Source organism: Pararge aegeria, chromosome 19, assembly GCF_905163445.1.
Source record: "Pararge aegeria chromosome 19, ilParAegt1.1, whole genome shotgun sequence".
Classification (NCBI taxonomy): Eukaryota; Metazoa; Arthropoda; class Insecta; order Lepidoptera; family Nymphalidae; genus Pararge; species Pararge aegeria.
In genome coordinates this window covers 14,074,818-14,318,610 of record NC_053198.1, presented here as the reverse complement: position 1 = coordinate 14,318,610, position 243,793 = coordinate 14,074,818, and the positions used below count along the sequence as shown (strand labels likewise).

Sequence of the window (243,793 nt, the reverse complement as noted above, 5' to 3'; positions counted from 1 at the left end):
TATTAACATTTTGGGTTAAAATAAAAAAAATAGACTAAGTACATGGGATTTCTGCTAATTTTGGTTAGTTAACTTCTTTATGGGCAACTAAAGAGATAGAAATGCAAAATAAAAATGGAAATGATAAAATGCACGGAACGGTTAGCTGTAAAAGTAATATTTACGTTTGCAACGTTCTGTGAACAAATCCGTTCACTCTTATAAGGATAGGTTTCAAAGTTCGAACTCAATCAAAGCAATCATCAAAAACTTCAATAACTCGGTAGGGCGCTAATAAGTTCTTTCCGCGCCGCCCAACTTTATGACCCACGACGCCAATAAAACTTCATCAGAGGTACGTGCAAGGACTGATCCGCAGCGGCTTTAAAGCCTTTGCGAGGGGGGAAAAGTCGTCGCGACGCTCAGTCGGGCGCCGGCCTTTGGCAGCGCCGGTCGCACTTATGGCCCGCGCCAGGTAAAGGGCATGCGGCCCGCGCTCGCCGCGCTCGCGGCATGCTGCGTGGGGGCGCGCGCCGAGCTGCCCTCCGCGCGTCTCGCCACGCGCAACACCACCATCTCCCACGTGCTCCAGTGTTCGGACGGGCTCGTGCTCCCCGCCTGGTTGCCCCTCGAAGATGTCCCCACACTTCAAATAGCCTTCCGCGGTCTCGTCTACTTCCTCATACTCATGTACCTGTTCATCGGAGTCTCCATCGTCTCCGACAGATTCATGGCCGCGATAGAAGTAATAACATCCAGGGAAAAGGAGGTGCGCGTGCGACGAAACGGCAGCGACCAAATCATAGTCGTCCGAGTGTGGAATGAAACCGTGGCTAACTTGACGCTGATGGCCCTCGGATCCAGTGCACCCGAAATATTGCTATCAGTTATCGAAATCGCTGGGAAAAACTTCGAGGCTGGAGAGTTAGGACCAGGCACCATTGTCGGATCGGCTGCTTACAATTTGTTTGTGATTATTGCAATTTGTGTTGCAGTGATACCCGACGGAGAAGTGCGAAAGATTAAGCATTTAAGAGTGTTTCTAGTCACCGCCACTTGGTCAGTATTCGCGTATGTATGGCTCTACCTAATTCTAGCAGTGATATCGCCCAGTGAAGTGGAGGTTTGGGAGGGTGCTGTCACTTTCCTGTTTTTCCCTGCCACCGTGATGACGGCGTATATTGCGGATCGGAGGCTTTTAGTTTACAAATATCTGAAAAAAGGCTATCGAGTTAACGAGCGTGGTGTGATCGTAGAAGGCGAAGGGGATGGCTCCGTTGAAATGGCATTGAAACCTAACGCTGATGAGTTTGCCTCTGATGACGAAGAAGGTCGAGAGTTGGAAAGATCTCGCAAAGAGTACATAACAGTTTTGCGTGAATTAAAAAGGCAACATCCTGATGAAGATTTGGAAACAGTAGAGCGGATGGCTCTTGAGACATTGATGGCTCGGGGTCCGAAGTCGCGCGCTTTTTACAGAGTATCAGCAACGCGGAAAATGATTGGTGGAGGCGATTTTTCTCGGAAAATACACGAGCGAGCTCAGAGTGATCTCAGTGAAGTAAAGGCGGAGTTACAGCGCCGAGATTCAGCGTCCGTAGTCGCTGAACCCAAGGGTCCCAATGTACGCTTCGATCCTGACCACTATACCGTTATGGAGAATTGTGGATCGTTTGAAGTGAGAGTAGTTCGCCGTGGGAATCTAAATGGAGAAGTAACGGTGCAATATACTACCGAAGACGGGACTGCGGAGGCTGGCTCTGATTACGTAGCAGCTCAAGGTTCTCTTACATTCGGGAATGGTGAGACGGAGAAGAAATTTACCGTCCAAGTGATTGATGATGAGGTGTTTGAGGAGGATGAGCATTTTTACGTGCGTTTGAGTTCCCCTAAAGGCGCTTGTTTGGCGTCTCCATCTACCGCTACGATTGTGATTTTGGACGATGATCATTCCGGAGTATTCTCGTTCCCTCAGAGGGACTTTGAGTTGACTGAGTCGGTTGGGACTTACGATCTCCGTGTGGTGAGGACAGCTGGTGCTCGGGGGAAGGTGCGGATTCCTTACTGGACGGAAGACGGCACCGCGAAGGGTGGGGCTCAGTATGAGACCGTGCAAGATCACGTCGTTTTTGAAAACAACGAAACAGAGTGAGTACTTTTGATTTTTATTGAATTAGTAAAGTAAGAGTGTTTATTTTAATAATAGTATTAGTGCGACGAATGTACTGTTACGAAATAACTACGTCGCTTGACAAAATTAGCTGAGATCGTATGTCAAATTTAGATGAGTCTTGTCTTGGCTGATTAATATTAATACTTTGAAATTTGAATCGTATCTCTTTAACTCTATCATAACCTTATATTTTGATTATATTATAGTTAAAATACAGAAATTTAATACCAAAGAAGATCTTACGACTAATTGATTTTTTGAATAGAGCCGTATCTCCTTAATAACTTTCTTTCTACTTTACCGTCCGTCGGAATATGTGGCAAGTCCTTTAATGTAGCGCCTAAAAAATAAATATTTATTACCAAAGTTCTCGCTGTATTTATATAAGAAATCAAGTCAACCCGTCACGCCCATGGCGGTAATAATAACTTTACCTAGTAAATTTATGTTTCCAAAGTTTTTCAATTGTAAATATTTCTTACATAAGTTATTACATAACATTTAATGTGAAACATTAACATCGTCAACATAATAATAATTTCATGTGGTTCTACTTAGGTTTTGTTGGATAGAATACCTTGATAAAACTGACTTAGTTTCCAATCATCCAAAACTTTGCAATTGTCTGAGGTTTTTCGCATACAATTGATGTTTATAACTTCATTGTGTAATATAGATATCTGCAAAATTTTACTATTAAACCCCAACAAGGTATGGTAAACGACAAATAATATTATAATTTAGGAGGTACATCAAAACCGAGGTTTGACCGCTTTGAAATACCTACAGTCAGTGTACAGTAATTTTTCGGTCTAAAACACATAATAAATATAAATTGGTTCTTTTGATATTTCGTCCCTTTTCCTGTCTGAAAAACCTAACCACTAACGCTGAAATTAATAAAATGAAAAATTTGAAGATGGCAGATTGAATTTATTAGTAATATTCTTATCTACTGGGCATAGCATAAAAGGATAGCACATCTTAAGTCAATCTGCCATCTGAAAACTTTGGTTTAGACTGATGATTAATTTCGGCCGTAATCCAAATGGGTTGTTGTTTTTAACCACGGATCGTCTTTTAGCAGCGAATATAATCGTTCAATATAATTGACGTTTGGAAATTGTTCTCGTACGTTATTTGCTGTCGACTCGGTAGGCAGAAACAAACAAAGTAAGTTAAAGTAATCGCAGACTACCTTACGAGCCGAAAAATGCTTGAGAGTCCATGCCACGTTTTTGCGTTAGCAGAAAACGTCAATGATGTCTACGTATGGCATTTCGGATGCAACCACTGCTATGCGTTACAATACGATGCATGCCGCATCGTAACTAACTAGGGATATGGTGTTACTAAACTAAATCTATAATACACTAGTAGGTATAATACACTAGGTAGGTAGTATTAATGTCCCACTCCTGGTCACAGGACTTTGGAATTTAGAGCATAGATCCACCGCACTGCTCCAAAGCTGGTTAACAGCCGATAATTGAAAAGTATAGACTTTAGAATTCTTATACTTCCTTGAGCTGAAAAAAAACCTAACTTCTTTGCTAAATATGATTCACCGCGATGTATAGGTACGTAATCTTTTGTAGAAATACACGGTTTAAAAGTTTGCTTCTTTTTCTTTTTACTTTATATCACGTTACCAATTTGAATCTCGCAGTCAGTGGTTTTTAACCATTAAGATTTGTATTCAGTTTAGGTTTTAACAAGTAAGAATGTACACTGAATAATTCTTAAAAGCTTGAGGTAAGGTCTCTAGCTGGTACTGAATATAAAAGTCTTAACACACGGATGCACTACAAAGTAAAGTAAAGGGTCTTCGGTTTTTTTATTAAGAGATTCGAAAATTTTTAATTCAGCTCAACTGATGGCATTGCATGCGCCAAAGGATAACAGAATTGCGGCTTTTTAAGATCATGAATATCTGGGGGTTGCTTCACGAGTCACGAGACCTTATCTTCCCGAGGGTTTATTACGAGGCGACCGAGGGAATATATGGAGTACGGGTAGCAGCGTCCTCTGTGCTACTACTACCGTCTACTACGATCATGGACAAACCCTCACGCTGCGAGAGGCTTTTAGTCTAGCGGTGGTCGGGTGATGAATCTGTTGAGGTAGTCTGCTATGACTTTATATCATCGTCGGTATTCATTATATTTACAATCCAATGTATCAGTACCATTACTTGATGTATTCGATGAATACGTCATACCTAAGGGCCCCCATCCTTTTGGAGGTTGGTAGCTCTTAATCTTATCTTGAGATTATATTGGAGGAATACCGAGGTTCCTATTTATAAAATTTGAAAAAACTCGGATTCTGAATATTCGAAAGTTTAATGGTGTACATTTTTGAAAGAGGAGTATTTTAATATAACGTTCGTCAAATTTGACCCTTTTCTATTTTTTTTTACGGTAACTAAACACTCCTGTTTATATCAATACCATCATCATGTCAACCAATAGACGTCCAATGCTGGACAAAGGTCTTTTTTAGGGAGTTTCAAATACAACGGTTTTGCGCTTCTTGGGTCCAGCGGCTTAGATTTATATGTTGATATTATTATATGTGAGGAATAAGACAACGACCATGCATATGCAGCGCACTATTTAAGGACGCTTGTATACACAATGTTGTGTGTCTTTCCATTAACTGCTAAGACCAGTAAAATTTGTAGACACGCGAACTACCCATGTGAGACCTCTAAACCACCTTCGGGAACTTTATGTTTATTCAGGACCAAAAGTAACCTAAGTTACTCCCTGTCCATTCAACTGATTCTATGCCAAAAATCAAGTCGAAAGGTTGCTTCGTTCGGGCGTAAAGGATGACAAACAAAAAAAACACAATTTCGCGTTCATAATATTACTGGCTGTTGCTTGCATTCTTCTATTTTAATTTAAGAAATTTAAATTATCACTTGCCTTAACGTTGAAGGAAAACGTCGTGAGGAAACCTCCATGCCTGAGAGTTTTCCATAACGTTCTCAAAGGTGTGTGATGTCTACCAATCCGCACTTGGCCAGCGTGGTGGACCATTGCCTAAACCTCCTAATTCTGAGAGGTAACTACCTGTAGTGGGCCAGCAATGGGTTGATCTTGATGACTCCCAGCGACGATAGGATCCGTAAAGCTACAAATACTGCCTCACGGTTAAATATAGGGTGTAGAGTTGCGGCAACGATTCCAATCTCCTCATTATGGCGCCATTAGCCGAGCCTCGTTACATAACATCCTCATATAAGCGATATATCTAATTTCATTCTCTAAGCGGGTGAAAGTACATTATATCATTATATAAAGTAGGTTTATTTAATATTACCGCTTCCAGTACGTTCGATAATCGCCATGATATTGTGTGGTTTCCTTCAGAATGACAACTCGTCAGGTTTCATATTACTGTGGCAGCCGTAACTTCACAGTGGAGTTATTTATTTAACAATGCAGCTTCTATTTGATAACTTGGATATGTCATAGTTCACGGATGTTTTGTTGGACGGACTTTAGGAAATCACGTTTCTTGTTACTTACGTCATTACTGACTATCCACACTAAAGTTATAATTGTGAAATTGTGTCTGTCTGTTTGTTTTTTGTATGGTTTGGATACTAATAACAAATTATATCTACTGAGGTTTCGGTCGAAGGAAGCGGCCCAGGACTTTTCGGTTGCGCGTTTCGTTCACACGCTGGTAGAAGTGGAGTTTTTTATGACAGAGCTCGTCCGAGGAAGTGGTACCGTCGCTCCTATTTCTGCCGCCAAGGATCATTGCTGTGACGAGGTTTGAACAGCGTGGTTGCCGGTGTGATGTATGAACAGTCACATAAAGCTTAACACCTTTGCCTCAGCTCATGAAAGGCTAATTGAAATGAAATAAAAAAAGAAATGCGTCTCGCGTGTAGTCTGATCTGGACGTCAGTTGTTATCCTACCGACACGTACTAAATGTTAAATACTATTTCTTTGTTTATTTTTAATTCAAGTTTCCTCATAATCTTAGAATTATGTTACTCATAAGTTCTGAAATATTATGTGAAACAGTGGAACGCGCTGAGTTTACGATTTCCCGTAGAACCAGATATTCTCTCAAGCTTTTAAGTAGAAGTAGCTTACGTCCTTATAATATTACTTCAGTAAGTTACCAAATTTCTGTGATAAGTTTTACCGTAATATTCGGTTTAAAGTATAGTTTTGTTTCTAATAGACACGGCCAAGATGATGACTTTCCGGGTTCCGTATCCCCTAAACCTTTTATGAACCGTGAACAGTGAGTATGACAAATGGTAATAAGAAAGAAACCTGGTTTAGTTTGTATAGGACTTCTAGTTAGACCAAGCCACGTTTGGAATCGTAGCTTTACTTCTTCACATCATCATCATCATATCAACACAACAATCAACATTACCGGCCCACTGCAGGACACAGGACTCCCACAGTAAGACAGGTAAAGACCATACACAACCTCGCTGGCCCAGTGCGGATTAGTGGACTCCACACGCCTTTAAAAACATTATAGACAACTCTAAGTTACGCAAGTTTCCTCACGATATTTTCCTTCACCATTGAAGCAAGTAATATTTTAATTGTAAAAAAATAAAATAAAGAAAGTTTGTATTTTCACTATGTTTATTTTGTTGCTAAGCAAAGATACTTAGTTACTTTATCAGTTACGTCTGGTGAGGTTAGCAGATTTAATTTTACTTCCAAGACCGCTGAAAACCTTTCCGTATGGTTTCATAGAAGCCTCAGAAACGTACCGTACCTATAACGATTATCCACGGCCGAGTGGGTCGACCTTCTTTATAATATTACAACTTAATCTCTGAATTTCGGCCATCTTTGCCACCTAAAGCTACTTACTATGATCGTTGATCAAAGGAAACCATAAATTCGGGTGTCAGAGTTTACGCTGGGTATTCTACTAACACCACGAAAAGTCTTAAGCGATATAGATTTTGTTTAAAGGAAGGTTATTAAATTGTAACTAAAAAATTTGATACTTAAATCGCACACTAGTCACGAGTTAATATTGTTTTGTTTTAGGTTAGGTTAGGTCTCGACGACCTCTCTGTGGAATTTAAATAGGAGGTCCCGGGTTTGATTCCCAGTTGGGGCAATTTGAGAATTTAAAGTTTCTGAATTATGTCAGGTAAAAAAAAAGTTTTTTTTTAAATAGGATACTTTTGATTCCGGAAAACTTTCGAGAACCGTTTCCCAGGGAGTAATAATTTTTTTTATAACATATGCAAGGTTTACACACTTAACCGATCTTGACGAAATTTACTACAGCATTTCCAAGCAACCTGGAAATCGATAGTGGAAATGTTTTTTTTTCTTTCTAATGTAACACTTACTTTGTGCAAAGTTTTTTTTTATTGGTATCTATTTTATGTCTCATCCAATTTTTTTTATTGTCTTTCGATTGTGTTTGTATCCGCTTTGTTAAATCTAATTTCCGGAGTAACTTATCTGCTTCCAAGATATTGCATCCGTAGTTTAGGGTTGCCAACCGCCGATTATGCAAATGATTCTGCAGATGATGTAACGTCAATAAAGTATTTTTACCTACCTATTTTTAAATAGAGATATTTAGATAAAAGCAGATTTTTTTGGACTTTATAATCTAATCGTAAAAGCAATACAAATTTTACGTTTCTGAACGAAGCCAATGTTCAGAGAGTCACATATCAAACTCATATTTGAATTCAAAGATCTCACTGACCCCTATCATTACACTGGAATGGAAGTGTCTTACACAAATGAAAGCTGAAATTTTGCCCCAATTGAAGCGCCACATTAGACACACGGCTGTTTCTGGAACTAATATTATATTGTTTTTAGCAATAAAATTTTAGGTTCGTTGGCCACTTGTATTGCAAATTTGACAGATTTGCAGTGCTCAAAAGTTATCTTTTATACTTGGTTAGTTAAAGTACTTTGATTATTCTTAAGTTTGTATACTTAAATTTCGAGTAACGTGTCCTTTGATAAATCTAAAAATCCTTCAAATTGTACTTCTTTCTTCTCAATCCTTTTCAGTTGAAGCAGTTTGGTTGGAAACTCTCTTCTTGTTCAAAAAACGATATTCAAGAGACTCCTTAAAAAGTATTTTATGCGACCCTCATATGGTTTGTTGTTTATTTTCATTGTTTATATTTTCCTTTGTGTTATTGTCTTATTGTATTATGTAAATTTCAATTAATGGTATATCTTTATGTATAGATATTTAGTAAGTATATTTTGTATATTTGACGGCCCTGCTTTCTGAGTCCAAGGCGGTGGGTTTGATTCCCACAACTAGAAAATGTTTGTTATGTACATGACTGTTTTTCAATGTTTGGGTGTTAATATGTATATTATAAGTATTTATGTATATTATTCATTTTAAAAATATTCATCAGTCAACTTAGTACCCATAACACAAGCTACGCTTACTTTGGGGCTAGATGGCGATGAGTGTATTGTCGTAGTATATATATGTTGCTAATTTATTGCTATTCATATAACTTTTTATGTGTACAACCTAACCCTATAATCCAAGTGTTTTTTTCACTGCTGGATTATTGTTTAAACATAGTCTGATTATTATTTAAACAAAGAGGTTGATAACCCTATTGTCAAGGTACTTACTAGTCCACATTATATTGTCATCTCTTTTATATTATCGGGCGAAGTTTGCAGGCTTATTGGTATTCCTGCCTCCATATAGAGACGATGCTATAATGAAATTCAATTTAGACTTAACAAACTTTGAGCGGAAAGTTTATGTAACTTACGGACGTTATTGAGGAAATGAGATTGTCTTCTTTCAAAATGAAAGAGTATTTATTGACTAAAAAGTAGTTGACCCACTTGATTATAACAGTAAAATCATAGCACATAAACAGAGCAAGACTTCGCAGGCTATGCAAGGAACATGCCGTACGAATTTTTACGTACGTCATGAGCCTGTAATTACATTAGCAACCAGGCCTTTCGAACTGGAACACAGAAATGCTGCTTCGCGGAGTATATAAGTATGGTGATAGACCTTACTTTCCCGGACGAGCTCTGTCACAAAAAGCTCTACTACTTGTTCCAAATGGCTTCATATTTTTTCGATATCAGTTTTGATCAGCTAGTAGTTTTTTTGAGCTTTTAAAATTACGCTATGCTATTTGATAAAGCATAATATTAAGTCACTTATTAATGTGGTTATCAGCACTTGTAGGTTGATGAGGTCAACCACACTATACACAGACAAACACACTTTTGTATTTATAATATTAGTATAATAACCTTTTAACAAATCTTTTTCAAGTGAAAAAAGTCTTCTAACATAAATTATAATAGCCAAAAACTGAGACAAATATCTTGTATGAGGTTTTTCTTTGGGATGTGAGCATTGTACTTTATGTAGCATATATTGTAGCCTAAACTGCCCTTTGTCTACCCGATGGCCCGGAAGATATCACTCATGCGATAAGGGCAGCGTTTGTAGCTTTATGATAAATTTACCTCGAAAATAAATGAAAGCAAAGAAGTTTAACTATATATGAAGCTTTGCGCGCATCAAGATAAAAAGATTGGACTAATGCAATTGGGCAATGGGAGATAAAATAATATTGAAAAAATACATAACTTATTAGCAACTTTTATTGCGACATAGAAGGGATTTTAAGAACTAGCTATAAAACTAAGATTACATTTGTAACGGTCTCCACATTACTAAACTAAATGGCGCCACAAAGATCCTGCATCGCGCTAACGAAGTGTTCATTTCGAAGTGTCATTTTGAGAACATTATGTAAAACTGTGAGGCATGCAGGTTTCTCACCATGTTTTCGTTCACCGTTAAAGCAAGTGATATTTTAATTCCTTAAAACGCACATAACTTAGAAGAGTTAGAGGTGCGTGCTGGGATTCGAACTCGGCCCCCCGCAAAGGAAGTCGAGCTCCTGCCCGATGCGCTATCACCGCTTCTAATATTATATTATTTAATTAATAAATTGTACATATAAAATAGGAAATCATGAAGACAAGAGTGCTTACCACTAAATCCTTTTAAGAGATACTCCTTGACCAGTCTCTTAAACGACGGTATACACGGGGATCTTTTTAACGACTCCATCAACTCTTTACTGTTAATATATAAAAAAATGTGTTTTTATGTACACGCGTTAGAAGTTATACTTCTTTGGCGTAACAAGATAAAAAACTTTTCAGAAGTTTTATCGTTAATGTTGTTTTTTTTAATGTTACTGTAGTTTTAAAACTACATAACTACAATAAAAAAAAGTATTGGATAAAAGCAGGCGTTACTTTGCGGAAATCCACATATTGTGAAAATTAAGCTTAATTTGCTATATGTAAAACAGAAGACACCAGAATCTATATGGTGTAATTTATAATTTCTTCAATCCTTATACTCCACACCAAACAGATCTTCGGCAATGAACCCTCTACGCACGTTTCGCTCCGAAATCCTCAGGAGATGTTGACTTTACAATGAATAATTGTTAACAATTATTCAATTATTCCCGGAGTATAGCAAATGAAGCTTAATTTTCATAATAGAAAATAGGTATTGGATACATTGAAAGTTTTATTATAACGCATTATCTAGTTATCTCATTTTCGGACTACCAAGTTTAACTGAACATTAAAATGTGAGATTTTTGTACACTTGAATCAATTAAATCACCAGAATTAGCCCGCAGACTTTCCCAATAGAATGTCGTATATATCGACTATAAAATGCCGACTAATCGAAACTTCAGGAAAAAAGGGAGCTGGCGGACGATGTATTCCCTTCTCACTCGGTTTCAAATTCAAATTCAAAATTCAAAATTCATTTATTTCAAGTAGGCCTAATACAAGCACTTTTGAAACGTCAAGTCTGTCCGTGTGTAGTGACTCTACCACCGGTTCGGAAGGCAGATTCTACCGAGAAGAAGCCGGCAAGAAACTCAGCAGTTGCTCTTTTCCAACATCAAAAATTTACATTTTATATTTTAACATAAAGCGGAGCCGGATGCTTCCAAGCAACCTTGTCATTAAGAAACTCATCAATTGTATAATAACCTCGCTGTAATAAATGTGTTTTAACACATTCTTTAAACTTATGGATTGGTAGGTCCAAAATTACCTTAGGAATCATATTATAAAAGCGTATACTCAATCCCACAAATGACTTCTGCACCTTTCGCAGACGATATGCAGATGTCACTAATTTATGACCATTTCTTGTAAGTCGACTGTTTATATCCACTTTTTGTTTATAAAGACTAATATGTTGTCTTACAAATACTATATTGTTATAAATGTATTGTGAGGCTACCGTAAGTATACCAATTTCTTTAAATTTTTCACGGAGGGATTCATGTGATTTAAGTTTATATATTGACCGTACAGCTCTTTTCTGCAATATGAATATAGTTTCAATATCAGCAGCTTTGCCCCATAATAAGATCCCGTAAGACATCACACTATGAAAGTACGCGAAGTAAACAAGTCTTGCTGTTTCTACGTCAGTAATCTGTCTAATTTTCCTGACGGCGTAGGCAGCCGAGCTTAGTTTACCTGCTAGTGTATCTATATGGGTACCCCACTGAAGCTTACAATCCAAGGTCATGCCCAGAAAAACTGTGGAATCTTCCATTTTTAGTGATTCTCCATTTATTATTATATTTTTATTAACTTTCTTTACATTTGGTAAAATAAATTCCACACACTTAGTTTTTTTTGCATTTAAAAGTAAATTATTGACAGTAAACCAGTGCGACACATGCGACATAGCACGGCTTACATCGTCAGAGTTGTCTCTACCTCTATCAGTTTTAAAAATTAGAGATGTATCATCAGCAAACAGTACAATGTCACAGGTTTCACTGACATGGTGTGGTAGATCATTTATATACACCAAAAATAGAAAGGGACCCAAGATTGAACCCTGTGGGACACCCATTGACGTAGCCGACCCCTGCGACTTAATGTCTTTTATGCAAACCCTTTGGGTTCTGTCACTGAGATAAGAGGCAACCAAATTTAGTGCAACGTTTTTGATACCATAATGGGCTAGTTTAAGAAGCAAGGTTTTATGATCGACACAATCGAATGCTTTGGATAGATCACAAAAAACACCAATGGCATTCTGCGAACGTTCCCAGGCATCGTACACATGTTTTAAAAGTTTAGCGCCTGCATCCGTGGTGCTACGACCTTTAGTAAAACCGTACTGCTCCGGATGTAGTAAGTTATTTACATTGAAGTGATTCAAAAGTTGATTTAAAATAATTTTTTCAAAGACCTTACTAAGAGCTGGTAAGATTGAAATGGGTCTGTAATTGTTAATGTCGTTTTTATTGCCAGATTTAAATAGAGGTATAAGTTTACTATGTTTCATTAAATTTGGAAAAGTACCTCTATCAACACATTCATTAAAAAGTATGGCTAAGTAAGGGGCAATAACGTCTATAATGTTAGATATTACCATTACAGACATACCCCATAAATCACCGGTTTTTTTCTGTTTCAACAACTTAAAATTTTTTATTATATCATATGCAGATATATGTTTAAAATTAAATAAAACGTTGCACTCATTAACGTTGTTCCTCAATAAACTCTGAGCTGCAGTAGGTGAAGAATTAAGTGAATCAGTCAACAAAATAGGAACACTCTGAAAAAAGTTTTCAAAGGTACTTGCAACCTCACTGTCAGCGGTAACTTTATTATCATTAATAATTAATTCAAAGTTTACGTTGCGAGATTTAGCTTTCCCAGTTTCATTATTAACAATTTTCCAGGTTGTTTGTACTTTGTTATCCGATTTTATGATTTGATCCTTAAAGTATAGCGACTTAGCATGAAAGCAAACGTTCTTAAACGTTTTAGAGTACATTTTTACGTGTTGTAGGAAAGCTGGAGTATGGTTATATTGTTTTTCACTATAGAGCTCATACAAATTATCTCTACTTTTGTATATGACAATAGTTGCCCAATCGCTAAACTTTATTTTTTTATTGAAATCTATATGTTTGAAATTGAATATTTTGTTAAATCCATTTTCTATGATATTAAAGAGCGTACCATAAATGCTGTCAGGATGACCGTTCTTAAAGACAAGGGCAGGAATTTTGGATGATATTTCACCTTTGAATCGCGTCAATTTGCTCTTAGTTATCGGCCTACACTTGACGATATGTTTATCTTTGTTTATATTATTCAAAACAGTAATTTGTTGGCCACAATTATCTGATCTTAAGTTGGTTATTATCGATTTACCTAAGATATCACAGTTGAGAAAAATATTATCTAAACACGATGCTGAGCTTGCTGTGATTCTAGTAGGTTCACTAAAAGCATAATTTAAATTAAAACATTTAAATAAGTTTAGCAACCTAGTCGTAGTTGCATTACTAAGTAAAATATCAACATTAAAATCCCCGCATACTATTGCTTTTTTTGTGGATACAGACAATCGCTTAAGCACATCTTCCATTACATCCTCAAAAAGGCTAAAATCACCTGAGGGGTGACGATATACACACACTATTATAAATCGCTCCAGCTCCACACAAGATAGTTCTACAGTGCGTTCAACAGAAAGACTAACTATGTCTTTTCGCTCCTTACAAGTTATATTATTGTGTACAAAAATTAAGGACCCACCATGAATTGCAGTCCTTCTGAAGAACACACTGGACATTTTGAAATTCCTTAAGATAACTGCTGGATGTGCACCAGTGAGCCAATGCTCAGTAATACACAGAATGTGTATATTGAGTTTTTCCACAAACAGTTCTATTTCAATTTCTTTGCCGGTTAAGCTCTGTATATTTTGATGTACAATGTTCATATTGGAGAGCTTCTCCGTTGTCTGGCTATCTAGTTTAAATAATTATAAGAAATTTTCTTAGTACTTGAACAAGTACTTGGGTCATTATCAGAAATATTGGTACCTAAAGTACAATTTGTAAAGTTGTCAATAGACTTAGTTACAACACTTGTAACTGTATCATTTAAATTGTAAGCTAATAATGAGGCTATATGTTGCTTACATTTTTTTGACAGATAAAAAGTATCCCTAGTCAATAACAGTGGTGAAATAAATTTATTCACATCAAAATAAAAAACTGCCTCACTATGACGGCATGTCAAGTTATAAATTAATAAATTTAAATTATAAATTTGCTTATTTCGCTTAGAACTAAGTGTGCCACAGTACGGAAAGGCACACATAACAAATCTACATTTAGATTTTTCATGCAAAGCCAGCAATTTTTCTACACATCTTATAATTTGTGTCTTTTTTACATTTAAGCTGTCTCCTAACAAAAATATAACATTTTTATTTACATCTAAACTGTCTATGTTCAAACTATCAATAAGATAGTCTAAATTAGCCCCCGGTGAACATCTATTAGTCACTGAGTGATCTAGGTAACAGTTCATAATAGGACCAAAACCTTTACCTAGCTTGTCTGAAATTACTAAAGTGTGTTTTTTATGCTTACTTGATAAATTATAATCTAAGGATGTAGTGACAGGAATAATACTTTCACACTGCTCTTGGCAGGTCTCTAGCTTATTAGAGGACAAAATACTACTACTTAAGTCTAGGTTAGCCGTAGGTATATCTTGAGAACATTGACATTTATTTGCCAATGACTCAAAACGAGCCATATTGTAGGTACCTAGAGCTAACAACTCATCAGCTGCCAGAATTTGTTCATCAATCTGCTTTTTTGACAGCTCATATTTAATAGTCATAGTTTTAAGTGAGTCTTCCAGCTGTTGAATAACATCATTTAAGGTTTGGATTTCACTCTCATATTTTTCCCTGCTACTTTGAAAAGAAAGAGAAAAGGTATTTAACTTATTTAACAAAACTGAACGTTCTTTTCTTAGTATCAGGTTTTCACTGCTTTTCTTCTGGTTTTTTACTAATTTTTGAGTTTTTTTTATTATTTTACTAATTCTAATGTATTTTTTTATTTTATTGTGGCTATTTAAAAAGGGGAGATCTATTTGAGGCTTGGTTTTTTTAACACAAGGGCTATCACAAGTCAGATCGATGCACACTGGCATTGTTGAGGATGAAGTAAGTAGTTCATCATACAAGTTACTTGTTGATTGCATTTCAACATTTTGTAATTGTGACTGACATTTTGGTTTCGCGACTACCTTCATCCTGTTCAAATCGTCTAACCATATGCGCGCGCATTTTGTTACGTCGTATAATTCCACTCCCGTGTTTTTTTCCTAACGCCACTTTAGAAGTATAACTTCAAAAATAAACGAACGAAATAAAACCAAAAATTCACATATCTTTTCCTTCAATCCTGTTATCAGTTAATTTTTTGTTATCTAAATCCAATAGCTACTTCACATGTTTCGTACGGAAACCTTACTTTCTATTTGAGTTAAGTTTAACTTAAAACCACTGAAAAAACAAGGTAGATACCCTGATTCAAATGCTAATAAACATTACGTTGCGTAACGCACGGTTAAATATAGTTACCATACCAACAAATAACAATAGACTCGTGCCAAACGGCTATTGTGTTACGAAAAATAGTAGCGTGCATTCAAATTAGATACATTGTTCACTATTATATTGTGCTCTTCATAATAAATAGTATCGTCGTTTGTTTCCTTTTTGTAACGGGACATACAAAACTATCCTTACTATTGTTATAAACGAAATCAAGCAGCGACGGAGCAATGAAAGAGAATGAGGAGTGTTGATAAGGTTAACGGGTTTAGATTAGACCGCATAGGCGATGTGTTGTATTGTCAAAGTATATATATTATACAGTATACTAGCTGTTGCCCGCGACTTTGTCTGCGTTTGGTTTTGTTTTTTGATGTGGCATTAAATTTAGTTGTAGATCTAAAAAAAATTCAAGTTTTCAGTATCACTAAGTCTTAAATGAGGGGTTTGCTGCTGTCCGCTGAGGAGTTGTGTCCTCTATCTCCAACCACAGTTTGGGTAAAATTAAACACATATTATAACCTCTATAGTACAAAATAATTATTTAAATCGGTTATAATTTGTCGGAGTTACGGTGTAAAATCGTCAAACACTTATCCCCTCTCCCAAAAGAACCAAGCCTAATGTCGGGATAAAAAGTATCCTATATTACTTCTAACACTTCCAAGAATATGTGTACAAAGTTTCATGAGGATCTGTTAAGTATTTTTTGCGTGAAAGCGTTTCAAACAAACTTCCATTGACATTTATAATATTAGTAGGGATAGGGATAGGAATATATATACGTGAGTTATTTGGATATATATATCTATATATCCAAATAACGCACGGAGGCATGTCTATGTACATTATAGGCACAGTATACATATTGATCACGGAATGCGTTCGGTTCCATGATTTTCGATCAACCAAAAAGTGCCTAAAGATGTTTTCACTTCAATAACAATATTATCAATGCGAAAATGTCTGTTACTTGGTTTGTTGCATTTGTTCGGAATTGGGAACAGAGATAGCTTGTACTTTTGACTCAGCACGTACACCGAAATTGTAGAACGTGAAACTGGAAACGATTACGTTTAACAATAACCATTTAACGCTCGTGTTGATAAACAAGATGGCACAGTGTTTCCAAGGCGACTTCGAACGTAAATATTGATAGTTTATGGATGGACTGAGCTGCAGCAATAGTTATAGTCCACTAGTTGTTGCCCGCGGTTTTGCACTCTAATATTTTTTAACGGAAACGTTTGTTTTCCTATACAAAAATAGTTTATTCTCTGCCCTTTCAATTATCTCTATGCCAAACACCAAGTTGATTGCAAACTTAATTAGGGGTTGAGAAAGTACAAACAAACAAATACACTTTCGCATTTAAATATTAGTAGGGATAGCGAATATAAAATACACTGCATAAAATATATTTCGGCATTTTTAGCAATGCTAACAACTCTCGTCATTTGCTGCGTGAATATTGCTAATGCTAAATCAGATTATATTAAACCGATTTTGACAAAACTTAACACTGAGATAGCTGGCTGGTATCCTGGAGACAAATAAAGATTACTTTAAGTTTACTATAGTATCTATGTATATAGAGGTATATATGCAAATATATATGTATATTTATATGCACCACCTACCTCTCTTTAAATTGTATACTTAATGTTAAATTTTATTTACACTCATTCATTCGTTCAATTTATTCCGAATACTTTGTTGGTAGGATCAATGACGGTAACTAGCCCAGAGGCTAGTCAGTATTTTCTCTGATCTGCGCTGGGTTGAGGTTTCAATCTGTTGAAAAAGAGAATATTCATAAATTTTAAATTCCCAAATATAAACCACCAAAATCGAATATGGACCTCCCACTCGCTTACCACTGCACCAGAAAGGAACAGAGAGGAACAAGAATTTCTAAAACAGAGCTTCTACCCAAAAGCTGCCACGTCGCACGTTAGCAAGATAAAAGCTCGCCATTTTCGTCAATGCTACCAACTCTCGTTATTTTCTGCGTAAATGTTGCCATCTGCGGAAAAATCTGAATATATTTAAACCGATGTCGATAACGCGTTTGTATCATAAAATAAAAAGTAATAACGTCACGTGATATAAATAAAGACCGCCTAATGTCACATGTCGTTACCACCCTGCGAATGTTCTCAAATTGCCATAAATTTTTATCGCGTTCGCTAAATATATTCTCTTGAACATAAAAGTGCCTTACAAGATTGTATTTTCTTTTAATTTCACTACAAGTTAGCTTGGACTGTTACCGAACCTGCTGGTAGTAAGTCTGAGATGGTAACGGGCTAACCAGTTAGCGGTATGGTAGTTATATTGAACTCAAACTCAACTGAAATTAATAAATTGCAGCCGATGTTAAGTTTTCTCATTCACTCCGCACATTGAGCGAAAGAGATAGGACCACCTCGGCGGCATTTTATAAAACGCGATTTTGTATGCGTGGACTTCAGAACTGGGTCTAAAGCTTCGCTCGTTAACAATTTTTAATCTTACCTCGGGAACTATTTGAGAGATCAGTATAGAAATTACCTACATGTCCTTTTCCATAGCATAGTCATGCATGTCACGCATACCAAATTTCAAAGCTGTCTGCCCGCGGCTTAACTTGTAAACAATTTTCAACTTTCCCTCGGGAACTTCTTAAGGAATCGGAATAAAAGGTAGCCTTTGTTCTTTTCCATGTCAAAGGCTACATGAATGCCAAATTTCATCGAAATCCGTTCAGCCTTTTTTTGCGTGATTTAGTAAGAAACTTCCACACTTCTACATTTATAATATTAGTAGGATTCTTTAATTGCGTAGGTGAGTTAAAGTCAACGACTGCTGATGATGACCCAGTATCTGAGCGAAATCTACGTAAGGTTGCAATTTGGAAGATATGTAGGGTTGCTATATTTAGATTGAGGTAGGTATTTATTGCACCATGCAGATGACCTGGTTTTTGCGGACAACAGCAAATTAAGCTTTATGTTCACTGTAGCCAAGAAACAACAAACCAACCATAATTGAACACGTAACGAGTAGGTTTGTGGCAATTACCAAGACCTAATAATTCGTCTTTGACTTCAGCGGCGACTGGCGACCAATTCTGGCTGCATTGCTACTAATGTATAATCGATGCTAGCGGTTCGCTTGGCTCCAATTTGTTTACCGATAACATCTTACAGCTTGGGTCACGTCAAGAATGTGTTTCAACTTTACTTTTGTAAATTAAGAGTGTTGTTCTATCTATTTATTAACCCCCGATGCACGACGTGGTGTTATACTTGACAACGCCAAGTTGACAGTCTGTTGTGTGTGTGACTTTTTGTGTTATATATCCACTTGTTGTATTTTATAGTGTACATATATACCATACCATAGTAATTAAGAGGTGCTCTGTCAGTGCCTTTGGACGGTCCAAACGTCACGTCTGGCTTCATCGAAGTTCAGAACTGGGTCTTAACAGACGCAGCAAACATAATAAGTGAAGACCTTTCTGGGATCACACCGTACCTACGAGTTTAATTGTTGTGTGTTGTATAAGGTTTTTTTTTAAATATTGATTTTATTTAGTTTGGTTTTCTATAACTGTTTCTTTCTTTTCTTTATACTATACTAGCGTACTCAGCCCGCTTCGCCGGGCTAGATTTTGCTTTATTTTATTTAAACAATAAACTTACATCATAAAATTTTTGATTTAATATATTATGAGATTTAAATTAAAAATTTAATTTATGTCTCTCCGTATTCATTCTGTTCTATTCTCTTCTCGAGCGGGTGAAGATCATTATCTACACCTATGTACACCCAACAATAGAATATCATCATAGTAAATAAAAGCCGTATTTGACAGTTTGACAGTTCAAAAATAGGATGCTCCGATCGTCACCAAACTTTACAGGATTACTGGCCAGGTCAATCCGGAGATTCCCTGAAAGTTTCATTGAAATCGGTCCAGCCGTTTCGGAGCCTATACGGAACATATCCACACACTTTCTCTTATATATATATATATATATATATATAAAAGATACAGCAGCTTTATAGTATGTATGTATATGTTTTTATAATTGCAAAGTTTTTCTATGTAGCAAAGGAATTAATTTGTGTATTTTTAAATGTATAATTTTATGAGTGTTAGTTACATTTTTCCTTTGTTTAAATGTATTATAATTGTTGCTTGGTTAGACGAATTGGGAAACTTTAATTGCCCTCTGAGTATGTAAATAACTACCTAAATAAATGAAATTGGTCACTAGGACAGAAAGGTTTTAGCGTAATCGAATAAACTAATGCCATTAGATAAAGTAGATGTGATTTCAAAGCGTTTTAATACGCATTGTCCAAATGAGTAATGAATGGTCTTCAAATACTTGGCGTCTCTCGCATTGATTATGCATTGGAGACAGAGAGAGTTGGCACCGTGCTAGTTCGCGCCAATTGTGGGAGTCAGGGTGCCACGAGTTCTTACTATTATTTTAAATGCGAAAGTGTGTTTGTTTGTCCTCACTATACGCCGTAATTAAGCAACCGATCGACTTAATTTTCGGCATAGAGTTAGTTGAAAGGACGGAAAGTAACTTAAGTTACTTTTTATACCTGGATAACAAAAAACCTTAATAAACGCGGACAAAGTACGCGAACAACCTGCAAGCAGGTTTGATTTGCGAAAGTATGTTTTAAAGATTTTTGTGATAGAGCCTCGTCCATATCTGATGGAACTATCTCTAAAACGCCTAGCTGCAGGGCTAGCACAGACAGACAGACACAAATTGTATCCCCAATTATATCCCCTGATGGGATATAATTTATATATTCCCTGATGGGATATAATTAACATGACCACCTGCTCGGAAAAGCTCGGGAAAATAGATAAAGAGAAGATTACCCCGTTTATTTATTATATTATTTCGAGTTTGTGAAGCTGTGGGTGAAGATAAATTTTTATCCTTTCCCCGGGGAGATAATTGTCTCCTGCCAACGCTAGCCATGCTGTACCCATATATTCCAAATTACATTAAAATCGATACAGCGCTTGATATGAAGCAGTGGCGTTCCTAGGGTCTTGAATTTAAGCAACCACAGTTACAGACTAATTTGATTCGTCGTGACCTTTAAAAGTTTATCTTATGTTCGCCAATTAATGTTTGTACTTATTAATATATTTTGTGAATAGCATTACGGAATAGCCGAGCAAAATTTAAAAGAGATATTTATGGCAACGCAAGCCCGGCTTTTTGGCTTCTATGGTAGTACCGCAACTCATATAAACGTAGTATGCAAACAGACAAACTCACTTTCGCGTTGATACAATAAGTATGGTGAGTTTTTCGTCTAGTGGCATGCTTCAGCCGTGGCTAGTTACCATCAAAGACTTGCTGCCATGCTATTGGCGCGGTGGGCAGCGACCCTGCTTTTTGAGTCTTAGGCCGTGGGTTCGATTCTGACGACTGGAAAATGTTTGTGTGATGAACATATTATTAGTATTTATGTCTATTATCTTCATCTTCTCATTGTGGGAGGAGACCTGTGCCCTGTAGTGGACCGGTAATGGGTTGACATGATGAGGATGAGGATAGATAGAGCAACAAAATTTCGGAGTGAGCAGAGGAATTTAATAAAGATGACAGATATGGTCACCGCAGTATTTTTTGTTTTTTTATTTTATTTTTAAAATGAAACTTATTTAGACTCGTTGTGATTTCAAACTCGATGAAACAAAAATATAAGTCCATAGCAACACAAACAAATAAATGTATAGGACAGAGTGAGATTATACATTTTTTTACCTATTCTAGTTACCATGGAAACTAAATAATAAACCTTACATTTATCCGAATAGTTCTGATACTCTACATCCACCTCAATCTCTCGTAGACTACTTTTCGGAAGTTACACTTCTGCCGTATGTGAATAAATTGCACAGAATTTTTATTTTTCTTGATTATTGTTAGGCGGTGCTCTGGCAGTTTCTACCGTGCAAAAGTCACGTCTGGTTGCCGTCATGGAAGATCAGCGTTGGGTGGCAAACCCTACGCTGATCTGCATGCATGCCGCATGCTGAGTAAAAAAACATTTTGAGATCACATCGTACTTTTAAGTGTTGTGTAGACCTTAAGCTTTATTTATTTTTTAATTTTTTGATGTACCCAGTGTCACTCTCACGACTAAGACGAATCTATTGACACAACTTACATCAAACTGCGACAAGCCGTTTAGGCGCGGCGTGCCAAAGAAACATACACTCTAAAACATAACAATCCTTGTTTCGCATTTGGGTAAAATAAATGAAATATGTTATAAATTAATAATAAAATAAAATAAAATAGTAATTTACAAACCTAAACCTAAACACCAAAACTTAATAAAGCGTTGCTGTCGTTCAGTTTTAGTCGAAATGAAGTCTAAAATCGATCTCGCTGCAGGTTATTTCGTCGTAATTTATATTGGAAAAGTTTTCTTCGTCCAAACTGGGCAGCCATTTCCTTGAAGTATTCTGGGCCAGCAAATACCACTTATCGATTATGCATCGACAGTTGCTAGACTTTCCAAACGTAATAGCGGCTTCTATATATTGTATGGTATATGAAGTAGCCTTCCACTTTTGAAGCGTACCTTCTTATTTATTGGTAGAAATTTTCAAACCAAGAAAGCTCTCGTACAGCTTCTCAATTTAAAAGTGACGTTGTCAGTGTAGTATGCTGAACAATCCGTGAAATACCAATAAAAATAACACGAAAGCAGGTAGTCAGATTCTGCCCGTGACATCCAACTTGACGATCACGCAGCTGGGTCGAAATATCCAAAATATTATCGTGGTGTGTACCAGTTGAACTATATTAAAGAAACTAGCGGACCCCCGCGATTTCGTCCGCGTATGAGTCAAAACTAATACAGTTACAGTTACAGTATACAGTTTTTTAAACTATTTCGGTTCCTTAGAAATCGGTAATTAATTAACCGGTAACACAAATAACAATATTTTGACCGGTCACTAACCAAAATTTACTAATATATTAATACTGGTTTTCACCTGCTCCCAACGTAGCACGCTCCATATTAGTCTAAGCGACTGTAAACTTGTTGACAAGGTCCACTGTCAATAAACTGTCTAAACTACGTATAATCCATTATAACTCACCATTATATCAACTAGTACTACAGTATTATATTATCAAATCCCTACTAATATTATAAATGTCAATGTAAGTTATAATAGCTTAATTCATTTTTATATTATTACCAGCTGTTGCCCGCGACTTCGTCTGCGTTTGATTATGTTTTTTGATGTGGCATTAAATTTAGTTGTAGATTAAAAAAAATATAAAGTATGTAGTATCGCTAAGCCTTAAATGAGGGGTTTGCTGCTGTCCGCTGAGGAGTTCTGTCCTCTTTCTCCAACCACAGTTTGGGTAAAATTAAACACATTATAACCTCTATAGTACAAAAATAATTATTAAAATCGGTGAATATGTGTACAAAGTTTCATGAGAATCGGTTAAGTAGTTTTTTCGTGAAAGCGTAACAAACAAACTTACATTCACATTTATAATATTAGTTGGGATTTTCAATAATCTTTAGTTAAATACAAATTTAAGTTTTTAATTATTTTTTTTTTACCTGTGGCCGGAAATAACAACGATAATGCTGTATACACCTATGATTGATTATTTTTATGGCACTAGACAGAATTTGTAATTCTAACACATATTTTTTTTTTAATGAATTTAGTTACAATTAATTGCTGGTGTGTCTTATGAATAAATGAATGAACATTATGAAGAACTGTCAGGCATGCAGGTTTCCTCACGATGCTTTTCTTTCACCGTTGTAGCTAGTGATATTTTAATTACTTAAACCGCACATAACTTAGAAAAGTTAGATGTGCGTGCTGGGATTCGAACTCTAGTCGAGCTTCTAAAGCTGGGCTGTCATCACATCTGTGTACGGAGGTTGCCGGTGTAATTAAGGGCATCATGTTCCCGAAACTAAACTGCCAACCACGCTCTTTAAAATACAGCCAGTGGCGTGCACTTCATACATGCACAAAAGCACTGCATACCCAAATTATTAATTATTTTATATAGCATATTGGAGGGGAATACCCTGTCCTGGCCGAAGACCCTGTGCACGCCACTGAATATAGCAATGCTATTTGGCGGCAGAAATAAACCTGGCGGTAGTACTTTCCCGGACGAGCTCAGTCTAAGCTATACTACTACTAAAAGTGTAGTAGAGCAGAGTCTTTAACAAACAGTAGGTATAAGTCGAAAGGCGACGTGGTATTTCATTAAGTCCAGACTTAGATATGTAGCCCGGATGCAGACAGATTAAAGATACGACTGCGGGTAGAAATGTGTAAATTACTTCCCGTGGAAATAAGATACGTGGAGCTGGTTTATGATTCCGAAGTCAAGTGGCGAAAGCGTAATACTTTCTAAAAAATGTATTATTTTGACTGTTGTATGGACAACAGTAGTAAATTAAATAACAAAAATATTAATATAAAAATTAAAATATTACACAATTACAAAATAAAATACTAACATTAATTATTGAGCCCATTTAAAATTCCCTTTGAAATTTAAACCTTATCCTAACTAGTCATATTTAAAGTCATGGTTATCTTACCATATACTTTCAATATCATTGAAGTAACACGGCAAATAAATAAAAATAAATAGCAAATTTCAAATTGAAGGACATAAGGAAGTTAGTCAGATCCCCTCTTCAATTAGAAAAGAGCTGATGATCTTCAAACTACTGTACAGATTTTCATGAAACAAGGCTAAGAACACTAATTGGGATAAAATGATCTATGACAAAAACTAAACGTATATCGGTTCATCCGTTTTGGAGCTACGATACCATGGCAGACAGATAACAGACACAGAGTTGAAAAATATAAATTAATTTATTCATAAAAAGGTTTTACAAAACATTGATGAGTTTTTGGGACATCCTGTTAAGTAAGGAATATACCTGTGCCAAAATCTTTATCTTGGATTGTGAGTCAAAATAAAATTAAAATAATTGTACAAAATGATTGTCCCGCCCTCCGTAGAAAGTATTTATCTTTGATTATGAGACAAAATTAAATTTAAATGATTGTACAAAAAGATGTTTGTTTGTGTGTTTTAGTGAGCATGTTCGTGTTTGAGTGTGTGTGTGTGAGTGTATGTGTCTGTGTGTGAGTGCGGGTGTGTGTGGGGTAGAACTACATTGTACTAATATAGGGGTAGATTTCTCATGTCATTTCTTCGAGCAAAGTCTCAATCTCTACATAGTTTAATTTTGTGAGCCACTCAGTTACATATATTTTAAGTTCGTGATAATTAAATGAATATATTTTCACCTATTTACCTTCCTGTATATAAACAGGCAATCAGACAGAACGTTAAACTTATAACTCCCCTCTCTCTTTGCGCCGGGGGTTGAAAATACACTCAAATACATCTATCAGGAATCCATGAATAATGAGTGGTTAATACTTTGGATCGTACGGTGTCTTGGAAGTTCGATCCCCAGACTGTTAATTTAAAAAAAATTGTGCTTATTCTAGCGGTGAAGGGAAACATTGTGAGGAAACCTTTATGGCAGAGAGTTCCCATAATGTCCTCAAAGGTGTGTGAAGTCTACCAACACGCACTTTTCCAGCTTAGTGGACAACGGCCTAAACTCTCCTCATTCTGACTGAAGACTTGTGGCCTGAAGTGAGCAGGCAATGGGCACATAACGATTAGTGTCGCGTATACAAAGTTCAATATATAAATAGCTTAACGTTCAGAACTAATTCCCTAACGACGGACTCTTTATCGCTTCGGTTTGTCGCTTGATTCCCCAGCCGACAAAAGAACCTAAAACTTCGTGATTCAAATTCAAATTCTTTTTTTTCAAGTTACTTGCCTCCTTTATAAGCACTTTTGAAACGTCAAGTATGTATGTTTGTGTGACTCTACCACCGGTTCGGAAAGCAGATTCTACCGAGAAGAGCCGGCAAGATATTCAGTAATTGCTCTTTTCCAACATCAACATTTACAATCATTTTGCTATCTTGCGGGAGATGAGAGCGAGGCTGGCTGCTTCCGTTCTACCTTGTCATTGAGGAATTCATCAAATGTATAGTAACCTCGCTGTACTAGATGCGTTTTTACACATTTTTTAAATGTATGCATTGGTAGGTCAAGAATTTCCTTTTTTTTTGATTCACAATAGAACTATACTATCAACTAATAAACCAAACAGCCAACGTTTACCACTATCATCATGTCTAACAAACGACGTCATTCGTACGGTGTTTCAAATACCACGGTCTTGTGACGGTTCTATAAATTAATAACGATATAAATACACATATCGCCATCTAGCCCCAAAGTAAGAGTAGCTTGTGTTAGCGAACTAAGGTGACTGATGCATTAATATAAATAAATACTTATAATATACATATAAACACCCAGACACGAAGATATTCCAATTGTGGGAATCAAACCCACTGCGCCAATCGGCCGTCTACGCCAGCTATTTCAGTCAAGCGGTTCTTCAACGCTTCCTTTACTGGCGCGAGTTAGTCATTCGAGCACCTTGGGACCCAACGTCCATCGATGTTCAAAACTATGTGCCCAGCCAATAGCCACTTTAGCTTTACAACTCGTCTGAGCTATCTCGGGAACTCTGGTTCTTCTACAGATCACTACGTTCCTGATTTGATCACGTAGAAACACTCCAAGCGTTACCTCTCTCCATCGCATAAGTACAAAAACTGAAGTAAAACACGACCTAAAAGAAAATGACGGTAAGTATATTCACCTAGATAAAGAAATGGACCAATAGGTACGAGAATTTCTCGTTAAAATACAAATCCGATTTATACAAAGAAAAGAAGTCTAAGTAATTTCTTTTATATCACTTGTCAAACAGTAGCAAAGATTCACAATCGAGTGCTCAAAAGACCGTTTGCGAACGTTAAAATGAAGTTGCAAAATAGAGACAAAGTAGAGAAAGGCTTTCGTTTTTGTGATGAAAGCTCTCGTTTTCCTTTTAAAAGAGGTATTATAGCAGCTTACAATGGCTGCCCTTACGGTCAGCTATTTTCTAAGTGAATGACGAATGATATAACAATTATTTATGTAAGCTTTTATCTTACGTAGTGTCCCTGCTAATACTAATGGGAAAGTGTATTTGTTTGTTTGTCGCTTTTCTACGCAGCAACGGTGCAATTCAGTAACGTGATTATGGAATTTTGTTTATGGTCATGGTTGCATCATTTGGGCGGCATATTGGTTAATGAGTGACATCATTCATTAACCAATAAGGCCGCCCAATTATTTTTTATACACCTTTTAAAGGTAATCAAATAAAAAGGTTCGCTAAGAAGAATATAATCTTCTTTAAAAAATATTAACAATAACTTTGTTTACTCTAGGAATTCACCAATAATTTATACAGCCTCAAACACCATTCTTACGAGAGGTTTAAACTTGTAGGATGAATGTTACAATTCCGTGTATTTGAACCGTATACGAAACAAATTGAAATAAAATGGCAGCAATATAAAAAGTGTCCCTATATTGGCACAACTAAAAGCAGTTCGCTTGAAATGTTTGCAGTGATACATTTGCCAGCTGCGTGGCTCATGCGGTGTTTTGCTTAGCATTTCAAACTATATTGGGCCTATATGTTGTGGGCTTCGAAGTTTGTTGTAGGCTTCTTCTCAGACCAGGGCGTGTTGGGAAACCCTCGTAGCTTTAGTTTTAAATTAACGAAGGTAGTTATCGCCATCACTACTCACTGCCATGTTCACATTTAGTATATAATCAACGCATCAAAAGTGCCATCTATGTGCCTATTTAAATAAAGAAATATTTCACTTTGACATCATACCATAATATTCCTAAAGAGTTTCATCATCACCAATATCAACGCGTTAATGACACTTCACACGGGTCTCCGAATGTGAGTTTTAGGCCGTAGTACACTGCTGCTCCTTTGAGAAAATTATGGATATCTCTCAAACATGCAGGTTTCCTCACTATGTTTTCCTTCAACGTGACACGGTCGAGATCGGTAATTACTAAACCGCTTAATAGGTTAGAGGTGCGTGTCTGAGATCGAACTGGGTAGCCCCGAAAGTGAGGCTGAAATCTTAAGTACTAGGGTATCATCACTTCCCAGGGTATCATTTACTTGCCCCCGCTGATCGACACACAATATTTTTTACTAAAAGTAACATTCTAAATTTAAATGTACAAAATGTTCTTTAATCATTGCCGACTATTAACGGAAGATCAGATTACCGTTGTCACCACCCCTCCTATTCCTACGGGAGTCGTACAAGGCGACTGTGGGAACGTAATGGATAACGGGCCGGAGTAGTCTACTAAATCTATGGAAAAACGATTTTCGTCCTTCTATGCGCTTACAATTTCGCACGTAAAAGTAAAAGAAGCCGCATTTAATGTCGAAAGAAATATGGCCGAAGCACTTGACGCGTCATATGTTTTTCGTAACTTCGCTCCAAAGCAATAAGTTGCCCTTCAGTATCTTTTTTTTTTCCCAACAACAAAAAACGGTTAAGTGCGAGTCGGACTCGTATACGAAGGTATCCCGTACAAACGACTAGATATGTAAATAAATACTTTGTCTATCACGGCAATTATTTTTTTATTTTATACTAGCGTACCCAGCCCCCTTCGCCGGGCTAGATTTTGCTTTATTTTATGTAAACAATAAACTTACATCATTTAATTTAAGTCTCATAATATATTAAATCATTTATTTCTCTCCGTATTCATTCTCTTCTATTCTCTTCTCGAGCGGGTGAAGATCATTATCTACACCCAACAATAGAATATCATCATAGTAAGAAAAAGCTGTGATTGACAGTTTGACAGTTCAAAAATAGGAGTGCTCCGATCGTCACCAAACTTTATAGGATTACTCGCCAGGTCAATCCGGAGATTTCCTGAAAGTTTCATTGAAATCGGTCCAGCCGTTTTGGAGCCTATACGGAACATACCCACATACTTTCTCTTTTATATATATATACGAGTAGATAGATTTTATATGTTCAGAAATTTATGGTTTTCGGATAAAATAAAATAAAAGTATTTATTTGATGTTTATCAAAGCACCTTCAAAAAATGCATTGCTTTTTCAATGCATTTTTTTTTTTTATATGCTAAGTGCCTCATTGCACTAACTTTTTGAAAAGACTTTAATTGTGCGTTTGACTGCAATCGCACCTGATCGTAATTGATGATGCAGCCTAAAATGGAGCACGTAACTCTGGATTTAAAGGCACTCATATTGTACGTACTGGGGAAAATGAGGGCTGGAAGGGCATTCCAGATCTTTGCGCTGCTAATTAGTAAAAATCCATGTTATAACAATCACGTAGGGATGCAGATCCTTACGGTGCCTCGCGGTGCGATGGTAAAACTTCCATGTTTGATTTGTTTACAGCCTTAGGTCCACCACGCTGGCCCAGTGTGGATAAGTGGACTCCACACACCTTTGAGAACAATATGGAGAACTCTTCAGGCAGGCATGATTTCCTCACGATGTTTTCCTTCACCGTTGAAGCAAGTTATTTTTTAATTGCATAAATCGCACATAACTTAAAAAAGTTAGAGGTGGGTGGGCTGGGATTCGAACTAGGCCCTCCGAAAGTAAACCCACCCGCTTCTACCCACTGGGCAAATTTTAACGTGATGCACCTGCGCGTTCTCAAGAACTAGGATCTTGTCAGACATATAATATACCCCTGTAGGTATATCATCTATCCGACAAGACAAGGGTGGCGAAGTTATCCTATGAGGGCTCCTTTTCCCTTTGAGTACGGAACGCTAAAAAGTAGCGAATTCACATCGTGATACTATAGGGAGTTGCGAAATGATGGTGCAATTTAGAAATTCATATCTTAATGTTTCGGGAACGCGTTTTTTATTGCAAGGAAAAGGAAATTCAAATATTGAGATATGAATTATGATATTCATATTAGCTGCCTCGTTGAGTGGTTAGCATGTTCGACTACGAATTACGAGGTCTAAGGCTTCAAATTCAAATTCAAATTCATTTATTTCAAGTAGGCCTACTTTATAAGCACTTTTGAAACGTCAAGTATGCATGTTGGTGTGACTCTACCACCGGTTCGGAAAGCAGATTCTACCGAGAAGAGCCGGCAAGAAACTCAGTAGTTGCTCTTTTCTAACATCAACATTTACAATCATTTTGCTATCTTGCGGGAGATGAGAGCGAGGCTGGCTGCTTCCATTCTACCTTGTCATTGAGGAATTCATCAAATGAATAGTAACCTCGCTGTACTAGATGCGTTTAAAATACGAGTCGGTTTTCCGAGGATTATAAGGTGTTTAGTTTTTCTTTCTACGAATACGACGAGTGAGAGACGGTGAGCGCTATGATTTTAAGTAGGAAGTCCCGAGTTCGAATATTTTTTTATTACTTCTGAATTTTCTCTGGTCTAGTCTGGTGGGAGGCTTAAGCCGTGGCTAGTTACCCGCTAAGCGGTTTAGTGTTCCGTTGCGATGTTGCGTAGAAACCGATTAGGAGTATGGCTAGCATACTCCCTAACAGGTTAGCCCTTTACCGTCTTAGACTACCGCTACATCATCATTTACCACCAGGTGATATTGCAGTCGAGGGCTAACTTGTAGTGGAATGAAAAAAAATTATATAAAAGACTTACCGACCAGACGATATTATTATTATTTTATATTCCTCTATCATTTATTGATTTTCTTTTCTTTTTTCCATTTTATTATTACTATTATTATAATTTAAAAAGCTTTAAACTGACAGATCCATAGTTTCGCAGTGCCATAAACTGCGTATAAAAGATTCATCAAAAAGCAATCAGCGGCACATTGGAAAACGTTCAGTGGCGAGTGTTTGTGTGTTTGCGATTGCGGTCGATCCCGAAATTGAATGTTTCTATAAAGTCCTTTTCAAAAGCGCGCGGTGAAACTGTGATGGAATACATTTTGTCATTCAAACAAGAATGGTCAATATAATGCATTGTTAAATGCAATTAAAGTATATACCGTTAGCGAACGAGTAGATTTTAAGTAACAAATATTACGCTGAAGTCGGCGTTCTCGGATCAGTGTTTTATGTATTTACTATAGACAGATTATTAATCCAACAGGCTTGAAAACAAAACTAATGAGTAGAATTTGTAAACGATAAAGAATCCTTTTAAAGATATACTCATAGTTATTATTTAGATATCAGTGTCATTTTTAAATGTTTCAAAAGCGAAAATGAAATTGTGATGAAAATGCATTTTGGCATTTAAACAAGGAGGGTCAATTGACGGTTTCAGGATGCGAAGAATGCAAACTACTAAAAAGTGTATTCTTCGCATCCTGAAACTCACATGAGTTTGTTTGGACGTTGCACATTCCTTTTAATACCTAATTAGTTTAAATTATATGGATACATTAGCAATACAGAAACAGCTGGTATCGCACTAATTAATCCAATGTAGGTGATGCTGAACTGCGAGTCATCGCGTCGCTAAGTAGATACGAGCGACTGGTTTGGCGTTGCTCGAAATGCATACAAAGGTGTTGCGATATTACCTACTACGTGTAAAGATTTTATGTCAGGTTTATTTCATGGTAATATTTTTTTTTGGAATGCGTTTTACATTACTATCTGTCACTGAGTCTCTCTAATGCACCCTACTCCGGGATTCGTAGTAAAATGCAACAAATATTACGCCGAGTTCGGCGTATCTACTTGAATCAGTCTTATATGGATTTATTAAGCTATGCACGGGGTTTGGCTCGCCATTTATCCCTAGCCTATTCACTCGCTTACTTTACAACCAATCATGAAACTTTTAAAAACTGAACTTGGAATTTGTAAAGTTCTAGACTGTCTAGGCATTAACTTGAAATAAGGAGGCCCATAAAGGTTTTATAAATCCCGTAGGAGCTATTTATTTTCCCGATAGACATATCACATAGTCAGTGGCGTGCGTAGAGCGTATGCACAGGGTATGCAGATGATTTAAAATGTACAAGATCTCCAATACGAGCTATAAAAAACTTAAGGATAGGGTTTGGAAGAGTTATAAAAAGCCTACCCTTAAGTATTTAGAACTCGTGAATATTCTTCATTTTGTATCATCTTCATACCCTGTGCATACCTTCTATGCACGCCACTGCACATAGCAATGGTGAAAGATATTTAATAATCATCTTATAAACATATTATCGGCCCTCTACAGGACACGGGTCTCCTCCCACAATGAGAAGAGGTTAAGGCCTTAGCCCCCCCACGCTGGCCCAACGTGGATTGGTGGACAAGACATTTAACACTACAATTGATAGGGAAGTTGCAATGCGGTTAATCGGCAATCTTTAACTTTCTCCAAGTCAACGTAAGCAATTGGCTTTACTACTACAACGCCTTTGGTAGCACCAACAGCATTCCAAATGCTATTGGGGAATTTTGCTGCCTTATAGTTAAATATTGGCTAGCATGGCTTCGTAAGTAGAACAATATGAAGTCATGACCTCATGTTCTATAATCTAAAGAATTTTAATTTTAGATTTACTAACCATGCCCATGGTCTTCGGACATGAAAAATATGTGTAAGATAGATAGAGCAGCCTTGATAACATATCATAGGAAAAGAAAGGCACTAAAATTCTCGGGCGCAATCCCCAATCAAGAAAGACGCCAAAACTTTGCACAAAAGGTAGTTTTCCAGAAGTTTCCCAGCAAACTCGCAATCTACGAAACGCGTCGCGAATAAGTGATTCCTATTTACGTTGCTTTTATTTTAAGTTTTCTTTTAAGAAACTTTAAACGATAGGATGAAAAAGAACTAAGTACGTGTAACGTCGTTGAAGCATATCTGAGAGATAAGCAATTTATACAAAATTAAGAAATAGTGGCTGCAGTTTGAAGACCTCGCTGGCACAACGGTGAGATAATTGAATTTAAGAAGGAGGTCCCGGATTTGTTTCCCGCCAGAGGCAATTTGGGAATTTATAATTTCTGAATTTTCTCTCATCTGGTTAGGTGGGAGGCTTTGCCCGTGGCTAGTTACCACCCTACCGACGAAGACGTGCCGCTAAGCAATTTAGGGTTCCGGTGCGACGTCGCTTAGGAACCAATTATAAATGACTAACATATTCACTAACAGGTTAGCCCGCTACCATCTTAGTCTGCATCATCACTTACTACCAGGCGAGGGCTAACGTGTAGTTGAATAAAAATAAAACAAAAAACACGAACGAAGTCAAGGGCAAAAGCTAGTATTCAATAAAATAAAGGGATACAGGAAATTTTATAGAAGTAAATAATTCGAAAGCAATTTTCTCTATAAAATATTGGCATCAAATATTTGCCAAGCTTGGGCCGAGATTGGCTGCAAACAGGCAATAATGGATATAATACATAGGCGTGGTATAGGCGTCGGATTAAACGGCAAATCCCGGCAAAAACCTTGAGAGCCTTAAAAGGCCGTATATTCTATTAGGGCTGTCACGTTAGTACTGAGAAAGGTTGGGCAGTTTTATCGGCTCTTCGTGAGAACTTGCTAGACCAGTTCGACCTCTTAATTGAAATAAGTGATGCTCAAGCTAGTTCAGACATGCAGGAACCGCGCGTTTACGAAACGAGCGATTTGAACCCGCAAAATTGTGATGCTATACAGACACCAGCGGTTATTATGCGATTTTCGTGCAGTTTGAAAATGGAAGTAGACGTAGAAGTGTGTTTACTGTGTTTGCTCCTTAAAAAAACAAAATAAAAAGGCGGTATTGGGTGCATCCAATATTAAGTGACCTACTAGTTCATGGTCAGATCGTAACGTTATATCCCAATTTAAGAAAAGAATAAAAAAACTCGGTTCTTAATAATTTTATTTGAGTAATCTTCACACTGAAGATCCCATATTGCAGATCTCTTCTCCACTTCATCAATAAATAGTTCAGAGTCGAAACGATCTATGGCGAACTCACAAACTGTGACGTGCTAACCGCGCGGTATCCGCACCGCAACTGAACGCGAAGTAAAGACTTCATAGTAACGCGATTCTATTTCCTGGCGGTTGGGTTGCGGTAACCGCGTGGCTTGATTAACCGCGCGGTTACGTCTGAACGATTACTTATAACTCAAGTAAATAAGACCCGCGCGATTTCTATGCGAATCTATAATCGCGCGGTTCCCACCGTGTCTGAACTAGCGCTAAGACATTGGTATAGCTTATTGCCTACAAGGTATGCACTGATGATTTTTCTCCGAGTCATGAAAAATGAAGGGTAATTTTGGCTGATTTTTATTTTATTTTTAATCATCATATCAACCCATTACCGGCCTACTACAGGGCACGGGTCTCCTCCCACAATAAGAAGGGGTTAAGGCCGTAGTCCACTACGCTGGCCCAGTGCGGATTGGTGGCATTCACACATCTTTGAGAGCATTATGGAGAACTCTCAGGTATGTAGGTTTCCTCACAATTTTTCCTTCACCGTTGAAGCAAGTGATATTTTAATTGCATAAAACGCACATAACTTAGAAAGTTAGAGGTGCGTGCCGGGATTCGATCTCGCTCCCCCGAAAGTAAAGTCGAAGTCCTACTCACTGGGCTATCACCGATTTTCTTGTAGTTGTCACGCGTTTGGCGTATATATAGTTATTTTTAATAATGCATCTCATTTAAAATTAATCTCTACATTAACTAAATTTGCACACTATTAATTTATGGCCTCTTAATTCTTTATTCTTACGATTTACTCTCTGTTCTGCTCAATGCTTTTAAAATTTCTACTACTGTAAAATTATGTACTGTTTAGTTTTTAATAATATAGTTATTATAATATGTACGTAAGTTACTTCTATGTAATGACTGTTTTTGCCTAAATATAAAATAAAATTAACCGACTGTATTGCTTACTAGCATCTTAATATTGTACCAACATTCATGCAAATAAATTATTTAAATGATAATTAATTCCTTTTCTGTGTGTCGGTTTGTGGCAACGTTACTCACGTAAACGGGTTTTTTTAATACTGCGACAATACACACATCGCTATCTAGCCCAAAGTAAGCGTAGCTTGTGTTGTGGCTAGCTACAAATATGAATATTTTTATGAAAAATTTACATACGAGGAAATACTTATAAACATCCATACACTGAACCGATTTGATGGCCGATTGGCGCAGTAGGCAGCGACCATGCTTTCTGAGCCAAGGCCGTGGGTTCGATTCCCACAACTGGACAATATGGGTGTTTATCTATATATTATAAGTATTTATGTATATTATTCATATAATTATACATCAGTCATCTTAGAACCTATAACACAAGCTATGCTTACTTTGGGGCTAGATGGCGATGTGTGTATTGTCGTAGTATATTTATTTATTTACTGAAAAACATTTATGTTCATCACACAGACATTTTCCAGTTGTGCGTGTGCTGTAATTGCACCGCCAACCACGCCTTTCAGACCGGAACACAGCATGGTAACATGGTACTTTCCCAGACAAAAAGCTCTATTACAAGCTATAATAAAGCCATTTAGTTAATAAAAAACAAATAATTAAATATAATGAGAGTTATAAATTATTTTGTTTAAATTTAGAATCATTCGGCAGGCGAAGGGGAGCAGGAATTAGGTGGGGGAGCGGGTGGGTACGCTCCCACCCAAACTGCCTCCATTACAACGCAATTTTTCACTGTTCTACCAATTAGAGTTTTTTCAAATTTTCATCTAATTATTTTTTACAAGCTGTTGCCCGCAGCGTCGTACGTTTTCCCAGGGTATAATCTATCTCTATACGAAAATTCATTCACATTGGGTCAGAAGTTTTTTGCGTTGCGTGTAAGAGTTACAGATCATATTTTGACAGCCAGTTGGCGCAGTGGACAGCGACCCTGCTTTCTGTGTCCAAGGCCTTGGGTTCGATTCCCACAAATGGAGATGCTGGTGTGATGAACATGAATGTTTTTCAGTGTCTGGGTGTTTATCTGTATATTACACGTATTTATGTATATTATATTCATAAAAATATTCATCAGTTATCTTAGTACCCATGACAAGCTACGCTTACTTTGGGGCTAGATGGCGATGTGTGTATTGTTGTGGTATATTTATTTTTTATTTTTTTCGATAGAGACGCTTTTTTGGTGAAACGGAGTTTCAATCAGGATCTTCTTGTATACAATAACCTTTATCTATATAATAATTCGATATAGGTAATCTATCAAAACCCCTAAAGGTTCAATTTAAGTTTTGCTAGGGGTTTTTGGAACGATATATTAAAAAAAATTGATAACCGTTCTGAATTGTTTCGAGTTTTCAACTGTTCCTATTGTCTAATTTCCTTTTGTAACTTAAAGCACAAAAATACCAAGCAGTTGATTTTCGTATACATAGGAGGAGAGGAATATTCAAAGCCAAATTCAAATACATTTATTTGCACAGATTTTTGAGGTACAATGGTATTATAAATAATAGCAGTACAACAACCTGACTCAATTATATAATTGTTATTCTTAATTTAATTTACAACAATAATATTATTTATCAATTAAATAATAAATATACTAAATATAACTATAACTGTATACTTACTAATATTACAAATAAATAAAATAAAATAAAATAAATTTTCCATTTATTCAAATATATTTTTGAATAAATGGAAAATCATCAAGAACGTATATTTTTTAAATTATCATCTCTTCTATCATATATCAACCCAACACGCTGCTACGATGAGGGCTGGTGGGCTATAACGATAATTATCACATCAAAGAAAAAAACCACAAAATTCATTTATTTCAAGTAGGTCTAATATAAGCACTTCTAAAACGTCAAGTCTGTCTGTTTGTAGTGACTCTACCACCGGTTCGGAAGGCAGATTCTACTAAGAAGAAGCCGGCAAAAAACTCAGCAGTTGCTCTTTTCCAACATGAACAATTTACATTTTACATTTTAACATTCATTTTTCTATCTTGTGAGAGATGAAAGCCGAGCCGGATGCTTCCAATCCAAGCAACCTTGTCATTAAGAAATTCATCAATTTTATAGTACCTCGCTGTAATAAATGTGTTTTAACATATTCTTTAAATTTATGCATTGGTAGGTCCAAAATTACCTTAGGAATCATATTATAAAAGCGTATACTCAATCCCACAAATGACCCCTGTACCTTTCGCAGATGCAACTGTCACTAATTTATGACCTTTCTTGTAAGTAGACTGTTTATATCCACTTTTTACTTTTACAAATAGTATATTATTATAAATATATTGTGAAGTTACAGTCAGTGTACCTATTTCTTTAAACTTCTCACGGAGGGATTCGCGTGATTTGAGTTTATATATTGGTCGTACAGCTCTTTTCCGCAATATAAATATAGTTTCGATATCAGAATCTCTTCTAAAAATATTAGTGATAATAAATGTGAAGGATAGTGTAACGTGCTCTTCGAGATATGCTCATCATAGATATTGCAGTCCACTGCTGGACTAAAGGCCTCTCCCGACTGGAGGACTTGCCCATAATCATCACCCTGGGAAGGCCGGTGATCACAGTAGATGGTAGTAGTAGCACAGAGGACGCTGCCCCTTCTCCGTTATATTCCCTTAGGTACATATCTGAGTCCAACTTCCTTCCTTTTGGAAATATGTTGTAAATCTCAACATAATACTCCATATTTCATTCCAACATGAATTTATCATGCAGCGCACGCACCAGGAATTTAATATTATGATATTCTCACAAAATAATTTCCCTGTATACAATATGCTAGCGATTTAATAAGTAGATAGCTCACATATAAACCGCGTCTCAAAGAGATCACCCTATGCGAGGCTATGTAGAGTCCGAATAGTTCTGTATGCAGCACCGCACCCGTTTGAATAGGTAGACGTTTACGCTCACTGGTGAAATAATAATAATAAAAATTACTTATGTACACGCGTTAGAAGTTATGCTTCTTTGGCGTAAATGAATATCGCCTTATTCTACGTTTGTAGAAAAAACGACACTAACAATAGAAAAAAGATATTTAATAAATTGAATGTTTTATTTTAACGCATTATCTAGTGAAATAAAGTATTTTTATTTAAATATAAAAAAAAAAAATTACAGAAATGGACATAACAAACATAATTTGTATTTGAAATACTAATTGACTCATTATCGGACATAAGTTTCACTCGACATTAAAGTTTGAGATTTTGTACAATTGAAAGTGTCCACTGTCAAACCTTATAGCTAACTTTAGGGTGTCGGTTTTTTGGTGATGGTGTGCGCGCGCATCGTAAAAATGTACTCTCATCATTTTTCCGTAACGTACCAAAAGAAGTATAACTTCAATAATAAGTTCCCATAGTATTATCCACTACAGGTGTCATTCCTAAACAACTTCACGAGTCACTAAGCTTACCCAATTTACCGGAACTCACTTACATAGCTCTCCAAAAAGCTGTAATCCTGAACACTTGCACGATAGTCCGTTAATTCCTACAGGTTTGGTTATCCTACACATCGAACTGGTGAACCCACGCACAATCACAATAATGCCCAAACACAACGTTCAACACAGACACGACATTCCACACAAACACAACCGTACACACATACCCACAACCTTAATAATTAACTTTATTTATTATTAAGTAAATAAATAATTAATTTCATTCTCTTGTTTAATGATACTGGGTATGCACTTGGCTTAGGTCCGTGCCCACCTCAATTACCAGCTGTTAGCTGATACACTAAAGTGTCCACAGACAATAATCGTGTTCCGGTATAATAGTTGTTACAGTCAATGGTCTTCTCGCGAAAAGCTTCGACCAATTACGCGTTGGATCAAGGGTTGTATACAGAAGGCAGTAGTCCTTGAAACGGCGCGTATAGTGTGGAGGTTCCTCACTCTGGAGCCCTGACCGCCGGTTGCTTGGGTACTTAAAAGCCCCAAAAGCGGACGAGGGGTTTTTTTATAAATTTTCAATAGTTATTTTTTAAATAATTCATACAAATAAATGATAATAACTTAAACATTAAATAGTCTAATTGACAAATTTTATTTGTTTGAAGATTTTCTTGCGTTTCCACAAAGAGAGCTTCCCCTAGGCCTTACACACTTTCGTATTAGGTCATTGAAATAGTTAGTCAAAAATGTGAAAAAAAGCCAAGTTCGAATCTGTGCTACAAATTAGCTAAATTGCGAGCAAACAAATTCATATGCGACAGTATATTTCTTTGTTAGTTAGGTACCTAGTTTCCCGAGAAAGAAAAACAAATTAAACTTCGCACTCTCGCGGTTATACTGTTAGTAAGGTAGGATAAGAATGACGGTTAGGTTGCCTCGTTGCGATAACAAAGTTAACGCAAATCGGTGTCCGAAAGAGTAACCAATTTTGAACTGTATATCTATTACGAGAAATGTTAGGCTCGTGTCCGGCATCCATCAGCTGTCCAGCAAACCGGAATTTAATATTATAATATTCTCACAAATTGTTCAAATTGCGCTTGCTATTTAATAAGTAGATAGCTCACATATAAACCGCTTCTCAAAGAGATCCTCTCCTCAGCCTGTGTGGCATCCGAATAGTTTTATACGCAGGGGATTTAAACGGTCACCCTTTGCGTTTACTAGTCAAATAATTATGACAGATCCATAAAAGAAAATACTCGGCGATTGTTACGAAAATAAATAAATAAATAAATATATTACGACAACGCACACATGACCATCTAGCCCCAAAGTAAGCGTAGCTTGTGTTATGGGTACTAAGATGACTGATGAATATTTTTATGAATAATATACATAAATACTTAGAATATATATATAAACACCCAGACACTGAAAAACATTCATGCTCATCTCACAAACATTTTCCAGTTGTGGGAATCGAACCCACGGCCTTGTACTCAGAAAGCAGGGTCGCTGTAAACTGCGCCTATCGGCCGTCTTAATAAAAAAAATACTTATGATAAAAATACCTATGGTGAAAAATCTAAAATTCAAGATTTGCACTCATTAAATTTAAACTCATTTAATTGATGAATTTTTTTATGACAAGGTTGCTTGGAAGCATCCGGCTCCGCTTTCAGCTCTCACAAGATAGAAAAATGTAAATTGTTGATGTTGGAAAAGAGCAACTGCTGAGTTTCTTGCCGGCTTCTTCTCGGTAGAATCTGCCTTCCGAACCGGTGGTAGAATCACTACAAACAGACAGACTTGACGTTTCAAAAGTGCTTATATTAGGCCTACTTGAAATAAATGAATTTTGAATTTTGAATTTTGAATTTTTAAAGTCATGTGAAATAGTAACAATTATAGTGTCGTTTTGAACTTGGCTCCAATGCCGCAGGAGCCCTTTATTTACTCTGTATTAAGTTTGTTAAGTCCATCTTCATGCTACTTGATTTTGTCAACTGTCTTTTATAGTGTACTACTTCGTCCGAGTTTATAACGTTTTTTTATAAATCCCGTGGGAACAGTAAAAACTTCTTGGGAGAAAAAGTAGCCTACGTTACTCTCCCTCCTTCCAACTCTATGCCAAAAATGAAGTTGATTGATTGCTTAGTTACGAAGTAAAGGAAGGAAACAAACGAACATACTCTCGCATTTAAAATATTAGCGAGAATGACATACTTTCGGCAAATAATCTTTCAGTAACCGCACCGTGAGTGAGCGTGAACCTTTGCAACGGTATACAATACAGTTTATAGTTTCTACGAACGGCAGTGAATTCGACGCGGCTTCTGTATCTCTCAAGGGGGGTTGCTTAAACTTAAAGAGATTATCTTTTATTTTCTACACTAGAAGATTATTCGGTTTTCTGTTACACCACGGCTAGTTTTTTTTAAATCTTATTTATTTAAAGGGGTTTTTGTCACAACGTGAAATTGTCACCCCTATGGAAGCTAAACATAAAAAAATAAACTATTACTAGTTTTCTCTCCGCTTTAACGCTAGTAGAACAAGTTTATAAAGCATACTTGCCTTCTCGGATGCCGGGAAGGCAAGAAACCATTGACATTCAACATAAGATCTCAGCGCTCAACGCTGTAGCAGGAAGGTCGTCAAACGTCTAATACAGAAGAAACAGAAGATTACTTACAAACTTTACTTTAATTTACCTGATTGTCATATTTACTTGAACCCTACCCCAAAAATTTTATAACACAACACACACACAAACACGCACTCACGCACACACACACGCACTCACGCGCACACACACACACACACACACATACACACACACACACACACACACACACACACACACACAGTGTCTATGTATGTTCCGGGTGCGAGGGCTGGTTATCCTTAACACAGATAAAATATAGCTAGGATAGCCAGTTCGTCAACTCAGTATATGTGCAATTTTGATGAAAGAAATAAACGATATTATTATTATTATTAATAATAATACAAAACGTACTTGACGGGACCACCTCACGGGATTGAGATTTCAAATAATTAAAATTAAATTTCGAACTAAAGTGTACAAACGAACGTAGAACCTCTTCCTTTTTTGAAATCTTTTGAGCACCTTTTTATTCTTAAGGCAAGCCCCGATCTAGGTTCGTCGGTGTTGCTAGTTACCTATTGCCTAAGTAGAAATACATTTTGACGTCGCGTGCCAAATATCAGCGTTCAACGGTACATTAGTGTTGCCAGAAACGCTATCAAATTGCAATCTCTCACGAAAAGCGATAGTGATTTCTTTAAATTCCTTCGTAAATATATCGAATTAACTCTTTGTGGGATTATATAATACTTTATAATTTAGTACTTTATACTTTATTAATAGGTTAGTTTTTATGGCAGTTTTTACCCGACAGAAGTGTAATGTTTAATATGCAATGTATATGTGTAGGTATATAACAAAATGATTTGTTAGTATCTCTTAGTATATTTCTTTTTGTCACCATTATTGTTTAATAATATATAGCGTAAGATATCGTACCGGAACGCTTTACCGCTTAGCGGCAAGTCTTTATCGGTAGCGTGGTAATGACCCACGGCCCAAGCCTTCCACCAGACCACACTAGTAGAAAATATAAATATCCAAATTGCTGTAGAACCTCCAACTTAATACCAAAGCCCTCATCGCAGCGCCAAAAACAAAAAAAATCGTGTGTGTACTTACTTATGTACACGCGTTAGAAGTTATAATTCTTATAAATAATTAATGAAATTTGGAATACTAATAGACTAATTTTCAGACGACCAAGTTTCACTCAACATTAAAATTTGAGATTTTTGTACAATTGAACTAATTAAATCACCGGAATAAGCCCGCAGACTTTGACAATTGAAAGTGTACACTGTACAAACCTTATACCTGACTTCACGGTGTCGGTTTTTTGTGACGGGGTGCATCGTAATAATTTACTCTCATCACTTTTCCCTAAGGCGCCAAAAGAATTATAACTTCAAAAACAAAATTGTTGACTATAGCTAACTTCAGGGTGTCGGTTTTTCGCGTGACGATGTGCGCGTGCATCGTACAAATTTACTCTCATCATTTTTCCCTAACGCGCCAAAAGAAGTATAAATACAAAAAAAACAATGTTTCTTCTCAAATACGTATACAAAGATTTAAAGCATTCGTAAATTCCGTGATTAAGTGGAAGTTTTCGCTTCATTTATTCTTTGTCTGACACTCAATTTCACTCTTTGTTCACTTTATTTGAAACACTTATATTTTATTCTTTACTGTCTCTCTATCTTCCCTATAGAAAGGCTCAAGGGGATATTTCTTTTGAACGTCTTCCGAGATAGGATGGCTGACCCGTTTTAGACTCGCGTAGGTAAATGGCATAGCCTCAATAACTTGACCATTATATAAAAAGAGCTCGGATTTTTCTTTTACTGTGTGCACTATTTAACTGATAAATAAATAAGACATCACCATCACATCGCCATCTAGTCCCAAAGTAATCGTAGCTTGTGGTATGGGTACTAAGATAACTGATGAATAAATATATGAATAATATACAAACATATAAGCTTACCTATAAACCCAACAAACATTTTTTTTACTGTAATAACAATGTTTGTTTGATATAGATCAAAATATAAATATTGATGAATAATATACCTACATAAATACTTATAATATATATATATATATAAACATCATCAAACAAACATTGTTATTACAATTAAAAAAAATCTTTGTTGTGTTTATGGATGAGCCTATCAGAGGTGTTTAATCACACCGATTGGCGCAGTGGGCACTGGGCTTCAGAGTCCAAGGCCGTGGGTTCGATTCCTTCAACTGAAAAATGTTTGTCTGATGAATACGAATGTTTTTCAGTGTCAAGGTGTTTATTAATAATATATATTAATACTTATAATATATAATTATAAGTACCTATTTATACATATTATTCATACGCTACTTTGGGACTACCATGGCAATGTGTGTCTTGTCGTAGTTTATTTATATTTATTTATTGAAGTTATACTTCTTTTGACGCGTTAGGGAAAAATGGTGAGAGTAAATTTTTGATGCGCGCGCACACCGTCATAAAAAACCAACACCATGAAGTTAGCTATAGTCAACTTTTTTTTTTTTTTAAATAGTTTTGACAGTTGAGTTTCAATCATTCAACCAATACCTTTTTTTCTATTTTTAGTGTCGTTTTTTCTACAAACATAGAATAAGGTGAAAAAAAAAATTTTCCAAAAGATTTTTATCTTGTTACGCCAAATAAGTATAACTTCTAACGCGTGTACATAAGTACACACACGTTTTTTTTTTGCTTTTATTGGTTTGTCTTTTAATTCATCGAAATTAATGAATGATAATTTAGGGATTTGGATAGAAATTTAGATTCTAACCAACTCGAGTTAATGATTACATTTCTATGAGAGCTTTCAGTCTCCAAAGATGCCTGAGGCTGATTAAAATTCCCTTTTAGTTTGATGGGTTTCGAGGGCTTTGCATTGATTTTAATCGGCTAAGTAAACGATTGCGTCATTCGAGATATTCTGGGGAGTGGAATTAAACTTAAGATGTTTGTTGTACCACGAGATGGGAAAGTATGCCGTAGTTTTGTGTACGTTGCCATTTAAATTTGCCGGTTATTATCCCTACTAAAATTATAAATGTTTGTTTGTTTGTTACGCTTCCACGAAAAAACTACTTAACCGATCCTCATGAAACTTTGTACACATATTCTTGGATGTGTTAGAAGTAATATAAGATACTTTTTATCCCGACATTAAGTTCGGTTCCTTTGGGAGAGGGGATGAGTGTTTGACAATTTTACACCATAACTCCAACAAATTATAACCGTGTTAAATAATATTTTTGTACTATAGAGGTTATAATATGTGTTTAATTTTACCCAAACTGTGGTCAGAGATAAAGGACAGAACTCCTCAGCGGACAGCAGCAAACCCCTCATTTAAGGCTTAGTGATACTGAATACTTAAATCTTTATATATATATTTCTTGTGTGCGTGTGTATGTCACTGAACTCCTCCTAGATGGCTGGACCGATTTGAATGAATTTTTCGGTATGGGTTTGGGTGGCACCCTGGATGGTTTAGATTCACAAATCAGCCCGACAGATGGCGCTGGGGTCCGCTAGTTTATATATATAATTATAATAATTGGATTAAAATAAAAAAAATACAAAATCCATTTAATTCAAGTAGGACTTGTTCAAAAGAACTTTTATACGTCAAGTCAGTCTGTTTGTAGAAAATCCACCACCGGTTCAGAAGAAGAATCCGGCAAGAAACTCAGCAGATTTCTTTTTTCAGACATTATCAGTTTGTTTAGAGTATTAATTGACGGGCCAAGCACATGGTCCACCTGATGGTAAGTGGGAAAACCATCGCTTACAGCTCCTTGCATGCTCTGAGAAACCTTTCTCAGAGCATGCAAGGAGCACGTCCTGCAACATGCCGCCCTGTGTCCACCAATTTGAGGCGTAGGTGTTAGGCCTCGTGTGTTCTTCTGACCGGAACGCATTGCAACAATGCTGCTTAGCGGCAGAAATAAGCATGCTTCCATGCTTGCATACTTCCTTGGACGAGCTCTGTCAGCTCTACTACTACTACAGTTTAAAAATCTTGAATATTTTTGTATTTTGTGAGAGATACATACATACACACATATACGATGAAAGCGGAGCGGTTGCTTCCAAGCAAACTTGTAAGTAAGAAAATCATTTTTTTGTTCTACGACAATACACACATCGCCATCTAGCCCCAAAGTAAGCATAAGTGGTGTTATGGGTACTAAGATAGCTGATGGATATCTTTATGAATATAATACAAGTAAATACTTATAATATACTGATAAACACCCAAACATTGAAAAACACTCATGTTCATCACACAAACATTTTCCAGTTGTGGGAGTCGAACCCACGGCCTTGGACTTAGAAAGCAGGGTCGCTGCCCACTGCGCCAGTCGGCCGTCATTAATTGTGTAGTTACCACGATTTAGGGATCTCAATAGCCTTTAACAGTAGATATACAGCTGGAATACAGGCCACTGCCAACAGAAGGCTTTGCCTTTACTAACCAAGCAAGCGGGTTGGTTATCGCGATAGATGTGATTTCTCCTTTATATCCCCTTAGTCACCTCGTACAAAAAATTCTTCATTGGTGCTATTTGTTTTAATGACGTGAAAATGTATTATCTAACTTTAGGAAGTTAGGAAAACATCGTTAGGTGACCTGCATGCCTCAGTTTTCTCCATAGTGTTCTCAAAGGTGTGTAGAGTTCACCACCACAAACTGGGCCGGCGTGGTGGACTAAGGCCTTAACCCCTTGGGACACCCGTGCCCTGTAAAGGTCCTTGGTCCGGTAATGGGTCGATATGATGATGATCTGTACTCGAACCGGGTCTTCTGGTTTCTTGAAAAAAAAGTATTTTAATGACATTGTATTCGTTTTGCTAATTGCGTGTAAACACGGAGAAAACGACGTTTACTAAAAATGAACTATTGTTGGGGGCCTTTCTGAGATTCAGATTATATGTATATACGTAATATAAACAGGAATTGCTCGTTTAAATGTTAGATAGATTTATGTTGATTTCTGATATCATCGTAAGGACGAGTCACGCCCACTGTCCACTTACTACTTAATATGACATAACTGTAAACGCTTCCGTCGTCAGCATTGTCGGTTACATTAAACTCCAAAGAAAGGATGCTTCACGATACGCCTCTCCGTGCCCCGGAGGGAAGAAGCGATCTCAGATAATGTGGCTGGAACACGGATTCAGTTCATTGTAGAATGAATTAGATCGTACAAAATTAAAGGCTATTTTCTTTAGCTAGTTAATAGGAAATCGCAGGAGTTCGTGTATAAATGAAACTATCAGAGGAAACTGTTCAGAGATTTATTGAATTGTTCCTGCATTCAGCATCATCATCAAATCAACAAATTACCAGCCCACTACACACTACTGGCACGGGTCTCCTCCCACAATGAGAAGGGGTTAAGGCCGTAGTCCACCACGCTGGCCCAGTGTGGATTGGTGGACTCCACACACCTTTGAGAACATTAAGGAGAACTTTGAGGCGTGCAGGTCACCTCACGATGTTTTCCTTCACCGTCGAAGCAAGTGATATTTTAAATTACTTAAAACGTACATAACTTAAAAAAGTTAGATAATATATTATCACGCTAAAACAAATATCACCAATGAAGAATTTTACAAAGTCGGCGTTTTTTTTTCCTTTTGAGAGCTTTACTTGCGTGCGCTGCGTAATCTGTTAAAGTTTCGATGAAATCATCTAAAAAATAGTCCCCGACAGCATATGTCTCTCTTTTAAGGTGGACTTATACGCGGTGGAAGTCGCGGGGGCCGCTAAATTTCAAATTCAAATTTCTTTATTCATGTAGGCATATCACATATACTTATGAAGCATTCATACAATATATGTTTTCATATTTGTAAGGGGATGGTGATAACTTCGTTCGCCAACTTAAACCTAAAGCTTCGAGGGTTCCAAAAGAAGAGCCCACAACAAACTTAGCCGGGTAATTTTTATGATAAAGACAAAGATGTTATAGTGTGAATCCACCTTTGAACCACAAGATATGTATTAACGCGTGCTAAGACGGTGACACCGCCGCTACTAATAGACTGGGGCAAAGGGCGACGCACAGCTGATACTGCATTACTCCAATATAATTTAGTAAGGCATGCACTTCTAATAGAATAACCAAAATATCTACAACGGCGTGTATTTTAAATTTGCTAGATAGATACTATTGACAATATTTAATTAAGTTATTGTTTCTTTTAGATGGTAAACCATCTGTTTATTAATTGCTTCATGTACATACATAAGAGATTACATGGTGCCACGCCGGGGCATTGACATAAAAATTAGCATTGAAAATAGCATTTTTCTGGTCGGGCCTGGGGGGAGGCTTTGGCCGCGGCTAGCTGACACCCTACTGACACCCTACTGACACAGACGTGTCCCGTGCCGCTAACCGATTAAGCGTTCCGGTATGATGTTACTTAGAAACCGATAAGGGGTATGACCGATACGTAACTGATATACCTACTGAAAGAATTGACGAATTAAGCCATTCAGACCGGAATACACCATTGCAACAATGCTGCTTAGCGGCAAAAATAAAAATGGTGATAATTACTTCTCCGGACGAGCGCTGTCACAAAAAGCTCTTCTACTACTAGAAAACTATAGATCTAGTTAACCTATACCTTAAGAGCAGAAAGTACACTCTTTTCTGTAGGTATAGTTTGAAATCACTCACACGTTTTGCTTACATGAAACGTCAATTTAATTTTAATCGAGGCTAGACCTAAGAGACACAAAGTTAATGCTTTACAGCACTGAGTGGGCCTTGGCTTGTTGAAATTTCTTCATTTGAAGCGGTGATAAGCTATTTCTTTTAAACTGCGAACCCCCAAAGCCACATGCGCCTCTCTACTCCACTCCAGTGACCCCTAGAACGTCCTCGGCTTCCATTAACCGTAGCAGTTATAGGCAGGCCTTACTTCAAATAAGAAAGTGTTTAGTAGTGTGCCCTCCAACGTCGCAAACGAAAAGCAAGTGTTTTTCTTGCATAGATATCATGTATGGGCTGGGCAGTGAGACAGAACTCTTTAACCTAAACTTTACGTCTTCGCGCTTCTAGGATCTTTTCTAATAATAGGGAAATAGGTAATAGGTACATGCGAAAAGTACAAGCGGGCAAAAGTTCGGACAATTCAAGTTTCCAATAATTTAACTCTTTCAAGTTAGCCCCTGACGCAAAAAAAGACACCCCGTCTTTTTTTGCGTAAATGGTAAATTTAACGTGTCTGTGACAGACACACAGTCTGTCTGTAGCATCGTATTTTCCGAATGGATGAACCGATTTTAATTTGTTTTTTTTTTTGTTTAAAAGGTCAATTAGTCAGGAGTGTTTTTAGCTATGATTGATGAAAATCAGTCCAAGATGGCCGCCACCTCAAAATTGCGGATTACATATTTTTCACAACTACCTCCATAGGTAGTTGTGAAAAATATGTAATCCGCAATTTTGAGGTATCAAATGAAGAAAAATGAACGCTTTATTGGATGACGGCGGTTTTTAAAACTTTTGAGATATATGTTACGGCAGAAGTACTAGGTGGTCAGTGGATGGCTACGTATTTCTGGGGTGTCACCTGGTAATCCAACTGAAAATCCGCGTTGAATGCTCCCACTGCTGCATGCAGCTTCTGGCACCTATTTTCTAGGTTGTAGCACAACCTAGAAAAAAGGTGCCAGCCCATCATTGTGCTGCATGCGCCAGTGGAAGCATACTGATCATTAGTGAAAATGATTTTCAGTTGGTTGGTTCAAAAAACTCAATTGTTTTCAGCTGGATATTCATGAATTATTATATGACGCCAATCTTGTCTGTTCTTTTGAGACCAAAGGTAAAATTTGACGTCACAATCGCGTGTCTCAATTTTAACGCCGCAGAATCAGTGGGCCGGAATGACATTAATTTCAACTCCATTGAACTCGACAAAAGGAGAATTATATGCGTTCAATCTAATAATATCTAACAGCTGAGTTAATTTGGCCCAGCCGTGCAACGAGCTGATGCCAAATTGAATTTACACGTACTCATGGGTAATGTATAACATATCTAATTGTTATAATAAACACAGCATTTGGCAGATATCATGCAGTGATAACAAATTAAATGTGCTTACAGAATAAAACATTGTGTCACCGTTCATACTTTGTAATGCTAATGTTTTTAACTGTTTATAAAGGTTATTGAAAAAAGTATCGTTTTACCCTCATCATTAATAGCCCACAAGCTTCTGGCGCTCAACATAAGCCATCCCAAAAGCGCGCCACCACACACTCTCCTCCGCCTTTCTCATCCAGCCACCTTTTTAAAGTCATCTGTCCAGCGGGCTGAAGGTCGTTTCTCACTGCGCTGCGCCGATTCGCGGTCTCTACCCCGGAACGCGTCCGCCCCAACGGCAATCGTACGACAGACATGACGACCCAATCCTACTTTAACTTGCTTATCCATTGAGCTACGTCGGTGACCTTGGTTCTCCTATGGATTTTCTTGTTGCCGAATTTTGCCCCAAGAGAAACTCTTAACATAGCCCGCTCTATAGCGCGTTTGACTTTGAATTTATTTATCACGTCGATTGTCAGTGGACACTGATTCCAAGTCCACTGTCCGTTTTACCTTCAGGTAAGGATTAATACGGAGGTCCGACAAAGCTGGATAATCTTGCTGTTGGTATAAGCACGAAATATCACTACATAGTATAAAACAAAGTTGCTTCCCGCTGTCTGTCTGTACCTAGAAATGAATCTTTAAAACTACGCAACGGATTTTGATGCAGTTTTTTTCTCATAGGCAAAAAAGATAAACCCACTGCACTTGGCCAGCGCGGTGCAATAACCCTTCTAATTCTGTGAGAAGACCCTTGCCTACTGGGTGAATGAATATGACTTTATAGTAGGCAGTATAGGTATCAACCTTTGCCTCTCCTTTTAATTACTTATCTATATAAAACAAAATCGACCCATTTACATCTGTCAAATTCATAATTGGAATATTACGATAGCAAAGTACATTACGTGAATGTTGTTATGTGATTAATTATATGGTTGTACTATGCCGTACAAATAAATCGGAATGTGCATTCGGAATCCGGATAAATTCCGGATTTCCACTAAAATATTGTGGGCAGCTTGAAATTCGGCACGCAGCGTCCAATAACGGCGACATGTTCCGATATGTCGGGATTTGGGAAGAATGGTGACATTGCGATCGAAATTCAAAAAGGCAGAACTCTGTGCTTTTTGTCATGTATTTGCTGAAAAACATTTGTATCCATGTAAAGTCTGGTCTTTCATAGAAAATTCGCACTAAGTTCTGATGGTATCTTGAGACTTAAAGCCTGAGTTATGGGCTTGGAATCACCGAATTAATTTCAAATTGCATACGGTTGAGTCTTTAGCCACTTATCGTAGCTTAATTCCCCTATTGGGTATCTACGCGGTATCGTATCGGAACGCTAAATCGCTTAGCGGCACGTGTTTGTCGATAGGGTGGTAACTAGCCTCGGCCAAATCCTACTAAACTAAACTAACATTTATTGATTTTCACATTTTAGGATTGAATCACACAGTTGAATTGCATTCGGTATGGAAAGCCTGTGTAGTCTGAGCTTTACCTAAAGAATTTTCACACTATTTTAGAGTGTTTTTCAAAAAGGCTTTCGAGGTCTATTCAATGCTATCCAATTAGGGTTGCGCTGCCACTTGACTAGCGTGTATTACGCGTTTTCTCACTTCTGAAATGGGATTTTTTTATTGAAAAACGTCAAATGATGTATACAGCGTGTTCTGGGTTATGCTGAAAGAGAGATGAAAGAGAAAAATACATGTTTATATAAGGTTATTAAGAGATGTTTTTAAATCCAATGCGATATATACCGGTGATATCCACTGAGCTACAACTTTTCAAAGTCATTTGCTTTTATGCGTTAAAGCAAGTGACTATCAAATTGTTTGTAACAATTTAAATGTCACTTACTTCAACGGTTGAAAACATCGTGAGAAAACCTGCATGCCTGAGAGTTCTCCATAATGTTGTCAAAGACGTGTGGTGTTCACCAATTCGCACTGGGTCAGCGTGGTGGATTACGACCTTAACCCCTTCCCACTGTGGGGGGGACCCGTACCCTCTAGTGGTCCGGTAATGGGTTGATATTGAGTAAGATTGATTTATATAATTAGTAGGGACCCGTCCTGGATACATACCTTATCAATATCTTTTTCGTAACTAGTATTTTTATTTATTACCTTGTCTAGTTAGTAATATAAGTCTTGATATTATTCTTCTATACACATATGCAGAATTCCTTCTTATTAACGTGTTTAAACCAAAAGAGTGTTTATCTTTGTAATATAACTGCGGATATAAGTATAAAATGTATACCCAGCTCTTATTGTGAGAACGCGGGGAAGTTTTTCTCCAAATTTCCTAACATAATATTTGCCTTACAATGTTAGCGTGGCTTATTAAATTTCTTTATTGGACAACCTTTTACGAGTTGTTTCTGGTGTTTGGTACGTTTAATGGAATGTTTCTGTTGAGATTAATTACATTAAATGGTAGCTCTTGACCGTGACTTTGTCTACGTTTGTTTTGGTTTATTAGAAGCCCGCATACATACAACACTGTACGTGAGAGATGGTTAAAAAGAAATAGATATACTTTCTAACGTTTGGTACTCAAACTTCTATTCATTATTGAAACACGTTAATTTACAACATTTAATGGCATTCGTGCGCAAGCACATCATTAGAGCGGACGCTTTGTCAATAATTGTTAAAAGTTTTTTGCCTACCCACAAAAAAAAAAAATGTAAACATGAGCGAAATAAGCAAAAGTATCGAGTGTGAGCCTAATATTTTGATTGTAAATGAATTTGACGAAAGTGTAGTGTGTGAGAATATACAGCGGGAGAAGAGATTGCGTGATAGCAGTGGCGCAAGTATTGATGAAGATGGATTTACGACCGTAAAGCGGAACCGTCCGAAACATCTAGCTGTTCGTAAGTCTAGTAGTAGTGATAACATGGATGAAGACGAAATTTATAAAGAAAATCAAGAAAATGAAAAGATAGAGGTTATTATTACGTCAAAGGAAATTTTACCTAAACAAATGGCGTTAGCTAAACTATTACGTGCAGAAAATATAGGAAATATCTTGAGTGTCAAGTTTAGTGATACAGGAAATGCAGAAAAATTGCTTACTAATAAAAAGTTTGCAGATTCAGATTATAGATGTCAGTTAACACAAGAAATTCAATTGTCATTCGGTGTAGTGAGAAATATCGATATGGAAGTTCAAGAAAGTGAAATGATAGGAATTTTTGAAAGCGAGTATGAAATATTGTCTATTAAAAGATTAAGGAGATTTAATGAAAAGCGTGAATGGATTGAGAGTGAATCAGTTAGAGTGTGTTTCAAAAGTTCTACCTTACCCTCGTATATACTTATATACGGGTGCAGATTTAAGGTGGAAACATTCACATTTCCTGTCACGCAGTGTTCTGGGTGCTGGAATTATGGACACTCTAGGAAATTTTGCCCAACTAAAAGAATTATTTGCCCAAAATGCGGAAAGCAACACCCTAATTGTGAAACAAAATTATATACTTGCATTAATTGTAAAGGAAGGCACATGGCCCTTGACAAGACCTGCCCTGTGTTTTATAAAGAGAAAGAAATTCGGAAGATTATGTGCGAGGAGAATTGTAAATATCGAAAGGCTTTGTTTGTGTATCACAATAAAAGAAAAGTAAGTGATAGACTTCAGCGTAAAATGACCGGGGTGACAGTTGAACACCGTGAAAACGAACATATTAAGGGCAATGGCAATCGAACATATAGAGATGTTTTAGTATCTGAGACTGAGATTCACAATGAGCACATGGAAACATCTTCAAATAGAGAAAAAGAAGAAGAAATCATTGAGACTATACCAACTGGGTCACAAAAAGTAAAAAAAAGGAAGAAAAAAGGCAATAAAGTAGAAAGTACTGTTGATATGGAGTATATTACCGAAAATATAGGAAGAGGAGAATAGCAAGGTAGTAACAAGGAAAAGAAGGAAAAACGTAACAAGTTTGACTTTGCAGGACTCTTATTAAAAATCAAAGCAGTGTGCTTTTCGCAAACAGGTATAGAGAATAAAATTATATTAATTTTGAGAGTTATTTTAGAGGAAATTAAAATGTTAGTAGTTGAACTAATTAAGGACGGTGATATTTTCAAAAACCTATTTAATATATTCTATAATGGATAGTCAAAGTAAAAAGCACACGTTAAATATAATTCAATGGAACTGTCAGAGTTTAAAACCAAAGTTAGCTTTATTTAAAGCATTTCTGGACCAAGAAAATATACATATTGCAATTTTAAGTGAAACATGGCTTAGTGAGGAGATAGATTTTAATGTAAGCGGCTATAATATATTTAGGAAAGACAGAATGGATGGTTATGGAGGTGTCGCTATTATTGCCCATAAAAGTGTAAAAGCACGAATCTGTAATATTGCTGTTAGTAATTTAGGCATAGAAATAGTTTATATTAAGGTGCTCAACTGTAATAATTTAGAGAATATTGTTTCTATTTATTGTCCAACATCTGTTCGTACTACTCAGACTGATTGGGATGGTATTTTCTCAAATTTTGGTAAAAATAGTATAGTTGCTGGAGATTTCAATGGTCACCACACAAATTGGACTAATAAGTCTGATGTTAGGGGAAACCAGCTACAAGACGCTTGTCTTGAATTTGGTTTAATTTCAATAAATAATGGTGAATCTACAAGGATCAAATTAAATCAAAATTATTTGCAGGAAACCTCACCAGATGTCACATTTGTCTCGTCGGACATAGGGATTAATTTTAAATGGGAAGTTACGAAAGAAAATTTAGGTAGTGATCATTTATTAATTACACAGAAAAGTTACAGTTAGTTAATAAGCGTAATTTTAAAAAAGCTGATTGGAGTTCTTATCACGAAACACTTAAAGATTTGTTCTCTTCTTCTCTAAGTTTTCAGAATGTACAAGAAAGGTATAATTCATTTACCAACAAAATAAATGATAGTGCTAATAAACATATACCGATGATTAAAATATGTTCCAGTCCAAGTTCTAAATTTAAACCACAATCATATTGGTGTACATCCATATCCGAGTCTGTAGCTAAGCGTAGGTTAGCCTTAGGTAAATTTCGTCGGAATCCAACACAGGATAACTTAAATAAATTAGAAGAAAAGATTCAAGAAAGCAAGAATATAATTTCACGCTATAAATCACTTGACTGGCAAAATATGTGTGACAGTATCTGTGAACAAACGTCAGCATCTGTTATGTGGGACAAAATGCGTTGGGTAAAGGGGTACAAAAGACGTCAATTTTATGCATCTAACTTACAAAAGCAAGATATTTTATGTAAGCTCACACCAGACTATGCATTAACCTCCATGCCTGATCTAAAATCTAGTAATACTTTTCTAGAATCAGCTTTTGTGTTACAAGAATTACTAGTTTGTTTAAAAAAAAAAGACACCGCACCTGGTGATGATGCAATCACATATTCGATGATTTACAATCTACCATTAAATGCTAAAAGAGAGTTACTTAATCTATATAATTCCATTCTGGTCTCGGGTCAAATACCAGAACAATGGCGAGATATTAAAATTGTTCTTATCCCAAAGCTAGGTATAAATGGCTCTGTAGCTGGAAATTTAAGACCTATTTCGCTTATTTCGTGCGTTTGCAAAATATTTCATACCATGTTAACTAAGCGCATTGAGTGGTTTGTTGAGAAAAATCAATTGTTACATCAAAATACTTCCGGTTTTAGAAGAGGTCAGTCTTGTTTAGATTGTCTAACTCGCGTGACTTCGTATATTCAGGAAGGATTTTCGAGAACCGTATCTACTTTGGCATGCTTTCTAGATGTAGATAATGGGCGTATAATAATGTCGTTGTTGACGAGGCTATTAAATCTCTTGACCAGATTGGTATTGGTGCTCTAATATGTAGATATTTGTGGTGCTATTTAAGTGAAAGACATTTAAAGATTGTAGCTGATCGCCAGGGAGATTCAGATATGATAAGATGGACAAATATAGGCTTAGCCCAAGGGGACCCAATTTCACCATTAATATTTAATATTGTAACGCGGAAAATTACTTTAAGTATCCCGGGTGTCATGATGACGCAGTATGCAGACGACTTTGTTATTTACGTTAATGCAACTAATTTGCAGGACTGTATGTTGATGATGCAAAGTGCTATTAATGTAGTAGTTACAAAATTTAGACTAATTGGATTGGAACCATCTCCTAACAAGACTAAAATATGTTTGTTTACTAGAAAGCGAAAAACCGAACAAATTAATATTAGTATTGATGATCGAGCTGTACAAGTTGTGGATACTATTAAATATTTAGGCGTATGGTTAGACAAATCTTTAAGGTGGACGAAACACATTTATGAAATAAGAGAAAGAACAACCAAATATCTCAATATTCTTAAAATGTTGGCTGGATCCGGCTGGGGTATTCATCCTAAACATTTGCGCAGACTATATATTTCGTTGATAAGAAGCAGGATTGATTTTGGTTGTTATTTATATGACAATGCTGCTAAAACCCACCTCGTAAAAATAGATAGAATTCAAAATCAAGCTCTTAGAATTATTGGAGGATTTATTCGTAGCACGCCAATACATGTTATGGAAAGTGAAATGAATATTCTGCCATTGTGTATTAGAAGAAAATATCTCGCATATAAATATTGTATTAAGGCACAGTCATGGAGTTATAATGCCACCGTTAGTAGTATAAATAGTCTAAGTAATACAGGGGGGTCAAGATATTGGATCAATAAAAAAAAACCTTTACTTGCTATTACATATAGTGAGACTAGAGTAGAAACTATTAATTCTTCGGAAGTGTTGGAAATGTTTACTTTAAGTTCGTGGATAAATCACATTAAATATGATGATATCATTATGACTTACTTAAAGTGTATGAATAAATCAAAAAAATTGTACGAGGTAAATAATTTAAAAAATGAAATTATATTGGAAATTCTCAACAACTATTATGATTTTTACAAGATTTATACCGATGGATCAAAGTGTAAATCTGGTGTGGGTGCCGCTATATACGATCCAAATCTTAATAATCATAAAATATTTAAAGTTAGTAATGAGCATATCTCAATATTGACAGCTGAATTAATAGCAATTTTAGAAGCCTTAAAATATATTTTAGGTATTTCCGTCAGAAAAGTAGTTATATTAACAGACAGTAAGAGTGCTCTTCAACATATTATAAGATGCACTACGGGTTGTAATGGGGTATCTGTAGCATATTCTATTTTGAGAATAATCAAAGATTATCAAGAAAAAGGAATTTCTTTAAAGTTTCAGTGGATTCCATCCCATATCGGTCTGAAAGGTAATGAGGAGGCGGATAGACTGGCAAACTTGGCGCACACAAACGGAAAAGATTTCAATACTAAACCTCACTATACCGAAATGTTGCCCAAATACAAGAGTATTTGTTTCGAACATTGGAATGAATATTTTAATGAGAGATCGCTCGATAAAGGTATATGGTACAGGACCATTCAATCTGAGCCTCCTCATATACCCTGGTTTATGAATAGTAATATTAGTAGGAATAATTTAATTCTAGCATTTAGACTTAGATCTGGGCACATGCATTTAGGCAAGTTCAAATACCTAATGAGGAAAGTTGATTCTCCCAATTGTGATTTATGTGGTGAGGTAGATGATGTTTTACACCTACTAATGGCGTGTGTTCGGAATCACAGCTTGAGAGAAACACTAACCTACGAACTGAATATTAATTTTATGAACATTGGCATTTTTAATTCTATTATTAGCGAACCGTTGAGCACTTCGGCAATGAAACTTTATAGATTCGTTGGTGATTCTCTCAAATTGTTGTAGTTTAAGATTTATGTTTATTTAGGATTCATATTGTGTGTAACGATGGGGCTGACATATAGGTAACCTATAAAAGTCCCTTAAAAAAAAAAGATTAAAAAAAAAAAAAAAAAAACATTTAATGGATTTACGAAATACTGTTAAAGGATGCATAAGTATGTTTCATAAGGAATCACCTGTAAAAATATTAAATCAAAAGAACCATATTTATTTTTCCATACAAACTAATTTAAAACATTCTGATTACTTATGGCAACCCTATTGAAGATAAAAGATTGGCACTTGCATAGTACCTACGCTACGCGATGCATACCTAACAAAGTGACCGGAGTCACATGATTTTAATTTTGCATGTGATGTTAGGGCTGTATCTGATTTCTTTCAGTAAAAACTATGGCAGTGGCTTACTCAAGCAAGCTTAGATTGTTATAGGTCAGATCCGCGGCTGTACCTTTATACACGGTAAACCAAGTCGCCTCTGTGAAACGTTAGATATATATGGAGTATAAAGTGCAAACAGCAGCAAATGATCCGGCTATATATGTAGTTATAAAAGTTAGCACTTTTAAATTTTTATCGAGTGAGTGATTAGGCGAGTCCATACATTTTGTGCGAGATTTCCAGAGCGGGGGTTTTGCTCTCCCCTGCCGGGCCCTGGGGTACGCCCATGCTTGATAACGCTTTAAGTAAGTGACTATATTAAGTTATGCGATACCAGCGTTATTGAAAGCCAATCGATGTGCTCCGACTTCCGGCACCCACGTTGCCACGTACAATTCGATTAAGTGTGTGGGTTAATGGCATAATAAACCGCCCTACCTTAGCCCGTTTTCATGTTATTAGATCCTCATCAACTATTATGTGGCATTGGATTGGATTGGTTTTTCATTCCATTCCATTTCTTTTAATTTCATTTCAATTCACTTATCTTCACTTCATTACATCCTCATCATCATCATCAATTCAACCCATTGACGTCCACTGCTGGAAATAGGTATTTTGTAGCGAGTTCCAAAATCCGTTTGTTTCCAGTGGATCCCAGCGACACACTTGATGGCCTTGCCAAGTAAAATTTATAAAGTTACTAGATACTTTCTTTGCCAGTAAAGTCGATGCCAAGTAAAATGCTTTTTATATAGTAATATAAAAGTCATTGTACTTGGCACCAAAATGCTGTAGATAATATTTATTTGTTTCTTTTTAATTGTTTTACAACCTCGGTTCTTTTTTTGGCAAAATATTTCTTTAGAATGTGCAAAGCCCTTTATCCACAATGCCGAAAAACGGAAATATATAGTCTTACGTTATTATGGGATGTCAGTGTTAGGGTTTTAGCCTCGGGATGATTATATGCAAGTACCTATTATTTAGCAAATTCAAGAACCTTACTAAGAAGGCAATTGAATTGTTAGGTACAACATATGATAGGAACATTTTATCTTCGAAAAGCACACGGGGACTGACCCACTGGATTGCAAAACAATCTTTGACGACTTGACGTCAGACCAGATCAGAGTCTGGTCTGGTCGGAAGCATTGGCCGTAATAGTTACAACCTTACTGACAAATACCCACCAAGTGATTTAACGTTCCGTAACGACGCCGCGTAAATACCGATTAGGAATATGAGCTTAATTTGAAACCAGGTTAGCCCGCTACCGTGTAAGACTGCATCATCACTTTAAGTATAATAAAAATAATAATAATAATAATATTGTTATGGCTTAAAAGCAAAATTTATTTTGGAAAAAAATTGCATACCTAGAGATACTGAAGACAGACATTTAAAATAAAGGTGGATGCGGACATTAGCAAAAATTACAGTATATTAATACGTAAGTTAGTATACCTTTTTAACGTAAAATTTCGACATCACGAAGTCTGTCGTATTTTATCCGCCATCTTAATTCACGCGCCGAACGCCGCATTTCCCGGGTAAAGTTTTTCGAGCATTAACGCAAGCGGTTTTAAATCAGAAGCGAAACTTTTAATTTTCCTAGAAATGTACAATCAAATCTTGCAAAATGCTAAATGAAACGCCTCGAGGTTCGCTTTTCGCAGACTGGGGAACTTAGCGCAAGTCGACTGTAAAAATAGTGGCCTCTTTAATGAACTAATAATTATGGGAAAGATACGATAGAAGATCATGATATCCAGTGAACAGAAAAATCATCTGTACATTTTGGCAGATGCGCTGGCATCGTGTCTAGAGAGCTTAAATAGCAAAATCGACTGTAAAATTTGTGGCCTCTTTAATGAACTAATAATTATGGGAATACCATACTTTGTAGAACACAATGAAATTCAGTGAACAGACAAAGCATCTGTACATTTTAGCAGATGCGCTGGCAGCGTGTCTAGAGAGCTTAAATTGCTAAATCTATAGTGTGTTGCGTATATACAATATATCGAGAAGCAGCTACGCGGAAAGGCGGGCGTCGGCTACTTCAAAGACTTGGCACGTTCTGTACTCTGGTAATGTACATTGTATTGTTGTAATCGGAGGGATCAGATCAGCCCAGTACAGAGAACATTATAGAGAACTCTGTTGCTTGCAGGTTTACTTAATATGTTTTCCTTTACCGTTTAAAAGCAATCGATATTTTAATTGCTTAGATTAAAAACTCACGTAACTTGAAGATGTTAAAGGTGGATAATTGAACTCAGACTCCTCGAAGGTAAGGCCGAAGTCCTAACCACTAGGCTATCACGGCTTTACTAGGCAGCTACCGTTACTTAATAATGTCGAAGTGCAAAAGTGTTTCCAAATCCTTCCTTCTCATCTAAGGCGGTAACTAAATCAATACGAAAATGAAACGACAACAGGAGTCAGTAAAAACTTGTTAGTCGCTCGCAACTTTTTGTCTATGGAACTTGTGATCTTTTTTATAGTAAAAGTTGACAGACCTAGCAGATGGCCCACGTGATACCAATGAGAAAACCATGCCTAAAAATAACATTTCGCAGAGCATGCAAGTAACACGTGGTATAAAGTACCGCCCTGTATCCATCAACCTTAGGAGTAGGTTTTAAGACTCATATGCTTGTAATTACACTGGAATTGACGCCCTTTAGACAGTGGCGTGCATAGAGGGTATGCACAGGGTATGCAGATGATATAAAATGAAGAAAATCTCCAGTACGAGTAATAAAAAACTTAAAAAAAGGCATTGTAAGAGTTATAAAAAGCGTATCCTCAAGTATTTAGAACTCATACATGGATATTTTCTTCATTTTATATCATCTGTATACCCTGTGCAATTGCATACCCTCTTTGCACGCCACTGCCTTCAGAACAGACCACAGCAAAACTGTTTGGACGAGCACTGCCACAAAAAGCTCTACACGACCTCTACTACATAATTCTGCTAAAAATCTTGTTTTTAATATCAAATAATTTCTTACTATAAATTCCAGTTAAAACGAAAAAGTCTATCTGTTCTCTTTCTCCAACATTTACAAAGTAACAAAATATAACTTACGACCCAAAATGTATACTAAAGTAAATTTATGAGTTATAAACCTAAGTTTGGGATCACAGCAGTACTTTATGCCGGTGCAATGGGTTTTAAGACTCACAGTTACGAATTTTATTGCCCACTACACAATATCGTGATCACGTAAGAAATACCCAATTAAAGCTTCGTTTTATTTTATACTGGCACGGCAAAGGCGTGACGACAAAACTAAAGTCTGTAAATGCAGGCTTTTTCGTGTTTAGATAATAATGTTGTGACACAATCTTATGATTAAAAATAATCTCTATTATCATATTGTATCACCGAAAATATAATTCGTTCGTTAAGGTAAATTTACTAAATATGTATCATATTTTATTAAATATTAATTTGAATAAATAAAAATATGGTAGAAAAATATGATACATACACCCACACTCGCACACACACACAAACACACACACACACACACATACACATACACAAGCTTGCTCGCACACACACACTTATACACATAATAAATTGTATGTTGATAATGTAAACTTCCAAATATGTATTCTGTTTTTTTTTGTTTTTTCTCTAATCTCGATGCACATATGGGAAGACACTGACCCCCAAGACACATCCTAGTTTGGGGGTCCAGGATAATTTTAGAAAAAACATTGTACTTTTAAGCAAATAAAAACTTTTTATTATTATTATGTACATCATATCAACCAATTACCAGAAACTAAAGAACACTGGTATCCTCTCACGATGAGAAGGGTTTAGGCCGTAGTCCACCACGCTGGCCTACGCAAGTTTATTAATATCTACTGTAGACTACTAAATAGTTTCAGAACTATCGGATTTTATCGCCCACTCCATGTCGTCGTTGCGCAAGCCGCATAACAATAGAGACGGTTATATGTTCTGTGGTGCAACTTATGAGCGCTATGAGGGGAGAGACCGAATGGCCATCTCATAGGGGAACACATAACTTAAAAATTATAATGCTTAATCCCTAAACATCCTCTATAGTCCACTGCTACTAAAGCTCTCTAAACAGGAGAGTGTGCGAATAATCACCACGCTGGCAGACGGGATGGTGATCGCAAAACATAGTAGTAGTAGCACAGAGGATTTCCCCCAGAGGGGAAGGATGGATGCTTTTTGTTTTTAAACGACTATTTCGTTTCTGACGCTGAGTGTTATTAGTATTAACGTTAAAATTAACATGCCTGAAACTCTCCTAAGCTGTTTTTAGTTCAAATGGTTCATTCATTTTAATGGGCCACAACACCCATTTGTTTTAATTCTGGGGGGGGATAAAGTATCCCTGAAATTAAAACTAATAGGTACTTTTACATTTATATTTTAACTAGCTGTTTCCCGCGATTTCACTCAAGTGAACTAAAGGTCGTAACGTAATGATATATTGGCACCATAAAACTGATATTGTCGTTTAACGTTGATAGTTAGATATATTTCCTGGAAGATTTTTTGTAGGTTATAACTTTGTTAAAATTTTTATATACTTTAATAATGTAGTAAGTACATAATATTAATGTATATCAATAGTTTTGTCAGCTCACGCCAAATAATGAAGGCAATTTGCCACTTTGGGTTACGATAGAGTTACGAGTATTTTCTTAAAGATCTTATTTTTTTTTTAATAAATTAAAAATTCATTTATTTTAAGTAGGCCCAATATAATGACTTTTGAAACGTCAAGTATGTGTGTTGGTAGTGACTCTGACACCGGTTCGGAATGCAGATTCTACCGAGAAGAAGCCGGCAAGAAACTCAGTAGTTGCTCTTTTCCAACATCGTTTTACAATTTAACAATCTTTGTTCTGTCTTGTTTGAGATGAAAGCGGAGCGGCTTCTTTCCAGGCAACCTTGTCATTATAATAATTAAGCAAATAAACTAATACATGTCCACTATTAATGAGGACGGACGGACTTAGTTTCAACACTTTTTCTTAGGTAACTGTTAAAAAGTTATCCATAGCCCATAACAGTCAACTATTGGTCTATAGGCCTCTTCCAAGGGGAGGATTTGCCCTTTATAACCATGCTGGACAGACATGTTTGTGGGAGCATAAAGGCTCTTTTTTTTTATTATACTAGCTGTTGCCCGCGACTTCATCCGTGTTAGTTTTTTTTTTGAAATGATATTTTAAGTTGTGTATTCTTGTAAAACATGACCGGGTGTAGTTTTAAGAATAACCTTTTCAATAAGTGTATCTCTAAAAAGAATTGTTTTGTGTAGGTGTAGTCCATACATATTTTAAACTTACGATAACTTCTGCATTACAAGTCCGATTGAAAATAATTAAAAAGTATTTTACTGCTTTATAAATACTCTTGATGATAAAACTATTTATTTGAATGAGAATTAATACTGCGATACTAATGTAACCCACTTTTGTTTCTACAGGCGATCTAATAAAATTTTAGAACACAAAAGCTGCTATTACAATTTAACTATAATATTTAGATATATACCCTTGGGGACTTTTTTGTAGGTTATATAAATACTTTCATGTAGTACATAATTTTTATGTATCATCAACAGTTTTCTCAGCGTACGGCAAGTAATGAATCTTATAGGCAAAATTTTGCTACTTTGGGTTAATTTTTTTTTAAATAAATTATTATAATTATGTTACTTTGATATAGTTTAACTTTCTTTTGGTGAAATAATTAAAATCGGTCTAGTTCTTTCGGACAACAATTGGGTACAAACAAACAAAAAAATCTTCCCTTTTTATAATATTAGTATAGATACTGTAAGTCGCTACCTATCGCTCTCATTGCGGATGCTATATCGAAGTTTCTTACTGAATCTGCATTCGCAATTTAAGCTTACAGTTCAAATATGTGGAATAGTTCTATGTGGAAAGTAAGTACACGTTCCTTAGATTTAATGTTAGTGGATAGTAGCCAAATACATTTCTAAATTACAGAAAACTTTGCGTTTGATTAAGGTACAAAATTACAAAAAAGACTCGTCCACTTATTGGAGAGTCTGCCCAGAATCTAGTCCAACGTATTAAAGAGAAACAAAAAAACAATGGAAAAATCCTTTACTTTATGATATAATTTAAAAACAACAGCAAAGATATTGTGTTTAATTATTTTTACCAAAAATCTTAATATAAAAATTTGGGAAGTGACATTTTAAACCAAAACTGAAAAAAAAAATTGACAGTTGCTAGAATGCCACAGATAAAATCAGTGCCCAGTACACTACATTTCGTTTGGTCAACGCATGCTATTCAATAAGGCACTTTGACTTGTGTTCAGCAATACTTTTTAATAAATATAATTTATGCCTGATCGAAACGTCGCGTAGTAACGTCATTTTAGTGGGACAGAATAAATCTCGCACGCAATCTCTGTCAAGATAGTAATATTAAAATGTATTGTAGGAATGATAATTATTCTGGGGTTAGACGAAATTAATTCCAAAAGCAATTCCTAGGACGATTTTATACTCTTTTGCGATTTACGATTTTAAAAGTAACGATAATAACATTAACATGTATTAATGGAATATTATAAAAATGCGACTTGAAAGCGTAATAATTTAATACTATTCTGTGCTCAAATTACAAACTATTTGGTGACAAGCCTATCGCATAATTTATTTTATTTATTATATTATTTATTTAAAGTTTACTCTGTAATGTGATTTCTACGGAATGCAATTTATTCCGTACGTAATCTCTGTCGCGTCATCGTAGTCTATTACTGATACAGCTTTTTATTAAAAATATCATGCCTGATTGTAACGTCGTTTCACCCAGACGGAATTAATTCTGCGCGCAATCTCTGTCAAGTTATTTTTCACTGTTGCATCTGACATAGTTATGTAGAGTGATATTAAAAGTTATTGTATATAACAGTGTAGTAAATTTCCATTGAAAGCGTGACCCTTTTTGAAATCTGGTCTACTGTTATCTTACATACCATTAAATAATAGAGCTATTTCATAATATAAGCCGGCTTTTGACGTTGTAATGCGACGTTAACGTGACGAAATATTGTGGAAATAGTATTAACACTCACATTTTTAATAAAAAGTTCATGCCTGAAAGTAACGTCGTAACGTCGCACTTCGTTTAGCGGAAGGAATTAATCTTGCATACAGATTGCTCTGTCATATCATACATCTGTTGAACCCTACATTGTATTATACATTGATATTAAAACGTAATTTCAGGGTAACAGTAAAGAAAAAATCCTTTAAAGCGAGATAAATTATTTCTGGTCAGATATTATGCTGTTTAATAAGAGAGCAGTTTATAACATATGCGAGTTTGTAACGTTGTAATGTGATTTCTAAAGAATCGTATTAGTTATTACCGTACGTAATAAAGATCGTTTTGTAAATAATAAAAAAAAAGTAAAAGCAAACATTCATATAGAATACTTCTTATTTAATTAGTTTATTTCAACAAATTAGTTTTTATCTTTTTTTAAAACACACTTTACATTAAAAATTTATTAAAAGATTGTAAACTTAATAAGACAAGTTAGCTTTTTTTCTAATGCTTGTTTTTTTTTTATTTGGGGTACAATAAAGTGTATTTTAATTTCATTTCATCTAGAGAAAATATATTTAACACAACTTTTTATAAACTGTCCATGCCTGAGTGTTGCTTCGTAAAGTGGTGCGTCATTTCAGCGGGACGGAATCAATCCTGCACGCAATCTTTGTCACGTTGTTATACTCTGTTGCACCCTACACAATAACTTTAGTGAATTAAAATGTAATTTAAAGATGACAATAAAGTAAAACGCGCTTTGTATGTTCGATATTAGTATCTCAGGTCAGTTTGCAGACTATCTGGTAACGAAATTATGACAGTTCATGCATAATTTAAGTTATTTACAACAGAACAGAATAAATCATGCACGCAACGTTTTTCACGTAGTCACAGCAAAAGTACAAAGTCATGTCTGTACCTTTAATGTGTCATGGTGATATAATAGTAGGGTCATTATTTTATCACATTACATCAGCTTTACCACAACTGAGTCGACATGTACCTACTGTACGATATGTTACTGTTGTTGTGATTACAGATAACGGAACTGAACTGATTACATTAAAAAGACAGAGTTTATTCGGGGTACCATGCCATGCTTATTTCTGCCGCTAACCAGCATTGTTACAATGCTGTGTTCCGGTCTTAAGGGGATGGATGCTGGTGTATTCACAGGCACATGATGTATACAAGGCGGCATGTTGTAGGAAATGCTCCTTGCTTCCTGAGAAGTGTTCCTCTGATTATATGAGACGGCTTTCCATTTCTTATCAGGAGAGCTGTCTGCTTGGCCCGTAAATTATTGCTATATAAAAGCTCTTAAAAATATTTTATACATTGATTTATCAGTACATATTGCTTTAAGCATTCGTATTGTGATTTCTATCCTACTTGCATAGTATTGGGTGAGAAAGCGATTGCATAATATACGCCGGATTGGAACGTCACTTCAACGCTAAGTACTTAAACCCACACGAATGTACGTCTAAAAACGAATGCATGAAATATAAACGTTTGGATAATTAGAAGTATAATATTTGAGATCTGTATTCATTCATTTTAGGTAAACTACATTGAAAGGGACACCCCTGTGGATGAATTTATCAATGTCTAAAGGCACTTCTTTGCCGTTAGCAAGACTGCTGATATTGAAATCGAGCTAAGATTAAAGATACATTTTTTATTTATTTTTAATGTCTGGAGAGAAATGAGTTTATGATCAAAGGTAGTTGATCTCGACGGACCTTTGATGATAAACTAACCTTAGAATCTACCAGAGTAAAAAGTTGAATCTACTTTATTTGCGAATCAAAAGTAACATTTAAAATTATTTTAATATTTATTATCTTGTTGTTTCTTTACTATTATAGTTATAAGTACATTATATATATATAAAAATATATATAATGTATGTACCTATTTCTATCCTCTCAACCCCTTCACATTTTGGCAGGAGACACGTACTCTGTAGTGGGCGGGTAATACGTTGATATGATGATGATTTGTATCTAAACGTTCTCTTGCTGTAAGTCCTATCTACAACGATTGCCTGTAAGAGATTCCTTGCAGCAATAAGGGCGCCTATGCATGACTACCATTTCAAAGTGCTACTCCTTTAAATCTTAATACTTAGTAATTTAGTACTGGCATGATTTCAATACGTTTTTATTCTTGTTAATATTTCACTTTAGTTGCTCAGCTTTAGACCTAAGTTCAAAGCTATTATAAGCTCTTTTGTTTACACTCTGGATTTCTCTCAATTCAGGTTGATTCGCAAATGCCTTCCTTCGCCATAAAACGCGTAATAAATTTAATTCATACTGCTGTATATATTTTCAGGTAAATTAATATACTATGTCTACTACTTAAATGCTATATCTGAAAAACTTATTTAAATTATTATTGGGGGAATGTCAGTTACCAATATGTCTGAATCCGAAACAAGCATTAGTTGTTCGGATTGGAGATTATTTAGCGACACAACTAAAACATAATTCACGCAGTTCCTGTGCAAGTCAATATGCATATTGCGTAATTGACTTGCACAGGAATCCTGCATGCATTTTGTATCAACATCTTAATAAGTTTCATAGCAATAACAAACTTGTTTCGTTGAACTTAATTTGTTAATCGTACTTTCTTTAAACATTTGTTCCTTGTAACTTTTCGGCCACGGGCTTCAGCCACGATTAGATACCACCCTAACGAGAAAGAAATACGCTAAGGGATTAAGCGTTCCAGTACGATTTCGCGCAGAACTCGATTAAGGGCATGCGTTAATATGACTGTCATGCTCCGTAACAAGTTCGCCAGCTACCATCTTAGGCTGCATCGGTATTTACCACCAGGAAGTTTTAAGCACACACACGTTTTTTCCACCTTGAAATTATTATCAAAGGCGAACAGGTTAAATAATTAAATATAGTATTTGAAGAAGCAGGTACTTGTAATTTCATTTATTTATTTTATTTAACTCTTTATTTGTACACCACTATGAAGTTAGGACAATACAACAACAATAGAAATACAAAGATGGAAATAGAATACAAAAGGTGGCCTTATTGCATAGTAGCGATCTCTGCCAGGCAACCTTTGGATTAGGACAAGATGAGCAAGAGCGGACAGGAGGTGTAAAATTATGTAATGTCCCTTTCTGAGAAGTTCTTTGCAGCTATATTAATCGTAGATCGTAGTTTTATTTAGTTTGTTCTTTTTTTTAGGATGTAGAATGGTTTTTTTTAAAGTCCTTTTTAGCCATATTACTTGCACATATTTCTTAAGTTCAGCAAAAACATGCCATTCATCACAAGCAGCTATGTGTTGTAAGTTTGTATGTTCTTTTTGAAAAGTCCTTTTTAATCGTCCATAAAAGATCAGTTAAATAAATAAATAAATAAATATCATGTTGCGGATTATTCGGCGACATAGGTATTACATAATTCATGCAAGATTGCCACGTTCGAATGAAGAATGATGATTGATTGAATGATGAAGAAAAATTTTAAGAAGTAGTTAATTCTATTTAGATGTCTTTTTCGTCTCGATTTTTCATTTTCACGTCTTTCCTAATACAAAACTATCATGCACCGCGTGTTTTTTAATTTCTCACTTGTTTCTGGAACTAATTATATAAGAGGATTTTAAGATGTAGTTAATTCTATTAAGCGATTCTACTTAGATGTATTTTTCGTCTCCATTTCTTTCCTAATACAAAACTGTATATCTAGTACGGCATGGATTTATTCATTTCACATTTGTTTCTGGAACCAAATATGTAATAGGATTTTAAGATGTAGTTAATTCTATTTAGATATACTTATTATATTCTATTTTTATTGGAGTGGTTTTCCTACTGTTGCGGCGCATTGGCGTTTTATGCCTTTATGAAAAGGCGCGAAATGAGGCTGGTATAAGAACCTTGCTTGATGTTCTAAGCTAGAGATTGAGTTCTAATAAGATGTATAGGTACTTTAAAAGCTTTTTTGAAACTACTTTTTGGCTTTAATAATCGTTCAAGTTAAGTTTTATTTGTTTTAATAAGTATTAGAGTATTGATAATTGTCAAATCATAGATTCATCCATGACAAAGCTAATATAGGATTATCCTTATGGTCATTAACCTATTACCGGCCCTGTCGGTAAATTGTTCATGCCTTTGAGAACATTATGGAGAGTTCTCAGGCACGCAGTTTTTCTCACTATGTTTCTTTTGACCGTCAAAGCAAATGATATAATTGATTAAATTAATATTTGTACCACCAGCAGTCTATTCTCATCTTCTTTTTTTTTTCCTAATTCTATGGTTGCCTGGCAGAGATCGCTACTAAGCGATAAGGCCGCCTTTTGTATTACTACTTCTTTCTATATGTTTCTGTTTTTGTTATATTTTAAATATGTTAAAGTTGTGGTATAGAAATAAAGAGTTTAATAATAATGATATATTAAAAACGATTATTTAAAGCCCTAACTACTAAGCTATCACCGCTTCTAATCTAGGATTTTCGCGTTCAATTAATGTATGCCAAGTTGTCACGGTTTTTGTAATGACGGAATAATTTCGTATTTTTCCCGAACATACCGTCTTTATTTCTTTCCTTATAAAAAATTATGGCATATTGCGACGTTCAATGTTTTCGCGATAATTACTTTTTTGGCTTTATTTATTAGAGAACTTAAGTTTAATACGTTTTTAATTAATCTAATGTGCATTGTTCGAATGACATCGCGAATATGACACAGGTGTTACATAATTCATTCGGGATTGCCAGGTGGAAATGCAACGGTATTAAATCCTACACGCAATCTATGCCAAGTTGTTCTGCACGGCTTACTGAGTTAAAGCTAAAGTTTTTTGTGTATTTATCTAACTTAACATCCTGAAATAAAAATAGTTTTTTTTTTGAAGTTAATTTACTGTTGAACTTTCTTTTGGTAGGTATTTCATTCCTTAAATCTTGAGTCGTTCCTTATTTTCCAGGAATTTCTCATTTTGGCTCTAATAATATTTAACTTTTCTAAGTTTAATCATTAAGTTTGTAGAGAATTATTGAAGGATTTATAGCAAACAATGCTAACCAATATGTGCATTGCTATCGTAGGTAGTCAAATAAAATCCTGCGCCTGATCTATGTCAAGTGGCCATGGCCTCTTGTACCGCACAGAAATACGGAATTAGTTTGGTGCAATATTATATTTCCTCGCATTAGTATTTATTATATCTTAAGATGTTCCATAGTTTCCTGAAATTTTCTTTTATGACTGTTTTGTTTTTGTTAGTTAAATTAAATATTTTTGTTTCGATTTCATAGCAAGCGGTTTTGTTAACCAATGCTATGTGCATTGCCATCGTAATAAGCGTTCCTGGTAGTCAGATTGCGGATTATTCGGCGACACAGCTATTACATAATTCAAGCAGGATCGTCGCGTAATTCGAATGCAACGGAATTAATCCTGCGCCCAATCTATGTCAAGTTGTCACGGTCTCTTGTACCGCACAGGCTGACAAGTTTGAGCAATATGAAATTAGTTGGGTTCAACTTTATCATTCCAGAACTTTCTCAGTAATACCTACTGGTCTACTAGACGTTGGCCACGACTTCTTACGAGATTTTTTATATATTTTTTTAATCCCGTTGGTTTTCCCGGGCTCAAAAGTATTTATTTTACCTCCAAAATGCAAATTATATATAAGCAATATACTGTCAAGATTTGTTACTCTGTACCAAGGCAACAAAGTATCTCTCTGTAACGTCCTCTTGTAAATCCAGCGGGAGGATTCCACGGGTATTTTTTTCATTCCACTACAAGTTAGCCCTGAATTTCAATCTCACCTGCTGGTAAGTGATGATGCAGTTTAGGTGGTAAAGGGCTAATCTCTTTCTACGCGACATCATACCGGAACGCTAGATCACTTAGCGGCACATCTTTATCGGTAGGGTGGTAACTAGCCAAGGATGACGTCGAATTTAACCCGAAATAAAAATTATTTTACGTCCATCTACTCCGAAAAATTCTGTTAAGATTAAATTGGCTCTGACTGCGTTGACAATTTTGCGGTTTTACATTGCGAGATTAAAACCCAAAAATTTGTCCTGAATAAAAACTATCCTTAACGACGCAAACTAGATTTCAATTTACGATAAAATACTACTAAGTACGTAAAGTTTATTATAATTTAAGTATATAGTAGATAAAATATACCTAATATGTAAATTTGAATAACAATTATATTACCTCGATATAGGTTTACTTTTTTTTGCTTGGAATAAACGTGTAGATTTTAAAATCTCTTGGCACGCTTATCGTTTAGTATTCTTTAGGGTTGCGGAATCGTGGAATGCTATCCAATTTATATTGAGGGTAGAGAGTGGGTAATTGCTTTGTCACTCCGTCTGAATAAATAGCTTTTTATTGAAAATGCACGTGCAATATTAAACTTCCTAAACGTCTTTATTCAAATAGGCCTTCTTCTTATTCTTGCCCTTATCCCCGCATAACAGTGTTTCTTCAGGCTTGGAAACAGACTTGTGTTTTTAATACTGGGCATATTCTGGATTCTAGAAAAGTGGTGATAGCCCAGTGGGTAGGATCTCGATTTCACATTCGAGGAGCCTAGCTCGAATCCCAGCATGCACCTCTAACTTATGTGCGTTTTAAGTAATTAAAATATCACTCGCTTCAACGATGAAAAAAAACATCGTGAGGAAACTGAGAGTTCATCATAATTTTCTCAAAGGCTTGTGGAGTCCACAAATCCGCACTAGGGCAGCATGGTGGACTACGGCCTTATCCCTTTTACACTGTGGGAGGTGACCCGTGCCCTGTAGTGGGTCGGAAATGGGTTGATATGATGCTGATGATTGAACTTATGAAACTTACTCATGACATATACCTTTCAGGAGTAATACCGTGGGATAAAATGGATTAATTTTTCCATAAATTGCGTGGACCAGTATGCTGTGTGGTAACGGCAGAACAGAATACAGTTGTCTCCACTTCCCGTGGGAGTCGTACGAGGCGACTAAAGGAATACAACGGACGGTCTCTATGCCACTATCTTCTTCTATAATCACCGACCCGTCTTCCCAGCTTTATGATTACATGATCCCCCTTGGCAGAGGCCTTTAGTTTAATAGTGGACTGTTATAGGATTTGAGTTTTTGATGTGAAACATTTATAGGCGAGGTTAAACCTGATTTGTGGCGACGCATCGCCACGCTGGATGATAGTATAGCTGTAGAATATATGTACTTGATAAAAATACTTGAGTTGTCACCTTTTTAAAGAAATTTTTGAATAAAAACATTTTGTATTCGAAGAAAATAATTGTATAATAAATAAACAGTCATCATTTTCTGGAGAAAATTCGTAATATTGTATTTTTTTATCATGTCGTATTTAGTTCCTGTCATAAGCTGTACTTTTGTGCCTATTACTTGTACAAAATAATTTCCATGTTTCACATCTGCCGGGCGTCCCGTGACGGCTCACACGTTTTTTTTACCGTTTGGTTTAAGTTTTTGGTGTACCGTCATTTTTATTTTCATTTCCCTTACACTCCAACGCACGCGTCACAGTGGTCGCTGCAAATTAACAGGCATTTAATATTGTAAACTGGCGACTACAGAAACACAGCTGAAGCCGCATGGATGCTTAGTAAATCCCATTACGTTGGACGGATGGATTATACGCCCGTGGCGTCAATGCCAATGCGTCAGTAGGAATGGAATAAGGTATAAGCACTTTTAGTTATAACTAGCTATGACTAGGCTTCACTCGCGTGTAAACCTTTATGAATCAACCTTATGTAAATATATATTTGTGTGTGTGTGTGTGTGTGTGTGTGCGTGTGTGTGTATTCGGGTGTTTGTTTGTGTGTGAATGTATATGTGTGTGTGTGCTAGCAATGTACCCTCTACGCACGTTTCACTCCGATACCGGAGCATCGTCAGAAGATGACATTACAATAAATAATTTGTTCTTAACAATTATTACGTGGGTACATTGCCGAAGATCTGTTTGGTGTGGAAAGATTGAAGAAATGATAAATTACACCATATAGATTCTCCTGCTTTTCGCGGAGTATTGCAAATTAAGCTTAATTTTCATCATGGAATTCCTCAAAGTAACACCTGCTTCTATCCAATATTTTGCCACCATGCTTATTTCTGCATCATTTCTGTGGCATGCTTATTTCTGCAGCATTTCTGTGGCATGCTTATTACAGCAGCATTTCTGTGGTTCGGTGTTGTGGTTGCCGGTTACTTAAAGACACATGAGTGCCTGTATTCTTACTACTACACTATCTATTACTACTACTATCTTAACACCTACGCCTCAGTATGATAGACCCAGGACGTGCCCCTGGCATGTCCTGCGTAGTGTTGTTCTGCATCTGGGCGATTGTTTTTGAATAACCATCCGACGGAGTTGCTTGCTTGGCTTGATAATTATTACTATAAAAAAAAACTAAATAATGAACTAAATAATGTGTAATACAAATAGGCCGATAAAAATACAGTGAGACAGTCTTAGTTGAGACGGCATGGCAGGTGATAATTCATTATTTATTTCGATTTCTTCAATAAATTAAAGCTAGCTATAATGTGACGTCACGTGGCCTTGCCCACCACGCCGCGCCCGGTCGCGTGACCGGGTTATAACTCAATCCACTAAACCCTTTGATCGAATAGCGTGATTACCTGGAGATTTTGATTTAAATGGAATTAACCTGGGTGTACTACGCTAGGGTAATCTCAACTCAAAACTTGTTAGTGCGTAAAAGGTGCCTACAATATTTAATAATAGTTTAAAATTCGAGAATATGTCATTTTTGGTTGTTAAAATATTAAATAGTTGCACTGAACGAGAATTCCTACGAGAAGCCGTACTATCACAAACATAAACTTATTTAAATGGTCTTTACACAGATAAGTCTCATAGACAGTAAATAATGTACCTCTAAAGCCAAGTTTCCATTTACAGATGGCTAATAGTTTTTGAGTAAAACATTGCCATATTTTTCACTGAAAGAAAACAGATACAGCCCTAACAGCGCATGCAAACGTGAAATTAAGTGTCACTTCATAAGGTACGCGTCGCACGTGTCGGCCTTTTATCTTCAGTATGGTTGTCGTAAGTAAACACTTAGAATGTTTTGAAGTCGTTTGTATGGTAAAATAAATATGGGTTTTTTCATTTCATATTTTTACAAGGTGATTCCTTATGAAATATACTTATGCACCCTTCAACAGTATTTTGTAATACCGTTACACGTTTTATAGTTCCAAAGTATACATCATTATTATCTGCGAACAATGTATTTTGAAGATTTTATCGCAACCAGATGCCAAATGGTGGTTTTATATAGTTGTAGGTACATACGGTGGTGCCGAGATTTGGTCCAATGATTTACCTCTGTGGACAGTCTTTAATACGCGTGATTGTATATTAGATGCATATTCACGAAAAGTTTTAGCTGTGAAAATATGAAAGCGGTTTCAGGTTTCTTTACATGTTTTTAATTAAATCTCTATATTTAAAAAAAAAACGTCGAATTATTGTGTTGGCAAAGCTACTTAATAAGGTAAAAGAAGTAAAACATGTGATCACTGAATTAAATATATAGACTAGTAATAAAACAGAATATATCTAGGTATTAGTAGGAAATTGGAGCACGTAATATATTGGAAATTAAGCCTTTACAAAATAGACATGTACAGAAATGGAATCGCGATTTCGTGTAAAGCAGTTTGCATAATGTAGTTAGTAAACTCACCATGAAATTTGAATATGCGGGAAATCCGGGCAGCACTCCTTCATCATCATATATCCATAACTTCTTCTCAATTTTTTCTGAGAGTGAGGTGGATACTGGCCGCCGCCACGCTGGCCAATTGCGAATAATTCCCTAGCAGTTGCACGCGTTCATCGTCTGCGTTTATTACGGTTTCCTACAAATCCCGAAGGACCGTTTGGTTACCAGGAATAACAATTGACCTGTGTTACTGTCCGTCCTTTCAACTAACTTTATGCCAGAAATCCATTTGGTTGGTTGCTTTGTTACAGCTAAAAGGATAGGCAAATAAACAAACAAAAACACACTTTTGCATTTTCAATATAGCCCACGTTACTCTCCGTCCTTTCAACTAACTCCAGCCAAAAATCAACTTAATTTTTTGAGGCCGAAGTCCACCACGTAATGTATTAAAATGTAAGTGGTAATAAATTTAAAACAAGATTGAACAGGCCAAATCTGCACTTTCCATTTGGTGAGATTGTGAAAAAAAGCGGGACAGATAGTTTAACGTTCTTGCCAGGAACATCGCGAAATTTCTTGCTCCAGGCTGGAAGGTAATTTTTTTCTTGCATAAAAACTCAATACCTTACATTTTTTAGCTTGATCCAGCATTTGAATTTAAGACTTTGAGATTCCAAGTTAAAAGTCAAAGTCAAAGTCAAAGTCAAATATTTCTTTATTGAAATAGGCACATATATGATATATGGATGCACTTTTGATGCGATAAACGTAAAACTAAAGCCACGAGGGTTCCAAACGTTCATACCCAAGCTTTTTATCCTTTACGTAATCCTTTATAATATAATAGGACATTTATATAAGCTTTCGCTTAATAAAAACTTAGAACTTTTTAACTTGATATCTTGGGGGAGATATCCCACAATGATACAAGATCAAGCGGTAATTTATTGTAAAATTGTATACAATTTCCTTTAAATGAATTGCCTATTTTGTGTAGTCTAGTGTATTGCTCTGCAAGTTAAAATGTTAACCAACAGGCCAACAAGTAAGTCGACATTAATTTTGAACGAAGGTAAGAGGTCGCAATCGGCACGTTAAGCTTAAATAACAAGGACAGTCCTGACAAAAGCGAGATTGATGGTGTACGTACACACAATGCGAGTATCAAACTGGTTTACTAGTAGTATCCTTAAATCCTTTTACACCGTCTGAGTACAAAGTTTGAACTAGGATTGGTAACAAGTGGTTGTAACAATAGTTTAACTATGGATTTAGTCGCTTCAAAACAAGACCGTAAGCCGCAGCTGGGCGGTAAATCTACAGTCTCTTCGTTTAGATAATTAAACAAAACTTAAACTAAACTACAAAATAACGTTGCATATTTCGATGCCGTGCGATCGGCACAGACCCATTTTCCATATTTCACTACAATTATTCCCATGACTTTAATATCACGGTGGTAAGTGATGATGCAGTTCAAGATGGTAGCGGGCTAACCGGTAAGGGTTATAGCAGCTAAGTTCTCTTATCGGTTTCTACAGGACATTTGACGGCTGTTTGGCGCAGTGGGCAGCGACCCTGCTTTCTTAGTCCAAGGCTGTGGATTCGATTCCGTAGTAAGTACTCTCCCGACGAGCTCGTATAGAGCTCTACCGATTTGTACCTATATATAAAACGAGTAGGATTATTATGGATGCAACACAGTAGATAGAGTAAATTCATGGTATAATGTTAGTATTTTATTATGACCGTATATAAGAGCCTCGACAGTTTTTCTAATGAATGAAACACGTCTTATTTCTTAGAAAAACTATGTCACCCAGTGCCACGAAATTGGTTTTACCTCCTTACCCGCGATTGTCAGCTTACCGCTGACCTAAATAGTTAATTGGATTATGGTGGCCGCTCAAGTTTGTCATTTTAACGCCTTTCGCATGCTTCTAAACATTAAGCGGCCAAGGAGGTGCTTTATCGACATTCGAATACAAAAAATACACATTGAATTGATGGTTGAAAGTCATATCGCTTTTGACGATCGGACACTTGTAACAAATTGGTGTTTCACTAAAAGCTAACGAACGTGGCTTTTGCGTTGGCGATAGGGTGACTATGCGTTGTGAAGTGACAACTAGGTACAATGGTTCCTACTATGGGTTTTTGGTGCTATTTTTAATAGTCAAAATAATAATAATAAATTACAGCTAATATACCTGATATAGTACTAGTCGATCGATCAGTGCGCCGTGCAATAATTGTTGACATTACTATTCCACATGACGATAATCTGGTGAAAGCTGAAAAGGAAAAAGTATCTAAATATTTGGACCTTGCTAACGAAATTACCGCCATGTGGAATGTTGAGTCGACCGTTATTGTCCCGATCGTCGTTTCAGTCAATGGTCTTCTCTCGGAAAGCTTCGACCAACATCTTAAGAAGCTTTCGCTTGGTTGTTGGATCAAGGGTCGGATACAGAAGGCAGTAATCCTTGGAACGGCGCGTATTGTGAGGAGGTTCCTTACTCTGGAGCCCTGATCGCCGGTTGCTTGGGCATTCAAAAGCCCCGAAAGCGGATGGTGGATGTTTTTTTATATAAATTTTTAATAGTGATTTTATTTTTTAAGCATTTTTAAGAATAAATGATAGAACTTGTTCAGTTATAATAATAATAATAATTTTATTTTGAACATCTTATAGGCTCAATTTGTTAGTATTACGACTGACTTTCAATGTTATTACTAAAACTAAAAATACAAAATTCATTTACTTCACGCAACGGGATTTAAAACATACAGAAACCGTGTAAGTACATGACCAAAATTGAAGCATCAAAAACCACTCAACTTTAGAATGGTTTTGAACAAACAGTTGGTCACAATATACCATGTAGCAGTTGACAGTAATTATTTTATCTCTAATGTTCTAAACGTTCACCATAAAATGGGTAAATGGGAAAAAAGTTTGTGTGCTAGCAACATTCTGCGGGTGTAATGTGAGACGTGCGCGGGGCGTTTTCACTGTTTTTGAACACAGTGCATACGATAATAGCTGAATGAGGATTCTATATGTTCTTAAGTCTATGCTTCAAGTATACTGTAGTACTTTGAAAACGTCAAGCTCACCAGTTCGGAAGGAAAATGAATTTTCTTCTGTAAAACATAATTTTACAACTCAACAAACATATTATTATCTTATGAGAAATGAAAGCAGATTGGCCTGCTATTATCAATTTGTTCTTTTCCTAAAGTTCATCAGATTTATATAGTTAATTGGATTATGGTAGCTGCTCATCTTTACCATTTTAACGCCTTTCGCATGCTCCTAAACATTAAGCGGCCAAGGAGGTATTTTATTGACATTCGAATACAAAAAATACACATCGAATTGATGGTTGAAAGTCGTATCGCTTTTGACGATCAGACACTTGTAACAAATTAACCCGGCACGCACTCCTTTGCCGACGCACAACTTTTCCGAGTTATGTGCGTTCTTGCTTTAACGGTGAAGGAAAAACTTGCGAAGAAACCTGTATGCCTGAGAGTGCTGCATAACGTTCTTAAAAGCATGTGAAGTCTACAAATCTGCACTTGGACGATAGTATGGACTACGACTAAATATCATGATTCTGACAGGAGACCCGTACACGTGGCCGATTTTAAGGGCTGATAAAGAGTACGATGATATCTGCTTTAAAATATAGTTTGGATAATTTTAAAACTTGTCAAATTTGAATACAATCCTTTATTTATTAGATACCCACAAGCAGTGGAGTAGAAAATACCTGTTGATGAATATTATGCAAAACATGTTTCACGTATGGACTTAATATACTCGTAATTCAAATTCAAATTCAAATTCTGATTTTTTTTTTGACGTGACAACGTTTTATAATTCGATGGAGCCGGCTGCACGCACGAAAAGTGAATGTGGTGTCAATTGTTTATAGCAACGATAATATCTATCAAACAAATAAAATTAAAATTTTCTTTTGCAACCATTCCATCAGTATTTTCTTACGACGTTGTCACGTTCAACTATCGTCAGTAAGCCGACTTTACAGAGAACCAATTTTTTTTATAATAATGTTGATAGGAGAAAATGTTTTCGAAAGCCGGTAATGAGACGTCTAATTAAGGAAGGCTTTCCCATTGTGCTCAGGTGATTCGCAACTTTTTTTAGAAAAATAACCGCTGGGCCCGGAAACCTTTTCGCAGTCAATAAAAACTTTGTAATTAAAGCCGAGAGTCTTTTGGAAATGTTTCAAATAGATGGGGCGTTTTGATTTGTCGACTTTGTTACTTTGTTGGTTTTTTCCAAGGCTTTTTTGTAACTTGTTAACAAGAATATTTACAAAGCTGAACAGTAGGTATAACAAAAAATACTTGAAATTGTTCATTGTATCCAACGCGTAAATGAAAACAGGAATAATACTTCACAGCCTTAAGAGGTACATTATTTACTGGGTGTGTATATGTATATATTAAGTATTTATGTATATTATTCATAAAAATATTTATCAGTCATCCTAGTACCCATAAGACAAGCTACGCTTAATTTGGGACTAGATGGCGATGTTTGTATTGTCGTAGTATATTTATTTATTTTATTTTATTTTATCTTAGTAGCCATAGCACAAGGTAGGTACGCTTACTTTAGGGCTAGATGGCGATATGTGTATTGTCGTAGTATTTTTATTTATTGCATTTGATAGCATAAAGCTCGAGAAAGAACTAACACTCCCCTGCGACCCTTAAGAGTCGAATAACCAAAAAAGTCAAAAATAACGCTTACCAAAATCGAAATAAATTCGTGGTGAGTTTGACGTTGCACGCAGAGGCAGTCGCAGAAAACAGCTTCTCCTCTAATAAAAATCAACAGCAGGTATCTCACAAGAGAATCTCACAAAAGCTAGTTAGTACCTGATGTATATTCATCAGTTGAATTATGAAAGTTAGTATTAACCCAACAAATTGAACGCTTTAAAGTTAAGTTCATCCAGCCAAGTTAAACTTTAATTGCGTGACTGCATTTGACAGCACAATCTAGTTACTATAAACTAAAGGTATGGTTTAAACTTAAGTTAAGTGACCTTTAGAGATGACTAGTTTCTGAACGCAATTTCGTCTGGCGTTGAATTGTTAAATATAAACCTATATAACCTACTGTATAGACTACAAAATTTCGATCCATTACCGGCCCACTACAGGGCACGGGTCTCCTCCCCTATGAGAAGGAATTAAGGCACCACGCGTATTGGTGGACTCCTGGTGGTGATACATTTGAGAACATTGAGTGGATTGAGAAGTAGTCATAATAAATATCAAATAGCTGTAGTATATGACATGTAGCTGTGATAGCGCAGTAGGAAGGAGCTCGAATTCACTTTTGGGGGGCCGAGATCGATTCCTATCTAAGTTATGTGCGTCTACTTGCTTCGACGGTAAAGGAAAACATGGTGAGGAAACCTGCATGCCTGAGAGTTCACATATAGTTCTCAACGGTGTGTGAAGTTGGCCTTTTTTATAGTAATAATTGACGGACCAAGCAGATGGCCCACCTCATAGTAAGAGGAAAACCGTCGCCTATATACAGAGCAACACTTCGCAGGGCATACGAAGAGCAGGGCATACGAAGAGCACGCCTTGAAACATGCCACTCTGCTTCCATCAATTTGAGGCGTAGGTCATAAACATCATCAATTGCTCCCAGCGATTCGCCTAATGTCTGTCCACCTCGAGGGGGGCCGACCTACGCTGCGTTTACCGATGCGGAGTCGCCATTTCAGCACCCCCCAACGTTCATCGGTTCTCCGAGCTAGGTCAGGTTACCCGAGGCGTAAATCTCTTAAAAAAAGTAATGCTTTTTTGAAGTTAGCCGGTTAAAAAAAGTTTGTTTCATTGTAGATAATAGATGCTTTCCGATCGAGGGCCGTTTAAACGTGGTTCAATCAATTACACGGCAAGTTAACAGTTTAATTAATAAACACACGCCATGTGTCATGTCTCCGCCCAGAGCAGACCTATTATAACAATATTAGTTAATAACGTTTCACCATAATACCAATTGTAGTTTGCATAAGGAGTCATAATGAATACAGTTGCACCAAAATTATCGCAAAACAATGCAGTACCTAACTGTTGTCCGAATATAGGAATCCTCTTTTTTTATTTGCATACGGCGTCATAAATACAGTAGCACCACGACAACCGCAAACCAATGCAGTACCTAACTGTTGTCCGAATATAGAAAACCTCTTTTTGTTTGCGTAAGGTGTTATAAATAAAGTAGCACCAAAACTACCGCAAAACAATCCAGTACCTAATTGTTGTCCGAATATAGGAAACCTGTTTTTATTTGCATACTGCGTCATAAAGTACAGTAGCACCAAAACTACCGCAAAACATTGCAGAACCTAACTGTTGTCCGAGTATAGGAAGCCTCTTTTTATTTGCGTAAGGTGTCATTAATACAGTAGCACCAAAACTATCGCAAAACATTGCAGAACCTAACTGTTGTCCGAATATAGGAAACCTCTTTTTTGTTTGCGTACGGCGTCATAAAGTACCTATAGTAGCTAGCACCAAAACTACCACAAAACAAAGCAGTATGTAATTATTGTTCGATGTCCGTATATAGGAAAACTCCTTTTCATTTGCGTAAGGCGTCAGTGCAGTACATAACTGTTGCTCGAATATAAGGAGGCTTTGGCAGTGGCCACTCACCACTATACTGACCAGCGGCGTGCATAGAGGGTATGCACAGGGTATGCAGATGTTATAAAACGAAGAAAATCTCCAATACGAGTCATAAAAAACTTAAGGATAGTCATTGTTTAACTTATAAAAAGCCTACCCTTAAGTATCTATTGCTCGTACTGGATATTTTCATCATATTTTATCATCTGCATACCCTGTGCATACCCTCTATGCACGCCACTGATACTGACAGGGACGGACTAGTACAACATGCGCAACATATTCCTTGTAAATAACAAATTACAAAACCTGCATTGCGCTTATTGTGCAAGTCTCCCAAGATAATATTTAAGGTTTTGGTTTAAGAACAATGGTGCACTCCCAAACAAATTTGTGTCGATTTTTTTTAGCGTAAGAAAGTAGGTAGACTTTCTCGCACACAGTAGCGCTGTGGGGGGGGGGGGGGGGTGGTCTCGGCACGCCGCTACCATCTTATAGCCAAAGAGCAGAAAACAATTTTCAAAAAAATTTAATTTGTTTGACTTGAAACCAGACCACGGAAAATGTGATTATAAATTTTCCAAATTGCCCCAAATAGCAGTGAATCGAACTTGATATTTCGCACGACAAAATGATTCTAAATATAATATATACTTTACAAAACTTGTATTACCTACTTATTACTAAAACGGAGTACTGAGATTTCAGAAATTTAGTATTTCAGATCTTCCACAAAACAATTGCAGATTAAAGTCGAATACAGAAGTGGTATAAAAAGAAAAGGATATAAAATGCAGTTAAATTGAAACGGGCAGCGTTTCCACTATAATTATGTCGGGAGCAGAAACCGCCAATTACGTTTTGGCCTCGGCATTTTACAGTAAATTTTTGATCCAGCCATTATTCTCTAACCATCTGCTATTCTTTTATTCTCCTGAAATGCAAGAACATAAAGAACATGTTTGTTTTGTGTACGTTTGCGTTTGCAATAGATGAACGTTTAAATTATGTTTTTAATTATTTATTCATAAGACACACCACCAATTAATTGTAACTGCATTCATAAAAATAATATATATTTTTGAATTTCTGGATTTATTGCAAGAAAGAGCTATGCTCGAAGTATCTTTGCGGGACCAAATCTGAAATGAGGAGACACAAATTCAGACAACCGATGGACGCCGGAGTCTCTAGATACTGAAGTGTATACTCAAGTTTGCGACCCCGAACTAGTAAACGCATCATGGGCACAAATATTTGATTTTTTCTTACTTCCTTCAAAAGAAAACACTAAAAGTCCATCTATTAATATGATGATGATGGTAAATGCACTAAAACAGTCAAATGGTGTCGCAAATACAACTTTTTCTTCTCCTTACAAAGGAAATCCTAAAAGGGTTTGATCTGTACAGTGCCTAGTTATTTTGTTTTCATCCTAAATCTTCAGATGACATATTGAATTGAATCATCAACTTCTAACAACAGTTCACTGATGGACTAAAAACCTTTTGCAATAGGAGCGTTTGCCCATAATCCCCAAGCTGGGCAGATCGATTGATAAATTGAATGAAGCCATCCAGTTCCTCCTCTTCCCTTTTGATTTTACTGTTTTCTACTAATTATTTTAATCCGCCATCTTTAGATTTAAGATTAAATCGATTATCAACTCAGAAGAGATAGTTTTTCCATCAATCACTAAAATGATGTGCCGAAACAGAGTAAATAAACAAATAACTTCCCACTTGTAGTTATTATAACTACTGTAATTATATACGTTACTCTTTCGTTAAATACGTTAGCAAAACTACCCAATTAACGACCGCACTCGTACTACAGAGTTATATCACGTCGCCAAAAGCAGATACCTGTTACTATACTGTTCGAACAAATAATCAAGAGTTATAGCACTCTTTATTATTTTTGAAAACAGGATACATAATAATACAATAGGTCCCACTTGTGTTAAATAGCTAATGAATTACTAAATAATTAAACTAGGCGTATATTTTACTGTAGGTATACATTGTACTTCATTCACTCTTTTGTTGAACACGTTAAAAAGGTAATTTACGACTGCACTCGTAGTGCAGAACGATATCGCGTCGACACTCATAGCAGATGCTTTTATACATTACGCACAATTTATAAAAGTGATAATTAAGTTAAAATTATGTGCGGAAACAGGATAAAAAAACAAAAAAGTCCCGACATGTTTAAAATAACTCACCTAATTAATAAATAATTTACTTACTGTAGGTATGCAGTAAACGTTAGTCTTTCGTTAAACACGTTAACAAGGTTACTCAATTAACGACCGCACTCGTAGCACAGAATGATCTCGCGTCGAGCACGTGTTAATCAACACAGGCACGCAAGTGGAATTCTGGCAGACAACTAGCGATGTGGCTTCACCTGCTTCCCTTCGATAATTTACCACGGATCCTAAATTTTATTTTCCATGATCATAATTGACGGTCACAGACCAGCCCACTGAGAGACCAACGCTGGTAAACAGGGAAACACTTCGCAGGGCATACAAGGAACTCTTCATAGAAGGGCCACCTTGTTCTCACCAACCTAAGGGGTAGGTTTAGCACCTCTGTTCCTGGGCCTCTCGCCTTACTTGGTTGGCCTGAACGTCCGTTGCATTTCAGGTTTGGCACCTATTTAGTGCCTCATGCGCCTATAATGACACAGGCAAACACGCAATTCAGACCGAAACACAATTCGTCTTGGCGGCAGAAATAAGCATGGATTTCTTTCTTCTAGACGAGTTGTCACGATAAGCTCTATTTCTACCAAAATACTCCAAAATAAACCATAGATTTAAATTATGAAACAGATTTCTTAATTTAACTAGAACTGCTATTCTTCTTCTTCTCTGTCGTTTCGCTCTTGTCAGAGCGGTTGTGGTCGTCACTTAATTGTTGTGGCACGCTTGACTATTCGTCGTCACTCCTCTCTGGCAGCTGCCTTTCTTGCATACTCATGTGAGGGGACAGCCACTAGAATTGAAGATAAGAGAGAATTGCCATACTATATACCATATATACTATACTATATATTCTACATAAACTATGAAATCGTTTTACGCATTTGCCTCGCGTGCTAGCTTGTAATAACACAAAAGTCAAACAAACAGATTTCATGCTACGAGTAAACCCGACGTTGAAAATCACACATTTTGATGAGTTGCGTTGTTAACATTAAAACCCATTAGTGGTTTGTAAACTGGCTGTCGCGAAATGTTGTAATTTGCATCATATCTTGCTGATTACCTTTATATATATAACTTAAAGTTAAAAATGATAGATTTAAAAAAAAACAACTTTTAAAGCTACTGAAATAGTTTGTCGACATCCCAGGCGCAGTATTGGTCTTATAAGTGGGAGTTCCTAGGTGTTACACTGTGGTGATTATAATTTTTCTGATATTTTTCTGGTCTGGTCAGAGATAATTCATAAAGACCTACCGAGAATACGTGCCGCCAAGGAACGCTAAATAGCCCCGGCCGAAGTCACCCACCAGACGAAAAAAATGCTGAGGCCACCAGGCGGAAAATTCTGAAATTATAAATTTCCAAATTGCTCCTTTGGGACTCCTCCGAACCTGGGACTTCCGCATATAAGACCATAACGCACGCCAAGGAGGTAGTCAAAAATTACCGGTAGCGGAAGTCAAAGGAAATCTAAGGCGCGGATAAGGCGAGAACGTGCCTCGCGATAGCTACGTGAGTTAACGAGTTCCGTCAATTGGGAAAATTATTGACTTGCAAATTTTACTCGACGAGACCCAATAAAGCATCTCTTCAAAAAGTTCAAAAGGTAAAAGAAAAATAATTGTTCAATCCCTGCTACACTTTTATACCATAAAGCTGAAGCGTTTGTTTTTTTCTTTTAACGGTCTCGGGTAGGTACTAGCTGCCAGATAGATTTAAAAATTGTTTTATTTGCATCTGTTAGTCCAGTTCTTGTCCACCAATCCGCATTGGGCCAGCGTGGTCGACTACGGCCTTAGCCCCTTCTCATTGTGGGAGGAGATCCGTGCCTTGTAGTGGGCCGGTAATGGGTTGATATGATGATCATGAATTCGAATGATCGTACGAAGTTTTACTTAGTTTATGTATCCTCGACGTTTGTTCATCTTATGTTTTGGTATTAGCATTTCTTAAATATATGTAGTCCAACGGGTACATACCACGATAATATTTTTGGATTTGTCGATATTTCGACCCAGTTGCATGGATCGTGGTCACGAAGGGACGTGATTAACCACGATAACCTTAGTTTAAAATCTTTAATTTTTGTATTAGGTTGATAACTATGATGATTCATTATATTCAAATTAAAATCATACGATAACGTAATTTGACTCTATGCTCTCCGTGCGTTGGCATGTGTTACAGTAATTTTATAAATTGGGTAAATAATTAAACTTTTGATAACGATAAATTCATCTTTACCAGGTATTTCCGTTCGTGTATTATTGCTCTTTGTCAGGGTATAACCATTGATGAAGTTACCTACTAGATCCGAAATCAACGTATTAAATTTGGAATGCTGTTTCTCTTCAGTCTAGAGAAAAGAAGACTGCCGTCTTCTCCCAGTTGATTTGCCAGGTCATTGACATGTTGCCGCTAGTCGCCCTTGGTACTTGTACGGGGGGGTGTTACGGTCGACCGTAACATTAGGAAGATCTTCCTCCGAGCGGGTGATCGTGCTCGGGGACATAGGACATTCATCATTTTAATTTTTCGGATGGACACTTGCCGATAACCACCTGAGGGGTTGCTACGGCGTCACCGGGGGAGTGGGGCGAGCGCGAACGCTCGCCATGAGAAGAGCCCCAGGGCTCGACGACATCGGGGGGAAAAGAACATTCATCTTTGGAAGCTGTATATAAAGTAAATTTTTGTGAACACTTCGCTAGCGCGATGCAGGATTTTTGTGGCGCCATCTAGTTCGGTAATGTGGAGACCGCTACATACTTAATACTGTTTGTTCTTATTTCCTCTCTGACTGTTATTATTTAAATCTTTTTGGATATTCTTGTTAGTCACATATGGTGGGATGTTAAACATGCTTCTCATGGCCTCATTTTGAAATCTTTCCAGGATCTCCACATTGCTTGTACTAGCAGTATCTTAATCGTATTTTACGAATAATAGTAGTCTAACTAGTATTCTTAATAAAATAAAAATAATTTCGTCCCAATAAAATAAACAGTAATAAAGGGAAGAAAGCGGGCAATACTTAGTAAGTGGGCAATAATATAAATGCGAAAGCGTTTTCTGTGTCTGTCCCTCCTTCACGCCCTATCTAAGCAATCAATAAACTTGAGTGTTGGCATAGAGTTAGAGGTCCCGAGAGGTAAAGAGGGTTCGATTTCCGGCAGGGGCAATTTGGGAATTTATAATAACTGAATTTTCTCTGGTCTGGTCTTGTGGTAGGTTTTAGCCGTGTCTATAGCCGTGGCTAGTTACCACCCTACCGACAAAGACGTGCCGCTAAGCCATTTAGTGTTCCAGTGCGATGTGGGGTAGAAACAATCAATTACTTTACCATTTTCATAAGTATAATTTACTTCATATTAAGCAATTTGGTTTCACACGGGGTCGCTCAACAATCGACGCAGGTGTTGAGCTAATACAAAACATATTTGAAGCCTGGGAGGAGTCACGTGATGCACTTGGTGTGTTCTGTGACTTATCTAAGGCGTTTGATTGTGTTCAACACGAAACGTTAGTTAGGAAACTACACCACTATGGAATTCAGGGTGTAGCTCTAGACTTAATGAGTAACTATCTACGCGATAGGATTCAGAAAGTCGACGTGAATGGAAAACGGTCTAATGGATCAGTTATGAAAATAGGTGTCCCACAGGGGTCTATATTAGGACCATTTCTGTTCCTTATTTACATTAATGACCTTCCTTACCTTGCCAAGGATAAACACGGGATAGTTCTGTTTGCCGATGATACATCACTGACTTTTAAAATAAATCGACGTGAACTAGCTTTTGACGACGTAAACAACTCTCTCGCTAAAGTGGTACAGTGGTTTGAAGCTAATAATTTGGTTCTTAACGGAAAAAAAACCAAGTGTATAAAATTCACTTTACCTAATGTTAAACACGTGAAAACCACTGTACTACTTAATAATGAGGAACTGAAACTGGAGGATACGACAGTTTTTCTAGGAATAACGTTAGATTCTAAACTTCAATGGGGCCCTCATGTAAATAATTTATCGAACAGGCTTAGTTCTGCTGCCTATGCGGTAAAGAAGATACGCCATATGACCGACGTAGAAACTGCGAGACTGGTATATTTTAGTTACTTTCACAGCATTATGTCATATGGAATTTTACTTTGGGGTAATGCTGCTGATATTAGCACTATTTTCGTGCTGCAGAAAAGGGCTGTTCGTTCTACCTACAAAATGGGTCCGAGAGAGTCATTGAGAGATAAATTTAAAGATTTTAAAATAATGACAGTGTATAGTCAGTACATATTTGAAAATTTAATGTACGTTCATAAAAACATTTCTAAATTTAAGAAAAAATGTGACTGCAATAATTTAAACATTAGAAGTAAGAATAAACTTACAGTGCAATATACTAGGTTACATAAAATTCATAATTCGTTTAAAGGAAATTGCATACAATTCTACAATAAACTACCAATTGTCATCTTGGAGATGTCTCTTAAAAAGTTCAAAGTTTGTATTAAACGTAATTTTATAGAAAAGTCCTATTATAGTATAAAGGACTACGTAAACGATAAAAAAGCTTGGGTGTAAATTATTGCTCAAACTAGGTTGCTCTTCTAATAATTTAAAATGACATTGTGAGATGGTGATAACAAAAAAAAAAAAACACCCGGCTAAGTTTGTTGTGGGCTTCTTCTTAGACCAGGACGCGTTTGGAACCCTCGTAGCTTTAGTTTTAAGTTTACGAATGTGGTTATCGCCATCATCTCACTACCGTGTGGTTCTTATGTACGCATCAAAAGTGCCACCTGTGGGCCTACTTGAATAAAGATATTTTTGACTTTGACTTTGACTTTGAAACCGATTAGGGGTATGACTACCATACTCCCTAACAGGTTAGCCCGCTACCATTTTAGACTGCATCATCACTTACCACCAGGTGTGATTGCTAATTTGTAGTTCCCACAGGATTAGTACAAAACAGTAATAAACGCGCACAATGAAAATGGGCAGCAGCTCGTAAGTCAAAATATCAGTAATTACAAAAATGACAATCACGAATCAAACCTTATTGTTAATGTACTATTCTGTCGTCGGTTTAAAGCGGTAAAATCCCATGGCCCTTGTAGACTTTGTAGGACTCTTGAACGCAAGTAGAGCTTGGAAAATAGCTTGTAGAGAGAGTAAATACTTCCTAAGAGGTTACCGGGACCTATGTATTTAAGGGGTAGTTAATTTTTACCCATTTTCGGGTTTAAATCCTTTTTCAACCGAATTAAAAAGAGGACGAGTTTCTCAATTCGACGGATTATAAACGGATTCTTTTTTTGTTTTGTACGTTATACCTTGGAAGTGGTCCCTTTTTGATTTGGTAAAGATTTATTGGGCGATCTTCGAGAAATCGAGACTTCAAATATTATAGGCACACCTAAAGCACTACACAGAACTATACAGTAATTAGTATTAGACGGGTTGCGCTTGATATTATGGTATATAGTAGGTAGGCTCTTTATTTTAGGCTCGAGTTAATACTACTACAAAACTATATTAGTAAGCATTAAAAGCTCTTAATGTATCAGAAATCTACTCTATAAAACTCAAATAAATGATACGTTATGAAATACAAACCGTATGTTTCTCACAAATGCCGTAAATATTTTTTTTGGGTGCCTCGCAACCTTCGGCGTGGATCATGGAACTGTTTGATAAAAGCGCAAATACTCGAAATAGGATACTATTACGCTGTTAAGGGGCAGTCACTACCTTACTATGTGGAACCTTTTCAATAATAAAAAAACTTTATCCACATAGATTTTTATATATTTTTAATATTACTACTCTTATCGGTTGCTACGCGGTATCGTACTTCAACTGTAAATTACAATGAGTACTTTCTCTGTGGCAAAAGAATTGATAAATATCAAACATAACAAGTACCTGACACAGAAACACTTTTCTTTATAAAAATCTCAATCAAGTATCCGAGAGCGGGTGAGTTTTATTCGGAAGAAGAAAAACCAGAACTCAATTTATTTTTAATTAATTTTACAGGTTTTGAACCTTGACTGATCCCCGATTTTAATTCACTGGTTTTCGGAATCATTATATTCCATTAACATTTTATAGTCTTCCCTGTAATTTATTTATTAAATCACTGACGGCCGACTGGCGCAGTGGGCAGCGACCCTGCTTTCTGAGTCCAAGGCCGTGGGTTCGATTCCCACAACTGGAAAATGTTTGTGTGATGAGCAATAAGTGTTTTTCAGTGTCTGGGTGTTTATATGTATTTTCTAAGTATTTATGTATATATAATTTATAAAAAAAAAATTCATCAGTCATCTTAGTACCCATAACACAAGCTACGCTTACTTTGGGGCTAGGTGGCGATGTGTATATTGTCGTAGTATATTTATTTATTATTTATTTATTTACTGGCGCGGTACCATTACAACACAGATCAGTATATTATTTAAGAAAAACCATAGAACTGCGCCTTAACTGGGTCGTTTATACCCTTTGTTTTAGCGGCGCGGGTAGAAAATACCCTATCGTGCGTACTCGAGGGGGTCGTTTAAATGCTATATCTCCGACACTGCTCTTTACAGAACAAGCCTCCGACGGGTAAAAGCCTCGGATATGGGTCATGGTTAAATGATAAGTTTAGTATTTGAGGCACAACAAATGAATTATTGCTGAGTAATAAAAAACATTTTATTATTATGATTCATCCAGTCCATAGTTTAGATAAATTCTCTCACGAGTAGCATATCTGGTCAAAGTCCCCGCACAAGCTTGACGACCGATTGACACAGCGGGCAGCGACCCTGCTTTCTGAGTATAAAGCCGTGGGTTCGATTCCCACAGCTGGAAAATGTTTCTGTGATGAACATGAGTGTTTTTCAGTGTCTGGGTGTCTATATGTATATTATAAGTATTATGTGTATTATTGTAAAAAATATTCATCAGTCGTCTAGTACCCTTAACACAAGCTACACTTACTTTGGGGCTAGATGGCGAAGTGTGTACTGTCTTAGTATATTTATTTATTATTATTTATTTAAGTTTACCTCACGACCCTTGACGTTTAGTGCCTGAGAGGATATAAATATTGACGTGCTGTGTGTCGAAGGTAGATCAGAATACAGAGCCGCAACCTCTCCTCTTTCCGCGGGTGTTGTACGAGGCTACTTTGAGAATACAAGGGAGAACGGTCAGCAGTGTCCTCTTTGGTACTACTTATTGGTTATCTCTGGGATCACCAACCTGTCTGCTCAGCATGGTGATTTTGGAGAGGCCTTCCGTTCGGAGAGGCCTTTAGTCCAGTAGTGTCATATTTATAGGCTTTTCATGATGATGATAGAAGTAATATTAATTTTATCATTATGTTAGTTATGTAATTTATATAATCCTAATTATAAATTTTAATTTTAATTTAATATTACTAATCAATCTGTTATAATAGCTTAATTCATATTGATATTATTATTTTTAATACTTTTAATAATCTTCAGTTAAATTCTTATTTAAGTTTGAATTTTTTTTTAAATTGTGACCGGAGATAACAAAGATAATGCTGTATACACCTATAATTGATTATTGTAATGGCACTAGACAGAATTTGTAATTCTAACACATAATTTTTTTTATTGAATGTAGTTACAATTAATTGCTGGTGTGTCTTATGAATAAATAAGTAAATTTAGTTATGGTGGTATTAATTTGAAATTTTTATAAAGGCTAAAATTTATTGCAACTAAAAAAAAAGTTTTTTTTTTTTCGTACCAAAAACGAAACACGGAAGCTCCAAAATATTTAGAAAACGGCTATAATAAGTTGACTGCCATGCCTATAATTATAAAAGGGGTTTATTTGTACCGTATTTTATAGGGGCTGATGGGGGGTTTTCAAGGGTAACAAACAGTACTGTGTTTATGTGATATAAAAATAGGGCATTACACATACAAGTAATGCCCTATTTTTATATCACATAAACCAATGAAGTTTCCACAACTTAGTTATACATAAACGATAACATTATCTTCAATGGCTTAGGAATTATGTACCGAGCGAAAATTATACAACAAGATTGATTAAAACAAAAGTAAAACCAAAACTTTTAAGCTTATAATACTTATTTTGCCATAATTATTTTCCTAAAGGTGCCAATTTTGACGTAAAAATGTTCGTCTTACAATATTTGCTGATGAAAGTATTGCACGCACGAGATAAAAGTTATTTGCCGATTTGAGTTATTTACGTGCATTAATAATATAGTAGAAGATATAAAGCCATGTTTACGAAATACACTACTTTTTCGTACAAATTTGTTTTAAACAAATCTTAATAACACCCTTATTCTCAATTTTAATCGTAAATGCACCGACATCCCAACTGAACATGTTTGTAAATAGCGATGCTGCACTTAAGTGCCCCTCAAGCCTCGTAGTGTTGCCAAGCGTTCGTATTTATCAGGAAGTCCCGATTTTTGCACGCCTCACAAGCGAAGCATTGAGGTGGGTATTACTGTCCGTTTACGCACACCGAGTGATTCTCCAACTTAAAATGTCATTTTTTTTATTCTTTATATAAGTGAATATAAATAGACAAATTTTGAGAAAAACACTATTTTTAACACTCATGATATTTTTAAATCTCTTTTTATTATTTAAACCAATTAAATTATTATTTAATTAAAGGATATATAAACTTAGATCACGCGAATCCATTCGCACCAAATTTAAAGAAATAGGTATACTTACTTAGTAGCCTCGCAATATATTTATAATAATATTATCTTTATTAAAAAAAAACATAAGTAATTATAAACAAAAAGTCGATATAAACAGTCGACTAACTAGAAACGGACATAAATTAGTGATATCTGCTTTTATAACATGATACCGAAGGTAATATTAGATCTACCTTTACCTAAGTTTAAACAATATATTAAACTACATTTAAAAAATCGTGGTTACTACACGATTGATGAATTCCTAAACCACAAGGCTGCTTGGAAGCAGGCCACTCCTCTCTCACCTCTCACAAAACAGAAAAATTCTAAAGATTGTTTAACTATAAAATGATGTTGGAAAAGAGCAATCTGCTGAGTTTCTTGCCGGCTCTTCTCAGTGGAATCTGCCTTCCGAACCGGTGGTAGAGTCACTACAAACAGACTTGACGTTTCATAAGTGCTTATTAATTAGGCCTACTTGAAATAAATGAATTTTGAATTTTAAATTTTTTTTAATTAAAAAATTGTTTAAAAAAGTTCTGTCTTAGACTTCCGTGTGTCTGTATGTGCGGATCCCGTATCTTGTGGTCACGATAACGAGCGAAATACTTCACTTATCGAGTTTTTTTTTTAGGAATGAATGAGATTATGAGGCGTGCTTTTTTGGATTTTCCAACTATTTTATTCTTTTAAAGATGGCTTTAAATTATTTATTCGAGTACAAGTTAGCCCTTAACTGCAACGTCACCACCAGAGAAAATTCTGAAATTTTAAATTCCCAAATTCTAAAAAGTGTTTTCTAGGACAAATAAAACGTTCGTTTTTGTTTTGAGCAAATTTGTGTATACTTGTAAGATACCTTGCAAGGTTGTTAGTCTGTTGGATAATGAGCAGGAACAAATGTGTTTTCAAATAAGTAAATAAAGTGAAAACCACTTAAAATCAAGACATGGATGGATATATTAAACTGTCCATATTCAAGTCGATCCTTCAGAGCATAGGCAGGAGACAAAAATCTTACAATACTACATCCCTCTTTTATATCCCCTGGCAAGGGTAATAATTAAAGTGTTTATTATTAGACTTATATTATTTAGATCGTTGATAAAGCTGTGGGAGAAGATATATTTTATTTTTATCCTTTCCCCGGGGATATAATTCTCTCCTGCCCATGCTAGCCGTGCAGGTGTAACAATGTTAAGTTTTGAATCGTGTTTATTTTTGAAAGAGTGTTGTAACTATTTGTTGTTAGAATAATAGTTGACAATTGAACAATTGAGCAATAAAACCCGGGACCTCCTACTTAAGTTCACAGCGCTCAACGTTAAGCCAGGGAGGTGGTCAAGAATTGTTCCGATGACGCCGTTTCCTAACACGCCGCTCTCCTTTTTGGCACGCTTACTCATTCCTATATTATATTATGCGTTCCCAAGACGCCTCGCCTGTCGGTAGTTTCACCAAGTCTCTCTTACATCTTTTTCAATCGCACCACGATGTTTTCCCACGCAGGGCTTAGCTCTCTGTCCTAGGTGGAAGCCACACGGATATCACTCGATTTTTGGGTGTTGGAATGCCTTTCTTGAGTGTAATTGCGTGCCCAAAGGTAGCTCATTTAATTTGCAGGGAATGTATACTTAAAATACGTAATACAGCAGTCAAGCCATAGTATTCATGTTAAACAAAATATTGGACTGACTTTCAGTCAGGGGTAACAAACACATTAGATACATTTAATCAGGGGTAACAAACACATTAGATACTTTTAATCAGGGGCATCAAACTTTTCTCGAAAATTACTTTTCAAATAAATCGTTCGCCGAAGCAGTCGCTGGCAAGCAAATAGAACCTGACCGTGTTATTACAGGCACATGAGGGTTAACACCTACTTCATAAAGTGTTGCTCTGTTTATTGGCGATGGTTTTCCACTTACCATCAGGTGGGCCACCTAATTTTTTTATAATAATTATTAACAAATTACTATAAAAAAATCTGTCCCGATATTTTCATTCTAAACGTGTACAGCACTAGTAAACAACACCACATCGCGGCGACTCTGGCGGTTTGCCAACTCTATAAAGTACATAAGGGCAAACGGCAATTATAGCCTTTGCTAGGGGAATACGGAAGGAATGCAATTATTATAGTGGCTCTGAAAAGTGGACATTACAATACTAGGATTTTTAAATTCAAAAACCGGCTTTCTTGACTTATATGACGGCCGAGTGGCGCAGTGGGCAGCAACCCTGCTTTCTGAGTCCAAGGTCGTGGGTTCGATTCCCACAACGGGAAAATGTTTGTGTGATGAACATGAATGTTTTTCAGTGTCTGGGTGTTTATCTATATATTATCAGTATTTATGTGTATTATATTCACAAAAAAAAAAATATTCATCAGCTATCTTAGTACCTATAACACAAGCTACGCTTACTTTGGGGCTAGATGGCGATGTGTGTATTGTCGTAGTATATTTATTTATTTATTTATTTATTAAGTAGTACTTTAAAATAAAAAAGTTAAAATGCTTATAAAAATTTCTGAACCGTCTGTTTTTTTTTTGTTGCTGGAATAACCAACATTTGGTTAGAAGTTTAATCACCCCTTAATCATAAGAAAAGCGAAACATAAGTTGAAGCCAAGGTTAAATATTTCTTTCTAAAAAGGCCCATAGATTTTGAAGACCTCCCTGGCGCAACGGTGAGCGCTGTGAATTGAAGCAGGAGGTCCCGGGTCCGATTTCCGGTAGGGGCAATTTGGGAATTTATATATATATATCTGTTTTGAGGCTTTGGCCGTGAAAGCTCTGGCTCACTCGGCAACGCGAAAGTGAAGCCAAATTCCTAACCACTAGGCTATCATCGATTATCATATAAAAATAACATTATATAAATTATATAAATTTACATAACATATATATATATTTATATATATATTATATACTAGCGTACCCAGCCCGCTTTGCCGGGCTAGATTTTGCTTTATATTATTTAAAGAATAAACTTACATCATTAAATTTTAATTTAAGTTTCATAATATATTAAATCATTCATTCTCTTCTATTCTCTTCTCGAGCGGGTGAAGATCATTATCTACACCCATGCATGCACACCCAACAATAGAATATCATCATAGTAAATAAAAGCTGTATTTGACAGTTTGACAGTTAAAAAATAGGAGTGCTCCGATCGTCACCAAACTTTACAGGATTACTCGCCAGGTCAATCCGGAGATTCCCTGAAAGTTTCATTGAAATCGGTCCAGCTGTTTCGGAGCCTATACGGAACATACCCACACACTTTCTCTTTTATATATACGACGAGTATAAGATATTAGATATCATGTTGAAATGTAACTCGTACGGACAAAAGAAAGGGACCGCTGGTACTTCGCTTGACATGTAACAAATGATAGCTGTCTAGATCCGACTCTCCCTAAATTCTTTCTGTTAACGGAAAGTATTACAATGACAATTATTGTTCGGCCGCTGAAAGAAAGCGTACTCGACAGGGCTTTATCAAATGGACGATGTAACTTTGAAGTGTCGTTAAACGTTTTATTTATCCTACTAACGAATGATTTTTATCATATCATCAAGAGGCTATTACAGTTCACTGCTGGACAAAAGGCTGGCTACGCTTACGACCTGTTTTGCGAGTCAAAGGCCGTGGGTTCGAATCCAACAACTGGAAAATATTGGTGTGATGAACATGAATATTTTTCAGTGTCTGGGTGTTTATAAGGATCTGGAAGAGGATGTCTGTATATTATATGGATGTATGTATCTAATATTCATAAAAATATTCTCCAGTCATCTTAATAGTTACCCACAACACAAGCTATGCTTACTTTGGGGCTAGATAGCGATGTGTCTATTGCCGTAGTGTATTTATTTATTTATTTGAAAGATAGGACTTTCATAATCTTTCAACACCCATTTTACCCCAATTCCAAAGGTGGGCTTACGTAAAACTCTTTCTTATCGTGCAACTCTCATTTAATTTCCGCCATTTCACCACGTAAATAATATACCACCACATAAACAAACCTGACACTTACTTCATATTCAATTTATGGCGATTCCTTATTGTACTCAACTTGTATTTCTAAACTTAAAAATGCAAATAATTTTACAATTAACTGCGCAGTAATATTTTTACCACCTAGACATGAAACTTCAAAAGCGTAAGATAGCCATATTACATAGGTTAACAGAATAAAATGTAGGAGACACCCGCCCTCAACGAATGCCATTTGTCAGACGTCAAGTAAAGAATGGGTGAGATCACCCAGCATTCGGTCAGTATGAACTTTATTATACGTGATGTTACGTTTTGAATAATGTTTCACTTCTTTTATCCCTTTTACAATATGTGAGAGTCTTATGGCGTGGCGTATGTTTTAAGCACCGTTTTCATGAAAAATTTTGTTGATGTAGTTAAAATTCTATGGACTTTGCCATATAATTTTTGTATATTTTGATGCAGATGATTTGATTGCAGATTTCTTAGTTACACTTTTATGCACAAGTGCATAAAATGCATAAAATGCGCATCCAGCATAAACAAGAATTTATAGAGTATTCCAGTAGGCAAAAAGTTATTTTTTCAGTTTAATCGATCAAAAGTGTAATGTAGCGTGAGTAATCAAAAATCATGAGTGAAATAAGTAGATAAATATAATATTATCACATAGTAATAATGTAATTAGATAAACGTCGTATTTACGTGTTGAACACGAGTACGTTTTTTATGCAACTTTGTAAGTTTTAAAAGCTTATGTTTTAAGCTTCCTTGAAAAATGTTGCTATAAACTTTCTGTACAAGTTTTATTTTTGTTTTGCTATGAGATTCTAGTTTCATTCGACTACGATATAAGGAGAGTTTTCCAAAGGGATGTATGTATATTTCTTTGAAACGCTCTAGAGCCTAAACGGCTTGTCGTATTTGTATGCGAGTGATGTCAATAGATTGGTCTTAAGTCTTAGCAGTGACACATCAAAATTAGAAAAAAAAACACAAAAAAACAGCATTAAGAACGATATCCTAATTCTGTTTTCAGATTACAGCATCAATCTGCTATCTTTATTAAATTCATTGCAGTACTAAAATGTTAGAAAAAATATTATGGAGGTATGTACATTTCCTTGGGACGCCCTAGAGCCTAAAGGGCTTGTCGTATTTTTATGCCAGTGATGTCAATAGATTCATCTTAGTACTGATAGTGACACTGGGTAGATCAAAATGAGAAAAAAAAATGAAAACCAGAGTTCAATATCTGCCATCGGTATTCAATTTATTGAAGTTCTAAAAAGATGGAGATTTTGATTTGAATATTTTTATATACTAAGACACTTTAATGCCCAAGAGCATAAACACCATTACCAAACAGATCACCAAGAACTTTAAGAGATTGAGAAGTGAAAAAAGAAATGAGTTGTAGTTTTTCTACGATAGTTTAATCCTTCCTTACTAAAACGTGTCGAAGTAATCAATCTTTCGTGAACACAAGAGATAGATACATCACACAAGTGAAAAGAATAAAGTGAAAGACGCACTTGTCCTCGATGAGTCCCATTTGTCAGACGTCAAGTAAAGAATGGGTGAGAATGTTCCAGTCGGTCAGTAAAAACTATATTATTCGGGTAGTACGTTTTGAATAATGTTTAACTTATTTCATCCACTTTTAAAAGACGTGAGAGTGTTAAAGTTATACACAATTCCGGTATATACGCGTAAGGTAAAATTTTGATGAATAAAAGTTGTAATTGCTTCGTTATTTTCAACCTATTAATTACCTATCCACAGCGGTTTGCTTTGGATAGTTCGACGGGTTTTGCAAACCTCTCTTGGTGCAGTGGTAAGGTCGGGCTCTTCGGTTTAAGCACTTTCGAAATTAATCATTTATACGTTTTCCATTGTCAGGTGGGATGCTTTGGTAGTGGCTAGTGCCGCGTAGAACCCGATCAGGGCTATGGGTTATCTTAATATATATAAATCTCCTGTCACGATGTTTGTCCGCGATGGACTCCTAAACTACTAAACCGATTTTTAATTAAATTGGCACAACGTGAGTAGTCTGGTCCAACTTAAGAGATAGGATAGCTTAGGTCTTTAATTATAAAATTCAAAATTCATTTATTTCAAGTAGGCCTAATATAAGCACTTTATAGTCGCAATTTTATTTTATTGCAAAATATTTGTCTATGATTAATTGACAGTCACAACTCACATGTTATATATAAATACTACTATACTCATTTAAGGCTATGCGATACTGAATATTTTAAAAACAAAATCAAACGCAGACGAAGTCGCGGGAAACAGCTAGTATACTTATAAATATACACACCCTTAGCAGGTTAGCCAACTAACATCTTAAAAAAAGAAACTAAATTTATTTATTTCCAGTAGGCCTAGTTTATAAGATCTTTTGAAACGTCAAGTCAGTATGCTCTGTGACTCTACCACCGGTTCAGAAGACAGATTCCACTGAGGAGAGCCGGCAAGAAACATTTTTATAGTTTAACAATCTTTAGAATTTTTTCTGTTTTGTGAGAGATGAGAGCGGAGTGGCCTGCTTCCAAGCAGCCTTCTCGTTAAGGAATTCATCAATCGTGTAGTAACCACGATTTGCTAAATGTGTTTTAATATATTGTTTAAACTTAGGTAAAGGTAGATCTAATATTACCTTCGGTATCATGTTATAAAAGCATATACCCATCCCCACAAAGGATTTCTGTACTTTTCTCAGACGATACGCAGATATCACTAATTTATGTGTTGTTTTGTTTAAAATTACTAATGTTTTGTTTAATAAAATATAATAAGTAATAATTGACATTATACTAAGTAATAATTAACATTACATTTTACCACTTTAAGTTAGCCCTTTACTACAATATCGGTCATGGTAACGATGATGTTGTTAGGGGTGAGGCAATTATATGCATCCAGTTACCCATAATCGGTTTACGCGGCATTGTATCGTAACGTCAAACCGCTTGGCGGCACGGTCAGTCGATAGGTTGGTAACTGTCCACGCCAAAGTCTCCCAGATAAAAACTATTTATCACTAGGAGAGATCTCAGTCAAGGTTTACTTGCAGTAGAAAAAAAAACGTGTGTGTACTCTTGTACACGCGTTAGAAGTTATATTTGTTTGCCGTTACAAGATAAAAGTCTTTTCAAAAATTTTATCTGTCGCTTTATTCTACATTTGCAGTAAAAATTACACTAAAGATAGAAAAAAGGTATTGTTTGAATTATTGATAGTCAAATGTCAAACCTTTTTTAGAAAAACTAAAATGTCGACTACAGCTCATGGTGTCGGATTTTTGTGACGGTGTGCGCGCGCATCGTAAAAATTTACTCTCACCATTTTCCCTAACGCGCCAAAAGAAGTATGACTTCAAAAAAATTGACATATATAAAATCTGGACTGGTAGTTTCAAACCCTTTAGATATCCAAAAACTTGTTTGTGTGACTAAACCTTTGATACTTGTCGGGCATTTCGACGAAAATCCTCACGTACTCAGTCGTTTTCTTATATTTAATATTTCTATTAGGTACTGTTTATTCATGTTGCCGTCACAAAAATGTAGAAATAAAATAATTTCCGTTTCCGAATTGCAACAGAATTCCACATAGAGCGTGTAATTTGATTGTAAGGTTGCCTCACGGAATTTCTCCTCTGGAATAATTCGGTTAACTTTTGTCCGGCTGAAGAAATACGAAGAGCAAACCTAAAAAAATTAAAAAAGATACCGGTCTTGAGACTCATTTGCCTTACTTATTTTGCATTTACACTGGTAACGACGCCCTTAGGACCAAAAAACGGCTACGCTGCTTGGCGGAAGTCTAGTCTAGTAGGTTGACTCTACAATCGGTTCGGAAAGCAGATTCCACCGTGAAGAGCCGTCATGAAACTAGCAAATTGCTCTTTTTCAACATCATTTTACATTTTTTTTAATTTTCTGTTTCGTGAGAGATGATACCTCCTTCCCAGCAGCCTTGTCGTTAAGAAATTCACCAATCGTATAGTAACAACGATTTATTAAATGTCTTTTAACCGAGTTTGTAGAACAAAAAGACTCCATTGCCTTATTTATTTTGCATTGACACTGGTAACGACGCTCTTAGGACCAAAAAACAGCTATGCTATTTGGTGCCAGAAATAAGCATTGTGGCAGTATTTCTCCGGACGAGCTCTGTCGCACAAAGCTCTACTACATATTGTCTCCTCTACTCTATTGCTTGCCTGGAAGAGATCGTTATGTATATAGGTGTGAAGTTATATATGTATATACTAGCCGTTTCCCGCCCGCTTCGCTGGGCGAATCTAAAAAGGAAATAAATTACATTTTATGTTTCATTTTTATTTATTTTTTTCATATTTTTATTATTCTCCTTTTTTTTGTTTTTGTATGAACATAAATAGGCCCCGCGGATAGAACTGTAAGCATCGATATTGTTTAGACTTACTCAAATTCCAAATTCCATCGATTTAGCCTGTATCTTTCATCCAGGTGATTTTTCTCACTAATATTCATTGTAACTTTCAATGTGCAATCATTATAACATTTCCGTGCCTTTCTTCCAAAAATTAATAATAATTTACATGAAGAAAAAAATTTGAAATGAGCATTGAAAGTTTAAGTTAAAGTCATTGCAAGTCTCATATGTGAAGTTGAAATCTGTCTAGGTTCAAGTGCGACGAATTTTCTGTTAACTAAAATTTTCTCCGTGACATCAATTTTTTATAGAAAATTAATTGTGCATGTTTTTTATGAATTCTATTGGAATAAGTAACTAAATTTCTTTTCTTTGTGCTTGGAAAATGCATTCATTTTAATCTGTTACATTTCCGCGATCCCGCAATATAAGAATTCGTCGGTTATGTAGTCTGCAAAAGTAAAATGAATGTAAAATTCCTAGTCCGTTGATTGGATAGCTACATGTAAAGTTAAGTTTTTGAAACCTCTCAATGACTTTTTCTCCGCTGCCAAAAAGATGATTGTTGTAAGGAAATACACGAATATCCCTACATACACGAAGATCCCCACCAAATTTGGAGTCTGTAGAAGTTACAGGTTAGAAATAAAAATTTTAGATTTTAACACCCACCCCCGCAATTCCTGTCGGAAGTAGACTTTATTGAAATCCATTTTGAGATGTTCTTTATGTGAATAATAAAAGATTCCTACCATATTTAGAATTTTTAGAAGCTATATTTCGAAATTGAAATTTTTTATTGTTAACACCCACCCCCGCGAACCTTATTGGAGGTGATTCATTGTAAAATCCGCTCGAAGATCATTTTTATATTACATATAGAACACTCTCACTAATGATGATGAACTCTGACGATGATGATGATGATGATGATCGTAAAATTTGTTCATAAATCATTTTTACATCACTTATAGAAAATTCCTACAAAATTTGGAGCTTGTAGGAGCTGTAGCTGGAAAATTAAAAATATTAATTGTTAATACCCACCCCCGCAACCCCCTGTGGGGTGAGCTATCGTAAAATTCGTTCATAGCCTATTTCTACACCTCTTACAGAAGATTCCTACCAAATTTGAAGTCTATATAGGAGCTATAGTTTAAAAACGGGAATTGTTCATTGTTAACGCCCCCGCAATCCCCTTTGGGGAATGAATTTCTTAAAATCTATTCATAGCTGACCTCTACATAGCAAAAGTAATATTCCTACCAAGTTTCACGTTTCTAAGTCTTATGGTTCCCGAGATTTCGTGGTGAGTGACTATATAGATGGGAATTCTTCGATTATCATCGAAATTTTTACATTTTTTCGGGCTTTTTTAAAATTTTCTTACATACAAAACTTTCTCCTGACAATTCTGAAGATAAAAAAAAAGCCCAATTGGTCCAGCCGTTCTCCACTACCGTGAGTAGATTCTTAGCTGAATGTAAAAAACCATAATCGGTTTAATACACTCTGTTGAAATCCATGAAAACAAAAGAATCAAGAGAAAATGCTTATCTTTTGTTTTTATTAGCGGGATTAATGTTCATAAAAGTAAAACAGCAATAAAAAAATGAAGGAATGTTGGAATTAAAAAAATAGATAGCCATAAACCATCTAGGAAAAATTTCGCATCGAATGGTGGTAGTTTCATGTCGATACGATCAGTGGTTTAGGCGTGATTGAGCCTCAAACGAAGACCATTTTCATTATATATATATAGAAGAAGATAGATAGATAAGGCCACCGAAATGTAGGTACTGGATGTACCTCCATCCATCTTGCTCTGTGTGTATTATATTCTTGGACCCACTCAAGAAAAAATGAGAAAGTTCTCAATTCGACTGTATGTTTTTTTTGTATATTTGTTAAGCGATTACTCCGCCAATTAGAGGGAAACCAATTTAGAGGGAGTTGTGAATAATATGTAAACGTCCATTTTGTTGCGGCGGCCATCTTAGATCGATTTTACTTTATTAAGCACGTTACGAACAGAAAATAATAACTGCTATACCTCCAACAGGTTAGCCCGCTACCATTTTAGCTATCAATCACCATCAAGAGTGTAGAGACTGCAGTTTGGTAGCCCTTGTCAGTGCTTGTTTGTAGTGGTTAAAAAAAAACGGGGCAGGTATTATGGGACATGCACAATGGCAATTTTATCACCACGGGTCAGTACTGAAAACTTAACGGGAATCCTTAATATCGAAAATGTATATATTAAATATGTTATATTAGTATATATATTCATATTTTAGGTAGTATATTTTATATGTTGTATACTTAATTACTTCGGAAGAGATTGTTATAGCAATAAGACCGCCTTTGCATACCAATATTTGTTTAAATTAATTAACTTATCATTAGCGTTGTTTATTTTTTGTGTGCAATAAAATGTTCCGTCTATCTATTATCATCCAATTTTTGGCCTATGCCGAAGGTAGAACCCAGAAACTCGTGATTCGTATTTCAACACGTTTTTAGAGCACATATCTTTTTATTGTCAAAAAAATAATATAGTTTTGTTAATTATATTTTTATTACAAGCCAACTTTTTTTTAGTACAACTTGCTGGAATTGGCAGTAGGTACTTTTATTTTATGCCTCCACACCATGCACGCTATTGCCCTACTTTATTGGTTATACGTAAAACTTTTATTAATCTGCATAAACATTATCGAATGGCGGTGAAATCCGTTTCACCTGAATCAAATTTTTGCCTTCATAAATAAAACATGTTTGATGTAACATGTTATGGGGTACCTGGAAACATTCATTGTAAAATGATATCAATGTGAAAGTCTTACTCAGACTCCGATTTATATGTTTGTTTGTCCTTCACGTCCTAAATAAGCAACCAAATAACAGATTTTTGGTATAGAATTAGCTCGGAGACTGACATAGGCTTCTTTTTATCCCAGTGTTGAGTGTTTACGTTTTCATTCCGCGCGACACTGACATGTAACAAACGAGTACTTTTTATGCTTGCATTGCACTGTCTTTTGCTATATTTTTTTTTGTTTAAAGTGGAAATATCCACAAATATTCCGCAATTTATTAACAATTGATGTAATTGAATATAATTTTAAGATGCTATGAGCTGTTTCTTGGAATTATGCTGTATATTTTAATAGGTGCTTTAGACTTTAAATACCTAAATGGTATCTTAGGTTTTACTTTATGTAAATAATGCTTTCAGAGTGTTTATGGGGTTACCGCGTTTCAGTGGTGTATATCTGATGTTTGCTATAGTGTGAAAATTAAGCTTAATTTTCTATACTCCGCGAACAGCAGGAGAATCTGTATGGTGTAATTTATAATATCTTAATGACGACTTAACAATTATTCATTGCAAAGTCAACATCACCTGAGGATGCTCCGGTTTCGGAGCGAACCGTGCGTAGAGGGTATATTGCCGAGGATCTGTTTGGTGTGGAGTATAAGGATTGAATAAATTATAAATTACATTTTCATTTGTCAATAAATTATAATTACAGATTCTCCTGCTGTTCGCGGAGGAGTATAGCAAATTAAGCTTAACTGTCATAATATATTATGGATTTCCGCAAAGTAACGCCCAAAAATATCCAATGTTTGCTGTAGCTCAAACCATTTGTCAAGGATGATTTATATGGTATCATGGGAGAAAGAGCAGCATCAGTGATGAGCAGAAAGCGCGGAATTTCCAACGGTATTCTGAATACGCTCTTAAAAAAACCCGAAAGTCCATTTATGCAGCACTGGGTGGGCATGCATGTGTTTTCTCAGTGGTCTTCAAATGTACGCAAAATAATGTACTAACATAGGTTAGGTATTACTTTGACGATTTTTTGACTTTTCTGTAAATAAATATTATTATTTTATGTGTCTTAAAATAAATATTATTATTTTATAGAGTCACTAGAAACACTACAAGTCAGACATACTTGAGGTTTCAAAGTGCTTATATTAGGCCTACTTGAAATAAATGAATTTTGAATTTGGAATTTGAATTTGTACATTGTACATATATTGATCAATAAAGAATTTCTTAAGAAAAACTACTTTTTATCCCAGGAAAACAACAAACGGTTCCCACAGGATTTGTGAAAATTTAGACGATGGTAACAGCTAGTAAATAAGAAAATGTTATTTTAGAACGTATTTTTTGTCTGTTTACCTGGCTTTGAAAATACCGCGGTTGAAATCAGAGTTCGATAAATCTAAAGAAAGATTATATTGAGGCGACAGATGTATGGCTTTCGCATACCATAAAGATTTGATTACATTAATGTGAGATTTATTACATGTGAAATAAAGTGAATACACAAATATAAAACAATCATAACTAAAACGCGATTCATAACTAAAATTTAATTTCGATAGATAGTCAAAACTGGGCCGAAAAAGTTCGAAAATTTAGAGTAAATACGAACTTTTTATAGAAAACTGTAAAAATTATAGTCTTAAGATGTACCTTTTGATAACCTGTTCTTAGCTCGATGTCGTTTTATAAACACGCATGTAAATGATAGAAATCTATTTTTGAACTTTTATTTTATCCTGGAAGAATCGACACGCCGTGCGCTGTATTGGAATAAAACATCTAAAACAGGAGTAACCATTAGTGTTCACCGTTACCCCGTTTACCCCCTCATAAATAACAATGTATCGGCGCAGGTGTGCGATCACAATGGGCTACAAATGTCCCTCCGAGGGTTTCTTTGTCGGCCTTCACTTGCACGCATAATGGAGGGTTGGAAAAATTGCGACCGCGGTAACCCTTCTCGGCTCAGGAAGGAATGCTAAATTGTAGCGGGCCTTTATAAGGAAAGTATTCATAAGTACTATTTTCCTCGAAGGGTTTTTTAAAGCTTTTTACCTTGAAGCATAGAACGATTTTATTATTAACACTTGGTTGGGTTGGCATACTTGTATAAAGTAAGATGATGCAAATAAATTACTACAATTATCATATTAACGCCCATTACAGGGACTTATCTCTCAGAATGAGAAGAATTTTGGCTGTAGTTCGCCACGCTTGCCAAATGCGGGTGGACTTTATACGCCTTTGAGAACATTATGGAGAATTCTAAGGCATTCAAGTTGCATCACGACCGTTTCTTCACCGTTAAAGTAAGCGATATCTTAATGGTTTAAATATTGGATAGAAGCAGGTGTTACTTTCTATATCCATGATATATTATCAAAATTAAGCTTAATTTGCTATACTCCGCGAAAAGTCGCGGAAAGTCTTTTCGCGGAGTATAGCAAATTAAGCTTAATTTTGATAATATTATGGTTTAAATTAAAAAAGCACATAACTGCGAAAAGTTAGAGTTGCATGCCGGCGATCGAATTAAGAAGACCTAACCACTAGTGTTGCACCGTTTATTACAATAGATGTCTACAAGACAAACAAACAACATATGTTATTCTAATTTTAATACAAACATTTCTTATTTTAATCCTATGATTAAGAGCTGAACTGTTAGAGGCATGGCAGTTATATGAAACTCCTAATCGGTTTTCATGCGACATCGTACTGGAAAGCTATATCGCTTGGTGGCACGTCTTTGTCGGTACGATGGTTAATATCCGAATCTTCTAGATCTGACTAGAAAAATCTGAAATTCCGAAATTACCCCTGCGTCACGAATATTTGTCGGTGACGTGAAGTTGTTACTCTCAACGCGGCATACAAAACTTCAAAAATAAATACACCAACGTAATTAAATAAAGAACCGTCAAAAACATAATTTATGTAAAAACTTAAAGGAACTTGGCTGTCACACTATCGTTTGTCTTGATAAATAATATATTTACTACGCCAATGCACACATCGCCATCTAGTCCCAAAGAAAACGTAGCTTGTGTTATGACTTATGAATATTTTTTATGCATAATTATTATACATAAATACTTATAATATACAGATAAACACTAAGACATTCATCACACAAACATTTTCCAGTTGTGGGAACCCACAGCATTGGACTCAGAATGCACTGCCCCAATCGGCCGTCGTAATTGTATATGTTTGTAGCTTTAAATTATTAGTTTTATAAATGACTCGACAAACCCCAGCCCCTGTATTCAAATTAGGTGGCTTCCCCTCACTTTATCAAGTAAATTATTCACTGAAATGATGTTAAAGTGACATTTCATCTGCAAACTTGGCTTGCTGCCACGGGGGATAATTTAGTATGAAACTTTGCAGAGAGTACGCTAAAATGGCTACATTAAATATTAGTGAGGTATTAGGGGCTTTCATTTTAAGTTTTTTTTTGATAAAGTCACGAGGTGCTGGGGCTATTTAAGGCAAGATAAAGATTTTTTTATTCCACTATAAGTTAGCCCCTGACTGCTATTGCAGTCATCTGCTATTGCAGTTCTCTACAAACGTAGAATCTAAGGTGTAAGAAAAAATTTTTGATAAGATTTTTATTTTGTTACGCCAAACAAGTATAACTTCTAACGCGTGTACATAAGTAAGTACACACACGTTTTTTGTTTTTAATTCCTCCAAAACGGATCCCGTTAATTTTTGGGGATGAAAAGTATCCAGTATTTTTCCAAAGATGCAAGCTGTATCATCATAACTTACCACCAGGTGATATTATCACCTGGTGGTAAGTTATGATGCAGTCTAAGATGGTAGCGGTGACTGCAATCTCACCTGGTGGTAAGTTATGATGCAGTCTAAGATAGTAGCGGTGACTGCCATCTCACCTGGTCGTAAGTTATGATGCAGTTTAAGATGGTAGCGGTGACTGCAATCTCACCTGGTGGTAAGTTATGATGCAGTCTAAGATAGTAGCGGTGACTGCTATCTCACCTGGTCGTAAGTTATGATGCAGTTTAAGATGGTAGCGGTGACTGCAATCTCACCTGGTGGTAAGTTATGATGCAGTCTAAGATAGTAGCGGTGACTGCCATCTCACCTGGTCGTAAGTTATGATGCAGTTTAAGATGGTAGCGGTGACTGCAATCTCACCTGGTGGTAAGTTATGATGCAGTCTAAGATAGTAGCGGTGACTGCCATCTCACCTGGTCGTAAGTTATGATGCAGTTTAAGATGGTAGCGGTGACTGCAATCTCACCTGGTGGTAAGTTATGATGCAGTCTAAGATAGTAGCGGTGACTGCCATCTCACCTGGTCGTAAGTTATGATGCAGTCTAAGATGGTAGCGGTGACTGCAATCTCACCTGATGGTAACTTATGATGCGGTCTAAGATGGTAGCGGGCTAAGCATTTAGGGAGCATATAGTCATACCCCTAATCGGTTTCTACGCGACATCGCTCCTGAACTAAAACGCTTAGCGGCACGTCTTTATCGGTAGAGTAGTAACTTGCCACGGCCAAAGCCTCTAGGCCTCTCCCAACGGAAGGGTTCATCACCACCTTTTCCAGACGGGTTTTTAAACGCAGTAGATGGTAGTAGTAGCACAAATTAAAAAAATAGGCTTGCTTATTTCTTGCGCAAAGATCATTTCCGTTCTCAACTGCCAGGCTCATGCCTGGCAGTTGAGAACGGAAATGTAGCTAGCATTCTTGCCACCATTATAAATTTAATAAACTATATATTATGTTAGTATTAATTCAAAAATTCTTTTTTCATGTAGGCCTTTCACAGGTACCTACTCGTGAAACGTTAATACATGTATATTCACATTATACAATACATATAAGTTTATAGACTGGGATAAATGCATATAGTTATTTCGGCATCAACAGTTGGAGAGCTGTAGCTTAAAGGTCAAAGCGCTCAGGCCGCGATTACCAGGGATTCGCAGGTTAAAATCCTATCGGTTCCGAAAATTTTTAATATGCATTTTAAATTTATAAAAATTGATATTTCCTCCAAGTGTAGGTAAAAACACTATAAAAATTATAAAATTATGTTAACATTATTGTGAGGTTAGGTTAAGCTAGTGATAACTACGGTCGCTATCTTAAATCGATAGCTACGAGATACAAAGAGATCGCTCCTGCCCGCTCTCCGTTATAATCCCTTAGTCGCCTCGTACGGCAAACGCGGGATATAAAAGGTTGGTGACAACTGTATTATGATCTGCCGTCACCTCATTAATTTACCTACATTGTAATGTTATAACTGCTGCCGAGGGTTGAGGATACATTTTGTGTGAAGGGTTTTATTCAACTTGCCTCTTACTCATAATCTATTGCAAAATATTCACAAACAAATATTTCACAATAATTGCGAAGTTGAATTTTTTAAAAACACGAACGCGTTATCGATTATATTGAATGAATTATTCAATATAATCGATATATATTCAGACGAATGAATGCAATTCATTCGATGAATTTCGATGGTTTATATTCACGCCAGTAAATATATAGCATAAATGGCTGCCAGGCTCATGCCTGGCAGTTGAGAACGGAAATGTAGCTAGCATTCTTGCCACCATTATAAATTTAATAAACTATATATTATGTTAGTATTAATTCAAAAATTCTTTTTTCATGTAGGCCTTTCACAGGTACCTACTCGTGAAACGTTAATACATGTATATTCACATTATACAATACATATAAGTTTATAGACTGGGATAAATGCATATAGTTATTTCGGCATCAACAGTTGGAGAGCTGTAGCTTAAAGGTCAAAGCGCTCAGGCCGCGATTACCAGGGATTCGCAGGTTAAAATCCTATCGGTTCCGAAAATTTTTAATATGCATTTTAAATTTATAAAAATTGATATTTCCTCCAAGTGTAGGTAAAAACACTATAAAAATTATAAAATTATGTTAACATTATTGTGAGGTTAGGTTAAGCTAGTGATAACTACGGTCGCTATCTTAAATCGATAGCTACGAGATACAAAGAGATCGCTCCTGCCCGCTCTCCGTTATAATCCCTTAGTCGCCTCGTACGGCAAACGCGGGATATAAAAGGTTGGTGACAACTGTATTATGATCTGCCGTCACCTCATTAATTTACCTACATTGTAATGTTATAACTGCTGCCGAGGGTTGAGGATACATTTTGTGTGAAGGGTTTTATTCAACTTGCCTCTTACTCATAATCTATTGCAAAATATTCACAAACAAATATTTCACAATAATTGCGAAGTTGAATTTTTTAAAAACACGAACGCGTTATCGATTATATTGAATGAATTATTCAATATAATCGATATATATTCAGACGAATGAATGCAATTCATTCGATGAATTTCGATGGTTTATATTCACGCCAGTAAATATATAGCATAAACAAAAATTTAATCGGATGCGCTTGTAAAGATCGACGCAATTCGCGAGCGCTCGACTGGGTATTGACAATTACAATGAATCGAGCAAACAATGATATATTTTCGTTCGATGTTCTCGTGAATTAATAATGCGCGAAAGAAATTACGAACACCATTTTTTCATAGCCATGCTATGAAATTCCACCATCAATATAAATGATTAGATATGGGCTTGCTAACAAATATTCAACAATAATTACACCTACAAATTTATCATCGTTATCTTATAGAATACAGATAGCTATAAACATTGTTCTAAGAAATTGTAGGTTATATTATGTAGTTTTGTAATAGTTAAAAAAAACAATAATATTCTTTGGAAATTTTTCGGTATTATGAGGCGAATAAAAAAAAAGTCGTGATTTTACTTTAAACGTTTGAGTTAATTTATTTATTTTTAAAGTGTTTCATTTTATTTTAGATAGATTTAATATCTTGATTTGATAAATTATGAAAACAGCTAGTAAATAAAAATAACACAATGAAAAAAAGAGTAAAAAGAAAAAAAAAATAACAATAGCGCAGCAAGCCAGGAATTTCTACAAAAAGAAATCAAAATCCCTGAAAAAACAACTTTATGATTAGACCTCTAGTTTAAGGTTATTTTTTAATAATTTTGTCCTCATATTCAATAAACGCCGGGCAGTCAAATATTGGTATAAGATAATTAAATCGAAATAAGTCGAAATATCGACGAAATTCAAATAGGTTTTCACCAGTCGTTGATATGGAAATGTCAACGAGGTAGTTCTTATTAAATATGTAAATGTAGTCATTACACCGTGTAAGCCCGTTAATAAAGTTCGCTAAAAATAGTAACAGTTTAATGCTCTAAAATATTCAGACCCCATTTCCAAGAAGCCACTACCTACTTGGTAATCATGCAACGAAGGGCGCCTAAACTTAGAACTAACTGTATGAATCGATAACGTTATAACTGATGCATAAACTGAGTACTGACCCTTATATCCGATCGAATACTCGTTATTTTAACATACATGTATAAAAGCGGTGAGACGCAGTGGGTAGGAACTCGACTTTACTTTCGGGGGGCCGAGTTTGAATCCCAGCTCGCACCTCTAACTTTTCTAAGTTATGTTCGTTTTAAGTAATCGTGAGGAAACCTGCATGCCTGATAGTTCTACATAATGTTCTCAAAGGTGTGTGAAGTCCACCAATCCGCACTGGGCCAGCGTGGTGTACTACGGCCTTAACCCCTTCTCATTGTGGAAGGAGACCCGTGCCCTGTAGTGCGCCGGTAATAAGTTGATGGTGAACGTTCTTTATAATGTTCTCAAAGGTGTGTGAAGTCCACCAATCCGCACTGGGCCAGCGTGGCGGACTGCGGCCTTAACCCGTTCCATTTCCAGGGAAGGAGACCCGTTCCCTGAAGGTAATAGGTTGATGATGATATTGTTAGGTTAATAGGAACAATCATCAATTCAAAATTCAAAATACCAATTCGAAATTCATTAATTTCAAGTAGGCCTAAAGACACTTTTGAAAAGACAAGTCTGTCTGTTTGTAGTGACTCTACCACCGGCTCGGAAGGCAGATTCCGGTGGTACCATTTTATAGTCAAGTGTTGGGACATCCTGTATATATATCCTGTATATATATCCTGTATATTATAAGAATTTGTGTATATTATTCATAAAAATATTATATCATTCATATTTTCGTTATATCAGTCATCTTAGTATCCATAACACAAGCTATGCTTACTTTGTGGCTAAGTAGATAGCGATATGTGTGGCGTAGTATATTTACTATCGCTCTACCTACTCACACTACTATCACTATCACTATCATTAACGCCGACAAAGTCGCAAACAACAGCTACTATACAGTGGCGTGCACAGTGTTTTTGTCTAGTTAAGCATAAGCAGGACGATACGAGTTATATGAAATATTTAGGGTAGGCAGTGCTTTTGGGCATTTATGAAAGGCACGCCACTGCTAGTATATAAAGTACGCAGGTTTATCAAACATCAAAAGGCCTCAATGATTATTAGTTTCGATGTTTGATTAGTTTTGACCGAAGTGGTCGAAACTTTTTTAATATCAGATTCATTGGGTCGGTAACTCGTAATCAGAATTCTCTCGCAGATCAACAGATAGCTCCCAAACTTAGATGAGAAATACACGTTTGATGTTTCCACGGAATTAACAAGAACATACAGAAAAAAAGAAAGTATAAACTTATTCACAAATTCCTTAAAACATTACTTGTTGGAGAAAGTTTATTATAAAATAAACGACTTCCTAAATGAGAATATTTAATAATGACAATAATAAGTCCGTCTCTCAATCTGGTTACAGAGCCCTCAAAGGTTCTATTTCAAATGTAAACATTAGATTGACATCCTCCTTTAAATAAATAAATATACTACGACAACACACACATCGCACACATGCCGCCATCTAGCCCCAAACGCTTACTTTGAGGATAGATGGCGATGTGTGTACTGTCGTAATGTATATTTATTTACTATATTTAGAAGATACTTCGTGTGTTTTAGTAAATAGGAGCACGTACTCAAGTAATTGAAGCACGTCGATAGCTTCGATGAGAAAAATTAGAACTAAGTGGTGGTGCTTATAACTTTGATACATTTTTATACCTTTTTTGTTATTTGACATCTTGGAGATGTCTCGAGATAAGTTCGAAGTTTACATTAAACATAAGCTTATAAAAAATTCTAATTCTAAATTCACTATCATATTTTTTTTTTTATTTTGTCATAGTGCTAGAAACGCCGCCGTCCGCTAGTGTTGATAAAATCTTTACGTAGAATTAATTAAAGTAGCTTCCACTGTTTGTACGCTTATATCTTTATAACTACGCAATGGATTTTAATGCAGTTTTCGGCAATAGATTGAGTGATTAAAGAGTAATGTTTTCATATGTATTAAACATGCATATTATAGTATACAAAGGCAAAAATAATACGTGTGTGTACTTATGTACACGCGTTAAAGTTATACTTCTTTGGCATATTAAATTCGTTAAAAGTTTTATTATAACGCATTATCTAGTTATTTCATTATCGGACAACCAAGTTTCACTCAACATTAAAATTTGAGATTTTAGTACAATTGAATCAATTAAATCACCGGAATGAGCCCGCAGACATTGACAATTTAAAGTGTTCACTGTCAAACCTAGCTAACTCAGTCAATCAGGGTGTCGTTTTTTGTGACCGTGTGCGCGCGCATCGTAAAAATTACCTCCCAAAATTTTTCCCTTACGTGCCAAAATAAGTATAACTTCAAAAAAATCTAAGATTTGTAAAGTAATGTCATAACAAACATATTTTTGAGCGCTTAAATTGCAATCCCTGGCCTAACCTCACAAGATAGATAAAAATATTATCAATGTGTCTCGGAGCTATTAATTTAAGAAATTATTTTATTTTATTTAAGAACCCGTAGTAATATTATGAAAGCGAATATGTGTCGGTTGGTTTTTTACCTATTTTCGGCTTAACCAGTGCTCAGAACTTAATGGAATTTTTCACCTAGGTAGCTAAGCTGGAGATGGTCTATTTTTTTATAATTTTATAGTATTATTAGTGTTTTTACCTACACTTAGAGGGATTATCAAGTTTTATAAACTTAAAATGCATTTAAAATGTTATATCTTGTTTCAAACGTGTCTCATTGTAATATGGACCTCTGAAAACGTAGATCGAAACTGAAATGTTTCCTACTAGATGGCGCTACAGTCGCTATAAGATGTAGCTTACTTGGGAAAGCGCTCAGGTGTCGTAGACAGAGAGTCGCAGGTTTAAATCCTGTCGGTTCCGGAATTTTTTATACGCATTTTAAATTTATAAGAATGTTTCATTTTGTGGATGGTGGATTTTATTTCGACATAAAACCAGGGTCACGGTTCTGGTGAATTAAAAAAAAAATTGGTACTATTGTTTAGCTTTACTGCTAAACGGTGTTATTAAATATACTAGGGTAGCTTGTATGGTAAAGATTGTTACTTTTAATGCGGGGAAACATAACAACTGCTTCTGGTTTCTTAAATAATCTAAATAGCCGCGAACGATGCTACGGGCAACAGCTAGTTCGTATATAACAAACAACCCTTGACCGTAAGCTCACCAATAATATCAAACACATACCTACTCCTTATCGGTTTCTACGCGTAATCGTACCGGAACGCTAAGTCGCTTAGGAGCACGTCTGCCGATAGCGTGGCTAACTAGCCACGGCCGAAGTCTCCCACCAGGCCAGACCTGAGAAAATTCAGAAATTATAAATTCCCAAATCGCCCCTGACGGGCATCGAACCCAGGACCTCGCAACTGCGCCACCGCTGCGACAGGGAGGTCGTCGTATGTCTTATGTTGGTATTCACGTTTATAACATTCTTACGTTACTCACAAAAAACCTAATCAAATGATATCAATTTATCACCCATCATTTATTCATTAAAGCCACTATAGGTATACCAGTCTTACCCCGGGGTAAGTCTGTCATCTTTTAGGGTAATTCATCAAAAGTGCTATAAAGCGTAGGATAGAATATTATGCAACGTGTGCAAAGATTAATGCCTCGGATATCTGGGATTTACGCTTCAGAGGCTCGTCGCTGACTAAACGAAAAAAGGGGCAACCCGAATACTGAAATTTCGCGGGTTTCTGCTTTTATAATAGGTTATTTTATTGCCTTTTTATATAAAGTCTTATGTGTCTACTTTATTACATTAGAATATTTATGTCACTTACCTAAAATCTACGCCATTTAAAAAAGTAAAATTGTCATCATCATCATAATTAACCCATTACCAGCCCACTACAGAACACAGGTCTCCTCCCACATTGAAAATGGGTAGAGGCCGTAGACGCTGACCTAGTGCGGATTGGCTTCAAACACCTTTAAGAAAATTATGTAGAACTATTGGATAGAAGCAGACATTACTATGCGGAAATCCATGATATATTATGAAAACTAAGCTTTATTTGCTATACTCCGCGAAAAACAGGGGAATCTGAATGGTGTAATTTATACTTTCTTCAATCCCTACCAAACAGATATTCGGCAATGTACCCTCTACGCAAGTTTCGCTCCGAAACCGGGGCAACCTCAGGAAATGTTGACTTTACAATGAACTCTCAAGCAGACAGGTTTCCTCACGATGTTTTCCTTCACCGTTGAAGCAAGTGATATTTTAATTATTTAAAACGCACATAACTTAGAAAAGTTGGATGTTCGTGCTGGGATTCGACCTCGGCCCCACGAAAGTGAAATAGAGCTCCCCTACCCAATGCGCTATAACCGCTTTATTATAGCCATCATTTATTTATTATGGCAGCTAAGATTAGGTATTCCAGTCTGAAGTCCTCTCGGGTAATTCATCACGAGTCGTAGCGTAAGATGTAATATTATGTAATTTGTGTAGTTAGATATAAGTAGGACTAGACGTGCCCTGCGGCTTCGGCCGCGTAATTTTGGGACGCAGCGTACATGGTCTACACCTATAGTCATATATGAGATTTTTCGATTTTTTCACAAACATTTTTTATCTTACGTATTTTTTTTTTCAATGAAAACTATACTATATTATTTCTAATACTTTGTTGATTTGCTTATCTAAAGCTTAATAAATAAATAAATATACTACGACAACACACACGTCGCCATCTAGTCCCCAAAGTAAGCGTAGCTTGTGTACTAAGATAACTGATGAATAATTTTATGATTAATATTCATAAATACTTATAATATACATATACCCAGACACTGAAAAAAATTCATGTTCATCACACAAACATTTTCCAGTTGTGGGAATCGAACCCACGGCCTTGGACTCAGAAAACAGGGTCGCTGCCCACTGCGCCAATCGGCCGTCAAGTAATATAATTTTAATAATTTATTGCCCATCATTAGTTCATTGCTGATAAGCTGTATCTGTCTTGCCCCGGAAAAGCGAAGATAAATGCATCGGATATCTGAGATTTACGCTTTGGAGGCTTCTCGCTGAAAAAGAAAAGCAAGAGATTCTGTGGGGTTCTGCATTTAGATTATTATTTCACGTTATTGTATGAATAAAATCTTAAGCAGGAACTTATATAACATTCTTTGGTCACTTAACTAAAATTTTAGCCTTATAATGTTGGCAGGTTGGCAACCAGCCACTGGCGGAGTAACCGGAATAGACGAGACAAAAATCAGAAATGATTATAAATTTCCAAATTCCTTTATGCGTCATTGAATCCGGGACCTGGAGGTCTGTTATATATATACTCGTAGCTAGCTAAAATATTTCTGAGATAAAATTGAATGTACTTATGGCATATGTTATTGTTTGCCTAAGTGTACTTATTGGATTCAAGATTATAGTAGGATAATGACAGGGTCGCTTAGAAGCAAGCCGCTCCGCTTTCATCTCGAAGATAATAATAATAATAATAAATAATAAATATACTACGACAATACACACATCGCCATCTAGCCCCAAAGTAAGCGTCTCTTGTGTTATGGGTACTAAGATGACTGATGAATATTTTTATGAATAATATACATAAATACTTGTAATATAAAGATAAACACCCAGACACTGAAAAACATTCAGGTTCATCACACAAACATTTTCCAGTTGTGGGAATCGAACCCACGGCCTTGGGCTCAGAAAGCAGGGTCGCTGCCCACTTCGCCAGTCGGCCGTCAATAAAGGAAGCTATCTTCCTATATTGACGGCCGACTGGACCCAATAATGATTGTTAAATTGTAAAATGATGTTGGAAAAGAGCAACTGCTGAGTTTCTTGCCGGCTTCCTCTCGGTAGAATCTCACTTCAGAACCGGTGGTAGAGTCACTACAAACATACTTGACGTTTCAAACGTTTTATTAGCTCCGCGTACAGTGCCGGATTAACCAAGTAGCAAGAGTAGCAATTGCTACGGGCTGCGAAATGGGGAATTATATTTAATACCGCTCATCTCTGACTGACTGACTGACTGACTGACTGACTGACTCACAGACAGACAGACAGACACGTACACGTACACGTACACGTACACGTACACACACGTACACGTACACGCACACGCACACGCACACAGACATCGCACACCCACAAAATTGTAACCTATAGATAGCAAATATGTATTGTATTTTAGAAAAGTTCATACGTATTTAAGATACGTATTGAGTATTGAATTGTATTTTTACCACTTTATACTTAAGAACCCATAGCAGATCAAGGGCTCTTTTAAAAAGTTTGCTATAGGCCCCGCGCTTGCTTAATAAGGCACTGTCCACGTGCTCCTACCAGTACAAAAACTTAGCTGGGCACGTGAAAGCACTTCAAAAAAAAACACGTTGTTCTAAGTTGGAACGATACTTTAAGTACCGAAGGTTTGTTACGCCGTCAAAATCTTTGTGCGCAAAAGTTTTCTTGAAAATTGTTACTTAATCCGGATGATGTGATTGCAAATGTCGACTTTATTCCCTTTAACTAATGTGTATACTTCCGTAACATACCACCGTTATATAAAACAGAAATGAAATCTTATCGAGGGGATTTATTTGCCAAGTACGATTTTTTGTTTTAGCGCAATTCTTGAAAGGAAGCAGTAATTATTGCTAATATGGTACAACGAACCCCAATGTAGGTTTATAATAATTTTAGACCACCTTTATGTTCTCGCTCTTGTTGTCCTAATCATTTGTTGCCTGGCAGAGAACGCTTTTAAGCGATAAGGCCGCCTTTTGTATTCTACTCCAGTTTTTGTGTTTCTCTCTATTCGTCCTTAATTTTCCTAACTGTGTAGTGGTGTACAAATAAAGAGTTTAAATAAATAAATCAATAATGAATAAATGAATTATTTTAATGCCTAAGTTTTATAAATGACTAGCGAACCACCCAAGCTTCGCACGGGTGCATTGTGGAACCCAAAGTTGGACATTTTGGAGTGATTAATAATACGATTCCGTACCACCCATCAAGAAAATATTTTTTGTAAAAATTTAGAGCCAAGTTCCTCATGAAAAATACGGGTAGTTGTCAACTTCACCGACAAAACAATTGAGATCTAATTGCTAGGAAAATATTTAAATTGAATCGCAAAAATTCACTGATTTCTGTGTCTCATCTTTATATACACAACTACCAAGCTGTACGCCTAATTTCAACTTTCTAGGACATCTAGAAATAGGTTAGATTTTTTTTTGTTAAATTTGCCAGTCAATAGAAAAATTCCGATTTTTATTCTTTAATATCTCAATAATCGTTTGAACTGTATTCATGAAATTTTGGATTATAGTTAATATAAGGGGCTTTCAAGTTAATATAAGGATTTAGTGTATTTTAAAGAGGGAAAATGTGCCAATAAATGGTACGTGACAACACACGTTTGCTACAACTATCCTAAAACTATAGATATAAAAATGGTATTTTTTGTTATATATTGCTTTTTAACCCAATTTTTATAATTTTAACAGAAATAGGAAATTTTGTTTATTTTTTAAATTTTTCTGTGACCTTAATCCAACTGAAACCTAGATAAAATCTTGCGATGCCGACTAAGACACCGTGAGGTATCTTTGCATAGTCTAGATTATCATACAATACTGAAATGTATCGAAAATGCTATTTACATCAAAATAACTAATATTTAGATTTTTGATATAAATACGGCAAGAACTTTGGCTGTGAATCAAACATAATTGTAATTATTTCTTAAAAACTATTTGTTAATTAAAAAAATATATCAGCATAACTGTTGAATTAATCAATTTACTTAATAAAATATGTGGCAAAAATCAAAGTAGGTATAGTAATCCTAAATTTAATTAAATATTTATTTCCAATAACTTTCACATATGTTTTATAAATATAACCTAAAATAAACAAACAAATCGAGATTAATTTTATTTTTTAAGTTGACATATTCTAATACTTTGTTTTTAGTTTTCAGTTGACATATTTTAATATTATCTTATATCTTTAAACGAGCAATTCTTATATATAAGAAATGCTATATATAATATATATAAAAAAAAAAAAAAACATAAACCAATGAAAATAAATAAAAATTGACAGTGGTGAGTGGTGACAGTGACTACTAACACTGTCTAGTGAAGTCTAGTGTCATTTGTTTGACAGCCGAAAACTGAGACTTTCGTTGTTTTGAGTTGCACGTGTTTTGTAATTTTGATTTGATAAACCTTTTCATATATATATATAATTGGAATCTCGCAATCGGCTCCATCGATTTTCATGAAATTTAGTATACAGGGGGTTTCGGGGGCGATAAATTGATCAAGCTAGGATTCATTTATATATATATATATATATATATATATATATATATAATATGAATGACAAGATTACAAATATTTATATATATTATATATATATATATATATAATATATATAAATATTTGTAATCTTGTCATTCATTTTTAGAAAATGTCATTTTATTCATGTTTTCCGGTAATAACCGATTTGGTGCAGACAACTTCATCCGCACGGGTCAGCTAGTAATAATAACGAGTTTACCTAGCAGATGGTCTAATCAAATCAGACCGACTTCGCAGGTTAATCAAGGAACACGTCACACAATTGCGGCCCTGTATCCATCCTCATCATTAACATATTGTTTATTGTTTATAAAACATACATACAGACATAAGAGATGACGCCGTGGCATTGCAATAAAATTTGGCAAAATTATTTTTATTTTTTTACATAATCAATATTATTATGTTCAAATTAAATTATTATTATTATAATTGAGTTATAATACACTAGTTGACCTCTGCAACTTCGTCTGCACTAAATCGGTTATTACCGGAAAACACAAATAAAATGTAATTTTCTAAAAATGAATCCTAGCTAGATCGATTTATCTCCAGTATGTATGGGTTTTTTTTATCTTATAAGATAAAAAACTCATACATACTTGCATGTAATGAACATGAATGTTTGTCTATGTGTTTATCTGTATATTATAAGTATTTGTGTATATTATATTCGTTAAAATATTCGTTAGCTATGTTAGTACCCATATCACAAGCCATGCTAACTTTTGCTGTCGTCAAAAAAACAAATACACCCAGTAAAAATATATTTTTGTCGATTGATACAACCGGAAAAAAAAACCGGATATTGAAACAAAAACGATGTAATTTTATACAGCCATAGAGAACGTCAGAAAATAAGCTGTAATAGAAATTATTAAATTATGGCATTCTTATAGTCAAATTATGATAACATGATGATAATTTTATGGGAGAAGGGTCGGCTCTATGGAGCCTTCTGTGGAGTTATTAAGACCCTCCTTATAATGTTGAGAAAGACTTAGCAATTTACGATATTAAATTACCATGGACAATGAAAATCCTACTAATATTACAAGTGCGAAAGTTTGTATGGATGGTTGGATGGATGGATGTTTGTTATCTCTTTCATTTAAAAACTACAGAAACAATTTGACTGAATTTTGGAATGGAAATAGATTATACCCTGGATTAAAACAAAGGCTGTTTTTTATCCCGGGAAAATGCGGGCCATTTATTTATTTATTTATTTGTACACCACTACACAGTTAGGAATATAAAGGACGAATAGAGATTAACACAAAAGCTGGGGTAGAATACAAAAGGCAGCCTTATCGCTTAAAAGCGATCTCTGCCAGGTAACCTTAGGATTAGGACAACAAGAGCGACAGCAAGAGGCCATAGCTGGTAAACAATAATAGCGCCGCAAGTACTCGATCATTTCGACTAAAATAAGCATGGCGGTACTTCCCCGGAAGCTCTGGCATAACGAGCTCTACTACTACACTTGGCAAGTTTTTTGACAACCTCCCTGGCACAGCGGTTAGCACTGTGATTTAAGTCATAAGTCCCGTGTTCTATCCCCGGCAGGGAAATTTGGGAATTTATAATTTCTGCTTTTATTTGGTCTGGTCCGGTGGGAGGCTTCTAACATGGCTAGTTACCGACAACGACGTAACGCTAAACGGTTTAACGTTCCGGTACGATGTCGTATACAAACCGATTAGGTGCTTGGACTCCCCCTTTTTTTTTTTTTGTTATCGGGGGGGAAATATTCAAAGATACCCGACCTCAAAGAAGATCGGGTTATGTGGGATTTTTACCCACTAAAACCCCCTCGGTGGCCATCCTCGGCACATAATTGGGAGGCTCCGGGATCTCCTAAGAACGCACCGGTGCCTCCCTCGTACAGCGCATGTAGAGCTCGTCCCGGGAGAAAATATTCCCCCGACCTCATTTGCCTTGCTTTGGCTACGGCAAGCTGCTATCCTACCCGGGTCGTGTAAATTGGTATTAAAACTTGGACTCCCCCTAGCCCGTTACGATCTAAGACTGCATCACAACTTACCAGCAGGTGAGGTGAGATTGCAGTCACGTGCTAGCTTGTAATGAAAAAAAAAATTAAAACAATTCATCTTTTTTGTTTCAGAAAATTCATCCCACTTCATATCACAGAAGAGGACAGCTATGAGAAGGATGTTCTTTTCTACGTCAACCTCGGCAACCCAGAACTGCTTGGGGGTATGTTTAATTTATACTGTTAATTATCTACACACTACCACAGTTTAGCAAGCATACAGTTGGGCAACGAATAGAAGCTTGCCTTTTGCAGCAGCTGATTGCGTCATTAAACTTGCCAATTGGGAAAAAAGAGCAACTTACTGCACTACCTGGCTTGGTTTTATCGAACATGCTATAAAAAATAATAATGGTAGTGAAATGTCGATGGAATTATTTGTGATCGAAGGAATTTCGCTGAAAAGGAACGATTTGTGTTCTTTGCACTACACTGTTTCACATACACATGCTTTTACCTACAACAGTCATTATGATTTAGCACACTGTGTCTGCGAAATTCCAATTTGCATAACTGTATGATTGTTAAATGGCAACCACTGTACATACAACTTTCAATGTTATTTTTTTACAATAAATTATAGTTGCTTATGACGATATTGTAGATTGGCTTTATAATCTGTAAAATAAATATTTTTTATTTCTCAAGTTACATATATATACAAATTGATTTGGTATTCTAATAATAATAATAATAGTTTTAAAATACAAAACAAAAATATATAAATAAACGAAAGAGTTGCCTCTGAGTTAAAACTGAAAGAAAATGCCTTTTGACATTGGCGTGGCTTAATTGAACTTAATTGTAACTAGTAGGCAACTAACGCTCTTATATTACTAATACACTTTAAATACACTTTAGTGTGTATATAAATTTTGAAAACAAAACAAACTATAAAAAAATCTGAAAAATCTGAAAATGAATCTCTGGATAAGACCAGAACACAGAATTGAACCTTAGACTGGGCACGACTTTGTCTAGATTTCATCACTTTTTAGAGATAAACAAGCAGCTCCATCGAGACTTGGCTAGTTTTTTTACAGAATGTTTTTGGTGGGATACTGATTTCTTAAATCACAATCAAACGATCTTTACAGTAAAGAAAATTCAAATTGATAAATTGTGTCCCAAAATGTAAAAAGTAATTCTATGTCAGAGTTGATTCGTGTTTTTTTTGATAGGCATCAGAGACTAGCTGTAGGTACCCCGCCACATTTCGCTATGGCTAAAAATGTATTTACAAACAGTCTTATTACACCGTGCTGTTATGAATTGCGTCGTTGGTCTAGCGGTGATCATATTCTGCTTCGGATCACGCGGTCCTGGGGTCTGGTCGGGCCAATCTTAGGTTGTTCTTAGTTGTGCAGATTTGAGATCCACCATCGTTGCTCGCTCCCTGTACCGCGAGCAACGATGTGGACTCCTAAAGGCCGATAGCGTGAATGCACTCCAGCGATGAAGTATGGCAAAAATATGCACGAATGCTAAGGAGCATAAGGACATGCATTAGGGTATAGATACCACACAGTACTCCGTAACAGGTTAGCCCGCTACCATCTTATGCATCATCATTTGCTACCAGGTGAGCAGTGGCGTCCATAGAGGGTATGCATAGGGTATGCAGATGATATGAAATGAAAAAACTTAGGTGGTAGGTTTTTATAACTCTTACAATGCCTGTACTTAAGTTTCTTAGAACTCGTACTGGAGATTTTCGTCATTTTATATAATCTGCATACCCTGTGCATACCCTATATGCACACCACTGAAAGTGAGATACCAGTCGCATGTTGCGTAGAAACCGAAAATAAGTTAGACATATAAATATATGTATTTTAAGTCTATATTACACCGAAGTATTTAAAGAAAGTTGACATAATTATGTAATTTTTTTTAGTGGTTTTGCACGACTCATGATGCGAAGCATCAGAGAGTGCTTTACGATCGAAAATTTTTTTTCGCCTCATTTCGGCGGCTATTTTTATTATTATAGCCTTGTTAGTTCACGGAATCAAGATATTTTGCATACTATTGTCGAGATAATTTAATGGAGATTAATTCCATACTTTTAAAAAATCGATTTACTGCAATAGAATTGGAAAAAAAAACCAAAATAGGTCAACAAAATTCCTGTCCGTCATGTGTGAAACCCGAAAACACTCTAACTTGTGAAAAAATCCATTATTTGAGTTAAATTTAATTTTTTTTCTTTTTATTTTGCACGACTCATGTGTTTTTTTTTCGTTATTTATTGACAAATAATTGGATAGCTATTTTATTAATGAGTTGTTTATTAATGAGAGATTTTTTATAAATTTAAAATGCATAGAACAATTTTCGGAACCGACAGGATTTGAATCTGCGACTTTCTGGCAATCGCGGCCTGAGCGCTTTTACCAATTAAGCTACGGCTCAAAATCCTGTCGGTTCTGAAATTTTTTACATGTATTTTAAATTTACAAAAAAACCTTTACAAACCACAAAGACTAGAAAATGGCATAAAATCTTTTATAGCCAAGACAAATGCTCGGGATTCTACCTTTGCCTCCAGTATTTGACCTTTGGAAGAGCAAACATAAAGGCTGGATTGTATTTGTCCCGATGAATTCCGAACGTGGATATAGAAACCAAAGATACACCAAATTGCTTAGAACATAACCAAATCTAGGATGTGCTGTAATCTAGATTTTGAAAATGATTTGACTATATTATAAGTAAAATATTTATCTTGTAATAGAACCATTAGTAAATAACTTTAAACGTACCGACATATTATAAAACTATATTGATGTTATTACAAAGGATTTTATGTACGTATTTTTGTAAACACTTTATTATACACCACAGAAGGTTGTAAATAACATATTACAAACTTATACGTATATATAGGTAGGTACAGAAAGGCGGTATTATCGCTAGAGAGCGATCTCGTCGAGGCAACCTTCAGTTTAGGGAGATTTTTAAAAGTGGACAATGTGCATATTCATAAACATTAAACATACATGATTCTAACTTTGAGAAATGTCTGACTCTCATACAGTAAGCGTTTTTACTATTTACAAGTTTACCCTTGACTGTAATCGCATCTCGTGGTAAGTGATGACACGGTGATTGCAGTAGGGTAGACTAACTTGTTACGGGTATGGCGGTTAAATCAAAACGGTTTCTACTAGGTATTGGATTACTAAATCGCTTGGCGGCACGTCTTTCACGGTAGGTAGGAAACTAGACACGGCCAAAGCCTTCCACCAGACGAGACCAGAGAAAATAAAAGGAAAATTAAATTTCCCACAAAGCTGCTGCCGAGGATAAACGCGGGGCCTCCACGTATAAGACCACAGCGCTCAATATTCAGGGAGGTCTTCAAGGCCTGTGTACATATAATAGTATGTGTATATATAAGTACATCCAGTATTCATATTATACGATGAACCGGTGAAATTTATACCACATAAATAACGCCATCTATTGAAAGTAATTCTAAGGTGCAATTCCCATTAATACGGGTGTTTCTTTGAGTTTCGTCTTAAAAAAAAAAAAGTGAGCTGTAATTTGTATTTATTTAAGTTTTGTTATTATTTTCGATTGTTTTTTGTTACTTATTTTGCTTAGTTTATTATTAAATTAAAATATTAAAATGGCACAGTAGACGGCTACGCATTTCCGTGGTGTCACCTGGTACAAGGTGCCAACTGAAAATCAGCTCTGTATGCTCCCACTGGCGCATGCAGCACAATGCTGACCTGGCACCTTTTTTTCTAGGTTGTGCCACACATAACATACGTGGTGTCGTTAATATTCTAATGTGTGGCGCAATGTAAAAAAGAGTGTGTATACTTATGTACAAGCGTTAGAAGTTGTACTTCTTTAGCGTATGGAAATAAAATAACTAAAATGCAGTTTATTTTAGTGTTAACGATAAATATTAAAATTAATCAAAAAGATATAATTTAAATAAAAAAGGTTTTATTAACGTAATAATATTTATTTATTCACACTGTTTGTACTGTTAAGTAAAGTATAACTTCAAAAATATAAAAAAATAAAAAATATTTTTTTGTTCTTTCTATTTTGTCATTACTAGCAGACACTTCAATCACATTTATTCGAATTGATATGAATGGATAACATAGGACGCGCTGATATAGATAATATGTTGATTTTTAGTATATCCATGGTTCGGTTGTATTCAATTTGTCAGTTTTGCTCTTCGCATTTCGTTGGTAGCGAATTGCAAAGAAATGTTGAAGACGAGGAAAGATGGTAATATTAAATTTGACAAAACACAATTGGTATTCTATACAGTATATTTCTATACAGATATTGGGGCACGCACGTTTATTCACGGTTCTACCGAATAGTGAAAAATAACGAATGGAAAAAATACGATGTGTTTATTTCTCAATATAGGTGTAGTAGAAGGCTGTGTTCCTAGTAGAGGGGCCTCTAGGACTAGAGAAAATTGGCAGTCAGCTACGTTAATTCCTATATTTTTTGGGAGGCGAAATAATTCTGCTGAGCACTCGGCATTCCAGTCCACTTTCTGATGTTACGTAGCCAAGACTTATTTCTGCATGCCTGAGAGTTCTCCATACCATTTCATTCACCAAAATCTTTTTAAAAGGTGTGTGGACGCCACATCTTCAACCCATTACCGGTCCACTACAGGGCACGGGTCTTCTAAGATAATAAGAAGGGGGTTAAGACCATAGTCCACCACGCTGACTTAATCAGTAGTCAGTAATTATGCAGTCTAAGATGGTAACGGGCTAACCTGTTAGGGAGTATGGTAGCATATCACTAATCGGTTTCTACGCGACATCGCACCGGAACACTAAATCGCTTAGCGGCACGTCTTTGCCGGTAGGGTGGTATCTAGCCACGGCCAAAGCCTCCCACCAGACAAAAAAATGTGTGAGCCGTCACGGGACGCTTGGCAGATGTGAAACATCGACATTTTTTTTTTAATATTGCAGATTTGCATAATGAAAAGATAAAGCATATACATTTAATGCACAAATAAAAAAAAAATTACAACCAAATGGATAACCACTCATTTTTGTAAGTCAGTTAATAATCACTGTTTATTACAGAATTAACATTCATTACACGCTTTATATTAGCTTCACTTGTATGTTTGTTTGTAACCGACTTCTTTGGGCGCGATTTTGACCCACTTTAAACGGTCAGATTTCTTTCAAACTTTGTAGACATATCGAGGACCGATGACAATACACTAATCTGAAAAGATTATTCCAATTTTCACTATAAAAAATAAGTTTTTTTACTAATTACTACAGCGCCATCTAGACCCAAATGTAAAAAACCTATGGCGTTCGCGTACCTAACAAATTCCACAGAAAACATTAAGCTACTAGATGGTAGAGGGCGTTAGCTATTACTTTTTAATGGCCTGTTTTAAATAATAATTAGAACTTGCATTTCGAGAGACGGGCACACTGAATAAAAAAAAAAATATTTTATCTCTTTAATGGTGGATGGGTTACCGATTAATTTTGCTATAATAAAAATAATAGATCAAGAAAAACTAAAAAAAATCGCTATTATGAATAAACTAAAAGAAAGAAATTAGTTTAGTTTTTTAAACCAAGCGTGTTTTTTTTAGTTTGTTTGAACTATTTAATTATTTTAATGTTACATACGAAGTACAAAAGTTCAATCATACAGCGTGGCTATGCGTCGCCACATCCTGTGTCGTCACGCCAAAAATCTGGTTTACCCTCCGCCTATAGATGTTTTACATCAAAACTTATTTATGCCGCCAATCAGCATTGCTGTGTTTCGGTCTGAAAAGCTTAGGTGCCGCCGGAATCAATTAAGTCTCAGGTGTATTGATGGATTGATATAAGGCGCACTCTACAGAACGTGTTCCCTGTATACTCTGCGAAGTGTTACTCTGTTTATAGTCGATGATTTCCACTTAACATCATGTCATTTACTCCACTAGCTTCTACCCGCGACTTCGTTTGCGTGTACTTAAGAATTGGGCCTAAAGCTTCGCTCGTTAACCATTTTTAATCCTACCACGGGAACTATGCGAGAGATCGGTATAGAAAGTATTTACTTATGTCCTTTTCATAGCATAGGTGAAATGCATACCAAATTTCAAAGCTGTCTGCCCGCGGCTTAGCTTGTATACAATTTTCAATTTTCACTTTGTAAGTACTTGATGAATCGAGATAAAAGGTAGGCTATGTTCTTTTCCGTGTCAAAGTCTACATGCATGCCAAATTTCATCCAAACCCGTTCAGCCGTTTCTGCGTGATTCAGTAACAAACATCCACACTTTCACATTTATAATATTAATAGGATAGCAGGATATATATATGTATATGTATATATATTAGAAAGTAGGATTAAGTGCTTCGAAGCGGTGATAGCCCAGTGGGTAGGACTTTGACTTCACTTTCGCGGGACGAGTTCGAATCTCAGCACGCACCTCTTACTTTTCTAATTTATGTGCGTTTTCAGCAATTGAAATATGTTTTGGATACTCGCATGCCTGAGAGTTCTCTGTAATATTCTCAAAGACGTGTGGAGTTCACCAACCGCACTGGGCCAGCGCGGTGGTCTACGGCCTTAACCCTTAATTGTAGGGGGAGACCCGTGCTCTGTATTGGGCCTGTTTTGGGTTGATGTATTGAATGTATTATATAGGGGATGAAAATAAGTGACTTTTCGAGGTAAAAAATTGTTGGTTCGAAAACAGTGTTGAATCTTTTATCAGACTGTTCATTGATATACTGGAGTCTTGCTTAGAAGTAGGAAAATGCCAGCAACATGCCATTTATTTCACGCGATCTACTTTATCTGCTCCGGTACCCACTGGTTATCTGGCGGTCTTAGATTTATAACGAAAAGGAATGCAATTTATTGTTTCTTTTCGACCCAAACAGACATCGGAATCGGCAAGTAGGTAGGTTTGGATACCCCTGGCTTTACTCAGTATGTATTTCTTTCTTTGAGCAGTGATACTAGTGATTAGCTTCAGCTTTCCTTACGAAGGACCGAGTTCAATCAAATGATTTTGACGACCTATCGCAGTTGTGAGGTCTTGTATGGGTCTAAGTCAAAGCCAAAGTAAAAAATGTCCTTATTTAAGTAGACACCTACTATAGGTAGCACTTTGATGCGTACATTACATGAGAAGTAAACGTCTGTAAGATGATGTCTGTAACCATATTCGTAAACTTAAAACTAAAGCTACGAGAGTTCAAAACGCATCCTGGTCTAAGAAGAAGCCCACAACAAACTAAGCCGGTAGATTTTTTTTGTGGAGGTTCCGGGTCCTCGGCTGGGCAGTTTGAAAATATAAAATTTCATAGTTTTCTCTGGTTCGTTCGCGTGGGAGGCGATAAAAAAACAAGTGTTTTTTACAAAAAAGTTATCGTATGTATGTTTTTATTACATTTCAAAATATTTAAAGCAAATTTTACCATAAAAAGTAATTAAAGTATTGTTCACTTAATTTGCTATACTCCGCGAAGATTTGCTATTTTCGCGGAGTATAGCAAATAAAGCTTAATTTTGATAATAAGTATATCATGGATTTCCGCAAATTAACGCCTGCTTCTATCCAATATTGTTCACTGTATAAGACGAGTAAAAAAATTGGACTTTAGGGAGTAACATGGGCTACTTTTAATTCTGGGAAATCAAAGTCACGTGGACGATGTCGCTATCAAAGTTAGTAAAAGAGTATCACCATCGGATGCACAGAGCATCCGAGCACCAGATACAGAGCACGGATCTCCTCCCACAATGAGAAGGGGTTAAGGCCGTAGTCCACCACGCAGGCCCAGTGCGGATTGGTGGACTCCACACGCCTTTGAGAACATCATGTAGAACTCTCAGGCATGAAGGTTTCCTCACGATGTTTTCTTTCACCGTTAAAGCAAGTGATATTCTTAATGCTTAAATCGCACATAAAAGTAAGAGGTGCGTGCTGGGATTCGAATTCGACCCCCGAAAATGAAGGCGAGCTCCTACCCAATACACTATGACCGCTTCGTAAAAGAGTATAAATTACTGCAATAAGAACGCGTTAGGAAAGAAAAGGAAAAAAAAGCTTAAACTTATTAGTATAGGTATATTTAATAAACTTTTAATTGTAGAGGCTTAAAGACCTAATTTCTTAAAGGAAATTAAAACATCAAAAGAAAAACTGGCGACGGCAAAACTTTATATTCGGTCTGGCTCAAAGTATTACCCGCAAGAAAATATAAAGACCGAGTTTTCATAAACTAAAGGTGTCAAGCCGAAGTAGAATTTGTTATTCAAACCTTCGTTGAATAATTTAAGAGGTCATCCTGTTCGGGGAAAAAATTACACCGTGCGAATTTTTTTTTTCTACTTTTACGCGACTCTCCTAAATTACTTTAACGATCCTTCGACCATTTCCCACTGTAATATCACGATGGCTGACTCGTAAAATAAATCTGGTGCAAAGCAAATGAGATATTTCTGCTTCACCAACTTGCAAAAAGAGAAAATCTTATGGATTCGAAGTGATCTTTTTTTTTTTTTCAAATGTGAACTGACTTAGTTTATTTATTTTTTATTTGAAACCTTCTTTCTTATTTTCCTACTCAGCCTTTAATTGCCTCACTGTTGACACAAGTTTATTGTCTCACTAGCTGACCCGCGCAACATCGTCGTTATGTAATCAATATAGATATAGATGAGGAATAGGGTAAAGAGCCTAAAACACGTCACGGTTGGTGGTCCCGAGTGCGATTTGGAAATTCATTATTTCTATATTTTTGTGATGCCTTTGGCCGTCGCTGATCGTCGGTCGGCCGTCGGTGATTTTGTATTCGGATTACCAATACAGATTAATTTATTTTTAATATATAGCGTTCGAATTCTATTTTAGTTGGCACCTCTTTAGGTGAAAGTCCAGTTTGAAATACTTATCGATTTTCATAATTCGACTTAGGTAAATAAAACAGAAATAATGTGATAACTGACTTGACGCCATTTTAATTAATGTTACCAACTCACGCCACGCGTTAGTGCGCACTACGCCAAGGAAAAATTCACATACCACACCATTTAGTAGTATTAGAGGATCTATTGAAGAACTTATTCGCGTAAATGCTACCGCAATGCTCATTTCTGCCGACAAGCAGCATTAGCGCGTTCCGGTCTGTTGAGCGTGGTTACTGATATAATAACAAACACATGAAATACACACTAATAGTAAGACACACACATTATATTTGGTACATACCTACCTAATGTATGTAAAAAATAAGTTTTACTACTGGAGTTTACTAAAATTTTTCATTTTAAATGAAGCTTAATACCTATATCTTAGGTTGATGGACACAGGGCGGCACTTTTAAGGACGTGTTTATTGGCATGACCTGAAAAGTGTTTCTTATATTCTGGTTTTAGGAGCCCATACCCAACTGATGAAAAATAGGTTTCCATTTTGTATCAGTTGGGCTATTAGATGGGTTTTTACGACCTCCCTGGTGCAATGGTGAGCGCTGTGAGTTTAAATGGTCCTGGGTTCGATTCCCACCAGGGGCAATTTAGGAATTTATAATTTCTGAATTTTCTCTGGTCTGGTCTGGAGACTTGGGCCGTGACTAGTTACCACCCTACCGAAAAAGACGTGGCCCTAAGCGATTTAGTGTTCCGGTGCGATTTCGCGTAGAAACCGATTAGGGGTATGACTACCACACTCCCTAACGGGTTCGCCCGCTACCATCTTAGACTGCATTATCAATTACCACCAGTTGAGATTTCAGTCAAGCAGTGGCGTGCATAGAAGGTATGCAAAGGGTATGCAAAGAATATGAAATAAACAAAATCTCCAGTACGAGTTATAAACACTTTTTTTATAACTTTTTTTTTTCCTTGATTTTCTTCATTTTATATTATCTGCATATCCTGTGCATACCCTCTATGCACGCCACTGCAATCAAAGGCTACCTTGTAGTGGAAAAAAAAAGAAGTCCGTTGACTATTGCAAAAAAAACAACATTACCAGCGTTGATATAATAGGTATTATCAGGTAGAACTAGGCCACGACACAGTACTTATTACATTCGCTCATTACACCCATCGAGGTTATGGGTTTTATTACGCCATTCTGTGGTATAAGGGTAATTTGATTGTCGCATTTCGACGAAGCGGCGCCCGTCTCGTTTGTTCTGCTTGCCTGGTCCTTTAATGTTACGAATTACATAAAACATCAACGCTTTTGTCAGAAAAACGTTGGTGCGATTAATATCCAGATTTAAGTTACACCACAGGTACTGAAAAAGTAGTAGCCATTAAAAAAACCGTAGCCATACAACCGTGTTTATTAATGCAGTACTAATAATATTCTAATAAATATACTACGACAAAACACACATTGCCAACTAGCCCCAAAGTAAGCGTAGCTTGTGTTATGGGTACTAAGATGACTGATGAATGAATGAATACACTTTTATTGTACACCAAAGAAAAAAAAAGTAGTTACAAAGATATAAATACATATCAAGAGAGTACAATTTAAGACTGATGAATATTTTTATGATTAATATACATAAATACTTATAATATACATATAAACACCCAAAAACTGAAAAACGTTCATGTTCATTAATGTATCAGTATCATCATCATCATGAACTCATTGAATGAATGAATGAATGAATACACTTTTATTGTACACCACATAAACATAACAAATTATAAGTAAAAATTTAACAAAAAGTATACATATATTCATTAATGGTCTGCTACCGGGCATGGGCTCAGTATATAAAGTTTGTTCAATCTCATAGTGTCGGCACACCGGAAAGAAAATCCGGCATTATATATTTTGCCTTTTTTTTTAATTTTGCTATTCTTGTTTTATTCTCTTTTATTGAAGTTACACTTCTTTTGGCTTGTTACGGAAAAATTATGAGAGTACATTTTTACGCGCGTGTTAGGAAATTAAAACCTGACTACCATCATCCGCCTATTTTAGCACGCGTACACCGTCACAAAAAACCGACACCCTGAAGTTAGCTATAGTCAACAATTGTGTTTGACAATAAAAGGTTTGACAGTGTATCCTTTTAATTGACAAAGTCTGCGGGCTCATTCCGGTGATTTAATTGATTCAATTGTACAAACAAAAATCTCAAATTTTAATGATGAAACTTGGTTTCCCGATAATGAGATAACTAGATAATGTGTTATAATAAATCTTTCCTTTTTCTATTGTTACAGTAGTATTTTTTTCTACAAACGCAGAATAAGGAGAAAGATAAAATTTTAGAGAAGATCTTGTTACGCCAAAGAAGTATAACTTCTAACGCGTCTACATAAGTACAGACACGTTTTTTTTTCTATTTTATTTTATTAACACAATAAGATATAAACACACTAATTTTAATGAAAATTAAATTAAGTAGGTACATAAACTAACTCAAACATATTAAGTTTAGGTCCATTTTCAATATTGATTTTATACTATCTCTACTATTTTTAAAGTTACTGTGCTAAGTTCAAGCAAATTGATTAGAACATTGACTATAATAATTTGTTTTACACTGCCCCTAAGGACGAAATAAAATTGTCTGTCAGAGCAGCAGCATTTCAATATAAAATGCCAAATTCTCCTGCGGATGTACCGCATGTGACCATTGACAGCGCAGTGCCGTCTTTGACAAAATGCGGCACGGGCCAAGACGGCACGGCATAAAGGCGGCCGTTTCTAAACGAATGGATTTTACTGCTTATTGTATGTTTACTAAGGCATGGGCCTATTTTTGGAATGTGAAGATTTTAGTTACACTGTTAGCTCTGAGAATTTCAAATAGTAACGTTTCTCCAAGTCAAGAATCGAACTCAGAACCGCGCGATCTGTACTCCAACATGATTACCGCTAGACCCATAATTTAGTTATAAAGTCAAAGTCAAAGTCAAAGTCAAAAATATCTTTATTCAAGTAGGCCCACAGGTGGCACTTTTTATGCGTACATAAGAATTACACGGTAGTGAGATGATGGCGATAACCACATTCGTAAACTTAAAACTAAAGCTACGAGGGTTCCAAACGCGTCCCGGTCTAAGAAGAAGCCCACAACAAACTTAGCCGGGTGTTTTTTATTTATTTTTTGTTATCACCATCTCACAATGTCATTTTAAATTATTAGAAGAGCAACCTGGTTAGAGCAATAATTTACACCCAAGCTTTTTTATCGTTTACGTAGTCCTTTATACTATAATAGGACTTTTCTATAAGCTTACGTTTATAATACAAACTTTGAACTTTTTAAGAGACATCTTCAAGATGTCAATTGGTAGTTTATTGTAGAATTGTATGCAATTTCCTTTAAACGAATTATGAATTTTATGTAACCTAGTATATTATCATATAGCTATTGCTGAATCTTATATTAATACCCGTTGCCGTGGGAAATTAGGGATAGATAGTACTAAATATTCTTAAAGAAAAACGCTGAACCAGGACTTCGTTATTCATAGTTGAACATACTAACCAATAGACCATCGAGGCAGCTGGATACACTATAATCCCAATCTATAAAACGAGGTTTACTGGCATGTGGAGTAATGACCACTAGCCTCATAAAAGACCTAGTTTCCACTCTCTTTTATCAGGAAGTAAAGAATAATCGCCTCACTATTCCAACGCCACCGAGTAAATTGAGTTTCGTATATAATTCAGGGAATAGGTACTTTACCGCCGGATTTTCTCTACCATTTATTACATTGTTTCACTACCTCTGACATAAAAATAAAGTCCTTACAAAACCCATACCCTATTAAAATACCTCTAATGTCTAGTGGTTTGCCTTTTTGGATACGGATTCTCATTCAAAGTTCTCATCTATGTTAACCGGGCGTCATGGGAGTGGAAAAGTTTTACACTGTCGTAGTGGGTCTCAAAGAGTTAGTATTTTTTTTTTTTATTTTTACTACAAGTTAGCCTTTGACTGCAATCTCACCTAGTGATATTGATTGTCCCAACCAAAACACCTTGGTTGGTTTAATCTCTGAACCTCTCTCTTTTATAAAGAGAGAAAGCCATTGCCGTACGCACTGGGAGTAAGGTCGTGGATGAAACAGATTCAGTAAATCTCATAATTTATATCATCATCATAATTTCAACCCAGTACCGGCCAACTACAGGTCTCCTCCCACAATGAGAAAGGGCGAAGGCCGTAGTCCACTACGCTGGCCCAGTGCGGAGTGGTCGACTAATATGTATACTGTGAAGATTTTATGAAGTTCTCAATCTCCGTTTATAGAGAACTAGCGTACCCAGCCCGCTTCGCCGGGCTAGATTTTGCTTTATTTTATTTTGACAATAAACTTACATCATTAATTTTTTAATTTAAGTCTCATAATATATTAAATCATTTATTTCTCTCCGTATTCATTCTCTTCTTTTTTCTTCTCGAGCGGGTGAAGATCATTATCTACACCCATGTACATCCAACAATAGAATATCATCATAGTAAATAAAAGCTGTATTTGACAGTTTGACAGTTCAATAATAGGAGTGCTCCGATCGTCACCAAACTTTACAGGATTACTCGCCAGGTCAATCCGGAGATTCCCTGAAAGTTTCATAGAAATCGGTCCAGCCGTTTCGGAGCCTATACGGAACATACCCACACACTTTCTCTTTTATATATATAGATAGATTGGACGGAACTCAGAATAATTATGATTATTTTAAAAATATCTTTTCATATTTGGCGATAACTGCACATTGGCGTCAAACCGTACAGCAAATTAGTGTGTACTAAAGTTACATTATGAATTGTTTTTTAATTGATACACCGGAGTAGGAAGTCAGACACCAACATTCTTTGCGAAACCTATTTATTTTACCTATTAAATCATAAGAATATAACATTAATATAGCAAGAATGTTGGCAACATTCTACGATAAAACATGAGCTCGCATGTACCATGAGTCAGCTTATATGCCAAAAGAGGTAATTAACAATGCAATATCACGTGAAGAGAATTAGCATTAAAACTCCATGACTCTATGGTCTCCATGTAAAAGGGGACATAGATCAAACCTAATAAAACAACATAAGTTAAAATCATCACAACTAAAACAAAAAATGAATAAAACATGAGGCAACTAAAAATAATAATAAATAATTATTTTACCAGTAAAACAAAGTAACGAAAAACCAATTTGCTTTGTAAACAAATTTAATGCACATTAACTACACACTGTACATATCTAATTATATTTCTATTCAAGGTTTTTTTATTACTATACATTTATTAGTTTATACACGTGCCTTTATATCTTGAAGTGACGTATTCATAAGAATAAGTTTACGTGTCTCATAATGAAGATGGCTTCAGATCCAAAATCTAAACGACACAATTATTCTTGTGTTTCTTATGTAAGTCTTTCCAGATGTTCTTAAAATATCCGAGACATTTATTATTTATAACGGTTGTGTAATTAATTCTGAAACTTTTGTATAACTTCTGGATACGTCGCTTAACCCTTTATGAATGTTAATCTTCGATCAATAATGCATTAGACATGCAGTCTAGTAGAAAATGTGTCTGATTTATTTATTGTTTCACACCAGGGGGGTGCCGACGGGTTATTACAAATAAACCTTCACTGTCCGTCTGTCCATTTATCTTTTAGCGGGATGTATCTTATGAACCGAAACAGAGTTGAACCACAAAGTGTTATGTACACACTTTGTGGTTCAACTCTGTTTCGGTTTCTGTGTCTGTTTTCGGCGAAGAATACAGATAAAATAAAATTGTTAATTAAAGAAGGTTTCTATACAAGAAAAGTGTTTTTTGATTTTTTTATTTGCTACAACGTAAATATGGTTAAGGTTAAAACCAGGAGGAGATCGTTTCAAGCGATAAGTTCGCCTTGGCGCATATATATTTATTTACCTTTTTTTTTTTTTTGTTGAATTAGTTTTTTTCTTTATGTGCAATAAAGACTCTATCTATCTAATGTTTTTAATCTGGAATTCCGCAAAGTAATGCCTGCTTCTATCCAAAAATAGACTCCAAATTTCTAGATGATGAATAAATTTTTAACGGACACTTCTTGACTGATCTAACGTATTATTGATCGAAGATGTTATTACGCCTTTTGTAAATATGTGAATGCTTCCAACACACGCACAAATTATTTATATATAAGTATTGAATGCATGTATTTATGAATTATCTAATATAATATCTTTTTCTTCACTCTATCGCACGCTTGACGGATGGACTGTCTGTCTGTGTCAAGTAAGGATTGGTTTGATATTTTCTAATAGTTTGTGTATTGCTAGATGATTTGCTAGATTGCGTTTTTCTAGAAAGAGATGTAGTTGAGTTAGTGTGTTCATATTTTTAGGTACGCTATAATAAACTATATATTTTTTTTAAATAAAATGTATGCCACATAAAAAGAGCTCCGCAATTCCACGAACGTGTACGAATTGTACAATTATATGTACGAGTAAGTATATCTATGTCATTACATCTGAAAGCATTACAAACATTTTTAAGCCAACTGTCATATAGAAGTTTGTTAATGAAAGTAATTATAATACAATATTTAATTTACTCCAATAACATGCCGAATCCTAATTTGATACATTATGTAAGTAATTTATTAGAAATTAAATCTTTTTTTTTTAAGAATTAGGTAATTGATCCAAATTATTTATCTTTTGTTTGTTCAGTTTTTGTATAGCATATTCTAACGATAAAAAATCATATTAAAGAATTCACAAGATTGCAATAATTGATTACTATTTTAATCCTGTAGATGTATAAAATTGTTTTTACTTCGTAAGTGAATATTGAAACTTGCCTCTATTAAACTTTGAAAATGAAAGTAGAAATACCAAAATATTGAAATGACTTTCCCAAACTGAAATCTAAGCGTTGTTAGATTCATGTTAAGTCGTTGGAAGCATGGGTTCCTGGGGAAGTTGTCGAATAGACCATGTAACTTTGAATCGGTGTTAAGTTTACGATACAAGATTTTCGTTCAGTTTTTTTGACCTAACGAATGATTTTCATTAAAAACTATATCATGATGTAAACTTATAAAAAGAAATTGTAATTTTGCGCTAAATTTATGTTGAATAAAAAAAACTAAATTTATATTGTTTTCACAACCTTTTTTATTGTTTATAAAACCAACTGACACGCCCAATTCGAGCTGAAAATTGTGTACCTACATGGTAATGAAATGATGGCGGAAAATTTAAAACGAAAGCTATTAGGTGTTCTTTTTTGTTATCATCATCTCACAATGTCATTTAAAATAATTAGAAAATCAGGCCAGGCTAGAGCAACAATTTTAAGGGGAGGGAGCGTGATACAGGTGCAGTTCAAATTATCTGATTTACGGAACCTACTTCTTCCTTACGGCGCACTGTTAAACTTCATTGTCGAATGCCGACGAATGTGCACTACATAAGAGCTGCTATAAATCCGATTCCTAATAATAATTATTTTGCCTGTTTTGTTATCAAAGTAAGTAAGTATATATTTATTTTTACCATGTATAATCCGCTAATATTGCTTTTAGATATACTCTAAACGCATATTATGTTACGAGAATTACAGGTATTTTAGATTAAATAAGTTATTTTTAAGTTATAATTTATAAGTCTTATAACTAGCGAACGAGAAAAACATAGAAGTCGCCCTTTCTAACAAAAAGTCGTTCTAAATGGGTACCAATCAGTCTTCAAGCGCACGCGCCATAAATTGTAACGCTAGATACATGACTGGTTCTGCTGTATGTTATGCAGCACAGGACCAGCCGTGATTGGCCGGAAGTTATTCTGTCTGCGACTAGCGAGCTAAACGCATGCGGGGCACACTTCATAAGCCATTCCCACCGAGGCTATGTTTTCGTTGAGCTATTTTTGGCATGCTTCTATGTTTTTTAACTGTGAACTCACGTGTAATATGAAGTGAAATGTGTATCTTACAGATAACCATAATTACTTGTTATTTTTTACTTTTTTATTCCACTACAAGTTAGCCCTTGACAGCAACCTCATCTGGCGGTAGTGATGATGCTGTTTAAGAAGCGGGCTAACCTGTAACACATATAGATTTGTGAACCGGTAATCTTTACTAGCAGGTTCATATTTGAATTTTATTCGTAATGAGTTCAATGACTATAATTTATATATATATGCATACCAAAAGTATCCGCAGCTACGGTCTAAGTCGGTCTAGTAGTTTAAGAGCCTATTCGTTACAAACAAACAAAAAAAACATTCCTCTTTATTATATTAAGAACAGAAAAAAAACTTCTCTGTTACTCGATCCCATAAGACCTGTTATTTTTTTTAAATTTACACTAGGTAGTTAAAAAGTGAAGTAGAAGACAGAATTAATATTATATAATTAATACCCAATTAACATAGTGGGGAGTTTCGAAATTATCAAAGCATATATCAATCTAAACAATACCCTACTTCAAGACAAAAGCAATTTACCATGTGGCCGTAGTCCATAAATTTGGAATCACGCCGAACCTTGACGCTGCATCCTAATGCCATAATGAAGGCCTGTCCCTTAATCAAAGTGTGTGTGTGATTTACGACCCTACGCAACATGGAAACTATTAGGGTCCATTCTAATTATTATGCCGTTTAATAAATAAATAAAACATTTGTTCATACATCTTTACTATAAAACAAATAGAAGACTGACAAACAAAGTGTAGTTAAAAACAGAAAGAAGGATATCCATTCCTACGGGGGTAAAACAGATGATGAAAGTTTGTACAGAGATTCGCTTATTTTGGGGCTTAGAAGCCACAGAATTTAGAACATACAGAAACCGTGTACACGTTTTATATTGAAGCATCAAAAACCACTGCACTTTAGCAGGGTTTCTCGAACACACGGCTAGTTACTTCGCTCCATTTAGCAGTTGACAGTAATAATTTTACCTGTAATTTTCTAAAAGTTTACCATGAAATTAGGAAAATGGAAGAGTTTGTGAGGTAGCCACATTACATGGGTGAGAAGTGAGGGGGTTTTCACTGTTTTTGGACACAATCATGGCTGATTGAGGGTTCTAAATGTTCTTTATTTTGTGTTAAAAGCGGCTAGTAAAAATAATTCAATTTATAAAGTAGATTCAGATGGTAAAAATCTAAATGTTAGTAAACAGCATACATCCAGAGATTCATTCACTTCATATCCAACCTCCCATTAAAATACCAAATGTTTCATAGACTCTACATTTTCAGTTTCACTCTTGCAAGGTAGGACACCTTCACTATCAAAACTACGCAACTATCAAATTACATTATTTTTTATTTTTATACAATGTGAAGTATTTATAGTTTTTCCTAAATAATCAGTGTACCCTTTGACAGAGGCCTCTTCCAATCCTTTCCAATCTTCTCTATTTATTGCTCGTCTAATCCAAGATCTTTCTGCCTTTTTTAAATTGCCTTCCCTTCCTCCTCTATCTCTCTTTGCTCTATTTTACCTCACCCGTAATAGTGTTGCCAGTACATCGCCACTTAAGGAGTTTAGTTTTCCATGTTACCTCTTGTGTTCTGATGGCATTCCTGATATCCAGAGGGGGGAAACAGACTAATAAATAATTATTAGTTTTTAACCGGACTAAAAGTATGCTTCATCTATCACAATAGACTACTTTTTAGTCCGGGTGAAAATCTTTTCGAACTTTCACGGTAAATTCAGAATTCCACGCGGTTAAAGTCCCTCACACAAGCTAATGGCAATGTAAATTATAATTGCCACAATAAATAATAATGACGTTAAACGAGCAGCGGTTAGCATCTATCATATCAATTTTAATTACCCCCAGCAATAAACGTCATCGGTCAGAGCGTTAAGTTAATGCGCTCCTGTTAACGCGTTATTTAATGTGATGAATACTTAGCCCAACTATGGCGGTTACATTGTTTTGTTGATTCGGCCCGATCTTAATCGCGAACTAGGACGTAATCTACCATTTTGGAAGTATGTTTGTAATAAAATTAAAAATATCTAAACAAATACAATTATGCGGCTTGATCGGAGAGAAATTAATAGATGGCGCTGCACTTCACTTGTTTAGAAAATAGTTAAAGTGTGAAAGAGTATATTACAAGAGCGAAGTGTGTTCAAATTTGTTTTCCTTTAAAATTTAAGGAATTATTTGTCTCACATGCTGGTTTAACCTCATCAATCTCGAGATGTAAACACAAAAGTTTTGAGTGGTTCCTACCAGTTGGCTCTCCATCAGAATTTGGCCCCAAACATGTACCAAAGAAAAACCAGAAAAAGGACTGGTGTTGTTGGTGTCATAAAACTTTTCGCAAGATCTTTTTGATGACCTCCCTGATGCAACGGTGAGCGCTGTGAATTTAAGCAAAAGGTCTCGGATTCGATTCCCGGCTGGGGCTATGTGGGAATTTATAATTTCTGATTTTTCTCTGGTCTGGTCTAGTAGGAGGCTTTTGTACCACCCTAACGACAAGGCGCTGCTAAACGATTAAGTGTTCCAATGTGATGTCGCGGAGAAACCTATTAGGGGTATGACTACCTTACTCCCTAATAGGTTATCCCGCTACTATCTTAGACTGCATCATGACTTACCACCAGGTGAGAATGCAGTCGAGGGCTAAATTGTAGTTGAATAACAAAAAAAGATTCTTTCAATAACGTTTTCTTGCTACATATAGCATCACATTACGAAAGATGTGATTAATAAGTACAACATAAAAGTTAAAATGATTACCTAGAGTTTTTTTTTAGAACAGTTTGAACATTAAGTGCGTGACCAGCCTACCCTAACGTCGATAGACCGTCACAGCAAATTTCCACAATATTGAAATAAACCTTCGTGCCCAATCTAATTAGGTTTCTTATTATTTCATGGCTGAATTAAAACTTTCTACCTACGTTTTCGTGTGGCAAAATTTAAAGAAAATTATTACTAGGTTACTGTTATGGTAGAAAAAGTCGTAATAGAATAATTGCTTTAATAGCCAAAGTGCCGGCCGTAGCGACCTTTACAGCTTTAGGGTGGATTCACACTACACCATGAGGGCTGGCTTTCTTTAAAAAAAATGCTCTAGGATTGGAAAATAACTTTTATTAGATAAAACAATGCTTGTTACATTACAAGTAAGAGCCCGATTGCAATCTGACCAAGTAGTAAGTGATGCATTTGCAGATTTTCAGTGGCGTGCATAGAGGGTATGCACAGGGCAGATGATATAAAATGAAGAAAATCTTCAGTACGAGTTATAAAAAAACTTAAGGATAGGCATTGTAACTGTTATAAAAAGGCTACCCTTAAGTATTTACAGCTCGTACTGAATCTTTTCTTCATTTTATATCATATGCACACCCTCACTGCCGGTTGGGGGTATTATATTAAACCCACAGAATTGAGAACATACCAAACCCTCAATAGATACTGACAGAATACTAGGGTACAATAGTGTCCGGAACATTAAGCTAATTCAGAGCCTTTCGGTATTCATATTTAGGAGAGTGTGCTCAAGAACTATTTGATCTAGTTCCCCCCTTGCATTTTTACCATCGAACCGCCAGCACCGTAAGGATCTGCATCCCTACGTGGTCGATATAACGCGGACGCGTACCGCATCTTCGTTTCTGATCCGCACCGCTAGGATCTGGAATGCCCTTCCAGCTTCCATTTTCCCCAGTGCCTACAATATGAGTTTCTTCAAATCAAGAGTGAAAAGGCTTCTGCTAGGCAAGCGCGCTCCACCTTGGGCTGCAACATCGCTTACCATCAGGTGTGATTGCAGTCAAGGTTCTATTGGCACGACACATCATAGACCAACTGTTAATAATTACGCATACAATATTAAGTAACTCTGCATGTAAGTCTGTTGTTGTTCTGGTAAATAAAGATTGTTGTCATTGTTGTTCTGGAAGTGCATTGTGTCCAAAACCGTAAAAACGCCCGAGCACGTCTCACTTCACACGCGCGGAATATAATTTTTAGCTATATGGTAAACGTTTAGCATATTAGAGGTAAAATAATAACTGTCACATGCTGAATGGTATGAAGTGCTCGAGAAACACTACAAATTAGAGTGGTTTTTGATGCTTTCATATTAGGCGTGTACACGGTTTCGGTATGTTCCTAATTCTGTGATTATAGAGTTTGATGAGTTTTCATGCAGTATGTGGCACGGCTGAAGTCTCCAGAACAGCAAGGCTAGCATAGGCAGTAGTAGGTACATTACAGGTCTACATTACGTATCACTTAGAGTAAGATGAAAGCATTAAATAAAATACCTAGGTATGTAATAAACGACCTGTAAAATTTTCTATACTGAATTACCTACCCAGTGAAGTAGTAAAGATACTGTATAGTTTATGAGCTTCTATTATTGAAATACGACAGATAACTATCTAGAGATAAATTAAAAAGCACTAAAGCGTTATTGTAGTTTTTATTGTTTAGGTGTATTACAGTATAATATACATTTATTATATAGGTTATTATAGACTTTTATTTGCAAACGTTATGCTGTAGTGAACTGTTAAACCTTGACATTTCTATAAAATTCATGCCACCGTTTATTGCTAGTTGAATTTCCTCGCTGAAAAGTCTGGCTTTTTCTTTAGGAAAATAAAGAGTTACTTGTTTAATCATTTTAAACTCTCCCGTTATCCCATTGAGTATATGCTTTTATAATATGATTACTAAGGTAATTTTGGACCTACTAATGCATAAGTTTAAAGAATATTACACTACAAACAGACGGACTTGACGTTTCAAAAGTGCTTATAATAGGCCTACTTGAAATAAATGAATTTTGAATTAAACATGAAATAACGTTTTAGCTATCGAGACGAATATTAAATTGTTAATTCCTCGCTGAACAGTCAGGCTTTTTCTTTTGGGAAAATAAAAAGTGAGCCGTTCAACAGAACAGGAAACTAACCGTAGTGTTATTCGGTTAATCATTTTAGACACTGCCCGTTTTCACTAAATCTAGGATACGCTTAATTCGGATGCCTAATGATTTGGGTGGAGCGTAGAGATACAAAACGTTTCATCAACTCATAGCGCCATCTAAATCTAATATGTCCCCTATTCGGCATTTGTTGCTTTACTTACTTTAGGGAACTCGTACACTGACAATTGAGTGATGAAAATAATATGATTTTTTTTAATAATATGAAAGCCATACGAAAAATAAAAAAAAAACAAACACAAATTACCACTCATATCGTAGGAAGAATCATAGACAAGTTGGGTTATATGAGTTGCCTGTTGAAAATTCATTGGTGAAAGGTAAATGTATGCCTAGGAATCTTCTTTGATTAGGCTTTACTTATATAGGCATTGCCTTGATCGCCGTTAGTGAAAGCGGGCATAAGACTCCCATTAAAAAGTCAAGCAAAGCTTTAGCTATCGAGAAGAAAAAAAAAAGAGGATATTATGTAATACCGAGCTATCTTTTGCAGATGACAATCGTCCCGTGATGCCTGGCTACGAAGTTGAACATGTCCAGAATCTGACCACGTTGCCTGAAGATGAGGCCGTGGTGGCCATGATGGGGTGGCCACGCGCCGGAGAGATCACCCGAGCCCAGCTTAGGATTAAAGAAAGCAAGGAGTTTAAGGTACCTATATCTCTCTTAGATAACATCCATATATTGAAAAGAAAATGGCAAATTTTATGAAACGTATTGTATGTGATCCTGGAATAATTGACGTACCAAGCTTAAACCATCGCGTATAAATATAATAAATAAATATTCTACGACAATACACATATCGCCATCTAGCCCCAAAGTATGCGTAGCTTGTCTTATGGATACTAAGATGACTGATGAATATTTTTATGAATAATATACATAAAATACTTATAATAACACCCAGACACTGGAAAACTGTTATTAGGCCCTGGGTAGCATGGGATTATACTATTGTAAAGCCGGATAATATTACTCGAGTAGTTAGTTTAACTTGCTTATTATTTTTCAGAACACCGTAGATAAATTAGTGCAAAGGGCGAATGCATCTATCATAATCGGGACGTCGTCATGGAAGGAGCAGTTCTCAGAGGCTTTAACTGCAAACCCTGGTGAGTTCATTCTAAATATTCGCTGACAAGTTCGATGGGCACTACTGTACTGACTACACACTGACTGTACTTGAGTCACAACTGTTTTCTGTGCTCGACAATTTTTTAAATAATTGTATGCTCTTTTAATTTAGATAACCCCGATGAACCCCCTTCAGTGGCCGACTACGTGCTTCATATCGTCACACTCTTCTGGAAAATTATATTTGCTTTTGTTCCACCTACAGGTAATAATTTTTGTGACTTGCGTATTAATTTTGTTTAACTACATAGAACAAACTTCAAATGTTGAGCTATATATTCTTAATTTTATTTATAAAAAACCATGGTATTCATAGTGCACATTGTACGTTTCTAGAAAGACTTCCCGAAAGACAAAAATAAAATATGATAAAACAAACAACAAATACTAGACTTTAGAATCTATGGTTAAGGTGTAATGGACGCAGAAGAAGAACGCGGGCAACACAGTAAAAAATAATAAGAAGAACCTCTATCTAAATTTTGGGTATAGATCGATACAAATCAACCCCGACTGTAATAACAAAAAGGTTTTTCACAGACATTGGTGGGGGCTACCTCTGCTTCGTAGTATCCATCATCTGCATCGGTCTAGTCACTGCTGTCATTGGTGACGTGGCCTCACACTTTGGCTGCACCCTCGGCATTAAGGACTCCGTCACTGCCATCATTTTCGTCGCCTTAGGGACGAGTATACCTGGTAAGACCTTCAGTGTAGCATACGTGTGTTCAGTTACGCCTGGTGGAAGTGTCAATCATCTGCATCGCTTTAATTAAAATTAAAATACCTATAATATACATACAAACACCGGAAAATATGAATATTCATTAGTATATCAGTAGTACCCATAACACAAGCTACGCTTACTTTGGGGCTAGATGACGATGTGTGTATCGTCATTAGTATATTTATTTATTCATTTATTTATTTTAATATCTGACTACTGACCTATAAAACCAAGTGATTATATTTGTCTCAAAGGTCTGGCCATAATTTTGCACCCGTAATAACTGCCAAGTAGTATTCACTATACTATCTCAATGTATTATTACTTGCATAACTAATGCAACATATTAGATTGTTCAACAAACTGGTAAAGCAATGTCTTACGTTTAAAAGCGGGTGCTGGGATAAATTCCAAACAAACGAGGGTTTTTAGAGTAACTCCCAGGCGTAGTGAGGGTGTTGCATTTAAAATCCTGAGTGTAGCGAGGGTTTAAAGGGCGCCCAAAACGAAAGCCTGAGTAAAATAAATAAATAAATAATTTATTTTTATAGCACGTTCACAAGATTAAACACTAACCCAGATAATAAAGATAGGTAATGCGACAAGACAGTTTATTAATTGGTTACATCAATCAAGAAACACAACCCGAGGCGCTTATCCAACGTGACTATGATTTATAATGACATTAAAATGGATCGCTCAAATGAACGAAAAATTGCACGCTCAAGGAAAAGAATTATCGCTGTGATATCCGCTTTAGAAAAAACTTATTAATATTTTCTTGGGAGTTTTCAATTTATCATACAACTAATGCTTTTTATTAACGTCCTTAGTAATAGATAAACAATGATGCAATATTATAATATTTTATACATCAAATTACTGATGTCAGACAGAGAAAAATCATCAGCTATATACATTTATTAGAAGCCTATGTAACCTGCATTTTTTCTAACTTATCTTATAATGTAAACAAACTTTCGTTTTTTTTAGCGCATAGTATGTTTTAAAATAAAAACAAACAATAAAAATAAATTTTCCTTGGCTGTTTTTATTATTTTGAAAATAATTAAAAAAAATAAACTTTGTTCAATAAAAAGTAACAAAATATTTTTTTTCGGTCAGGTCGTCTGCGGCTGCTTTGTGAAAACTTTTTTAGAGGCCCTCTCGATACTGGAGTCAACACTATTTTTTTCTTTTTTCATTTTTGTCTGTTTGTCTGTAGTTTGGCCGTCATGCATTTTTATGAGAGTTCATACATTTTCTGCAAGATTTTCAGGGGGGCAGCTGCCCTCCCCTGCTCCCCGGGTACGCCCATGTGTCCATGTTAAAAAAAAAACTGTTATTTTTAGATACCTTTGCAAGCAAAGTAGCGGCCATTCAAGATAAGCACGCAGACGCATCCGTGGGCAACGTGACCGGTTCAAACGCTGTGAACGTGTTTCTGGGCATTGGTGTTGCGTGGACCGTCGCCGCCATAGTCCATTGGAGCAAAAACGAAACGTTCCACGTGGAGCCCGGCAAGTGAGTATTGTTTCATAAGATTCTTATCATCATATCAACCAATTACCAGCCCACTACAGAGCACGGGTCTCCTCCCACAACGAGCAGGGGTGAAAGCTGTAGTCCACCACGCTGGCCCAGTGCGGATTGGTGGACTTCTCACACCTATGAGAATATTATGGAGAACTCACGCGTATGCAGGTTTCCTCACGATGTTTTCTTTCACCGTTGAAGCAAGTGATATTTTTCACATAACTTTTAAGTGTTAGAGATACGTGCTGCGATTCGCACTCGCTCGTGAAAGTCGAAGTCCTACAAACTGGGCTAACTTAGTATATTAGTAGATAGTTAATATTAGTATAACTAACCTAAGAATATATAGTATGAATTTCGTGATTTTTTGTATATATATATTTTTTTGTATATTTTATATTATTTAATAAATGTATCCTGTCATTATTATTATCAACACATTAGCATTAGATTTTACACGCCTTTGAGAACATTACGGAAACTATCAAGAATGCAGGTTTTGTCACGATGTTTCCTTCGCCGTTAAAGCGAGTGATATTTAAATTGCTTAAACTGAAAAAGCACGTAACTTAGAAAAGTTAGAGGCCTCCGTCCTGCTCAAAGGGTCAGAGGTAGCAATAATGTTTAAAAACAAAAAGTGGTGCATGCCGATTTGGAACTCGGCTACACGAAAAGCAGACCGAAGTCTTAGCCACAAGGCTATTACTGCATGATTATTAATAAACATAGTTAATGAGTAAATATTAAAAAACTAAAGTAATAAAACTTAAATTACAACAAATAGTTTGGTACAATTTCATTACAATATAAACATCAACAAACTTTCTAGGGGGGAAAAATAGGTATACTTGTCGGATGTTGTATACTGACGAAGTTTGCTGGTATTAAGAAATAGTGTGAGTCAACTTTAAAAGAAAGACTTATGGTGGCCCGGACTTTTTTTAGACAATTGCGTGGTACATTATTTTGGCATTACATTAGCAGTTTACGCATTGCATGCATCGGAAACTCTCAAAAGGAATATTTTTTCACGTTTTTGAAACTTTTTTCATTGATGCTCGGCTCCTATTGGACATAGCGTAATGTTATATATAACTTTCAGCCTTTCTTGATAAAAGGACTATCCAACCAATAGTTTCTGAGCTAAGCGCATTCAACCAAACAAACTTGTCAGCTTTATAATATAGAATATAAATAACGTAGATAACATTTACTGACGATGGTTGATTAAAGAAGCATCTCAAATTCACGAATATGTAATCCCTATAATTAAAATCACGAGTCTGTCTGTCCTATTTCATTATATACGTACCACATAGATTTATTACACGTGTAGATTATGATGAAGCCAAAATGAAGAGCTCGCTTGCGTCGGAGCTGTCTGTTTATTTTTGCCTTAGCTGTGCCTAATTAGAAATGGCAGGAAGACAGGAGGGTTTCGGGATGATATTCCATATCTCAGAACGTAGGTACTTATTTGGCAAATATTATTTCTTCATTAAGTTTTTATTCTCACCATTATCATCAGCATGTATAATTTCCACTGCTGGGCGCAGGCTTCTTAAAAGGGTGGGATTTAAATTTCGGACTCACTTATCCCGAGCTCTGACCATGACGTGTGGTGACGGCAGATCACAACACAGTTGTCACAGCTGTAAATATTTTATGAATAACATACATAAATACTTTTAATATACAGATAAACATTCAGACACTGAAAAACATTCATGTTCATCACACAAATATTTTCCAGTGGTGAGAATCGAACCCACGTCTTGGACTTAGAAAGCAGGGTATCTGCCCATTGCGCCAATCGGCCTTCAAATACTAATATGTAATTTAAGGTATTAGATCTTGGGGACATTATGTAGAGACACTCGGGGAATGTCTTCAAAGGCGTGTGAAGTCTAGCGTGTTGGCCTATAGCCCTTCTCAGTCTGAGAGGAGACCCGTGTCCTGTAGTGCAGTCATGTGAATGCGCTAACTAACCAATTATTTTTACAGCTTAGCCTTCAGCGTCACCATGTTCTGTTCCGAAGCGCTCCTGGCAGTATTAGTTCTAGTTTTACGGAGGAGAAAATCCGTCGGCGGGGAGTTGGGAGGACCTCGTTGTGTCAAGATCCTGACATCTATATTCTTTTTCTCTCTATGGCTCATCTATCTTACTATGTCCACTCTAGAAGCTTATGATATTATTGAAGGGTTCTAAAACTTTAGAAAGTTATTCGCATACATTGATGTTTGCATGTGTTTATAATCGTAGTAATTTACAATTGTATTCTCTGACACAACTTTGCTTTTATCGCGGCGTAATTAAACATATTTGACAGCTAAGGTTTGTCCTAGACATAGAAATCCCAATAACCACACAATGTCCCTTTTAGCACTTTAAGTATAGAAAACATTTGTCGGTGACCGCCGCGCCGGCTCCCAGCGGATGTGCTACTAAGCGTACACGCACGCGTTCGGACTAATGCATTACTGTTTTTCACTACGGCGGACACGTTGTTTTAACGCGTAAGAGACAATTACAAATGTGTTGTTGGAATTCGAGTGCTCTGAGTCTTGTTCGCGGGGACAAGGTGACGCGTACACAACATTTCTAGTGTCTGGTTATTACGATATCTATGGTACGATTGTTAAATATGTTTTAATAGCGAACTCGACGCCGAACGTAATGTTGTACAGAACATCGACCGCTGATCGAAATATTAAATTATATTTCGATTAAAGATAAAAGAACCATCAAAATGTATCAAGAGGATAAATATTTTAATAGTGTTTTAGAATAAAATGTGTAACGTACTAATCTATTTACATTGGGCGTCCAATTATTGTCAACAATTTTCTCCCGCCCATTTTGATGTCAAGTCGTGTTTCTTGCATATCAACGCCAGCCGGTTTATTCTCGTAGCTCAACACCAATCTAAAAATTCTTGTCACTCAACCGGGCTAATCTAAATGTATTAAAACAGTTTTTTTTTCATAAAAAATCGGAAATTATACGATACGAATATAACGCGTTTATGGGTCATGTCGAGGCTTTAACCTTGAGTATAGCATACCCTACCGATTAAAAGAGTGCCGCTAAGCGATTTAACGTTTCGGTACGATGCCGTGTAGAAATTCATTAGGTATGGTTTTAATATAACTGCCATATCCTCAACTGTTTAATCTGCTGTCATTTTAGACTGCATCGTACTTACAACCAGGTAAGAATGTAGTTAAGGCAAACTTGTCTTGTAAATTGTCTAATAAAAAACGGCTTTTAATGCATTTCTTTACCATAAAACAAATTTTAATTTTAATTTCCCTTTATTCTTACAGCTCAACAATATGCATATAATGTCTTCTAGAACAACATCAGGTAAAAAAAATCGTGTTGGTCAACAGTAGACAAAGGAGTTTTGTAAAACACCAAGCAAGTATTTCTTGTAACTCAACAACAGGCAAATAAGTTTTGTAACTCGATACTATGCATATAATTCTTGTACTGATGGTAGTTGGAAGCTCAAATAAAAATAGGGAAAATATTTCCAACAAGATAATTGAGGCAATGTGCTCAAATGTACAGGTATAGATGTCCAATAATGTGTTTCCTTCTTCCTCTAGGCGTTTCACTCTTTCACATTTCTGATATTATTACGTGTATATAGCCTGAAAGGCTGTGGTATAAAGGTCTAATTAGATAACAAATGGAATATATAAATATAATTATATGTAATATATGCCCGTTTTCACTAACGACAAACAATGCAATGCTAGAATAAGTAACGCCTAATCTAAGAAGATTCCTAGGCAAACATCAACTGTTCACCATTAGTTATCCCCTAAGAGTTGGTGAAACGTTTTCTTTCTATAGACTTCGCCTAAAACATCAGGCACTCGATTTAGGCCTCAATGCATAGGTTTAGTGAAAGCGGGAATAAATATTTTTAGTATATTATTTGAGTCATAGGTAGTCCACTTTTTTAGAGTATTTGTTTAAGATTTATAATTAGATCGAGTGATTTTGTTTTGTACAATGTGCAGCGACGCAAACATTACTGCGGATGGAAACAGACACGAAGAATACGAAGTTCGCTTGGAATTCGTTTTGCGCAAGTGGTTTAATTAAATACTTATTCTTGAAGTAAGACAACATATATTATAACACCTCATAACTTATGGGAAAGCAATTTTAAAAGTCTAGACAAAGAAGAAGAGAGGGTACTAAAATTGCTTCCTAGGATAAATATTTATCTCGTGAAATCTAAAGTCAGGCGTAAAGGATGTATTACAAAAGTTGACCTAGTACCTTTTTTAAGTGAAAGACCGTTGCGAATTCCTAAATTGTTTTTTTTTTCAAAAATCAAATTCAATGAAGTTGCAAAGCAAAAGTTTGAATAAAATGCTAGACTGTAAAAAGACCTATTCCCGTCTGACATTAGCACTGATTAGGCGTGTGGTGTTACATTATTAAATCTTTCATTTAAAAAGATTCATAATATTTTAAAGACAACTCATTGTACACGTTGTATTATGTATTTTAATTTTTAAATCGTAGCAAATTATTTTATTAAATGCTTATACCACAAAACTTTAATCATTAAATAAGCGTTTAAAATATATTTCAAATAATCAAACCCATAATTATCAAATCGCTGATGATATTTATCATTAGTATAAAGTTTAACATGTCTTTTGTTACAATGGATATTCTAAATTAGCACTCCATAGATACGGTTTGCCGAAAAAAAACGTATTAAAACGTCTACCAGACACAGAAGAAACAAATAAAGAAAATCATTTTATTTGAATCACAATAAAAGTCTTAGCATGAGCATCACAACATAAATTTATATAACATGTAATCAAAGTTTATAAATTTATGTTATGGTGAAATAGTAAAACCTAAACTTGGCATTTATTTCATAACCTAATGAAAAATGGGACGATATGATAATTACAAAATAAAATGATTTTTCTTTCTATAACATAAATTACCAAGTAAAAATAGACGTGTACTTTAGTTAGCTTCAAAACATTATGACATAATCTTTAAATAACAAAGCCATTAAGCCAGTAGGTGACAGAGACAACGTTGTCGATAGATTTAATTAAAATTATTTTTAGCAAAAACATGTGACGTTAATATGTGTTTATTAATACCTAGTGTTTTTGTATATAAGTGTAATAGATATATCGTTTAGATATTATAATAAATGTACGCTATAGCTACTGAGTTTTATATACTAAGCGAAATAATATATGGCGGGTGTGTTCAATTTTAGGGTTTTTGAATATATCGTCCCTTTCCCGTAGATGTAGATTATATAGAGCAGCTTATTTATAAAAGTTATTTTAACTAAGTATTTTTATACATTTTTGATGCGATGTCATTAATTATTAAAAATCAATAATTTTAATAATGATTTGATTTCCGCTGTGCTCCGACTTGATATCGCTTTTAGGATTATTACCCATTAATAATCCTACGAGTATGTGAGTTACGAGCATTTATAGTGGGTCAACTTCTTACTACGGTTCTAATTGAGTACCGGCGCGCAAGTACGACCGAGCCGGTCTACCGCAGCCGTTGCGGGCAGGGAGAGAACCCCGCACTTATCCCCCCACACCCATTCGTGATAGTATGCAGTAGCTATTTGAAAAACTATCCTGGAAAATAAAAGTAATCAGAGTAAAATGTTACACAATTAATAGAAAAAATTTAATAGTAAAGTAAATGAATGATATACTACTTTGGATTCAAAAATGAATCCAAAGTAGTATATTATTCAATTAATTCAATGAAACACTAATAAGTCAGCAACGCATTTGTGGCTCTTATATTAATGGGTGATCAATTAAAATCAATTGACCCACATAATTGCTTGCTGGCAACTTATTTATAGAAGAGTAGAGATTTCGGGCTATTATCTACTGCCGAATTTACTAGTATGCCGGTATATAACTAGTTGGAGTGCAATGGAAACCAAACTATATTATTACTGAAATATATTATTTGGTGCTCCCTCATTGCTTTGAACCACGTTGCACCAATCACAAATTGTTTTAGGGTTACAACAAAGTACTCGTATATATTCTCAAAAGCCTGCCTCAAAAGAAAACAAGATGCAACAAAAGAAACATGGTTAACGACAATGGTGCCAATTTTGCTGTACTCAAATTTCTTAACTAAGTCAACTAACAGATCCAAAAAATACTGCTATGTTAAGGTTATATAATTGTGTAAAAATTGATATCAATGTTCACTAGTCTGTGGGAGCACTAATACATTATATATTTGAGATTTAAAATACATTTCTTTAATTTGATAATTTTAGACAAAATTTATCTATTTAAATTATAAATGTTTAGATGTGTCTCCTAGAAATTTTCGATAAAATGCTATTTCCTATTTAAATAAACTGCCTACATAATATAAAATATAGTGATGAATTAGGTACCTGCATAAGAAAATGAAAAGATCATACGCTTTATAAAATATAGAAATATCACTACAACTAAACTAGAGCATAGACTAATCACTGTTACAGTAAAATAAATTACATCACAGCATAATATTCTACTCCATTTTTTTATTTGTATGTGAAACTAAAATAAAATTTTGACACAGACTAAATATTTATCAGGACTTTTCGGTAGCTCAGCTTTTAGATTATTGATAGTGAAAATCGACAATTACTTCTGTGTTGTTATTTTAGTTTCAGATTCACGTGTATTGGCGTTTATAGTAAAATTTTCTATTATGTTTGACTTTGTAATAATGGCTTTAGGTTTACATTTGTAAAAACACATGTACCTACTCTTTCATAACACACACATAGCTCTTTCCTGTTCTTGATATTCCTTATCAAGTTTATCATTTATTAATCCCAATAAACTACTGTCTTAAATGTTTTAAGCTCGTATATACTTCGTTATTTTAGTTTACCACTTATGTGTATTTCATGACATTAAATATTCCGATGAATATTGTATACCTACTTCTACTAGAAATATTATGAATTTTCAATCTACTGCTTCAGAAATTTTTAATATTTGTGACTCCTAAATTTAATATTTGATACTAAAATTTCAGAGTTATTTAAATTCATTGGGAATCGAGGAGCGAAATTAACCGCTTACTTCTGAACGATGCACACTAGTTTCGTATCCTAGTTTCTTTTGACTGGCATACTTAGTGGTTTATTCTACACCTACGAGGATATAGATGAGTTAATTCAAATTGATACATTTATGAAAAACTAGTCTAATATGCTTTTTTTCTAAATGGATGGAATTTCACTGCAAAAATTTCCGCGTTCCACCTCGTTTTGAGAGAAATAAGTACCTACTTTCCGAACTATTGTAGTATAAATCATAGATTTTCGAGTATTTTCCCGGAATTTTACAATCTGTCAAGTTTTTAATTAACTTTTTACACTCCTTCTTCACTCTTTATAGCTTTCCACAAAAGGCCTATCTTCTCCTGTCAGGTCTGGACCAAACTTCTTTTTGGAATTAATTTACCTATATTTATTGGTATATTTTATACTTTCTCTATCACTATTTCTATGATATTTTAAGAGTTTTAACTGTTAAAGTTTATATGTAGCGGTGTCTTTGAAATTTTCTGACTCTTCACAGGATATTTAACTGTTTTTGTATTGTATTCAATCTTCTACTACTATTCTATTTTTAAGATAGAGCCGTTTTGATGAAAAAACAGTGCTTGCTATAGAGGGTTATTTTGCATTGCATGGATTGAAATGTGCTTATTTTTGACGAAATTAGTTTTTGATAATATAAATTCGGTCCTATAAAAAAATATTCTATCGATAAATAAAAATAAAAAAAAAATATATTTAGACTTTACGTCTTTCAATGAATTAGAGGCAAACCAGATAAATGTTTCAGTGTTCGTTATATTATAGCTATTCCTAGAATTTGAATAATGTTTATTAATATGTTTGCTATCGAAAATAGTTCTACAAATACTTTTTTGTTTAATTAATTATAATACCGTCCGCTTTTAGAGAAATAGATTGTAATTGCAATAAAGCATATTATAATAAAGATAGTCAATCACATCGAATTAGGCATATACATAAATAAAAAGTTTTAATACTGTTTTGATTTATTTTGTTTACGTATTTTTAGTTAAATTATCACCAAAAGGATGTAAAATGTGCGTTATTGTTGATTAATAAGTTATAAAGAATCGATCTATTTTAACAATAAAAAGTTACATACCACATCCTAAAATCTTGTGTTTGTAAGATGTGCTATGTATTTTGTTGTGTTAGTTCTGTTTAATTTGTTATATAGAAACACAATAATAGAGAATCTTAATACTTTATTCAATAAAAAACTACAGACCATATCCTACAAACATAATATTGTGTATTTCAATAAATAAAATAATGTATTATTGCCACAATATTGAAATAATTTAATATGTTTATTCTTTTGATATAATATAGTTTTATAAATAGAACTATATTCTTTCATATTCATAACGCTGCTAAAGTAATTGTTACTTTGATACTTTAATAAATAGGGCGCAGAAAGAAAACTTTGGAAAGCTTTTAACTATTCCAAGTACTGTATTTGAACAGCTGTATTCGTTGGACTTACTTGTTAGTTACTCATATACTTGGGAATAGTTTGAAACTATTGCCAAGTATATGAGCATATACTTGGCAAGTTTGTTATGTTTGCCAAGTTTTATAAATATTGTTTCGAGAGGGCGTAAGCAATTTTGAGTGGTGTAGTTTTGAATTTGAAGGGTGCTTAATAAAAGCTAAAAGCTTGTACCTTCGGCAATTTTTCTGCTTTACCCATAAGTATAGGCATGGCTAAGTTTACCCGCTACCTGGTTTACATAAGTAAAATTATAAAAAGATTTATATGCTCGCAATTGTCAATATATTTTTGAGTATCAAACCAATGTACTGATAGTGTAAAGTGGAACTTATTTATTTTTTAAAGCTCGAATTCGTATGCAGTTCTTCAGGCAGCTCTCTGGGATAGACGAGTGGAATAAGATCCAATTTAGTCTAACGTCAAAGACTTCGATACTCAAAACAAATCTGTGAATGCGGGCGTGAAAAACTTAGATCAAGGGTACATTAATGATGGAGAGAAAGAGAGAAAGTATACTTCAAAGTACACCATAAAACACATATATGACAGACAAACAATCACACATATTTACAGTTGTACAACTGGCGGCCATATCGCTAAAAGTGTCATAACTTTTTTCGTAAACAAACTATAAATAGTTGCTAATAAAAAAAGTTAAATCAATAATATATTAGATACTGTAATCTGTATTCTGAGGGTACAATTGCATAGACACATCTATAGGGACATAAATATGTTATACGCGGTGTTTTTTTTTATATCGAACATCGACAGCCCGTTCTACCTATTCGACCTACTGTTTACTATACCGTTCATAAGAAACTAAAACATTAATTTCTGCATTTAGTTAATTTGAAAGCAATTTATAAATTGAAGTTTATTTTGAAAGTAAGTATTTTTTTATAGTAATAATTTCCGGACTAAGCAGATTGTTCACCTGACGGTTAGCTGAAAACTATCGTCTTTAAACAGAGCAACATGCAGGGCATGCAAGAAACATCTCCTACAAAGTGCCGTCCTGTGTCCACCAATCTGAGGTGTAGGTGTTAAGAATACTTCTTTCGGCTGCATAAAACGACTGCAATTGATTGACTTGATACCGTCGCCATACCGCGGCTCTGACACTCAATATAGGATGCTTCTTAAACACCAAACTATGACTTAGTTTAATGTTTCTTACCAATGAATAGTAGACTGGACAGATTTACTGGGTCACTGTTGTACGACGGAAAAAAGCGCCGTGTTTGATAAATAAACCGCCATTTAATTAACCACTAGTTGAAAAAAACAAAACGAACAAACGTGGTTTTAGAAAGCTTGTTCAAGCAAAGATAATGTTTTCTTTTTTGCCCTTTGGCCTAATTTTTTTTTGTTTGATTGAATTTCTTCATATAAAGTACTTTTAATATTTTTTTTTTTGGCAAGGTATTGGGACTGTGTTAACCTTCTTTAACTAGAATAATTCTATGATTGTACCTAAAGAAATAAATAAGAGTACTATTTTTATATTGTTTGGATACTCGAATCGAACTTAGAAATGGATGGAGTAGAACAACTAACAAACTTAAAATATTTTTCAGTGAATTAAATTAGAATATAGATAATAATTTGCTATTTGTTTTAATTTAATAAGTTAAATAAAACGTGAAACGCAAGCACTTGGTGCAAGAATCATAACAAATTATTTATTGTATGTTACTAATGTGTCAAAATTTACGCTATGTTATGTTTCAGTGCCTCTCTACAGATTATTATATGTATAATTATATTACGCACCTACTCAAATATATTATTTCTTTATTACAAAACAAATTTTGCACAGTTTTTAATGTAGCAATGCATATATACAGTTTTAATTAATATATTAAATTATACTTTAAAAGTGCAGCTTTTTTTTAATAATCAATAATTGACATTTATTTATTTTACCGACATAATAGATAGTTCGAACATATTAATATTTTTGGGGCGTGAAATTACCTTATCATCCCTACATTCCCATGTACGGCGTTATAAAAAACCATGTCACGGCATCCCACCCAATTCCCAAGTCAGATGACAGTAACGTAGTACCTAGCGTCTAACATTCAACTCGTAATGTATTCTACGCGAGCTTTGCGTATTCAATACGTTTCGCGTTGAGTTGCTTGATATTCTCTTCGAATGCTCATTTTGTAAAATTTCTTTGAGTTGAAGCCAGTACGTGATGCAATCATTGCGAGCGTACGTCTAAAATTGAGAAGCACCAATTAGGGTAACATTTCAACTTAACCGAGAAGTATTATTTTATACAACAATAGATAACATCATGTTTATTTAATCTAATCCACATTAAAGCCAATCATGTCCATATATTTAAAAAAAAAATATGTTCAATATAAAAATTGAATAAGGATATAAGAGGACACTCTTAGAATGTAATAAATAAATAAAATAAAAATTCTCTATACATTTTCTTGTTCCTCCTAAATACGTAGTTGTACTCTTACCTCGTAGTGATAAAGTTCGGATTCCTATCAAAATTTCCAATTTATGTTTAAAAAAAAGTATTGCTTAATTATGACTTGTGAAATTTATCCTTGATGTTGTATGTGTGTTGTAATAAATAAAGGAACGGCACGCCAATCAAACGTTGTAGTTATTTTGATAATAATTATTGTTATTTATATGAATTAAAGTGTTTGTTAAGTACTTAAAATGGGATTTTTATTTTCTGACGACTCCATTCCTTTTGTTTTCTACATATTGCATTTTTTGCATAAAATAAGAAGCTCGTGTCACTTATAAAAATTAAAATGAGGTATAACACAACTTCTTTGTTATGTTCAAAATAATCCTTACTAATATTATAAATGCGAAAGTGTGTTTGTTTGTTTGCTTATCCTTCCTTAACGCTCTAACTAAGCAACCAATTAACTTGATTTTTGGCATAGAGTTAGTTTAACCGACTTAGAAACTGCCAGGCTGGTCTATTTTAGTTACTTTCACAGCTGATATTAGCACTATTTTCGTGCTGCAGAAGAGGGCTGCTCGTTCGATATACAAAGTGGGTCCGAGAGAGTTGTTGAGAGATAAATTTAAAGATTTTAAAATAATGACAGTGTATAGTCAGTACATATTTGAAAATTTAATGTATGTTCATAAAAACATTTCTAAATTTAAGACAAATGTAACTGCAATAATTTAAATATTAGAAGTAAGAATAATCTTACAGTGCAATCATCTCACTACGGTGTAAATCTCATAAAGTACGCATCCAAAGTGCCACCCTTGGGGCCTACTTCAATGAAGATATTTTTGACTTTGACTTTGATTTAAGGAAAACCAATGGTTGCCTAAAGATTTGGCCACAGCTACATATTCATGTTTATATTTTAATCGGTATAGGAATCAGAATTTAAATCTGTTAATCCATGTTATCCAGGATAAAGTGGCTAAGACACGTTTCTTTGCATCCACCTTAGTGTTGCAGTAAATGTATAAAGTGGGTAAATAATTAATTTTTTCATAACTATAAATTCATATTTGCCAGATATTTATGTTCATGATATTGAGTTGGTGTGAACGATGCAAAGATACCTCCCGGTTTCTTAGGCGTTTATCAGTCACGTACGATACAAAAGTCTAGCCCACGTGGTAAACTTGTTCGATTTGAATGTCAGCTGAAATGACGATTGTTCTTAGTTCCTATATTCCTATACATGACGCACTGAATCCATCAATTTGAGGCGTAGGCGTTAAGCCACATGCGCCTGTAATTACACCGGCAACCACGCCCGTCACACCGGAACACAGCATTGCAACAATGCTTAGCGGCAGAAATAAGTTCTGGCATAAAGGCTTTACTACTAGTAGAACATATTTGACAGCAGATTGGCGCAGTGGGCAGCGACCCTGCTTTCTGAGTCTGAGGCCCTGGTTTCGATTCCCACAACTTGAAAATGTTTGTGTGATGAACAAGGCTGAAGGCTGAAGGTTGAAGGCTCCTAATCAATCAACATCAACTATAACTAATTACAAACGATGTTTGCGATGAAAAACTAGATTGATGACTTAATACGCTTTTTGACGAACTCCTAAGCGTAGCAGTGAGAGCTGTGGTATTTGGGAGGCCCTGGGTCCGATCCGCAGCAAAGGATTTGGGTATTCAATAATTTCTGAATTTTCACTAGTCTGGCGTTTGGAAGCAAACTTTGTGAACAATATTTGGTACAGATATTGTTAATTGTTCACACATTTTCTCTTAAATTTAGATATATTTTTGAGAACATAAATTAAATTATGTACACACCAACATAAGTATGGTACCAACATTGTTATGGTATGGTATATACGAACATAGGTGTGCAGACACTGCTTGTACTATTACTATTTATTTAAATATATTCAACTTAGCAATTTTATCTTACTTAATAAGGCTTTTAAAACCAACCTTTAAGGCGTACATACATAACATTTTATATAACAATTTTGTTGATATGTGTCTTGCACTTTAAATATATTACGGAAATTGAAACTTCCTAAACATTTTGGTACATACTAACTCGGTGTCCTTTAAACTTAAATTACAGATGATTTTGAAATACGTTCTTTATTGAAATAGTGATAAGGTTCAAAAATGAATTCATATCGTCTGATGTAGTTTCAAAACAAAGTACTCGAGTGTTTCTATTTCATTACCAGAAGTAGACTTGCTTTAAAATTGTTGTAGGTATGTAAGATGCAAGAGGTAGTTCGCGAAGTAGATTCTTTTACTTTATTTTACTGAAATCTTTTACTTTGACGTTGTAAAAATTCTCGCTTCTAGTACGTAGGTAAAGCGATTTAAATATCTAATTATATATACCGCTGAAATTCATAGTCGAAGGCAAACATTGCTTTATTTGAATAAATGGAGATTTTTATTTGAAGACCCATCTACACTATTACATAACAGAATAAATAAACACTAAAATAAATCAAAAAAAATTAAATGAAATATTAATATGCAACATACAAAAAGTTACAAATTAGAATTTAATTCCCGGCAGCCCTACGTAGAGTTTAATATACAGCTTGTAAATCGGAGAGTTTATGTGTATTTAGTTTGTTTAACTCTTTATTTGTACACCACTGTGCAGTTAGGGAAACAAAAGAAAAATAGAAATACAAAGGCGGAAGTAGGATACAAAAGACGGCCTTATCGCTTAGTTGCGATCTCTGCCGGGCAACCTTAGGATAACATTTTTACTTAAATAAATAAAATATGTTATTTTCGGAAAACTCTATTTATATTTTACAATGCAAATTTTATGTTCTTTAAAATAATTGTTTTATAAATATAACATAAAATAAACTATTTAAATTATTTATTTTTATTTTCGGAAATAGACATTTTTCATCTCTCTCTCCCTAAATTCAAACTAGCTAAAAAGGATATCTTGTCGAGAACCGTCTAGCTCGGGTTGCTGCCGCTAGTTCGGTTTTTTGTACGTTTTTGTTTAGTAAGATGATAGATCCATTCTAATTTTAGATTTTTTGTCCCGGCAACTGTGTTACCTACCACGTATAACTTGAGTACCTTCAAGGCAAAAGTGAATAGGCATTATAGGCAAGCATACTTACTCGTACGTGTTGATGTCTAAACAAAATCAGAATAATCCGGACGGTAAGCATTTTTTAGCAAAACAAGATTTTTTGTTTTCCTATAAAATGCTTACCGTCAGGATAGGTTCATTGGAAATTAAACTGGCTAACCAGTAGTATGGCAGCTATATTAAACCCATCCCCTAATCGGTTTCCACGCGACATCGTCGTGGTAACATACGTCTTTGTTGGTAGGGTGGTAACTAATCACGGCCGAAGCCTCCGACCGAAAATCCCCAAATCACCCTTGCCGGGAATCGAACTCACGACCTCCAAATTAAAACGACGCTCATCACTGCGCCAAGGAGGTCGTCAAAATTTAATTTCCCGAAATAAACGTAAACAACATATTAAGTATAGAAATAGGAGTTTGGGATACTGTTATTCAAAGATCCGTAGAACTCTCTGGTGTTTAAGGTCAATAGAAATAAATATTGTAAGCTTATATTGTTACTTAGAACACAAAACATATAGGCCGACCTTTGGGCCACCGCAACTGAGTGCAAACATTTGTGGGGGCCATTCACAGTCTCAACCTTTTTGTTCTAGTACCTATCCAAGTAATATAATTTATATTCGTATCGTATATTCGTATATTCGTATATACATATATATTTTATTATAGTACTTGGATAGGTAGATACTAGAACAAAAACATTGAGACTGTGAAAGGATGGCCTATATATATATATATATATATTTACATCCACATCTAGTATATATACACATATATATACTAGATGTGCCCTGCGGCTTCACCCGCGTAATTTTAGGAGACAGTCTACACCTATAGTCATATATGAGATTTTGAGATTTTTTCACATTTTTTTATCTTACGTAATTTTTTTTCAATGACAAGTATACTATATTATTTCTAATACCTACAAGAATATGTATAAAAAGTTTCATGGAGATCGGTTCAGTAGTTTTCGTGCGAAATCGTAACAAACAAACTTACATTCACATTTATAATATTAGTAGGGATAGGGATATATATAGGCCATCTTTTATACTAATAAATCTTTGTAATGAGAAGATCAGTAGAAGAACTAGCGTTACCGACAAGGAGTTATGCAATAAGTAAATAGGTACAAAAATATATTCAATAAATGAAAAGCAAAATAAAAAAACCTGTTAACCACATTATTCAGTTCAAAAACTTGAAAAGAATGAAGTAACTGTATATTATTCCCACTGACCATACACCCAATATCCCAAACACCGAGACTATTTATATGCAAAATATATCTACATTTATTTAGGCAAAATACATAATCAAGTGTATCCACACGAAACCCGCCCTATATTTCAAATTTCCCGTATAACAAGGTTACAATTCCGAGGGAAAGCAATTTCTAGGAATGACGAAACGAGCCCGAGATATCTTTGTCGCTTGTACTTTTCTACGCAATTTTTTTCGCAATGCCTATTGTTTAACAAACGAGATGTTTTAGAATACTTAGCCCTTAATCTTTATATTAATACGTGAAACAAAAACTATGTACCTATCCATTCCAAACTTAAATGGAGGTCTTAGCCTATTGTTTTGTAATGAAATTGAGATAGCAAATAAATTATTTTTTATTTTCATTTTAATTTTTACGACAAATGCGCGGACGGAGTATGAAATTTCCAACGCTTAGGTAAAGTTCAGGACATAGAGAAGAAGTGCATAACGCTCATATGTTTAAATATAACAAAAACATGCCCCCACAACCTTCCATGTATTTGATGCATACATGCATTTATACTCTTTTTTTGACCATTATTTGGATTATTATTTGTTTGGATAAAACAGGGAAATTGACAGTGTCATCTTGTCGAAATCTGTGGCGATGACATTAGAACCTTAATAAAGTTCAAACTTATAATTTAAATTAATTATGTTCGAATATCAACCAGTAGGCGACCACTGGTAATATTAAAAATGCGAAAGTAATTTAGTGTGGTTTGGTTCGTCTTTCAACCAAGCAGCAACGGATAAACGGAAAGCGGGTAAGTCTGGCTAAATACTATAATATTCAAATCGGGCCGCGTATCGGCGCGCGTTTGCTAACTGAAAAGCCTACTAAAGGCATAACATTTGTCTGGTGGGCTTTGGCCATAGCTACAAAGACGTGCCGCTAAGCGATTTACTGTTCAAGTGCGATGTCGCGAAGAAACCGATTACGGGTATAATTAACATGTTAGCCCACTACCATCTTAGACTACATCACCCCAGTTGAGATCGCAGTCAAGGGCGATCGGAGAGGATTAAAAAATCGCCTACCAAAATTCTTGTTTTCTGAGATAACTTTGAGGCAGAATGATCAGGCATTTTGTAGGCAACGGCGGCGCCCCTAAACCCCATTGCTGCTAAATCAGGCGTGATTTTCGTCAAGCACACTTCTACTTTGCAAGAAAAAGCGAAACCACGTTTATTTTGGTTAGGACTTCGTAGTCCAAAACGTAGAACGCAGTGAGGCCATAAAACAAATTCAAATTCAATAAATCTTTATTCATGTAGGCGTATAACATGCACTTATGAAGCGTTCGTACATAATTATAAGGTGAGTGTGATCTTCGTTCGCCAACTTAAAGATCCCACAACAAACTTAGCCAGGTAATGTTTTTTTGTTGTCACTATCTCACAGTAAATTAATACTAAGCTATAAAGTTAGCGCAATTCTCACCCAAGCTTTTTTGTCGTCTAAGTAATCCATATTATAAAATGTATAAATATAGCCGACGCTGAATTATATTACAACTGAACTTAAGTCGTTGCAATGCGATCAGATAAACTTTCAGCGTCTTGAAGCGCAGTTGTTCCCAGTTAAAATGAGAAAAGAATTTCATTTTCCCTATTTAGGTCACTAAGATACACAAGAAATACTTTTCTCATTTCAAATAGGATCAGCATTGCTTGATGCCGATCCTATTTAAAATCCTATCTTGAATTTATCGCGAATATAAATTCTATTTAAAATGTTACAGTAAATTAATAAAGTGAGTAAACTAAACTTTTGATAACTATAAATTAATATTGGCCGGATATTAAATTGATAAGAGGTGGTAGAGTCACTACAAAGTCGGGTGTAAAGAAACAATACATACTAGTATCTTTAAATAAAAAGTACTGTACCAATATTTATTTATTTATTTATTGTTAGGCACACGAAATAGGCAAAACCTATAGTCTAATCGAAATATAAATAATAACCAGTTTTGATCCCACCCAAAGTGTGTACACAACTCGGAATTTTAAATGAATACGACAATATACACATCGCCATCTTGCCCCAAAGTAATTGTAGCTTGTGTTATGGGTACTAAGATGACTGATGAATATATTTATGAATATAAAACATATAAATACTTATAATATAAAGACACTGAAAAAAATACATGTTCATCAAACAAACATTTTCCAGTTGTGAGAATGGAATCCACGGCCTTGGAGACAGCAGCTCAAGCGAATGGCGTTATGTGCCTACCAGGCTGAACATCGCAGACGCTGCCACTAGGGAAGAATGCGACATGGCTATATTAGAAGGCGCATGGCTGTACGGCCCTAGTTTTCTATGTTGCAACGAAGCTGATTGGGCTGAAGACCTGCTAATATCTAATTCGACTGTTCAAAATGTCACTGAATATGTAGCTACGATAGGGAAAATTACACTATGCTTACCGGCCTGTCCTGATCCTGAGAGATTTCTTCGTGGATTCGCCTTTTGAAATCTACATGCATGGTGTTGGCGTTTGTGGATAAGCTATGCAGGAAGCGTACCGGTGAAGTGGACGGTGCAATGACAGACCGCGCGGAGAAGTTATTGATGCGGTACGCACAGGCTAAGTCATTTGTTGAAGACCTGGAACAGCTGAAAAAAGGAAAATCATTATATAGGAAAAGTAATTTACTTACCGTATCACCGTTCCTCGACGAGCAGGGTGTCCTCCGGGTGGGAGGCCGCATCGATGCTGCGCCTGGAATAGCAAGAGATATGAAGCATCCAATAATCTTAGATAGACGTCATCCCACAGCAAGGCTTATCATAATGCATTACCATAAAAAATTCGCCCATGGAAATCACGAAACTGTAATAAATGAAATAAAGCAACGATTTTGGATATTGCGGCTTCGCCCAACGGTCAAAAATATAGTATCAAAATGCGTGCTATGCCGAATCCGCAAGGCGCGGCCGCAACCGCCAAGGATGGGAGACTTACCGGAGGCGAGGCTAGCACACCATCAACGACCCTTTACCTATTGTGGGTTGGACCTCTTTGGTCCTATGAAAATAGCTGTCGGACGACGGCATCAAATAAGATATGGCGTGCTATTTACATGCATGACTGTAAGGGCTATTCATATAGAACTGGTGCAAACACTTACCACGGACTCCCTAATAATGGCCCTTAGAAGAATGGCGTCGCGACGTGGCTGGCCGTCAAATTTGCTATCTGATAATGGATCTAACCTGAGAGGCGCAGCTAATGAATTGAAGAAGGCGATGCATGAGTTGGACCAGGACATACTGAAAAGGGAGGCCGTGAATTACGGCACCACGTGGACTTTTATACCGCCGTTGAGTCCCCACTGGGGTGGGGCCTGGGAACGCCTGATTAGAACCGTGAAAACGTCGCTCAAGGCTATCCTCAAAGAAAGAGTTCCAAGAGAGGAAGTCTTGATCACTCTGATGGCAGAGGTCGAACAGATAGTCAACAGTCGACCTCTCACTCACGTCTCTGTTGAGCCTGCTACCACAGAGGCGATTACCCCTAACCATTTTCTTTTAGGTACTTCCTCGAACCTTCCATTGCTCGGGGCATTTGATGACTCCGACTTGTTCCTGAGGAAGCAGTGGCGCATCTCACAGCTCCTGGCTGACCAGTTCTGGCGTCGCTGGGTGAAAGAAGTCCTACCACAGATGCTACCACGGAAGAAATGGCATCACGAATCCCAACCACTACAGATCGGCGACTTAGTCGTCATCGTCGATCCCAATATGCCGCGAGGCGTCTGGCCCCGAGGCATCATCGAGGCGGTGCTGCCAGGAAGGGACGGGCGCGTGCGAGTGGTGGACGTGCGGACGAAGTCGGGGCTGCTAAGGAAGCCTGCAGAACGCGTCGCAATCCTACCTGTTGGAGAAGAGTGCTGAGCCCAGCACTGGGGGGGAATATGTTAGCGACGCAAAAAGCCCTCTTGTTAATTATTAATAAATAAATTATAAATAATTAATATTATATAATTTTGGCTGAAATAAACGATTGTCTATGGTTTTAATAAATAATGTGCTAAAAACGGAACGTAGGTGGTGGGGGCGGCAAACCGTTATTCTGACATCCGCGGCGGTTCAAATTGTAGACGTTCACCGCAACCGACCGCAGCCGCATCGTTTAAACTTTGCCAACCGCTACACACGTTCTGTCAGCCAAGTCACTTTAAAGAAACCCTGTGTTTTCACTTGCCCTGGCCCCTACAAGTGGTATGTATGTAAATCTGCTAGCCCTGCCTATAACAGGCCGCCATTGCAAAAGCTCAAACCAATGTAGACAAAGATGCGGGTGGCAGTTAGTGTAATAAAATGATTAGTAAACATTCCTATTAGTAAACATTCTCAACTAACTTTTATCCGCGGCTTCGCTCGCGTGGTAATATGAAAAATTTTGCCAGGAGATAGTTTACTAGCTACATGGGCTACTTTTTATCCCGGGGAAATGCAAGCAAGCGAGAAAGCGCTTGCGCGAGCGTAAGCGTGTTTTCCGATTGGAACTTTCCTTTTTCCGGGATAACACATAGGTCATACAACTCTTCGGCTTATAAACTATCTCTATGCCAAAAATCAACTCAATCCGTTGCTCTGTTGCTGCGTGGTTGAATGACAAACGAACACACTTTCGCATTTATAATATTAGTATGGATGTACCTACTTCAACATTTGAGATAGCAAAAGTTGCATTTTGAAAGCGGCTTTTCATTGCTTTATTTTACTAAGCAGAGTATGAAGGCAAAAGGCGCATCCGGTCTACGAGACAATTAGTTACACTGGCTACGAGCCCTACACTCTACGAACTATCTACGATGCTACGGAGTCATAAATTTTATCGCTTCAAAGCTGTTCTGAGGTTTCCAAAAGGTTAACAGTTGTTAGCTAAAAGTTAAATTACACTTAAACCCATGGTGGAGCAAGGGTCTGCATTATTATCAAATGTCATTTTAACATAAATATTATGCTAAAATAAATATTCTGATTTTGAATGGATCTATTTACGTCATTTACTGATGTATCAGAAACGCGGTTGCTGACCGGGGGCTTAATAAAAAGGCTTTGGCAATGATGAGAACTAAGATTGGAGTAACCTACGTGATACATTATTTATTTATTTATTCTTCTTTTTAGTCGTGCACTCTTGACAGAGTGGTCGTGGCAGCTGAGATGAATTTCATGGCGTTAGGCATCATTGGATTGCACGGCTTCCCGCGCGAGTATTCTCCTCTTTTGGCGGTTGGTAGCGTGTCGAAAGCATTCCACCACAGTTGTCTGGGTCAACGATTTCACCGTATCCGTCCAACGAGTAGGTGACCGCCCTCTTGCTTAATTTATTTATTTATTTTATTTAAACTCTTTATTTTTACACCACGACACAGCTATGAAAATAATGGACGAATAGAGAGAAACACTAAGACTGGAGTGGAATACAAAAGGTGGCTTTATCGCTTAGAAGCGATCTCTGCCAAGCAAACTTAGGATGTCCTCTGTCCTACAGAGCGAGAACAAATAGGTGGTGTAAAATTATTATGAACATACATTCAAATAACTACATACGAATACATAAACAAAAATTACACAAATCAATTCAGTGATGAAGATGGAAGAATCAAAGTTACCGGCATAGGTGAAAAGGTTGCAAAGCTAACTAAGCCGTAGTAGCCACTGGACACATTCAACACAAGATCGTGGAGTGTGGAAGTAGCTGTAGTCCACCACGCTGGCCAGATTGGTGGACGTCACGCACATTAGAGAAGATTCTGATGACTTCTCAGGCTTACAGGTTCCCTCACTTGTTATGTTTTCCTTCACCGTTAAAGCAAATGATATTACAGTTGCTTAAATATTATAAGTATTTATGTATATTATTCATAAAAAAAAATCATCCGTCATTTTAGTGCCCATACCCCCACGCTTACTTTGGCGATAGATGGCGATGCGTGTGTTGAAGTAGTATATTTATTTATTTATTATTATTATTATAAATTAAATCATAATGATCGTATATAAAATGTCGACGTACTTTATAATAGATAATATAACAAAAATATGAAGTCAAAAACTTATTAAAGAGAAAGCCTTCAACAAAAATATTCGCTATTTACTTATAACATTATGCTTAACTTGTTATCGTGCCATAAAACTATTTACGGAGTAGAAATATATATGAGATACTAGCTAGTGCACGCGTTCTTCGACCACGTTTATTATAAATTCCGTGGGAACCGTTTGTTTTGCTGGAATAAAAAGTAACATGTTTTACTCTTCGTCCTTTCAACTAACTCTATGCCAAATATCAACTTTCGCATTTATAATATAAATTATGGATTCGCACAAAGTTTTTAAGCTGAACTGCAGCTTTTATTCAATCGTTTATTAATCTTTTTACAAAACAAAGCACACCAAAGTTTTCCAATAATTCATCACTAATATCAATTCCATTGGCTGACCCACTTTGCTCCCGATTTCCCGACCGATGATTTAGTAAGAGCCTTTGATAGGCGCACAAAGAACTTGGTAGATAACTAGAAACACATAGAACTATCTTTTTTATCCGATTGCAGGCGGTAATGTCGGTAATTTGACGGCCGATTGGCAAAGTTTGCAGCGACCCTGCTTTCTGAGTATAAGGCCGTGAGTTCGATTCCCACATCTGAAAAATGTTTGTGTGATGAGATGAATGTTATTCGTAGTGTCTGGGTATATGTATATTCTAAGTATTTATGTATATTATTCATAAAAATATTCATCAGTCATTTTAGTGCCCGTAACACAAGCTACGCTTACTTTAGGTCTAGGTGGCGATGTGTGTATTGTCGTAGTATATTTATTTATTTATTATTTATTTATTTAATGTGGTTAACAGTCTTTGTACCTAGGTTTTAATATTCAAGTTTTGTGAAGTCCGTTTTGGACCGATTTTAAATTCTTTGGGTGCCGCACGAAGCTGGAAACGTTCAACATAAGATCGTGGAGTGCGGAAGTAGCCGTGGTCAACCACGCTGGCCAAATGCGGATTAGTGGGCATCACGCGCACTTGAGAACCTTATGAAGAACTCTCAGGCTTACAGGTTCCCTCACTTGTAATATTATCCTTCACCGTTAAATACTCGTAGTAAAAGTATCTAAGTATACTATTCATAAAAAAATATTATCAGTCATTTTAGTAACCATAACAAAAGTTACGCTTACTTTGGGCCTAGATGGCGATGCGTGTGTTGTCGTAGTATATTTATTAGTAGTAAATTTTAAATTAATAAATATAAACACCACTACACTAACCACTACAGGTACAACTGACCCTGCTTTCTGAGTCCAAGGCCGTGGGTTCGATTCCCACAACTGGAAAATGTTTGTGTGATGAGCATAAGTGTTTTTCAGTGTCTGGGTGTTTATATGTATTTTCTAAGTATTTATGTATATATAATTCATAAAAATATTCATCAGTACGCTTACTTTGGGGCTAGGTGGCGATGTGTGTGTTATTATTTATAAAAAAAAACACTGATAACAGCAAGCTAACCTGTTTACAGAGGATAACAGTTATATTTACCCTATTCTAATCTATCGATAGCATCGAACTGGTTCGCTTAATCTCTCGACGGCGTGTCTTTATCTATAGGTCCACGGATGTAGTCTACAGCTAGACCAGAACCGAATTCAAAATTCAGAAATTAGCAATTCTTAAAGAGTAATTACTTAGTTGGGTTGGAATCCTTGGTCGGGCCAAAAATTACTAAGTGTTTGTATATAGTAAATTACTAAAAATCGTGCCAGGAAGAGCACGTTGAGCCGTCGGTTCCGGTTACTTTCACTTAATAGTGGAAAAAGTTGTTCAAACCTACAAACCCGCATTGAAGAAGCGTGGTGGGTGCTCCAAAACCGTATCTGCTGTGAATGACGAGTTCTGTTCCCAACAGTGGGACGTTAATAGGCTGCCGATAAAGATGATGATGAAAGTGCAGCTGCCGAGGATTTAATCCTGGACTTGGAATAATACAAATACGCTAACCGCGTCAGCACGTCGACAAACCTTCCCGGTGCAGAAATTAGCTAAAATAGCCCGCGGATGTGTATTGTGAACGCTAATGAGAAATGTGTGGATTGTACAACAAAATATCATACGATTTCATTCGAAAGCCATGCAATCAGCAGAATGTCAACATGAAAACACTTTCATCAGAGAATAGCAGTTAATTTAAAGTCATAGTTTACTTAGTGGTTTATTTTTTATTTTGTAATCACAATGGAAAATGCTTACATCCTAAAGAACTGAAAACAACAATTTCACAAAGAAAAATACTCACATCCCATAGGGCTAAAACAACATTTCACAAAGAAGAATGCTCACGTTCCATAGGGCTGAAACAAAAATTTCACTAAGGATAATGTTTCATACCATAGGGCTCAAAACAACAGTTTCACAAAGAAGAATGCACACATCCTATAGGGCTGAAAACAACAATTTCACAAAGGAGAATGTTTACAGGATGTATATGGCTGAAAACAGCAATTTTACAAACGAGAATGTTTACATCCTATAGCTTACATCTCATTTAATTTAAGGACCTAATCTATTCCGATTATAAGAATGGCGGTAATCCCTTAATCCCTTTCGTCTAGGAAAGTAGTGCCTCGGAGAGCAAGTTAATGCATTGGTCTGGGTTATTATAACTAACGTGTGACAATAGTCGTTAAAGCATGGTGGAGAAGCGTGGTGGGTTTATGCTCTAAAACCGTCTCTTCAAAGATAAAGGAAGACCTATGTCAGTGGGACGTTTATAGGCTGCAGATGAAAATAAAGGCTAAATATAAAACTATTATTTTTAATTTGGTATCAGTTTTATTAATATTATTATATACACCAAACTCTCACACCCGTGCACAAGATACAAAGAGCTGAACCTAATATTAATCAACTATTATATAGGCGTAAGGACCTCGTCCTAAGTAAAGTCTAAACAATACTAGCGGATTTTATAGTTTTATTTCTATAAAATGGTTGTTCTCTTTACATTTCCAAAACAAAAAAGAACAGATCCAATTATGTTCACGGTTTGCGAGGCATTTCTAGTTTGTTTACTTGAGTTTTGTTTATTTGTTTTCTGGAATAATCCCGGAATATTTTCAGAAAATACGATAGGGTAATGTGGGCGGACTGATGCTGTTTATAAATGGTAATATGATATTCCTTTATACGGTACAGGCTTTTGAACCAAATTTAGATTTTTGTAGATTTCGTAGGTATGTATTACCGTTCGTTCTCTACAATAGTAGGTATGTGCGGACGTCGGCTACTTCAAAGACTCAGAACGTACTGCACATTCGCAGCGAACGAAAACATCGTGAGAAAACCTGTATGCCGGAGATTTCTGCATGATGTTCTGAAAGGCGTGTGAAGTCCACCAATCCGCACTTTGCCTACGCGGTCAAAATAATAAGTTTAAAATTTAAAAAACCACCTACTTTAAATATTTACAGTCATCATCGTCATCATGTCAACCGATAAACTTCCACTGCTGGACATAGGTATTTTGTAGGGAGTTCCAAATTCCACGGTTTTGCGTCGCTTGGATCCAGCGGCTACCTGCGATGCGCTAAATGTCGTCTGACCTTGTTGGGGTGCAACGCCGCGCTTACAAGTGCGGGGGTGCCATTCCAGCACCAATTTTGTTCAAAATCACTTCATCCGGTCGGGAGCTACGATGCCACTTAACACACACACGTACACACATACACAAACTCACACACATACAAACACACACACGCGCGCATCACAATGTAACTTTAAAAATAATAGCAATAAGTTCAAGTTTGACTAGGACAGGCATAAAACAATAGAAGTTTGTAAAAAAATTACGTACGGAATTTCAGCGCGTATATAATGTGAAATCAGCATAAGATAGGAAGTAGGAGCTTATATTAGAGTACTACGTCTTCCAAATGAGGTAACATTTTAAAGTCAAATTGGATGTAGGAAGCGGAAGACCCATATAATGGTCCCTTTTTATGTAAATGTATGAATTTTAAGGCTTTCATGTGTAATACATAACCAAAATTCACTTCTGGCAAAAAGGTAAGGTTTAATAAAATTAAATTTTGGCTGGGCCCAACTCAGAGAGAAATTAATATGCTGAGAAGTTTGAAAACAAAACAAAGTGTTAATTCAGTATTCGACATCAGAAAATAAACCACAAGTGTATCTTACGGCTCTGCGCTCACAAATTCCCTGCGAAATCTAATTAAGTCCAATTAAGAAACGAATTCCAAGCTTCTACTTGAGCGATACTTGGTTAATTTAGAACTTCTAACAAACTGTGGGGCTATAGAAATAATACCAATTCCAGGATATTTAATTATCTCATTACTACTCGTATATTGTAAATTAATATTTAGTGTTCATTAAATACAGAACAGTGATAGCCCGGTGGGTAGGACTTCCATTTTGCTTTTGAGGGAGCGAGTTCGAATCCCAGAAACCTCTAACTTTTCTAAGTTATGTGCGTTTTAAGCAATTAAAATATCATCAAGGAAAACATCGTGAGGAAATCTGGATAGGTATGCAGGTCACCTGAGAGTTCTCCATATTGTTCTCGAAGGTGTGTGGAGTCCAATCCGCACTGGGCCAGCGTCAACGGCCTTAACCCCTTCTCATTGCGGGAGAAGACCCGTGTCCTGTTGGCCGGTAATGTGTTGATATGAATATGATGACATATCATTAAGTATTTAGTAGTGTAACTCTTCGTTAAGTCTTAGGTGACGGCTGTGATTAACTACCGCTATGAAAATCATATAAAACGGGTTATTCCGTTAAAAATAATATTTTTTGATTTGGTAACTACGATTATGATTTCTATACTATTACAGAAAAGAGTTAATTAAAATAATGTAATAATCAAAAACTAAATCAAAAAATTACATTAGATATCAATCTTATATCTTATACTTATAAAGCTGAAGAGTGAACAAACAAACAGTTTGTTTGAGAATTGAACCGTTGAACGCAATAATCTCAGGAACTTTTGACGATCTCCCTGGCGCAACGGTGAGCGCTGTGAATTAAAGTAGGAGATCCCGGGTTGGATTCCCGTTGGATTCCCAAATGGCCCCAATTTGGGAATTAATAATTTCTGAATTATCTCAGGTGTGGTCTGGTGGGAGGCTTTGGCCGTGTCTTGTTACCACCTTACCGACAAAGACGTGCCGCTATGCGATTTAGTGATTAGTGTCGCGTAGAAACCGATTATGGGTATGACTACCATACTCCCTAACAGGTTAGCCCGTTAGCATCTTAGACTGCACCATAACTAACCACCAGGTGAAGGCCAAACTGGTAGTAAAATAAAAAGAAAAAAAACTACTGCTCACAAATAAAAAAAATTTTTTTACTGTTGGATAGCCGATTCATTTATAGACTATATCATCTCCTTAGATGTCTTACTTCAAAGTTCTAAAATTCTAAATTCAAAAATGTTTTATTTATGAAGACGTTATCACACGCACTTATGAAGCGTTCACACATTTAACATGTTAACACTAATGTTAGTGATGGTGATAACTGCATTCGTTAACTTAAAATTATAGCTAGGAGGGTTCCAAACGCGCCCTGGTCTAAGAAGAGCCCAGAACAAACTTAGCCAGGTTTTTATTTGTTATCACCATCTCACAGTCGAGTTTACGTTTAGGTCAGAGAAATTCATACCCAAGTTTTTTGATCATACATGTAATCCTTAATATAGTGAGACTAACGATCCGAATTCATTTTTATATAAGAAAACCATGGCTTGCTATGTACTCCTAACTATTGTTTACTTCCGAGTCAAAAAGGGCAAAGCCAATTAGAACCGTTATTTGCGAAGTGCGCGAACATTGAGTCGGTTTGTTTACACTATTTGTTTTGTTTTTGTTAGCTCGCTAAATTATTTACAGACATACCTACCTACCATCCGCGAATGTAGAAAAACTTTATTGCAACACAACACAATAGGAAAAACACAAGGAAAACAGTAATAGTACTTAGTGCTAGGGTGCAAAGGCAGCCTTATCACTAAAAGTGATCTTTTAAAGGCAACCTGAGCGTACGAAGCCGATAAAAAAGTGGAAAGTCGGTACAAGGTCGGTTGTTCTTTTTCGTTACATATTATGTTAGAACAAGATCTGTGCTTATAATTTAAGGGGGACCTTCATTAAAATAACGACATAAATTAAAATTTAAATTCATTTATTTGCTTAAAACATGACAAAATATTATATATGTTTAGGCGCAGTCTACGACATGCAAATCTTAATTTACTACATCATCACCACTCAATTGCAAAATTTTGTGTGATGAACATATATGTTTTTCAGTGTCTGGGTGTTTATCTGGATATTATAAGTATTTATGTGTATTTAATTCATAAAAATATTCTTCAGTTGTGATGCTTACTTTGGGGCTTAGTTGTCGTAGTATTTTTTTTTCCTTAGGTAGGCAAGGCATTCAAAGAAGTATGCTAAGCTATATATTTACCGTTATTCGTATAACTGCCAACATTATAGTTTAAAAGAACAACGAAACTTTGAAGTTATTAACTTTGATTATGTTACTCTTATTTAGGTCAAAAGTAAGCCGCTAATTTCCACTAGATTTCCCGCTCTACGCTTTCAGTGCGGTTAGTTAAAAAACTATGAACTCAATAATGGGTAAAAGCACATAAGCGACTTTTTGTCTTGTCGCAAAAAGGTTCATAAAAATATTTTCAAAGACGAATACTTACGCTGTCTGAGTCTCAATACAAGACTTAAATATATTTATTTTTCGGATATGCGTAACTGGCTCACCTTAATGGCTTCAACAGCGTGACGCGGGCTGATTGGCGAGCCTTGGAAGCTGAGCTTGAGGAAGGTGAGGAGAAGAAGAAGATGTTTTGTGACAGACATTGTCCAGGGAAGTACTATCGCCATGCATATTTCTGCTACTAAGCAGCATTGTTGCAATGCTGTGTTCCGGTTTGAAGTTTGTTGGTGCCGGTGGAATGTCTGTAGCACATGAAGCTTAACCCATGCCATAAATAAATGGACACAGAGCGGCATGTTGCAGGACGTGCTCTTTGCATGCCCTATGCAAGTGCTGCTCTGTTCATGGGCGATGGTTTTCAACTTGCCATCAGCTTGGTCCGTCAATAATTACTATAAAAATTTGAGCCGTCACGGGACGCCTGGCAGATGTGGAACATCGAAATTATTTTGTACATGTAATAGGCACAAAAGTACAGATTATAACAGGAACTAAGTAAGACATGATAAAAAAATACAATATTACAAATTTGTATTTTTTTTTATATACAAATGTTTTACTTCAAGAATTTCTTTAAAAAGGTGACAACTCAAGTATTTGTGTTGCGTGGCGATGCGTCGCCACGGCCTGAGTCGCCACGCCAAAAATTAGGTTTTAGGTTTACCCTCCGCCTATAGATGTTTCACATCAAAAACCTTACCACAGGCAATGATAGAGAATAAGTTTAGTTATACTTGACGCACCCAGTAGATGACCCACCTGATGGTAAGCGGAAAACCATCGCCAGAGCAACACTTCGCAGGGCATGTAAGGGACACGTCCTCCTATGTTACGCCTTCAAGCCTTCAGCCTGAGGTATAGGCGTTAAGCCTCATGTGCCTAAAATTAAATCGGCAACCAATTCCTTCAGCCCGAAGCTAAGCTGCTTGCATTGCGGTAGTACTTCCTAGGACGAACTCTGTTACTAATGGCCGTTAATACTAACAGCGGACAAAGCAATGTCTAAATAACTGACGCCTAATCAAAGATGATGGGCATACATTTATCTTTCATCAATCCATTTTCAATAGGCAACTCATGCAACCTAACTTGTGTTACGGTAATTTTATAAAGTGGGTAGATAATTAAACTTATGTTCATGACATTGAGTTGGTGGGTATTTTGATATAAATACGGGTGCATTTTCCGTACAATTCAGTTCTACATGGCCTCTAACGATGCAAAGATACCTCCCGGGTCTTAGTCGTTTATCACTTGTCTGTAGTGGTTGCCACAAGGTGTAGTGTTTTGTGTTTGTATTAACATATTTTGAATTTTTCGTATGGATTTAAGATTATTAAACAAAAAAAAGGGGGTGTAAGTGGGTGTGGCTAGTACCAGTCAGCCTCCCAAATTGCCAACCTCACCTGCACGTGGTGCACCCTGCCGTTTAACCGACGAGGCTCTGGCGACCGACAAGTGGCGGTATAACCACTTCGAATTGGCTAGGCTGAACAAATGGCACAGACCGGTGTCGGGCAGCAGCGACGCCGGGGCGATCAGTCTAGCCCTGCGATGACCAACCCGCCTGCCCAGCGTGGTCATTATCGGGCATATCTTTAATGGGAAGGAGAAAAAAAACCACAGCCCCTAGTTCCCGGCGGCCCCGCTATTCCTGGCTCTGGCAGCGGTTATGGTAACGGCGGGGCAAGGGGTGTTAAGAATCTCCGGCAGAGATTCCGCTGCCAACCCCGACGACTTGACCTGGCAACATACAACGCACGCACGTTGAGGACCGATGGAAAGGTGATTGAGCTGGAAGAAGTGGTGAGCAAGTTGCGCTGGGATATTATAGGATTGTCTGAAGTCCGGCGAGAGGGGGAGGACTCGATAATCTTGGAATCCGGCAACTTGTTTTACTACCGGGAGGGTGACCAACAGTCACAGGGTGGTGTCGGGTTTATCGTCCACAAGTCTCTCGTCAACAATGTTGTAAAAGTCGAAAGTGTGTCGAGCAGGGTAGCATACCTTATACTCAGAATTACCAAACGGTATTCGTTGAAGGTCATACAGGTATACGCGCCGACTTCGGCACACCCAGACGAGGATGTAGAGGTTTTGTATGAGGACATTTCAAAAGCCATACATGCCTCGAACACCTACTACAATATTGTGATGGGGGATTTCAACGCGAAGCTTGGCGAGCGAACTGGTTCAGAGTTGAGGGTGGGGCAATTTGGGTATGGGCAACGGAACCACAGGGGTCAAATGTTGGCTGACTTCATGGAGAAGGAGGGCCTTTATATGATGAACTCCTTCTTCAAGAAGCGGCCACACAGGAAATGGACCTGGATAAGCCCCGATGGTTCCACGAGAAACGAGATCGACTTCATCATGTCGACCAAACGGCATGTATTCAATGATGTCTCTGTGATCAACAGGGTTAAAACCGGAAGTGATCACCGTATGGTAAGAGGCACATTGAGTATAAACGTTCAACTTGAAAGAGTCAGACTGGTGAAGTCTACACTCCGGCCTACTCGTGCCCATATTCAAAACCCCGAGAGCTTTCAACTAGAACTACAGAACCGGTTCGGTTGCCTAGCAGATTGCGACACTGTGGACGATTTGAACAACAGGCTGGTGGAAACTGTCCAAACAGTCGGGTCCAAATTCTACAAGGCCCACCGTAGAAACAAGGCCAATAGGTTCTCAACCAATACACTCAAGCTTATGACGGAGAGGCAAGAGATGAGACTACAGTCTATAGCAGACGCGTCCGCTTACCGGCGGATTAATAGGCAGATCTCTAAATCACAGACTCGTGATATGCGGCACTTCAATACAGAGCGTATTAAAAATGCCATCGAGCAAAACAGAGGCTCTAAAGTGTTCGCTAGAGATCTGTCTATCGGTCAGAGCCAGTTGATGCGACTGAAGACCAATAATGGTAGTCTTGTCTCTTCCAAACCTGAGATCTTGGGTGAGGTTGAGAACTTTTATGGACAGTTGTACACCACAGTACAGACGCCTGTTGAAGATTTGGCTAAGGATCCTAGAGCCAAATTAACTCGACATTATACCGAAGATATCCCAGACGTCAGCCTATACGAGATTAGTGTGGCTCTCAAGCAGCTTAAAAATGGAAAGGCGCCGGGTGATGACGGAATAACGGCAGAACTCCTGAAGGCAGGTGGAAAACCGATACTGAAAGTCCTTCAGCGATTGTTTGATTCCGTTATTCACCAAGGCACAACGCCAGAGGCATGGCACAGGAGTGTGGTGGTTCTGTTCTTCAAAAAAGGTGATAATACCTTGTTGAAGAATTACAGACCCATCTCGCTGCTGAGTCATATCTACAAGCTGTTTTCGAGAGTCATTACGAATCGTCTCGCTCGTAGGTTTGATGACTTCCAGCCTCCCGAACAAGCCGGTTTCCGTAAGGGCTTTAGTACCATAGACCACATTCATACGCTGCGGCAGGTTATACAGAAGACTGAAGAGTATAACCGGCCACTTTGCTTAGCGTTTGTGGACTATGAAAAAGCCTTTGATTCGGTGGAAACTTGGGCTGTGTTTAGGTCACTGCAGAGATGCCGAATTGACTACCGGTATATCCAAGTGTTGCAGTGTTTGTACAAAAACGCCACTATGTCAGTTCGTATACAGGATCAGACTACGAGACCAATCCAATTGCAGCGAGGCGTGCGACAGGGAGATGTTATCTCCCCGAAACTATTTACCGCTGCGTTGGTGGACGTCTTTAAGCTTCTGGAATGGAACGGACTTGGCATCAACATTAACGGCGAGTACATCACTCAACTTCGGTTTGCCGACGATGTAGTCATAATGGCAGAGACTCTGGGAGACCTAAATACGATGCTCGATGGCCTCAGCAGAGCTTCTCAACAGGTTGGCCTACGAATGAACATGAGCAAGACGAAGATTATGTCTAATGCTCATGTTCCGCTTCAACCAGTAATCGTTGAGAACACTGCACTCGAAATTGTTGACGAATACGTATACCTAGGACACACGATCCAGTTAGGTAGGTCCAATTTCGAGAAGGAGGTGAACCGCCGAATCCAACTCGGATGGGCAGCGTTCGGGAAACTCCGTGCCATCTTTTCGTCAGAAATCCCTCAGTGCCTGAAGACGAAAGTCTTCGAACAGTGCGTGTTGCCAGTGATGACCTATGGCTCTGAAACATGGTCGTTAACTATGGGCCTCATAAGAAGGCTTAGAGTCACTCAGCGGGCGATGGAGAGAGCTATGCTCGGAGTATCTCTACGCGATCGAATCAGAAATGTGGAGATTCGTAGAAGAACCAAAGTTACCGACATAGCTCAACGAGTCGCGAAGCTTAAGTGGCAATGGGCCGGGCACATAGTTCGGAGAAAGGATGGACGTTGGGGTCCCAAGGTGCTGGAATGGCAGCCCCGTACTGGTAAGCGCAGCGTTGGTCGACCCCCAACGAGGTGGACAGACGACATTAAGCGCGTCGCAGGTAGCCGTTGGATCCAAGCGGCTCAGAATCGTGGAACTTGGAACTCCCTACAAAAGACCTATGTCCAGCAGTGGACGTCTATCGGTTGATGTGATGATGATGATGATGAAACAAAAAACCCATTTTTTTTTTTTTTGTCTGTCTAGTGTCAGTTTATGAGTCCCCTAAACTTTAAGGACCAAATCGGTAACGGATTTAGACGGCGCCTAACGTCGTTACACATCACATATGAGTTCACCTAAGCACCTACATCCCTATGCATCCAATTAAGGTGATCGGTTTACAATACTAGGCATACTTTTTGTCGTGCAACATGTCGCAGTCGCTAGTGTGCCTTAACATAAAAGATGAAAAACTCGGAACCGTGTTTAATATCGGGTTTTTCGCTCCAGTTAATGGGGTGGGAAATATAAAAGCTCACTCTGAGTGCATTTCTAAAGTAAAAACTACGTTTTCCTATGCATTACTAGTTTTAACTTTTTTAGCTGCGGTTCTGCGCATGTAGGGTTATTTACGTCACTCCTATAAGTTTGGCTTATGGCGATAAAATGACGTAACTGTATAGTTCAATATAGTATATATACCTTTTTTACTTTGCAAACTGACGTAGGATATATTTATTTAGTTAAATTACCTACTTTAATGTATAACAAAATGCCTATCGATATATCTTATCCCGTGAAACTAACGATTGTAGTCATAAATATGTTACGAGTATGTTACGCGAAAAATTTATGGAATTTTATCAGCAAGTGGTGACATAAGCTGTGATAGCCTAGTGGTTAGGTCTAAGGCTTTGCTTCGGAGGGAACCGAGTTCGTTTAAAGGCGCGCAGCTCGAGTATGCAGAGTAATGTGCGTTTAAAACAATTAAGTATCACTTGCTTCAACTGAAAAGAAAAACATCGTGAGGAAGCTTGCATGCCTGAGAGTTCGTCATATATACGCATTTACGCATAGTTTGGTTTCAGAGCACATACAATCTATATTCGCTTTTTTCTTATTTTACCAATATGTAAATGATGGTAAAATAAGAAACACATTTTATTCATTACATTTTAGTGTAATATTACAAATTTTCACACAGTTTATTTATTATATATAGATTTAATTCTAAAATTCCTTTAAAATCGTAATAAGTCAATTATTTTCATTAGTCACTTCGGTAATAGTTACATTGGGTGTTGCCTCTGACGGTACTACTGTGACAACTGGTCGATGGTTGCTGAAATATGTTACAAAAGTATTTGACATAACACTATTAAGATATCAAATCAATACAGCATCTATTGTTGTTCCATATCTGGTCGTACTTTCTCCTTTATTGTTATTAGTTCCTAGTTGAAATTCTTCTTCTAGGAATGTAATTAATGGCATTGATTAATTTATTCCAAATAAACATTAAAATCCCCAGCGAAAAATCAATTTCAACTTAAGTTTATCGGTTATTCGGATTCGGATATCGCCACGCCAACAATCAGGTTTACCCTCCCTTTGCCTATAGATGTTTCACATCAAAAACACGTTTTGCAAATGTCATGTTACTTTATAGCTATGCGATTGTTTATAAATATATGTAAATAATGGATGCATAAATAATTATCTGCGTCTGCAAGAGGTCAAATTCTGTACATTGCAGAAATTTTAAAATTGTTTTTGAAGTTCTTCCTTTTACCGATTGTATTACCGATACCGACCTTAAACAGAAAATTTTAAAAGATTGTTAAACTTTAAAATGATGTTGGAAAGAGCAATCTGCTGAGTTTCTTGCCGGCTCTTCTCAGTGGAATCTGCCTTCCGAACCGGTGGTAGAGTCACTACAAACAGACTGATTTAACGTTTCAAAAGTGCTTATAAATTAGGCCTACTTGAAATAAATAAATGTTGCACATGAATGCTTTTCATTCCGAAATTGAGGTTTACCTACATCTCTCTCTCTCTCTATGGTCATTCCTTCATGACTGAAGATCGTGGTCCTGGTGATATCTCAACTTCGCGTTGGTAAACTGTCTCCATCGACTTCTGTTGGAGGCCATTTTTGCGATTTGATAGAAGCGGTCGGAATTTGATTTTTTCAGCTGGTCTGCCCATCTTGTTGGGGACCGGCCTCTAGGTCTTTTGCCTTCGGTGTTGCCTGTAACTATAATTTTTTCCAGGCTATCATTCCCCCGCCGCATTATGTGCCCGAAATAAGAAAGCAAACGTTGGTAACATATAGACGAAAGTCGAACACTAACTCCTAGCTGCGCCAGGATAGACACATTTGTGCGCTTGGCTGTCCAGGGTATTCTCAACATGCGCCTCCAACACCACATCTCGAACGCGTCTATCCTTTGCCTTTCTCTTGCTTACCTACATACCCCCTTGGAAATTATTTTATGTCTGCATTTCCAGAAGTGATGCACCTCTCGAACCAGCCATTTATTAGGCGACGAACTTTCCTTAAGTTCGACACCGCATACCGGATCTACTCTTATATATAACAATATAAAGCCTTCTTTGTCATCCATTACAATGAGAGACCGGTTGCACGACGTTTAGCTGTTATAGATTAAACTACAAATTAAGCTGTAACACATCCTGTTTTAAACCACCGGTTTTCTTTTAAAATAACAGTGAACTTTATTCTTTGTTGGAATAGAATATATAACAGCTTGCTTATGATTCTTTCGCTCTTAGAATTACTTGTATCTATAATATCATCATCATAATTACATCAACCTTTTACCGGCCCGCTACAAAGCACGGGTACTACAATGAGAGGGGGTAAGGTCATAGTCCACCACGCTAGCCCAGTGCGGATTGGTGGACTTCACACATCTTTGTGGCACTTTCAGGCACACAGGTTTCCTCACGATGTGTTCTTCACCGTTTAAGCAAGAGTTAGAGGTGCGTGCTAGGATTTCAACTCTGCCCACCGAAAGTGAAGTCGAGCTCCTACTCAATGCGTTATCACCGCTTCGGCGCGTCGTCTATACTACACAGTCTTTGCCGTGCCGTTGGACATTGTGAGACCTTCCATTTAATAAAAAAAAAAAAAAGAATATGTAACCCTTCCGAGTAATGGTTAATATTTTATATATATTTATATAAAATACTATTTTATCTATAATTTAATATTATGCAAACATTTTATTTAATGTAGTTTAAATGTTTACATGAATTACTGTTTTGTTACACAAATTTAATTGTACTCGTACCTTTGTTGTTTTTGTCTCTTTTATTTTTTTTTTCTTGTGATTGATTGATTGATTGATTAATGTTACGAAATCGTGAATTGTAACACCGGCCTTAGGCTCAGGTGTCGCTGGTGTAAATTGAGTGTAAAACTCACCAGAGGTTCCGGTGCTGTTAGATGTAAATAAAATTACAGTGTGGTACACGGTCGCTCGACATGAAAAGCTACTTTACAGTTAGAAAGTTCCAGATAACTGTGTTTGTTATTTTGTTGTTATGAGAGTAACTAGGCCACTAGTTACGTACACGATGATAGTCAAGCGACCATGATATAACTTTACTATATAATAAACTCATGTGTTTTCATCTCTCTAGTGCAGTTGTGAGCGCTAAGGTCTAGTAAATAGGAGGTTTCCGGTCGCTCTCAACTTCGAAGTGATGATTAAAACTTCTTTGGAAGACTTTTATAAGTTTTAACGACTTTACCTGTGGAGATCTCATTGATCGACGCAATGACGGGGTGTCTTGAGTTTGGCGTGTCCAAATGTGTGTGTATTTTGTGTGCGTGTGTGTTTGGGTGTGTGTGTGTGTGTGTGTGTTTGTGTTTGTGTGTGTGTGTGTTTGTGTATTTAAAAAAGTCCGTGTACCGAAGGGGCACAAGACCGTGGTATCTGGAACTCACTTTTCTTTTGTTCCACTATAAGTTAGCCCTTTAATGCAATCTTACCTGGTGGTAAGTGATGATGCAGTTTATGATGGTAGCGGGCTAACATGTTAGGGAGTATGGCAGTCGTACCAACCCCTAATCGGTTTCCACGCGAATCGCACCGGGACACTAAATCGCTTAGAGGCACGCATTTGTCGGTAGGGCGGTAACTAGCCACCAGACCAAACCGGAGAAAATTCCGAAATTATAAAATCCCATTTTGCCCCTGCCGGGAATCGAACCCAGGACCTACTTAAATTCCCCGTTGCGCCACGGAGGTTATCGACAAAAGACCCATGCCGTCCATTGGTCGACGTGATGATGATGATGACGATGATCATGATTAAGAAGAAGAAGAAGAAGAAAAAGTCTTTATTGCACATACAAATATAAAACCAGGTTAACAAAGAAAATAACGATAATATACATATGCACAAAGGCGGCCTTATCGCTTGAAGCGATCTCCTCCAGACAACCTTTGGTTGAAGAATGATTAAGTGAGTATTCATACAAAATATTTATTTTTTTGCTAACTATTAAACCTCACAGGTTCACTGCTGTTAAAATAACTAGCATTTTTAATAAGTGCTGTCTTTTTAAGTCAGCATTAAATGACAAATTCGCTATTCAAATTCAAATTCAAAATTTCTTTATTCATGTAGGCCTGCCTATCACAGGCACTTATGAAGCGTTCATACATATTTGTTTACATAATTGTAACGGGATGGTGATAACTTCGTTCGCCAACTTAAATCTAAAGCTACGAGGGTTCCAAATGCGCCCTGGTCTAAGAAGAGCCTACAACGAACTTAGCCAGGTAAATTTTTTTTTCGTTATCACCATCTCCCAGTATATTTATATTCAGCTATGAAGCTAGAACAATTCACACCCAAGCTTTTTATCGTTTAAGTAATCCTTAATATTGCCGACTAGCTGTCGCCCGTGACTTCGTCTACCTATGTTTTTAAAAAGTTCTGTCTCATCAGTCCCAGCTCCTATAACTTACAAATAATAGTAATCGTTAAAGGAAGAATCGAAATAACATTGTTAGCTGAGTAATATGCTAAAGGAAGAACATTTCTAAAATTTTTTATTTAGTCCTAGCACTGAAGTCCTTATAAATGTGGCAGAACTTTATGTATTCAGCATCGCTAAGCCTTAAATGAGGGGTTAGCTGCTGTCCGCTGAGGAGTTCTATTCTCCATCTCCAATCATATTCATCAGATCTACACAAAATTTGGGCAAAAATAAATAGATATTACAAAAATTATTATTTAAATCGGTTATCATTTTTGTTTGTAGTTGGTGTTAAATCGTAAAATACTTTGATCCCCGCTACCGAAAGAACTAAGCTTAATATCGGCATAAAAAGTATCCTATGTTACTTCTTATACCTCCAAGTATATGTGTACAAAGTTTAATGATGATCGGTTAAGTAGTTTCGCGTAAAACCGTAACAAACAAACCTACAATCACATTTATAATATTAGTAGGGATGTAAATTACGAAAGTGAGTACGGTAGCCATTAAATAAAATGCAGGAATGGAAACGAGACGGGCCAATTAAGCTCGGGATAAAATGAAAAATAATTTATAGCGCAGCTAAATTGTGTTTGGCTTCGAGATTACAATCAGAGTTTCGCAATTAGGACACCTATACATTTTTTTCTTTGACAGCTCTGCGCTAAATTAAGCTTGACTACGATCTCTCCTATTTTATATGACACGAAAATCGTTACACTCATACCTAAATTTACAGACAAATGTTACGTTTCTGGTTATCGTTATTTAATGGAGAGATGTCAACAACAATTTTGTTTTAAATATAATTAAATTGTAGCACCTGTTTGTCGAAGCAGCGGTAGTGGGGAAGGCGTCGAATTTCGGGTACACTGGGTTCAATCCCCGGCACGTCAAAATTTTCAGAGCTATCTGCATTTTTAAGTGAGATAGCAATCTCACAAACTTTTTCCCATTTTCGACTTTTTAATGGTAAAGAACATTAGAGGTAAAATAATTACTGTCACCTGCTAAATGGTATGAAGTGACTAACCGTTTGTTCGAGAAACGCTACTAAAGTGGAGTGGTTTTTAACGCTTCAATATTAGTCTTGTACACGGTTTCCGTATATTCTTAATTCTGTGGCCGTTTCTAGCCCAGTGAAAAAGATGCAAATCTCGTGCCAGTTTTTGTTCCTTACTTATTCTTATTAATATATCCCATAACAGCTCATGTGCCTATAGCCAGTTTCTTACCAGGGTATGCATTATTATCCAAAAATCCTCCTGCTATAATCAATTTTAGGGTAGGCAGTGCTTTTGTGCATGTATGAAGTGCACGCCACTGCCTAGAGCTATGTATGAATTTTAAATCATAAATTTGTCTAGATGTCAACCTTTTACGGTTTCGTAAATCGTAGGACTACAAACACTACATTTTTTGTGAGATGAAACATTGCTTGATTAAGCAGAGCAGCCAAGCAATGTTTTATCTCACAAAAAATGTTAGGTACATAATTTGTTGGGCTCAGGGATTTATAGCTCACTCTTAGCGACATGGCTTCGCATTATTACGAAACCGGTTTAGTCTTTTATGTTGATATTACAACCGGCGCGTCGTCGTTTTGTTTCGAAGGATGCTTATACTATGAGACCTTTTTTATGTCTCACTTAAGGAAATACTTACAGTAGCGGAGGCCGAAGTTAGTGATGAATACCTAAGTCTGACTGACTGACTAGGTACTCACAATAATGCGCGTTTCTTAAAGTTTCACATTCGGTTCTTTTCAGTTCTCATTAGCATGTTTTTGTTCTTTTATTCCACAACGAGTTAGCCCTTGCGTGTTATATCAGCTGGTGGTAATTCAAAGAAATGACACAGTGTAAGATGGTAGTGGGTGGTAAACTGGCAACCTGTTAGAGGTAGGTATGGTATCCATACCCGTGATTCGTTTCTACACAGCATCGTACTGGAACGCTAAATCGCAGGGCATCACGTCTTCGACGGTAGAGTGTGTTTTATTTATTATGGTTTATTAATTCGGTTGAATTAATACGCAAGCTTGAAATTTGAATTATTTTATTTAGTAAATAAATAAAGTATAAATATATTACGACAATACACATATCGCCATATAGCTCCGAAGTAAGCGTAGCTTGTTTTATGGTACTAAGATAACTGATGAATATTTTATGAATAACTAGCTGTCCCGGCGAACTTCGTTCCGCGGATCATTTTTTTTTATGAATGTTATAATTAATACTTACGAGTATTATCCTATTCCGGTCTAAGAGGAATCCAAAAATCAAATATCATGAAAATTGGTCCAGCCGTTCTTGAGTTATAAATGGTGTAACTAACACAACTTTCTTTTATAAATATAGAAAGATATACAAATAAACACCCAGACACTGAAAGACATTCCAGTTCATCACACAAATATTTTCCAGTTCTGGGAATCGAACCCACAGCCTCAACAACAGAAAGCAGGGTCGCTGCCAACTGTTCTTGGTGTTTATATATTCTAAGTATTTATGTATAGGTATTATTCATAAAAATATTCATCAGTCATCTTAGTACCCATAACTCAAGCTACGCTTACTTTGGGGCTAGATGGCGATGTATGTATCGTCGTAGTATATTTATTTGTGGAAGGTATGCCATGCCGATCTTCACAATGATGAGTTTTAAGTTAGATTCCCTGGTTATTCTGTTAAGAATGAATTCTTTAAAACTTTCTCCATACTGAGTAAGAGGAAATAAAATCACGTTGCCCACAATCCGTCCTTTGGACATAACTAATATGTGATAATAATCGTTCAAACCCACCATCATAAAATAAAATAAATAAAGAATAAAAATAAGGAAGACAAAATAATTTAATAAATCTTTAATTATACTTCATCCCACATACATACCTACTAAACATATAAACACTTCACTTACATCACGTCTTGGGATGGGATAAAAATATTATGTTCGAGTTACGTATGAGTTTAGAAACAAACCAAGTAGGTATGTAGGTGCATTTTTAAAAATGATTTAAAGTGTTCGATTTATTTTGTAAATATTGTAAACTAGTTTAATAATAATTAATAATAAGAACTTTTCATAATTCGAACATTAGTTAGGTACTCGTATTTACCTAATAGCGGTATCAGAAAATATTTGTGGATCAGGGTTGTCTACTCAGAGAAAAATCTACAAAGTAATATTTATTTGAAAAAGTTATTTTAACCTGTGATTTTTTTAATAAGCAGGATCTTGCTAGATTTACAGAAGAGTTTCCTAATGATTTAACATGTTGAAATAAGTAGGTGTATTATAGGTCATTGAGTTTTATACTGAAATAGGTTCTTATTCAATTCGATTTAATAATCTGTGGGTAGGTTATATATCCTTATAATAAATATACAATCTCAGTTACAATCCCAAGAGCTGGCGCTTGTTAAGCGCAACGGCTAAAAGTCTAACAATGCAAAGGGGCAATAGCGCCAGCATTTTGGGTACCGTGCCCATAAGTGAACCTTTAGAAGGCATATTGTTCTAATATTAATGTTGTAACATTACAATAAAACGCAATACTGACCCGCTAACACTAGATGGCGTTAGTTGTAGTTGCGTGAAATGTAAATCGCGCTAAAGAGATTTTTTCCCACTAGTACAAGACGGTGCCACGGCCAACTATTGTCGATCACTCCACCAGTGTGAATCACTAGCGGTACCTGCCTGCAGTGCTTCAGCAAACGCTTTCCTGTCGAAGACACTTGCCGGACGCTGTAGTTAGGAACCTTGCTAGTGAAACCTACAGGACGTGCTTCCAGCTTTTGCTTCCACTGCGTGGGACTTTAGCCAGGGACACTGTTCTAGACTGTCAAAGTAATTCTAAGTGAATTCTAAATACAACTTTGTTCTTCACACGCGTCTTATAATTCCGCCTCGCTCCTTTTGCCCTGTCACGTAAAATTGGTTACAATGTTAGATTATATTCCAATTTTAAAAACCTACTAATTTAAGCCTGTGTGTCATAAGATTTAACTATATTTTACTTACCCGGTAATGTATAAAAGTTTTAACCCACCTAATAAACCTAGGTACTTACTTCAACACGAACGGGTTTATGTCATCATATCAACTAATGGGTGATTCCAAATTCCAGAGTTTGCCGCTTGCTTCCAGCGGTTCGCTGCAAAGTGCTTGATGACAGCTGTCCGCCTAGTTCTACTAACGCTGCGCTTACCAGTGAAATAACATCCCATAATCGATCGGTTCACAAAACTATGTGCCCCGCCCCTTCAACTTCGCAACTTTTTGAGCTAAGTTTGTCATCACGAGTATGTAATTCTGGTTCTTTCACGGATCTCCTACTTTCTCATTTGATCTGTTAATAATCTCTCCATCGCCCGCGATGTGAGTGAGTCTGAGTTTTCCTGAGTTAAGAGGAATGGTAAATTAGTAAGTACAATAAACGTCGATGAATATAAAGAAATAAAACAAATAACAGCGGCCAAGTGGAATACACTTAAGTTTTTTCTCAAATAATAATCTATATATTTAAGTATACATTAAAGTACCTATGTATGTATTCGTAGATCGCTACTAAGTGATAAGGCCGCCTTCTGTAAGTACTTCACTTACTACTCTTTTTTAGTACTTTTACTATTCTTCTTTTTTTTTGTTTATCTGAATAATGTTATGTATAAATAAGAAGTATAAATAAATAAATATGTTTCTATTGGGTGCCATTTAATGATATTTATTTATAGAAATACCAAAATTTCTAGCAAGCGAAAACCGAAGCTTCACGTCAAAAAAGTGTTCAATTAGCCACTGCAACCCTCAGTCGTTCTGGATACGGTAATGGTACGCACGTTCTTCCCCGCTCTCAGACTCATTTTGTTACTCTATGCCCATATAATCTTACAAGCTTCTAGAAATCCCATTTAACACTTTAATTATACAAAACATTTGTCGCCGAACGATGTACCACTGTCGTAGGTACCACTACGCGTACGCGTGCGCGTTGAGAGGCATACATTTCTGTTTTCACAACGGCATACACTAGTTTTCTTACATTTTAACAGGCAAGGTAGTTTAAAAATTGAATAAATATATATTTTTTTGTTAACATTCGATTGTTCTGAGTCTTGTTCACATGGCGGCGTCTAGATGACGCGGACAAAACCTTTCTGGTGTCCTGTTATTACGATGTCTACGACAAATTCCCGTTCTAGGCATTGTTATAAAATGAAAATAAAACTTAAATAAAAAAATATAAAACGACGACTGGTTTTGCACTATAGTTTACTATTGTTTTGTTGGCATAATATACGTATCTTATAATAAAATAAAAATAGTGCCAACCCTATAAACTTTAATATATAACGCACTAATTGGCGGGTATAAATTATACGGGGCCTTTATTGGAAACGATCCTCCCGGACCTCCGGTACAGGGACACAATGGCAAAAGTCCCTTTAACAAAATATCTACCTATCAAGGTACCTACTCTGTTTCCGAGCCGGAGCTAAAATAAGCTATTCGGCGTTATAAATTAATGATTTAAATAAAAATTTACAGGAAGGTGTTTTTCTAAACGCGTCGGGAATCCCCATAGCAGTACCTACGTACTTAAGTATTTCAGAATATTTTACTTTACGTCTTTAAGTTAGAATTTCAAGCAACTTTTACGTCTCCTAAAAAGGGACGCCGGACGATGAATGTTGTTTTACTTAAAAATAATTCTCGCAACAGGCAACATCGAACCAGAGCGGTCAATGAACTCAGCCAAAGCTCAGAGAAGGAAAACGCTCATTAACGTATTTAATTATTTATCGCTTGCGTTCCCTGATTGCGTTAACGTATATATATATTTATATATATAGAAACAGATTGAAGATACAATTTTACCGCTGTTATTAATCTCGCTTTCAACGTTTCACCGGTTTCTAGTAACAACTTTAATATGCGGCACATTAGAACTCCTCAAAGACAAATAGTTCTATACAACTTTCAAACAGACCGATATTAATTAACTGAACTACTGCGACGAGAAGATTGACCGCGTAATCCTGAAATACTCAAGTTTGTTTGTAACTAAATACCAAGCTTTATGACAGTTGGCGTTTGTTATTAGTTTGTTTTGAGTGGGGTTGATGTCTCTCATTAACAGATACCAGGACAGGCGAAAAATGGGTTTCAACCTATTGATGAAACAAAACGTTTTTATGGTTTTTTCATAAAGTTCAAAATTTGGCTAGGTACTTTCTTTCTATTTTGTTACTTCACTGTTCAGGCAAATGCGTATAAAAAAATAGCCAGACTACCTATCATGGTTCTGTAAGCGGTAATGACTTCCTAAATCATTTATCTTTTTTATAAAGTCTGCCATAAACTATATATAAAAAAAGAATGCGACCTTTATCCATATGAAAAACCTTAAAACCCTACGAAAAAAGCTTAGATTCCCGTAATTCTAATTTGAATTTCGATATCAATTTATATCTTTATTTTTCTTTCAGAATGGGATAGTTATTATATTTCTCTATGAACATTTTTGACAGTTGTTCTAACAAAAGTAAAATCTATTATAAAGAAAATTCAATTCAATTTATACTGGACCGGCCGACTCGGCGATGACGTGTAAGTATACAAATATAGGCGAGCCCATCCATGGGCTGGCCTCATTAACTGGGGTAACCCTTTAATTACAATCTTAAAGTAATAATAATCGTTCATGCCTACCAAGCCGCACTGAAGCAGCGTGGTGGGTATAGGCCCAAATTCGTGCCCAGCTATGGACTGTTATAGTTTGAGGATAATGATGACACTGTTGGAAACTGAACCTGTAATCTAAATTAAAAATAAGAGTTAGATATTTAAGTTCCTCCGTGAACTCAAAGATAAATAGATTACCTGTCTTATGATTTTTTCATTTCACCAAGTACATGTCACCATTGACTGCAATCTCTTCGGGTATGTGATGTTGCAGTTTAGGATGGTACCATCAGCGGCAGTTATATTAAACCAATAGACAGCCAGATTGTTTAGTGACGTCGAGTCACTAGATTTAGACAGCCGGTTGGCGCAGTGGGCAGCGACCCTGCTTTCTGCGTCCAAGGCCGTGGGTTCGATTCCAACTACTGGAAAAAAATGTTTGTGTGATGAACATAAATGTTTTCAGTGTCTGGGTGTTTATCTGTATATTATAAGTATTTATGTGCATTATATTCATAAAAATATTCATCAGCTATCTTAGTCCCCATAACACAAGCTACGCTTACTTTGGGGCTAGATGGCGATGTGTGTATTGTCGTAGTGTATTTATTTATTTATTAAATAAAAAAATACCCCTTATCGGTATATATATATCGGCATTGTCGCTAGGGTGGTAACTAGCCACGGCCGAAGCCTCGCAACAGATCAGAAAATTCAGAAATATTAACTGCCACATTGCACCTAACGGGGCTCCAACCCGGGACCTTTACTTAAAAAGGTCGGAGACCGGGAATTGAACCTGTAATCTCAGTTCATTGTAAGTCAGTTATTTATGTAGGTACCTACGTGAACTCAAAGATAAATACATACCTAACAATGTGTTATGCTTCAAAACAAAACACGTTATCGACTTTTACTAAAAATAATAAGATGAACAATTCCTTCCCAGATGTAATAGGTACGTTTGCAATTTGAATAGCCATATGGTTTTGTTTTGTTCTATTTTTACACAAATGCAGTCCGCGGACGGGTTCTTCAATCCTCTTACTTATCAAATTATTTATCGATAGGTCACTCAGTCTCACTGTATGCGAGTGGAAAATTGTAGCGTTTATCGCGAAATATACTAAACTATATAATAAATAGTGAAACATTAATTAAATTAAAACGACAGTTAAGATGTGACTCTATTAATAAAATAATTTAAACTTGGTCTTCTCGCATTGCAAAGCGTACGTACTAACGTAGTAAAAAGGCAATGTGGATACAAAAAAGTGTTAAGAATTAATGTAATGTATCGAGTGCTATAAAATAATAAACTATTACATTTCTATTTTTATTGCAGTCTAATTTGCAAAAGGCTATTCGTGAATAAAAACTTTTATAATAGGTCATTGAAATAATAAGACAGTGGCTTAGAAATTCAGTGTTTAAAAAAAAAAATCAAAAAATGGATCCAGAAAAGCTGCCCTTATTGGCCCCGACTGTTTCGCAAATTAGGATTCTAAAATCTCGGTAAGTATTAGTATTTTTTTATTCTCTGGTAGAAAGTGATGAGGAAGTATAAAGTGGTAGCAGTCTTACTTGTTAGGTTTACAGGGATAAGTATATAAGTAATATCTACCCCTTAGGTACTTAGTTTCTACACGGCATCTTTGGAGCACGCTAAATAGCTTGGCGGCACTGCTTTGTCGTGAGAGGGGTAACTAGCCACAGCTGAAGCCTCCCCACCAGACCAGACCAGCGAAAATTCAGGAATTATAAAATCCCAAATTATCCCCGCCGCTTAAAACTGCGCCTGGTCGTCAAGCAATAATAATATATCAAAAAGAGCTTTTGTTAGGTTTGGCTTTACTGCTAAGCTGATCTTAGCGAAATGTTGCTAAAGGTAGCTTGAAATAATCTTGGAGACGGACGTAGTATACTTTTTATAAAGGGAAAACCAACTGTTACCGCGCTAGCTAAAAGCTAGTAATTTAGATATATTATAATTGTTTGAGTGTATGCTTTTATAATATGATTCCCAAGGTCATTTTGGACCTGCAAATGCATAAGTTTAAACACTGTTAAAACACATTTAATAAATCGTGGTCCCTATACGAAGGATGAATTTCTCAACGACAAGGCTGCTTGGAAGCAGGTTCAGCTGTCATCTCTCACAAGATAGTGAATTTTAAAGATTGTAAACTGTAAAATGATGTTGAAAAAGAGAAATCTGCCAAGTTTCTTGCACTCTTCTCGGTGGAATCTGCCTTCCGAACCGGTGGTCTACCACGAACAAACAGTTTGATTTGACGTTTCAGAAGTGCTTATAAGTTGACCTACTTACTTGTAATAAATGAATTTTGAATTTATTTATTTTTTTAATTTCGAATTCATGACCTTTATCTGGTGGGGGGCTTTGGCCGGGGCAAGGGGGATCATAAAAAGCGATTGTTAAAGACCTTGTAATGGTCAATGGAGTTGTGAACCTTTTTTTTTAAAAGTATATAGACAAGTGCTTGACTGCAATCCCACCTCATGGTAAGTGATGATGCAGCCTAAGATGAAGCGCGCTTGCCTAGAAGATGCCTATTCACTCTTGATTTGAAGGTACCGAAATTATAGATATCGGGGAAGACGGAAGATGGGAGGGCATTCCAGGCCTTTGCAGTGCGGATCAGAAAGGAAGAAGCAAAACGCTTCGTACGTGTTGATGGTATTTTTACAACGTACCGGAGCAGATTCTTCCGGTACCTCGCAGTTCGATGGTAGAAAGGAGATGGTTTAACCAAATCGAATAGCTCCTGAGCACACTCTCACCTAGTGGGATAAATATTAAAAGAAAAACTTTTTTATAATTTCAGACCGCTGACTCACGAAGAAGTAGCCAACTCGCAAGTAATAGTTTCGTGGCGCCGCGCGCGACTGTCACTGGTGCTAATTTTCTGGGCAACCATGGCCATGTTCCTGTCCATTATTGTGTCGATGCTGATGAAGCACGACTGCGTCAAGGAACTGGGGCCTGCGCCGTCCGTTCCACCCGTGCATATGTCCTTCGCGCCTTTAATGCATTGACACCGTAACATGTTAAATATTAAAACTATTCCAGCTCAAAACAGCACTAATACAGTTAAGAACAAACGTTCTTAAAATATCTTTTTTTTTTCTCTACATGTTCAACGATGCACTAACACCAGGTGGTTAGCTATGATTCAGTCTTAGATGGAAGCGGGTTCAAATGCTTTGCAGTTAACTTAACTCATATACAAATTTTCTTGGCAACCATGGCCATATTCCTGTCCATCATTTTCGATGTTCATGAAGCATGACTGCGTCATAAAAACTGGGACCTGCGCCGTCTGTCTTACCCGTGCATAATATGTCCATCGCGCCTTTAATGCATTAACACCGTAACATATTAAATATTAAAACTATTCCAACTCAAAACAGCACTAGCACAATTAAGAAGAAACGTTCTTAAAATACCTTATTTTGACTCCTCTAAAAGTAAGATGTTGCACTAATACAGTAAAATGTTAAATATTAAAACTGTTCCAATTCAAAACAACACTTGCACAGTTAAGGAAAACTAATTTTTAGATGTTTTTCTTAACTGTGCAAGTTCTCTGAAAACTTTTCTCTAAAAGTTAGCCCTTGACTGCAATAACAGGTGGTAGTTAGCTATGATTCAGTTTTAGATGGAAGCGGGTTAAAATGCTTGGCAGTTAACTTAACTCATACACTAATTTTCTGGGCAACCGTGGCCTTCCTTCTTCGTCAATGCTGATGAACCAAAACAACCCAAAACAGCACTAACTCAGTTATGAAAAAAACGTTCTTAAAATACCTTTTCAATTCTTCTTTAACAATTTAGACGTTGCACTAATACAGTAAAATGGTTAATATTAAAACTGTTCCAACTCAAGACAACACTTTCACAGTTAAGAAAAACTATTTTTTTTAAGATGTTTTTCCTTATTCCTCTAAAAATTTGCCCTTGACTGAAATAACACCTAGTAGTTAGCTATAATTCAGTCTTAGATGGTAGCGGGTTAAAATGTTTGGGGTATGGCAGTTAGATTAAACCGACTCCCCAATATCTTGGCAACCGTGGCAATGTTCCTGTGCATCATACGTTCCGTCGACGCCGATGAAGCACGACTGCGTCAAAGAGCTGGGATCTGCGCCGACTGTTCCTTCTGTGCAAATATCCTTCGCTCCTTTGATGCATTAACGCAGTAAAAAAACAATATCAAAACCGTCCTACTCAAAACACCACTTTCTTAGTATGAAAAGTGTATTTTTAGCTTTTTTTTCCTCTACAAGTTGGCCCTTTACAAATGATTGTAGTTATGATTCAGTCTTAGATAGTAGCGGGCTAACATGTTTGGGGTACGGCAGTTAAATTAAACTAATCCATTTTTAAGCGGCATCATAAAAGGCCAGTTAAACTCTAAAACCAGTCAATTTAGAGTTAGATATTTGTGTACATAGGAATTATAGTTATTTTAAATAAAGTTCAAAAACGAAACTCTACATGAAACATGAAATAATAAAACATATTATATAGTTTTCATAGTGTTTTATTTAAAATATAATTATTTCTTATAAACACATACAAAATACGACTCCGTTCATAACAAAACATTTACAGGTTATAGAATGTAAAAACTTAACATTGTTAGGTACCAGTTATATAAATATATTGACACAGAGTTAAGAACATACAGAAACCGCGTACACGACTAATATTGAAGTATCAAAAACCACTCCACTTTAGTAGTGTTTTTCGAATTTGTGGTTAGTCACTGCATACTATTTGGCAGTTGTCAGTAATTATTTTACATTGGAGATGTTTAAAAAAAGGATGTTTTCCATAAAATGGGGAAAATAGAAACAGTTTGTAAGCTAGCAAAATCACGCGGGTGTGTAATGAGACGTGCGCTAGGCGTAGCCACCGTTTTTGGACACAATGCACTGCATGCAATAATAGCTGAATGAGGGTTCTGTATGCATTGGCGTGCACTTCATACATGCACAAAAGCACTGCATACCCTAAAATTTTCATATAACTGGCAATGGAGGAGGATTTTGCCATTTTATTTCTTTATGCTTACCCTGGTCCAAATACCTATGAACGCCACTGTCTGTATGTTCTTAATTCTATGTCACTTTAGATGTAATGCATATATCATCATCAATTTCATTCGATTAGAATGAGAAGGGCTTAAGGCCATAGTCCACCACGCTGACCCAGTGCGGATTGATGGACTCCACACACCTTTGAGACCATTATGGAGGACTTTCAGGCTTGCAGGTTTCCTCACGATGTTATCCTTCACTGTAGAAGCAAGTGATATTTCAAATGCCTTAAAACGCACGTAACTTAGAAACTTTAGAGGTGCTTACTAGGATTAGAACTCGAAAGTGAAGTCGAAGTCCTACGCACTGGGCTATCACCGCTTCAGCACATTTATTATTATTTGGAGATAATTTCAAATTGTACGCTTATAAATAAATATATTGCGTCATAACACACATCAACATCTAGCCGCAAAGTAAATGTGTTGTGTTGTGTTGTGTTATGGGTACTAGGACAACTGATCACTATCTTTTTTAATTATATATACAATATTCATACATATATATAAATATGTTACCAATGTTTGCTTTCGTATTTCGGCCACTTAATGCGGCGGGGGAATGACAGCCTGGAAGAAATTATAGTTACGGGCAACACCGAAGGCAAAAGACCTAGAGGCCGGTCCCCAACAAAATGGGCAGACCAGTTGAAAAAATCATATTCGTACCGCTTCTATCAAATCGCCAAAATGGCCTCCAACAGAAGCCATTTTGGCGATTTAGGAGAAGTTTGTAAGAAATTATAATTAAGAAAATTTTTTGACGACTGCCAATATATCAGTGATATTTTCTCGCCCTTATCCGAATTAATGTAAATATATTTCCAAAAGAAATTTAATTTTTTACTTTTAGGATAAGTATATATTTTTTCCATATATTAATCTACATAAATATCAAATATCAAGTAATCATACGACATATGGAATCGGGTATTGAAAAGAGAGCGTATAGTTGCGTCTCATCCGGACTCCTGCTTTGGTTCACTTGTTTAGAAATGATCGTCAGCTCTCGAAGAGCGTCTTCTAGAATGTTCGTGCGTTTGAAATATCTGAAAATAAATTTATTACTTATGTCTATTAGATGTCCATTCATTTTTTTAATATTCTACATAAAATATGGCAATACATAGCATAGTTTTCCTTTTTCTATGTATATAAAAGATAAAGTGTGTGTGTGTATGTTCCGTATAGGATCCGAAACGGCTGGACCGATTTCAATGAAACTTTCAGGGAATCTCCGGATTGAACTGGCGAGTACTCCTGTAAAGTTTGGTGACGATCGGAACACTCCTATTTTTGAACTGTCAAACTGTCAAATACAGCTTTTCTTTACTATGATGATATTCTATTGATGGATGTACATGGGTGTAGATAATGATCTTCACCCGCTCGAGAAGAGAATAGAAGACAATGAATACGGAATAAATGATTTAATATATTATGAGACTTAAATTAAAAATTTAATGAGGAAAGTTTATTGTTTAAATAAAATAAAGAAAAATCTAGCCTGGCGAAGCGGGCTGGGTACGCTAGTATATTATATAACAAATTGTTTACAAGGATGATGTATGCAATATTTGATTGATGTTTTACTACTGATAATTCAATGTAAGTTTTAATGCCTCAAAACGCTGTGGTTTTAAGCTATTGCATAGCTTCTATCGCGGGCCTTGAGCGTGGAGACCGAATCCAGAAATTCTGTAACGAAATGACCTAACACCCCCCACTCCGACCGGCACAGCGGTGATACTTTTTAGTTTTGGCATCTATCGATGAATAGCAGAACTTTTAATGACTTTTTTGAAATATCACGCATGTGTCTTTAGTTCAGCAACTCGCCTCTAGGTGGCATTGGTTGTATCGGCGTTACTGCGCATGCGTAATCCCCCTCTTCGCCGCGGGTATGGAGGGTAGAGGTAAGGGGAGTCATCTTATATGGGAGAAAAGTTGAAAAAGTGTCCAGTTGTTGCGCTAAATAACAGTTAAAAAATCCTCCACAATGGCGCTGGTGGATGCACAGGGTATGGTATGAATGTAGCAATCGTAGATGAATTGAAGTATGCCGAGTTAAAAAATTTATTGTCATTATCGACTAAAGTAGTTAATTATTGAGAATTTCAACAACTTACGTTGTACAAAATATTGTGGTAAATATAACCTTACTTCCTTGTATCTCCATACTTCCTTGTTTATTTTTCAAGCCTACTCTAACAATATTTATATTTGGCGCTTCTTTTAAGAGTTACCCTGATGCAAATGTGGCGCCATCCTAATTTAATACATTTTGACACTTTTTCATATACACAGATGACTCTCCTTACCTCTACCCTCCATAGCCGCGGGGTGAAGAGGGGGACTACGCATGGACACAACAAAGGAAAAAAAATACTACATAAATAAAATAAATAAATAATTATAATTGCGTAAGTTGATAAAAAATGCTTTGCAATAGCAGTCCCCGAGTGCCACAAGTTTTTTTTTTTTTTCAATTATACTTGTCAGTAAGCGGTGACAGTGGTAACAACTTCGGCTTCATTTTAGAAGGGAAATATCGTTAGGGAACCTGCATGCCTGAGAGTTAGTTGTCCATAATGTTCTGAAAGGCGTGTGAAGTCCAAACAGCGCGGTGGACTACATGTTTTTTTTTCTATGAAATAATATTGAATTTAGAAAAGTTGTTAGTTTTAATCACACAAACTACAAGCCAGAGAGCGTTCTGATATTCTTTTCGATAACCTACATTCACCTTTACATTTTTGTTTGCAGCGTTCTTAAACTGAATTATGATGTCACGCTAGTAAGAAAACTCACGTATCACAGACGGGTTGGAACGCACGTTGCAGGTACGCTGCCTCAATGGGTACGCTGAGGTTGGCCGCTAAGGCGCGCACGCAATTCGCCTCGCACGCTAACGCCAGTACGTTTACACGCACCCTATTTAATACTGGCTGGAGGCCCAGATTGACTAAGATGGACGTCATTTGATTGTTTATCTGTGGAGAAAAATAAGACATTTTTGAGCTGTGGAATACGCTCCCAATCAACATGCCTTTATCACTTAATATTTTTTTTAAATAGCTTCCAAAAATCACTAAGTTTACATTAAAGACGACTTGTAACGGTATTTACTGTTATTTATGTATTTATGATATGTTATGTTATTTGGCGGCCTTTTGTATACTGCTTCTATCTGTTTTTGTCTTCTTCTGCTGTTTTTTTTAACTCGTAGTAATAAATTTTTAGCATAATTTTAATACTGACTAGTATAGTAATAAAATCATGTTTAATGCTGTCGCCCGCGGTCTTCGTCCTTGTTTATTCCGGTTTTATTGCAAATCCTGTGCGAACCAAATGTCACATTCCATTCAAAATTCATTTATTTCAAGTAGGCCTAATGTAAGCAATTTTGAAACGTCAGGTATGTCAGTTTTTTGTTCGTATTTTTATTATTGTTTCTTTTTTGCTATAAGGTCAAATTACAGTAAAAAAATAATGCTAATTAAATAATACGGTTCTAAGCGGTCGTAGTATTGAGACACCAGGTATATAACATACCTGTACTTCGCACTGTCGCTTGATGCTTTTAGTGATCCTTTCGCTCGCTGTAATGAACGTCACTGCTATCGTCGGACCGTTAGATTTCTCACCTTCAGGCCAACTTGTGGTGCGATTGCCTGTTAGTAAAACATTTATCTATAACACATACAACATATATATATTTCATTACCTATGCCCCATAGAAGGCCCTCGCAAATTGACCTTTAGTTTAAAGATTGAAATCTCTAATATTTTTCAAGTTTACTTGCGATTCAGTCAAATTGGTTTGCTTATCAAATTATCTTACCACAGTCCGGGTTTCGAATGATATCGGGATTCAATTTCTGTTTCACGAACTCCATGACTTCGGTTGCGCAAACTTTGAATTCACGTACGCTAAAACAATGTAATAATTATAAAGTGATAAAGATAAGACGTTTTAATGTCACTTCTTCTTCTTCTTCTTCTGTTCCTGGGCCTTTTCCGCACTTGGTTGGTCTGGGACCGTCCGTTGTACGTATGGCCACTGATGCGGCTCCCCGCTGGATCACTCCAGCCAGCCGAGCTCGCTCCAAAAGCTTAGCAGGCCGCCCAGGTCGCCGAGTGCTTCATGGAGTGTTGCTGAGGAGCCAATGTGTGCTGCGCGTTGTTCTGCTACTCCGTTGCATTGGAGTATTACGTGTATCGGTGTTTCCTCCGCCTCCATGCATGCTCTGCAGAGAGGGCTGTCAGTTATACCTAAAATGGAAAGGTGTTTGTTTAGTGGGCAGTGCCCTGTTATCATACCTACAACTGTCCTTAGTTTAGGTCGATTCAGTTGCAGTAATTTTGTTGTTAGTCGTGGGTTGAGAACTGGTACGGCCTCCTTCGTGTGTTTGCACTCTTTTGTTTTAGACCATAGTACCGAGTGTGATGCTTGCGTCTGGTTGTGGAGCCATGTTTTGTATTCAGTGAAGGGTATGGGTATGATGGGTTCCGGTCCAGCTACCCTTAGTGATGCTGCCTGACGCGCTAATTCGTCGGCTGCGTCGTTTCCTCTGTTTCCGTTGTGACCTCGTATCCATTTTAGGGTTACTCTGTTGGATTTTGATAGGGCTTGTAGGTTCTTGTGACAGTCAAGTATGAGTTTTGATGTTGTTGTGTGTTTGGTTAAGGCTTTTAGTACAGCTTGACTGTCACTGTTTATGTTGATGCTGAAGCCTTTTACCTTTCTGTTTAGCATGGCTATGACTGCTGTTGTTATGCCCACGCACTCCGCTTGGAAGACGGAGTTGTTCTTACCAAGCGGCTGGGCAATGTTTATGTTAAGCTCCGGGCAGTATATCCCCGCTCCAGTGCCTGAGTTTGTCTTTGATCCGTCGGTGTAGACCTCTATTAATGTCACTTATTAATAAGAACTCCGAAAGGGTTCGAAACTAGCGAAGATGCTACAGCCATTATTATTGCCCGCGACGTTTGTAAAAAAAAAATCAGCTATACAGAAATTTCCACTCTTAATCAAGTGTCATTAGGATCATTTTAAATCATCATATCAACCCATTGCCTGCCCACTCGGGCACGGGTCTCCTCCCACAATGAGAAAGGTTTAGGCCGTAGTCCACCACGCTGGCCCAGTGCAGATTGGTGGACTCCACACACCTTTGAGAACATTATGTAGAACTCTCAGGCATGAAGGTTTCCTCACGATGTTTTCCTTCGCCGTTGAAGCAAGTGATATTTTAATTACTTAAAACGCACATAACTTCGAAATGTTGGAGGTGCTGTAGTAGGCCGGTGATGGGTTGATAAATTTAAACAATATAATATAAATATATTACGACAATACACACATCGCCATCTAGCCTCAAAGTAAGCGTAGCTGTGTTATGGTTACTAAGATAACTGATGAATAATATATAAAAAAATATATATACACAATAACACCCAGACATTAAAAAACATTCATGTTCATCACACAATCATTTCCCAGTTGTGGGAATCAAACCCACACACACCCACACACACCCACACACCCCACACAGCCTTGGTCTCAGAAAGGTCACTGCCCACTGCGCCAATCAAATACTAAAAATACCAAAAAAAAGACTACTTACCGAGTACCCTCCCAGCAGGACGCAAGCACGAAAAGACTGTCATGCACCAAAACCATAGAAGACTTGGTCAGATCGTGTGCATCGGCCGGATTGGAGAACCAACATAAAGCTGAGTGCCCACTGGCCCATAGATCGCGAGCAATCTGCGCGCGTTTCAATTCCGAGCCGTCTTGAACTGTTTTGTTGGCGTTGCATATGAAGACGCATATTGTGTTGCACTGTTCGAAATAAAGAAACACTAAATAACATATTTTTAGTTTTCGCTGTATGTGGTCAATAGGCAGTGACGTATTTTACATGACCACACGCGGCGTTAAGATTTCCCGACCCATAAATGAATGTCTCTCAACAAGTTCCTTTGTGGGGTTGAGTAAACGCTTTTTCGACATGATTCCTAAGATAATTCTGGACCTACCAATACATACATTTACAAAAATGTTTAAAAACAAATCTAATACAGCGAGGTTACTATACATTTTATGAATTCCTTAGTGACGAGGTAGATTCGAAGCTGCCAGCTTCGCTCACATCTCCCGCAAGATAGAAAATGATTGCAAATGTTGATTTTGGAAAAGAGAACCTACTGAGTTTCTCTTCTTGGTAGAATCTGCTTTCCGTACAACATGCACTACAAACATACATACTTATTCGTTTCAAAAGTGCTTATAAAGAAGGCCTACTTGAAGTAAATGAATTTTGAATTATGTTCAAAGTTTATGAAAAACGTAAGCTTACAGAAAAATCTTATTATAATGTTGAGGATTACTTAAACGACAAATAAGCTTCGGTGTGTATTGCTCTAACTTCATAGCTTTATATTAATTTCCTGTGAGATTTGAGAAATAATTACCCGGCTAAGTTTGTTGTGGGCTCTTCTTAGACAAGGGCGCATTTGGAACCCTCGTAGCGTTAGGTTTAAGTTGGCGAACGAAATCATCACCATTCCCTTACAATTATGTAAACATATATATATGAACGCTTCTTAAGTGCCTGTAATAGGCCTACATGGATAAAGATTTTTTTTTAATATGAATGGTACAGAAAAAATAAAGATTATACAATAATAACCAACAGTTATTCGATTCGTTTAGTTTAGCATTGCGGCCAGCGTTGTGAACTAAGACCTTAAACCGTTCTCATTGTGGGAGGTGTAACTAAACTAAAGATCTCTATTAAAGATCTCTCTGTAAGGTTCCATAATTTCTTAAATCATACTCGCACATGATCCATTCACAGGCTAAGACCCCCAACCTTGTTGTCACTTAATAACTCAAGACTTTTAGAGCGTCCGAAGCAACGAGTTCACAAGACTAGATTTTCCTTAAATGGCATAAAAATAGGATCTAGATACCCACTAGGTTATATTATCAACATTATGTCTCTAACCACTCATCATTCAATACATCATAGCATATTTCACTTCATCTCCCTACTTCTGGAATTCGTATCTCCGTTTAACGGCATAGTGGATTCACTATGTATCACTCCTTGCTTTTAGTAGAGGAAGAAGTATTTTACGGTACCACTATCATTTATTGAAATAATTGTAGTTGCGAGCTTCAACACACGCAGCGAAATGTTAAATACATTTACATTTCTATGAGTGAAAGCAGTGTAAAATAAGCCCTGTATAAGCCGATGAGTGTGAGCGAGACAAGGCGAGAGAACTTTGTACGCGATCGTGCTATGATCGTGTTATTTCGGCGCGGCGCCTAATGACATTCTATCGCGTTCGCCTGGTTGCTACCACAGAGACGATAGTAACATATTAAATGAAGGCCACAGAGTCTATCTGCCAGAGTAACGCAGTGCTATACAATAATCTTTGTCCATACTATATTGAGCATAAGTTAAAACACTGTGTTCGTTTCCTCATTGCTATGAAGTATGAACCATTTTAAGAATTGCATTTCGAAATAAGTAGTGGAGCAAAATTTTAAAGAGTGTATTATAACGCAAGCGCGGCATTTCGGCTTCTATAGTAGTACCGTCTCTGTTCAAAAGTATCTACTTTTCTTCTAGAAATTAAAGGTTTTGTTGATATTTATAGCAAATAATAATTATTACAAAAAAACGTAAAAACGTGCCTAGTCAGGTGTCATGGCCACACTCGTGACGTCATAGGCAAATTATATTTACCCTCTACCTCAGTAAGTACTCGTTCTATCGATAAACGTTATGGGTTTTTAAGAAAAAAGCTTACCTCACTTTTTTTGATCACAGGAGATACTTCGACCTCCATGTTTTTAAAGATTTCTGCCATCCTGTCCAAAGACATGCAGAAACCAACTGAAGTGCACTTTAACTCTGCATTATTATGATCGTTTTCTACGCGGGCGACTTTCCAGAACTCTTCCACTAAGTTATCATACCTGTGAGCAAATAAATTGTATTCTAACTCAATTTTACCACCAAATCCATATATTATAAATGCAAAATTCAAAGTTTTTTTTTGTTTGACCTTCTTTTTCGCCCTAACTAAGCACTCAATCAACTTGATTGTTGGCATAAAGTTAGTTGAAAGAACGGAGAGTGAAAAAAGTTCCCACGAGTTTTTTTAGATAAACGCGCGCAGCTACTAAATAAAATGATAATAATAAGCTTTTTATTCCGAATTCAAGGTCACAATGTAAGTTTTGAGATTCGTTAAATTTTTAAAAGAATGTCTCGTAATTCAGTGTGCCTCTTGGCATAACCCTCCTCGAGCATTTTCCATTGAGTACTTTCTCGCGCTACCCTCCTTCTGTGAAGTGATGTTATTCGGAAAGCAGCAATGCTGCTAAGTTTGTCCCCGCCTAAGTTTGAACCATTGGGACGCATTTGCAACCCTCGTAGCTTTAGTTTTACGTTTACGAATACTATTATCGCCATCATCTTACTACCGTGTAATTCTCATGTAATGTACGCATCAAAGTGCCACGTATGAAGATATGATATACTTGAATGAAGACTTTAACTTTGCTGCTTTGCAGTAAAAAGCTAGGTGGCAGTACTTCCCCGGACGAGCCGTCAGAAACATCTCTATCCCTCCGGGACTAATTGAAAATGAAAAATGAAAATGAAAAGAATATTTATTTGTTATCTAAATTTCATTACAAAACAATAGGTACCTGTATTTGGAGTTCTCGCTCTTTCCGATATAAAGTTTACACATATACTAATAACATGACTTAACCAATTTAATACATTTTATAATTTTATACTTTTTTTTTGTTTAGAATTTTTCAAAATCAATCATGCAAGCATGCAAATTTGTGAGTGTGTGTGTGTAAGTGTTTGAGTTACTAATTATGCTTTACCTGTACCAATGTTACTTAAAAAAATACCTGCCACCAGCTGCGATCAGGTCCCTTGAGCGATGCTTTGTGGTCGGATGCTGTTCGTTTCTAATCATTGATAATTTCCAGAACACTCCGCAGTGCTGCGTTGCGTTGTACGCAAGGAAGGGAGCCACTGTGATAGGTACCTAAAAAGCATTATGATCATTATGTAGCAATCAAAATCTTTCTCCTTTTTCTATAATAATAATTGACGGACAAGGCAGAATGCCCACCTGACGCTTTCTGGAAAAACACATGCCTTTCAAGTTATTTATGCAACTGTTGTTTAATGAGGGGGTTTTAAAACACGAATGTGGGTTTATTTTTTGATTACATGAGAGTTTTAATAACTTATCATCAGTAGTTACAGACTCTATCAGTCTTTATCTAATCTAGTAATATGAAACCTCTAAAAGTTTCTGAACCAGATATCTTACTGTTACTATTAAAACAGCCAGTTCTAATAAAGTTGCCGTGGTGGGTGGTGACGGCAGATTACAATGCAGTTGTCACCAACCCTGGTCTTCCCGGGTGTCGTATGAGAAAACTTAGGTTACATAACGGGAAACGGGCAGCAGCGTCCTCTGTGTTGATAAGTGTGGTACCCTACCGTTGGGAGCGGCATTTAGTCCAGCAGTAGTCGACTGTTATTGACGATTAAAAGTGGCGTTACGTCAGAATCGATATGCAGTGTTTTGTCACGCTTCATCAGACAGATCGTGTCAAATAACAGAACGTCCCCAAACACGTACGTAACTATACCAATGACAGGTGTTTATTAATATTTCTTTCTTTGTTATTTCCTTTGCGAATTTGGTTTAGTATAAAGGTCTTAAATATTATAGCTCGCTCTTAACCAAATTCCGCTTAACAGCAAGCAGATCATATAGGTATAATAATTAAAATAAATAATGAATGAATGAATGATACACCACAAAAAGTACTTAAAAAAGAAGAAAAGTATAACATAACAACGTATACAATTTTTAGTATAACGTATTAAATTTAGTCCTTAATTGCATAGTAACTTAATTCATTAAGAATTCCTTCAATTTTCGCTTAAATAAAGAAAATTCGCGCGTTTCAATTGTGTTTAGGTAAAAGTGGACAGGTGCAAAAAAAAACTCAAAGGTAAAAAAAGATGAAAGGTTTAAATGAAAGGTTAGTGTACAACAAATTGTAAGTCATCCATTTAAACTGGGAACAGAGACGGGACTTGAAGAAAAACTTGTGTTTCGGTCTGAAGAGCCGGGTAGCGGTATAACTACGGACATACTAGGCTTCACACATACGCCTTAGGTTGATGGACAGAGGACGGAACTACTAAGTATGTTTTAAATTCATCGTCAGTTGGACCATCTACTTGATCTGTCATATATTATGAAAGAAAAAAGGACGTACACAAACAGATACGCTTAAAAATATTATTAACAAACCTATCCAGTTTACTTAAAGGATACTTACATCGCATCCCAAAGCGATGGCGTAAGTACATACAGCTTCCAATTGTCGTATTGCCCTTTCTAATGTTGATCCCCACTTGTTCCTTCCCATAGAGCCGACCAGCTCCCGCACTTGTTTGATGGGTACGTCAGCTTCCATCAAACGTATCATATTCGTTATGTCCTTTTTCGTGACACATAAGGTTGTGAGGTGAGTTTGCAACTGTAGACTAGTTAAACGTCCTAGAAACATTTTATTTGGACTTTAATAAGTATGTATGTACACGAGAATTTTCAAAAAAGAGGAGGTACCAAATTCGCGGCATTCTGGTAACCTAAGTATCCAACGTGTAGATGAAAACCGGAATATTACGTCACAGGCTTTAGAGGACAGTTATTCTCTTATTAGTCTGTGAGACTTATATGTGAAACCAAATCGCTAATAGTTTTTGAGTAAACCACTGCCATAGTTTTTACTGAAAGAAATCAGAAACATCGCATGCAAAATTAAAATCAAGTCTTTCCTGTTACATTATTAGGTACGCGCGAAATTAATATGTCTTTTACATCAGTCTTATAGCGACTGTTGCGCCATCTAGTCGGAAACATTGCAGTTACGATCTACTTTTTACACGGTCCATATTACAATGAGAACGGTTGAAATAAGAGATTACACATTGCTTTTTTTCATTGCCCTTTGAAGAAGTAGATCGAAACTGCAATGTTAATATCGGCAACGACGGTAGGAGGAGTAAGCTACAGCCGTAGCTTAATTTGTTAACGCGCTCAGGTCGCGGTTGCCAGAGAGTTTCAGGTTCAAATCCTGTCGGTTGCGAAAAGTTTTATGTGCATTTTAAATTTATAAAATTGATAATTCCTCCAAGTGTAGGTAAAAACACTAATACAAATTTTAAAATAACCTACATATATTAATACATACTCATTATAAAATATATTTCTAAAAAAGTAGATCGAGTGTACTCGATTTAAGAAGGATAATTGCGGTGTAGCGACTAAGTTCAGATCAAGCAAAATTTCTTGCGAGCTATACCAAATTTTCTCACCTAAACTAACATCGACTAAAACAGGGTATACAACATCATGTTTATCTTGAGGAACGCCACAGGACAGTAGTAGTGTTTTCAGCAGATCCGTATGATTCAACTGTATCGTCACTTTTAGAGAGCACTCGATGGCCGCTCGACTGGCAACTACTAGGAGCTCAGCATCGGGCCAGAGTGTTTCTATGAAGACACAAAACAAAGATAATCAGAGATATCTCAATAAAAGTTTTAATCGCAATGGTTAATAGTGGTCAAAATTATAATAAATTATGTTCTATGTAATCGATAATAAGATACTACGCGAATGCTATCTCACCCAATAAAATAAAAGGTAATACGAAATAATTATGTCAATTTAAGCTTGGCATCAGTGATATATTTTTTCTTAAGTTTAATTGGTACGCATATTACCCACTTTAAAGATTTCATATACCTAACCTAAGTCTTCAACGAAAAAACTTCTAAAAATTTTGATAACTACAACAAAGCTCTCCATTATGGTGAAAGAATTGTTGATTATATGTACTTAATGCAAATTTTGAAGATGAATACGGCAATGATAATCATGGTGATTAAAAAAACGTTTGAACCGTCACGGGACGCCTGGCAGATGTGAAACATTGAAACTGTTTTATACAAGTTATATTCATAAAAGAAGTGACGATTATGACAGGAATCAGATATAGCATACTGAAAAGATAAAGAATTACAAATTGCTTGGATAAAATTATTATTGTTTATTACTTTATTAAAAACAAAATAAAATAATAAAGAAAACATTTAAAATTTAAGATTTCATTTGAAATTGCGACAATTCAACTACGTATAGTACATATATTTCATCATATAGCGTGGCGATGCGTCGCCACGGCCTGAATCGCAACGCCAATTATCAGCTTTACCCTAGTCTATAGATGTTTCACATCAAAAACCGTATTATGGTGAAGATAACCTGGCAAAATAAAAATGAAGATGTTATAAATGCATTTGTATTACACAAAATCTTTTACCTGTTCTTGGAGTGACGATATCGAACGCACATTCGATTAACTCTCGCGGATGAAAGCCTTTTGTCTTTTCTCTGTACACACGGTCGACTAAATAGCGTCGCATGTATTTAGTTCCCGAATACGCTATATGTCTAGAACAATTTGTACAAACAATCATTAATTCTAATCTTAACTAATATTATAAAAACGAAAGTGTGCTTGATTTAATTCTTAAAGATAATATATAAAATAATTCTTCTAGATTTTACAAATGAACGCTTCAAAACGTAAGAAACGTTGTGTTGCAACTTGTTGACTTTGGCAGCTGCTTTAATTAAATGGGATTTGACAGAAAGCGTGTGCGAAATATATCCAAATATTGTTTTCATTGTATGTCCAAAATGAAAAATATGAAAATACAAACACAAAATAAACACCTTGTGGCAAGAATCATAGACAAGTTAGGTTATATGAGTTGCCTAGTTAAAAACAATTGTGAAAGGTAAATGTATGCCTTGGAATCTTATTTTACTAGGCGCTAGTTACTTAGGCAAAATGTATTTGAAACTTCCAGCAGAGTACATTTAAAAATCTTACCTCGCAAACGGCAATCGTAAATCATGCGGCAGATGGCATATAGATCCTGATGACGTCATAATTCTGACCGCATTGGAATACTGATCCCATCGTTTGGTGCGTGGAATCATGAGTGGTGGCGTAAACTCTATTCCACCGTGGTTTTGGAAGACCTTGAACAATTTTACCAATTAGTGTGAGAAAGCGAGATTTATCCTACACGCCCAAGCAAAAATCTGTGGGCTGTTGTACTTAGTTTAATTTACAGATACTAAATTACAAAAACATATAACGTTTCTAAGTTATGTGCGTTTTAACCAAATAAATATCAATTGATTCAACGATGAAGGAGAACATCGTGAGGAAACCTGCATGCCTGAGAGTTCTCCATAATGGTCTCAAAGGTGTGTGGAGTCCACCAATCCGCACTGAGCCAGCGTGGTTGACAACGGCCTTAACCCTTTCTCACTGTGGAGGAGACCCGTGTTCTGTAATGGGCCGGTAATGGGTTGACAGGGTAACGATGATAAGAGCTTTTTGTAACTGGTTATTTCTGCCGCTAAGCATTTGTTGCCATGCTGTGTTCCGGTCTGAAGGGTGTGGTGGGCGGTCTAATTGCAAGCATTTGAGGCTTAACTTATTGCACTGTTTATAGGCAATGGTTTTTCACTTCATAATCAAAGTAGGTTACCTGCTTGATCCGTCAATAATTATTTTTAAAAAAATACTATGAAAATTAAGCTAAACTTGCTATACTCAGCGAAAAGCAAGAGAATCTATATGTTGTAATTTATAATTATCTGACGTCTTTATTTTTCTCCTTGCGTAGTTTTATTTTTAATCCATTACTAGTTAGGTTAGCAATAGAAAAACTCAAAATCATCTTAATGTTAATATTATTTGACGGCCGATTGGCGCAGTGGGCAGCGACCCTGCTTTCTCAGTCCAAGCCCGTGGGTTCGATTCCCACAACTCATCAGTCATCTTAGTACTCATAACACAAGCTAAGCTTACTTTGGGGCTGGTTGTTGATGTATCGACGTAGTATATTTATTTATTTATATGTGTATATTTATATATGTTGTGTTAGCTTAATATTGTTGCAACTAACCTTAACAACCATATCTTTCAGAGCAGCAAGGACGTCCATAGATTTGGCCTTAAGACCACTGTGATATAGGAAGTCTTCAGCGGGAGACGGTTTTTGGTCTAAGCACGCATACACCAGCCTCTGATAGTTTCTGGACCCTCGTTCGCTGAGTGCGTGAGACAGGACACCGGCGAAAGTACCCTCGGGAACCGCTCTAGGTACGTGTTTCGAGGACCGTAGTTCTGCGCTCGTTGGACGTAAACTTGGGTCGTGGTCTAGAAGCCATCTGTTCAAAGTGCCATTATAAATATCTTAGTAAAATTGCCCTTTCTGTTTCATTTATTACGTGCCCCCAATGGTAAAACATTTACGAACGAAACATTTCGATAGTGAACATAAACGTAAAATAATAAAAAGTCCGCCAAGAATCAGATTATTGGCGGATTTTCCTATTTTTCTCATCGCTTACGTCACTGTTTCTGTAGAAATACATTCTTAAAATCAATTCACAATACAAAAATATTTGGATTTTCATTTAATTTTTTTTGAAGCAGTGATAGCTTCCGGGGGGCACAGTTCAAATCACAGCACGCACCTCTAACGTTATGTGCGTTTTAAGTAATAAAAATATCACTTGCTTCAACGGTGAAGGAAAACATCGTGAGGAAACCTGCATGCCTGAGAGTTCTACATGATGTTCTCAAAGGTATGTGGAGTCCACCAATCCGCACTGGGACTACGGCCTTAACCCCTTTTTATTGTGGGAGGAGACCCGTGCCCTGTAGTGGGCCGGTAATAGGTTGATATGATGATGATTCAATTTGAAGTTTTCAAAAAAGTGGATCTGAAAATTTTGATTTTCATTTACCTTATAACATGAATCTGTTTAGAATTCTCCTCTCTCTGAAACTCTTTTGGTATCACAATCTCTTTCTTCCTTAAATTAGTGAGCACAGAAATCCTTTCAGTGCCCGTATAGAATGGAGAATGGAACATTTCGAACAATATTATGCCCAGGGAGTAGATGTCGACTTTTTGGTTGTATATCCCTTTAATGGCAGATTGCTGAAGCTCTGGCGCTACGTATAGTTTGGTGCCAACCTAGAAATAAATAACTTTGTATGAGTACACTTCTTTAGTGTATAATTTGAGTTTGCCAAACAAAACTTAGTGTTTAGAACGAGACCAGTGTATATGTTTCAAATACCAAATAAAATGTTGTCAAGCAAAAGATGTTAGGGAGAATCTCCCAGAGATAAATATCAGTCGCTATCTTCGGCTCAAACTTTTGCCGGCAGACTTTTACAATATCGTCCAATTGTTTCAAGCATTTTCTCAGTAATAGAGTTATAATAGCGTCCTCAGGAGATGTTGAATTTACAATGATTTTGAATGATGAATGATGATGAATAATTCATTGTAAAGTCGACGTCTCCTGAGAATGCTCCGGTTTAGCTCCATTGCTGAAGATATGTTTGGTATGAAGTAAAGATTAAATAAAGATATAAAAAAGTAGTAAAGTATGAAGATTGAATAAATTATAAATCACACCATACAGATTCTCCTGCTTTTCGCGGAGTATAGCAAATTAAGTTTCATAATTTCCTTAAAAGATTACCTTTCCTGTGAGAAGACCATCGCCATCTTCCTGTGACTGGATATCTAAAACATCAAAAGGTTTTTAATTTGAGCATAAAACATAAAATAACGGAGTCTGCCTCCTAGCGGAAATGTTTCATGATGGTCTTGCATAGCGGCAGTTATTGCATATTTTGAATTTAAGGAAATAGATAATAGCGCTGTGGTTTTAAGTTGGCGGTCCCTGGTTCGATTCCCGGCAGTGAAGAACTGGGAATTTATTTTTTCCGAATTTTCTCTGGTCTGGTCTGGTGGGCGGCTTGCGCCGTGGCTACCACCTTACCGACCAAGACATGCCGCTAAGCGATTTAGCGTTCCGGTATAATGTCGCGTAGAAACCGATTAGGGGTATGTGTAAAATTCAGTCATCGATAGCTTGCATCCTGGACATGGACTTAGGATACTGTTTAACCCGAAAAAGCACCCTGAAAATATTCCCGTTGGATTTAGACAAAAACACTCCGTTACTTATGCATAGAAATGGTTTGCGTGCTGCATTGTATAGGAGGGAGACGTTAATTGTATCCCCCAATTATATTCACTGACAAGGGATAAAATTCACTTTTCAACCTGCCAAGAAGAGAAGTTTACTCCAATTTGATGTTTATTATTTGGATATTATTTCTCATGTGCTCATATTTGGTTAGTGCATAAATTTGTGAGGGTGGAAACACATTTTGTTCTTTCACAGTAGCAAAATGCCAAGCTCCTAACCCAAGCCAGCTGTGCTAGAGACTTTTTATTTCGGAAAAATTAAATAATCAAAGATTTCCAAAAAAAAAACAACCTTTAACAACGCGGGCGAAGTGGCGGTCGTGACAGTGTTTAATAAAACAAATCTTACCTTCAACCGGAACAGCACTAAACACTTTAGTGGCAAGACCAAAGTCACCTATCTTGACATGATCGTTCGAATCCAAGAATATGTTGACCGGTTTCAAATCTCTATGGATCATACCTTTTTGGTGCACATGGGCTAAACCTGTAATTGATTCCTTGATTTATGTTTCATAATCACAACAGATCGATAGGCTTTCAACATTTTTTTAATATTTTTTAACCGATTTCCCTTCACTTTGAACGCTTAGATTATAGTTACTGTAATAGTCAGTCAAAATCAAATATTTCTTCATTCAAATGGGCACATAGATCGCACTTTTGATGCGTTGGATTGTATACAAAATGTGTACATAGCAGTGAGTAGTAATGGCGATAACTACATTCGTAAACTTAAAACTAAAGCTACGAGGGTTCCAAACGCGCCCTGGTCTAAGAAGAAGCCCACAACAAACTTAGCCGGGTGTTCCTTTGTTTTCACCATGTCACATTGTCATTTGAAAATATTTAAGAAGCAACCTGGATAGAGCAATCAATAGCAGGGCTATATAAATATAATTAAATATAAATATAAAACGACAATACACACATCGCCATCTAGCCCCAAAGTAAGGGTAGCTTTTGGTATGGGTACTAAGATGACTGATAAACATTTTTATAAATAATTGCATAAATATTTATAATATACAGATAAACACCCAGACACTGATAAACATTCATGTTCTTCATACAAACATGTTCCAGATGTGGGAATTGAACCCACGGCCATGGACTCGAACGCTGTGTCGCTGCCCACTTATATCTTATATTATACAAAGAATTTATGGTAATTAAATAATTTTCTTAAATAACAACTCTTGTTCAACGGGTACATACCAAGATAATATTTTTTGATTAGGCGTGTCCCGTCGCGCGTCGTGACCACGATCCATGCAACTGGGTCGAAATATCGACAAATGCAAAAATATTATCGTGGTATGTACCCGTTGAACTATATTTAAGAACGTTCATTAACCACGAAAATCTTAGTTTAAAATCTTTAATTAATTCATTCATTTCATTAAAAAAATATAATAAGTAATTTAAAACTGCTTTGAAAGTTTATGATTGTTTATTCTTAATTGAACCTTGAACACTGCAATATACATGCTTTTGTCGAGCAGGAGAGGAGAGGAGTCTTCACAAACTCTACATCATAGCTCAGAACTCACCTTCCAAGATCTCCCTAAAAAGTCTCCAAGCCCTGACATTTTCCTGATACAATCCATTATCAATGGCCTGCCTCAATGTATTCTTTTCGCAAAACTCCATTTGTATATACAAAACTTGTTTGGACATTGGCAATTGTATCGTCGTGTCTTCGGAAGGTAAAGTTTCCGATTGCTTCGAGTTCGCTTCGAATTCTATTGCACTGCTCGACTCTTCTTCTTGTCTAGAATATAGAGAATTAATTCGCTTTAATTCTATTGCACTGCTTGACGCTTCTTCTTGTACAGAATAGAATTAAATAGAGTTAATTTTTTGTAATCCAAGAATACCAGGCAAATCTGCATGGTGCAAAGTATATAATCATACCTTATTACCTATTTATTTATTTATATGTAATTCCTATCTAAAACCTAACCATACAGACTTCCAAAATGCACTTTCTACGCCTGTTTCGCTCCGACTCCGGGTAGGAAGAGCGAAACAGGCGTAGGAGGAGATGTTTTGATATATTATGAAAATTAAGCTTAATATGATATATTATGAAAATTACGCTTAATTTGCTATACTCCGCGAAAATCAGGAGAATCTGTACGGTGTAATTTATAATTTCTTCAATCCTTATACTCCACACCAAACAGATATTCGGCAATGTACCCTCTACGCACGTTTCGCTCCGAAATCGGAGCATCCTTAGGAGATGTTGACTTTACAATGAATAATTGTTAACAATTAGAAGCGGGCTAACCTTTTAGTGAATAGGTATGGCAGTTATAATAAACCCATACCTACGTACTCCTAATCGGTTTCTACGCGACATCGTACCGGAACGCTAAATCGCTTAGCGGCACGTCCTTGTCGGTGGGGTGGTCTTACGAGTACCTTACGTTATTCAAACAGGCTAAGATGATGATGATGTTGAAAAAAATCCTAATAGAAGGTAAACTTCTGCGAGTATGTTTCTTGTAAACTGCACTTACTTCATGATATTGATCCAAGGTTCTTCGTCGTCAGAATCCTCTTCAGTCTCGGATGATTCATCTGTTACTTGTACAGGCCCACCCGGCATAGACCAAGTGCGATTCTAATAAAACAAAATGAACTTTATTTTCAGTAATAGGTCGTAAAGTACACAAATCCTTTTTGACTAAGAGAATATAAGTTCGATAATTTAGCTGTAATTGGACGCGATTGCTATCGTCATACCTTATCAAATTCTAGTATTGAATTCTAGTTGCAAATCTCTTTGGAAGAAAAGAGTAAATAAAAATCAAAATCTACGCTTGAATCCTTAATATAATGAATTATCTGTAGTGTACAATCAAAAAATAAATAAATGTAAAAGACATTTATTTCGTACAGTTGAAAAATAATACATCGAAATTGGAACCATAAAAATGTAATTTATTCCTTCATTCGTTCAGTCCTTCATTCACCCAGCTACTTTAAAAATATTAGTGACATTCATTATCTAGTCTATTTGGGATAGCTTTTGGCGCATTCGCGCAATTAGAACATATAGAACATCATTAAGCAATAATTGCTTGAATCGTATTGTGTCTAAAATTGTGAAAACGTCCCGCACACGTCTGACTTCACACCGGCGGAATCTTGCAAACTTTTTCTCATTTTTCCCATTTTAGCGAGCGTTTAAAACATGAGAGGTAAAATAATTACAGTCATCTGCTAAATGGAATGAAGTGACTAACAGCCTGTTCGAGAAACACTACTAAAGTGGAGTGGTTTTTGATGTTGCAATATTAGTAGTGTGATTATTAATCGGTTGGCATTAAAACGATAAAAATATGTGCATGCAATGGAAAAGTACCAAAAAGTTGGTTGACGGCAAAAGAAAAGGTTAAAGAAGCCGAAGAAGATTTAAAGCCGGTGGATTGATACAGTGAAGAGTTTTCAGAGCTTGAATTGAAAAAAAAAAGGTGCTTTTGACCGCCTCTAATATAGACGTTTGCGTGATTTACGGACCCACGTAGGGCTTCTAGAACTTTAATAATTGTGACATACATAGTTTACGGATCTAATTGAAAATTGATTAATTAATAAATAAATTCACCTGAATATCTTGGCCAAGCTTCGCAACGACTTCTAACAAGGAGTCGCCCTTATTTTTCGCCGGAGTATTTACAACGCTGCTTTCTTGTATTTCTCCCCCTTCTTCGGTTTCCGTTATAGTCTCAATCCAAGCGTTGTAATATCGAACCACGTTTTCGTGATAAAGACGCGACAAGAGTTTCACTTCTCTCGTGATTTTCTTATTTAGTTCCACACTTTTCGGATTGAGTTTGATGTGCTTTATCGCGTAGAAACCGCCGTCGAGTTTGTTCTTCACCTACAATTTTCAGTCTACGCGATAATTTCGATAGTTCCAAATTAAAAAGTAATAAATAATACACACATCGCCATCTAGCCCTAAAGTAAGCGTAACTTGTGTTATGGGTACTAAGATGACTGATGAATATTTTTATGAATAATATACATAAATACTTATAATATACAGATTAACACCCAGATACTGATGAACATAAATCATCACAAAAATATATTGGCCTTCGACTCAGATATATAATAGGGTCGCTATTTATTGAGCGAATCGGCCGTCAAAAGCCTTAAAGAAGTGGGCCTGGTTAAAATTAACCGCAGACGATGTCGATGAATAAATCTTTAAACTCGCAAATAAAGGCCTAACTCCTTCTCAAATTGATGTTATGCTCAGAGATTCTCGAGGAGTCGCCCTAGTCAGATTGGCTACAGGCTATAAGATTCTGCGTATCAAGCCATGGGCCCTGCTCCAGATCAACTGTAGGATGAAGATGAGAATTTATACTATTTAATTAAGAAAGCTGCTGCCAGGAAGGACAAGGACAACAAATTCGGGCTTATTCTTGTAGAGTCCAGAATCCACAGTCTTGCACGTTAAAAACGGGTGAAAGACAAAAAGCGTATTTTCACTTATCTGGAAATATGAGTCGAGCTCTGCTTTAGTGGCTTAAGTTTTAAAAAATTGTTTAAAGCGTGTCGGACATTGCATGTTTTGTCATCAAGAGATGGCAGCACTGTCAAAGCATGTATGGCCTTTTACATAAAAATTAATGTACTGTCACAAATCCACACATATCCATGAATGAATTCAGGCTTCTGGCAACTCAAGTGCCCGTTGAGCCCGTCTCAGAATAACCAATAAGAAATATCGACCGCGGTTTGGAAGTTTTGACGGCATTTATTGGTGGATTATTTCGTCAATATTTTATGTTACAGTTTAAGGATTAGGGTAATTTAAAATACTTCATTGCCTTTTGTTTATTCCACAACAAGTTGCTGCTCTCAACTGCTGGTAAGTGAAGATGCAGTCAGGATTGTAACGGGCTAACCTTGTAAGGGTATGCCACTTATATTAAATCCATACGCCAAGTGGTGTGCATAGAGGGTATGCACAGGGTATGCAGATGATATAAAATGAAGAAAATCTCTACTACGAGTTACAAATACTTAAGGGTAGGCTTTTTATAACTCTTATAATACCTATCCTTAAGTTTTTTATAACTCGTACTGAGGATTTTCTTCATTTTATATCATTTGCATACTCTATTGGATAGAAGCAGGCGTTACTTTGCGGAAATCCATGATATATTATGAAAATTATGCTCAATTTGCTATAGTAGCGAAAAAGGAGGAGTATAAGGATTGATGAAATTTTAAATTACACCATACAGATTCTCCTGCTTTTCGCGGACTTAAATTAAACTTAATGTTCATAATGTATCTAGCCATGTTCGAAACCTCGCACCATATTCGCAATATAAACGAAAAATATATATAATTTATGTGTAAATATTTCTATAATAATGGGCATGATAACAAATAATGCAAATACCTTTACGACATCACCAAAGGCGCCTTTTCCGATCCAGTTCAGAACTTCGAATTCAACATTTAATCGTGATTGTCCGTTTCCTAGCGTACTTATATCGCGTATCCGTATGTCACCGTCCTCATCCTAGGAAACAGAAATGAGTTAAAATATTTATCATCTTAAATATCCTTCTGCTAAGGGGGGATAAGGATAAGTTTATAATTATTGTTTTGATTTTATAAATTTTTCATAGTTTTTGTTGTTTTATGATCATCACATAAACCCAATAACGGCCCACTACAGAGCACGTGTCACCCGCGATGACAAGGAGTTAATGCCGTAGTTCACCACGCTGGCCCAGTGCGGATTGGTGGTCTTTAGACAACTTTGAGAACATTATGAAAAAATCTCAGGCATGCATCCTCACGATGTTTTCTTTCCCCGTTGAAGCAAGTGATATTTTTAATTACTAAAACGCACATAACTTAGGTGCGTGGTAAGATTCGAACTCGCCCCCTCGAAAGTAAAGTCGGAGTCCTACCTACTGAGCTGCCAACGCTATTGTAATTAAAAAGTTTCTCATCTCATATATCCTACTGTAAAGGATAAATTTGTAATTAATGTTTTGATTTTATAAACTTTTTACCGTTTTTCTTGTTTATTATTGTTTAAATAATCGTGATGTGGTAAAAGGTCCATTAGGTTTAATTTCTAGGACAAGAGCGCCAACTTGTCATCAAACTGGCTGTCCAGTTGTGCATCTAATGAAGCGGTAATAGCGAAGTGGGTAGGAGCTCGATTTAACTTTCGGGGGGTTGAGTTCTAATCCCAGCACGCACTTATAACTTTTCTAAGTTATTTGCGTTTTAACTACTTACTTAAAGTATTACTTGCTTCGAAGGTGAAGGAAAAAATCATGAGGAAACCTACATCCCTGAGAGTTTTGATCCCGGGATCCGAGCCCAAGACCCCGTGATCCGTAATTAAACATACTGCCCACTAGACCAAAATGAAAAGTTAATGAAAAGTTATTACCTCGGAACCACTGTCAGCACTGTCCGTTTTCTCTTTGCCATTGAGCAGTTTAGATGGAGCGACGTCAAGCAAGAAGACGTGTTCGACTAATTGTTCCGCTGTCCATTGGTACTGTTCATCTTCTATTAAACACCTGTAAACCATAATGCGAGGAGATAAAGTTCAAAATTCAAAGACCTGACCTTCGTTCAGAACCCTCTTAGCAGTGATGTGAATACAGGGTATGCAGATGATATAAAATTGAGAAAATCTCCAGTACGAGTTATACAAAACTTAAGGGTAGGCAATGTATGAGTTGTAAAAAATCCCTAAAGTTATTTTTTAACGATTGATTCGTGAGATTTTAAGGCTCTATTTATCTAAATAGTCAAACTACTTTGATCCGAACAATTTTGAACTTTACTAAAGACACGTTAAACATTATTTTCTCTAACTCGAGTCTATTCTGTTACCTTGTTTCAAAAAGTGATGTGTGCTCGCAATACGATGAACCAAACTTTTTCATACCGTGTCTATACATGAGGCGCCTCACTCATCGCCTCATTATAATAATTATCACGTCCCTATTCACTTTATTTGATGCACATAAAAAATAAAGCAAGGAACAGCCAAAATTATGGTCTTTAGAAATTCAAATTCAAATTTTCTTGATTCGTGTAGGCCTATCACAGGCACTTATGAAGCGTTCATACATATTTGTTTACATAATTGTAATGGGATAAGAAGGGTGATAACTTCGTTCGCCAAGTTAAATCTAAAGCTACGAGGGTTCCAAACGCGCCCTGGTCTAAGAAGAGCCCACAACAAACTTAGCCGGGCAAATTAATTTTTTTGTTATCATTATCTTCCAGTAAATTTATATTAAGCTATGAAGCTAGAGCAATTCACACCCAAGCTTTTTTATCGTTTAAATAATCCTTAATATTATAATAGGACTTTTCTGTAAGCTTACGTTTTATATAAACTTTGAACTTATTGAGAGACATCTCCGAGATTTCATTTGGTAATTTGTCATAAAATAATATACAATTGCCCTTGAATGAATTTGCAATTTTGTGTAGCCTAGTAAACTGCACAACGAGTTTATTTTTGCTTCAAATATTTATATTGTTACAGTGCATTTTCTTTTTAAATTTTGATATATTTTTATGGACATAAATTAAATTTTCATATATGTACTGACTATGCACCGTCATTATTTAAACTTCCTTAAATTTATCCCTTAATGACTCTCTTGGGCCCATTTTATATATCGCACGAACAGCCCTTTTCTGCAGGACGAAAATAGAATCTATATCAGCAGCATTACCCCATAATAAAATGCCATAGGACATAATGCTGTGAAAATAACTAAAATACACAAGCCTAGCAGTTTCTATGTTTGTCATATGACGAATCTTTTTTACCGCGTATGCTGCAGAACTAAGTCTGTTTGCTAAATTATTTATATGTGGGCCCCATGGAAGCTTAGCATCTAAAGTTTAAAGTTCAAGATCAAGGTCATGTTTATTTTATTTGTACAAGAGTTGATAATAAAATAAAACACACATCGCCATCTACTCCCAAAGGTAGCAGCATAGCTTGTGTTGTGGGTACAAAGATGACCGATGAATATTTTTAAAAATAATATTTAGTTAAACAACCAGACACTAAAAAATATTCATGTTCAACAAACATTTTCCAGCTGTGGGAATCGCTTTGGACTCAGAAAGCTGGGTCGCTGTACATAGCGCCAATCAGCCGGCCAAATGATACTAACCTTGAGAAGAAGTCCTTAGCTGTAATGGGTAAATCGGGTGGTACTTCTTTGCCCGATTCCTCAGTCACTATAGAGAGCAACAACTGTGCGGCCGCATAGATGTCCTGAGCTTTCGTCTGTCTAGGTAAAAGTATTATGTTACTAACTTAAAATAAACAAATGCAGCAGACAAGGATAGTTGTCATGCGAGAGAAAAGGACAGTTAGTTTTTTTTTATAGTAATAATTGTCGAAGAAAACAGCGTGGTAATACTGTAAGAAGGCTACAAGTGGGCCACCTGTAGCCTTCGTACAAGATTAGCACGCTCTATGCTTTGTAAAACAAAACTCAGAAGTACAGGACTTACGACTCTAAAACTAGTAATTTTTTTTTTATTTGCGTGCCTTCTTTTTTTCCTTCGACATTGGGATCGAAGACTGTTCGGAGCATTCTGGTTGTTTTTTTTTTGTACGATGTGCAGAGTCTACGACCATGTACTACAATATCTTAACTATTAACACCCTTGATTAAAATTTTTATTTATCAACTAAGCTAAGCTTTATTTTCTTTTTTTAATATATTTTCGATAAGATCCACTTTTTATTTTGATGAAAAAGAGTTTAATGCTCGAACTGCATAGCTTTTATTGCTCCTCGATTCATCATCATCATCATCATCTCAACCAATTGACGTCCACTGCTGGACATAGGTCTTTTGTAGGGAGTTCCACAATACACGGTCCTGGGCCGCTTGCCTCCAGCGGCTCCCAGCTACTCGCCTGATGTCATCTGTCCACCTCGTTGGGGACCGACCTACGCTGCGTTTACCGGTGCGGGGTCGCCATTCCAGCACCTTAAGACCCCAACATCCTCGATTGCTCCTCGATTGCGAGCGAGCAAATCTTGTACTAAGGGTACTGATGGTAACATAAAAACCATCATAAAACAAGAACAACATGATGAGGATGATCACATCCTGCAATGCAACGCCACCCTTTGTCCAACAACCTAACGCGTAGGTGCTAAGCCTCATGTCAATGTAACTACACCAGCACCCACACCCATCAGACCGAAAGTTCAAGTCCTGTCCACTGGACGACCACCGCTTCATATAACATTAATTACTATAAAAAAAAACTTACCGGTCACAATAGGTTTCTTCTTCAATCATCTCAGTCAATCTTACATCAAGCGACGCACCCACCAATTTGACACCACCGTTCACTTCCAAAAACACAGTTTCGCCACTAACGTCTCTATGCAACACATTAACACTATGTAACTCTTTTAAGGCACTGAAAACGCCCAATCCCACATGCCGCACTAATTTCAACCTTTCCAACTTGTCGCCAAAGTGCGATTTCTCTCGGAGGTATTTCAAGGACGTCCCCAGAACAAAGTCCCGGAATATGTACACGTTCTGCAGACCTGTCTTTTTCGACTCTGTATTTATTTCCATAGCAACGTATGGCACTAGGGACGTGTGTTTTAATCGACACATGGCCTTGAGGTCCTGTTGAAGTGCGTTTATTTTTCTATTCCGCGTTTGGAAGTCAGCTGATACAGCGAGGTACCATCTCTTAGCGATAACTTTTTCTCCGTCGTCGTCTATAGCTGGGAAGGTTGTGGCACCATTTGCAGAGTGACCTGGAATATATCCTACTTTTAGGGCGTTTAATTAATCTTTGTACAACTGTCCTTATAAAGGACGATATATTACTTCCATCCGTCAATTCGGGTTGATCGAAACTATCAATAGATAGTGTTTTTTTTTGTTGCCCTGACTGAAATATCCCCTGCTGGTAAGAGATGATGCAGTCTAAGATGGTAGCGGGAAAACCTTTAAGGGGTATGGCAGTTGTATTAAAACGATACCCCTAATCGGTAAACTGCTTAGGGGCACGTCTTTGTGTGTAGGGTGGTAACTATCCACGATAGAAACTTTCTAATTTACGTGCATTTTAGGCCATATAAAAATCATTTACTTTGTTCACACCATTTCAACAACGAGTTCTGAATCTGCACTGGGCCAGCATGGTGGACTACAGCCTCAACCGTTTTGATACCGTACTCACCTATACAATTCCCAACATAAACTTTCTTGTTATTTTTCTGTGTATACCGAAGCACTTTGGCACCTTTAATGTTACATGTACAAGTAACTGAACCGGAATTCTTTTTGGATATCCTCTTTGCTGACGGTGTTTTGTCATCAGCATAGCTAGTGTATAAAAAAGAAAGAGACATTTAATTAAACAACTATGTTTACCTTTTTTTTTTGTTTTTATTTGTAATTAATGTGTGTGTGTGTGTGTATGTGTGTGTGTGTGAGCGAGCGAGCGAGCGTGCGTGCGTGCGTGCGTGTGTGTGTGTGTGTGTGAATACTGGTATTTTATGTTTAGAATGGCTAAATTTAGTTAGTGACAAACGAATTCATTATATTAATAGTAATTTTTTTTTAATGATATTATAGATTTTACACAGTAAGATCGCATACAAATTGTTCTCCTTCTATACAAGTTGTAAATTTTTTTACGGTAGGCAGTGCATTTGCGCATATATAAAGTGCACGTCACTGATCAGACACTTCTTTATTATTGCCTCTTTTAAAATTACTCACTATAAAAGCTTCGACGTATCACCCTGACCGTCCCTTTGATCACTGTTTAGGTCGGAGCTGCACGAACTATCAACGCTGCCTCGCATCGCTTTCTGGCACCGTTCAATTTCATCTTTCATTTTTTGAAGCTAAAACACAAATTATTGATTTTTGAATCGTTACTCTAAATTAGGACAGCTTTTTGTGATTTCTGGGGCAGTTCTACCACCATGCTTATATCTGCTGCTGTGATTTCCGGTATGGATGGCTTTGACAGTGTAATTACAGGCACATGAGGCCTAAAGGATAAAACAAGGCTGCCCTTGAGTACATTGCATTCCCTGCAAAGAGCTGCTCTGTTTACAGGCGATGGCTTTCCACGACATGAGGAATAATTGATTGACCTGATATTAATCAGGTCAATCAATTATTCCTCATCATCATCATGTCAACCCATTACCGGCCCACTACAGGGCACGGGTCTCCTACCACAATGAGAAGGGGTTAAGGCTGTAGTCCATCATGCTGGCCCATTGTGGATTGGTGGACTTCACACACCTTTGAGAACATTGTGGAAGAGATTTGCAGGTTTCCTCACGATGTTTTCTTTCACTGTTGAAGTAAGTGATAATTTAATAAAACGCACCTAACTTAAGTTTACAAAGCTTACAAAGTTAGAGGCTGGAACTCGCCCGCTCGAAAGTGAAGTCCTACCCAAAGGGCTATCATTGCTCCAAAAATTATAAATGCAAAACTATGCCTATTGGTGTAAAAATTATAAATGCAAAAATATACCTATGATTGGGCAACCATTGCACTGATTTTGTATTATTTGGCTTGTGGAATTTGGGTGTTGGCATTCTGGAAGATTGTACATAGCATTTCTTTTATCCAGATAAATTAAAGAATTTCTATAGGATTTACAAAAATGTACAATTAATGTCTTTATAAGTAGTCTTTCAGTCTTTGAATAAACTAGTTAATTTAATATAATAATATTTTCTCTGATTAGACTAAAAGCAAAGCTAAGCTTTTATACCTTATAGCAAAGCTTTTATACCTTATACTTTTATTGATTCTCTGTCAAAAGCAAGATTTTTCCTAAAATACTTAAGCCAAGAAATATGTCGAATAATCAAAGAAATATTTTGCAATACATATATATTAACGACAAGGCTGCTTGGAAGTAGGCCACTCTGCTCTCATCCCTCACAAAACAGAAAAATTCAAAAGATTGTTAAACTGTAAAATGATGTTGGAAAAGAGCAATCTGCTGAGTTTCTTGCCGGCTCTTCTCAGTGCCGGCCTTCCGAATCGGTGGTAGAGTCACTAAAAACAGACTTGACGTTTCAAAAGTGCTTATAAACTAGGCCTACTTGAAATAAATGAATTTTGAATTTTATATATATATAACAGTGTCCGTTTTAGGGGGCAGGTATGTTACCAGAAAACCAGTTAAACCTGGGTCTCAAACATGGTGGATTTGCAGGCATCCCCTCAATAAGTAGGTACAATACAATACAAATTTCTTAAAAAGATTTTTTTTTATATAAACTCACCTCTTCATTTTCCTTAACTTGGATGTCATGTTGTTTTAACTTTTCCATCTCATCTTTCTCCCTAACCATTTCGTCGTAAAAAGATAATATCGGTTTGTTGTGGTTATTTAAAAATTGCTGTAATAGATTAATTATTGTAAATAATTATGTATTGTTTATTTAATTTAAAAAAAACTAGCGTAAGTAGCGTAAAGTGAAAAAACTAAAGATCTACTCAGTCCGTTGAAAATGTAACAAATTATTATCATATGGTTATAGAATACAGTCAAACCTGGGTAAGTGAGAACTGGATAAGTGGGAAAACTCTATAAGTGAGAGTAATAGCCAGGACCCGTCATTTTAAGCTCCCAAAACCTCTATTAGCGAGAAACAGAAACCTTTGTAAGAGAGTCGTTTTTCCCTCACAGACCTCCGTAAGTGAGACTGCTACTTATCTATACCTCTATAAGCGACAGTCGAGCAAGCAATATTCGACAAAATTTATGAGTTAGAGAAAAACATTAAAAATACAAAAACAGAAACACAAACAAAATTCACAGATTTTTTTAAATGTAAATAAGTTCGAAATAAAATAAAATTACATAGTGCATGAATATCTCTTGTTATTGCTGCGTACCTCTATAAGAGGGAAACGCTACCCATGTACCTGCATTAGCGAGAAACTCGGGTTAGTGAGAAACCTCTATAAGCGAGAATGAGATTGTGCTCCCTTGAACTCTCGCTTATCCAGGTTTGACTGTATCTACCAAAATTGGGAGGATATTTGATGGAGATATTGTAATAAAATAAATATGACTTTCCTATCTTACCTGTGTATGTTGGGCTAACTGAAATATCATAACTTCACCACACAAATCATCAGCCAATTGATGCAATTCTTTTAATAATTTCTGCACATTATCATCCGAGAGTCCAAAACTTTTGTCTATTGTTATATTTGGAGGTCTGAAATAAAATAATGAGTAATTGTGAAGTTAGTAATAGTTTTGTAAATGTCTACTATTCAATTTTAGTGAGGTTGTAAATTTAAACTCAGTTGTTGTCTTAGAAGAATCCTATGACAAACTGTTGAATGTGATTTTCGTTTTAACCATCTAAACACCTCTGAAAACTGATTAATAAAAGTTGTTTCAGGGTAGTACTAATTTAATAAATACTAAATTTAATAAACTTATAGCCGGCCGAGTTATAATGCAGTACTTACATATCAGGATAGTTATCACAACAGTCAAATTGCAAAGTTGCCCCACAATGAACACCGTTGGTAGTGTGAGAAGGCTGCAAAGTCAAGAGAATGTTCAGAGGATGCCATTCTTTCCAAACTGACTTCCTTCTGTTGTCTTCCACTGCTTCCTCATATATTGACTAGAAAAATAACAAGCATATTTGCAATTTTAAAAGTACACACTTTTCACATTCTAGATAATATACTCAACAAACAGTTTCTACAGGTTAAAAGGTCAACTGCATCTACTACAGGGATGTAACCACAATATAAATATACCACATTTAATAAACAAAATGTAGTATCAGCGGAAATCTGATTTGTGAAATATTTTAAGGCATTCATTAATGTTGCTATGTTATCTTCTAGGTTGAAAAATGTATGAATCACACATGTGTGACCTATATTAATTGACTTTAAACATGTTAAAAAATGTCTGTTGAACTAACATTTGAATATTAAGTCATAATTGTAAATTATGGAAATTAAGTATTTAGACTTCAGAAATAAATACTGTAATTTAACCTAAAAAAGTAAGCAATTCTTTAAAAAACATTTCATAAACTCAACTAATGTTTAATTCTCAACAGCCAAATAATGTTTAATTACTAAGATCACAATTCATTCAAAACAGTTAATGCGAATAGCAGGGATTGTTAACTTTTTAAAGTATTAAGTATAAAAGTTTGCTTAGATTAACAAGCAGAATATTAAAAATAATACTTTTGGCTCCTGTTCAATGAAGTTGGCAAAGATTGTATTTCTTACCCGTAAAGCGAACATTTCGTTATCTTGACGCTCTTGGTTAGTTTCGTCACACATTTTAGAAGCACCGCAATCTCACATATTGTTTTAATAATAATTAAATAATTAATTAATTAAAGAAATAACAAACTAGTTTCCATCTAATTCCCTATCGTAGGCCGAATCAAACGACAAGTGACCAGAGTGACTTAACCACAACAACAAATTGTCAAAAGTTACAGTTGACAGCTGACATCATTTGCTTGTTGACTTTGAGTTCTGGCTTCTAGCTATTTTGACCCTTAGGTGCCATTGTCACTACCGCGAAAAAGGCAAGCGATTAGAAATCCCTTTTTTATTAAAACCTAAATTGAAACTTTTAATGTAAAACAAAATGAGATTTCACTTAAATTTTTGTAAAAAACTTTTATTTTGACGCGAAGTTACAGTTCATTAGAAACGACAAATTTCAAGAGATACGTTATACACTAAATAAGTAACTACTTGAAGCTTATCTGAATTTGATAATTATTATCTTATTATTCTTTCGTAACATTGGAATAACTATTTCTCTACCGTATTTAAATTGTGATATCTGACGCATTAAGCTCAAACGCTTAAGGAATACTATTATGAGAGAGAGTTTATAATATTATATACTCTCTTTTATTGGTACTCTATGACGTTATGCACTGTGAAACTGTGGTACGAGTGTCCAAGGAACTAAAATTTGATTACTTAAAAATTGTAGTAGTAGTATTAGAGTACCTATCTACGCCGTATGTCAAATACTTTGTCAGTGAGTGAAAGAATGATACGCATGCAGTTTGCACACGTCACCTTCATCCTACAATGATTTCGTTCGCTGTCTACCAACAGTTTATTCATTCGTCCGTTCGTCCGTCCTAGAACAATGAAAGATAGATGTCGTACTTCGGAGACATTCTACAAAAAACATTACCATAGGTATGCCAACCAATGGACGCCCACTGCAGATGGAAATATGTCTTTTGCAGGGAGTTCCAATTAGGTAACTACCACGGTCTAAACTATAACGTACCTAAACGATTTTCAATTTTCCCTCGGAAACTACTTTAGGTATCGGGATAAAAAAAGGAGGCCTATGTTCTTCACCATGTCGAAGGCTACATTCCTTCCAAATTTCATCCCAATCCGTTCTAGCTGAACGTGTGGGAAGTTTTGTGTGATTGAGTAAAAAACATCTGCACTTTGTCATTTATAATATTCGTAGGATTAACAACTAATGTGCATGACATTCATTTGGTGGGTATTACGATATAAATACGCTTGTATTATCGATACACTTCAGTCCTACACGGACTCGAACGATGCGAAGATACTCACTCGAACGATACGAAGATACTCACTCGAACGATGCAAAGACCACTTGATATAATAAATTTGTAAATAAAAATATTTTGTCAATTTAAATCGCTATCCTCTGAATTATTTCGTTACCAATTATTCCGATGGACAAGTGGGGGCGGTGGACACCTGTCAAATTCTGTCGAATTGCGTGGACCTTTGTCCGTTGAACACTTGTCAGGAGACACTTCGAATTTTGCAAGGTACAAGTCATATACTATGAGCTATATAGTTATTATATATTTATTTTATTAATTCTTATATGTGTATGTTATATAGTATGTAGTATATATATATTTTTAATTTTTTAATTTTCTCTTGCCTGTGTATGTTTCATTGTTTGCACTGTCCCTCTTGTTTTCTATTATTACTTTCACCAAGGGTTGTCTGTAAGAGATTGCTTTTGCAATAAGGCCGCCTTTGCACACAACTGTTTAACTTTTTTTTATTATTATTATTTTTTTTATTGTTTTTAATTTTACTTATTTTTTTTTGTTTTCTTGTGTGTATTAAAGTATTGTTTCTAAGTTTGTGCAATAAAGTATTCTAAAAAAAAAAAAAATATGAGCTTCTTGAATTAACTTTTATTTATACAACTTAGTCATCAGATTAAATGGTTTGAAATTTATATTTGCCGCTTAAGATTTTCTGAAGGCCGATTGGCGCAATGTGCCCAGTGACTCTGCTTTCTGAGTCCAAGGCTGTGAGTTCGATTCCCACAACTAGAATAAGTTTGTGGGGTGAACTTGAATATATTTCAGTGTCTGGGTGTTTATCTTAGGTAAATCTATTTAGGTATATTATTCATAAAAATATTTATCAGTCATCTTAGTACCCACACAGGCTACGCTTACTGTGAGCTAGATGGCGATGTGTGTATTTTCATAGTAGGTATATTTATTTATTTATTTACTTCATCAATCAGCATCAAAAGCCTATTCTAGTCCACTGCTGGACTAAAGGCCACTCCTGACTGGAGGACTTGCACATAATCACCATGCTGGGCAGGCGGGTTGGTGATCGCAGTAGATAGTAGTAGTAGGACAGTAGACGCTGTTACCCGCTCTCCGTTATATTCCCTTAGTCGCCTCGTACGACACCAGTGGGAAGAAGAGGGGTGGTGACAACTGTATTCTGATCTGCCGTCACCACACGGCACTGCAGTCTACTATAAGTACAGTACAAGTGCCCGGAATACCTTAGTACTCACAAATTCAATCTGATTCGTGTCGAGCTTAAAATTCTGTTATAGACTTACTCATACACATTAAGAACTAATGCATACCATTTTTTTAGTGTTCCCAGGTAAAAGTAGAAAATGATTTGAGAAATAAAAAAAAACAAATGGCAGTGGGCTAGGTCTTGGTTCCCTTTCTCATGATATATTTTTTTTAATAAATTAGTAATTAATTGGTACACCATTAATAGTGTAAGTACTTTCATGAATTATTAAAATTTGTGATATTAGGTACATAAATAACCGAAGGTTTATGAATATGTAAAGACCAAAGGCCCTTGTGTAAGATGTTTTGGAATGGGCATTTTAAGTATATCTAAAATTTTATTCAGTTTGAAGTTCATTGTGGAAGTTACCTAGCTGCGAGTGTAGCTTCGCGCAGGTAGTCAACTGTAACGTCCCGCTAATAGCTTATACCGAATATTGTATAATTCTGCCCATCAACGCACGAAGTTCGAATAGTCATAAAGTTTGAATCGGATTGTAATCAAATTTTATAATTATTTATCTGTTAATCTGTCAAATCAGTGTCTATCAAACTCCTTCGTTTGTGAATTGTACCACACACACACCTGAGTCACTCGGAATACTAATAAAGTTTTTACGCTAACCCTTTCAAATCTAAAAGGGTCAAAGCTGTCACTACAGACCTTGATAAAATAATGCTCTTTTTGTAAGCGAAACCTTAGCCTGATTACGTGCTGGATTTCGCTCGGCTTAACCGCAAATTTTGGAACCGTTAAAAGGTTTCCTAGGTTTCTGTGACAAGTCCAATGCCGATATTAATCTTCAAGGGTTGAAAGTACCTACTTGTCTAACGAAATTCTCCGTTAATTCGTCTCAATGTCTGATTAAAAGTTACAGCTCTAAAAAGTACACTTTTCATTTATTCGGTAGGCAAGGTACATGTATGGATTTTAGGAATTAACAAGCGTACTTGCCCGGTCCTACCGGGTAAACCAGCGCCACCTAGCGGGATCAATATTTGTGTTTTCTTTTCCAGGAACGATTAAAATATAACAAACAACTTAATCCTAATCGGTCCAGCCTTTTAGGAGGAGTTACGCACACGAACATAGGAATTTATTTAATATAATAATATAGTTATATTATTAATATAATAATTTATATAAGATATACAACGCTAGTCAGGTTAGTTAAAGGGGAAAGTTCAATGCCGATGGATTCTGTACTCATTACTGATTACAGTATTCGTGATAGCAGCAATACTTTCGTTCCGCCACTTTTTCTTGAGAACAATAGATACCTTTTAGAGAACTAACTATGTGGTAGATAAGTGGTGTTAAAACTAAATAGAAACAAAATAAGAAAAAAAGGATCTTCTAGTCGTGTATTCCGTAAAACAACAGTGGAAAAAGATTTGAACAACAAAACAGTCTTCACTCAACATTAAAGCTGTCTGCTGGAACAGCTCTGATGTTCCGTAAATCCAGTTAAAGATCAGTGAATCGAGATGCTGGAAACTCCTATTATGGAGGAATTAATGTAAAAATATGGACAAAGATTTATTATCTAACACAGTAAGTAATATGATTATTATATTCCACTTTTACGTTCTCTACAGTTAACATTATTATATAAATAAATAAATATACTCACATCGCCATCTAGCCTCAAAGTAAGCGTAGCTTGTGTTATGGGAACTATGATGACTGATGAATATTTTTATGAGTATACATAAATACTTAGAATCTTTATATATATATATTTCTTGTGTGCGTGTGTATGCCACTGAACTCCTCCTAGACGGCTGGACCGATTTGATTGAATTTTTTGGTATAAGTTTGGGTGGCACCCTGGATGGTTTAGACTCACAAAATATCCCGACAGATGGCGGTGGGGTCCGCTAGCATACATACAAACACCCAGCACTGAAAAACATTAATGTTCAGCACTCAAACATTTTCCAGTAGTGGGAATCGAACCCACGGCCTTGGACACAGAAAGCAGGATCGCTGCAAACTGTGTCAATCGGCCGGTCAATAAAGTTTTAGTATTTTTTTTTTTACCCGTAGTGAAATATGTATTAGCTTATTTTATTAATTTCATTTATACTGTTTTTGTAATTATTAATACGTATGTATAATTTTAGAGCCTTGCGCACCCCTATAAGGATTCATATTATGTGAGTCAATTCTTTATAATGGTAACCTGGAAGAAATCACTATAATTTAAATTACTTGTACTTTTGTTCTTTTTTTGTTTTGTTCTTGTGCGCAATAAAAAATTTTTTGATGTTGTTTTTTTTTGAAAGGCACAGTTTAGTGTTACAATCATCATATCAACCGATAAACGTCCACTGCTGGACATAGGTCTTTTTGAAGGAGTTCCAAATTCCACGGTTTTGTGCCGCTTAGATCCAGCGGCTACCTGCGACGCGCTTAATGCCGTCTGTCCACCATGTTGGTGGTCGACCAACGCTGCGCTTATGGGTGCGGGGCTGCCATTCCAGCACCTTAGGACCCCAACGTCCATCCTTTCTTCGAACCATGTGCCCCGCCCATTGTCAGCTTCGCGACTCGGTGAGCTATGTCGGTAACTCTGGTTCTTCTACGAATCTCCACATTTCTGATTTGATCACGTAGAGACACTCCGAGCATAGCTCTCTCCATCGCCCGCTGAGTGACTCTGAGCATTCTTAAGAGGTCCACAGTTAGCGACCATGTTGCTGAACCATAGGTCAAAACTTATTTACAAGACAATGTAATTAAGATTTTTATTTGTGCGCGCCTAAATTAGGTCGTAGTTTCGTATATTTTGTATGATTTTTGAACGGAACGGCAACACAGCCGCGTCTTATCAGCGCCAGACTTCATTTTTGTGTTGCTTGAGCCTTACCATATCACATTAACGTTTGTTAGCACACAGGTTAAATTATTATGTACAAACATTGATGATTAAAAAGCGTTTTAAGCAGCAGCTAAATGTTCCGGCATTAAAAGTAAACGTCCTACAGTAAAACCTTAACAGCATCAACAATCGCTGGGGTCCTTTAACATTGAATACGTATTTACAGTTACTTTTACGAGGGTTTAGGTATCCGATAAACTGGGAATAGGAACGGCTCTCTCAAAGGGTTGAGATACTGCCACGAGATAAAATGGGAACCCTCTGAAAGACCTTTTGTTTGTGAATGAGTATAAAAGTTTTAGCAATTTAGTTGATGTATTAAAAGGTTTGACTACTTCACAGTTCCGTAGTAGGTATAGTGATACAGTAATTTTATAAAGTAGGTAAATAATTAAAGTTAATGTAAGTAGATACAATTTGATTTATGCCAGATATTCTATTAAACTGATTAGAATATTAACAAATGTGCTGATAATGCATTTTTAATTAATAAATAGTTTTGAAGAAACAATCAAAATTATATTTGATTCACAGACAATGTTGGTTAGTTTTCTTTTTGGACGCCTCATAAGCGGAGCGTTGAAAAATATTTGGCCAACGTGGAATTATAGTTATCAAAAGTTTAATTATTTACCCCCTTTATAAAACAAGTTACTGTAATATTATTACAAACAAACGAATCTTAGATCTTTACGATGTTACATTAAATGATACAAATAGGATGTACACAATGACGTAATCTGGTGATTTTGCATCACAGTTCTTCGTAAGTTCTTAAACCATAATACTCCCATTGTTAAAGAAACGCTAAAGGACTGGATAGCTGAGTATCCCCAGACGCATTTGCAGCAACATTTAGCTCTGGAACCTCGTTATAAACCAATTAAGGGCCACCTGGCGACGCGAATCGTAGGAAAATTGCAATTTTATTTCTCTCACAGATGCAATTGAATTGCAAACAAAACTACTAATGCTTAAAGTAAACAGCTTTTACTCGCTGATTTGCTCGTGTGGAATTTAGGTCAACCTGAATTCCAGGTTCTATTGGACCGTAAAATCGGTTCAGCTGAAAAAAAAATTGCTTTAAAAATACAAAATAGCCTTAGTTTATACAATAATAATAACGTTCATTTCGGATAAAATTCTGTAGCTTGTAACAAATATCTAATTAACAATTTATTAATAAAAAATAATACTTAATTAAGGTAAGTACCCTCTTGAAAACTTGGTGTATGAGTGTGTAACCAACCAACCCAGTGTTGCATAAAGGGATTTTCCCATTTATAGCTTTATATATTCAAAATATATACTTAAAGCTATAAATCTCTACGTGATCAAATCAGAAATGAGGATCACGTAGCTCGGAGAGCCGATGGACGTTGGGGTTCCAAGGTGTTGGAATGGCGACACCGCACAGGTAAACGCAACGTTGGTCGGCCCCCTACGAGGTGGACAGACGACATGAAACAAGTCGCTGGGAACAAGAGGCCCAGGACAGTGGATTTTGGAACTCTCTACAAAAGACCTATGTCCAGCCGTGGACTTCAATCAGTTTTTTTTTTTTTATTTTTTTTTTTATTTTTAAGTATATAGACAAGTGCTTGACTGATGGTAAATGATGATGCAGCCTAAGATGAAGCGCGCTTGCCTAGAAGATGCCTATTCACTCTTGATTTGAAGGTACCCAGATTATAGGTATCAGGGAAGACGGAAGATGGGAGGGCATTCCAGGCCTTTGCGGTGCGGATCAGAAAGGAAGAAGCAAAACGCTTCGTACGTGTTGATGGTATTTCAACCACGTAACGGTGCAGATTCTTTCGGTGCCTCGCAGTTCGATGGTAGAAAGGAGATGGTTTGACCAAATCGAATAGCTCCTGAGCACACTCTCCGAAATGTATCTTGTAGAAAACAGCCAGACAAGCAACCTTGCGCCGGTGTTCAAGGCTTTGAAGTCCACTGACTACAAGGTCGCTGCCAATGAGTCTCCTAGCACGACGATCCACCGAATCCAAAGCATCGAGCTGGTACTTGGCAGAGCCATCCCATAAATGGCTACAGTACTCCATGCACGACCGAACCTGAGCTTGGTACAGGGTTAGAAGCTGTTCTGGCGTGAAGTAGCGCTTAACTTTGTTGAGGATGCCAAGTTTTTTGCCAGCAGTTTTAGCTTTGGACTCGATGCATTGTCAAAAGCTTAGATTGGACGAAATGCTGATACCTAGGAGCTCAATACTATTCGTGATTGGCACAGATACATTTCGGAAAGTCGGAGTTAGGGGAAACGGACTCCGTTTGGCGGAAAACAAACACGCAAGCATTAAACTGTACCAGATTAGTGTCACCCGAATCGGACACCTCGCTTAAGGCCTTAAGTTGAAGTAATGATGATGATGATGATATTCAAAATACTGTTAGAGCTTCCGCGCATCCTGTTAATCATTGATGCAGACCTTTTTATCACGATATATAGGTACAACACTAACTAATTATCTGCCAGTGAAACTCCTGTCATAATCAGTCCAGCCGTATCCGATATTAACCGAAACGAACTCACAGACAGAGACAAGAGTTTAAAGTAGGTTTTTGTTTTTTAATACTCAATTCTTATGAAAGTAAATACAGTTTTTATTTTGTTTGAGCGTAAAATTATAGCGTCTGTTATTTCGACATGATTACGGCTAAGACACCGGGCAGTATATTTGCATCGTTCGAGTCCATACAGGACTGAAATATATTGCTGATGCACTGTATTTTTATCAAAATAACTACCATCTCAATGTCATGAACATTGGTTGTTAATCAAATATAATTTTAATAATATTTATTAGCGTATTTGTTTAATCAATACAATAAAAATAATTGTCCAATATGAATTTATAGTTATCAAAAGTTTAATAATTATTTACCCACTATAAAATTACTGTAACAGACACTATAAACTGACGCTATAATTTTAAGTATTCGTTTCAAAGTCATAGTCAAAAATTTCTTTATTCAATTGAATAGGCATATAGATGGCACTTATGATGCGTAGATTACATATAAAATGTGTATATAACAGTGAGTAGTGATGGCGATAACTACATTCGTAAACTTAAACCTAAAGCTACGAGGGTTTCAAATTTACCATGGTCGAAGAAGAAACCCACAACAAATTTAGCCTGGTGTTATTAACTTATGAATTATAAGTAATAATATGAGCCTGCCAGCCTTTCAAGCAGCGTCGTGAGTGCCAAGGCCTAGAGAGAAGTCCTGTAGGAAACTATTGTCGCAAGTAAATACGAATACTAAAATAAACACACACGATCACAGTTAGGAAATTAATTTCACCCTCGATATCAGCAATCGTCTAGACGGCGGTGACATCTGGTGGTAAAGTTTCCGCCATGTTTTCGAATGAAGGGGTCTTGAGATAGTAAAGTCAAGATTGAAATAAGACGAATTGTTTGTGAAAATAAGAATAGTCGCTGGTCCAAAAGGCAAGTTTCTCACCTTGATTAAAAAGATTTTATGTTTTTCATATTATTCTTTCTATTTTAATATACCTATTAAGCTTGAATAATATGAAGCGGTGATAGCGCAGTGTAGAACCTCGACTTCACTTTCGGGGGGCCGAGTTCAAATCCCAGCACCTCTAACTTTTCTAAGTTATGTGCGTTATAAGTAATTAAAAATATCACTTGCTTCAACTGTGAAGGAAAACATCGTGAGGAAACCTGCATGTCTGAGAGTTCTACATAATGTTCTCAAAGGTATGTGGAGTCCACCAATCCGCACTCAGCAAGAGTGGTGGACTACGGCCTTAACCCCTTCTCATTGTGGGAGGAGACCCGTGCCCTGTAGCGGGCCGGTAATGGGTCGATATACTTAGGTTTTGAAAGTCAAGATGAAATTTTTTATTGCAAATTTGGGTGGTTTGTATACGGATGATTAAAATGGAAACACTGATAACTACGGCCAAATTCCGCCTTAATGCATGGAACATTGTTAAAAATTATAACCTTTGCCTGTCTGTTGGCTAATTATCTGTGTTTGGCTTAATCTGTGCTCATCTTTTATCGAATTTTGTACAAGCATTCTAAGATACTTAGGCTTAGGACATGGAATACTTTGTATCCCAAAAATACACAGGGGTACAATTTCGGATGGTTAAAAAGTGTTATTTTTAAACGACTTACCTGCAAAAACGAGTTAGAAAGTTTTGTAAAGTCGCTGGTTCAAAGGGAAGGTTAATATTAATATTATTTGTTATTATATATTCGTCGCTTCATTCTTCAGATATATTTACAAAGTAGTCCCTTTAACCTACAGGCAACTTCGCACGAATTTAGAGGGTAGTTCAATACTCTTTTGGTATTTATTTTTTATTTTATTATTATTTTTCTTTCCACCCGCAATATAATCAGTACGTATTCGTATCTTGTGACATTGTTCATTCCTTTTTCGTGCGAGGCAACGAGCGCACGCGCATTAACACAAAAATGCCAAAACGTAGTGCACAAGAAAAGTTGGATAAATACAGATACAAGATCAGAAAATTGGAAGAAAAAGTAAAGGAGAAAATTGGAGTCGGATACGACCGTTGGAATCGTCTGAGGACGAAAACATTGCAGGTTAGTTGAACACTTTTATAAAAAGAATTTAGAATCGGGATTGACTGCGAGTCAATTGCGATCATAATTAGCTGCGAGCTAATTATGTGTCATGTTTTCATGACAACTAACGTAGCAAATATATTATGTAATATGCATATTAGCTACATATTATTGTCTGCGAGACAATATTAACTTTAAAAGGTCTATACGTTCTATATACCTATATCACTGTTCGTCCCCTTAAGTATCGTATTTTTACAGATACATGCGATGTCGACTCCTGCTTTGCAGGACGTACCGGACCTATTAAAAGAGGAGGTTGTTTTACCAGCGGAGGCAACCGCAGAAATAAGTTTGGACCCAGAGTTGCTGTCTGCTTTGGGGTCTTCTCTACATCTGGAACCCCAGACTTTGGAGAAGATGTCCATGAAAGTTTAGCCGGTTTATGGACTCCTCTACTTAAGAAAGGGTTAGTCAAAGACGATAAAGATAGGCTCATGAAAGAGCATCTTATACCAGCTAATTGCAAACTACTGCAGGCTCCGAAGTTAAACGCGGAAATCTCAGCCGCAGTATCGGATATAGTCAGAGGACGAGATAAGAATTTGGTTGGTTTCCAACAACAACTAGGAAACGGTACCACGGCAATCAACAAAGCTATGGATGTTTTGCTCAAGTCAGACAATAAAATACTTGTCTTAAAATATTTAAGTGACGGCTGTCGCTTGCTATCCGATTTGCACCACTGCCTTACCAAAGACAGAATTAAATTAATTACCCCGAGTCTGGAAAAGAATTTCCTTAACGTTATTCAAGACTCAGAACGCGATGAGCCCCTATACGGTAACTCATTATCGGAAAAAATAAAAGCCAGCAAGGCCATTGAGAAACGAGGATCTCAGATTAAAAAGACAAGCGTTAATCCAAAAGGGAGAACGCCTCAAACGTCGGTCACTCAGTTTTCCGCCCAGGGAAACTGGTCAAGACCTCCTCGTTACCCGTCGAACAGGGGGGGGCGGGGAGGTCAGAGGAGACCACCAGGAGCCCCGCGTCGGTCATACCAATCACTTCCACAAGTTCAAACGAGGACCTCTTACGCGAAAACCCGTGCATCACAACAGAAATAATTCAGGTACATGCTGGCAGAATTCGATTCTTTCTTAGCGAGTGGTATCACATAACCACCAACAAGGTTGTATTGTCATGGATAGAACATGGATTTACAATCCCATTGCGTACTCGAGTGCGTCAATCTATTGCACCTTTGTCTAACTTTTCTTACGAGGAGGCGCAAGACATACAGGTGGCAATTAGTAAATTATTAGAACTGGGGGCTATCTCGCTTTGTACTCCGTGTCACGACCAGTACATATCAAAAATCTTTTTAGCACCCAAAGTTAACGGAGGCAAGCGATTTATTTTAAATTTAAAATCTTTAAATAAATTTATTTCTAATACACATTTTAAAATGGAGGATCACAGGACGGCATTCAAGTTAATTCCCGAAGGCGGCTTTCTAGCAACAATTGACTTAAAGGAAGCATATTTATTAGTTCCTATATCTGAATCCGATCGAAAATACTTTCGATTTAATTTTTACGCCCCTAATTCGAAGAATCTATGTACATACCAGTTTACTGCCATGCCGTATGGCCTATCAGTGGCACCAAGAGTTTTTACAAAAATTATGAAGGAAGTTAGGTTCCTATCTTCGAAAACAAGGATTCACATCAGTCATTTATTTAGATGATATATTATGTATCGGTAACGATTACGATGACTGTTTTACTAACGAAACAGTAAAACTTTTAAAATCCTGAGGCTTCGTAATTAATTACGATAAAAGTTCTTTAAAACCATCTCAAAAGTGTAAATTTCTAGGATTCATATACAATACACATGAAATGTCAGTATCATTATCTATTGATAAACGTAACAAAATTAATCAGATCGTAAAGAGGTTTTCGAAGTTACCAAGATGTACAGTCCGAGAGTTTGCACAGCTAATAGGTGTACTGGTAGCGGTTTGTCCAGTAGTGAAATATGGGTTCCTCTATACAAAATTGTTGGAACGTTATAAATTCCTAGCGTTACAACATAATAATAATAATTACGAAAGTAAGATTCCCCTAATTTTTCAAGAAGACCTCAATTGGTGGCGCACTCATATTTTTACAGTAACGTGCCCTATAAGAAATCAAAGTTTTCAAAAAGAAATATATACAGATGCCTCTAGAACGGGTTGGGGTGCTGTTTGTAATGGGGCAAAGGTTCACGGCAGATGGAAAGACGCAGAAATGAAATACCATATAAACTATCTCGAACTTCTCGCCGTATTTATGGGATTGAAAAGTTTTTCCAGTCAAGACGATAACTGTGCAATATTGCTGAGGGTTGGCAACACTACAGCTATTAGCTACATAAACCGTCAGGGTGGTATTCAGTTCCCACATCTAAACGATTTGACAAGATGCATTTGGCAATGCTGCGAGAAACGTAACATTTGGATGTTCGCATCATACGTGAACACGAAAGATAATTATGCGGATGAAGAATCCAGAAAGATTAACCCCGATATAGAATTGGAGCTATCCGATAATGCCTATAAATTTATTTAAAACATTTTGGATGTCCTGATATTGACCTCTTTGCTTCTCGCGTCAATGCCAAATGTGACTTGTTTGTTTCTTGGAAGCAAGAACCAGACGCATATGCTGTTGATGCTTTTACCCTAAACTGGCAGTCAAAATACTTCTACGCGTTCCCTCCATTCTCTTTAATTTTGAAGTGCTTACGCAAGGTTATTGAAGATAGGGCGAGGGGAATTTTGGTTTTTCCCCATTGGCCTTCGCAGCCCTGGTACCCTCTTTTAAGGAGTTTACTCGATTCTCACGTCCTTTATTTGAACTCTAGTAAATCTCTTCTTCAATCTCATTTCAGGGAATACCACCCCCTGCACAGCAAACTTACCCTGGGTGTCGCGAGGCTTTGCGGACGGCATTCACACGCAGGGTAACCCCGCCCGAAGCTTTAAATCTAATGATGGCTTCATTAGCCGACAACACTATCAAACAATATAACGTTACATTAAAACTTTGGTGGCAATTTTGTTCATCACATAATATCGACGTCTTTAATGGCTCAATATCGGACATGCTCTCTTTTTTAACGCATCAGTTTAATAATGGGTGCTCATATGGCTCCCTTAATAGCCACCGCTCTGCGTTGTCGCTGCTTTTGACCAACTTTGACGTAGGTATTCCGACGTTTGCATAAAACGGTTACTCAAATGGGCGTACAAAATTAGGCCAAATAAGCCAAAGTACACATCAACTTGGGATCCACAGTTGGTACTCAATCATGTGAGCAACTGGTATCCTAATTTAGAATTAAGCATTGAAAAAATTACCAAGAAATTAGTTATTTTGCTGGCCATAGAGTACAAACATTTTCCCTAATTAAAATGAAAAACGTTTCGATCACTCAAACCGGTGTCAAGATAGCCATAACAGACATTATAAAGACCTCGGCCCCTAGACGAGATCAGCCAATATTATCCCTACCATTTTTTCGCGATAATATCAATATATGTCCTGCTTCAGTCCTCAAGGATTATATTTTTGTTACAAAAAATATGAGGACACTGAATGTAGGAAACCTCTTGCTTACGTTTAAGAAACCACACAAGGCTGCCACCGCTCAATCTATTAGTCGGTGGATTAAGCAGGTAATATCGGAAAGCGGCGTAGACGTGAACACGTTTAGCACACGACACGCTGCCACGTCAGCTGCTTACCACGCTGGACTCAGTCTAGACACGATTAGAAAGACGGCTGGTTGGTCCAGCACGTCTTTAGCTTTTGCCCGGTTCTATAACCGGCCAATCTTGACTGGCAATGATGATTTTGCAAACGCAGTGGTGTTTCCTGTAGTAAGGCAGTAAGGTAGCCACCTAACCGCAGGAAACAGTATAAATTAAATATAATCGATTTTTTAATTAAACTTAATCGATCTTACATTAATAAGTTAAGAATAAATGTGATTTTTAATAAAGTAAAAACAAAAACAAAACTTGTTTCTCTGAAAATCTACTTTGTAAATATATCTGAAGAATGAAGCGACGAATATATAATAGATGATCAAACGAACTTCCTGAAGTGAAGTTCGATCATTATTATATGAGTCGCTTCATTCGAAGATATAAGTACCCTCCTCTCCCGTCATAAGATCACTTAATAGAAATATCAGTGCCTTAACCCTAAAAGTTTTGTTTTCACCAAATCTCTAAAAAAGAATGAACAATGTCACAAGATACGAATACGTACTGATTATATTGCGGGTGGAAAGAAAAATAATAATAAAATAAAAAATAAATACCAAAAGAGTATTGAACTACCCTCTAAATTCGTGCGAAGTTGCCTGTAGGTTAAGGGACTACTTTGTAAATATATCTTCGAATGAAGCGACTCATATAATAATGATCGAACTTCACTTCAGGAAGTTCGTTTGATCATCTATTATATAAAATTGCTAGCGTAATCCTGGAAATAGACATTGCATAATTTTAAGCCCGGTTAAATAAACTTTTCCGACGCGGACGAAGTACGGGCAACTAGCTAGGTAGTAGTAACATAAAAAGTAAAAATATTGAAAATATATTAATAATAGATCAATTAATGCCATTGTGTCGATACCCTTGCTCCATCACACATCCAGGCCACCCCGTCAATGGTGGGTGCGGCTGCTACCAGTGCCTAGCAGTCCAAGAGGCGAAAATATGAAAACCTTGATAGCAGTTTCATTTTTGTACCTTTTGGAGTAGATTTTGGGACCCTTGGGTCCGGAGGAACGAGCTCTTTTTAAGAATTATCAAAAAGGGTTATCGAGTCTACCGGTGCTCCTAGAGCGGGCAGTTACTTTGACCTAAGAAATAGTTTGGCCATCCAAAGGGACAATGCTGCCAGCATCTTTAGAACTGTGCCTCGCTGCGGTGGTTTCGAAGACGTTTTAGATTTTATTTTGGTTTACATAGTTTATTCAAGGTTATTAATGCCATTTATAATAATTTGTTATTAATAAAATTACAGTACGAATGTAGTTATCGCCATCACTACTCACTACTATGTATCTACCTTAATACATTTTGTATATAATGAACGCACCAAAATTGCCATCTATGTGCCTATTTGAATATATAAATATTTGACTTTATACTATTTTCAATCTTCGGATGAAGAGGTAACACCGCTAAGGTATAACAAAAAACGGCTACGCTTATATTGAAAGTGACGTTTTAAAACACAGTTTATAAATAAATTCACCCATCTCCCTAGTAATAAATATTCACCCACCCAACCGACGGTCGGTCGCGCGACTTTTAATTGAAACCTGCCCATTATTCCGCCTGTCGTTTCCATACATTTGAATGCTATCCTATCGCCTTTTTGGACACCGAGGCTTGGCTGTGCCGATAATACTGTTTTTATTTGTGAATAAACATTTTTTGTTCTCTTTTAATATGCTTGGTGTAAGTGGATTAAAATGATTTTTTATGCTCATGTGTACAAATGTTTATAGGCAAACTAGGGGTCTAGCTTCGCTAAAACAGTATCTATAATTTAAAAAAAATCCTGTGCTATTTATTCACACACGGCGGAAGTGTAACTTCTGAAAAGTAGCGGGAGATTGATGTGGATGAAGAGTATTAGAACTATTAGGATAAATGTAAGGTTTATTATTTAGTCTCCATGGTAGCTAGAATAGATAAAAAAATGTATAATGTTTTCTATCTCACTCTATCCTATACATTTATGTGTTTGTTTGCCTTTAAAGAAGTTTCACTTCAAAAATAACAGTACAATATCTTAACGCACCTAAATAGGAATTCTGAAACAATATAAAATTATGTAATTTTTTTTAGTGTTTTCACCTACACTTGAAGGAATTATCAAAAAGTATATACTAATTTCGGCATCGGCGATAGGAAAAACGTAGCTTAGTGGTCAAATTGCTCAGGCCCCCACCCAGAGAGTCACAAGTTCTGATCCTGTCGGTTCGAAATTTTTTTATATGCATTATTAATTATACTGCGTTTAGCAGAACAATTTTGCTTCTAGAATTTTTATGGAACCACATATTTGTATCTAGTACATTAGTAATCGAAACTTACATTGGATTTTAAAACAGCCTTTCACCCCGCATTGTAGTAGCGTAGAGGGCAAGGCAGTGGGTTCGATCCCACAACTGGAAAAATGTTTGTGATGAACATGAATGATTTTCAGTGTCAGGTTGTTATCTGTATATTGTAAGTATTTATGTGTATTTTATTCATAAAAATATTCATCAGTTATCTTAGTACCCATAGCACAAGCTACGCTTACTTTGGGGCTAGATGGCGATTTGCGTATTGTCGTAGAATATTTATTATTATTTTATTATTTGAGAGTACCGGAACGCAAGTAGTTTTAATTAGTAGTAAAGCTTTTTGTGTCAGAGGTCGTCGGGGTCGTCGGGAGTACCGCATGCAACATTGCTGTGTTCCAATCGTAGGGCGTGATTGCTTGTGTCGTTACAAGCTTAACTTCTTAAGTTGATGGACACGGGGCAGCCTTTTGTAGTACGTACTTCTTGTTTCTACTTCATCTTCTTCTTCTTTCTTCTTCTCCTTCTTCTTCTACTTCACATACAGAAGTGTTGCCCTGTTCAATATTCATAGTCGATGGTTTTCCACTTTGAGGTGGGCCATTTCTTAGTTCGGATATTTATAAATATAAAGAAAACGCAATTACGTACCTAATACCATTTCGGGCTGAAATTTTATTCTTGCTAGAATAAAAAATTAACTTTTGATAACTATATCTATATATATCCCAAATATTTTATATAATTGATAAGCATTTTAACAAATGTGCTGGTGATTCTTATTTAATTAATAAATAGTTTTCAAGAAATAATGAAATTATTTTTGATTCACAGCAGCCAAAAAAAAAAACAAATTCAAAAATTTCAACATGTAGGCCTATCACAGACACTTATGAAGCGTTCATACATATATGCTTACATAATCGTTAGGGGATAGTAATAACTTCGTTCGCCAACTTAAACCTAAAGCTATGCTCATGACGTTTTGCCGGTGGGTATTCGGATATAAATACGAGTGCATTTTCGATACACTTCAGTCATGTAGGGACTCGAACTATGCAAAGATACCTTCCGGTGTCTTAATCGTTATAAATGGTCTTTATTAGGTAAAACAGTTTTATAGTGGAAGAACTGGTAACATAATTATTATAATCGATTTAGTTGTTTTATAAGCGCAGCGTTGGTCGACCCCCAACCAGATTGACAGACATCGTGGGGAGCCGCTGGATACAAACGGCCCAGAATCGTGTAGTTTGGAACGCCCTTTAAAAGACCTATGACGTCAATCGGTCAATTTGATGATGAAGATGATAATGATGAAGTTGTTTCAAAGTATATCGATTACTAATAAATTGACAAACGAACAAATCTTTCTTCTTTATGATATTCAAAATTCAAAATTCATTTATTTCAAGCAGGCCTAATAT

The 243,793-nt window shown here is 36.3% G+C and overlaps 3 protein-coding genes and 1 pseudogene across 5 annotated transcripts; 3 read left to right on the top strand and 1 right to left on the bottom strand.

Annotated features, from left to right (window-relative positions):
* The first annotated feature begins 421 nt into the window (after positions 1-421).
* LOC120632245 (sodium/calcium exchanger 3) lies at positions 422-149,147 on the top strand. 2 transcript variants are annotated; one of them, XM_039902058.1, is made up of 8 exons: positions 422-2,127; positions 120,774-120,865; positions 143,216-143,340; positions 143,705-143,804; positions 143,939-144,031; positions 144,367-144,525; positions 145,906-146,077; positions 148,094-149,147. In XM_039902058.1, the coding sequence occupies exons 1-8, from the start codon at positions 464-466 to the stop codon at positions 148,296-148,298; spliced, it is 2,610 nt and encodes an 869-aa protein (XP_039757992.1). In that variant the 5' UTR covers positions 422-463; the 3' UTR covers positions 148,299-149,147. The 2 variants fall into 2 exon arrangements, with proteins under 2 accessions (XP_039757992.1, XP_039757991.1); XM_039902057.1 differs by having other exon boundaries at positions 143,183-143,340.
* A 14,923-nt stretch (positions 149,148-164,070) lies between these two features.
* On the top strand, positions 164,071-165,483 carry LOC120632192. The gene has a single exon (XM_039901996.1). The coding sequence runs from the start codon at positions 164,071-164,073 to the stop codon at positions 165,481-165,483; it is 1,413 nt and encodes a 470-aa protein (XP_039757930.1).
* Positions 165,484-195,994: 30,511 nt separating this feature from the next.
* On the bottom strand, positions 195,995-226,320 carry LOC120631917 (eIF-2-alpha kinase GCN2). Of its 2 annotated transcripts, XM_039901610.1 has the most exons (28): positions 226,161-226,320; positions 225,372-225,532; positions 224,977-225,112; positions 224,168-224,284; positions 222,630-222,757; positions 222,085-222,230; positions 221,152-221,656; positions 220,032-220,151; positions 218,273-218,405; positions 217,259-217,381; positions 215,441-215,716; positions 214,350-214,453; positions 213,375-213,595; positions 212,171-212,308; positions 211,307-211,350; positions 210,557-210,789; positions 209,710-209,974; positions 208,620-208,771; positions 208,044-208,174; positions 207,034-207,213; positions 205,992-206,212; positions 204,534-204,673; positions 203,411-203,579; positions 201,208-201,425; positions 199,422-199,510; positions 199,133-199,251; positions 198,389-198,570; positions 195,995-196,626 (listed from the first exon to the last, which is right to left on the bottom strand). In XM_039901610.1, the coding sequence occupies exons 1-28, from the start codon at positions 226,212-226,214 to the stop codon at positions 196,479-196,481; spliced, it is 4,653 nt and encodes a 1,550-aa protein (XP_039757544.1). In that variant the 5' UTR covers positions 226,215-226,320; the 3' UTR covers positions 195,995-196,478. The 2 variants fall into 2 exon arrangements, with proteins under 2 accessions (XP_039757544.1, XP_039757545.1); XM_039901611.1 differs by lacking the exons at positions 224,168-224,284; positions 224,977-225,112; positions 225,372-225,532; positions 226,161-226,320 and adding an exon at positions 223,404-223,450.
* Positions 226,321-236,111: 9,791 nt separating this feature from the next.
* On the top strand, positions 236,112-237,352 carry LOC120632191 (annotated as a pseudogene).
* The last annotated feature ends 6,441 nt before the right edge of the window (positions 237,353-243,793 follow it).

Excerpts from the sequence above, each read along its gene's own strand:
- LOC120632192 (XM_039901996.1), top strand. The coding sequence starts at position 164,071 with ATGGTGTTGGCGTTTGTGGATAAGCTATGCAGGAAGCGTACCGGTGAA.
- LOC120631917 (XM_039901610.1), bottom strand. The coding sequence starts at position 226,214 with ATGTGTGACGAAACTAACCAAGAGCGTCAAGATAACGAAATGTTCGCT. Across the intron at positions 224,285-224,976 it reads AGTTAGCCCAACATACACAG|CAATTTTTAAATAACCACAA; the intron begins GTAAGATAGGAA and ends AATCTATTACAG. Across the intron at positions 214,454-215,440 it reads AGCTTGGCCAAGATATTCAG|AATCGCACTTGGTCTATGCC; the intron begins GTGAATTTATTT and ends TTGTTTTATTAG.
- LOC120632245 (XM_039902057.1), top strand. The coding sequence starts at position 464 with ATGCGGCCCGCGCTCGCCGCGCTCGCGGCATGCTGCGTGGGGGCGCGC. Across the intron at positions 120,866-143,182 it reads CAACCCAGAACTGCTTGGGG|ATGACAATCGTCCCGTGATG; the intron begins GTATGTTTAATT and ends TATCTTTTGCAG. Across the intron at positions 146,078-148,093 it reads TTCCACGTGGAGCCCGGCAA|CTTAGCCTTCAGCGTCACCA; the intron begins GTGAGTATTGTT and ends TTATTTTTACAG.